Source organism: Enhydra lutris, unplaced genomic scaffold, assembly GCF_002288905.1.
Source record: "Enhydra lutris kenyoni isolate GAN:26980312 unplaced genomic scaffold, ASM228890v2 scaffoldscaffold4, whole genome shotgun sequence".
NCBI classification, from domain to species: domain Eukaryota; kingdom Metazoa; phylum Chordata; class Mammalia; order Carnivora; family Mustelidae; genus Enhydra; species Enhydra lutris.
Window position 1 is genome coordinate 49,483,317 of NW_019154088.1, and position 288,358 is coordinate 49,771,674.

General features: G+C 37.0%; 5 protein-coding genes and 2 pseudogenes across 9 annotated transcripts in view; 3 read left to right on the forward strand and 4 right to left on the reverse strand.

Moving 5' to 3' along the window:
- Window positions 1-11,225: 11,225 nt before the first annotated feature.
- On the reverse strand, window positions 11,226-119,652 carry LOC111140203 (thioredoxin domain containing 16). 3 transcript variants are annotated; one of them, XM_022492552.1, is made up of 21 exons: window positions 119,358-119,652; window positions 109,014-109,129; window positions 108,123-108,429; window positions 106,453-106,535; window positions 101,596-101,669; window positions 100,648-100,722; window positions 74,852-74,973; window positions 69,461-69,551; window positions 65,286-65,436; window positions 56,812-56,978; window positions 56,153-56,213; window positions 51,398-51,521; window positions 49,246-49,389; window positions 48,710-48,769; window positions 46,366-46,534; window positions 45,895-46,031; window positions 37,304-37,388; window positions 35,439-35,577; window positions 33,248-33,408; window positions 30,477-30,667; window positions 11,226-12,346 (listed from the first exon to the last, which is right to left on the reverse strand). In XM_022492552.1, exons 3-21 carry the CDS (start codon window positions 108,283-108,285, stop codon window positions 12,081-12,083), a joined length of 2,463 nt encoding a protein of 820 aa, XP_022348260.1. In that variant the 5' UTR covers window positions 108,286-108,429; window positions 109,014-109,129; window positions 119,358-119,652; the 3' UTR covers window positions 11,226-12,080. The 3 variants fall into 3 exon arrangements, with proteins under 3 accessions (XP_022348260.1, XP_022348255.1, XP_022348249.1); XM_022492547.1 differs by lacking the exon at window positions 119,358-119,652 and adding an exon at window positions 116,198-116,267 and having other exon boundaries at window positions 11,226-12,343; XM_022492541.1 differs by lacking the exon at window positions 119,358-119,652 and adding an exon at window positions 116,198-116,267.
- Window positions 78,201-79,737, reverse strand: LOC111159073 (annotated as a pseudogene).
- Window positions 119,653-120,155: 503 nt separating the features above from the next.
- Window positions 120,156-183,646, forward strand: LOC111161304 (G protein-coupled receptor 137C). The gene is made up of 7 exons (XM_022524897.1): window positions 120,156-120,612; window positions 158,791-158,834; window positions 160,641-160,869; window positions 180,012-180,161; window positions 181,661-181,786; window positions 181,969-182,087; window positions 183,048-183,646. The coding sequence occupies exons 1-7, from the start codon at window positions 120,193-120,195 to the stop codon at window positions 183,223-183,225; spliced, it is 1,266 nt and encodes a 421-aa protein (XP_022380605.1). The 5' UTR covers window positions 120,156-120,192; the 3' UTR covers window positions 183,226-183,646.
- A 2,841-nt stretch (window positions 183,647-186,487) lies between these two features.
- LOC111160241 (endoplasmic reticulum oxidoreductase 1 alpha) lies at window positions 186,488-231,971 on the reverse strand. Of its 2 annotated transcripts, XM_022523164.1 has the most exons (16): window positions 231,805-231,971; window positions 223,022-223,141; window positions 222,215-222,298; window positions 216,805-216,843; window positions 213,103-213,179; window positions 212,929-213,002; window positions 207,967-208,087; window positions 205,524-205,570; window positions 203,135-203,146; window positions 199,562-199,588; window positions 199,341-199,433; window positions 197,865-198,111; window positions 196,920-196,989; window positions 191,591-191,677; window positions 191,369-191,502; window positions 186,488-189,567 (listed from the first exon to the last, which is right to left on the reverse strand). In XM_022523164.1, exons 1-16 carry the CDS (start codon window positions 231,916-231,918, stop codon window positions 189,507-189,509), a joined length of 1,407 nt encoding a protein of 468 aa, XP_022378872.1. In that variant the 5' UTR covers window positions 231,919-231,971; the 3' UTR covers window positions 186,488-189,506. The 2 variants fall into 2 exon arrangements, with proteins under 2 accessions (XP_022378872.1, XP_022378880.1); XM_022523172.1 differs by lacking the exons at window positions 186,488-189,567; window positions 191,369-191,502; window positions 191,591-191,677 and adding an exon at window positions 195,523-196,072.
- A 9,604-nt stretch (window positions 231,972-241,575) lies between these two features.
- Window positions 241,576-263,331, forward strand: LOC111139115 (proteasome 26S subunit, ATPase 6). Its single transcript, XM_022491270.1, has 14 exons — window positions 241,576-241,702; window positions 242,696-242,775; window positions 242,866-242,905; window positions 243,148-243,200; window positions 246,046-246,113; window positions 246,737-246,851; window positions 249,364-249,451; window positions 251,037-251,098; window positions 251,186-251,309; window positions 251,662-251,723; window positions 253,530-253,650; window positions 254,006-254,086; window positions 258,046-258,117; window positions 262,516-263,331. The coding sequence occupies exons 1-14, from the start codon at window positions 241,576-241,578 to the stop codon at window positions 262,632-262,634; spliced, it is 1,212 nt and encodes a 403-aa protein (XP_022346978.1). The 3' UTR covers window positions 262,635-263,331.
- Window positions 263,332-264,959: 1,628 nt separating this feature from the next.
- LOC111161870 (serine/threonine/tyrosine interacting protein) overlaps window positions 264,960-288,358 on the forward strand; it is a 34,975-nt gene continuing 11,576 nt past the window's right edge. Inside the window, exons 1-9 of one of the 2 annotated variants that reach the window (XM_022525908.1) lie at window positions 264,960-265,267; window positions 273,818-273,850; window positions 275,724-275,777; window positions 279,943-280,040; window positions 284,501-284,561; window positions 285,978-286,014; window positions 286,374-286,413; window positions 286,506-286,556; window positions 288,257-288,329. In XM_022525908.1, coding sequence (XP_022381616.1) covers window positions 265,211-265,267; window positions 273,818-273,850; window positions 275,724-275,777; window positions 279,943-280,040; window positions 284,501-284,561; window positions 285,978-286,014; window positions 286,374-286,413; window positions 286,506-286,556; window positions 288,257-288,329 — 504 coding nt within the window. In that variant the 5' untranslated portion in view covers window positions 264,960-265,210. The remainder of the gene's footprint in view (window positions 265,268-273,817; window positions 273,851-275,723; window positions 275,778-279,942; window positions 280,041-284,500; window positions 284,562-285,977; window positions 286,015-286,373; window positions 286,414-286,505; window positions 286,557-288,256; window positions 288,330-288,358) is intronic. The other variant, XM_022525916.1, reaches the window with a different exon arrangement.
- On the reverse strand, window positions 285,234-285,749 carry LOC111159080 (annotated as a pseudogene).

The window sequence follows — 288,358 nt, forward strand, 5'->3', positions numbered from 1 at the left end:
CCTGCTTTTTTATCCAATCTGAAACCCCATGCCTTGTGATAGAAGCATTTAGCCTGTTCATGTTGAGAATAACTACTGAAAGATATGAATTTAGTACCATCATATTGCCTGTAAAGTCCCTGTTTCTATAGTTTGTCTCTGTTAATTTCTGGTCTATATTACTCTTGGGGTCTTTCTTCTTTTATAGAATACCTTTTAATATTTCTTGCAGGGCTGTCTTGGTGGTCATATATTCTTTCAGTTTATGCCAGTCCTGGAAGCTTTTTATCTCTCCCTCCATTCTGAATGAGAGCCTTGCTGGATAAAGAATTCTTGTCTGCATGTTCTTCTCATCTGTATCTTGAATGTGTCTTGCCAGTCCTTTCTGGCTTGCCAGGTCTTTGTGGATAGGTCTGATGTTATTCTGATGTTCCTGCCTCTGTACATAAGAAATCTCTTCCCCCTTGGCTGCTCTCAGGATAGCTTCCTTGGCCCTAAGATTTGCAAGCTTCACTATCACATGCCAGGCTGTTGGTCTATTTTTATTGATTTGGGAAGAGATACTCTCTGCCTCTTGGACTCGAATGCTTGTTTCCTTCCCTGGTTTAGGGAAGTTCTCGGCTATGATTTGCTCAAATATACCTTCTAGTCCTCTCTCTTTCTCCACTCCCCTCAGAGATGCCAGTAATTCTGAAATTGAAACGTCTCATGACATCATTGATCTCTCTAAGTCTGTTCTCATGGGCTTCTAGCTAACTATCTCTATCTTCCTCTGTTTCCTTTCTATCAGCTTATCTTCTAGATCACTAATTCATTCTTCTGCCTCATTTACTATGGCTGTTAGAGTATCCAGTTTAGACAGCATCTCATTCATAACATTTTTAAGTTCGGCCTGATTAGATCTTATTTCTGCCCTTAGAGATTCATTTTCTCAAGCCTAGCTACTGACTTCATGATTGTTACCCTGAAGTCTATCTCTGACAACTTGCTTATATCCATATCCATTAGATCTGTGGCAGAGGACATTGTTTCTGGTTCACTGCTTTGTTGGCAGTTCCTCCGCCTAGTCATTCTGTTGTGGGATGGTTGAGGGAATGTACTGAGTCCAAAATATCAACCACGACCCAAGCAAAATGCACCTACAAAAAAAATCAGAAGTGGTCAAAATCTACCACAGATATGCCACAAAAGCCAAAATCATCCAAAACAATGAAAAAGAAAGAAAAAAGAAAAGAGAGAAAGAGAGGGAAAAAAAGAGGGGTTGTGGGGAGAAAGATTATAATCTCTCAGGATGGACACAGCAGGGTGATCTGCCTGTTCCTGCTTGATTTTCGGTCTATGTGTTAGAAGATACTATAACCCAAACTTGCAAGGAAATCAGAACTTACACATATATCAAGATAAAACTGAAGAGCATAAAAAATGGACTAGTATGTGGAATAAATGTATAATACATTTATGTGAAAAAAATAAAAATAAAGACACTTAAAAACATAGGTTGGGAAATACAAATCTATTTGAAATGAGAGCAGGGTTTTTTAAAAAAAAAAAAGAATAAGAAAAGAAACTAAAAAAGAAATGTAAAATTTTAGCCTGAAGTATAAGCGAGTCATGAGGGAACACCTGGAGCTGCCTATATTATTTTCCCCTGGGGCTAGAGTTTTTCAGTCCTGTGGGAAATAAGCCTAAACTTATTACCCTGTTCTTCCAGTCTGCCTTCTGTGGGAGGGGAACTGCTGCTCAGCTTCTCAGGCGTCTTTCACTGGGTAGAGTTGCCCCACCCCTTGTCAGGAGAATGGGCTTAATGTGAGCTGGTTGGCTGCCTGGCTTTGTTCCCTGGCATCTTTCCACTTCTCTTTAGAGAGTCAGAGCAAATATGGTCTTGCAGTAATCTCCATCCCAGAACTGCAATGTCACAGGCCCCCATCAACAAATTTTCTAGGTCAGTCCATCTCCACCTCTGCAGGTACCAAACTCTACAGACGCATGAAATTCATGCCCGCCATACCTCTCCTGGGGGAGTCATGGGGACCCAAGAGCGTCTTTGTGCTTTGTGACTTTGCAGTTGCTAGTGGTCGTGGGCTCACATCTGCACCCTCCTCTGCAGCTCCCAGGTCACACTGAGTGCTGCCCCAGTGTCCCTTGCAGATCACATCACTCTGAGAGCTGTCGCCCAGTCGTGGGCACAGGCTCTTTGTGTGCCAAACCACTGAATCCTGCAGCTTCCGATGGCTGCACTTCTCCCAGGGGAGTTACAGAACTCACAATTGTCTCTGTGCCTTGTGACTCTGCAGCTGTCAGCAGCCATCCACTCACACGTGCACCTTTCCACAGCTCCTAGGTCATGCTGGGTGCCATGATAACATCTCCTCATGGTCCACACTGCCCTTAGGGCTGTCCCTGTCATGGGTGCAAGCAGTTGTCTATCTCCCCTAGGATGTTAGACATCTGTACTTTCTAGTATTTTTCAGCATGGTCAGGCAGAAGGCATTCTCCCTACCAGCTCAGATCCTGGCATATGAAAGTCCCATCTGGGGTCATTGACCATAACCAGTCTCCCTGCTCCACTGTTGGGGCACTCTATCAGTTCAGGCTCTCCATTCTTTCTGAGTCTCCTGGAATCCTGAGACCAAAATGATACACCTAGAATTCTGTCCTGTGTGCCTTTTTCTGAAGGGGGTGCCTCTCACTAGAGTAGATTTCCAAAGGTCCTGATTTTTTTTTGTTCCAGTGTTATATCACTTTCTGATGGCTGGCTTGTGGACACTCCCTCCCCACCACCCCCACTTATCTTCAGATATTTCCCCTGAAATTCAAGGTTCCACACCTCCTAACTTACAAAAAGTAGTTGTTTTTCTGCTCGTGGAGATCCAGATAAATCTTCTTACATCTTAGGCTGAATTTGTGTGTGTTCAGAATGGTTTGATATTCAGCTAAATTAGAGGGACCAGATGAAATGAGGTCCCCCACTCTGCCACCATCTTGCCCCCCTATACCTCACATTTAAGCCTTTCCACTATTCTGCCTTCTGTCCTTACTCACCTACAGTCTATTCTCAGATCAGCAGTCAGAGTGATCAGTATGACTGACAAATTAGATCCTATCACTTTCCTGAATACTCTCCTGAATAGCCACCTAATGGCTACCCATCACACTTAGAATGTGAGGTCTTTGTCATGCTTACAAGGCCTTGAACAATATGAACTGTGGCTGTATTGCCAACCTCAGTTTCTACTATTCATTCCTCACATTCTAGCCAGTGATCTTGGTGTTCCTCAAACACATCTGGATTTTCCTCCTCTCAGAGACTTTGCACTTTTTTTTTTTTTTTAGATTTTATTTATTTATTTGACAAAAAGAGAGCACAAGCAAGGGGAGAAGTACAGAGAGAGTAAGAAGCAGGCTCTCCACTGAGCAGGGAGCCCAATGCAGGGCTCAGTCCCAGGACCCTGGGATCATGACCTGACCCAAACTCAGACACTTAACTGACTGAGCCATGGTGCCCCCACACTTGCTTCAATCTATCTGAGACATTTTTCCCTCTTACAAAGAACTCTAAGTCTTATTCCTTGCTTTTTTTTCTTTTCAAATATCTTTTTTTTTTAGATTTTTATAATTTTTTTTTTCAGCATAACGGTATTCCTTGTTTTTGCACCTCACCCAGTGCTCCATGCAATCCATGCCCTCTCCAATACCCACCACCTGGTTCCCCCAACCTCCCACCCCCCACCCCTTCAAACCCCTCAGATTGTTTTTCAGAAACAATCTTTTCAAATATCTTATCAGTGAGAATGTCCTTAGCCATTCCCTATTAAGAAAAAAATCAATCAGTCCACTTCTTACCCACCTTTGTCTTATTCTTTTTCATAAGAAGTTATCATCACTTAACTGTGTACTTACTTGTTTATTTTCTATCTCACATTAGGATGCAAGTTCCATGAAGAGAAGGGACTATGTTTTATTCACATTGCCAAAAACAGTCGTGCACATTATTTACCTCACAATTTCTGTGGGTGGGCACAAGTTTATTGTGTCTTCTTCTCAGGGTGTCACAAGCTGCATTCTTAACCGGGAGTGCATTGAGGAAGAATCCATTCCCAAATTCATCCAGACTGCTGACAAAATTTATTTTCTTGAGCCATATAACTGAGGGCCCTAGGTGTTTGGCTGGGTGCTAACCAGAAGTCACCTTCAAGTCCTAGAGGCTGCTTGCAATGTCTAGAGGAATTCCTACTTACTTTATTAAATCATCAAAGAGAATCTCTAAGTGCATGCTAGCAAGATGGATACACATATGTATTGTATATACATATTGTAATTGAGGGAGTGATATTCCTCACCTCTGCTATATTCTATTGGTTGGAAGCAAGTCATAGGTCCCACCCACACTTGAAGGGAGCAAATTATATAGCATGTAAACATATGGTGGCCACCCCAGGTTCTGTCCACTGAATTAGTGTAAAACTGGTGAGTAGATGAATTAAACTATGATCAGTTTATTTACACAAGACTTTTTAATCCAGGGAGTCCCTCTTTACTCAAAGATAAGCCATCAAATATAAATTTTTTTTTTGTATTTTGCATTTCCCACAGTGGTCTATGCAACTTTTGGTTTAGGAAAACTCATATGACTTGTCTGTATTTGTCAAGTCACAACTGCCAAGATAAGTGCTTTACCCATATTCCTAAAATGTTAGGAAAATGACAAAGAACAACAGTAATTTCTCCATGTCTTCTAATTTCAGTTTTATCATACTTTTTTCTTTTCCCTAATTCAGGAGGTTTGGTAGTCATTATGGCACTTTGGGGAATAAAAGGAGGGTAGGAGTAGGACAGTATCAGTTAAAAATGTTTCTTTGGGGCATCTAGTTTGCAGCTGGTTAAGCATCTGGCTCTTGGTTTCAGTTAAGGTCGTGATCTCAGGGTCATAAGATCCAGTCCCACCTCAGCTCTGCACTCAGCACAAAGTCTGCTTGGGACTCTCTCCCTCTCCTTCTGCCCTTCCCCCACCCCCACCACTCTTTCCCACAAATAAATAAAATATTTATTAAATAAATAAAGGGGGCTTGGGGAGGATCAGAGGAGGAGGGACAAACAGAATCCCTGTTGAGCAGGGATCCCCTCATGGGGCTTGATCCCAGGGTCTTGAAATCATCACCTGAGCCAAAATCAGACACTTAACTATTAAAGAAGGGCTACATAACAAATATTTTAGGCTTGCAGGCTATCTGGTCTCCGCTGCACTACTCAGCCATACACAATATGGAAACAAATGGGCACGGCTGTATTCCAATAAAACTTTATTTACAAAACAGACAATAGCCCACCTCAAAATTATCAAATTTATTACACTAAGCTGTTCATATTACCTTACTATCTTTTTAATGTCTATAGGATCTGTAGCAATGCTCCCTCTCTTATTGCTAATATTGATAATTTGTGTTTCTTTTTTCCTTGACTACTTAAGCTAGAGGTTTATCATTTTTACTGACCATCTTAAAAAGTCAGCTTTTGGGGGTGCCTAGGTGGCTCAGCTGGTTAAGTGTCCAACTCTTGACTTCAGCTCATGTCATGATCTCAGGATCATGAGATCAAGCCCCATGTCAGGCTCTGCACTAGGTGTGCAGCTTGCTTAAGATTCTCTTTCCCTCTCCCTCTGCCCCTCCCCTTGTCTCTAAAATAAACAAAATCAGCTTTCAGTTTCACTGATTTTTGTCTATTGTTTTCCTGTTTTCTTTTTTTTTTTTAATTTTTTTTTATTTTTTAAATTTCTTTTCAGTGTACCAGAATTGTTTATGCACCACAACCAGTGCTCCATGCAATACATGCCCTCCGTCATACCCACCAGGCTGACCCAACTTCCTAGCCCCCTTCAAAATGCTCAGATTGTTTTTCAGAGTCCATAGCCTCTCATGGTTGATCTCCCCCTCCAATTTCCCTCAACTCCCTTCTCCTCTCCATCTCCTCATATCCTCCATGTTATTTCTTATGCTCCACAAATAAGTGAAACCGTATGAGGGCTCCTGGGTGGCTCAGTGGGTTAAGGCCTCTGCCTTCGGCTTGGGTCGTGATCCCAGGGTCCTGGGATCGAGCTCCACATTGGGCTTTCTGCTCAGCAGGAAGCCTGCTTCCTCCTCTCTCTCTGCCTGCCTCTCTGCCTACTTGTGATCTCTGTCTGCCAAATAAATAAATAAACTCTTTAAAAAAAAAGATTTTAAATAAGTGAAACCATATGATAATTGACTCTCTCTGCTTTTATAATTTTTTTTCTTAATTTGGGCCTAAATTGCTCCTCTTCTTCTAGTTTCTTAAGGTAGGTGTTTAGATTATTCAGATCTTTGTTTTTAAATCTAGCAGTTTAGTGCTGTTTCCCCCAAGCCCTGTTTTAGCTGTGTCATACATCTCAATATATTTGGTTTTTATTTTAATTCAAAATTTGTCTGACTCCCTTGTGACTTTTTCTTTGACCCATTGTTATTTAGAAGAACATTGATTAATTTACAGAAATATGGAAAATTCCAAGGTATCTTTCTATTATTATTATCTAGTCTAATTCTGTTGTGGTCAGAGAACAAACTTTGTATGGCTTAATCTCTTTAATTAGTTTAGGTTTATGGTATACCAAAAGATAATCTACCTTGGTGAATAGCTCATGTGCACTTAAAAAAGAATGTGTATTCTCTTATTAGGTGGAATGTCCTGTAAATGTCAATTAAGTACATTGTCGTTTGGATCTTTTACTCCCTTACAGATTTTGTTTATTATCATATCAATTACTGAGAGTGTTGATGTCTCCAACTATTTAATGGATTTGTCTATTGCAGTTCTGTCAACTTTTAAAGATCTCTTTTTGGATACATGTGCATTTAGACTTGTTACTTCCTCTTAATGAATTCTCTCTTTTGTCATTATGTAATATGCCTCTTTATCTCTGCTAATAGTCCTTGTTCTGGATCTTCTGTCTGATAGTAATATAACTCCAGATATTAATAGTAATATTAAGATAACACCAGTTATCTTTTTTGATTAGTGCTTGCAAATTTTATCTCATCTCTTTAATTTTAACCTATCTACATCTCCATGTTTAAAGTTGTGGGTTTTTCATAGCATATATAATTCTTTTAAAGTCTACTCTGACAATTTCTGCCTTTTAATTTGGATGTATAGGGCATTTTTTTTAATATATGTATCACTATATGTGTAATTATGTTTATTGTTTTTGTTGTTGTCTTGCCTTCTTTTGGAACACACACACACACACACACACATATATATACATAGTTATATCTTTTATTTAGTTTTATCTCTTTCATTTTTAATAATTACTAGTGGCTTATCACAATTTGGCTCTAACTAGTATACCAATTCATATAAAGTGAGATCCTTACTACAGTTATATTTCAATTTCTTCCCTCAGTCCTTGTGCTATTATTGTAACAGATGTTTTTTGGCATAGATTTTACTTTTATATAGGTATGAGTCTCACAATATATTGTTGTTCCAGTTTTTCCTTTAGACTAGAGGTTGGCAAATTATGGCCAGCAGGCCAAATTCAGGCCTGGGCCTGGGCCTGTTTTTGTATGACTCCTGAACTAAGAACAGCTTTAATTTTTTAAAAGGTTGTAAAAAGAAAAGAGTAAGAGAGAGCAAAGAGGAGGATGGGAATCTGTCTCTTGTTCTGGATAACTTCAAGATTTTATCTTTGTTTTTAGGTAATTTGACTATTATGCATCTAGGTGTTTTAAATTATCCCACTTGGAGTTCTCTGAGCACCTTAGATCTGTGATTGTTTTTCATTAATTTTTGAAATTTTTCAACTATTGTCTCTTTGAATACTTCTGCTTTCTCTCCCTTCTCCTGGAATTCCAATTACATGTCTGTTAGACTGATATTATCCCACAGCTTTTGAGTCATCTATCCTGTTTTATTCATTTATTGTTTCTCTCTCCGTGTTTCACTCTGGATTATCACCACTGATCTATCTTCAAGTTCAGATTCTTTCCTCAGCTGTGCCAAGTCTACTGATAAGCCACCAACAAAAACATGTTATTAGCATGTTTTTTCATTTCTAGCCCAGTTAAAGTTTCCCATTGTTCAGGTAGGTTGCCTGGCTTTTCCATCAAATCTTTTAACAACTTTAGTCTTAGTTACTGTATTGTCTTGGCCTCACAGTTTCAGTGTCTGGGATGTCTCTGAGTTTAGTTCTGTCATGTTTCATCTCTTCACAATGAATTCTTTTAGTCTTAGAATTTTTTTTTTTAAAGACTTATTTAGAGAGAGAGAGAGTGAGCAGGGGAAGGGAGAATGGGAGAGAGAGAGAAGCAGACTCCTCACTTAGCACAATGGGGCTCTTCTCTCATGATCCTGAGATCATGACCTGAGCTGAAATCAAGAGTTGGATGCTTAACTGACTGAGCCAACCGGATGTCCCAGTCTTAGAATTTTCAACTGAATCCCACACATCCTGTGGAAAATAGTAGAGATAGATTAATAACATCTATATCTGGCCATTAGCATGAAGGCCTGTGTAAATTTAGTCAGTTGAAACTGGTTTTGATTTTGTTATTTTTACTTTTACTGTACTATGGTCTGCATGTTCCTTCAGGAATGTGCTCCTATCATCTTGTACTTAGAGTCAGACCCAGGTGTCCAAGGGCTCATTTTCCAACTCTATCCTCAGCTTTCAGCAATTCCTGGTTGTTCATGTCATCCCACAATCTTGTGCTTCCCAAACTTGTAAACTGTTACTACCTGTTATTTGATACGGAGATGATAATGAGTGGGAGTATAAGTTTTTAGGTCTCTTGGCCCATCTTCAGACTTAAGTAGGGTCTGTGTACCTGGTTCCTGTGCTAACACCTTCTGAAAATTTCTAATAACTTCTTCCCCATGGCAATTAAACATGACAGAGACACTTCTCACAGTTCATAAACAGAAGTGTTCTTATATTCCCCCAGTGATAGATTTCTGCTTGGTATTGGGGGAGGATCCTGGGCTTAAGAGTTATTCTGTCTCTCCCCAGGACCAAAAGTTTCTGTATTTGCCCTTCCCCCAGAGGCAGTGGATGTTTGCCTGGGTCCTGGAAGGGGTAAGGTTTGCTGTCCCTCCACCAGTGCCTAATGGCTTTTTTTTTTTTTAATGGCTTTTACTTATACAAGAGAAAGATCTGAGGAAGTGGGTAATGTTTCACATCTATCACAACACATGCCTGTGTCACTGAGGGATCTCTTCTTGCCAGGCTCCTGCCCTAGGGGTCTTCATTAGTTCCCAGTGGGAGCTTATGAAAAGGAGCTCCAGAATGAATGAATGTTAACTGTTGTCCTGTCAGGGTTTCCACTTATTCCAAGCTTATATTTTTATCCACACTTAGCCTTTAAGGAATACTTTAAAATTTTAGCTGATTCCTGTTGGGAGACAATTCCTCCAAGGTCTCCCATTTCTGAGTCATTTATGAATAGAAGCACTGACTGCCTTTGTCTTGGACTACCTTTTCAGCCTGGGAAAATAAGAACTAGGTTTGATTACGGTCCACTATCATAAAGATGTCTCCCTCCGGAGGAAAGGGTAGGCACACTTAATACCTATTACAAAATATTTAGGCTCCCGAAGCTCAGGATTCCTCCCTTGCAATGTGACCCACTGCCTGTATAGGTGTCAGTGCCTCTTCTGATGGCACTGTAGGACTGGGGATCAGGGAACTAGCACTCTGATAAATGCGATTACAGTGAGTAATAAAGTCCTTTTCCTCTGATTAAATAAACTATGGCACACTAACATACTTGAAGATAGGCTAAAATCTTAGACTCTTCCAAGTTCTTGATAATTTCTTCTTACTTGCTTTAGTGTTCTACTCTCTGCCAAAGGGGAAGCCATTCATATATCCTGTCTCCCTTTGAAAGGTCTTGTTCAGTTCCTTTGGTTGCCTTCTCTGACATGTATGAAGAAAAATTATGATTTTTTTCTTGATGTTAGGATAGGGGTAACATTCTCCTGCAGCTTTCTACATCTTAAGGGGAGCACAACTCCCAAGGTATATCTACGTGATTATTCTCTATTACCAAAGATAGACCCTTACTGATTTGTAAACTCCATGGTCCTGCTTATGCATATGTTTAATTAGTTTTTTTTAAAGCAGTGTAAGCTTGGATGAAAAACTCTTAAGAATTTTGAAAAGCTGTCCATGGAATGTTTCATCCCAGAGCCAGAAGCAGTAGACCAAGGATGTTTACCTTCTAGCACAGGTGAAGCAGGAGAAGTGAAAGAATCCAACTCACGAGAGATATTCTGCAGAATGTACATACCAAGTGGCCAAGTCTAACAGATCAGGGGGATACGTAGGAAAACTAAAACCACCTGGGGCTGAAGCTCTCAAAAATGAACAGAATATGGCAGAAAGACCTGAGAAGGATACAAAGAACAGATAAAAGAACAGCAAGTGGTATCATGGGAAAATCCTCTCTACATTCATTCTCTTTTTCTGGTAGACAGAATCCAGATTTCTTTTGTGAGATTTACCTCTTCTGCATTGTGGAAGTCTGGTAAGGGCTCCCAAATAAAGTGCCCACTCTTCCCCTAAGCAAGTTTCCCAGGATTCCCTGAGTCACAAAAGATAGAAAAACAATTGGAACTGATTCATCACCAAGCTGTTAGTTCCTCACACATAGATCCCAGAACAGCCTTGGTTCCTATCTTTTTAAAAATGTGGCTTATTCTTTCTTCTAACTCCGTGATTATCCACTATTTCCATTTTGCTTAAGTTTCTGTTGCTTGCAACCAAAGAAACCCAAATGATATAGGGTACATGGTCCAATAGAGGGCATGACATAGGTTAAAGGAAGTTTTTGAAGGTAGTCTGAAATCTAGACACTTTAATTAAAGTTATTAAAAGAACATGTTATTAACAACTGTCAAAATTTCTGACTATGGTACAATAACTAATCAATTTCATGTTTCTGTGTGCTTATATGCACAATATAATTCAGTACTTTTTAGCATTATCTCATCACCTTTCAAAAATACTATAAAAATGAATTTATAAGATATGATTGTGTCCAGGGGTGCCTGGGTGGCTCAGTGGGTTAAGTGTCTGCCTTCGGCTCAGGTCATGATCTCAGGGTCCTGGGATCGAGCCCCACATCGGGCTCTCTGCTCAGCGGGGAGCCTGCTTTACCCTCTCTCTCTCTCTCTCTGCCTGCTGCTCTGCCTACTTGTGATCTCTCTCTGTCAAATAAATAAATAAGATCTTTTTTAAAAAAAGAAAAAAAAAAGATATGGTTGTGTCCAGATAATATTTATCTCTAACATTCAAGATTTTTTCCAGACATAACCGAGCAGAACAAGAACATTCTACCACAGGCTAGTTTAACACAGGGTTACCCAACCATGGCACTACTGACATTTGGGCAGCACAGTTCTTTGTTGTGAGGGGCTGTCCAAAGCATGACAGGGTGTTTAGCAGCATTCCTGGCCTCTACCCACTAGATGCCAGTAACACCCCTAGTCATGATAAGCAAAAATGTCTCTTGACATTGCCAAATGTCCCCTGGGGGGCAAAACTGCTCCCTGGTTTAAAAACACTGGTTTTAACATCATATCTACAACAGAACAAATACAGTTTCCAGATGTGTGATACCATTGTGGAGCCAACCGTGATTAAAACAGAGTTGCATTTTTATTCTAATTCATGGCTAGAACTAAGTTAAATTAAGTATACCAGTCACTAGTCACAGCAGTCACTAGCCACATGTGGCTGCTCTGAAGTGAAATGTACAGGAAAGGTAAAATATCCACTGCATTTTGAACACTTGCCAGAAAAAAAAGAATGTAAAATATTATCATTTTGATGTTAACTGAGCTATTTTAGCATATAATTCTCTTTACTGGGTGAAATATTAAGATTAAATTTCACCTGTGCATTTTTACTTTTTTCTAAAATGTGCTATTAGAAAATTCTAAGTAACATCTATGGCTCACATATTTTCATTGGCCAAAACTGGTCTAGAAACTTGAAATGATTTAGTATTATTTTTTAATAAATTCTTCAGTCTATCAAATAAACTAAAAAGACTTTGTAAAGCTCTCCACAGCCCTAGGAAACCAGCTCATAACTCTTTATTATCATGCCTAAATGATTTTCCTCCTTCTTTAAACCAATTACTTCTATTCCAATGCTTTATTCTCAGTGTTTCAATTGGTTCTTTTCTGATTGCTGATTTGTCTTCCTGTTTTTTATCATTCTCTGATGCATCTGTTTCTTTTGTACACTCGGGATCTTTCCTTGTGGGATGGTGAGATGCTGCAGCATCCATCATACTTAGAAAATCATAAGCAGGAAGAGGAGGTTTCCATTCCTGAGCAGGTAAAACTGCTGCAAGGAAGATAGAGCCAAAGGTTAATAATGAACAGCTATAAAATCATCATATAAATACACTAGAAAAATATTTTATTTTGAAAAATATATTTGTAGGAGTAAAGGCTTTATCAGTCTTACTTATCTAAATGAAACTAGATTTTTTTATGGTCATTGTCTAAGAAACTTGATACATTTATCATTACTAGCCATTTTCACTTTTTTATATATTTGCAAGGTATTCTAAATAAAGGTTTTTTAAAAAAAATTTGTTTTTTTAAAAGATTTTATTTGAGAAACAGAGCATGCACAAGCAAGTTGAGCTGCAGAGGGAGAAGTAGACTCCCTGCTGAGCAGGGAACCAGATGTGGGGCTCAATCCTGGGACTCCAGGATCATGACCTAAGCCGAAGGCAGACACCTAACCAACTGAGTCACCCAGGTGTCCCTAAACATTAGTATTAATGGAGAAAAAAAAGGTCCAAAATCCAAAATCTCCCAACTAGTTAACCCTTGTTGAGGTTTTAAAAAAATAGCAATATGGTAATGAGATTACATACAGATACAAATTAAAATGAAAAGGCCTCCTGCTTTTCACCCTACCCAAATTTATCCCAAAGAATTGTTTTTTTTTAACTCTAGCATAGTTAACATAGTGTTATATTAGCTGCCAGTGTGTAACATAGTGATTCATTAGTACATGACTCAGTACTCATCAGAGTAAGTGTACTTTTAATCCCCTTCACTTATTTCACCCATCCCCCACCCACCTCGTCTCTGATAAACATCAGTTCGTTCTCCAGAGTTGAGAGTCTGTTTTTTGGTTTGTCTTTTTTATTTTGTTCATTTTGTTTCTTAAATTCCACATATAAGTGAAATCATATGGGTATTTGTCCTTCTCTGACTGACTTATTTCACTTAGCATTATACCCTCTAGATCCATCCATGTTGTTGCAAATGACAAGATTTCATTCTTTTTTATGGCTGAGTAATATTCGTGTTTGTGTGTACACACAGATCTTCCTTATTCACTTAGCTATCAATGGACAGTCTGCTTCCATAATACGGCGATTGTTACTAATGCTGCAATAAAGATAGGAATGCATATATCTTTTTGAATTAGATACTGTTTCCATATTCCTTGGGTAAATACTCAGTAGTGGTATTACTGACTGGACCATATGGTAATTCTCTTTTAATTTTTTGAGGAACCTCCATGCTGTTTTCCACAGGGGCTGCACCAGCTTGCAGTACTACCAACAGTGGACAAGGAGTCCTTATTCTCCATATCCTTGTCAATACTTGCTATCTCTTGTATTTTTTATTTTAGCCAATCTGATAGGTGTAAGGTGATATCTCATTGTGGTTTTGATTTGCATTTCCCTGAGGATGAGTGATACTGAGCGTCTTTTCATGTATCTTATTGACCATATGGATGTCTTCTTTGGAGAAATGTCTATTCATATCTTCTGCCCCTTTTTAACTGGATTACTTATTTTGGGAGTGTTAAGTTCTTTATATATTTTGGATACTAACCCTTTATCAAATATGTCATTTGCAAATATCTTTTTCTCATTCAGTAGGTTTTCTTCTCGTTTTGTTGATTGTTTCCTTTGCTGTGCAGAAGTCCTTTATTTTGCTGGGCTCCAATAGTTTAATTTTTCTTTTATTTCTCTTGCCTCAGGAGACGTATTAGAAAAATGTTGCTATGGCCAATGCCAAAGAAATCACTGCCTGTACTTCTAGGATTTTATGGTTCAGGTCTCACATTTATGTCCTTAATCCATTTTAAGGTGTGAGAAAGTGGTTCCGTTTCATTTGTTTGTATGTAGCTGTCCTATACCATTTGCTAAATAGGCTTTTTCCCACTGCATATCCTCACCTCCTTTGTCAAAGATTAATTGACCATATAATCATGGGTTTATTCTGGGCTCTCTATTCTCCATTGATCTATGTGCCTATTTTTGTGCCCGTACCATACTGTTGTGATTACCACAGCTTTGTAGTATATCTTGAAATCTGGGATTGTTCTTGTTTTGTTTTTCTTGCACAGATTGCTTTCGCTATTCAGGGTCTTTTCTGGTTCCAAAGTACACAATTGCTTGTTCTACTTCTGTGAAAAATTCTGTTGGTACTGTGATAGGGATTGCATTAAAATCTGTTGATTGCTTTGAGTAGTATGGACGTTTTAACAATATTGATTCTTCCAACCCATGAGCATGGCATAACTTAACATTTATGTTGTCTTTGTTTCATCGTTTTACAGTTTTCACAGCACAGGTCTTTTGCCTCCTTGGTTAAGTTTACTTCTAGATATCTTATTATTTTGGGTGCAATTTTAGATGGGACTGTTTTCTTCTCTTTCTGCTACTTCATTGTTAGTGTATAGAAATGCAACAGATATGTTGACTGTATCCTGCAACCTAATGGCATTCATTATCAGTTCTAGTCATTTTTTGGTGGAGTCTTCAAGGGTTTTCTGTATATAGTATTAGATCATCTGCAAATAGTAAGAGTCTTACTTCTTCCTTACCAATTTGGATGCCTTTTATTTCTTTTTGTTGTCTGAGTGCTGTGGCTAGGACTCCAGTACTAGGTTGAAAAGAAGGGGTTTAAGGGTAGACATTCTTATCCTATTCCTGACCTTAGAAGGAAAGCTCTGCTTTTCACCACCATGATGTTAGCTATGGGTTTTCATATATAGCCTTATTATGTTGAAGTATGTTCCCTCTAAGCTTACTTTGTTGCTTTTATCATCAACGAATGTTGTACTTTGTCAAATGCTTTTTCTGCAACTATTTAAATGATCATATGGCTATCCTTTCTCTTGTTGATTTGATGTATCACAATGATGATTTATGAATACTGAATCACCCTTACATCCCAGGAATAAATCCCACTTCATAATGGTGAATGATTTTTTAATGTACTGTTAGATTCAGTTTGCTAATATTTTGTTGAGGATTTTTGCATCTATGTTCATCAGAGATATTGGCCTGTGATTCTTTTTTTTTTTTTTTTTATTTATTTGATAGACAGATCACAAGTAGGCAGAGAGGCAGGCAGAGACAGACAGGAGGAGGAGGCAGGCTCCCTGCTGAGCAGAGAGCCCAATGCGGGACTCGATCCCAGGACCCTGAGATTATGACCTGAGCCGAAGGCAGAGGCTTTAACCACTGAGCCACCCAGGCACCCCTGTGATTCTTTTTTTATAGGGTCTTTATCTGGCCTCATAGAATGAATTGAAAGCTTTTCTTCTGCCCTTTTTTTTTTTAATAGTTTGAGAACAATGTATTACCTCTTCCTTAAATGTTTGGTAGAATTCACTTGTGTAACCATTTGGACTTTTGTTTGTTGGGAGTCTTTTGACTCAAATTTTCTATTTCTTTCTGATTCAGTTTTGGGAGGTTACATGTTTCTAGGAATTTAACCACTTCTTTTAGGTTGTCCAATTTGTTGACATAGAATTTACCATAATATTCTCTTATAATCCTTTATATTTCTGTGCTGTTAGTTGTTATTTCTCCTCTACAACTTCTAATTTTGAGTCCTCTCTTTTTTATGATCTGGCTAAAAGGTCTATCAATTCTGTTATCTTTTCCAAGAAGCAGCTCCTGGTTTCACTGATTTTAAGTTTCTATTTCCTTTATATCTGCTCTGATCTTTATTATTTCCTTCCTTCTACTGGTTTCAGGTTTTGTTAGTTCTTTTCTGCCTCTTTTAGGTGTAAGGTCAGGTTATTTGAAATTTTTCTTGCTTTTTGAGGTAGGCCTGTATTGCTATAAGCTTCCCTTTCAGAACAACTTTTGCTGTACCCCAAAGATCTTGCACCCTTAGTTTTCATTTTCCTCATCTCTATTTTTTTATTTTCTCTTTGATTTCTTGGTTGGCTCATTGACACTTCATGGATGTCTCCTATTGTGTTGTGAGTGGCCTACTACTGTGGTTGAGCTGCTTTTGCCTCAGGGCATCATCTGCGATGACTCTTTGCCTGTGGTGGACAGGGATTAATCCCTGTGTTGTTAGTGAGACAGTCTGGGGCCACGGTGGGCTTGAGTAGGACCAGGTGTTTGCCAGAGATACAATAGCATGGGGCACTTTCCCTGTGTTGTCCCCTGAGAAGCTTCTGTTCTGGGCAGGGTCTGCAGCCAGATTGGATACCTGCCCCTATCCTACTGCTGGGGCTGAAGTTGGACTAGTGTGTGGCTGTCTACCCCTCTCCCCAGAGCAGGAGTTACCTTGGAGTGGTACTGGCCCCTGTTGTGGCTACTTGTACACTGCCATGCTTGTGGCACCACTTTGGATAGGCTCCAGCCAAGGGTGGATTGGAAGGTTATGTCCATAGGAGAACACAGGGAGGTAGGCAAGTTAGGTGGAGAGTGTGGTCACTGAGCTGGGTCCCCCAGGTATCCATGTGTCTATGCTGGGGGGAAGGGGAAAGAAATGGTGCCTGCCAGCTCCTCTCTTCCCAGAGAAGTCTCCTATAGATTCCTGCCACTCTGGCACACACTTTGAGGTTAGTAAATAAATCTCCTGATATACCCCAAGCATTTTTACTTTGCTTCTATGCTGTATCTCTCTGTTGGGCTCTTTGTTGTGCTGTCTCTTTAAGGGTGGGGGAATCTGCCCTCCAGGTTCTCCAAGGGCCCAGACTGTTGACTTTTTAAGTTCTAGGCATTAAGCACCACTGATTTTAAGAACTCATGAAATTAGGCTCCTCTGGTTTTCAAAGTCAAATGCTGTGTGGATTCATCTTTCTCATGCAGGTTCCCCATGCCTTTCGTGCTTGGTGTGAGGGTCCGTTTCTCTCTCCTGTGTGCCCACAGGGTCCCTCCTTTCGGAGACAGTCCTGATGTTGCTGAGCTCCCAACCATGTGTCCGCCCTTCATACCTTCTTCAGTGTAGCCCCTTCTCTAACATTCAGCTTTGGAGAGTCTGTTCCACCAGTCTTCAGGTTGTTTTCGGGTTTTTACACTGACGTAGGTGTGTGTTATCTAGTTGTATCCATGGGATGGGGTAAGCTTTTTCTTACTCTGTTGTCTTCCCCAGAAACTCACCTGGAACTATTTCTTATGAATCATTCCAGAAAAAAGTTTTGGAATATACACCTTTATTTAGACAAGTATTTCTTTACATTTTTTAAAAATGTCTATTTTTTTTTAAGATTTTATTTATTTATTTGACAGAGAGATCACCAGTAGGCAGAGAGGCAGGCAGAGAGGGGCGGAAGCAGGCTCCCCACCAAGCAGAGAGCCCGATGCGGGGCTCGATCCCAGGACCCCGAGATCATGACCTGAGTTGGAGGCAGAGGCTCAGTCTCTGAGCCACCCAGGCACCCCTTCTTTACATTTTTTTAAAACACTTTGTTTTTGAAACTTTTTTCTTAAAATTGAGTATAGTTGACACATAGTGTTCTACTACTTTCAGGTGTGTAACATAGTGCTTCAAAAAGTTTATATGTTGTGCTATGCTCACCACAAGTGTAGTTACCATCTGTCACCACACAACTCCATTAGTTTATATTTTATATTCTATCATCTATATTCCCTATGCTACACCTTTCATCCCAATGACTTATTCATTCCATAACTGGAAGCCTGTATCTCCCACTCCCCTTCATCTGTTTTGCCCATCTCCCACCCCTTCCTTCCAACAATCTAACCCTAACCCTGTTTATTGCATTATTTACAACAGTGAAGATACGGGTGCAACCCAAGTATCCACTGATAGATGTTTTTGAACCTTTTGATTACACTTTACATACGCTTTATGAAAACAAGCTCATTTTGTAGAAGTAACTATAGATAAGGAATAATTAAAAATTGCTACAGAATCAACTGTATGATAAACAGACAGCAATTAGTGTCTTAGATGGGCTTCACAGTAGTGAATCTGAACATTATTTTAAAACTAGTCATTGGAAGAGGAAAACTGATTTAATCTGATAATATATATGAGTAAATTAGCCAACTCTTCTCTATTTACAAAAACATTTTAGAATTTAGGTACCCATTTAAAATGCTATTTTGAGAAGGAAATGTGCAAAGTAAACCTTTAAAAGATAAATTCCAGTGAAAGAACCTCTGCACAATTACATGAAAAAAATAATAATAAATGTTGATAAAACACAAACTTGAGCATCTCTCATAAATCAAATAAATACCTTTAAAGGCTTAGGAAATTCACATAGATTCTGATTTCCAGAGGCAAATTAAAAGCTCCAACAAAAATATGCATAAATAACATATGCAGTTTATCTATACTGTATATAATTTCCTCATGTAGACTCAATTATATGAAATTCTAGAACACGGTACATCAGGAGGGTATTAAATTTAAGTTACACCTGTAGTTGATGTTTAAAATGACCATTGCCGGGTTAGCAGATTCAAAAGTGACCAATAGATAAAATATTTTCTTGAATATAAGGAATAGGTAAGAGTATGAATAACTGTAGTTTGCAAGATGCAGATAAAATATCTTTTTTAAAAAAAGATTTTTATTTATTTGAGAGACAGAGACAGCGAGAGAGAGTGTGTATGAACTGAGGGAGGGGCAGAGGGAGAGGAAGCAGCAGACTCCACCCTGAGCCGTGATCCTGAGATCATGACCTGAGCTGAAGGCAGATGCTTAACCAACTAAGCCACCCAGACACAAGGACATTAAAGTATCTTTAAGGAAAGTCCAACTTAAAACATAATAAATATTTAGGTTATTTATTTTTTAAGGCAAACACTGCAGCCTAGTAGTCTGGCATGATGGCAAAATGCCTGAAAGTAGGCATCTCAATTCTGCTAATTATTTGCTAAGAAAACTATGTAAAGGTCCTGGATGTTTTCTATGGCAAATAAAAATGTACTCTCATCATGTATGAATAATAAATGCTTTGTAATGATAATAACAACAGTAACATTTATTGATCCTTCACTTTGTACCAGGCGTTATTGTTTTAATCTTTACAACCCCATGCAGTAAGTATAATTTTTATCCCAATTTTATAAATGAGAAAATCAAGACCTAGAACAGAGAACTTGAAGGTTAAATGGAAATCTTGAATAAAAATAGCCAGTGGTCACAATTTCATATAAATTAAGATGTGCAGCAAGACACACATGGCACCACATTACAGATTCAGGCTTTTCTGGGAGTAGCTACAACACCCCAGTCTCCGATCTGTCTCTCAAAGTGTGGTAAGACTGGGTCCTGTTGGCACAGAAGACAGGACCAGATACACAGAAGTACTGCTCAGTTTGCTTCTTTCCTGCTGCAGAGGCTACAGTAATAATTTAAGAATAGAACACTGGGGCTCCTGGGTGGCTCAGTGGGTTAAAGCCTCTGCCTTCGGCTCAGGTCATGATCCCAGGGTCCTGGGATCGAGCCCCGCATCGGGCTCTCTGCTCAGCAGGGAGTCTGCTTCCTCCTCTCGCTCTCTCTCTGCTTGCCTCGGTGCCTACTTGTGATCTCTGTCTGTCAAATAAATAAATAAATAATCTTAAAAAAAAAAAAGAGTAGAACACTGATACAAAGAAATGATGGAAACCCCTCAAAAGGTGAGTTAGCAAAGGCATTAACAAAATTACACATGCTAGTCTCCCAGGAAACTAAATAATAATTCTGGTTCTTTCCTCTTGGTAATGATTTGAGTTGAAGAGCCAAGGCCTTATAGATGCTCCCTGTAGGATAGATCTCTATAAAACTAACGATAATACTTCAGATTTCACACATTACAAAGTACCTTTACATACATAATTTTACTTGATTTTTAAAATAAGTATGTGAGAGGCACCTGGGTGGCTCAGTCGGCTAAGTGTCTGCCTTTGGCTCAAGTCATGATCTCAGGGTCCTAGGATCAATCCCCATGTCGGACTCCCTACTCAGCGGGGAGTCTCCTTCTCCTCCTCCCTTCCCCCTCCCTTCCCCCTTCCCCTTGCTTGTGTTCATTCTCTCTCTTTCAGATAAATAAACTTTAAAAATCTTTTAAAAAATTTATGTATGTGACATAGAGTAGGAACTATTAATCTTACTTCATAGTTGCAGAGGAGGAAACAAAGACTTGCCTAGAGCCACACCATTAATAATCAAGGGGGTTGGATTATAAGGTCAGGTTTTTGTACCTTTGAACATCACCACCTTTTTTATTATTTTTATTTTTTTAACTGAAGTACTGTTGACACACAATATTAGCTTCAAGTATACAATAGAATGATTTGACATTCATATACATTATGAAATTATCACCATTATCTAGTTACTGTCACCATACAAAAACAGAATATTAACTGTATTCCCTAGGATGTACTTTTCATCCCCATGACTTATAATTGAAATTTGTACCTCTTACTCCCCTTTACCTATTTTGTCCATCCCTCCCACACTCCCTACCCCTCTGAAAACCTGTGTCTGTTTCTGTTTTGTTCATTTGTTTTGTTTTTTAGATTCCATGTATAAGTAATATCACATAGTATTTGTGTTCTGTCTTATTTCACTTGGCATGATGCTCTCTACATCCATCTATGCTGTCACGAATGGCTAGATTTCATTCTTTTTTATGGCCGAGCAATACCCCATTGTTTAGTATAAATATCACACCTTCTTTTTCCATTCATCTATCAAAGGACACTTGTGTTGCGTCCGTATCTTTGTTCTTGTAAATAATGCTACAGTAAACATAGGGGTGCGTGTATCTTTTCAAATTAGTGTTTTCAGTTTCTTTGTGTAAATACTCAGAAGTGGGATTACTAAATCACACAGTATTTCTATTTTTAATCTCTTGAGGAACGGCCATACTGTTTTTCACAGTAGCTATACCAATTTACATTCCCACCAACAGTCCACAAGGGTTCTCTTTTCTCCACATCCTTGCCAACACTTACTATTTCTTGTGTTTTTGATATTAGTCATTCTGACTAGTATGAGGTGATACTTCATGGTGTTTTGATTTGCATTTCCCTGATGATAAGGGATGTTGAACATTTTTTAATTTATTTTTTCATTTTTTTCAGTGTTCCAAAATTAATTGTTTATGCACCACACCCAGTGATCCATGCAATGTGTCTCTTGGCCATCTGTATGTCTTCTTTGGAAAAATGTCTACTTAGGTCCTTTGCCCAGTTTTAAACGGGACTATTTGTTTTCTTGATGTTGAGGTATATACGTTCTTTATACATTTTAGATATTAGCCCCTTACTGGATATATCATTTGCATATATCTTCCCCATTAAGTAGGTTGTCTTTTCATTTTGTTGATGGTTTCCTTTGCTGTGCAAAAGCTTTTTAGGTTGATACAGTCCCAACTGTGTTTTTACTTTTGTTTCCCTTAACTCGGGACCATTCAGAAAAATATTGCTAAGGCTGATCTCCAAGAGTTTATTGCCCATGTTCTAAGAGTTTTATAATTTCGGTTCTTACCTTTAGGACTCTAATCCATTTTGAATTTGTTTTTGTGTATGGTATAAGAAAGTGATGCAGTTTCACTCTTTTCCATGTAGCAGTCCAGTTTTCCCAACACCATTTATTAAAGAAACTGTCTTTTCCCACTGTATATTCTGGCCTCATTTGCTATAGATTAATTAACCTTATAAGTGTGGGTTTATTTGTAGGCCCTCTCTTTAGTTCCATTGATCCATGTGTCTATTTTTGTACCGGTACCATTCCGTTTTGATTAATATAGCTTTGTAATACTGTTGAAAAACTAGGATTGTGATACCTCCAGCTTTGTTGATCTTTCTCAAGATTGCTTTGGCAGTCTTTTGTTATTTCATACAAATTTTAGGATTATTTGTTCTAGTTCTGTGAAGATATCCTTGGTATTCTAATAAGGACTGCATTGAATCTGTAGATTTCTTTCAGTAGCATGGACATATTAATAATATTAATTCTTCTAATTCATGAGCATGGAATATCTTTTCATTTGTTGTCTTCAGAGTACAGGTCTTTTACCTCCTTGGTTAAATATTTTCCTAGGTATTTTATTCTTTTTGATACAGATGTAACTGAATTGTTTGCTTAATTCCTCTTTCCACTAGTTCATAATTAGTGTATAGAAACACAACAGATTTCTGAATATTAACTTTGCATCATGCAACTTTACTGAATTCATTTATCAGTTCTAATAGTTTTTTGGTTCTAATAGTTTTTTAGTGGAGTTTTTAGAATTTTGTATATATAGTATCAGGTCATCTGCAAATTGTGACAGTTTTACTTCTTATTAATTTAGATACCTTTTATTTCTTTTTCTTGTCTGATTGCTATGTCTAGGATTTCCACTACTATGCTGAATAGAAGTGGTGAGAGTAGACATCTTTGTCTTTTTCCTCATCTTAAAGGAAAAGCTTTCAATTTTTCTTCACTGAGCATGATGTTAGCTGTGGGTTTATTGTTTATGCCCTTTATTATATTGAGGTATACCCCTCTATACTTATTTTCTTGAGCGTTCTTATTATGAATGGATGTTGAATTTTGTCAAATGCTTTTTCTGCATTGAGATGATTATATAATTTTTATCTTTAATTTTGTTAATGTGTAACATGATGATTGATTTGCAGATACTGAACCATTTTTGCATCCCTGAGATATTTTCCACTTAATCATGCTAAATGACCTTTTCAACATATTTTTTAATTTACTAATACTTTGTTATAAATTTTTGCATCTAGGGGCACCTGGGTGACATAGTCAGTGAAATATTCAACTCTTGGTTTCAGCTCAGGTTATAATCTCAGGGTCTTGAGATCAAGCCTCACACCTGACTCCATGCTCAGCACAGAGTCTGCTTAAGACTCTCTCTTCTTGGGACGCCTGGGTGGCTCAGTTGGTTAAGCAGCTGCCTTCGGCTCAGGTCATGATCCCAGTGTCCTGGGATCAAGTCCCATATCGGGCTCCTTGCTCGGCAGGGAACCTGCTTCACCCTCTGTCTCTGCCTGCCTCTCTGCCTACTTGTGATCTCTCTCTCTCTCTCTCTCTCTCTGACAAATAAATAAATAAAATCTTAAAAAAAAAAAAAAAAAAAGACTCTCTCTTCTTCTCCCTCTGCCCCTCCCCCAATGCTCTTTCTCTAATATAAAAATAAATCTGAAAAAAAAAAAACAATCTTTGCATCTATGTTCATCAGGGATAGTGGTCTGTAATTTCTTCTTCTCCTTCCTCCCTCCTCTTCCTCCTCTCTTCCACCTCCTCCTCCCTTCCATCCCTTCCCCTACCTTCTTCTTTGGTAGTATCTTTGCCTGGTTTGGGTATCAGGGTAATGATGGCCTTGTAGAATAAATGGAAGAATTCTTTCCTCTTGTACTTTTTGGAATAGTTTGAAAAGGATACGTATTAATTCTTCTTTAAATGTTTGGTAGAGGGGCACTGGGTACCTCAGTGGGTTAAGCCTCTGCCTTCAGCTCAGGTCATGATCTCAGGGTCCTGGGATCGAGCCCTGCATCAGGCTCTCTGCTCAGCGGGGAGCCTGTTTCTCCATCTCTCTCTGTCTGCCTCTCTGCCTACTTGTGATCTATCTCTCTGTCAAATAAATAAATAAAATCTTTAAAAAAATTTTTTTAATAAATAAATAAATAAATGTTTGGTAGAATAGAATTCACCTGTGAAGCCTTCTGGTCTAGGACTTTTGCTTGTTGGAAGTTTTTTGATTATTCATTTTTGGTAAGAGTAATTGGTTTATTCACATTTTCTATTTTTTCCTGATAGTTTTGGAAGTTTGGAAATTTCTAGGAATGTATCCATTTCTTCTAGGTTGCACAATTTTTTATCATATAATTTTTCATGGTAGTCTCTTACAATCCTTTGTATTTCTGTGATGTTGGTTACAACTTCCCTTTCACTTCTGAGTATATTTGAGTCCTCTTTCCTGATTGAGTCTGGATAAAGGTCTATCAATTTTGTTTGTCTTTTTAAAGAACCAAATCTTAGTTTCATTGATCTTTTCTCATTTTTTAGTTTCCAATCATTTATTTCCATTCTAATCTTTATTATGTCCTTCCTTCTACAACTCTAGGCTTTGTTCTTTTTCTAGTTCTCTTAAGTATAAGGTTGGATCGTTTGAGATTTTTCTTGTTTCTTGATGGAGGCCTATATTGCTATAGCCTGCCCTCTTAGAAATGTTTTTGCAGCCTGCCTCCCAAAGATTTTGAACTTTTGTGCTTCTATTTTCATTTGCCTGTAAGTATTTTTTTTTAATCTCCTCTTTGATTTGTTTACCCATTGGTTGTTTAATGACATGCTGTTTAACCTCTATGTGTTTATGGGTTTTTTTCTCCAGCCTTTTTCTTCTTCTAATTAATTTCTAGTCCCATACCATTGTGGTGGGGGAAAAATGCATGATATGATTTCAGTCTCTTTGAATTTATTGAGACTTGTTTTGTGGCCTAACCTGTGATCTACCCCAGAGAATGTTTCATGTGTACTTGTAAAGAATGTGTACTCTGCTGTTTTTGGATGAAATGTTCTATATAATGTTAAGTCCATTTGATCTAGTATGTCATTCAAAGCCACTATTTTCCCTATGTTCAGTTTGGGTGTTCTCTATCCATTGACATAACTGGGGTGTTAAAGTCCCCTATCAGTATTGTATTACTGTCAATTTCTCCCTTTATGTCTTTTTTTTTTTTAAGATTTTATTTATATGAGGGAGGGAAAAAGTGAGAGACAGAACACAAGTGGAGAGGGAGGGGGAGGGGCAGAGGGAGAAGCAGATCCTCCCACTGAGCAGGGAGCTGGACACGGGGCTCGATCCCAGAACTCCAGGATCATGACCTGAGCCAAAGGCAGATACTTAACCAACTGAGCCACCCAGGTGCCCCTCCCTTTATGTCTGTTAATATTTGCTTTATATAATTAGGTGCTCCTATACTGGGTGCCTAGATAATTACAACTGTTTTATCTTCTTGTTGGATTGATCCCTTTATTATTGTTATGCCCTTCACTGTCCCTCATTATAGTCTGTTTTAATATTTATATTGCCTGACATAAATATTATTCACCCAGCTTTCATTTCCATTTGCATGAAATATCTTTTCTCATCCTTTCACTTTCAGTCTATGTGTATCTTTAAGTCTGAAGTGAGTTTCTTGTAGGAAGCACTTATTGGGTCTTGTTTTTTCATCTATTTAGTCACTCTGTGTCTTTTGATTGGAGCATTTAGCCCACTTAAAGTAATTATTGAGGGGTGCCTAGCTGACTCAATCAGTAGAGCATGCAACTCTTGATCTTGGGGTTGTGAGTTTGAGCCCCATGTTGGATGTGGAAATCACTTAAAAATAAAATCTTTAGGGACACCTGAGTGGCTCCATTAGTTAAGTGACTGCTTTAGACTCAAGTCATGATCCCAGGGTCCTGGAATCGAGTCCTGCATTGGGCTCCTTGCTCGGTGGGGAGCCAGCTTCTCCCTCTGCCTGCCTTGTGTTCTCTCTCTCTGACAAATAAATAAATAAAATCTTTAAAAATAATAAGGTAAAAAAAATAAGGTAATTATTGACAAGTGTGTACTTATTGCAATTTTATTAATGGTTTTCTGGCTGCTTTTGTAGTTCTCTGTTCCTTCTCTTGTCCTCTTCCCTTGTGATTTGATGACTTTCTTTAACGTTATGTTTGGATTCCTTTCTCTTTATTTTTTGAGTATCTATTATAGAGTTTTGGTTTGTGGTTACCATGAGGTTCACATATAACACACTACATATATAGCAGTCCATTTTAAGTTTATGGTCACTTAAGTTTCAAAACATTCTAAAAGCACTACATTTTTACTATTTCCCCCACACCCCAGTTTTATGTTTCTGGTGTCATATTTTACATCTTTTTATTCTGTGTGTCAATTATTTTAGAGATGACTGATGTTACTACATTTGTCTTTTAATATTCATGCTAGTTATAAGTGACTGATCCACTATCTTTGTTTGCTTTTAACAGTGAGTTTTTTCTTTCATAATTTTCTTCTGGTTATGGCCTTTTCTTTTACACTTAAATAATTTTCTTTAACATTTCTTGCAAGGCTGGCTTACTGATGATGAGCTCCTTTAACTTTTGTTTGTCTGGAAAAGTCTTTCTCTCTCCTTCAATTATCACACCAAAACTACAAAATGACAACACCTCATTTGAGTCTATAAAATAGCAATGAGATAGAGAAGTGAGCACAGAGTGTTTGAAGAGTTCAAAACCTACAACTGAAAGGATCCCTATACCATGTGACCAGAATGAGTGAGTCAGAGTGATAACACAGAAAGACCTTCTTCCAGATTATAACTTAAACAATATGGTTACTTAATTTTTCACATTTCCTGGGAAAATATTAAAATTAAAACCTAATAATGCCATCTAAGACCACCCAGAATAGCCAGAATCATCTTGGAAATAAAGAACAAAGTTGGAGGATCAAATTTCCCAATTTAAAACCAACTATAAAGCCATAGCAAGACAGTGTGGTACTGGCATAAGGACAGATACAAAAATATGTACAGGAATGTTCACAGCAGCACTATTCATAATAGCCAAAAAGTGGTGAAACCCAAATGTCCAACTGGTGACTAAATAAATATGGTATACCAATACAATGAAATATTCATCCATAAAAAGGAATGAACTATTGATTCATGTTAATAACATCAATGATCCTTGAAAACTTATACTAAGGGAAAAAGCCAGATCCAAAGGCCACATATTCTATGATTCCATTTATATAAATTGTCCAGAAGAGGCAAATACAGAGACAGAATATTGCCAGGGAGTGGAGGGAAGGAGAAGACAGAGTGACTGCTAATGGGTAGGGGGTTTCTTTTTTGGGGTGATGAAATGTTCTGGAATTCAATAGTGATAATGGTTGCATGACCTTGTAAATATACTAAAACTACTGAGTTGTACACTTTAAAAGGATGAACTTTATGGTATGTGAGTTATATTTGACTATAAAAACATCACCCATAGGCAAGTTAAACATAATTAAAACTGCCTAACTTAACAGAAATGAAGCAGACCACCTGGGAAGAACAGGTGTGCTGCAATGACTGACAATTAAATTAGGTATCTGATTAAATATACACAAATATACATAATGGTAGATTCACACTGTGCCAGCTGGCTGAGAAACAATATAACAGTGAATTGGAATTTGTACACAAGAAATGTATGTGTATACATATACATACATATTTATATACACACATCCCCTATTTCAGGACTCCATCATAGAACAATGTCAAAATATAATATAGTTCAACTGATATCCAATAACAAAATCTTTGGGTAGTACCTTAGGAGGTTTTTCATTACATCAAATTTCATACCATTTCCTTAATAGACTAATGATCTAGTCCATTACATCTTATTTAAATTATAGCAACAGATCCGTTAACCACAATTGTACATAAATCAACATATACATCTATACCACAGATATAAATTCATATATGTTTTAGAAAAGTAGAGACTATCACATATCATAAGGCAGCATCATAAACTGACCAAGATCTATTTTCTTATGGTTCAAAATTCTGGCTCTGAGTAAGAGATACAGGTTGGAATCAAAAGTTCCTCATTTGGGCACATACCTCAATATTATCAAAGCCATCTATGAAAAACCCACCGCAAATATCATTCTCAATGGAGAAAAACTGAAAGCTTTTCTGCTAAGGTCAGGAACACGACAGGGATATCCATTATCACCACTGCTATTCAACATAGTACTAGAAGTCCTAGCCTCAGCAATCAGACAACAAAAGGAAATTAAAGGCATCCAAATTGGCAAAGAAGAAGTCAAACTATCACTCTTCGCAGATGATATGATACTATATGTGGAAAACCCAAAAGACTCCACTCCAAAACTGCTAGAACTTGTACAGGAATTCAGTAAAGTGTCAGGATATAAAATCAATGCACAGAAATCAGTTGCATTCCTCTACACCAACAACAAGACAGAAGAAAGAGAAATTAAGGAATCAATCCCACTTACAATTGCACCCAAAACTATAAGATACCTAGGAATAAACCTAACCAAAAAGGCTAAGAATCTATACTCAGAAAACTATAAAGTACTCATGAAAGAAATTGAGGAAGACACAAAGAAATGGAAAAATGTTCCATGCTCCTGGATTGGAAGAATAAATATTGTGAAAATGTCTATGCTACCTAAAGCAATCTACACATTTAATGCAATTCCTATCAAAATACCATCCATTTTTTTTTCAAAGAAATGGAACAAATAATCCTAAAATTTATATGGAACCAGAAAAGACCTCGAATAGCCAAAGGAATATTGAAAAAGAAAGCCAAAGTTGGTGGCATCACAATTCCAGACTTCAAGCTCTATTACAAAGCTGTCATCATCAAGACAGTATGGTACTGGCACAAAAACAGACACATAGATCAATGGAACAGAATAGAGAGCCCAGAAATAGACCCTCAACTCTATGGTCAACTAATCTTTGGCAAAGCAGGAAAGAATGTCCAATGGAAAAAAGACAGCCTCTTCAATAAATGGTGTTGGGAAAATTGGACAGCCACATGCAGAAAAATGAAATTGGACAATTTCCTTACACCACACACGAAAATAGACTCAAAATGGATGAAGGATCTCAATGTCAGAAAGGAATCCATCAAAATCCTTGAGGAGAACACAGGCAGCAACCTCTTCAACCTCAGCCGCAGCAACATCTTCCTAGGAAGATCGCCAAAGGCAAGGGAAGCAAGGGCAAAAATGAACTATTGGGATTTTATCAAGATCAAAAGCTTTTGCACAGCAAAGGAAACAGTTAACAAAACCAAAAGACAACTGACAGAATGGGAGAAGATATTTGCAAACGACATATCAGATAAAGGGCTAGTGTCCAAAATCTATAAAGAACTTAGCAAACTCAACACCCCAAGAACAAATAATCCAATCAAGAAATGGGCAGAAGACATGAACAGACATTTCTGCAAAGAAGACATCCAGATGGCCAACAGACACATGAAAAAGTGCTCCACTCGGCATCAGGGAAATACAAATCAAAACCACAATGAGAAATCAGCTCACAACAGTCAGAATGGCTAAAATTAACAAGTCAGGAAATGACAGATGCTGGCAAGGATGCGGAGAAAGGGGAACCCTCCAACACTGTTGGTGGGAATGCAAGCTGGTGCAACCACTCTGGAAAACAGCATGGAGGTTCCTCAAAATGTTGAAAATAGAACTACCCTATGACCCAGCAATTGCACTACTGGGTATTTACCCTAAAGATACAAACGTAGTGATCCGAAGGGGCACGTGCACCCGAATGTTTATAGCAGCAATGTCTACAATAGCCAAACTATGGAAAGAACCTAGATGTCCATCAACAGACGAATGGATAAAGAAGATGTGGTATATATACACAATGGAATACTATGCAGCCATCAAAAGAAATGAAATCTTGCCATTTGCGACGACGTGGATGGAACTAGAGGGTATCATGCTTAGCGAAATAAGTCAATCGGAGAAAGACAACTATCATATGATCTCCCTGATATGAGGAAGTGGAGATGCAACATGGGGGGTTAAGGGGGTAGGAGAAGAATAAATGAAACAAGATGGGATTGGGAGGGAGACAAACCATAAGTGACTCTTAATCTCACAAAACAAACTGAGGGTTGCTGGGGGGAGGGGGGTTGGGTGAAGGGGGTGGGGTTATGGACATTGGGGAGGGTATGTGCTATGGTGAGTGCTGTGAAGTGTGTAAACCTGGCGATTCACAGACCTGTACCCCTGGGGATAAAAATATATGTTTATAAAAAATAAAAAATAAAAATAAATTTAAAAAAGTTCCTCATTTACTGTTTAATTATTTAACTTTGAACTAGTTACCTAAGTCTTCTACAGGTAGCAATACTTCCTATGACTCTTAGGAGAATTAAATGAGTTAACACATGTGAATCACTTAGCATTGTGCTAGACACCTGTTCAGTATTCAGTAAACGTTTGTTATTACTATCATTAAATTTAATAAAATGGAATGGAATGGAACTTATTTTCTGGGGGTAATAAATACCACAAAGAAGATTGCTCCATGGACAATGCTATAACATATTAATATTTAAGATACTTACAAACATTACAATTCAACTCATTCTAGCATATATTAGCTATAATTCAAGTCTAAAAATCTATGAAAACAGAGAACTGTGTATTAAAACGGAAAACTTACTTATATGACTCTCAAGTCCTGCTTCTAGTTTCTTCAGCCACAATAAAAGGTTTTGTTCTGTGATAGCCTGGTCTGATGGAAATGCAAATACTTGGCCACCTGAGTGCAGATTGACCACAACTAGAAGAGGAAGGGGAGGCAGAGCGTCAAAATATGCCTGTAAGATTCCTCGTCCTGCAGGAGTATTCTTTCTGCAAAAGAGAGCAATTGAATCCATTAGTATTTCTTTCTATAACAAAATTATGAAAACAGGCTGTAAAACATTAAACTTTAAATATAGTATCATATCATTAAGTTTATTTTATAAAAAGATATTCTAAAATCCCAGAGGTCTATAACTATGTTATCAGTAATCAGATTCAGTTAGAAACTCAGAAATGAGTTTCTTTTAACATGGGCATTGTGTTTCTCTTAGGAGAAAAAAAACAAAGGTAGTCAGTAACTATTTTCATGAAAACCAGTCATAGGTCAAAGATTTGCCAATTGGGGTTCCTCCCAAAGGATCAATCAATAGGTTCCTCCCAAAGTTGAGCCAAGTATCAGATCACTTATCAACTTAAAAATTAAATGGTTACAAACTATAAAATAGTAAGATATTTATAATAAATACTTCTCCAAATAAAGTTGTTTTTCCTCAGGAATAAAAGGGTTAATTTCAAATTTAAAACTTTTTTTTAAAAGTTCTGGCCATACACAAAAACCACAACTTTTAAGATACCTAGGTTTCCTAAAACAGCACATTCCAAATCATGGAAAATATTGTTTTACTCTGAGATATCTACAAAGCCCTGGGAAATTTTTGTCTTAAGCAGTATGTTGTACTGTTGGTGATCTCTTCACAGAAAAAAAAAATGTACATTGCCCCATTCTTGTAATAAATGTCTTTTCATTTGATGAATTTGAACAACAAACAGTGTGTATTTATGTGAACTGTGTTCACAGACATTAAATGGAACACAAGCCATACATCTAGAAAACATAACAGAAAATATTGCTGGCAAATGCACTGAAAATTATCTGTAACATATTATGTTGCATTTTAAAAATATAAAAGTACAGGAAAAGGAACTAAAGAAAAATGCCAAAATATCACAATGTTTATTTTTCTGTATCTACTTCAGTGGACATCAATTACTTTTAAAATCAGAAAAATTACTGCTTTTTAAAATTTGTATGACACAAAAAGGAAACATAAGTAAAAATAAATTAAGTGGACCACATCAAATTAAAAAGCTTCTGCATAGCAAAGGAAACCATCAACTAAATGAAAAGGCGACCTTTGGAATGAGAGAAAATATTTGCAAATCATCTATCTGATAAGGGGTTTATATCTAAAATAACTAAGGAACTCGTGTAACACCAAAGAACACAAACAATCCAATTAAAAAATGGGCAGAGGATCTAAATAGACATTTTCCCAAAGAAGACATACAGATGGCCATTGTCTGTATGTCTGAAAAGATGCTCAACATCACTAATTAGGGAAATTAGGGAATGCAAACCAAAACCACAATGAGATACCACCTCAACCCTGTTAAAACGGCTAGTATCAAAAAAAACAAAAGATAACAAGTGTAAAGAAAAGGTAACCCTTGTACACTGTTGGAGAACATAAATTGGTACAGCCACTATGGAAAACAGCAAGGTGGTTCCTCAAAAAACTGAAATAGAACTACCATCTGAGCAATCCTACTTCTGGGTATTTATCCAAAGAAGATGAAAACAAGATAGTGAAGAAATACATGCACTCCCATGTTTATTGCAGCATTATTTGTAACAGCCAAGATAGGGAAACAACCTAAGTGTCTGTCAAAAGATGAATGAAGATGTGGTACAGATACAACAGAATATTAATCAGTCATGAGAAAGAAGAAAATCCTGCTATTTCCTACAACATGGATGGACTCTGAGGACATTATGCCAAGTGAAACAAGTCAGAGAGAGAAAGACAAATACTGCATGGAATCACTTACGTGAAAAATTAGCAAGTCAAACTCACAGAACCAGAGTAGAAAAGTGGTTGCCCGGAACTCAGGGTTGGGGGAAATAGGAAGAGGTTGGGAAAAGGAAACAAACTTTCAGCTGTAACATGAATAAGTAAGTTCTGAAGATCTACTGTATATAACATGGTGACTATAGTTGTGAACACTATATAACTGAAAAATGCTGAGAACTTAAATGTTCTTATTCCCTCCCCCACCATATATATATAATGCAAGGTAATTAATATGTTAATTTATATGGAGGAATCCTTCCACAATGTATACGTGTATCAAATCACCATGATGTACACTTTAAATATCTTACAATATTGTCAAGTATACCTATATACACCTGCAAAAAATAACATTCAACAAAATAAAAAATTTATTGTAAAACAATTTAATCCAAAATAAGGTCATCTTAGACCATATGAGGAAGTTTAGTTACTAAAATATCATAACTCATACACCGGTCCCATTATATTAACTCCAAAGATAGAATTAGAGAGTTTCATTTCCTAAAGAAAATGTATGTGGCGCCTGGATGGTTCAGTCAGTTAAGTGTCTGCCTTTGGCTCAGGTCATGATCCCAGGGTCCTAGGACCGAGTTCCCCATCAGGCTCCTCGCTCAGCGGAGAGCCTGCTTCTCCCTCTCCCACTCCCTCTGCTTGTGTTCCCTCTCTCGCTGTCTCTTTGTCTCTGTCAAATAAATAAATAAAAATCTTTTTAAAAAATGTAAGCATTATAGTTTCTTACCTTTTACATATTAAAAAATAAGAATATACTTACAGATTTAACCAGCAGGGGGTAAGTGAATCCAAGTGTTTATCTTTTGCCAGCGTCAATACTGCTTTTTTATACTGAGGATTTATGCTGCCCTCACTGAATAAAATAAGTAATGGTTTCTGAAGTCTTAAATAAATGGGAAGATTTTCCACAGTGATCTCTGGCTGTTGAAAAAAAAAGAAAGAAAAAACATGTAGAAAGATGAGACATAAAATAGAAAATAACGTCCAAATCACTCATGCAATTTTAGTTTGTAAAATGGAATTCAAACATATTTTAAGTGGAGATTTTGCTATACTGACTTGACTAGTGATAAGAGCTTTTCATTTAAGCTCACTTTATCTTAATGAGTTATTTCCAAAATAAAGCTAACTTGAAGATAAGAGTTCCCTGTTTTACAAGGATGGAACACTTCTAATGATTTCTTATGCTAAAATCTGGACCAGATCAGACTGCAAACATATGACAAACAAAACTCTCATTGTATCTAACATGCAATTTTTAGGGGGAAAAAAAATGCTGAGTTTTTTTCAGAATATTATAGATATTTAAAAAAAAACAGTATGTAAATCTTCATTTCTTGGTGGATATAGCCCTTAATATAAAAAGAAAATCATAGATACACATGGAATTTTTTTTTAAGTTTGGGAAAATATTTCTTCCATTTACTTTTTTTTTTTAAGATTTTTATTTATTTATTTGATAGACAGAGATTTCAAGTAGGCAGAGAGACAGGCAGAGAGAGAGGAAGAAGCAGGCTTGCCGCTGAGCAGAGAGCCCGATGCAGGGCTCGATCCCAGGACTCTGGGATCATGACCTGAGCTGAAGGCGGAGGCTATAACCCACTGAGCCACCCAGGCACCCCAATTTAAATTTCGTCAAGGAGGTTATGGTTGATTCCAATTTTCTTCTCTTAACAGTTCTCTGTATTATCTGGAAGAAAGAAGGCAAAGGCTTATAATAATTCCAAAAATATTACACTATGTATATGGCTAAGGAAATATTCATTTAATAACAGGTCATTAAATACAAAAATGTCACCTTAATAATTTGGAAACCTACATCCTGAAAATATTAATGATTTGATTAATTATAACCTGTAACTTTAATGGGAAGAAGGGAGGGAACAGAACCAAGATCACAAAAAGATTTAATAAAGACTACAGCTATTAATCTGAGCCTAAAATATAATGCTATTTAGATCATCATGGCAAAAAAACATAACAGGAGGATATACATTCAGTATTTATTGCTGATAGTAATGCTTCTTATGTCACTTTAGAAATGCAGAAAAGCAGGGCGCCTGGGTGGCTCAGTGGGTTAAGCCTCTGCCTTCGGCTCAGGTCATGATCTTGGGGTCCCGGGATTGAGTTCTGCATCAGGCTCTCTGCTCAGCAGGAAGCCTGTTTCCTCCTCTCTCTCTGCCTGCCTCTCTGCCTACTTGTGTGTGATCTCTCTCTGTCAAATAAATAAATCTTTGAAAAATTTAAAAAAAAGAAATGCAGAAAAGTATATATTTACAATATTCCAGCTATGTTTAATATAAATACAAAAACAACGGAAACTGAGAAATGTAGGTTACAACTGTTCTGCCCTTGAATTCACTATTTTCAAAGGAAGCAGTGGAAAAGGCTTTTCATAAGATACTATTTTGTTCAAAACTGTGTAAGTAAGAATACTAGCTAACAGTTGTTGAATGCTCATCAGGGTCCAAATATGACACACAACACCATATACCTGTCTCACTTAGTCTTCACAATTAAGTCTCTGCAGCAGGTGCTACGACCACCTGCATTTTACACCCGTGGCAAGTGAGGCAGAGAGAAGTTAAGAAAGAGCCAGCAAGGAATCAAACAAGGATCTGAAGCTGGGTAGAATGACTCTCCAGAATCCACGTGCTTTATATATGCACCAAGTTTCAGCCTAGTTTTAAGTACTTCCTTCAACTGGTCATCAGCTACACTAGTCTTGGCAGTAAAAATAATCCAAAGACATGTCAACTTCCGGCAGTGGACTACAGAAGCTGTGTGCATAATGAGTGAAGACTAAAACAGCAACCCAATGAATCTTCAGCTCACAAGACATCATGCCCTGTGCCAACAAAGGCTGGAAAATGATGTATTAAAACAGACTATTTTTAACTGGTCTAGATTTTCCTATTTTAAATAACATTCGTATTATAAAATATACTCACAAATGTTTCCAGTAATGCATTTGTTATTATTTGAACTATGTCTTGTGGAGGGGAGTTAGCTAATGGAATGCTCTCTGTTTTGCCTTCTTTGTGTCTGGCCAGCAGTAGGGCTGGAAGGGTTGCAGCATATTTATTTGACCTATGGAGAAATGTAGTATTAAGATTTCCAATAAAATAGAGCAAGTCATCAAAAACATAAACAATTAGTCCGGGAGGTCAGAGTGGGAAGTAGCAAATGGGGAAGCCCTACTACTAAAGAAAAAAATGAACTCGATTTCCTGGCAAACTTCTCTTCTGTATGAGGCTATCTGAGGAAGTTCAGGAGCCTTGACAACCTAGATTAAAAGAAAGCAACAGATAAAAGCCTAGCCAGATTTTTTTTTCTCTAGACAACTTACCCATCAAGAAAATGTCTAAACAGGATTAGGAACATGCTGCATGGTTATCGACCTTTCTGGACGGCTCACCATACTGCTGAGCAGGAGACAAGCATTTACTAGAAACCTACTATTTTCCAAGCACTCTTTCAGGCACCTCTAGTTTTCATTTAACCCTCAGAACAGCCCTACATGAGACCACTATTACCTGCATTTGATAGAGGACACCAGGACTCAGAGTGATAAATGGCACAGCTAGGCTTCAAATTGAGGTGCCCCTCATACAAAGTCTATGCTCTCTCCACTGTAACCAAACCCCAATCTGCCACTTCTTATCACTACTTTTGCTAACAAAAGAGGGGAATCACTAAATTAAATAGAAAAAAAAAAAAATGCTTGGTGTGAAATGACCAGTGAGGTAGTCACATATATATCATGTAAAATCTCAGTTGATGATAAAACAAAGTATAGATGTTATAATACATAAACATTAGTAGAGGGTCCAGTCTTCAAATTACCTGGAAAACTCTCTTAGGTGATCAGTTGGTTATAAATAAAACATGCTCTGAAAACTACTGGCCCACCTCTTGGACCACAGCTAAATGCACAATGACAGCAGAGTACAAGACAGTGGGTGACTTCCTTATGTCAGGTGAATAGTTCTCATATTTTCTAAAGATCTGGAGTTCAGGATTTACTTGACAAGTTACTGCTTTCATGGATAGAAATATTAATCATGAGGGGCATATGTCACCAGTGTTCAGGATGAAAGACGTAAGCTCAGAAATCACAATTAGGAATATTACAGTCAGGAGGTAAGCAAGACAAATTATTTGGACTTATCAACTCCACTTGCACCTGAAAATAAGCCATTAATGCAGAATGTGATGTACATGTATTACTGTATGTATTGCGTATGCATTACTAATCTCCAAATTTTCGATTCAGTCCTTCATTCTGAACCAACTGAAATATCTGGTAGTTCACAGGAGTCCCACACTCTACAAATAAAGCAACTTATGTGGTTAAAAAAAGCACTGATTAAGTGTATGTTTGCAATAACTTAAAATTAGGTGGCACTATCAGGTATAGTTATATCGCCTAAACTGGTGGAAATATGAGAAAATTTTGATATTTATACATACCTTGGTGGCAAATCAAAACCCAGACACTCAAGATGTAAAATTCCCAAAACTTTGGTAATTCCAAAGAACCAAAACTGCAGGTAAGAGAACCCAAAGAGGAAAATTTTTATGGAAAGATGAAATAGCATGAATCCAAGGTCACCCCTATGGGGACTCTAGCCTAAAGCAAAAGAATAACTAAAAATTCTAAATATGCAGGTGGTACTTCCCAGATCTTCTTTGAAGAAAATTAAAAATTTAGTTATATTGCTGACCTATTTTCCTTCATCAACTGTGTAAAGACAAACAATATATTATCTTGCAAACTTCTTCCTCTCTAAAATTAGAAGACCAATAAACTTACAGTATTAAAACATCTTCTTCAGAATAAATTCCAGTGATAACATATCCTTTTAGGCAGTTTCCTGCTTCAATGAAATCTTCTTTTGCTATAAATACATAGACAAGACAAAACTCTGAAACCTTTAAAATTATGTGGGCTATATAACTGATGAACAGATTTATAAATGGTTGTAATTTACTATTAATTATAAAGATAAATATTTACAGGTAGATCTTATATAACTTAGTAGTTCTAAAATAAATCTATGTTTTTATGACATTTGATTACTAGAGAAATGTAAATTGATATAATGCAATTATTGTTCCCTAAACAAATGTACTCTAAATGTGATTTATCAGATTTATAGCACTCTAATCATACAGAGTTACTGAATATATTTGTTGCTTTTTAATTTACTCCTAAGGTAAGGTAATTGAAACAGCCGTCCTACACATAGCCTGGAAAGAGAAGTGTATGTGAAATGATGAACACATTATCCTCCCAAAATCTAGAAGTGCTTACATGTACAGAAAAAATAGAAGACTAGTAATTCTAGGCCTTTAACAGTATCTATGTTAGGATTCTGCAATTATGAGGGATTTGTGTCTTTATATTTCCCCTATTTGCTGTAATGTGTTTTTGTTATCTTTGAGCTTTGTGTATCTGTCTTTTTTCATTTGTTAGGATACAGATAATTTATTATCTGTAATAATAATTTATTACTTATTTGTAAGAAATAATTTATTTCTGTAGCTTTCTGAATATGTTTTCATAAATAAAATTGTATTCTGGATCATGTTTTCATAAATAAAATTGTATTCTGGATCTGGACTATTTTATGACCAAAAAACAAGTCTGAATTAAACGCTCATAGACTAATGAGAGAACAGAGGTAAACTTATATAAATGACATATTCTTGCAAAGTGAAGGCTAAATGGTAGTGCAGCACTGCATGGAAGGTTCATGGCAGTTCAAACAGAAAACTGAGGATAAAAGAACTGAGTCCTAAAGCACCTAGTACTCTGGACATGCTGAACCCAAAAGTTCTGCACCTAAGTAGTCAATACTGTGCTCATGGTGTGAGCATCAGCACTGTTAGCATCTGGTAACCACAAGGCTGTATTCTTTAAAAAGGATGGATACTTCCCACAAGATTAAGAAACACTGTAGCAAAGCCAATTTACTAAAGTGGCACAGTCAACCAGTAAGCAGCATTGAGGGCTCATTTATAACCATGAATTTCATGAGAAACTATTACCCCATGAAAATATTTTCTTCAGCCTATGTTACATCAAAGCAGAAAAGATTCATTAAAAAAATTAAACAAAGGGACGCCCGGGTGGCTCAGTCAGTTAAGCATCCAACTCTCGGTTTTAGTTCAGATCCTGATTTTGGAGTTGTGAGACTGAGGCCTGCATCAGGCTCAGTGCTGGGCATGGAGCCTGCTTAAGATTCTCTCTCTCCCTCTTCCTCTGCCTGCCCCCTCAAAACAAAAACAAAAACAAAAAAGAGAGAGAGAAAGAAAGAAGAAAAGAAAACAATTAGGACTGACTGCTTGTACTTTCATTTCTAAGAGAAAACAGAACTAAATTCTGGTCAGTAATTGATGATCATTATCTAAAACAATGACATAATGGAATCTGTTTCAGCTTCTTTTTTTTGATAAATAACAGTGGAAAATTATACTATGTCCATATAATTTCCTCATACAGAAGCCTCTCTACTCATGAATATGTTTCTTTTTTTAAAAATATTTATTCATTTAAGAGAGAGAGGCACAAATGGGGGAGAGGGGCAGAGGGAAAGGGAGAAACAGGCTCCCCACTGAGAGGGAGCCCAACATGGGGCCTGATCCCAGGACCCCAAGATCATAACCTGAACCAAAGGAAGACACTTAACCAATGGAGCCACCCAGGCACCCCATGAATATGTTTCTTGTTTTTTTTTTTTGAAAGATTTGATTTATTCATTTGACAGACAGAGATCACAAGTAGGCAGAGAGGCAGGCAAGGGGAGGGGGAAGCAGGCTTCCTGCTGAGCAGATAGCCCGATGCGGGGCTCGATCCCAGGACCCTGGGATCATGACCTGAGCCGAAGGCAGAGGCTTTAACCCACTGAACCACCAAGGCACCCCATGAATATGTTTCTTAAAAGGCTCATCATATATCTTGTTACTTCTGCAATGGAAATATTTAAAACTACAGACCTTGATAAATACATATATACATACATACATACTGTAAACCTCAGATACACATCCATTTCCACCAAACAAGACTGTCAGTTTTCCTCTGAACATTTAAAAACCAGACATACTCTCCTCCTTGGTGAAAACTACATAAATGTCAGAATATATTGCAACCCCAAGTATAAGAAAAAAATCATTTAATCTAAATAAGAATGTTCTTAAATCACAATAAATATATTTGGGATATAATATTAATGGTGACCTCCAATATTTAGTTGTGTATCTATAAACATGTTTTAACTGCATAAAATAAATACATTAACTTAGCAATACTGCTTTTTTCCCCACTGTCATGTTACTGAATTGTTACATTTATATACACACACACACATACACACATGCTACACATACATCTATTTTTTTTAGCTCTACCAACAAGAGTTGAGAAGCAAGAACACTCCAGTAACTAAAAACACTCCTAATCCCTAGATTTTGGTTTCTAAATTCCATGTCCCACTAAAAGGAACTTAGACCCTTGATTGAGAAATGGCTGATTCTAGGAATGGGACTGGGAACGTTTTGTACCAAAAGGACATACCCAAAAAATGATGGAAACATGTCAAAAGGACACAGGAGTCCGACTGAAGGGGCATGACAGCAACTAATTATAACCCACTGAATAAAATAAGGACTCAGGTGTCTATACTGAAAACCAAACAATGAGAAGGAAAAGCTCTTACAGTAGTATGTGAAGTATATTAGTACATATATAGAACGAATAGGGAGTTAGAAATTTTCCACTTGGCAACCATCATAGTTCTAGCTCTTTCAAGCAATGGATTCTAAAACTGGAATGCAAAAGTATAATGAGAAACAGAACATTTACAGAGCTTTAAATTCTATCTCCAAAAGATACTTATTAATTACAAAGGGGGGAAAAAAGTATCTTTCAAGTAAAGAGACCTGGCACATACATCATTGGACAAAGGAGACACTTCAGCCCTCATGATATCCACATTAATCTTTAAATCATTAGAATCTAAACAATAAACCAGTATCTGATATAAAATAAGTGCTCAGTAAATGTTAGTAGTTAGCTCTTGTGAATAAAATACATTTGTACATAAAAATTTAGTCAATTCATAACAGCCTTTTATTGTTATACATTTCCTCATTCAATAGATGTTGAAAGTCCAGTAACTATCACATGAATATCTGCAAAAAACAAAAACAACAAAAAGAAGAAAATCTAATACCTGACTGAAAAAGTCTGAGAACAATCAATCTAGTGAAATAACAAAAGGCATCCTATCCAGATTACATCATTCAGGCACACTGGAACAATCTCTACGTTGTTTAACATTATACTTTTGACTTATTTTTTTAAAGACTTATTCATTTGGGAGGGAGGAAGGGAGGGAGGAAGAGGGAGGACGAAGAGGGAGAGTACAGCTTGAACATGAGCACAGGGAGGGGTGGAAATGGGAGAGAATCTTAAGCTGACTCCCTGCTGAGCACAGAGCCCCACTAAGGGTTAGATCTCACAACCCTGAGATCATTATCTGAGCCAAAATCAAGAGTCAGACACTTCACCAACTGAGCTACCCAGGTGCCCCTATACTTTTTTGACTTTTGTTAAGAGATAATTATGTGTAAATCTTATCATTTATATAAATGATCAAAGTATACTGTTCCCTATATCTTTTACATTAAAAGAATTATGAAAAATCCCTCTCAGCATTTACAATCAGGGGAAAGTTTTATATTGCCATTTATTATATAATGATGATAAGAAAGCAAAAATTTCATCTTTCTGTTTCTGATTGCTGCCAGATTGCCTAAGGTTAAGTTTTATGACCAACTGCAGTGTTTTCTAAATGTTCTACACAATTATCCCCTGATCTTTTATGGCTTAACTCTTACTCTTGTTTTAATGATTTTATTGTATTTGTGCTTTTTATTATCTGAAGGCCTTAATTCTTTTTGGAAGGAAGCCCAGAGTAAATAATAGACAACCTCAGGGCACCAAGCACCTGCAGTAGCTCGGAAGAAAAAGTCAATGGGTAGAAGCAAAAACATTAGAAAGGCAAAGACAAAGGAGTAAAACACAGACTCATTCACTTCACAATTTTTCATAAAGAGAATACAAATGAAAAAGCTGTCCTCTCTAGGATTTTGCCTTTTAAGACGGGAAGCCACAGAACACGCATTCATATTATTTCCTTCTAGTAAGTTCTTTTGGCTTTTATTTTAAAAGATTTTGAAGACAACATAGAGGGGAACAACTGCTAGACAGAATTTGTAGAAAGCAGAATTTAATAACTAGTTAACAGTATCTGTTATCTACAGATATGATGCTACACGGGGATACTCTTCCCAGAAAAATATCCTTAAAAGATTTTATTCAGAATTTGAAATTCATCTTAAATTAGAGAAAAATAAGGGGGCAGGTTTGCAGGATAAATACAAACAGCTAACCTGTGATGAAAAAAACACTAAAGGTTTTGTTACACAGTCAATTCAAGAAGTTATCCATATGGAAAGGCAAGAGAATAACATTCTAACAATAATACTGGTTAGAAAAAACAAAACAAACCCCTGTGTACCCTTCCTTTACTACTTACTGAAAGCCATTCCTATAAAGCTAGAAAAAATAGAGTCTAAAAATAGAGAAGTTGTGATATTAAAAGAACACTATAGTCTATGATGCTATGTAAAACTAACAATTAATTGCTATAAGTGCTGTTTCAAAGCTGAATGAAAAAACATTAATATGAAATGCACCAAAAATAAGATGAATTAATTGACAGGTGGAAGGATGGACAGATGCACAGGTATGTGCTAAATCAAGTACAAGTTAAATGCCAATAGTAGAATCTAGACGGTAGGTATATGGATGTTCACTATAAAATCTTTCAACTTTGCTGTATGTTTGAAAATTTTCATAATAAAATGTTGGAAATATAAATGAAAAAAATTTTTGAAAGAGAAATATATAAAGCAAAAATACTGAAGTTCAGTAATACTGATAATTTGAATCTATAATACAAGACTATAGAGGCCCATATAAAGAAAAAAATGACAGAAGAAATTAAAAGCATTCTCATCTTCCATAGAAGCAGTCAAAAATCATTAAAATGGTCTTTAATTTTATAGATTCTAATATTTTTGTTTGTTTTTTTTAAAGAATATCTTCTCTATGGGGTGCCTGGCTGGTTTAGTTGTTAAATACCTGCCTTCAGCTCAGGTCATGATCCCAGGTCCCGGAATTGAGCCCCACATCGGGCTCCCTGCCTGGCAGGAAGCCTGCTTCTCCCTCTCCCACTCCCCCTACTTGTGTTCCCTCTCTCCATGTGTGTCTCTGTCAAATAATAAATAAAATCTTTAAAAAAAAAAAAAAAGAACATCTTCTCTGGCTCTGGGGAAAATAAAACCAAAAGAAGCATTCTCCATGTAGACTAAACTAAGTAAAGAAAGCATAAAACAAGCAACAGAAACACAAATAAGTTTAGACAATATGTATAAATGATTAAAGTTCACCTGGAAGAGCCAACAGGCAAAAAAAAGTAAGAAAATGTATAAAAGACAAACAAAAGAGTTGACCCAATTATATATTTCAACATGTATTATAAAACTAATAGATTAGAGGGGTGTGCCTGGGTGGATCAGTCGGTTAAGCGTCCAACTCTTGATTTCAGCTCAGGTCATGATCTCAGGGTCCTAGGACAGAGCCCCATATTGGGCTGTGTGCTCAGGACACAGCCGCCTTGTCTCTCTCTCCTTCTGCTCCTCACCTTGCTTTCTCTATCTCTCAAATAAATAAATAAATCTTTTTTAAAAAAATGAATAGATTAGGTATTGACAGGGAAATAAAAGTGAATAAAATAGAAAATATTTAAACAGATACACAGAGACACACACAAATACAAACATGGATTTAATATGGTGATGGTGGCATCAAAAAAAAAAGAAAGAAAGAAAAAAGGACTATTAACTATTAACTATTCAGACAAAATAAAGTTGGCCCCTAACCTCATACCATGCATAAAAATATCCAAATAGTTAAAGACTTAAAAAAAAAAAAAAAAAAATCAAAGAACACAATCAACAGAGTAGAAAGACATGCTATGGAACAGAAGAAAATATATGCAATTCATATATATATTATAAGGGGTTGATTTCCAGAATAAATAAAGAATTCCTGCAACTCAACAACAACAGCCTCCTTAAAAAACGAGCATGGGACTTGAATAGACACTTCTCCAAAGAAGAGATACAAATGTCCAACAAGCACATTAAAAGATGCTCAGTATCACTATTTATCAGGAAAGTAAAAATCAAAACCACAATCAAATCAAAACCTCACACCCATGAGCATGGCTAGTATCAAAAAACCAGAAAATAACAATGTTGGTGAGGATGTGGAGAAGTCAGAACACTTGTATACTAGTGGTGGGAATATAAAATGGTACAGCCACTAGGGAAAACAGTATGTTCACCCATGTTCACAGAAGCATTATGCACAATAGCCAAGAGGTGAAAACAACCCAAATGTTAGTCAACAGATGAATGGATAAATAAAATGTTTTACATACATACAATGTAATTTTACTCAGCCCTTAAAAAGAAGGAAATTCCTTTTTTTAAAGATTTATTTATTTTAAAGAGAGAGAGAAGAGAGAGCAAGAAAGAGAGAGAGAGAGTAGGGAGGGGCAGAGGGAAAAAGAGAAACTCTAGCAGATGCCTCTCTAAGCTCAGAGCCTTATCTCAAGACCCCAAATCAAGATCTAAGCCCAAACCGAGACTCAGATGCTTAACCAACAGTGCCACCCATAGGCCCCTAAAGGGAAGGAAATTCTGACACATGATAGAACAAGGCTCAATCTTAAAGACATCCTGCTAAGTGAAATAAGCCAGCCAATAAGAGACAAGTCAGACTCACTGAGATATAAAGTAGGAATTGAGGCTTTCAGGGGCTAGGGAAATAGGGAAACAGAGAGCTGTTGAACAGGGACAGGGTTTTGGTTTTGCAAAATGAAAAAAATTCTGGAGATTAGCTGTACAACAATGTAAATATATTTGACACTAGTGAACTATATGCTGAATCAGTTAAGGTGGTAAATTTTGTTACATGTATTTTATCAAAATTTTAAAAAAAGAAAAATATTCAAAGCAAGAAGACAATATAAATTAGTATAAAAAATATAAATTAAAGCAAGAAGAAAATATAGGTGACTATTAACTGATAAGGATGATAGAGATTTTCTATAACTGAAATCAGTGGATAAATCTCAAAATCAATACATTTGAAAACAAATTTTAAACTGCTAAATACAAAATTATTAAAGCTAACAACCAAACTGGGGGGAAATAACTGAAACAAAATAACAAGAATCTAATATCCTTAATACATAAAAATCTCATAGTAATTCATTAGACAAGCACTAAAACCCCATTTTTAAAAAATGAATAACACATAACACACAGCTTATAGAAAACATAAAGTTATCCTCCTACTGGGAATCTATACCCATTAAATAGTCTAAATTCCACAGATAGATGCATAAATTAAAAAATTCTTTATAGCAAAAAGAAAAAAGTGAAACAACAGATCTTATTTGTTGGTAAACAGTTAAATAAATTATGGTATATGCATCCAAATACATAGCCATGATGATTTTGAAGAATATTAATCATAGGGGAAAAAAGCACCCATGTAATATTAAATTAAAACAGCAAGATACTAACCTAGATACACAGCACTAGCCCAATTACATTAAAATATATACAAATATACAATACATAGTTACACAGAGAAAAGAGGGAAAGAATTATATCAAAATTTAACAACTAGGGCACCTGGGTGGCTCAGCTGGTTAAGCAACTGCCTCTGGCTCAGGTCATGATCCCAGAGTCCTAGGATCGAGTCCGGCATCGGGCTTCCTGCTCAGCAGGGAGACTGCTTCTCCCTCTGACCTTGCCCCTCATGTTCTCTCTCTCTCTCTCTCTCTCTCTCTCACTCTCTCTCTCTCTAATAAATAAATAAAATCTTTAAATAAATAAATAAACTTGGGGGCGCCTGAGTGGCTCAGTGGGTTAAGCCTCTGCCTTCGAGCTTGGGTCATGATCCCAGGGTCCTGGGAGTGAGCCCCACATTGGGCTCTCTGCTCCACGGGGAGCCTGCTTCCACCTCTCTCTCTGCCTGCCTCTCTGCCTACTTGTGACCTCTGTCTGTCAAATAAATAAATAAAATCTTTTTTAAAAAAATAAATAAATAAATTTAACAACTAAATAATCTTGGATTTTTTCCTTCAAGTTTAATTTCAAAATTCTGTAATTTGAGTTCTCTATCATTGAAAAAGATATTAATTCATTTTTTTAAAAACTAGCAATCAAGTTTTAAACTATTACCTAACTCCTTACCTGTTGTCATGTTTGGGCTAAACAGTCCCAGCACCGACACACTAGAGTAGGAGATCAGGTCTTTATGTAATTCCCCACTTAAATACTCTTCTGCTTCTTGGGCTGATGTTATGTTCACTGGGCATGAAATCCTGTTGCTGAATGAATAGATAGCTATATTCAAAATTAATTTTTAAGGATACTTTTCAGGTTGCAAAAAAAATAAAACATACTGACACTGGTGAACACTATATTCCACAGGGTAAATATCTGACAAAATAAAGACAAATACTATTATAATTTAAAAAAGAAAAAAACCCTCATTAAACACAACCTCGACCTCCCCCAAAGTGAAGGAATAAGCTCTCTTCACCTTCTCCTGTGATCTCATTTCCTTACTCCTTAACCTTTTCAAGGTGCGTCTACAAAGTATGGGAATTAAGTTTATAGACCTCAAAATTTAGAAGTCTTAGGGAGAAGCTGAATACTCACAGCTGGATAAATTTTAGGAGATCTTCGGTTCCTAACATTCCAGTGTAAGACACCGGGGTCTCACCTTCCTTATACATCTTCACAACAGGAAATTCAGTAACATTTTGCTTAGTACATAAATCAGACCAATCTGCACAGTTCACTCTAGCAAGCAGCATAGTGGATGTGCCTAAACAACAGGAAATGCACATTTTATAAATATTAATGTAGAAAACTCAGTTGTGTAGACTTAACAATATTTTTAGCCCATTCTTTTTTAACCTCTCATCAGCATGAATGGCTTCTACCGGACACTCTCGTCCCTTGATTTTGCAACCCCTTCCCCAACTGGCTTATTTTCCCACCTCCTTTGCTGCTCTATTTTTGGGTCCCTTTTCCATGTTCATCTGCCAGTAGAGTCTAAGATGTCTGCAGTATTACATCCCTGATACCTGATCAATGCATGAATTTCCAAAGGTGTTCCTAATTTAAATATTTAAAACAAAAAAACAAACCCAGATTCTCTTAGCTACAGCTACTAGGTACGGGTAGGTATAAAAATTTGATATTTGCTGCCACCTTGTGACTGAGTATAAAATATTCTTCATCGTCTTAGATAAGAAGTGACTTTTTCCCCACGAAGTCAACATGAAAAGTTATAGGACCCAATGCCCAAAGTATTACAATAGTCTTCCAATTTGGCATAGTATGTATGGGATAGTAGAGCGTACCCATACTATGTGTTTCTACATTAAGCCCCCTGAACTTCTAAAACAGTCCCTTTATCTGATTATCTAATTACTAAAAGGATTGTTACTCATATAGAATGTCCTAAATGAAAAAGAAAATCAAGTCTTGGGTTGGTTATCTGCTTTTTTATTCTACAAATACAACTCAGAGTCCTTGCACTGAGGGGCCTGGGAGTCTCTTTATTTGTTCATTAACAGAGAAGAATGTAAAGGAATCTGTTTCCATTTCATTTGGTATTGACAAATGGGCTGGGTTGGGGGATAATTCTATTATTCAGGGACATTATCCAATTATTTCTTCATTATGGCTTATATTTTTCCTCCCTTCCTTTTTCCTTTTCCTAATTTTTTGCCAATGAGGCTGGAGAACCTAAAAAAAGAAATTTAAATCTTTCCATAGATTGCAACTAGGAAGGAGAATCTGAAAGAGTAACAGGATTTTTTAAAAATATATTAGGAATTACATTATCTGAGACTTAATCGCCTCTTCACTTGGGTAATGAAGAAATCAGAAGTTGGATCAAATGTGGTTGAGAAATGACCTGAGGAAAAATGGTTCAAAGTGATTTTTTAAATCTCTTATGTTTTTATTACCATAGAACATGTTATATTTAGGACTGACTTTCTGGAATTAATTTCTTCAGTTCAAAAAAGTCCCTAGAATATAAATAAGTTATATACTATTAGCTTATTCATTTATTCAACAATTATTAAACCCCAAATATTCTACAATGTAAGTCAATATGCCAAGTCCAGTGAACTAAGTACAAGATATGGTATCTACCCACAAAGAACTTACTAAAAATTGAAAGAACCTGTAAGCTAATGCCCCAAAAAACTAAATGGTGGATACATTCCTAAAGTAGCTAAAATAATAAGCCTAATTAATTAGAATAGCTAAGAAAAACAGTAGGAAAAGGCGTATTACAGATATGAAGCATGATGCATTCTTATTCAAATGATTATAAAACATTATCCTAATCCATCATTACCTCTCTCTTATTAACATGCCTCCCTACCTCTCCTTATGTCTTTGCTAGAACAATGGCATAGGTATTTTGAATTCAAGCCCATTTCTTGAATTCAAGTCTATTCCTTGAATTCTTATTTACCTACCCCCGGGATCAGGTTTTCATAGAACAGTTAAAAGACTTTGGCTATTAAGAAATATCCCAGTCCATAAGGAGCTAACTAAACAGCTTTAAGAACACTGAGATCTTAGATGTTTGGTTAGACTGTGAGATTGGGTCTTATCTGTCACATTTTTGTTTAAGTGTATTTAGTATTCATTTAATATTTAATAGAAACTGGCTCAAGAGTAGGCACTCAATAAATGTTTGCTAAGTGAATTCAGCCAAAATGATTACTGGATTAACTGTGTGGCCACAAGTACTTAGTACATAGGCTCTCTACCTACTACTGAAGACAGTTCCATGAAAAGAACCAAGATGAATGCTTCTGAGCATTTCTGAAACTTATGGTTCATTAATGTAATGTTGGAGACACAAATAAAAAACGTGAAATTTTACGTGGTTTTCTTCATCTTTAGCATGATGGTTTTGCAAATAGCTATAGCTTAAAATCAAGAAAATAAGCATGCATACCATATTACATACCTTTTAATTTAATTGCCAAATCGATATAGGACTGCAGAAATGCCATGGATACAGCTTGCCCTACATTAAAATAAAAAATTCAACAGATACTGCAACATGCGTATCTCCAAAGCATCCGCACCTATACATTTACAAACGTACTAATTTATAGGGTTTCCCAAGACTGTTATTCCTTCATAAGAAATATTCTAGTATACAGTACCCAATAGTATGCAATCATTTAAGAGGATTCTAAATGCAACTAATTTTCTGCACTCATAGTGCAAGGAAAATAGTTGAAGGGCTTTTTCTTGAAGTTAAAAGGAGTATATGTCTTACAGATCCATAAGACTGTTCATATATTAAAAACATCAGCATGAATTGGTAATTTTTCTAAATTAGTAAATTAGTAAATCTTTCAATATGTGCAGTCTAGTTGGGACATATGAATACTATGTTATTCTACAACATGCAATATACAGAATGCAAAAATAAAATGCACCCACTTTGAATCCTCTAATACATAATACTCCCTGACTCTGAAGACTCATACTCACAACCAGCATAGAAAAGCACTATGCTATCAGAAGCCACTACTGTCGTGTTAAAAGTCTCTTCTGTCAGTTCCACCGTGAGTTCCAAAGGCAACTGTCTCTTCCTATCTCTGTAAACAGTTTCTGCCACTTCATCATCTTGAATATCTAAAATGTTCAAAAACAAATTAATGTATATTTAAATGCATAACTTATATAAATACAAATTCTACTGTATGACAAGCACTGTGATGGACAGTAGGGAAAACAGTAAACAAAACAGACTTAGTCCCTGACCACGTGGAGCTCCTATTTACAGAAAAGTCAGACAATAAACTCATCACTGAATAAACACATAGTTATAAATTGTGTCAGTTTAAGGAAAGAAAATGGTACCTGAGACATTGTAATAAGGAGATTCAGATACGGAGAGCCAAAGCCTTCCAGCTAGAGAATCCAAACTTTTTAGAAAAATGTCTTAGGCAAAAGGAAAAATATATATGAAGGCTCTAAGACATAAAAGAGCCCAACACAGGGCTTGATCTCATGACCCTGAGATCATGACCTGTGCCAAAATCAAGAATTGGACACTTGACGAACTAAGCCACCCAGGTGCCCCAATTATGCTCATTTTTTATTTTTTTCAATTTTTTATTTAATTTCCATTTAATTAACATATACTCTATTATTAGTTTCTGAAGTAGAATTCAGTGAGTCATCGGTTGCATACAACACCCAGTGCTCATTAAGTTCATTTTAAAAGGAGAATCCTTATATTTCTGAAATATACAGGGAAATCTTTGTGGATGAAACTCTATATTTGGGATTTGCAACAAAATAATAAGGGGTGGGCAGTGACTGGAACAGGATAGCCATGAATTGATGGTGGTTGGGTGGGGCCAGGTAATGGATACAAGGAGATTTGTTCTATTATCCTGTCTACTTTATGCTAAGTTCATAATTCTTTATAATAACACATTACAAAGAAAGGAATGGAGGAAGACAATTTACAAATGAGAGTATTATTTTCAAATGACTTCTAATACTATAAAATAAAAATATTAGATCTGAATTACAGTGCATCTCCGCAGGTTTCAGCCATGTGACTCTAGTCAGTCACATAACTCTCCCTTAGTGTTCAAATCTGAAACATAAGAGTTATACTCTACTAACTTAAAGGAACTTTAAAACACCACATTCCATGACACTAACAAGTTACAACTTCAATGCCAAAATTAATAAAGGCATATTTTCCTATTTACTATATTTTTTCCTTCTTATTCACATATTTTCATTTCCTTCCAGTTCTTTCTTATTTTCTTTTTTTTTAAGATTTTATTCATTTATTTGACAGATAGATCACAAATAGGCAGAGAGGCAGGCAGAGAGAGAGGAGGAAGCAGGCTCCCCGCTGAGCAGAGAGCCCGATATGGCTCAATCCCAGGACCCTGAGATCATGACCCGAGCCAAAAGCAGAGGCTTTAACCCACTGAGCCACCCAGGTGCCCCCCTTTCTTATTTTCTAATCCATTCTTGTCCTCTTCTTCCAACATTTCCCTGCTAAACCACAGATTCTTCATCTACAAAATGAAGGGGACATCAACCAACTCAATCAAAGTAAATAATGTGTAGGAGAATAGCCTTGAAACTACAGAATACTTCAAAAACATAAGCAATAAGTACAATAAAAAGGAATGAAATGGGTTAAAAAAGAAGTTTTAAATGTTACTGAAATTTACTCCCAAACTGTCAATAATCAGATTTATTTACAATTACAAATCCAACAATATTTACTAGAATTTCATATCTTAATAGGAAAAAGAAAAGTAAAATACCAAGTTGTGGCTCCTAGGTCATTTTTTCTAAACATGGAAGAGACCAGGAGGGCTGAAAGAACCGATTTAGAAGATAAAGGCACAGATGTGGAAAGCTAGAAGCCTGGCATGTAACAATGAAATGTATTACACTCAACAAAATATAGCATCCTTACCTTTTCTACCAAATTAACTTGGTAAGATATTATTCAAAATAGGTTTCTCCAGGTATTTTCATAGTTCACAGTCTTGACTGTCAAAACATTCTATGAGAAAGTTAATTCACTGAAATTTCACTGATCTTATAGGTGCCAAGCACAAATAGGGGGTGGAGGGGGAAGGAGCATCACAAAACTTATTACCCATATCTGGACTTGCCATGTCCTCATCTTCATCTTCTTGTATTTCTTCAATGTGCATATTACTTTCCACACGGGATATTATTAAATCAACATCATGTAAGACCAAAAATTCCACTGGCACTCCCTAGAAACACACTCATTTTTAAAATCATGACTAAAAATATACCAAAGCATTTTAATAAAAATGTTTTACTTGTTTGATATTAAAATGAAACTAAATCTTTAGAACTTCAGTTTTAAATAAAACAAAAAAGGGAATTCCATAATCATTATGAAAAGTATCCAAAGCATATTTTATCTAAAGATAGTGTATACTAATGAAAAAAAAAGGCAAAAAACAACTAGAAGTCTCACTTGCCTGTCACAATTATATTATACTGAAGTCTGCAACATTTCACACATAACAGCATGTCCTAACTCAATATAAAAGGAATACACACACACACACACACAACTTAATCATAAACAGAACCAATCAAAATTATTTAGATATTTCACAGATATATTCAAAATAGTATCTCATCCTATAATAATTCTGCTAAAATTTAGCTAAAAACATTTAAAACTACAATTTGCCCCAGGTATTTTAAGAATACCAAATCTAACCCACTGAGATTATTCCATTGAAATCTCTTTCACTTAATACCCAACTATCACATCTTAAAAACATGAAATTTTAGGCCACTAGATTATTTTAATAAATCATTCTTGACTGTAACTGTGCATGAGAATAAAGCTATAAAATAACTCTAAAGTGTGTTTGTTCTTTGATATCACATATTCATCTTTTTAATATTACAAAGTGAGCAACTTATTACTTCTGTGGAAATAATAATGGGGTTAAAATGTATAATGATTAAAGTCAAACCAAATTTGTTTGGAGTATACATAGATATTGTGGTAATAAACATTTTTATTCAAATACAATATCCACAAAGGAAGAACACAAATTGTAAGTGTATAGTTTGATGAATTTTTATAGAGCTGATACACTTATATAATCACCACACAGGTTAAGATACAGAACATTACCAGCACACCCAGAGGCCATCTCCTTGCCTCTCCCTGTCATCACCATCCCCCAAAGGTAATCACTATTCTGACCTTCATCACCATCTATAAATTTTGCCAGTTTTAAATTTATATAATAGAATTATATACAGCTTATAATCTTTCTGTGACCACTTCTTTTGCTCAACACTATTTGTGAAGTATATTCATGTTACATTCAAAAGCAGTTTATTCTTTTCCAATGATGAATTCATTATATGAATATACTAGTATGTACCATATGCATGTATGTGTTTATCCACTCTATTGCTTAAGGACATGTGTTATTTCCAGCTTTGGACCATTATAAATACTAACTGCTAGGAACATTACTATAGCTGTCTTTTGGTGCACGTGTATACACATTTCTGCTGGGCAATGCTTAGGAATGAAACAGCTGGTTCACATGATATATACGTAGCCTCAGCTTTAGGAAGCACTGCCAGATATTTTTCCAATTTTCATTGTACTAATTTTTACTCCTACCAAAAGTTCTTGTAACTCTACCTTCTTACAAACACTTGCTATTGTTACTTCTTAAATTTTTAGCCACTCTGGGGGGTAAGTACTAGTATCTCTAGTGGTTTTGTTTGCATTTCTACCTACAGTTTATCTGCTTATTGGATAAGGGAAATGCATCTTATGATGTAGAGAATTAACTGTCTCTACCTTAATTCAGTAATCAAAGGTGGCATCATTATGTGAGAAAACCAGACATCCTCCACGTTAGGATAAGATAAAATACAAATGAACCAGAAGTGTGAAGTATTCTTACCCAGAATGTTTAATGGAGCTAGGCAATCTGACTCCCAGTTTTTAGGAAACTTAAGGGAACAAAGGAGCAAGGCAGACAAAAGCAAAAGGAAACAGACAAATCCAGAATATGGAAACCCTGGCCCATTTATCTAAAAGGCACTATCATGAGGGAAAAGAAGACATTATGACATTTAAGAAACATACCAAATGAAATTCATAATCCTTAACTAAATTTTGGTTCACAAAAAACATCTATAGAAAATAATTTTAAGACGAGAAAATTGGAGTAGGAATTGGCTATGAGATTACACTATGATATAACAAGTTACTGTTAATTTTGTTAAGTGTGATAATAAGATTGTGGTTATACACAGAAGAACAACAATAATTTTTAGAGTTTCATGCTAGATATTTATGGGTAAATGCCATTATATCAAGTATTCTTTGGAATGTTTCAGAAAAAGTGACAGGTGAAGCAAATAGGATAAAACATTAATTGCTGAATCTAGGTAGTAAGTATACAGTTGTTCATTTTTTTTCTACTTTTCAGTTTGTTTGATTTTATTAAAAAAAAAAAAAGCTCTGAAGAAAGGAATTAAAAAAGGGCTTTTAAAAACTCAGGTATTAAGAAATATCCTAGGCATTAACACTATGCCTCATAATACTATGCTGAAACACAAACAACTCTTCTCCTCAGGGCTTCTGCACGTGTGTCCTCTCGGTCTAGAAGACTCTTTCCCCACATATCCACAGGCATATTCCTTTGCTTTATTGTTACTAATCAGTGAGGTCTTCCAAGACTACTCTCTCACCTTACCTTGATTTTTTTTCCATTGTCTTTAACACCATCTGAAATTCTAGCTATACTGGTTTTATATTTGTCTCCTGCCACTAGAATATTAACTCCATGAGGGCAAAAACTTACTTTTGTTCACTGCTATATCCTCAGCCTAGGACTGTGCCTGAAACAAGGCAGGTACACAATAAATACTTATGGAAAGGATAAATGGATGAGTATTAGTATTTATTGAGTACTTACAAATGTATTCGATCCTGTGCTAATTTAGCACTTTCCATTATTTCTTTTAATATACTGACCCAACAACTCATTAAAGTAGGTATTATTATTAACCCTCCTTTACAATGAAAAAGAGAGAGAGAGAGAGAGAGAGACATATAGAAGTCAAGTAATTGCCCAGAGTTACAAAGTGGGATTTGAACTAGGCAGTAAGATTCTATAGTATAAACTCTTAATACTATATTGCTAATTAGTGCCCTGGGAAAAAAATTTTGAAGAACTAACACAATACTAAGAGATATGTTTTAAACTCACTATACAAGGCTTATAATACAGTAATATAAGCATACAATACTATCTATGCAACCAGTTCTATACTTTAAGGACCCTCAAACACTTTGCCTGGAAAGGAGAGAGAAAGAATGATTATACAAATCCAGAATGAACATTATTGCCCTGATGAGAAGGTTAAAAAAAAAAATTACACTGACTTTAATAAAGAGAGTCATAGAAAAGACTCGTCTATCCTTTACAGAAAATATCCTCACAGAGATAGCTATCTTATTACCTATCTTACATGTTATACATTACTATATTACTATATTTTAGCAATTACTATATTTTACTGTATTTTAATAATTTAAGACATCAAACTCAGAAACCATCATGAATTTTAATTTTTCCAAAAAACCTATTTCCTAATAATAAATATTATAACTTCTTATTTAAGGATCTTGACCTATCAGCAAAAAAACAGCTTCAGAAATACTCTTTCCATGACCTAGCCAAAAAGCAGAGCATACTAGCCCCATACTACATTTGAACAATACTACAGTTTTCAAAGTATTTTCCTATTTTGTCTTATAAATTTCTTGTAAGTTTTAAGGGAAGGTTTTGCGAATATTTCACAAATGAGAAAACTGAGCTTGACGAAGTTAATTTATTAATCCAGTCCCAGAACCAAAGGAACAGAATCCAGTCTTCTAACCATTGACCTGGTATTCATGCCATAGCCCTAGGCAAGAGAATTTAAGTTTAAATTATCAGGCAGTTCAGGGGCATCTGGCTGGCTGGCTCAGTCGGTAGAGCACCCAATTCTTGATCTTGGGATCATTAGTTTGAGCCCCATGTTGGGTGTAGAGATCACTTAGGTCAATTAAAAATTTTTTTTTTAAACTGGCAGTTCAAAAACACATCAATTATTTAGCATATTTATATAATATTTTGAAATGTGCAGAATTAAAGAGTTCTTAATAATTAAGAAAAATTTTAAGAAACATAAGAAAAAGGAACATTAACAGAAATTTACAAAGGCAAATAAACGGGAATAAGCTTTTAAAAAATGTTCAACCTCACTAGTAATCAAAAATATGCAAATTAAAACGGGAACTTTGTGGATAGAGATTTTTTTTTTTTTAACATGATGATGCTCAGTAGTGGCAAGATGTATGAGCAACAAGGAATTCCATATCTTGCTGGTTTCTCGAGGGCAATTTGATGATGTATTCTAACAGCCTTAAAAAATCCCATTTCCTTTGACAAACTTCACCTCCAGAAATTTAGCCAAAGGAAAGAACCAGTGATATTCAAAACAGTGTACAAAGGCAGGCATCATAGCACAATAGCAAGTAATTAGATATAATTTTATGTGACAAGTAGGATATATAGCATGATCCTAATTTTCTTAAAAAAAAAAAAAAAAAATATATAAATAAAAATAAATAAAAATAAAAAAATATTTTTGAACAAGGAAAAAAAAAAAAAATAAAAAATAAAAAAAAAAAAAAAGAACACCAAAATGTTAACAGCAATAATCTTTGAATAGTGGCAATTTATAGAATTTGTTTTCTATAATAAGCTTATTTTATGACCACATTACGAACTTTCTTTAAATAAGTAGACATTGTAGAGCAATACATAAAATAACTAACCTCTTCTGCTCTTCTGAAGACCACGTTAGCATGCTGAGGAATGTCCACTTCCAAAGAGTCCCTTTTTCAAAATGGAAATAAATGTTTTATACGGCTGATCTGAAGAACAGTCATCCAGGATGTCAACATAAAAGAGAACTATAAGGGGCACCCGGGTGGCTCAGTGGGTTAAGCCACTGCCTTCGGCTCAGGTCATGATCCCAGGGTCCTGGGATCGAGCCCCGCATCGGGCTCTCTGTACAGCAGGGAGCCTGCTTCCCTTCCTCTCTCTCTGCCTGCCTCTCTGCCTACTTGTGATCTCTCTGTCAAATAAATAAAATAAAATCTTTAAAAAAAAAAAAAAAAGAGAACTATAAGTTCTTACACTAAAAACAATTTATGAAAAAAGATTATAATTTACTGAGTCTGAGATATTTTAGATATATATAGAGACTAGATGTTCCAGTCTCCATCTTCATCTTCATTTAGCGAAGTTTAAAGGTCTAAATTTTAACAAGCTAATAATTAATGTACAGACTTTAGCTCAGCAACTGGTTCTAACTATATTAAAATTTACTAGAGATCTAAGTTTATTTACAAGTGAATATATCACCATATTTTAAAAAGAGAAAAATTCTAGTGCTTTGCTAAATACAGTGAATACTTAATGTTTAAGATACCTTAACAAGAGTAGAACTCCTGCTTTCCCCAGAAGGCGCCAAGCAACCCATTCTGCAGTCCTTCTATCAGCTTCATATGTCGCTTGCTGACTAACAATAAAAACCAGTGGTAATCCTAGTTGGAGATGAACAGTTGAAACCTGTTGAGGGTCTTCAGCAACTTCGGTCTTCATTTAAAAAAAAAAGAACAAAATGTCTTCACTGTGTGAAAACAGGGTTCCAACATTTGGATTTAAATTCTAATTCTTATTAATAAAGTCATGCATTAAAAAAAACAAACACAAGCCTCTGAAATAAATCTAATAGTGACAGAAATTACCTCATTATTTCCTAAGGTTAATCCTCCCGATGTACCTATATACTTGAAGCATTATAAAACATATTTACAAGGAGTTAAACATGAAATCACAACCACAAGGAAGAAGTGCATTATAAAGAAATTTAAAAAAAAAACAATAAATAAAATAGTGTAGTATTGATAAAGAGATATTTCAAGGGAAATAGAATGAGGAAAAAATTCTTTCATATAAAATTTAACATGTAATGACGCATTACAAAACAAGAGGAACATCTGAGTTAGGACAGCAGCTTGAATATATACATCTAATTTTACTCCCTCCAGTAATCCCAGGAAAAGTGTAGCAGGAAGATCTTCTTTTAAAGGAGATAAACATACATATGTGAAGAAAGGAAAAGAGAAAAGGCAAACATTTTTTGGAAGCTGAAGAACAGAATAATAACTGACTTAGGAGAATCTTTCAAAGCAAAACAATAAGCCAGGAGAGAGAAAGCTAAGAAACAGTTCAATCAAGTACAGCATCCCTAAAATTGCTCAGGTTTGCCAGTGCCTGGTATCTCTGGAACTAGGAGAGAAATACTGGAGGGCAGTGGCAGGAAGGCTCTGAAATAAGAAGGAATACACGTAAAAGCTTTGGAGGAGTTAGATACTGAGATTCCCCTCCAATTCCATTGAGTTTAGGCAACTATTCCTCCCTCACACCAGAAGAAATCTGGAGGTGACTTCAGAAAATCTCAGAGTGTGAATGCCATGCCAAAAGTGGGGGGATTAAGTAACCAAATGCTACGATGCCCCCGACTCCCTACCCACTCATTTCCCAGAATAAAAGCGGCCAGACTTCTGTCCTCTGGGCAGAAGATGGGAAGATCCTTTTCTGAGAATCATTAAGCCCAAGAAAAAGCCTGAGGATACTGACATTAGGGTTCTCCAAAAAGCAGCCCAGGTCCAATCACCCTATAGAATTCAGAATTAACAAGTCTCATGTACATTCCTAGAACTTCCAATTAGCTTTTAAGGTTCATCTTCTAAATCACAAACAGATATCCAAGGAGTAACATGCATCTGAGGGAAGCCTCTAACATAAAAGATAGAACCCAGAACAAAGAGAAAAACAGATAACATGGAGACAACACAGACTATTCAGGAAGCAGATTCAGAAAACCACCCCTGATAATCTCCAGGTGATGGGAAGATACTGCATCCATAAAGAAATAAAAATTAAAATTGAACAAATCTGCCAGAAAGTACATACAGCAAAAGATGGAAAATAGGAGAAAATGTAATAAAGGTGAAGACTGGTTCAAGAGGTCCAATGTCCAACTGGGAGTCCCAGAAAGAGAGAAGGGAGAAAAAAGAAGGGAAGAAATCATCACTGAAATAAACACAAAAGTTTCCCATGACTGAAGAAGGAACATGCATTGCCAGACTGAAAGAGCCTACTGAGTAACCAAATAGTGGATAAAAGTAGATACACAGGAAGACCCCTTCTTGCAAGCTTTGCAATTATTGAGGATTTTTTTTAATTCTAAAAATTTCTAGAGAAAAATTGATATTTACCCATGATAGGTCAAATTCCAAAATGGTCCCCTAGATTCCTGATGCACCAATAATGCATAATCCCAATCCCTAGGATAGCCATTCCCTTGATTAGGTTCTATTATAGAAACGGTCATGGCACAATGCAGTGGGATTGTCCTGCTGGCTCTGAAGGAAGAAGCTGCAATTTTTTGAGAAGGCCCTGTGGCTAGGACCTGTGAACAGCCTATAGAAGCTAAGAGCAACACCAGCCAATGAGCAGCAAGAAAGTGGGGACCTCGTCCTACAATCACATTGAACTGAATTATACCAAAGCCTGAATAGGTAGAACAACCTGAAGGAACAGATGGAGAACAATCAGTAATTCAACATTAAAAACTGAAAATGAGGAATAAGCAGTAAGGGTGGAGATCTGGCAAGGAGCCAAATCATTAAAAACCATTACCTCTTCCTAAGAAAGTGTGGCTTTCTTCTGTAAATGAATTGAAATCATTTAGAAATTGTATGAAATATTTTAACATGTGTGTTTAAAAAAATTACTCTACCAGCAATGGCAAGTATGAACTTCAAGGAGTGGGGGGGAAAAAAAGGAGGTATAGAGACCAAATCAGTTACTATTACTAAAATAGAACATGAGAGATGGTGAAAACCTCAATTAAGGCATTGGCTGTTAGAATGAAGAATTCAAAAGATATTTAAGATGTAAAAGTAGATGTGGGGAGATGCAGGATTTGAGAATGATTCCCCAGGTTTCTGCTATGAATGACTGGATAGTAAATTAAGGGATAATGGAGAAAGATGGTGGACAAGGACAACACATAGATGTTGGGCATACTAAGCTTAAGGACAGATACATCTAATTAGTAGTTAATTATATGGATCAGGAAATCCAAAAAACAATTTAACCTGAAAGTTCAGATTGGAGACTTGGTATAGTTAACGTGATAGAAACAGATGAGATCACCTAAAGGGTGTTTTCTGACCATCTATCGCTGTGTGTGTGTAGCAAAGTACTCCAAAACCCAATGGCTTAAAATAACAAGAATCGCTTATTTTGACTGTATATCTGCAAGCTCATCTCTGATCCATGTAGCATTAGCAGGGCCTTTGGACAAGAGGCAAAAGGTCTGCTTTAAAGATGGCTCATTCAGGATGCCTGGGTGGCTCAGTTGGTTAAGGATCTGCCTTTGGGGGACGCCTGGGTGGCTCAGTTGGTTAAGCCACTGCCTTCAGCTCAGGTCATGATCCCAGCATCCTGGGATCGAGTCCCACATCGGGCTCCTTGCTCGGCAGGGAGCCTGCTTCTCCCTCTGTCTGCTACTCTGTCTGCCTGTGCTCGCTCGCTCTCTCTCTCTCTCTCTCTCTCTCTGACAAATAAATAAATAAAATCTTTAAAAAAAAAAAAAAAAGGATCTGCCTTTGGCTCAAGTCATGATCCCACGATCCTGAAATCGAGTCCTGCATTGGGCTCCTTGCTCCAGGGGCAGCCTGCTTCTCTCTCTCTACCCCTCCCCGCTGCTCGTGCTCTCTCTCTGACAAATAAGTAAAATCTTTAAAAAATAAAGTGGACAGAGAGGCAAGATGGCGGAGGAGTAGCAGACTGAAATGACATCAGGTCCCAGGAGTTCAGTTAGATAGTTATCAAACCATTCTGAACACTTACAAACTCAACAAGAGATAGAAGAGAAGAGGAGCAGCAATTCTAGGAACAGAAAATCGACAACTTTCTGAAAGGTAGGACATGCAGAGAAGTGAATCCAAAGCAACGGGAAGGGACACCTGGGTGGCTCAGTTGGTTAAGCGGCTGCCTTCAGCTCAGGTCATGATCCCAGCGTCCTGGGATCGAGTCCCCCATCGGGCTCCTTGCTCATCAGGGAGCCTGCTTCTCCCTCTGCCTCTGCCTGCCATTCTGTCTGCCTGTGCTTGCTCTCTCTCCCTCTCTCTCTCTGACAAATAAATAAATAAAATCTTAAAAAAAAAAAAAAAAAAAGCAACGGGAAGATAGACTGCAGAGGGAGGAGCCAGCTCCCAACAAGCAGTGGAGCAGCGGAGCACAAAATCAGAACTTTTAGAAGTCTGCTCCACTAAGGGACATCGTTCCAGAAGCAAAGCAGAGTGGAGCCCTCATGGGGAGAGTGTGGTCTCAGGTCCTGCAGGGTCACAGAAAGATCAGAGGTGTCTGAGTATAACAGAGCTTGCAGGTATTGGAGCAGGGAAGCCAACTACAGAGACAGAGCCGAGGAGTGAGCTCTCAGCTCGGGGTTACCTTAAACTGTGATCCCCGGCACAGTCGAGCCACTGCTCTTCAAGCAGGGACTCCACAAGTGGCAGATCCAGAGAGACCCCTTCCATCCTCCCCCAGGAGGAGTGGCACAGAATGTGTGGCAGGAATCTGCTGGGTTTGGAGACTCCAAATGGAGTTGTGTGCCAGAGACATAAATGCTCAGTCACAGGCTGGGTGAGCACAGAGAGAAGCCAGAGACCAGGAAGTCAGGAGTAACTGACTGCTCTTCTCTGAGGGTGCACTGAGGAGTGGGGCCTCAAGCTCTCGGCTCCTCTGGGCCGGAATTTGGGAGGCTGCCATTTTCATACCCGAACTGTACGGAAAGCGTTCAGGGAACAAAAGCTCCCAAGAGCAAACCAGAGCAGATTCCTTAGCCTGGCCCCTGGCAAGGGTGGTGCAATTCCACCTCAGGCAAAGACATTTGAGAATCACTACAAAAGGATCCTCCCAGAAGATCAGCTAGAACCTCCAGCCAAGACCAAACTGACCGATCAAGGAGAACAGCAGAACTCCAGAGCTAGGGGAAAGCAATGCATAGGATTCATGGTTTTTTCCCCCATGATCCTTTAGTCTTGCAAAGTTAAATTGTTTTTAATTTTACTTTTCTTATTCTATTTTTTTAACTTTTCCTCTTTCCTCTTGTAACATTTTTTAACTAGTTTATGTTAACAATAACTTTCTTTAAAAAAAATCTTTTTAAACCTTCATTATTACAGCCATATTTTATCCCTTCATTGTATTTGACTTTATTTTTTGTATACATATAGGTTTTTGTTTTTTTTTTTAATTTTGGGATATAATTACTTTTAATAGATCAAAATATACCCTAAATCTAGCACATGGCTTTATTCTAGTCTCCAGCCTGAGCACATTCTTTTTTTTTTTTTCTTTTTCCAACCAACTTATCTTATCAATTCCTTTATTAGAGTTTTTTTTTAAATTTTCATCTTTACAATCATATTCCACCCCTTTAACGCGTTTACTCTTATTTTTGTATATATATAAGTTTCTCTTTCTTTAAAATTTTGGGAGGTAGTTTCTTCTAAGATACCAAAATACACCCAAAATCAAGTGGGTGGCTCTGTTCTATTCACCAGTCTACTATATATATATATATATTTTTTTTTTTTTAATTTCTTTTTTCCCCCTTACTTCTCCCCCTGGTTTTGGGTCTCTTCTGATTTGGTTAGCATACATTTTTCTGGGGTCTTTGCCACCCTTTTAGTATTTTATTCTCTTGTTCATATATTCTTATCTGGATAAAATGACAAGGTGAAAAAACTCACCACAAAAAAAAGAACAATGGGCAGTACTGAAGGCTAGGGACCTAATCAATACAGACATTAGTAATATGTCACAACTAGAGTTCAGAATGACGATTCTCAAGGTGCTAACTGGGCTTGAAAAAGGTATGGAAGATACTAGAGAAAACCTTCCAGGAGAAATAAAATCCCCTTCTGGAGAAATAAAAGAACTAAAATCTAACCAAGTTGAAATTTTAAAAAGCTATTAATGATGTGCAATTAAAATTGGAGGCTCTTACTGCCAGGATAAATGAGGCAGAAGAGAGAATTAGGATATAGAAGATCAAATAAGGGAGAATAAAGAAGCTGAGCAAAAGAGAGACAAACAACTACTGGACCACAAGGGGAGAATTCGAAAGAGAAGTGATACCATAAGATGACACAATATTAGAATAATTGGGATTCCAGAAGAAGAAGAAAGAGAGAGGGGGCAGAAGGTATATTGGAGTGAATTATAGTAGAGACTTTCCCTAATGCGGCAAAGAAAACAAGCATCAAAATCCAGGAGGCACAGAGAATCCCCCTCAAAATCAATAAAAATAGGTCCACACCCTGTCATCTAATAGTAAAACTTACAAGTCCTGGTGACAAAGAAAATCCTGAAAGCAGCTCGGGACAAGAAGTCCGTAACATACAATGGTAGAAATATTAGATTGGCAGCAGACTTATCCACAGAGACCTGGCAGACCAGAAAGAACTGACATGATATATTCAGAGCACTAAATGAGAAAAATATGCAGCCAAGAATACTATATCCAGCTAGGCTATCATTGAAAATATAAGGAAAGATAAAAAGCTTCCAGGACAAACAAAAACTGAAAGAATTTGCAAACACCAAACCAGCCCTACAGGAAATATTGAAAGGGGTCCTCTATGCAAAGAGAGAACCTAAAAGTAACATAGACCAGAAAGGAACAGAGACAACATACAGTAACAGTCATCTTATAGGCAATACAATGGCACTAAATTCCTATCTTTCACAATAGTTACCCTGAATGTAAATGGGTTAAATGCACCAATCAAAAGACACAGGGTATCAGAATGGATAAAAAACAAAACCCATCAATATGCTGTCTATAAGAAACTCATTTTAGACCCAAAGACACCTCCAGATTTAGAGTGAGGAGGCGGAAAACAATTTACCATGCTAATGGACATCAAAAGAAAGCTGGGGTGGCAATCCTTGTATCAGATAAATTAGATTTTAAGCCAAAGACTATAATAAGAGATGAGGAAGGACACTATATCATACTTAAAGGGTCTGTCCAACAAGAAGATCTAACAATTTTAAATATCTATGCCCTTAACATGGGAGCAACCAACTATATAAACCAATTAATAACAAAATCAAAGAAACACATTGACAATAATACAATAATACTATGGGATTTGAACACCCCCCCCCCTCACTGAAATGGACAGATCATCTAAGCAAAAGATCAACAAGGAAATAAAGGCCTTAAATGACACAGTGGACCAGACGGACATCACAGATGTATTCAGAACATTCCATCCCAAAGCAACAGAATACACATTCTTCTCTAGTGCACATGGAACATTCTCCAGAATAGATCACATCCTGGGTCACAAATCAGGTCTCAACCGGCACCAAAAGATTGGGATCATTCCCTGCATATTTTCAGACCACAGTGCTCTGAAGCTAGAACTCAATCACAAGAGGAAAGTTGGCTAAAGAGCATCCTACTAAGGAATGAATGGGTCAACCAGGAAATTAAAGAATGTAGTGATCCGAAGGGAAACATGCACCCGAATGTTTATAGCAGCAATGTTCACAATAGCCAAACTATGGAAAGAACCTAGATGTCCATCAACAGACGAATGGATAAAGAAGATGTGGTATATATATATACAATGGAATACTATGTAGCCATCAAAAGACATGAAATCTTGCCATTTGCAATGATGTGGATGGAACTAGAGGGTATTATGCTGAGTGAAATAAGTCAATCAAAGAAAGACAATTATCGGGGGCACCTGGGCGGCTCAGTGGGTTAAGCCTCTGCCTTCAGTTCAGGTCATGATCCCAGGGTCCTGGGATCGAGCCCCGCATTGGGCTCTCTGCTCTGCAGGGAGCCTGCCTCCACCTCTCTCTCTGCCTGCCTCTCTGCCTACTTGTGATCTCTGTCAAATAAATAAATAAAATCTTAAAAAAAAAAAAGAAAGAAAGAAAGACAATTATCATACGATCTCCCTGATATGAGGAAGCTGAGAGGCAGAGTGGGGGGCTTGGAGGGTATGGAAGGAAAAAATGAAACAAGATGGGATCGGAAAGGAGACAAACCATAGACTCTTAATCTCACAAAATAAACTGAGGATTGCTGGGGGAGGGTGGAGAGGGTGGTTGGGTTATGGATGGGTTATGGGGGGGGGTATGTGCTATGGTGAGTACTGTGAAGTGTGTAAGCCTGACGAGTCACAGACCTATACCCCTGGGGCAAATAATACATTATATGTTAATAAAAATGGTTTTTTAAAAAACGTTCACAAAAGAGGTCTTTCCTTAACCATGATGTGGTCTTTGTGATCTTGGAGTGGTCGCAGTTCATTAAAACTACCACAGAATATTTCCACTTACACATGGGTATATTTGGATTTCAATACAATTTATTTCCAGGCATTAAAATGTCATCTCATGATCAGTGTATCTTCTATTCTACCTTCAATAAGTAAATACTCCTAAATCCCCCTCAGTGAAAGAAATAGGTCTAAGGAAAGGGAAAAAGAGTTCATCTAAGTAAAATGCATAACTGTAATAAATTTTACATATGAATGACCTAATATATTAAAATAAGAAACATACAGGCGCCTGGGTGAGTCTGTTGGTTGAGCCACCAGCTCTCGGTTTCAGCTTAGATCGTGATCTCAGGATCATGAGATCAAGCCTAACATTGGGCTCCGTGCTCCGCATGGAGTCTGGGTTGGATTCTCTCTCTCCCTCTGCCTCTGTCCCTCCCCCTGCTTATGTGTGCTCTCTCTCAAAACAAATAAATAAAATCTTTAAAAAAATAATAAAATAAAATACGAAACATACCAGAAGAGGAGCTTCCATTGTCTTAATAAATCGATGTATATTCAACGTAGTCAGTGGTAGTTCCATCAGTGTTCTTCTACATTGCTCAGTCAAATCCAAGACTTGTTTACAATGAAAAAAGTAGAGATGTGCATTTTCAATATCCTCAGTGCTACAAATAAAAAATCAGGGACAGATTCACTTGAAGAAGTTCAATGTATTATCTTTCTACCATCCAGAAAGACATAGTTCAAATATCTTTAAGTCTCATGTGTTTTAGTTACTGTTTTAGTAAAAATCTAAAACAGTAAAACAAAATAAAATGGACCTAAGCAAAAAAAGAAGATACAGTTTTAGAGTTGTATTAGCAATTTTTTCCCTAAACTTCTAAATTAGGTTATAGACAGGTCCACACAATTTTTTTTTTTTAAATAAAGGACTGTCACCTTGAGGACAAGGAGATTATCTTCGAATGTAGTTGCTTTTCTAGAGCTATGCTAAATAAAGCCTTGTAACACAAATTTTCTAGGTTTAATTTAAACTCAAATCTGTTTTGAATAAACTTCAGCCAAAACATGCCTTAAGATAGAAACCATGTGACAGTTTGTGGGAGTTTGTGAGTTTGTATCTGAAATATTACAAAACTCAGCAAATATGGCTTATAATTTGAGTTCTGGCATCCCTTCAATAAGAGAATTCAAAGATAAACTTATAGTGGGTAAGTAAAGTTTGCCAAAATTAAAATAGCATTTAAAAAATCTCCATATGGCATTAGCAGGGTTTGGCAAAATACTGCAAATTTTTATTTTTAAAATGTTATTTTAATTCTTGATACATGCTCAAACTGAGATCTGAGGTTCACTGATTTCAAATTTAATTACAAACTAATTTCTAATAGATTCAATGGTTAAAGAAACAATCAGTCAAGGATTATAAAGCCTATTCTGTGTTAGGCCCTATACCAAATACAAAAAACTAAGATGAATAAGATGATTCAAATCCTTGAGGGGCTTAGAATAAAGGACATACAGTTTTTTTCTAATGTAGTTTGTAAGTGCTACAATATGCAAAGTACTATGAGAAACAAAGAAATATTTCATTCTGCCTCAAGTCAGAAAGGAGAAAGAAGGAAAGGAAAAAGAAGTTCATAGAGATTAAAACAGTAAAGGAGACAGAACTTCCCGAACAAGATAAGACAAATGGGTACTTTAGACAAAGGAACTATATAGCTAAAACCCAATTAAAGTACTTAATTTTTGACTCTTAAACTCAAAGTACTTAACTTTGGAACTATTTAGGGTCTCACATGGTTATATATATTAAAAGCAAAGTTTTGAAAGCAGGAGGACCCAGTTGAGGTTGAACATCATATCATAACCTCTAAAATAATAATTTTGGAAAGTTATTTCATCAGAAATCATTGGTTGTAGGTAACAGAAACCAAAAAGGTGGAGAGGGGCTTACTGGAAGTGTAGAAGCACATATTACAGAACACAAGGAAAATTCAAGCAATTAAATCAGAGAATAAATGTATAGATCTGAACATCAGGAGTTCAAGGGATCTTCATTTTGCCATTAATATTTTCAGCTCCCAACTCTCTTTATATATAAAGACAACCCTCTCTGCTTTACTTCTACATGGCCAAAACATTCCTATGAGCAAGAGAGCCAAAACACTATATAATCCCATTTCTCCATGTCCAATTCCAAGTTCCTGAGAGAGGGGATCTCATTTGCTAAGGTAAGCCAGTGGGCTGGTTGACCCTAGATCAGGTGGCCACCTCTGATCTAACTGATGATAACATGTATGGGGTGAGGGGCTAACATCCTTGGCCTATACACAGACCCTTTAAGAGGGGAGTGCGGGGAGATAACAAAACATACTTGTATTCCTATGGCATGCCACCTCTTATACTACCTATCCTATACACCCTCCTTAACCAACATATAACTTCAAAGAAATTCAGGTCCAACATGATATAATGATTAATATACTAGACCTACCCACTGTTACAGCTCCAGCAACTAGAATAGTGCCTAGCATATAGAGGGCATTCAATAACTATTTGTTGAATAAAAGAATGATCAAATGAAAGAAAAAAAAATGCATTCACCTCTCCTCCATTAGGAGACAACGCAAAGTCATAGCCAAACTACTTCATCCAGAAGTTATGCCATAGGACTATAGTACTCTGAATGCAAAGTCCCACCCTGTCATATTAGTCATATTAGGTCTAGGTAGGTCTAGGTAGGACTCCTTATCATCTTGCTATCCATGAATAGATGAATACTGAAACATCTCCAATGTATTAAATATTCAAAAGTATACCAAAAAAAAAAAAAAAGAGTAACTGGATATTTTAAAATTCTCATTTTAAAAATAGGGAAAGGCAAAAATCCTTACAGACCATTATCATGTCTAGCCATAGATCAGAATATGCTATGTATGTGGTATATCTTGCTGAACAGATTTTGTAAGATAAATGATAGGACCTTTATCTTCTGTGTTTTAAGCATGTCACCTTTATCTCCAACTATTCATCACCAGAAAAGGAATAAGCTAGGAACACACAAAAACATACAAACAATTAACTGGCAGCAAAACTGTAAGGCTGCCACAGAATCACCATGAGATGAGAATAACCAGACTTCCCCCATTCTGGGATGGGAAACTGGCAGTCAACACTGAGAGTTGCAAAGCAGCTTGCTAAACCACTGCTTATCGTATCTTGAGACTCGGTGACTTACAGCAAAGCTTGGTGGTTTTGTCAGCAAAAGTCCCCAAATGGTTAAAAATATTAATTTGTATACAGACAGTAATCATGCATCAAAGTTTTCTTTAATTCATTAATGAAGGAGTCAGCAGAATGACAGTCCAATCAGAAGAGACAAATGAGAAAAGGTGGCCAATGAGAAAATGCTGGCCTATGTGTACAGAGCAGTAAAAACATAACTTCTCTCTACAACCTTATTCCCCATCTAGCCACTCCTCCCAAAAATCATTTCACCTAATCAGCCTTCTATGCACTAAACTCTAAATTTACAGAGTTGTAAAATGTCTGGGACTTAATTAATTGCATGTGGTTTTATCAAATAGTCACTGTTTTCCAAGAAGTTAGCAGGAGGGCTAATTAAAAACTCTTGCATGGTTGGGACATGGGTTAAGGGTCTGCATTCAGCTCAGGTCATGATTTCAGGGTCCTGGGATCGATCCCACATCAGGCTCCTGCCAACAGGGAGTCTGCTTCTCCCTGTGCCTGTCTCTTCCCCTACTTGTGTTTCTCTCATCCTCTGACAAATAAAAATAAAACTAAAAAACAAAAACAAAAACCCTTGCATGGTATAAAAAGGTCACATGATCACCATTTTGCCTTGCTTCCTATTAATTTTCCTGAAGAGCATTTTGAGGAAAAATCTTTAAAATACACTGGCTATTCCCTGTGTCTATAATTACCAAAGGAAAGAAACATCAACCCTAGGTTGCCCAGGCAAAAAGTCAAAAGAAGGCCTCTACCTAAAATTGTATGCTAGAAACTAAATAAGAAAAATAAACATTTAAAAAATTTTGCTCAAAAACTGTACTTAAATATAATTAAGACTAATCTGACAGGGGCGCCTGGGTGGCTCAGTGGGTTAAAGCCTCTGCCTTCGGCTCAGGTCCTGATCCCAGGGTCCTGGGATCGAGCCCCACATCGGACTCTCTGCTCAGCGGGGAGAGGGCTTCCTCCTCTCTCTCTGCCTGCCTCTCTGCCTGCTTGTGATCTCTGTCTGTCCAATAAATAAATAAAATCTTAAAAAAAAAAAAAAAAGACTATTCTGACAAAGTAACTTACAGAACTCTCAGGAAAAAATTCTGGAGTTTAGTTATGAAAGCTGTTATTTTATCACCTATGTGATCACTTTGGGAGATCTATTCCTCAAATACGCTTGGCCACTCATGGGATCACATATTGTGGCTTATCCATATTGTCTTTGTTCACCTTAGCCTAATATTACCTCTGTATATTTAAATTCATTTTCAGACTGTACAATGGAAGACAGTAATAATGAAGGGGATTTGCAGTTTCATTTATATATTCCCATCTGCTTACAATTCCTCTCGGGTAAGCCCATGATGTAAACTCTGATGGAGATGTTGAATAAGTAATGTGAAAGAAGCAAACATAAAATTGTTGACATATCCCTCTTGTACATACCCAATACTTTCCAAAAGGGCAGTTTCCGTGGTTAGAACAAACTGGTATGTAGTCCCAAATACAAAAGCAGCTTCCATGACCGCTCTGTGCTCTGAAGAAAAGATAAGAGAGTTGGGAGACAAGAAGTTAGTTTGTGTGACTCTCTGAGTATTGCCCTATACCCTTTGAAGCTCTATTACGAAGAAAAATTCCTTGTAGGAATCCCAATCGGGAAAATGCAGGCAGTTAAAGAAATTATGAAAAGTGTATTCTATTCAAGGAAAGAGAAGAGTTAATAGGAAATAGAAATGAGTTATACTTGAGAATATAACATATGACAAATCTGTGACAGTTTCCTCCTCATAGTAGGGGAGAGACTATGCATCCGCCATCCAATTTTTACATGTTATATTTTACGTATATGCCTACTTATTGTTTCTGGCTTGGTTTTCTTTTAATCAAAGTTATTCTTTTTTAAATAACTTTTATTAACATATAATGTATTATTTGCCCTGGGGGGTAGGGGTCTGTGAATCATCACGCTTACACATTTCAAACTTATTCTTATACATAGTTTTTAAAAAAGCAATTCAGGGTGCCTGGGTGGCTCAGCTGGTTAAGCGTCTGCCTTTGCCTCAGGTCATGATCCCAGAGTCCAGGGACCAAACCCTGCATCAGGCTCTCTGCTCAGCTGGGAGCCTGCTTCTCCGTCTCCCTCTGCCTGATGCTCTGCTGACTTGTGCACGTGCGCTCTCTCTCTTTCTATCAAATAAATAAATAAAATCTTTTTTAAAAATTAAAAAATAAAAAATAAATAAAAAGAAACAATTCTCCAAAACATATTAAGAAAACAACAATTTATCTCCCACCCCCACCCCATTTCCAATTCCCAAGGGACAGCTACTTTCAATTCTTTTATTGTTTCTTTTGGTATTTATCTCCAACTCTTATCTCTTGATTTTTTAAAGTGTTATTATTACTATTTATTGACTCTTTCCCAAAACCTCACCCCACATACACACTTCTATCCCCTCAATGATCCCAATATAGTTCTAATTTTTATTAGCTTAATTATCTGCATTTACATTGTCATAACTCAGCAAATACTATTTACAAGTGAGTCACAGAGTGCCAAATGAACATTTCTCCTTTTCTGAGCAACTTTTTCACTAGCTATAACTTTTTAATTTGTTTAAATTTATTTCTATTGCTAAATTCTTCCACTGCTGGCGAATGCTCTCAATACTTCAAATAGATCGGGCACCTGAGCAGTTCCCTCTTCTTGGAGACACTTCTGCAGAGCCCACTGATTCACTGCAGTGCCTGCGACTGGGCCTGCTGCACAGCTTCATCCTGGGAACTCACTACTCACTTCACCATCGTCCTGGGGATTCTCTTACTCCGTCTCTTGTGCTGGGTCCTTTGGCCTGTTACCCACATCCTCCTGACTGATTTGCTCCCTCACTCCCATTCTCTAGCACCTTGTGCTTGTGAGAGGATATATGAAATACACGTTTTGTGACCTTATGCTTATAAAAATGTCTTTATTTTATATTGTAACTAACTACAGTTGTCTGCATATTGAATTCTACATTCAAGTCATTTCCCCTGAGAATTCTGAAAGCATTGCTCCATTTTCTTGGGTTTCTAGGGCTGCAACTGAGAAGTCCAATGCAATTCTGATTCTTGATGCTTTAACTGTATACTCTTTCTTTCTGGAAGCTTTTAGAACAGTATTTGTTCCCAACATTCTGAAACTGCAAAATGAGATGTTTTACATTCACCCATTATCCTGGGATTCAGTGAGCCCTTTCAATTTGGAAGCTCAAATCCTTCAGTTCTGGGAAATTTTCTCAAACTATTTACTTGAAGCATTTCTTCCTTTCCATTTTGTTTGATTTCCCCTTTTCTCCTCACTGCCATTTCTAGGCAATCATCTTCCCCTCCCCCTCAATCTTCTACCATGTGAGGAGTTCATCAGAGTATCCCACTCACCATTCTGCCTTGGAGTCATCTACCACCCCAGCCAGAAACAAACCCCTCATGCCACAAAAAAATTTAGCTTCTGTCACATTGTCATTCTAATACTATTCCCTCATAATCCTTGGTGGATTCATTATCCCCGTAGATGACACTTGCAAATCGAGCCTCTCAGTCTTTGGTCCTCTCTAGAGATCCAGTGATCTCTCCTCAAGTCTACCTTAGCCACTCGCTGCTATGGTCCCACATCAGGATTTGTAATTATCAATCTCAAACCCCTCCAAAATCTCAATGTCTAGCATACCCTCAACCCCTTCCTTCTATAAACACACACCCCCTCTCCATCTTCATGTCACTCTGTCTAGTACATAATCCTCTAGGAACTACAGTCCTATCATTTTCACCATCCTCCACTCCTTCGGGGGGTTTTTTCCCTCTTAAGCTTCCCAGCTTACATTCCATGGTCAGTCTTCATAATCACTCACCTACCTGTCTGGCTAAAATACAATCCAGATTAAATCAGATATGCTGCTTATTCTGTACTTACACCCATAAAAATAAACATGGATGGAGGGAAAAACAAAAACAAAAACCTGTTAGCATCACCACACTAATGATCTCACTTTATTGTTTATTTATTTGAGAGAGAGAGCACATGAGCAGGAAAAGGGGCAGAGGGAGAAGATCTTAAGCAGACTCCTTGGTTATGCAAGGCATGACCCCACAACCCTGAGATCATGACCTGAGCCGAAATCAAGAGTCCAACACTTAACCTACTGGACCACCCCGGTGCCCCATGGGCTCACTTTAAATTACTGATACCAACTATTATTGCTGTCTGGCAAACTTTTTTTTTTCTTTTAAGATTTAAAAAAGAGAGAGAGCACAGGTAGCGAGGGGCTGGGAGGGAGAGAAGAATCTTAAGCAGATTCCCCACTGAGTGCAGAGCCCCGACACGGGGCTCGATCTCAGGACCCTGAGATCATGCCCTGAACTGAAACCAAGAGTCAGACACTTAATTGGACTGAGCCATCCCAGAGGCCCCAACCGTTCTTTATTTTCAGGCCTTCTAAAACAACTATTTCATGTCTTCTCTCCTCAAACTATCTGACGAAATCATCATTTTTATTTCACTGAGAAAAACATAGCCAGTTGCAAAAGCAAAAACAAAAAAACTTCCAGAAGCATATTTATCTGCCCACTTAACAAAATTGATGCCCATAGTCTCTGTCTTCCCTCCTTTCACCATAGATGAATTTTCTGTGCTTCCACCAAAGAACCACACTTCCCCTCGTTCATTAGATTTCATCCCCTCTTGTTGACTCAAAGATGTTATTCCAGTAATTCTCCCTGTTTTGTCCTCCATACTGTAGTTTCTGCTTTCTACTGGATCTTTCTTGTCAACATACAAATATGCTTAAGAAATTCTTCACTTCACCCACATACTCTTCCAGCCACTGCCCCATTTTCCTCCTTCCCTTAACAGCAAAATTTCTCTAATGAGTCTCCATATTCACAGCCTCCAGTTGCTCTCTACCTATTCTCTTGTACCCCATTAGGCATTTACCCTACCACTTTACAGAAACTGTGCTTGCCAAGGTCACCAACAAATCCCATAGTGCTAAGCATAATTAGGTCAATTAGCTCTTATCTTAATTAACTTTTCAGCATCAGTTGACACAACTGTTCCTATCTCTTCCTTAAAACCCTATCTTCAATTTGCTTACAGGATATTCCTACCATACAGTCCATTCCTTCTGTCTCTTTATTGTTTACATCTCACTTCAGTGACCTGTAAATGTTGACGGATCTCAACAGTTCAATCTTCTTCTCTTTCTCATCTAGCATCATTCACTTTGTGATCTCTTCTGGTCTCACGGTTTTATCTCCCAAATTTATAGCGCTAGTCTGTATCTCCACCATCAAACGTGGACTAGTAGCATCCAACTATCTTGCTGATATCTCTCCTTGGATGTCTAGATGGTATTTCACAAGTAGGATGTCCAAAAATGAATTCCAGAGCTTCTCCAAACTGTCTATTTTCAATCTTCCCTACTTCACTTATTAGCAATTTCACCTTTCGAGTAACTCAAGCTAAAACCTCAGAGCCACCCTGGTCTCTGCTATTTCTCTCTCATTCCACATCTAATACATCAGCAAATTCATACAGCCAAAATACTGCTAGAGTTCAAATTTACTGCCACCTCCACTGCTAACACCCTGATCCAAACCACCCACCAACATCTCTCACCTGACTTACTGCAATAACCTCCTAACTTTCCTTCCTTATTCTACTATTCCTCCTTCTAATCTATTCCAAACATAGAAGTCAGGATGATCCTGTTAAAATACAAATCAGAGAATTCTGGTTCCACTGTAGCAACATAAACCCTCTCTAGCTCATCTTTCTCATTGATGACAATTATAAACTATGGACAGTAAACCTGAGAGCCCTGTAAAGTAAACAAAAACAGGCTAACAGTAGATGAAATAATAGTATATTATTACAAGTATGTTAAATTCAGTGGCATGCTATGTAGCTATCAAGTTTTATGTTTACAAAAATTGTGATTTTATTTCATGGAGCATTTACATTTTTTTAAAGATTTTATTTATTTATTTGACAGAGATCACAAGTAGGCAGAGAGACAGGCAGAGAGAGAGGAAGGGAAGCAAACTCCCTGCTGAGCAGAGAGCCCAATGCGGGGCACAATCCCAGGACCCTGGGACCATGACCTGAGCTGAAGGCAGAGGCTTTAACCCACTGAGCCACCCAGGCACCCCAGCATTTCCATTTTTAAAGTGTCTTTAACATTTTATATTAACATGATCAAGTTAAAACCATTAATAAATCAAAGTCTTGAAAGCATAATAATAATCTGTTCATAAGATGTTTATAAACTTCTTGACTACAAAATTACGTAATTTTGCATTTTACAGCTCACGGTGATGCTGTCAAAATTACATATTCTTTAAGTCAGGAAAAAGTCATCAACAGCAAATGTTAAAATAAAACAGAAAGCCATTCAGTCAACATTATCGAATACAGTAAAATACTATACCAGGTACCAGGAGGACCATAAGGAGATAAACATAGTAACTAACCCTTATAGGACACCCTTACATGTCAGGAACTATCTTAATTATTTGAACTCATTTGGTCCTCACAATAACACTAAGGGGTAGGCATAGTTATTTTCACCACCTTACTGATTAGGAAACTCAATTTACGTAAATTGTGCAAGTCACAGTGTAAGTCATGGGGGCACAGCATCTAACTAGGCAATCTGGCTCCAGGGTTTTTGTTCAATCATATTACTATGCTGCTTGCTTAAAGAAAGAAAACTTAATGGTAAGGATCCTATTTTAAGTCCTTCAACACATTCAGACAAGTGCAGACGCACAAAAACGATTAAGAGAAAAGTTAAATACCTGGTGTTCCAATGGCTCTTACGTAGGAGAATGCAATGTTGGCTTTTCCTTTCAGAGCACTTTCTATGTTCTGAAGGTCTTCCAGAGTGGAAATATATTTTACTTCATTAAAAAGAAGAGCACTGAAATAAACAGAGATACAATGGGTAGAAGAACCTGATATGTGGTTATTTAACACGTGTTTTCAGTAAGTTAAAGAACCTAACCAAAAAAGAAACTTAACTCTTTTGAACAAATTATCAGCAGTAAGAACTTAAGCATTTTCTTTAAAGATTTTATTTATTTGAGAGAGAGGGAGAGAATGTTCGAGCATAAACAGGGAGAGAGGCAGAGGGAAAAGGAGTGGCAGACTCACTGCTGTGGAGGGGGTCCGACACAGGGCTCAATCCGAGGATCCTGGAATCATGACCTGAGCCAATGGCAGAAACTTAACCAACTGAGCCACCCAGGTACCCCAGAAACTAAGCATTTTAATACTGAATTAAAATCACTCTCTTAATCATTTATCTATACCTGAGAACATCAACCAGGAACAGTTGTGAGAAATGGTACTCCTCCATCACAACTACCTTAATGTATTTAAGTTGTATGCACTAACATTTTATACTGGCCCAATGATCCCTTACACATCTCAGCCTTTAACATATTTGAACTCTTTACACATCTAAACTGAAGGCTTTTTCCCATGCATATAAGGCTCTTATATGTTCCCTGCTGAGCATGACATACTTCTCCAGCCCCATTGTGTTTACCATTCCTCATGTCTACCATACTTTAGGCACACCTCAAGGCCTTTATGCACAGTTCTCTTTGCTGAAAACTATTCCCTCTGCTCCTTCTCATATATCTGGTCTCACTTTAAACATCACTGCCTCAGAGAAACCTACCCTATTGGTCCTATGTAATTAGGTCTGTAGCATTTTTCTCTTTAATTTCACACTATTTGATCCTTTGTAGCACTTAATCACAATTTATATTTACTTATATATGTATTTGCTTGTTTATCCCTGAGTCTCTTATTAAACTGTTACCTTCCTGAGTCAGGGCCTTGCATATTTTAATCACTATAACAATAATAACTTAGAATAGACCCTAGTACACTCTAAGGAATCAATAAACATTTGTTGAATAAATGAAAGAAAAAGCAGGGTGGGAATTATTTATTCCCATTCATCTGAAGAAATGCAAATCCAAAACAGAAGAGCTTACTCATTCAAAAAGGCATTTACAGAATTGAGGAGCCAGGAACAGAACATAAAAGACGTCTCTTCATTCCTAACTCAGTAATTTTTCCACTTGACCAAATTCTTCCAAATCATCTTTTCAATATATAGATCAGACTAAGTAATCATATTTCTTCATCCAAAAGAATTTCCTTTCTAAATTTTCTACTTTTTTTTAAATTAAAATATTTTATTTATTTGAGAGAGAAGAAAAGTGAGAGACAGAGCATGAGTGAAGGGGAAGGGCAGAGGGAGAGGGAGAAGCAGGTTCCCTGCTAAGCAGGGAGCCAGATGTGGGGCTTGATCCCAGGATCCTGGAATCATGACCTTAGCCGAAGGCAGCCACTTAACCGACTGAGCCACCCAGGCACCCCTTAAATTTTCTACTTCTATATAGATTATTTATCCCTAACAACTCATTCCACTTAATCCCCCACATACACGTGTGTGTGTGTGTGTGTGTCTGTGTGTGTGTTAGGCTAAACTTTAAGGATTTTTAAAAACTGTTCCAAGTCCATATACTTAGATAAGCAAACTGTCTCCAATAAATTAGTCCACCAGAGTTTCCTCTTATGGAAAACATGGCACTGTCTGAGAATATAACAGTTTTCGAAGTTTCCGGCCTCAGGATCCTTTTGTACCTTTAAAAAATCACTGAGTTCCTCAAAGAGCTTTGGTTTACGTAGGTTACATCTATATGTAGTTAACAAAATAGAAATTGAGACAGCAATTTTAAAATATTTGTTAATTCTTTTAAAAATAATAATAAACACCATTGCGCATTAATACTCTATTTAAAAATAACTAAATTTTCCAAAACAAAAAAAAATTTGGCATTGTTTTATATTTTTGCAAATCTCTAATATTTGGGCTAAATAAAAGTCAGCTGGATTCTCATATCTGCTTCTTCAATCTGTTGTGACATCACACAACACACCATATAGCTTTTAGAAACTGAATTCATAATAGAATGAAAATGAAAAAAGCAAATAATGTCTTAATATTATTATAAAACTATTATGACTTCATGGATACCCTGAAATAGGTGCCCAAATTACAGTGGCTTACATATTTACCTATACATCCTAGATCTCTTCATTTAAAAAAAAAAATGTAAAACTTAAATTTCTTTAATTCCCAGGGCTCTTTTTTTTTTTTAAAAGATTTTATTTAATTATTTGTCAGAGGCAAAGAAAGAGAGAGAGAGGGGGCCAGCATGCACAAGCAAGGGGAGAGGCAGAGGGAGAAGTAGGTGCCTATGGGGGGGCACCTACCTCATGTCAGGCATAGTATGAAGCATTCCATGGTAGTGGCAGTTTTATCAGTTTGGGGACTGCCCAGGTCTAAACTCTTTTACTTGGGGGATTTCTGCTTTCTATGTCTTCACAGTGGGCAGAGCCCAAATCCCCCCCACACAAAAGCTAATAATATCATAAATTTGCTCTTCCAGGCTCCCTGCTGCAAGGCATGGCCATATGACCCAGAATCACTTGCCTGACGTTCTGGATCAGGAGCCAGTGATGTAAAGAATAAGGGACAGAACAGAATTGATTTCAAGAGCAAGGAGCAAGGAGCCTGATGCAGGGCTCGATCCCGGGACTCCAGGATCATGACCTGAGCCAAAGGCTTAGGTGGCTTAATCGACTGAGCCACCCAGGTATACTTCTTGTTTCATTTTTAAAAGATATATTTACAGGGGCGCCCGGGTGACTCAGTGGGTTAAGCCGCTGCCTTCGGCTCAGGTCATGATCTCAGAGTCCTGGGATCGAGCCCCACATTGGGCTCTCTGCTCAGCAGGGAGCCTGCTTCCTCCTCTCTCTCTGCCTGCCTTTCTGCCTGCTTGTGATCTCTCTCTGTCAAATAAATAAATAAAATCTTTAAAAAAAAAAAAAAGATATTTACTGAGCAGTACTATTTGCTAGATATTTTCATACGTTTTCACGTAAATCCTCAATGGTACTATTTAAATATTCTTTTGGTAAAAACTATAAATGTTATTTTAAACATTTTCATTTACAAAAAAATTTAAAAATGAATGATTGGAACCTTTTTACACTCTCAGGTTCCTTAGTATGGACAGACCTTGCTGTTAAAATATCCCCCTACAGTTTCAGTCAAGGAGCGTATCAGAGCACAGACAAGGAGACCCCACCCCAGCGCTGGCAGGTCAACCCAGCCGCCCAGACCTGTTTGATAGCATATGGGTTGAGATCCACTGGGACAATCACACCTGGCATGACCACCACGGCTCTCTCCATGTGATTCAGTTTGTAATCAATGTAGTGTTCCTGGGAAGATATGGCAGCCATCTGATGCTTGGTCTATTTCTGCTTTTGCTTCCTGCACTGCATGACAAAGCACTGTCTGAGTTGTCCAAGGCTGGGTAGGAAACACTTCTAGGAGACAGAGAGCACCAGGACCAAGATGAGGCAGAAGATGAGGGCCATGGTGCCTGTGACCACCCTGTGGATCTGCATGGTATTCTCAGCATGCTCACTGCTGGGGAGAGCCACAGCAGCTGGCTCGTGTGTGCCACCGAGCTGCCCCTCCCTGCCATCAGCAAGCACGGTGGCCGGACTGGCCGGGAGCCCCAGGTCACTGCTGTTGGGATGGTTGAGAGCAGAAGACCGACGTTGGACTAGGCCCTATCCTCGCACAGGTGGAAGGTGTCCACAGCATCTAGGATGTTTTTGCCCTGTGTGTACTCTGGGCTGGCGCACTGGGAGTTGTCATCGCAGTGCCCCTGGAAGCTGTGGAGCCACGAGGCCAGGCCACACACAATGCGTCCACAGTCCCATATGTTCCTCCTGGCCAGGATGATGCTCATCAATGATTTCCAAGAGTTGAGGATCCAGGCCTCGATGCACGTGAGGCAGCTGGAGTCCAGCTGCAGGGTCTGCAGGTGCAGCAGGATCTCAAACACATGCTCCATGTACTTGATCTTACTGCCCAACAGGTCCTTTTCTCCAGGTTCCAAACCTAGTCCAGCGAGCTAACCACGATGGCCACCTTATCCCTCTTCAGGCAGAGGGAGTGCCAGAAGATGAGGCGTGGAAAGTAGGTGAAGTTCAACTTGACCAAGTCATTGTGTTCCATGTGCAGCTCGGTGAACTTGAACAAGTCAGCAAAAGAGCTGCACGCCAGACTCCAGCTGATTGTATTCAATCTAAATATTCTGTATTATATACACATGAAACAACCTGAGGGACTATTTAATCTGTCTGGATCATAGTGGTGGTCACCGGTAGAGCTGAGATTCAAACCCAGGTCTTCTGACACTGAGGCCAGAACTTTCTAAACTATGTTTAGTACTGTCCACTCATAAATGGGAAACTAGGTGAAAAGGGAAGCAACTGATGAACGTCAGGGGAGTCTTGGTGGCAATCTGGGTTATTTGCTGCTTATACATTTTGGCTACCTGTCCAAAATTACCCTTGAAATATTTCAATCCAAAGGGAGAGGACATCTAGTGAACTTAATTGGACTGCCATGTAATTCTAGGCTTGGAAATTACATCTGCCCATTTATCTTTACTGCTTTAGCAGCTTTAATCCATTTGCTTCAAAAATCATATCTGGGAGTATAAATCTCCCTTTTTTGTTTCTCAAAAAAACTGGCAAATATAAATTAACAAAGCCAACATATGGGGGGCACCTACCTCATGTCAGGCATAGTATGAAGTATTCCATGGTAGTGGAAATTTTATCAGTTTGGGGACTGCCCAGCTCTAAACTCCCTTTTGGTTTGGGGATTTCTATTTTCTATGTCTTCACAGTGGGCAGAGCCCAAATCCCCCCCACAAAAGCTAATAATATCATAAATTTGCTCTTCTAGGATCTCTGCTGCAAGGCATGGCCATATGACCCAGAATCACTTGCCTGACATTCTGGATCAGGAGCCAGTGATGTAAAGAATAAGGGACAGAAGAGAATTATTTCAAGAAGCAGTAGAGCAATAGTCAGCCTTAAAACTCGGACTAACAACAGTATCAATGACAGCCCCAGCACAGGTGAGGCAAGTTGTCACATCTGACACTCAGCGCTATTGCACCAGTCACACCCAGACTAGTTGTGGGTCATGTTTTTGACTATAATTTAGAACCGTATTAACTTTGAGTCCATTTCTCCAGCCCTTCTAGCGAGCCTGAGATTTCCTATATCCACTCCAAATCCTTTTCTGCTTAAGTCAGTCAGACCCAGATTTTGAGGCTTATCACTAAAAACACTCAGAAATGCACTCAGTCTTGCTTAATTTTCATAGCAACCATCTGAGATCAGTACTATCATTAACTCCATTTTATAGATAAGGTCATGGGTCTTAGAGAGGTTACCTTGCCTAATGTCCCAAAGTTCATTAAGTAGTCATTATCTGTGAGGTAATAATAACCAAAACTAATGACATTCACAATCTAATGACCTCCGTGATTGTTCCCAGTGGCTTCCTAACTTTAATACATTTTTAATGTCAATCTGTAGAATACGGGGACATCTAAAGATCTCGAGGATCCATTCACAAGCCTGTGTCCCTTTACTCAATTCACAAAGAAGAGAAATACTGAGAGAAATGGGTAAAAGGAAAAGTCTGTCTTGGCATTTTCTTATTTATTGATGGGGTGAAATAGCTTAAAGCAGTTCTGACCTGGAAGCTCTTCCTGTCCCAGAAAGGTCTTCCTTTTCCTTAGCATGCTTTTCCTGAGACCCTCCTATCACAACCATTAGAATATGGCCCAGAACTGAATGGGTGTCAAAAAAAGAGAAAGAAGGATAGGGAGAGAGAGGGAAAAGAAGGAAGGAAGGAAGAGAGGGAGGGAGGAAAAAAAGAGAAAAAGAAATGAAACTGAAGTCAACTTGACCCTGCTTTTGGAACAGCAGGCCATTCAGCCTTTTCTTCAGAAAAAAGACTATTTTTACATTATGTTTCTGTCATTATTCCTAAAAAAAAACCACTAAAAAGGAAATATTACCTTCTATTTTGCCATACCAAATCCCTATGACAAAAAAAAAATTTTTTTTTTAAAGAAGAAAGAAAAAAATGGGGAAGAGAGGAAGGAGGAAAAACAACACAGAGAGAGGAACAGATTACTTTTCTCTAAATTAATTACATTGTGACTGGGCAGATCCATGTACAAAATGAAATATCCCAAAATATTGATTTAAGCATTTTCTAAATTAATACAGTTAAAATATCAAACAAAAGCCACCTCTGAAATATAAATGGAGAGTACAAGTAATAACAAATTCACAAATACCGGTCTTATTATTTTTGTCATATATTGTATATTCTCCTACTTGCTTTCTCCTTATAAAATTTTATCACCAGAAACAATCTTGCAGACTTATAACATGAAAGAATTTCTGCTTCTCCCATTTTTAACAACCAAACGGTGAAGCTTCCAAATTCATTCATCCATCAATCCAGTATTTTATGAACACCTAATACATGTCATGCAAGGTGCTATGCACTGGTATAAGGACTTCGTATAATAGAGCAACACATAGGGAAATAATCATTTCCACCAGTTAACATAGAGCTGTGAGGAATTCAAATCCAAGAAAGTAATGTTTTATTACAATTTCCCAGTAAAAAGTATATCACTATCACACATGAACCCCCTGACAACATTGTGCATTAACAAACCTGACACAGATTAAAGAATAAGCAATAGACCAATCCTATTAAGAAAGGACCAACACGGGTGCAGTTTAGGATCTCAGAGGAAGACATTTCTAAAGGTAGCTTTTTCCAGAGGTTCTATAATAAAGTCACCTTAAGACTCAATAGCCTGGCTTGGCAATAATATGTTAAAGAACAAAGTATTAGCAAAATTTGTGATAGTTGAAAATAACTCCCATAATATTTGAAGTTCATATTATTATAAGTAATATGTTCATTTAAAGGGAAAGAAACCACTTTGTGACAAAACACTGTCTCAAGAATACCAAGTACCACATCTTAATGAAGAGTTCATGAGATTTCATTGTTTCTTATAGTCCTGGATAATCTTTCCTTTTTGAATCATTTCATGGTATTTAGGAATCAAAAATGACTATAAGAATGGTCTCTCTTGGGGCGCCTGGGTGGCTCCGTGGGTTAAAGCCTCTGCCTTCGGCTCAGGTCATGATGCCAGGGTCCTGGGATCGAGCCCCTCATCGGGCTCTCTGCTCAGCAGGGAGCCTGCTTCCTCCTCTCTCTCTCTCTCTGCTCTGCCTACTTGTGATCTGTCTGTCAAATAAATAAATAAATAAATCTTTAAAAAAAAAAAAAAAAGAATGGTCTTTCTTGGAGCGCCTGGGTGGCTCAGGGTGTTAAAGCCTCTGCTTTCAGCTCATGTCGTGATCCAAGGGTCCTGGGATTGAGCCCCGCATCAGGCTCTCTGCACAGTGGGAAGCCTGCTTCCTCCACTCTCTCTCTCTCTCTGCCTGCCTCTCTGCCTACTTGTGATCTCTGTCAAAGAAAGAAAAGAAAGAAAGAAAGAGAAAAGAAAAGAAAAGAAAAGAAAAGAAAAGAAAGAAAGAAAGAAAGAAAGAAAGAAAGAAAGAAAGAAAGAAAGAAAGAGAAAGGAAGGAAGGAAGGAAGGAAGGTCTTTCTTTGCAACTGCTACCTCATGGCAAGTATCACAGCACCTATCACAGCATGAATTCACATGAATTCACTTCTGTTAACACTGTGTGTGGAACAAAACCACAGGTAGACATCTGAATTTGGATTCCTTTTTTTTCTAAATTGCAAATTAAGAAAAAATAATTGCATTTTTAAAAAGATTTTATTTATTTATTTCAGAGAGAGAGAGAGAGAGAGATCACAAGTAGGCAGGTAGAGAGCGGGGGGGGGGGGGGGGGGCGCGTGGAGCAGGCTCCCTGCTGAGCACAGGACTCTGAGATCATGACCTGAGCCGAAGGCAGAGGCTTAACTCACTAAGCCACCCAGGCACCCCAGACTTCCTGCATTTACACAGAAAAAAGCAACTAACACTCATAGAGTACTGGGTAAAATGCACAATTTATTTTCACAGGCATTACCTTCTTTGATCTTCACAACAATCTCATGAGGTGCAACTGTAACATTTAAAGATGTGCAAAACTAGCAGTCAGAAAAGATAAATTGCTCAGATCATACTATGGAAAATAAGGAATGGGAACTCAAATACTCAGTGAATCCTGACTTCCTCATATATCATACAATTTTCCAATCCACATTTAAGATTATAGTGCCTCAATCACCCATCCTCTACCTAACCTGCTTCACACTGGTTAAATATAGGATATTCTCAATCAACAAATAAAGGTTAGCTGCTATCTCAACCTTCTTTTTCTAAATATTACCCTTTTCCATCCAGAAGCTGGGAGTAAAATTTTCCTCATATGGTTATCAAACCACTCAATTCCATTAGTTTTGACTATGTATATTTTAGAAAACAGGACTAAGAAGTTTTAGACTATAAATCCCAATTCTCATTTTTAATTTAAATGTTATTTATTTTGCAAATTGGTAAAAATTCCCATATGGTTCAAAACACAAGTACTTCTGAGTTGAGGAGTTGTATCTACCTATATGCCCTCCCCCAATCCCAGTTTCCCTACTCCATTCCTGTAAGCCAACATTATCAGTTTCCTGTGAATCTTGAATATGTGTGCCATATACATATAAGCCATAACCATGTATTTATATATGCCTCTGTTACAAGACAGTCCTCCCTGGATTTCTCAGTGTTCCTACACAGTCCAAGTCTCCCACAGATGAAACCTAGCATGACATTAACATTGGAGACTGTCTCCTCTGTACCTTTCTAAGCTTGCCTCCTTTCTCTGAAGCCATCATCTCCCATTCAAGGAGCAATAAAACCTTTCCTATCCCCCCTGGAGCCAAAGAGTTAAATTTAGGGGCAGAGATCTTCTCCTGCCCCAGAGAAGATCTGTTTACTTTCAAAGGGAAAAAAAATAAATAAATAAGATGAGCACTCTACCACTATCTAGAAAGAAAGATTAAATGTGTCAGCTCTTTTAGAAGCTCAGAGATTCATGGGCCCCTGAGTGATTCAGTCAGTTAAGTGTCTGCCTTCAGCTCAGGTCATGATCCCAGGGTCCTGGGATCCAGCCCTGCATCAGGCTCCTTGCTCAGCCGGGAGCCTGCTTTTGCTTCTCCCTTACCTTCTCCCCCTGCTTGTTCTCTCTTGAGCTCCCTCTCTTGTTCAAATATATAAATAAAATCGAGTAAAAAAAGAAGCTCAGAGATTCATAATTTCTGAGTTCTCCTTCTCCAAACCTCACTATAAGTCTAGGTGTAAGCATATGGCTCTCACATTGTTGCTCTGTGAAGACCTGGCTAAGGGGGACCTAGTATTACCATGCTACCCTGACTGCTGTCACTGCCGTGTGGTCTAACTTCTGATTCAGAGTCCTGGTGTTTCTGCAATTATATATACAAGTAGGGTAATACCAGAAACCCTTCTGAGATCTAGACTTAATACCTGCTGTCTTACATACATGGTGCTGAGTTATACTCTCAACACTCACTTGGTTTAGTTTACTTAACATATCCTGAAATATCAGTGCAAGAAAAAAAAAATTTTTTTTGAGAGCAAGCCAGCAAACACACAGGCACGTGCATGTGTGCTTACACATACATGTGCACAAGGAGGGGAGAGGAGGAGGAAGAGAGAGGATCTTAAGTAGGCTCCACACCCAGCACAGAGCCCAACACCAACTGGACCCTGAGATCATGACCTGAGCCAAAATCAATAGTCAGAGGTTTAACTGACAGAGCCACCCAGGCACCCCAATGTAGGAAAATTTTAATAGACAGTAAGTCAGTATATTTTTACTCAATGATGTTTTAGGAGTATTTTAAATATCTTACCAAAAACACTACTTAACTAGCTGTAATGGTCCAAAAATAGATAATTCTTTAAATGTTTTGTGTAATTGCTTACCCTAACTTTATGTGTTTTCCTATTCTTCTATTTTTACTAACTTAATCTTTTTCCTAAACACAACTTTCCTATGTTCAGAGAAAAAAAGTTAGCTAAAACCTTGATCTTTTCTGTTGTCAAAGAACTCTCAATGAAAACATTCTACATAAAGAACAAGTTCAAATGCTTTGAAGAAAAAATAATAATTAGCATAGGTTTACACGTTTTTAAAAAGTCAAATAAAGCAATACAAATATTCTCAAATACAAGTTTTGAGTACATATACAAGTATTTTGAGAAATATAAAAACAATCTAAATATTATATATAAATATTTCTTCTTCTTGATTATAATAAGGCTAAGAAGAGGACTTGAGTCAAATAACTGACAAGTTAATTGAAATTAACATGTCTGAATAAATGCCAGTGAGTTTTGGCTCATCAGTTTATTGCCTAATAAAATGTTTAATTTAAACTTAATAAGATTTATATATAATTATATACCTACTATATAATATACTTATATATATACACACACATAGTTTATATATTTATTTAGTATCAGGTAATGGTGTCTTTGAAAAAAGACAAAGTTCTTATGTATATATTTAATATCAAATAACAGTGTCTTGGGGCCTCTGGGTGGCTCAGTAGGTTAAGCCTCTGCCTTCGGCTCAGGTCCTGATCTCAGGATCCTGGGATCAAGCCCTGCATCGGGCTCTCTGCTCAGCGGGGAGCCTGCTTACCCTGTCTCTCTGCCTGTCTCTCTGCCTACTTGTGATATCTCTCTGTCAAATAAATAAATAAAATCTTTAAAAATAAATATGTATATAAATAAATAAACAGTGTCTTAGGGAAGAAACTCAAGGATATAACCAAAAATAAATAAATAAATAAATAAATAAATAAATAACTGTTTAGATCTGGGTAATGGGATTATTAAGAATTTTACAAGGGTTTTTCATGGCTTTCTATATTTCTTATGCATTCTATAATAAACATATTACTGTAACCTAAGTTTGTTTTTCCAGTCTTCTTTAAAATAATAAAAATTCAATAAGGTCAAAGGACATAAGCTTAATGCATATAACTATAATTATACATTATACTTGTTTCCCATACACATATATTATACATACATATACACACATAAAATATCAATATGTGTATGCTAGAAGACAATGAAAGAAAAGAACCCATTTACAATAGAAACTAAAGAGATAAAATACCTAGCAATACATTTAAGTGTCCAGTCATAAATCATGAGAACACTAAAACTCTACTGGAGGTCACAAAAGAAAAGCTGAACAAATGGAAAGACGTCAGGTTCCAGGATGGGAAGATTCATTATAAAGATACCAATCATCCCTAAAATAATTTATAAATTTAATGCCAGTAGGATTTAGTCAGGGAGGGGAAGAAACTGGATGAGCTAATTTTAATGTCATATGTAAACAAAACAAGCAATTCTGAAAACAGAAATATAAAGGCCTGCTCATATGAAATATGAAATATATAAGACCTTCATATTATAAAGCCTCAATAATTAAAGCAATGGTACCAGTATATATATATGAAATGGTCCAAAGATAGACCCAAATATATATATACATTAGCATTTAATATAAAAGGTAACATCTTGAATAATGAAGAGATTCACTAATCTCAGTTGTATTGAGTTGTATTGAGACAACTATGTAGCTACCTGGCTAGTATAGAGCTAAATCCATTTCTATACTAGTTAAATTCCAAACATCAAAGATTATGTTTAAAATTGAAACCATTAAAACATTAAGAGAATAAATACAAATAGAATCTCATCTTTGACAAAGGAGCAGAAAGCAATTTAATGAAGAAAGGATAGCTAAAACAACTGGACATCCACATGCAAACAAATGAAATTAGATACTGGCTTTACACTTTCACAGGAATAACTCAAATGAATCAAAGATCTAAATATAAAACATACAAACATCTTCCATAAAACTTGTAAAAGATAACATAGAAGAAAATCTTGATGACCTCGGATTTGGCAATGAATTTTTGGATATAACACTGGAAGTACAATCCATGAAATATGTTAAGCTGGACTTATTATTATTAAAAACTCCTGCTTTGTGAAAGACAGGTTAAGAGAATGAAAAAAAGCCAAGCCTGGAAGAGAATATTTGCAACATGTCTAATAAAGAATTTGTATTCAAAATATACAAAAGAACTCCTGAATAGTGTTGGGAAAACTGGTTAGCTACATGCAAAAGAATAAAACTGGACCACTATCTTACACCATGTACCAAAATACATCCAAAATGGACTAAAGACTTGAATGTAAGACCTGGAATCATAAAACTCCTAGAAGAAAGCATAGGTAGTAAGCTCTTTGATATCTGTCTTAGCAATATTTTTTTGGACCAGGCAAAAAGTAACACAAGCTAAAACAAACTAAAGGGATTACATCAAACTAAAAAGATTTTACACAGTGAAGAAAATCATCAGTAAAAGGAAAAGACAACCTACTGAATGGAAGAAGATATTAGCAAATCGTACATCCTATAAGGAGTTAATATCCAAAATATGTAAAGAATTTATACAACTTTAAAACTCCCAAATAATCTAATTTAAAAAATGGGCATAGGACTTGAAAAGATATTTTTCCAAATAAGACATACAGATGGCCAACAGGTGCATGAAAAGATGCTCAACATCATTAATCATCACTAATCAATAATAATCATCACAGAAATGCAAATCACAACTACAGTATCACCTCACACCTGTCAGATTGGCTATTATCAAAAAGACCAAAAAAAAAAAAAAGTGCTCTTAGGCTATAAAGAAAAAGGATCCTTTGTACAATGCTGTTGGAAATGTAAATTGGTATAGCCACTATGGATAACAGCATGGAACTTTCCAAAAAAATTACAAATAGAACTGCCATATGATCCAACAATTCCACTTGTGGGTATTTATCTGAAGGAAACAAAAATACCAATCTGTAAAAATATATGCACTCCTATATTCATTGCACCATTATTTACAATAGCCAAAATATAGAAGCAATCGAAGTATCCATGGATGAATGGATTTTTTAAAATGTGACATATACATATACACATATTGTAGTATTACTCAGCCATAAAACAGAATGAAATCTTACCATTTGAGATAACACAGATGGACCCCAAAGTGTATTCTGCTAAGTCAAGTAAGTCAAACAGAGAAAGACAAATACTATATGATTTCATTTACATGTGAAATCTAAAAAACAAAAGAACAAAACAGATTCAAGGTGGGAGGGGCTGAGGGCAAAATAGGTGAAGGGGATTAAAAGGTACAAACTCTCAGTTATAAAATAAAGTCATATAAAGAGAAATACATCGGTTTGATAAGAATCTGCAAGACCATGATGTTCTTGATCTGTGCAGGTTATTAATGTGTAAGAGCTGCCTATTCGAGGATTTCTCTAGAGGCTGGCAAGAGTACTGAACCAGCTGTCATTTCTATCTTGCTAGTCTGACAGGCTTGGAAATGTCTGAACCTTTGGACCCACTTTCCTTTCTTACCCAATGTTTTCCTGGCAGAACACTGTGGATTGTTAATTGCCATAAGCTGGAAAACAGTTTGCATTTACAACTATAAATGTATTCATCCTTTTAACTTATGTAAGGATTTTGTACCCAATTCTCAATTCTTTAAGACAGGACAGTAAATTTTGGTTTCTATTGTCCTGTGAAAACATTAGGCCCCAGCAAAGCATCATTGTGTGAGGAAAATAAAGTGCTGCGGCAAAGAAAATAAAAAATAAATAAGTCATGGAGATGAAAGCACAACATGGTGACAGCAGTCAATGGTATTATAGTAACTTTAATGGTGACAGATGGCAAGTGTTAGAATAATTTGCCAACGTATAAAAATATTGAATTACTATCATGTACACCAAAAACTAACAGGCTATTGTGTGTCAATTATACTTCAGTAAAATAAATAATAAAATTTAAAAAGACTCTTGGTTGTCAAAAACACAAAACTTCAACAATAAGAAAACAATCTAATTAAAATATGGGCAAAAGATGGGGCAAAAAAAATATGGGTGGCTCAGTCTGTTAAGCATCCAACTCTTGATTTTGGCTCAGGTCAAGATCTCAGAATCGTGAATCTAAGCCCATTGTAGGGCTCCACGCTCAGCAGGGAGTCTCCTTGAGATTCTCTTTCTCTCCCTCTGGCCCCCAACCCCTCTAAAACAAATCAATCTTTTTTTTTTTTTTGTAGTTTTTGATGTAGTGTTCAATGATTCATTAGTTGTGTATAATACCCATGGCTCATCACCACTTGTGCCCTCCTTAATACCCATTACCCAGCTACCCCATTCCCCTCACCCCCTCCTTTCTGTATCTTTCAGTTTGCTTCCCAGAGTCTGGAGTCTCCCATGGTTTGTTTCTCTCTCTGACTTTCTTCCCATTCAGTTTTCCTCCCTTCCCCTATGTCCACTGCGATGGACCAGAGCAAAGGACCAAAGGACCATAAACAAATCTTTAAAAAAATAAAAATAAACATAGGCAAAAGATCCAAATAGATATTCCACCAAAGAAAATACACAGATGGAAAATAAGGATATTAAAAGATGCACAACATCATATGTAATTAGGAAATTGCAAATTAAAACAATGAGATATCACAACTGGAATGGTTAAAAATTTTTTTTTAAATTGACAATACTGGAGCACCTGGGTGGCTCAGTGGGTTAAAGCCTCTGCCTTTGGCTCAGGTCATAATCCCAGGGTCCTGGGATTGAGCCCCACATCAGGCTCTCTGCTCAGTGGGGAGCCTGCTTCCCCTCTTTTTCTTTGCCTGCCTCTCTGCCTACTTGTGATCTCTGTCTGTCAAATAAATAAATAAAATCTTTTAAAAAAAATTGACAATACCAAATGCTGACAAGGATGTGGAGCAACAGGAACTCATTCATTCATTGTGGGTGTGAATACAAAATAGTACAGCCCACCTACACATGAACATTTATAGAAGCTTTATTCATAATTGTCAAAACTTGGACTCAACCAAGATGTCTTCAATAGGTGAATGTATAAACAAACACTGGTATAACCACACAATGGGATATTATTCAGTGATAAAAGAAATGAGCCAACCAGAAGAAATAAACAGACATTTCCCCAAAGAAGACATCCAGATGGCCAACAGACACATGAAAAGATGTTCAACATCACTTATCATTAGGGAAATGCAAATTAAAACTACAGTGAGATACTACCTCACACCTGTTAGAATGGCTAAAATCAAAACCACAAGGAACATGGGTGCCTGGGTGCCTCAATTGGTTGTGTCCAGACTCCTGATTTTGGCTCAGGTCAAGATCTCAGGGTTATATGATCAAGCCTGGTATTGGGTTCCATACTGGGCATGGAGCCTGCTTAAGATTCTCTCTCCCTCTCTCTCTGTCGCTCCGCCACTTTCTCTCTCTCTCAAAATAAATAAATAAACACAAGAAACAAGTGTTGACGAGTATGTAGAGAAAAAGGAATCCTCATGTACTTTTGGTAGGAATGCAAACTGGTACAGCCACTCTGCAACGGTATGGAGGTTCCTCAAAAAGTTAAAAATAGAGCTACCCTATGATCCAGCAATTGTACTACTAGGTGCTTATCCAAAGGATACAAAAACGCTATTTCAAAAGGATACATGCACCCTGATGTTTATTGCAGCATTAATTATAATAGCCAAATTATGGCAGCAACCTAAGTGTCCATCAATAGATGAATGGATAATGATGTGGGGTGTGTGTGTGTGTGTGTGTGTATACATATGTATATACATATACATATATGTACATGTATACACACACGTGTGTGTATATATGTATACATACACATGTGTGTATACACACATATATGTATGTGTATCTGTGTGTGTATGTATGTATGTATATATATATATATAATGGAATATTGTTCAGCCATGAAGAATGAAATCTTGCCATTTGCAACAACTTGGATAGAGCTAGAGAGTATAATGCTAAGTGAAATAAGTCAGTCAGAGAAAGATAAATACCATATGATTTCACTCATACACAGAATTTAAGAAACCAAAAAAAGAGCAAAGGCAAAAAAAAAAAGAGAGAGAGAGAGAGAGAAACAAACCAAGACACAGACTCTTTACTATAGAGAACGAACTGATGGTTACTAGAGGGGAGGTGGATGGGGTGGATGGATAAAATAGGTGATGGGGATTAAGAGGTGCACTTGTCATGATAAGCACCAGGTGATGTATGGAATTGCTGAATCACTAATTTGTGCACTTGAAACTAATATAGCACTGTGTGTTAGGTATACTAGAATTAAAAGTTTTTTAAAAATGAGCCATCGAACAATGAAAAGACATGGAAGAAACTTAAATACATATTGCTAAGTAAAATAAGTCAATCTGAAAATCTACAGTTCTATGATTCCAATTATATGACACTCTAGAAAAGGCAAAACTACAGAGACAGTGAGAAGATTAGTGGTTGGGGAGTGGAAAGGAGGGATAAATAGGTGAAGCATTTTTCAGGCTAGTGAAACTATTCTGTTTGAGATTATAATGGTGAATATGTATCATTATACATTTGTCAAAACTCACAGACCTGTAAAACAGAAAGCCTAAATCTTACTGTAAACTATGGACTTTTGTTAATAATGTATTGATATTGGTTCATCAATTGTAACAAATGTACCACACTAATGCAAAATGTTAACAATAAGGGAAACTGAATACAGAAGAGAAAGGAGTTATACAGAATTCTCTGCACTATGTGCTCAATTTTCTCTAAATCTAGTACTGCTCTAAAACAACAAGAACAAAATCTAGGGGCACCTGGATGGCACAGTCAGTCAGTTGAGCATCCAACTCTTGATTTTGGCTCAGGTCATGCCCTCAGGGTCTTGAGGTCAAGCCCCACATCAGGCTCTGCATTTAGCACAGAGTCTGCTTGTCTCTCTCCTTCCCTCTCTGCCCCTCACTCCCACTTATGCTCATGCTCTCTCTCTAAAAATTAAAGTCTTTTAAAAAAAAATCTAGTTCATCCTCTAAATTGGAAGGGTAAGAGACTAGTAGTGGTGTCTTGTACACTCATAATCATATCCCAGAGAGAGAGAATTCCCAGTACCATGGGCAGAAATTCACAAGTTGCAAAACCTAGGTTTGATTTACTAATTCTTCTCTTTAATCAAGTTGTTTGTTTAGGACAAAATTGATCTGAAGACTGACAGAACAAACTGCGCATCTAGAGGGAGAGAAGAAGACATATCATGGAAGGTAGGAGGTGCAGAGATGTGGTTTGGGGGAGAAAGAGATCATGCGTGCTGCAGAGGGCAGGGAACCCTGGTCACAGAAGAGGGAAGGAGGGAAGAAGAGAGGAATGCACAGGGGACTGCATATGGAAAACACTTCCCCAAAGCAACTGACAGGGAAAATGAGAGGAGCTGATTTTTTATATTTTTTGACAACCAGTGGGGCTCAAAGACTAGAGTTTTAGCTATCCACAGCAAGATTGGTGTGGATCCTGGCAGGGGCTACAGTTCTCCTGTGGAGAAAGAGGTCAGATAGCCTGGAGGCAGATGTTGATCGCAGGATTCCTTGGGACTCACTAGGAGAGGCAGTTCCCCATTCTTGGAGCGCATCTGGGAGAGGTGGACTAAAGAGCCAGCAGGCACGATTTCCCTCCCCACCTCTCAACATAGATGCAAAGACACCTGCTGAGGGCAGCTAACCTAGACACCAGCTCTTTGCTGTGGTTTACAACAAACTCCAAACCCCTGCACTTTGGTGCGACTACTCTTCTGGGACAAACCTGTATCACTCTCAGCACAGTGAGACCCTGCCCTATAGGACAGTGTAGGACCCCACCATGCCAGGTCCCTAAAGTTTGGAGTTTTAAAACACAACCAGTCTGCCTGGGATAGACCCCAAGGTGCACTGTGCTATCAGGGGGGCAGCCATGCTAGACACAGACAGGGTAAAGGCAGGCATCTGAGGGATGCCTAGGACACATGAGGGGAGATTCTTTGCTCTTCCAGGAGGACTTCCTGGACAGTGGCAGGCACATACTCCCCTCTCTAGGGGCAAGGGAGAGAGCTGGCCCCATTTCCCTCCCCCACCACTCAGCATAAACTAATTTCAATAAGCAGCACAGTGCCAACAGTGGTGGGCTAAATAGCTTACACCAAGCCTTGCACAGGGTCTGCTGCTGCTGCTGCTTTCTTAGACAAGTGTGCCTAAGAACCAGCGTGGTGGGACCCTCTCCAAGAATACCAGCACAACCCTCCATCCCCCATATTCCACATCTACTAAACATAAAGCTCTACAAAGCTTCAGCTCTAGTGGAAATAGCATCAGGTCTCTTTTAACAGACGGGAGAGCGCCTGGGTGGCTCAGTGGGTTAAGCCTCTGCCTTCGGCTCAGGTCGTGATCTCAGGGTCCTAGGATCGAGGGCTGCATTGGGCTCTCTACTCAGTGGGGAGCCTACTTTCCCTCTCTGTCTCTGCCTGCCTCTCTGCCTACTTGTGACCTCTCTCTCTCTGTCAAATAAATAAATAAAATCTTTTTTAAAAAATGGGTTCCTGGGTGGCTCAGTGGGTTAAAGCCTCCGCCTTCAGCTCAGGTCATGATCCCAGGGTCCTGGGATCGAGCCCCACATCGGGCTCTCTGCTTAGCTTCCTCTCTCCTTCCTCCTCTCTCGCTGCCCACCTCTCTATTTGTGATCTCTATCTGTCAAATAAATAAATAAAACCTTTAAAAAAAAAAAACAGACAGGAATACACTAGTTAAAATGTGCCACACTCTGGCCAAGATCCAAACACTCGCCACTGCAGACAAGGAGAAACTCTGAAGAGGACTGACCTGAAGGAAAGAGGGGCCAAAACACACAGCATCAGAGTATACACTCTGAAACACTTCCTGAAGCACCAGGCCCTGGACAGTACAGGACCTCTACTTCATAAAACCATCACTCTCAAGAGAAGGAAAGATAACAGGCTTTCTTTTCTTTCTTTCTTTTTTTTTTTTTTTATACCTTATATAATTATCTGACACAGAGAGAGCACAAGCAGAGGGAGCAGCAGAGAGAGAGGGAGAAGCAGGCTCTCCACTGAGCAAGAGAGGGAGAAGCAGGTTCTTTGCTGAGCAGGAAGCCCAATGTAGGGTTTAATCCCAGGACTCTGGGATCATGACTGGAGCCAAAGGCAGACACTCAACCAACTGTGCCACCCAGGTGCCCCCATAATAGGCTTTCCTAACACAAAGAAGAAGACAGAATATACACAAAATGCCAAGACAGAGGAATTCATCCCAAAAGAAAGAATAAGAAAAGATCACACTGTCAGGGATCTAATGAAAACAAATATAAGTAATATTCCTGATCCAGAATGTAAAGCAACAATCATAAGGATACTAGCTGGGCTTGAGAAAATCACAGAAGACAGCAGGGAGACCCTTATCTAAGAGATAAAAAACCTAAAATGTAGTCAGGCTGAAATGAAAACTGCAATAACCAAGATGCAAAACTGACTGTAATGACTACAAGGATGGAAGAAGCAGAGGAACAAATAACTGATATAGAAGACAAAATTATGGAAAATAATGAAGCTGAAGAGGGAAAGAAAAATACTGGATCATGAATGTAGACCTAGGGAACTCAGTGATTCTATAAAGCATAATAACATCTGTATCATAGGAGTCCCAGAAGAATTGGGAAAAGAGGGCAGAAGGTTTATTTGAAGAAATTACAGCTGACAACTTTCCCAGTCTGGAAAAGGAAACAGATATCCAAATCCAGGAGGCACAGAGAACTCCCATCAAAATCAACAAAATCAGGTCAACACCAAGCCACATCATAGTAAAATTTGCAAAATATAAAGATAAGGAAAAAATACTAAATGAAACAAGACAAAAGAAGTCCCTAACAAATAAGGGAAGGCGAATAAGGTTAGCAAAAGATCTCTCCACAGAAACTCAGCAGGCAAGAAGAAAGTGGCATGATATATTCAACATGCTAAATGGGAAAAATATACAGCTCTTATGCTCTTCATATCCTCTATCCTGCAAGGCTGTCATTCAGAATAGGAGAGATAAAGAAGTTTCCTAAACAAACAAAAGGAGTTTGTCTAGTCTTCAAGAAATATTAAAGGATACTCTCTGAATGGGAGAGAAAGATCAAAAATGACAAAGACTAGAAAGGAACAAAGAAAAATCTCTAGAAACAACAACAAAACAAGTAATAAAATGGCACTAAGTTCATTATCTATCAAAAATCACTCCGGGGGCACCTGGGTGGCTCAGTGGGTTAAAGCCTCTGCCTTCGGCTCAGGTCACGGTCCTAGTGTCCTGGGATCGAGCCCCACATCGGGCTCTGTGCTCTGCAGGGAGCCTGCTTCCACCTCTCTCTATCTGTCTGCTTCTCTGCCTACTTGTGATCTCTGTCTGTCAAATAAATAAATAAAATCTTTAAAAAAAAAAAAATCACTCTGAATATAAATGGACTAAAAGCTCCAAAGGACACAGGGTGTCAGAATGGATTTAAAAAAAAAAAATCAATATATGCTGCCTACAAGAGACTCATTTTAGACCTAAAGACACCTGTATATTGAAAGTAAAGGTATGGAGAAATATTTACCATGCAAATGGATGTCAAAAGAAAGTCAGAGTAGCCATTCTAATATCAGATAAGCTAGATTTTAAAGAGACTATAACAAGAGAGGAAAAAGGGCACTACATCATAATAAAGGGTCAATCCAACAAGAAGATCTAACAATGGTAAATATTTATGCCCCCAACTTGGGAGCACCCAAATATATAATTAATAACAAACATAAAGGAATGCATTAGTAATAAAATAATAATAGTAGGGGACTTTAACACCCCCCACTTACATCAATGGACAGACGATCCAAGCAGAAAATCAACAAAGAAACATGGCTTTGAATGACACACTGGACCAGATGGACTTAAAATAACAGATATATTCACAACACTTCAGCTCAGAGCAGCAGAATACACATTCTTTTCAAGTGCACATGGGACCTTCTCCAGAATAGATCACATACTAGGTCACAAATCAGGCCTCAAATAGTACAAAAAGACTGAGAACATACAATACATTTTCCAATCACAATGCTATGAAACTTGAAGACAACCACAAGAAAAAAATTGGAAAGACCATAAATATATAGAAGCTAAAGAACATTCTACTAAAGAATGAATGGGGGCACCTGGGTGGCTCAGTTGGTTAAGCAACTGCCTTCAGCTCAGGTCATGGTCCCGGAGTCCCGGGATTGAGTCCTGCATCAGGCTCCCAGCTCCACAGGGAGTCTGCCTCTCCCTCTGACCTTCTCCTCACTCATGCTCTCTCTCACTGTCTCTCTCTCTCTCTCAAATAACTAAATAAAAATCTTAAAAAAAAAAATTAAAAAAAAATGAATGGGTAAGAGAGGCTAATTTTCAACAAAGCAGTAAAGAATATCCAACGGAAAAAGGACAGTCTCTTCAACAAATGGTGTTGGGAAAACTGGATAGGAACATACAGAAGAATGAAACTAGACCACTTTCTTACACAATACACAAAAATAAATTCAAAATGGACAAAAGACCTAAATGTGAGATAGGAAAGCATCAAAATCCTAGAGAACAAAGGCACTATCTCTTTGACATCAACCATAGCAACTCCCTACTACATACATCTCCGGAGGTAAGGGAAAGAAAAGCAAAAATGAACTATTGGGACTTCATCAAGATAAAAAGTTTCTACACAACAATGAAAACAATCAATAAAACAAAAAGGTACCCTTTGGAATGGGAGAAGATATTTGCAAATGACATATCAGATAAAGAATTAATATCTAAAATCTATAAAGAACAAACTCAATACCCAAAAAACAAATAACCTAGTTAAGAAGTGGGTGGAAGACATCAATAGACATTTTTCTAAAGAAGACATCCAGACCATTCAACATCATTCATCATCAGGGAAATACAAATCAAAACTACAATCAAATACCACCTCAGAATGCCTAAAATTAACAACACAGGAAACAAGAGATGTTGGCGAGGATGCAGGGAAAGGGGAACCCTCTGGCCCTGTTGGCGGGAACGCAAACTGGTGTGGCCACTCGGGAAAAGAGTATGGAGGTTCCTCACAAAGTTAAAAATAGAACTACCCTAGGATTCAGGGTAGTTCTAGCACTGCTAGATATTTACCCAAAGGATACAAAATACTGATTTGAAGGGATATAAGCACCCCAATGTTTATGGCAGCATTACTAAGAACAGGCAAATTATGGAAAGAACACAAATGTCCATCAACTGATGAGTAGATAAAGAAGATGTGGTACATGTATGTGTGTATATATATATGTATATACATAATGGAATATCACTCAGCCATCAAAAAGAATGAAATCTTGCTATTTGCAACAATGTGGATCGACCCAGAGTGTATCATGCTAAGCAAAATAAGTCAGTCAGAAAAAGACAAATGCCATATGTTCTCACTCATATGTGGAATTTAAGAATCAAATGAACATGGGGGGTGGGGTAGGGAAGAAGCAAACCGTAAAACAGAGCTTTAACTATAGAGAACAAACAAGATTGATGGAGGGAGGTGGGCCAGAGATGGGCTAAATGGGTGATGGGCCTTAAGGAGAGAAACTGCTTGCCAGGCACTGCATATTTCAAACAGATGGTTTTAGCACCTTAAAGCAGAATGTCAAATTGAAAGGTATTTTTTTCCCTCATGGTTATTTGGAAGGTGCAGCTATGACATGGCATATTATTTAGCACAGTTCTTCAACATTCTAAATATCACTACAGAGAATTTTTGTAAAATACTATATTCCACAAGTCATTTTTCTTACATTTTAAATTAAAATGAGAACATCGCCTCTTTGCAATTCTACATTTACATTCCCCCCCTCAGTTTCTTCTTCTCATGAGTGTTGGTGTTGTGTCAGATGCTCCCTGAATAACCTGTATGTTGACTACACCTACATCTGTACTCCTCAGTGGTTCAAATTCCCACAGGTCCCTACTGGAGACTCAGGTCTGATGGGCTTCCCCTTGTTAAAATAGACTCATCTTCCCCTGTCAATCTGTTCTTCTTCCTTGCCTACTTCAGATGTTAATCAGAGAGGATTTGGGGTAGAGTGAGACTGGAAAGACAGAAAAGAAGAGATTAGGGATTAACTTCGAGTCTATAGTTTTGCTGATTATTACCAAATTAGCCCTTAGCAAATCCAGTTAACTTCACTCCTAAGCATTAAAAAGGAAATCCCCTCTTTGCTATCTCTATTTTACCTCCCTAGGTTGTATAATGGACACACAATGCTTTCTATGTGTGCTTGGACTTCACAAATCTGTCTCACGTCCACCAGAAAGAGCTCGAAGGTACTAATCTGATTACATCACTTACTGCCTACAACCCTCTATTGAGCAATCAGACATTGAGGTAGTCAAGACAGTGAGCCAAACTTAAGTAACAATCAAGTCTTTATTCCCTCATTGTAATAGGAGGGCAAGCCAGAGGCCAATAGAGAGGCCCAGTTCCAGAAGGGCTCAATTCCTTGCCACAACCACCATGGGCCAGCATTAGGCAAGGGTTAGGTGGATGCAGTCACATGCATGGAGGCATCTCACTCCAAGAGGCCCCAAACAAAAGGCTCTTGACTATGGACTTGTGGTCCAAGGGGAAAGGAAGGGGGAAGAGCCAGACATGGAAAGATACTGAGTCAAGTGGAGGAAAGTGCCTCAACTAAAGACCTCTGATAAGAAGGTCTTAGCAAAAGCACCTAGGAGGTGCCTCAGTCAAGGTCCCTGATAAGGAGGCCTCTGTATAGGGACACCTGGGCTAGAAATACAGGTTACATATGAGCATGTCTGGCCTAGGTGCCTGAGTCCTGGATCTCAATTTTCTCTAGAAAACACAATGCACTGGGCACACAGCCAGTCTGGTGTGGGCAGGGCACCTTTCCTCTATGAGGGCTGCCAGACGAAGACTGTAATTGCCTATGGTCATGACTCATAGGTCACACAAGGATTCTGGCTTGGAGCTAAACTCCTCACCCTTCAGTGGCTACTCCAAAGCCTCAACTTCTTCACATGGCAAACAAAGATCCTTTCATCTGAACCCCATACCTACTTTTCTGCTCTCATCTCCTGCTTCACATTTCATACTCCAGTAAAAACTGCACCCCTCCATGGGGCACCCGGTGGCTCAGTCAGCTAAGTATCTGCCCTTGGCTCAGGTCATGATCCCAGGGTCCTGGGATCAAGCCCTACCTTGGGCTCCCTGCTCAGCAGGGCGTCTGCTTCTCCCTCTCCCTCTCCCCCTGCTCTCTCTCAAAAAAATAAAAATCTTTTAAAAATTTTATTTAAAAAAAACTGCCCCCCAAAGTATTCTAACCTCCATGCCTTTGCTCAGTTTCCCCTGCCTCCCCACCTTCTGTTTCTTCACCAAGCAAACTCCCACTTATCCTTTAAGATTCATCCCAAGTGCCACCTCCACCAGGAAGCCTTCTTAACAAATATCCACCTCCATTCTAGACACAAGGAATTTTTCCCTGTGTTGTGGATCCTTATGCCCTCATACATAGAAGTTGCTACCAATTTACTTACTACTTAATATTCCCTGTTTCTGTATCTGTCTATGCAACAAAACACTATATTCCTAGAGAAGAGAAGCCATACCAGCTCTTTGGAATTCCTCTCCAAAAGGCCACCACTTACTCTTTACAACTGGCTTCTTAGTCTACAGGTCTTAGGCTCCATCACTGGCAGGGATTTCTAAAATCTTTTCATTTATATATGATGGGTACTGGAACATTTAAAAGTGTCCATTTTCAAAATGATAACCACAACTTTTCACCTATAAGTTTTGAGTTTCCTGTTATTTAACTTTCACCCAATTTTTATGGGAATCCAGTCCAAGAGGAGAAGGAATAGGGTAGCCAAGCAGACAACAAAGATACTCATGTCAGCAAAAGTCTAAGTGCCAGCAGTCCTAACATAACATTAAACTGGAAAAGTCCATGTAACCTTGTATCCCTGATTAAGCTGTAGCTTCTAGCTGTGTCACTGAGGAGGAAACCAGACTCCATTCAGGGGGAGAATACAAGAATGGACTCCTCATAGGCCTAAATCCTAGGTGTAAAGATTCCATGCCAGGGAAGTTAAATTTAGATTCTCTCTCTCTCCCTCTCTCAGTAAACACTAAGATGTGTGCTGGGACTATTTGCACTGTTTCGGCACCTACCGAGTAGGCACAGAGCTACAGACTCCAGAAAAATCTGGCTCGGATGAGAAGCAAGCCAGACATTTTAAAAATCCCAGTGAGAATAGCAAAATGAGCTTCTTACCTGTAAAATCCTTACTCCACAGTTATACTCAAAAGGAAAAGCAATACTATCACCATGTGATTGTGTCCTCTCCTATTTCTTATATAAAAATGTTTCTGTATCCTCTGCCATTCAAGACATTTGAGATCCTCTACATAGGGAGAAGACAGACCAGTAATATGTGTGAATGAATGCCTACAAATATAATGTTAAAACCCTAAAATATTTTAATGGATTGTGGCAGCCTCTAACGAAATCAAGAGATAAACAACAAATGAATGGGTACCTCCGTACTTACAAGAGAGCATGAGCAACGATGGCATTCACATCAAAAAGAGTATCAGGAGGGAATTCTCTAAGTAAGGTGTTGCCCCTACAAAAAATTTCAAAAAGCATTACAGAAATATTCCCTTGAAATTCATTTTTCTTGTCTTTCCAATACAGTAGGTTGTAAGTTCTTTGATGTCAGAGCCTGAGTGTTATCTATTATCCCATGTACCTCCCCTACCAGCATGCTGACCATAAAACACACAAAAATATTTATTGAATATTTACACTCAATAAATACGTTGACTTTGAGGAGCTTAGACCCTGGGCTAGGCAAAAAGACTGGGAAAAACACTTGAGTCTCAACAAGGCTTCCTACCAACTTCCCAGTCATATACACACACATTCCCTAAATGGGCTGGGAAAGGAGACAAGTTGGAGAGAAAAAGAAGTGTCCTTAGCAGTTGATCTCGGAGGAGACAGAATCTGTCCCCTCTTCTTAGGCCAAATCCAAATAGTTTGGGAAAAAGACTCTGAGAAACCTCAGAGAGACTAGCATACCAAAGTGGAAAGGAATCTGTAACTGGGACATTGGCAGATCTTTCAAAAATACATTTCTTAAAAAAAAAAAAAAAAAAAATACATTTCTTTCACACCCAAATATGGACCTGACGGATCTACTCAAAACACTAAATTTGTTAAGTGATTACTTTTCAGGCACTTATAGTAGGAATTTACATAAGAATTCTCATGTAATATTCAAAACAAGTCAGTGAGGTAGGTTTTAGAGTTATTTTATCTCATTTTATAGACAAGAAAGCTGAAGCACAGGTAACAACTCTATGGCTTAGACTGTTTGCTAAGCTTCATTGACTCCTACTGCATGCAACTTTATTCTGACTTAGTGATATTTTGTATATTTTAACATTCTAGAAGTATAGCTTTATATCTGCCTATCACACTCAAAAAAATACTTTACCTGAATAAATATGCTTTCATCAAATCCTTCTCTTTTCCACAGTATCTTGATGTTTCTTCTTTGATACAATTAACCTTTAAAAGATTATATTTAAAGTTTAGAGTATATATCAAAAGGTCAAGTTTCTTGGTTAGGGAAACAAGAAGGAAAATTAAGCAGTACAGTCTGTCTCCAGATCAGATTTTTTTATTTTACTTTTCTTTCTGATTTGTATCCTGAAATTGCTCATTTATTCAAGTGCTTGAGGTAACCCTAAGGAATTATTTCTACATCTAATAGTTCTATTTAATTGTACTTAAGCGTTTAGATTTAACTCAACCTTATAGAACAAGTTAGAGGTAACCAGGTAGAAAAGGAAAGAAACAATTAAGGCAGGACAAAAAATCATGAGTAAAAGCCAAGAAGCAGAAGTAAGTGGTAAGTTGGGAGCATGAAAGCATCTCAACAGCTAGAATACAGATACTGTTGGTTTCTTACCCAAAATCCATCCTTCCCTTTTGTTTTACTAACAGAACTTCCCTAAACCCAAGTGCCCCAATGAAAGACTTTTCCAGACTCCCCAACAGGTACAGATGGCTGAACAGTGTTCGAAGTCACTGGCATTGGATTCCAGATGGTTCCTCAAAGGGAGCTGACTTACACTCTTTTCCCACTTCTGACAAAAAACAGACAAGGCGGCTAGGGCACCAACAGTAATCATGGACCATAAAACATCTTGAAAGGAGAAACCCTTGCTGAGGATGGTGCCACAGAAACAATGAACCTTAATCACTGATGACATTAAAGCAGCCATAACAGCCCTTGATGGTTTATAATCTAGACTCTGTGTGAAAAATACAAGGATAATCCTGGCAGCAACATGAAGATACAATGGAAGGCAAGCGAGTGCAAAGATAAGGAGGCAGGTTAAACGAGTATCACATCAGTGCAGGGCAAAGATGACTGGCACCTGAAGTAAAGCAGAGAAGGACAGAAGAGGTTCAAGGGATCTTTCACCAATCCAGCAAGGAGATCTAGGAAGAAGACTGGGCATGTGTTTGTAGCATAGGATAGAGGAGGAAGGAAAGAGATAAAGAGAATGAAGAGGTTTCGAGATGGGGCAAGGAGTAGCTGCCAACAAAACTTAAACTAAGGCTGGAAGCAAAAGTTATTTCATTTTAGACTTTGTAAGTTTTTGTTTTTGTTTTTTTTTTTAAATGGGTTCAGGGTTTTGTGTGTCTGTGTGTGTGTGTTGCTCAATTTAATTTTAATGGAGTCTGAAAGGAAGCAGAATGACAACTGGGGAAGCCATGTTTATTTTCAAAAGCAAGAAAAGGAGAACTGATACTCAGAAAGAAGTATTAGGAATAGAGAATTAGAATTAAAAGTCAAAATACAGCTATACCCCTCCCCCCAAAAAACTGAATGTTAGCAAGAATTTTACAAGTCAGAGTATAGGGAATGATTGACATTATGACAATAGACTTTTTTTTCCATTCATCCCATTCAACATATATATGAACACCTACCATATGTCAGTCTTCTAGTCACTGGGGGTACAGTTAAGTTCCAAATAAAAATCTTTATCTTTAGAACTTACATTCTAAAAGTAGATACAATTTTAAAAACTAATTAATATGCAGTGTTAAGTCCCATATAGAAAAAAATACTAAGGGGACAGTGTATGACAGGACATTTTAGATAGGTAACCAAGGAAGGCTTGCAGGAGGGAGTGACCTTTGCACAAAGAACAGAAGGAAAGGAACGATGCATATGATTATATAAATATATGGAAGAGAGAAGTTCTAAGCAGCAGGGAAAATATTTGCAAAGGCCTTATGGAAAAAAACACTTCTAGCTTGTCCAAGTAACAAAAAGAGGACCTGTAGGTTTCAGGAACAAACTGAGCTAGGTAAGAGACAAAAAATGAAATTAGAGAGGAAGCCAGTGTCAGTAAGAGGGAAAGGTTTCTATTTTATCCTAATGTAATGGGAAGGGGTAGCAAAGTGACCTGACACATATGAATTATGTGTGGAGAAAACTCTAGTGGGACAAGAGTTAAAGGAGAAAGACCAATTATTAGAAGGCTACTGTAATTTCCCAGATGAGAAGTGAAAAAGATTTAGACGGGCAGGGTGTGGTGCAAGTGTAGGATGTGAGAAGATTTGAGAAGTTTTAATAATAGAACCTAAAGATTTATTGATGGATTGTTTACAACAAAATGAAGAGTCAAAGATGATCCAAAGGTTTTTTTGTTTTAAAACCTGCTTTGATATAGTAAGATAGCTACACCAGCTTTCTTCTGATCATCACTTACATGATACATCTTTTTCCTTCATTTACCTTGAAGATGTCTGAAGCCTTTATTTTAAGATGAATTTCTAAATAGTACAGAGTAGGGTTTGCTTATCATACCCAGCTTGGCAATCTTTGTCTTAACTGGAACATTTAGTCCAATTTATATTTTAGTGTTTCCTTCATCTGCACCTTCCTCCTGAAATCTTAACTTTTAAAGACAATCTCAAAATGCTACTTTTTGTCAAGTCCTTCCTACTACCACACATGACCTTCCCTGACAATCAGGTATGAGCTTCCCTTCCTTTAAACCTAAATGGCATTTTATTTGTAACTATTACAATGACTGTGTTCTGCTAATTTCTGAAATGATTTGCGAATATATTTTTTCTCCCCTATTTAAGATCTAAATTCTTCCAGGAAATAGACCAGATCTTAGTCACATATCTATCTAAAAGACTAAACAAAGTCACCTCATTTCAAGGTCATAAACATTTACCCAGTATCTATTGTGTGCCAGAGAGTGAGCTAGGTCCTCAATATAGGTCTGTCTTATTCACCAGTCTCCTTTCCACACAGCTTAGCATCCTCAACTGTAAAATCAAGGCTTTAAGTTTTGTTAGTTCATAAAGGCAACACCCTGGGCATAAACCTTAATACTCTATTTTAGTTACTAGATACACGGTTATTAGCTACTAGATAAACAGCATGATTATCCCTTTTGAATGTCATACCAGCCTAGTATCTTACTTCTAAACTTTAGACTTTTATTAAAAGCGCCTTGAAGATGAGCACCATTATCATTCTAGAGTGAAATCAGTTGTTCAAAGTTAACAAAGTTACATATAGAATTGACATAAAAAATATTTTTTTAAGTATTTAGCAGTGATATAGTAAGAAACAGATAATTGGTTTTTGCCCCTGGTTCCTGACACAGGGCTCCTGAAACCCTTATTATTTCCTGAGTGATAGGAGTATCTTTTGTTCTAATATTTGGTCTTAAACCCCAGTTCCTTATATAAGAGCTTCTAGGAAAACTCCTGTAGTGTTTAAGAGTAGCTTTCTGCATGCTAATGAGGTGACTGATCCCTGATGGCTCCTATATAGCTTTGAGATGGAGACTCTTAACCGAAAAGACAAAGGCATGATTACGCTGAACTTTCTGTCCTACCTCCTATCCTCAGGAGATTGAGTTAATCACCAAGAGCCAAAGATTTAATCAATCATGTCCACATAATGGAACCCCCATAAAAACCCTAAACAACAGGGCTTGGAGAGCTTCCAGGGTGGTGAACACATCCAAGTACCAGGAGTGTGGCACAGTCCAAACCAGAAAAGGACAGAAGCTCCTGTGCTCAAGACTTCCAGACCTCGCTCTATGCAACTCATCCACTGGGCTGTTCCAGGGCTCCATCATTTATAATAAACCAGTACTAGTAAACAAAGTGTTTTCCCTTAATCCTGCGAGCCATTATAGCAAATTATCAAACCCAAGGAGGGGGTTGTGAAAGCCCCCAATTTGTAGCCAAGTCAGGCAGAAGTTGTAGGTAACCTGAGAATCCACTCCTTGGTATTGGCATCTGAAGCTGGCAGGGGGAGGGCAGTCTTATAGGACTGAGCCCTTAACCTGTAAGATCTGAGCTAAGTGGGCGGCTAATGACAGAACTGATTGGTGTGGGAAAACTCACACATTTGATGTCGAAAGTGATCTCTGGGTAGAGGAAAGAGTTTCCCTTTAATAGCCAAGATTAGTTAACCTTTCTATGCTTCCTGCCCTGGGAACTCTAGCTGTAGGGACCAAGTGGGACAGTGACCATCTCTCAGAGGTAGGAAGCTAATGAACTAAGAAAGAATAAATGTACACAGAAAGTTAGGTAGACACTAATCTGAGAGAATTCAATAATCACTGGGTTTTAATCATTCAATTTTCTGAGATACAAATTCTAAGATTAAAGTAAATGAAAAGCTCATGGAGCTATCTAATCTATGACGCATGTGGAAATTTTCCATATACTCAATGACAAGTTTAAACATTTTTTTGAGAAAAAAATTAAATATGTCATTTCAAGCTAGAGTGATTTGACTTTATTCTAAAAATAAAGGGAAAACTGAAACATAAGTAATTATAAAGACTCAGAAGACTAGAAAAGCAAACAATTACCTCAATTTTTGTACCTCCGTTTGTGGTCATAAACTGAGCTAATAAACTGCGCTAATAAACTGAAATTTAATAAATGATTGAATATAGAGATCTATTATAATATATTTGTCAGGCAAAACAAAACAACAAAGCCTAACCATAGGATTGAAAACTGAACCACGGCCTCAATAAAACAGTTTACAAAATAAATTAAATTCTAAGCCAAAGAATTCTGAACAGTTTTTCTTCATGTATTAATTTACACAATAATCTGGAACTATCTTTCTGTGCTTCTGTTTTTTCGTATATAAAATGGTAGGAAAAAAAATTTTCCAGTCTGGAAAAAGGTGTGAAACATAAGTATATTTAGATACTCAGCCTTAAGTCATATAATTGTAAAGTGTCTGTCACTAATAATTTAGTAACAAAAAATGTCTTCCTACCTTTGCAACTGAAATTCCATAGTCCTGGAGAGGTTTAACAGCCTCATTCAGTTCTTCAAGAAATACAGAGTTTCTTGGAGAATCTAAAAATAAGAAATGTTTAATGAATGTTTTATGGTTTGCTCCTTAGAAAAGATGAATTTTAAAAACTAAACCTGAAAACTGCACACTGAAGAAGAAACAGATCAGTTTGCCCTAAAAGTATACAAAACAACAAATAATCAAGTAAACATACCTACTTATATATTTTATACCCTTATTTCCTATTGCCTCATCATTCATATTTCTAATGTTTTTATGATATATTTTAACTTTGTAAGTAAATTTTTAAAATTTCTAAAACAAGGGGTGCCTGGGTGGCTCAGTGGGTTAAAGCCTCTGCCTTCAGCTCAGGTCATGATCCCAGGCTCCTGGGATCGAGCCCCATATTGGGCTCTCTGCTCAGCAGGGAGCCTGCTTCCCCGTCTCTCTCTGACTGCTCTCTGCCTACTTGTGGTCTCTCTGTCAAATAAATAAATAAATAATCTTAAAAAAAACAAATTTTTTTTAAAATTTAAAGCTAACATTTGACATTATTTTTCCAAGTTTAATACCACATACACAACACACATGGATACATGTACAAAACTTTCAAAACAATTTTTAAGCTTTTTTTTTAATGAGAGAAAGAGAGAGAGCATGCATGCAAGTGAGGGGGAGGGGAGCAGGAGAGGAAGAGAATCTCAAGCAGGCTCCACACCCAGCACAGAGCCCATTGTGGGGCTCAATCTCACCACCCTGAGATCATGACCTGAGCTGAAACCAAGAATCCAACACTTAACTGACTAAGCCACCCAGGCGCCCCTCAAAATAACTTTAAAATACCATTTTTAAGGGGCGCCTGGGTGGCTCAGTGGGTTGGGCCTCTGCCTTCGGCTCAGGTCATGATCTCAGGGTCTTGGGATCGAGCCCCGCATCGGGCTCTCTGCTCGGCACTGAGCCTGCTTCCTCCTCTCTCCGCTTGCCTCTCTGCCTACTTGTGATCTCTCTCTCTCTGTCAAATAAATAAAATCTTAAAAAAAAAAAAAATACCATTTTCAAATGACAATTAGAAGAGAGAGAACAGAAATGTGGATTCATTCCACTTACTAATTCCAAGAATAGTTTTTTTAAGGGATAAAGACTTAATGAGACCATTACAATTTTTAGTTATGTTCAACTGGTTAATCAGTATAATTAATGGTACAGCTAAAGCAAGGTATTAAACAAAAGTGTTACTAATACATCATTTAAAGTTTTAAAACACTTTTATTTGTTCACTAAAAATACCAAAAAGTATACTTTCAGAAATGACTAGATGAAATTCAGATGTAATTCTACTAATCGCTAATTCTTATCTAATATTTACTATGGACTAGTCACATGAGTAAATTCATTTAATTGTAAGGACAACAAATTTATAAAGCAAGTATTATTTCCTCATTAAGGATGATAACAAAAACACAGAGAGGCTAGGTGACTTGATCAAAATCATACAGTGGCAAAATCGGGATTTAAACTCAGGCAGGCATATTTTAGTAGCAGCTTTATGGCACATAATACTAATCCTGACAATAAATTCCCACTGAGAATATCGATTAAACAGCAATAGAAACAATACAAAAATCATGTAGAATATAAAAAATACTTACCAGCTTGACAAAAATAAGCTAAGGAGGCTTTTCCTGGTTGTAATGTACTGAAATATTTCTGAGGACTCAGTTCTGATAGAGAGCCTACTGCTGACTTACAAAAAATGCACATCATGACAAAAGAGATGCCCACTCTAAATAAATTGAAACTGGAAGACATCATCAGCTGTAGTTGTACATGGGCAGAAGGTTTTTGTCTGTTTTTTTCAGTGCTGCGGTTCTGTTGCCTAGGGTAATATCTAGCAAGAGCAGGTGTTCAACAAAGTTTTGCTGAATAAATTTGTTAAACAAATGAATGAAGTAAAATCTGCAAAAAGAATAATATAAGGCATTACTTATATATTTGATCTTGCCAGTACTTTCCTATTTCCTTCTAGTAAATATTTGAGAGGGATGGTATAAAATGACATTGATTTAATAATACTATTGATTTTTGATACTTGCAAAAGATATCTAGAAAATTCAATATGAAATATTTTGAGTTTAATAGATATTTACTAAAGGATGTTAAGCTAATTGTCATTTTTAAGGGTTCTAAAATTAATTCTCAAATATTTTTTAATCCTTGTTTTAAATTAGGCATTTTATCTTTCTCTACCTAGAAGAGACTTACAATCAATACTCAGTTATTTAATACCATTAAATGGTAGTGAGACATCCAAAATCTATATCTACTATGTCCACATTCTTTTTATTTTAAATTCCCTAGAAGACAGCTATAAAAACTATTTAAAGGACATTCCTTCTAAATATACTTTTAATACATGACTTAGATTTATTTATATAGCTTAGAAATTCAAGCATCTTTTCCAACCCATATTTTAACTCTATCTTCTGAACTCAGATTTGTTTTAGATATCCTCCTTTCATCTTCCTTCATGCTGTACTTACTTCCATACTATCCTCTGCATCTGTTGTCAATTCTTCCTCTTCCGTTTTGCTACCTTCAAATTTCTCTTGAACAATTTCTTCTTTCAGGAAGTTTTTCTACTGATGATCTATACTACCTAAATTTAAAAGAAGATAGTTTGGGAAAATATATCATACTTCTAGGAGGTAATATACACCCATAAGCATAGGTGAGAATTTTAATTTTTTTTAAGTTTCAAACAGAATCCCTGTCTTTCAAACAAAAGATCATTATCTCTGAACAAGAGACAGAAAAAAATAGCTAAAAATTGCTCATAAGGAGAGGGGTACGCTTTATCAGTAAAGAATAAAATGATACAAGAATGAAAAATTTAGTGAAAATTATACTAAACTGGGTATTTACTTCACTTTTTTTTTTTTTTTTTTTAATTTTTTTTTTTTTTTTTTCAGGAGTTGGGGGTAGCATGCACAAGCAAAGAAGTTGCACCCAGAGGGAAATGCAGGCTCCCCACTAAGAAAGGAGCTAGAACTCTAGGATCGTAACCTGAGCCAAAGGCAGATGATCAACTAACTGAGCCACCCAGGCATCCCTACTTTGCTCTTTTAATCTTATCAGTAAGCATGTAACTTCTCTCCTTAAGAAGCAGGTATTCCTATGACCCTAGATCTTGTTTCTTAAATTCCACCTATCAGTGAGATCATATGGTAATTGTCTTTCTCTGATTGACTTATTTCACTTAAGCATAATACCCTCTAATTCCATCCATGTTGTTGCATATGACAAGATTTCTTTCTTTTTTTTTTTTTTTGATGGCTGCAAATCGTAGGAGAAGAGAGAAAAAAAAATGAAACAAGACAAAACCAGAGAGAGAGAGACAAACCATAAAAGACTCTTAATCTTAGGAAACAAACTGAGAGTTGTTGGAGGGGAGGAAGTAGGCAAATGGGGTAACTGGGTGACGGACATTGGGGAGGGTATGAGATTAAGAGTCTCTCATGGTTTGTCTCCTCTCAATCCCATCTTGTTTCATTTTTGTTTTCTTCCTTCCTTCCCTACCCTCATCAATTTCTTCTTAACATTATTTTCATTAGAGCTAATTTATATCAATGAACAATCTGCCACTGATATTTAATAATGAACAAGAGTTCAAAAATTCAAGTAGAGTGAGTGAGGACTCTAAGGGGTATATAAAAAAGTAATTTTAATTATATAATTAAGGGGTATCCTTGATATTAACACTGATTACATATTACAACCATTTTAAACCAGTGTATTTTAAAGCCACTTATATTAATGGCAATGGTTTAAAATAGGTCATTCAATATTTTCTTTATGGGGGGATGGGAAATGTATGCATCCCAAGGCTAAGAGAATAAGTATATAACATTTGTTACTATACAAAATAACTAAAACCTAATGAAAAGATAAAACTTTTAAATAAAAGTACACTTGAACAATTCAAGTATAAATATAATTTTTCCTGGGCTTGTGGTTATAATGCAGTTATTTTAACACTAGTTGGACAGTAGGGTTAACATAGAATTCTTTTCCCATAGAATGAATTTTGTAGCAGCAAAAGGTCTAACTGCACATTCAGTGCTACAATACTTTCCCACGCCAGTTCATTGGATGAATGAAATTATAGATGTGAAAGTACTATGCATTTGATCAATTAGAGATGTTGGTGATTATTCTTACATACATACTTTGAAGGATAGGAACTCATTAGTAACTAAAACCTTTGCAGTTTGTTCCATCTTTGATAAATCTGATTCTTTAAGGAATTACTTAAAGCAGAGAATATTGCACAGGTCAGCCAGAAATAGCTTACATGATTATAATAAAACAAACACTGAATAAATAAATAAATATTTAAGAAAAATAAACATTGAATAATGATTTAACTAAATTTAAGACAACCACAGTTCAGAGGATGAGGAGACAGAAAATAAGGAAACACAAAGTCAGGGTGGGAGGAGGAATAAAAGAGCTAAATCTTCACTTTCACAACACCAAAAGCTAAGTTTATCAGAAATAGGAAGATTGATGCCATAAGAAACAGGGAGAAATTTAAATAACTGCCCCTAAGGAATAAGAAATTGGAGGAGGACGATACCAAGGGGACTTCTGAAGTCTTACATAGAACCATCTAACTCTTTAAACAGTGTACCTTTTCATTTTGATTTTAAAAGTTAAAGTCATCCTATTTAGACTACGTCAAAATAAAAAGCTCTGCATAGCAAAGGAAACAACCAACAAAACCAATAACAACTACTCAATGGGAGAAGATATCTGTTTATGACATATCCAAAGAAGTGTTAGTATCCAAAATACATAAAGAACTTACACAACTCAACATCAAAAAAAAAAAAAAGTAATCCGATTTAAAAATGGGCAGAAGACAAAAACAGACATTTATCCAAAGATGATATACAGATGACCAACAGACCCAAGAAAATATGCTCAACATCACTCATCATCAGGAAAATGCAAATCAAAACCACAAGGAGATAGCACCTGGCGCCTATCAGAAGGGCTAAAATCAAAAGTTCAAGAAACAACAAGCGTTGGCGAGGATGTGGAGAAAACAGAACCCTCATGTACTGTTGATGGGAGCAAACTGGTACAGGCACTGTGGAAAACAGTATGGAAGTTCCCCCCAAAATATAACTACCCTATGACCCAGTAAATTGCACTACTGCGTATTTACCCAAAGAATACAAAACACTAATTCAAAAAGATTCATATACACATATGTTTATTGCAGCATTACTTAGCAATAGCCAAACTATGGAAGCAGCCTAAGTGTCCATAACTAGGATAAAGAAGATATAGTATATATACATTAAAATATTATTCAGACATAAAAAAGAATGAAATCCTGCCATTTGCAACAACATGGATGGATCTAGAAGGTATAATGCTAAGTGAAATAAGAGAAAGACAAATACCATATGATTTCACTCAAATGTGGAAATTAAAACAAATGCAGAAAAAAAGAGAGAGACACACAAACCAAAAACCAGACTCTTAACTATAGAGAACAGAGGGTTACCAGAGGAGAAGTGGGTTGAGGGGGGGATGGATAAAACAGGTGAAGGGGATTAAGAGTACACTTCTCTTGGGGCACCCGGGTGGATCAGTTGGTTGAGCGTCCAACTCTTGGTTTTGTTTCACGTTGTGATCTCCAGGGTCCTGATATCAAGACTTGGGACAGACTCCACGCAAAGCAGGTAAAATGCTTAAGGATTCTTCCTCTCCCTCTGCCCCTCCCCAAGCTTGGATGCACAGGCTCTCTTAAAATAAATAAATAAATCTTTAAAAAAAAAAAAAGTACACTTCTCTTTATGAGCACTGAGTAATATATGGAATTGTTGAACTGCTATATTGTACACCTGAAACTAATACAACACTGTATGTTGATTACACTGGCATTAAAATAATACAAATGAAAATTAAACATTAAAGTTATTACTTGTATGGAATCACATTTTCCATAGCTCCTACTCCTATTACTCCAACTTATACCTGTGGGGCTACAGAAGAATGTTCATTTCACATGCATGTAAAATAAAAATGCATTTGCCCAGAGACATGTTCTCCATATAAAAATATCTTTAAAGAGAAGGGAAGTATGAATGGGAAAGGGGGAGGGAATAAGAATACTAGTGAGAACAGAGTAAAAACAAAGATACAGAAGGTATTCGGTGGCTCTTTTTCTCCAGTAATTAGAAAATGAAACAGAAAACAATACTTAATTATTCAAAATCTAAACATTAAGTGCCTGGGTGGCTCAGTCAGTTAAGCATCCATCCTCCTTTGGCTCAGGTCATGATCTCGAGGTCCTGGGATCGAGTCCCACACCCAGCTCCCTGCTCAGCAAGAAGTCTGCTTCTCCCCACTCCCCACAAAAATAAATAAATAGGGGCGCCTGGGTGGCTCAGTGGGTTAAAGCCTCTGCCTTCGGCTCAGGTCGTGATCCCAGGGTCCTGGGATCGAGCCCCACATAGGGCTCTCTGCTCAGCAGGGAGCCTGCTTCCTCCTCTCTCTCTGCCTGCTTCTCTGCTTACTTGTGATCTCTGTCTGTCAAATAAATAAATAAAATCTTTTTAAAAATAAATAAATACTATTTTTTTTAATTAAAAAAACAAACTAAATATCAACAAAGAAATGAGTACCTTGGCAGAAATGTAACCTTGGTACTTTGGTGGTGTAGTAATTTGTTGGTATGGGGTAAATAGTTCCGTTCTCCTGTAGAAAGTAGGATTACACTTAACTTCCTGCACTTTCCACCTCTAGCGAATTGGTTGTGGCCACCAGGTGACTTACTCTGGCCAATGAAATGTAAGCAGAAGTGGCATGTCTCATTCAGGCAACAGTTTAACAGCTAGTGTGGGGTAGGGCAGGAGTTATTTTCTTCTCTCACAGTAATCAAAGATGCTCAGCTGGTGGCTATTCCTCAGCGTGAGTCCCAGTATGAGCACAACACAGAGAACCCTCACTGAGATGCAAAGAGTGTGTGACACAGGAGGAAATAAACCTTATTGTCAGAAGCCACTGAGCTTTGAGGGGTTATTATGGCAGCATAATCTAGTTTATCTTCACTGGTATACAAACTAGAATGAGGTGCTACCTTAACAAGAACCCCAAAACACTGGCTCAGAGGCCAAGGAGCAAGGACTGTTCGGGGCCCAAACAGGGAAACTTTCATCAGAGACCGGAGCTTAGCAATCCATATTAAGGAGTGACAAAACATTTGACAAAACAGTCACTACAATAATCTGGAGGTGACACACACCTAATGAATTTATAATGAGCATGTACCCAGGCTTGTGTGGCTAATGAACTTATATATGGCCCTAACAGAAGAGGCTGGTAGACAGAAGATGAGCACTGGGTTATAGTTGCTGTTGGTTTTTTTTAATTTTTTATTTTTTATTAACATATAATGTATTATTAGCCCCAGGGGTACAGGTCTGTGAATCGCCAGGTTTACACACTTCACAGTACTCACCATAGCACCTACCTTCCCCAGTGTCCATAACCCAACCACCTTCTCCCCACCCCACTCACCCCGGCAACCCTCAGACTGTTTTGTGAGATTAAGAATCTCGTGGTTTGTCTCCCTCCTGATCCCACCTTGTTTCATTTTTTTCCTTCCCTAACCCCCAAACCCCCCACTTTGCCTCTCAACTTCCTCACATCAGGGAGATCATATAATTGTCTTTCTCTGATTGACTATTTCACTCAGCAGAATACCCTCTAGTTCCATCCACGTCGTTGCAAATGGCAAGATTTCATTTCTTTTGATGGCTGCATAGTATTCCACTGTGTATATATACCATATCCTCTTCATCCTTTCATCTATTGACAGACATCTAGGTTCTTTCCATAGTTTGGCTCTTGTGGACACTGCTGCTATAAACATTTGGGTGCACGTGCCCCTTCGGATCACTACATTTGTATCTCTAGGGTAAATACCCAGTAGTGTGATTGCTGGGTCGTAGGGTAGCTCTATTTTCAACTTTTTGAGGAACCTCCATGCTGTTTTCCAGAATGGCTGCACCAGCTTGCATTCCCACCAAGAGTGTAGGTGCTTATGTTTAACAAGGTATTCAAATAAAGGTACTCAAAGAACCACCGCCATCCAAGAGACTAGCTGTTTAAAACTTAGTTCTTTAGCACCCACCCTTCTATCATCAGGAAGCAAGCTGACAAAACGGCTCAGCTATGGAAAGAGGCCATATTCTCCAAAATAAACTTCAGATGTGGCCAAAGATAATAAAAATGGAAAGACCTCCTGCAGAGTAAAGCCAAGGACCATGGAGAACTATGCCCTAGGGCATGTGCCAGAATACCAACTGTTTGTTACTGGGTCTATAATAATGAGACAAACACAGACATTGAGTGTAGATGTCAAAAAGCTGTTATAACCCATTTTACACAGTAATTTTCTGTCTGTTAAATCTAAAAATTTTAAAATTGGGCTTGTCATTTGATAAGTGTTTTCATTCCATTTTTGTTGTAATTCATTTTTATTGTAGTTAAGAAAAATACAAATTTAGATTTTGAATTATTAAGAATTAAAAAAAAAAAAACCAACCCTGGTCATTCATGACAGACAGTTTGAAAAGCACGGACCTGGAGAACCCAGTGAACGGAAGAAGAGCCCTGGCAATATCTGCCCAGTGAGATTTCAGAGTTCAAGTCTGGTATGTGTCTTCCATTCCTCCCCTCTCCAAATTGGAACACTTATTCGTATTTGTCCCTACGCTATCCTATGTATTCAACTGGGAGTGGGAAACAGATAAATTATAATGTCTAGACTGGTTAGAGATTAGCACTACTGGGCATTAGTCAGAGATCCTGGACTTTGAACTTGATATAGTGACTGGATAGGATTTGGAGGTTATGTCCACTGGGAGGGCCAAGGATGAACTACAGGTAAGAAGGAGAGTATCTGTTCACAAAAAGGGTGGACTGTTCAAATGCTTCTAGTTCTCTACACATGTTAAGATTATACTTCCCCAATTCCTTGAATTAGGTATAGCCATGACTTGATTTGGCCAATGAAATGTGCAGTGACATATGTAACTTCCGGGAGTTTTTCCTAGTCAATATATTTTCATGACCCACAACACATTTTTCTTCTGCTATGATGAATGATAATACTCAAAATGTAGCCTTCTCTGCTAAACCTAGTCTCAGAAAGAGGACAACATGGGGCAAAGCTCCCAGCCAACCCACAGTGAACACAAATTAAACATTGTTGTGTTAAATCTCTTAAGTCTGGGGGGTTGTTATTACAGTACAACCCAGCCTAGACTTATTGGTTTTAATAACAGCTAAGAGGAAAGTGACTTGAACATAAATACATACACTGTGTTTTCAAAGCAGTAAATATCAAAGAATTCACAGGAAATTGACCCAATTTCTCTGTAGGATAATTCTACGAATGAAGAGGACTCTTTCAAATGCAACAGACTATAACCACAACAGGTGCCAATACCAAAAGAAGGAAGTCATAGGCAAATGTTTACCTATACCACACATATATATCGCCCAACTACATGCAGACTCATACCCTTTGAGCCTAGAGGGGGCCTTCAGTTCATCAGTATAATGCTCCTGTCAGCACTAATCAGAGTTGTTATGCAAGATGTAACTTTTGCCTCATCCCTAAACTCTAAACAAGTACACCTACCTGTACCATTTAAAAGTTGGTAGGGGCAGGGCGCCTGGGTGGCTCAGACGTTAAGTGTCTGCCTTCGGCTCAGGTCGTGGTCCCGGGGTCCTGGGATGGATTCCTGCATCGGGCTCCCTGCTCAGCGAGAAGCCTGCTTCTCCTTCTCCCACACTTCCTGCTTGTATTCCCTATCTCACTGTCTCTCTGTCAAATAAATAAATAAAATCTTAAAAAAAAAAAAGTTGGTAGGGGCACCTGGGTGGCTCAATAGGTTAAGCAGTTCTTGATCTCAGTTTAAGCCCCACATTGGGCTCCATACTGGGCATGGAGACTACTTAAAAAAAAAAAAAAAAAAAAAAAAAGTTTGGAAAAAACGTGTGACATTTAACTAAGGACAAATATAAGAGAGTGACAAACACTGTGAGTTGGAACAATGAAGCTGTAGTACAAAAAGGGTTAAAGCTTGCAAATAGAAACAGTAAATAAAAGGCAACAAAATCTGGGGGCCCTGGGGTTGCTCAGTCCGTTAAGCAACCAACTCTTGATCTCAGCTCAGGTCTTGATGTCAGGGTTGTGGATTTGGCCCTGCATTGGGCTGCACGGTGGGCATGAAGCCAACTTACAAAAAAAAAAAAAAAAAAAAAGGCAACAAAATTTTGCTCAGCACCAAAATACTGAGAGTCCCCAGAGGGCAATGAGGAGGAAGAATTTCAACAGAAAAACATTCATCTTCCTGCTAGTGAGGGGTAGGGGAAGGATCTGCCTTCCAGTGTTCCACAGCTGGAGCAGCTGGTGACTCTCTACAGTTAGAACAATCCCATTTTGGGATTGGGTCCTGTTTATAATAAAACTTGGCAAATAGTTCTTCTGCTTTGAAATGTTTGAAAGACCATTGTGCTGGAGTAATGTTCCCTCCTAGAAAACAATATTCAACCACTCTGCATTTGGACACATTTCAAATTTTGGAATATCAAGCAGCAAGCTTTTCTAGATGACCTTGGTTAGTTTCCCTTGATAGACTTAAATTTCCCTTATGATTAACCATAAAACTAAAAGTTTTCTCTCTCAAGAAAAAGAGGAAATTAACAACTATGAACATTAAACAAATTATACCAAGTCTGGGGGCATCATTCTCTGAGAAAAGACACATTTCATATTTTGCAACAAATGGAGCATATAATGCTTACAAACTTCCTGTAAGAACATTCTGGCAAAAATTAGCTTATAGTTTAATGCTACTACTGGAGAAAACCTGCTCATTGAACCAGCTTTAAATAAACTCTTGATTAGATATCATCAAAGTTTATCATTTAAGGTGCACCTGGGTGGCTCTGTGGGTTAAGCCTCTATCTTCGGCTCAGGTCATGATCTCGGGGTGCTGGGATCGAGCCCTGCATCGGGCTCTCTGCTCAGAAGGGAGCCTGCTTCCCCCTTTCTCTTTGCCTACCTCTCTGCCTACTTGTGACCTCTAAAAACAAAACAAAACAAACAAACAAAAAAAAGTTTATCATTTAAGATTCAATGGAAGCAATAAAAGGAGTCAACCTCTCTCTACTTCAGAGCTTCTTCAAGGCAGTTGGGGCAAATCCCCTATCTGCAGCCCTCATGCACCCCCAAAAGAGGAAGAGGGGGAAAAAAAAACTATCTGGACATGCTCTGAAATAAAAAAGTTAACAAGCAAAGACCTCAAACTAGTATGGGTACTATCCAGATATTGTTTACCATAACTTTGAATAGAGAATACCAGAGAAAAAGAAAAACCAGTTCACGGTGAAAGTCTATTCGTGAACGAAACATGTACCTCATCATTATAGAAGATACAAAAATAGGCATGTCAGGGAACAGGAGGTTCTCCTGATTTTGATGAGTGCCTAAAATCACAGAACTCTGAGTTCCTGCTTAATTTACAAGCTTAAGGGGCACCTGGGGGGCCCAGTGCATTAAGCGGCTGCCTGCAGCTCAGGTCACGATCCCAGGGTCCCTGCTCAGTGGGAAGTCTACTTCTCCCTTTCCCTTGCGCTCATGCTTGCTCTCTCTCAAATAAATAAAATCTTTAAAATATAATAATTTCCCTTTTAAAAAGCAAATTGCAAGCTAAAGCACACAACTGCTTAACTCAGACCTATCTCTTTCAACAAGTTGTACCCTGCTCTAGGCTACACTGTACACCCTGCTGGGCTGAATGTTTTATCTGAGAGATCCACATAATTAAGCCAAGCCTAAACATCACAGTTTGTCAATATACCTATAAAGAATCCAAAACACATCAGCATCTGGTGCCTGGGTGAAGCAGTGTCCCAGACTCTGTAGTACAAAATAGACTTTACAGTTCCCTGTGGATCACTTCGCTAGGAAAGAAGGTAGCAAAGTCTTCTTACGCAAAGAGTTAGGACAAAGAATGGTAAGTTACCGAAGGCTGAGTCTTGGCTGCACCAGTAAATGTAGCAGTGACTTTCAAAAGGATACTGAATTTGTGACGTGCCACTCACTCTAAAGAGAATATAAATTGTTTTCTCATCATTCTGCATTACTTTGCTCATTTTATTGCCAAACGCTAAAAAGAAAAAAATCAGCAAATGTCGTCAGTCCAACACACGTTGGAAGATCTACTCGCTATGTACAGCAATAACATAATATAGCATTTGTTTTGTACCTCTCTGAGCCTCAAGAAGAGCGCCACCATCCACCAAGTACAGGACTAAGGACTGAAGGAATATATGTGGAATTTAAGCACAAACTACTCTACTTTTTTCTCCCTAGACATTCATCAGACTTACAGTTCTTTTTCTGCCTTCTTCCCTACACTTGTGCTCAGAGCATCCTTTCAAATTCTAAGTTTCAAAGACCCACATCCCCCCTATTCACATCTCCTGTGGACATCCACCTCATCCTAATATCACTCGTCCTCCCCCGAGGAAGAAGTTTGCTTAAAGCTTCATTTCACTCTTCTCATTCCGTCCCCTCTCCCCACAAAGGGCTCACGTTTTTCTCGCTGCTCATGCTGGGGGAAAAGAAGAAAGCAAAATGCCCCTCAGAAGGATGCAGGTGAGGCCCTTTTAAGCCAGACCCCAGAGCTCAGTGGAGCAGCCCTTGCTGGGGGACAGCCGCCAGGCTGAACCCCCATCCCGGCAGGCAGAAACCACAGCCCCTTCAAGGAAGGACCTCCGCTGCCACTCACCTGCCCGAGACCAGCGGCAAGACCTACCCAGAAGAACCCAGACGGTTCCAGCGGCCGACAGTGCCCGCCACGTGAAGAAGAGGCAGAAGGTGGGGCCCCCACCGGCTGGCGGGCAGCGACGAACTGCACCGCCTAACTACTAGGGTGCAGCATACCCAACCTCAGCGCCTGCGGCCACCACCGCACGGTAGGGTCGGCCTGCTGAGCAAAAAACAACCCCCAAGGCTCCTCCCCCTCCTCGTGCTCCCTACGTGCGACCTCTCCAACCAATGGAAAGCTCAGGGGGAGGAGCGAGAGCCGCCCCAGGTGACAGGCGACCACCGAGTCCTCCCGCCGGCGCGAGCTGGCGGTGCAGTTGCTGGGCCAATCGGCAATGTGGGTGGGGAGTAAAAGGGAGGGAGAAAGTGAGGAAAGCGGATGCCCAATCAGATCTTGGAGCCTTCGAGCGACGGGTCCTGTGGCCCGTGGCCTTCCGAGCGCGGTGCGCAGGGGGCGTGCCCGCCTGGGCCAATCCGCGCGAGCCCACGGTGCGGAGCGAGCGCCTCAAATGCTCGGGTTTCTCAGCTGATTGTCTCCAGCCGAGAGTTGTTTTTTGCAGCTACCGAGCCGAGCCGCAGCAGGAGGAGCCGAGACCCCCCGGGGGGGCGGGGAGAGGAGGCGGGGTCCGGGGAGCCGCGACTGCTCTGCGCGGGGCTCCGGGTCCTGTCACGGCGCTTCCTGGGGTTGGAGGTTGGGGTGGGTGGGGGGTAAGGGAGAAATCTTTCTCCCCCTCGACGGCGGCTCTGAGTCCGGCCCCTTCCTTCCCGCGCTCTCTCTCCTGACCCCCAGCCCCCTCATGAGGGTGTCCGTGCCGGGTCCGGCTGCCGGCCGCGAGCCCTCGACGCCCGGAGGCGGAGGCGGAGGCGCCGTCGCTGCCGCCTCAGGCGCCGCGGTGCCGGGCTCGGTGCAGTTGGCGCTGAGCATCCTGCACGCCCTGCTCTACGCCGCGCTCTTCGCCTTTGCCTACCTGCAGCTGTGGCGGCTGCTCCTGTACCGGGAGCGGCGGCTGAGTTACCAGAGCCTCTGCCTCTTCCTCTGTCTCCTGTGGGCAGCGCTCAGGACCACCCTCTTCTCCGCCGCCTTCTCTCTCAGCGGCTCCCTGCCCCTGCTCCGGCCGCCCGCTCACCTGCACTTCTTCCCCCACTGGCTGCTCTACTGCTTCCCCTCCTGTCTCCAGTTCTCCACGCTCTGTCTCCTCAACCTCTACCTGGCGGAGGTAAGGCGGGAGGACCCGCATGCGGGGCCGGGCGGGTGAGCGGGGCTGCTGCGATCAACTCGGGCTGAGGATCGGCGGGGGGGGGGCGGGAGGGGGAGGGGGACCGGGCAGTTCCAGGCGGACCCGAGAGCAGCTTGGGGAAACTGAGGCACGCCTGGAGTGTGCGCCAGTGTGCTCACCCTAAACTTAAGCGGCGGATTGACTCGGTTCCTGAGAAGCTGGCGGGATTGAGTGAGTGAGAGTGTGGGTTCCGACAACTTAAAACAGGACAACCCTTTGTTCGGTGTTTTGGCCCTCCAAGGTAAGGTGTTGGTGGCACCAACAAAGTGGCATCGCAAGAACTAGCAGCCCCGGTAGCTCTGCCGAAGCTGGACTGTGTTGAGAGAGGTTGGATGCTGAGGTAGCAGCAGCTCTGCTGAAGCTGGACTGCTGCCAGCCATTACGTCACCAGGCAGAGCTGTTCCTCTGCTATTGTTGCTGCGTTTCTTTTATTAGAAGCTTATATTCCCTCCTGCATCTCCTTTCCTGTGGCTCGATAAGCCTCAAACAAATTCCGTTCGATAGTTCCCCAGCAGGGTTAATGATCAATAACCAAAGCCGAGGGTCAGTATAAAGACCTCCATAAAGCTCTTAATGTTTGCCCCACTTGCTCCGAGCTTTGGCTATTTATCCTGCCTCTTACAGCCTACCGGGGTTTTCTTGGAGCTAATTAAGATAGAAAATACTAGCTTAACCTGTGACTGTTGCAGAAACAAACCACTAAACTGTTTTTGCAATAACTTGCTTAATAGCTGGAACCTAATCACACCCCCTTTCTCTCTTATGGGGAATTGCTGGTTAGATTGCATTGTTCTGCAGCGCTTAGGTATTTGACCCATTTCAAACAGGTTTGAGAGTGTAAGGTTGTCAATCAGGTGTGTCAGCTAGTGGTATTTAAGCCACAGAATTTTGAGAATCGCCCAAAACACTCCCTCTCCCCTCCCCCCACTTAAAAAAAAAAAAAAGACTTGAGGAGGGGAGGAAACAAGGTGACATCATATGCTTAATACTGACTAATATAGAACAATATTGGTCTATGCAGCTAATCCTCTCAAAGGCTTTTGGAGGTGATGAGAATTAACATAGTTCTGAGCAAAAGTAAAAACACATTTGAGGCAGGTTGTTTATATTTCCTTCATAAACCAACTCTTTTCTCCTATAATAGATGGAAAGTAGAATGCATAATTTTCAAATTACAGTCATAACTTCAGCTTTTTACCACATTAAAAACAACAGTTGTAAATAAATAACAAAACTAATTTAACTTGAATTCTTTTCCTTCCCTATACTTTGGAAGTCCAAGCAAAAATAAGGCAAAACCCAGGCAGTGAAAAGCAAAAATTAAAAAAAAAAAAAAAATGGGCAATCATAAGCCAAATAATTATGCCAGAGTCCTGTCACTTATTTAATGATGCTCTCATCTTGAGTTGTTGTTAAAGCTGTTATAGCATTTCTGTCCTTTATAGTTAAATTGATACACTGTATTCTTCCTGACACCATTTCTGATAGAATACCAGTGACCTCTCATTACTGAAGCTTAACTCTAGCTTCAGATATAATTTACCTGAAAATGACCAGTAATCCTTATGCCATAAGCATCAGATAATTTGTTTTTCCCGTATACATTTTGACTTATAAAATTATATTAATGATTCCTGTAAAAGAGTAGGCATTTCATAAAGTAAACACTCTTTTTTTTACATTTTTTGGAGAAATAAGTTATGCCATAGGGCGTAAATCTGAAGGATACAGATATGAAATTTTATGTATGCTTACATTCATGTTACCACCCGGATTAAGATAAACAGCATTTCTGGTGCCCCAGGATATTCCCTTGTGCCCTCTCCCAGTCACACTTCTCACCTTGAGGTAATCACAAAGTGGCTAAACACTATTGCAATAGAAAAAGCATTTATAGTTAAGCTTAAAATTCTAAAAGTATGCTTCTACAGCATAAACTGCATGATATCTAGATTGAGTTTTCATACTTTTAATAGACTGATATTCCAAGGGAAGATTTTAAGTGTCTAAAAGTCTTCCTGTTAAATGAATCTTTTGTGTGATGTCATTTTTCAAAAGGCAATAAAACTCAATAAACCTAGAAAATATAATTGGAAAAGATAGATTAAAACTTTTTCCTTTCACAGTGTCTCCTAAAAAGAGTGTAGTTTGTCTATACTCGTCTTTTCATGATCACATTAACAATTTTAAGACCCATAACTGTACTTAACAAATTTTCAACTGTTTAAAGAGAGATATCTTGACCAGAAATCATTTCCCTATTCATGAGAAAAAATCCAGAGGAATCTGTATTTAAAAGAGTATTTGAATTTAAATTTTTATATCAGTTCCAAGTAACTGGAAGTATACATTCCATTGATCATTCTGAATTAATGAAACTCTTTCAGTGAGTTCTTGGTATTACAGAAGTATGGTAAGGATCTATCTGGTGACAACAAAACTAACACTTGACTTTTTTTTTTTTTTTTTTTTTAACTGAAAGGCCCTATATCTGTTTCAAATAGTTGTACTTCTAGATTACCAAATCACTCTGTCTTTACTATCTGTCATTAAATACCAATTACATTTTGTTTTTGGCCTCTTTAAAGCATTTGTTACATACATTTCTTATAATTAAAAACAGTCTAACTTTAAGGACTTACTTACAAAGAACCATGGAGCAGAATACAAATAAAGTTAGAAAAACAACTATTACTCCTTTGAATGCATTTTGGTGGTTCTTCCAAAACTCATTAAGTTTTCAAAAAGTTAAGACTGCCTAAGTCACTCTTTTGTTGACTACACTTGAGTGGAATTGAGATAAGGAGAAGTAACCCTTCTGAAATAATTAGACTTTTCAACTTAATCTCCTGGAAGCAGATACTTGAGGGGGGAAAAATCCCACTGTACACTAATCTAAAAACACCTACTGAACTTTTTTTTGGCATGATCAATAGAACATGTACTTTACCAGAGAAAGGTTCTACTCCTGTACTTTGACCAGAAAAGACTTCAATCTTTAAAACAGATAATCTGAAAAAAACTGATGCTACCTACCACTGGAACAAGTAAAAGGACTTAAGATAAGAGTTAATAGTATACTGCCTTTTGAGCATTGTTATATATCCCAAAATCAATGAATTCATTTTCAAGGCCCATATTGACATTTTTTCTCACAGTTTTGTAGCATGAATGCCTGTTGTTTAATCAGGATAAATATGGTGACTTAATCACAATGCCAAAATGCCACAATGCCAGCTAGGAAAATTAAATTCAGAATCTTAACTCTTATATTCATGGATGCTATCATTGTTCTGACAATGAATACTTTATTCCAAATATTGGTGATATGTCAAATAATGTGTAGCTTAATTTACATGTACTTGGGTTTCATTATAATGTTCTGTGATTTGTCACAAAAGCATTTGACCACCTAACATGGAAACTCCTTAAGATTAAGTTAATTTATTATATTTTTATCTAATAGCAACTAGATCAATGGTGAATATATTATCAAATGATATTCTTGAAAAGGCCAAAACTAGAAAATATTTAGCCATCTAACATTTGGGGGTTAACTTGATTTTGATGAACATTTTGTGGTAAATTATTTGTGTACTTTCTGGGATCTTTATATTTTCTGCCTTAAAGATTGCCTGTTGGTATGAATGCTAAGATTCTCTTAGATTATCATGATTTAATTGGATAAAAGTTAATTTTTATTACCACGGGTAAAGTATTACTAATGAAGACACTTGAATATATTCAAGTTTTGCTTGGCAAAACTATTTTTACATCACAGCAAATGGCCCATAGTAAGTAGGTCTTTGCTAATTTGGCTTCAACAAATTCTGTTAAATAAGTCTGTAAAACAAATAAGTTTCACATCATGACTCAATTACTATTTGCTGGAAATAGTGATTTAGTTCAATGCTGGATTTTTATAACAATTGTCTTCACAATCACCATGATATAGGTAGATACAGGGTGTGATTTGTCCAAGGTTATTGGGCTAATATGTATCAGATATAAGGCTACCGTATACCCAAAGGCTATAAATCTTATCAAGTGATCCATCCTTATGAACTTTCCTGGGTACCATCAACTCTTTAATATTTAGTGCTTTACTATGTCATTTGCTTTCCCACTTTCCCCCATTTCAAACCTTTTCTCTCTCCAGCAAACTATTTCTTGCCCCTTCATTCTCAGCATATGACTCTCAGCTCCTAGTTTATAGAAGAAACCAGGGCCATCTGGCTGAACAAAGATTCAGAAAGATACCTTAAAATGCTGCAAAGAGTATTTAATCTTTTCAGTGAATGATTGAGCTAATAAGTGAGGAAGTTCCTCAGAAGCGAGAAACCATACACACACACAAAAGAAGTGAATGCAGAATGATACCACACAGATGTTTGTTGTGGGGGTAGGATTGGTTCTTAGCTGCTTCCTGCTGGCTTAAAGGCTGGATTTTAAATTTTATGTGTTGGGAATCTGGGAAGGTGACATTGGAGGCAATATCTTATGGTGAGGTTTGATCAGAGACTTCATTTCCCTCCAACTTAATCCCAGAATTCTCAAAGTATATATCTTCGGTGGATGGGCTTGGAAAAATAAGCAGATTCCCAAAGGTTAATGATGGTCTTTGTGCCTATCTCTGCCTTGGTTCTGGGTGAAGGAGGTACATATTGGGAAAGAAAAGTCTCCCCTGAGAACACATAACAAGTTTATTCTCACACCAGTTTAAATCCTGAATTCACACCACTTCTGTGACCTTGGAGGAAAAAAAAATAAACCCCAATATGAAAATGTAGTTTAATGCTATCTGGGCTTGATAATAACCTCAAGAACTTGGAAGGAGCCAATGCAAATCATTTGTTGAGGAGTATAATTTAAACCCAGAATCCTGACAGATAAGATTTTATAGAACATGAGCTCAGAATGAAATAGTACACTATGGAATCTACCTACAAAAATTAAGGATATTAGAATTATCAAATACATAATATAAAATATTCATTTATGTGAATTAAGAAAGTGAACAGTATTGATATATGATTTTAAAAAGTTAACTAGGCACATTTGGAAATAAATTTAAATTAAAAATATAATTAAAATTAAAAATTGAAATGAATGGTTAAACAAATTAAACAAGAAGAAATAAATGGCAGGGCCCAGGTTGAGCATCTGACTCTTCATTTTGGCTCAGGTTGGGATCTCAGTGCCATGGGCTCCATGCTCAGTGCAGTCAGCTTGGGATTCTCTCCCTTTCCCTCTCCCTCCCCTTCTGCTCCTCCCCCAACTCATGTCCCACCTTTCTCTCTCTCACTCAAAATCTTTTTTTTTTTAAGATTTTATTTATTTATTTATTTGACAGAGATCACAAGTAGGAAGAGAGGCAGGCGGAGAGAGAGGAGGAAGCAGGCTCCCCACCGAGCAGAGAGCCCAATGTGGGGCTCAATCCCAGGACCCTGAAATTATGACCTGAGCCAAAGGCAGAGGCTTAACCCACTGAGCCACTCAGGCGCCCCTCACTCAAAATCTTAAATTACTAAGGAGCTGAGAGTAAAATCACTCAGAATATAGCCCAGAAAATAAATAAATAAATATGAACCAAGGATTAAGGGAGAATGAAAATAGAGTAAGCAAGTCCAATATATACCAACTGGAATTTCAGAGAAATTTTTCAAAAGAATAATGACAGAGTTTGCCCAAATTTATGAAAGAAACCAAGTTTCAGAGTAAGAAAGCCCCAAAATCCAAGACAATCTAAATGAAAATAAACACAAAGTAAAACTTCAAAATAACAAAGACAAAATATTTTTAAAACAAGTAGAATGGCTAAAATAACACAAGAAATAACAAGTGTTGATGAAGATGTGGAGAAAAAGGAACTCTCATACACTGTTGTTGGGAATGTAAACTGGTGCAGTCACTATAGAAAGCAGTATGGAGGTTTCTCAAAAAAAATTAAAAATAGAACTGTTATAACCAGTAATTCCACCACTGGGTATTTACCCAAAAAATACAAAAACACATTCAAAAAGATATATGCACTCCCATGTTTATTGCCCCATTATTTACAATAGCCAAGACATGGAAACAGCCCAAGTGTCCATCAATGGAAGAATGGAGAAAGAAAATGTGTATATATACAATGGAATATTATTCAGCTTAAAAAAAATAAAATTTTGTCATTTATAACAACATGGTTGGATCTAGAGGGTATAATGCTAAAGGAAATAAGTTAGAGAAAGACAAATACAACATGATTTCATTCATATGAGGAATTTAAGAAACAAAACAAATGAGCAAAGAAAAAAGAGGGAGACAAACCAAGAAACAGACTTCACTATAGAGAACAAACTAATGGTAACCAGAGGGGAAGTGCATGGGGGAATGGGTGAACTAGGTGAAGGAGATTAAGAGTACATTTATCATGATGAGTATGAGTAATATATAGAATTCCTGAACTACTATATTGCATTGTATACCTGAAACTAATATAACATTTATAACTAATACTGGAATTAAACATAATATCTATTAAATTTTTTTAAAACTAGACAATATATTACTAACAAAGAAAATTAGTTTGAGTGTTGACATTTCATTAACAACTAAAGAATTCAGAAGACAGTGAAACATCATCAAAATGCTGAGGAAAAAAAAACCAGCAACATAAAATTCTATCCACAATGAAACTATCAACAATAAGGGTGAAATAAAAGCCTTGTCAGGAGGGACATCAGCAAGATGGTGGAGTAGTAAGCCTGGACCCCCTTCCCCCTGCAAACAGACCAATTCAGCAATAATTCACAGACAAATTCCCTTTATGAGAAATCCAGAAACTAATTGAAAGGCTCCTGCATCCCAGGTGAAGACAAAAACCACAATCACTAAAATGAGTAGGGAAACCAGTCCCTGACCCCAGTGCAATTATCTTGTAACTGGGAAGAGACCTCCCAGTACTCAGCTTCTTTCAGTGGAAGAAAAGTGTTTATTCACTCATCCAGCACCTTTACTTTCCCTAGGGTGTTCCCCAAATGTTAAGCTTCTGTCTTTCCAGTCTTGGAGTTCTATGGGTCCAAAATAGTCTAACCACCTGGGGGGAAGAACAGAGATAGCTATTTGAACTAGAAGACGGCATAGCTTCCCTCCCAAATTTCAGCAAAGATCAAGCAAAACAGAACTACAACTTCCTACATTTCCCTGGGGAGAAAAAGAATTGGTAGAGGCCCCCAAAATCTCTGTACAAGCTGATTAGTGAGGGCCATCTTTTGTATAAGGACATTCTGTGAAGACTGGGAGAGGTGACACTTTTGCCTGTTGCACAGCCACCAACACAGAAAGTCAAGAAAAATGAATAATCAGGCAAAGCTGTTCCAAATAAATCAGCAAGATTCTCTTCAGAAATCTTAATAAAACAGCGTTATACGATTTGCTTGACAGAGAATTCAAAAATAACTGCCATAAAGATGCTAACCAAGGTCTAGAACAAAGCATGAACAATTTCGACAAAGGATGAGAATTTCAAAAGAGAGAAAATATTTTAAAAGTACAAAATGGAAATCATGGAGCTGGAAATAAAATCTGATGTGAAAAATTCATTTGAGGGGTTCATCAGCAAACCAGTCAAATGGAAGAAGGGATCAATGAACTCAAAGACAAGTCACTAGAAATAATTTAGTCAGAAGAGCAAAAAGAAAATAGAATGAAGAAGAATGATAAAGCTAAAGAGACTTATGGTACACCATTATACAGACCACTATATGCATTGAGTCCCAGTTAGAAAAGAGAGAAATTACTAGAAAGCTTATTCAAAGAAATAATGGCTGAAAAGTTCCAAATCTGGGGTAGAAAATGGACATCCAGATCCAAGAAGCCAAAAGACCATTAAAAAGAGGAATCCAAAGAAATCCACACCAAGACAAATTATAATCAGATTGTCAAAGTCAAAATGATTTTTAAAAGCAGAGAGAAAAATAGATACTTGTCACATACAAGGGAATCCATATAGCACTATAAGCAGATTTTCCAGGAGAAATCTTGCAGGCCAGAAAAAAGTGGGATGAGCTATTCAAAGTGCAAAGAAAAAAAAAATACTACCAACCAAGAATAATATTTATTTTGCAAAACTATTCTTTAGAAATTGGAAAAATAATGACTTTCTCAGATAAAAGCTGGAGGAGTTCATCACCACTAGACCTGCCTTAGAAAAGATGCCAAAGAGAATTCTTCAAGTTAGAACAAAAGGATGCTAAAAAGTAACACAATAGCATTAGTATGAAACTTGTTGGTAAAGATAAATATATAGACAAATACAGAATACTGTATTACTGTAATGGCAGTTATTAAATCACTTTTAATTCCAGTATAAGTGTTAGGAAAAGAATAGTAAAATAACAGTGAAAATGTTAAAAGATACACAAAATAGATACAAATTGTGACAAAAAATGTTAGGGGAAGAAGTTAAAGTGGAGAGTTTTTGTATACAATTGAACTTAAGTTATCAGCTTAAACTTATTAACTATAAGATTTTTTGTGTATTCCAAGGTAACTACACATATGCACATATAAAAACCTATGAAAGTTATACAATAAAAAGGAAAAGGAGGGGCGCCTGGGTGGCTCAGTGGGTTAAAGCCTCTGCCTTCGGCTTGGGTCATGATCTCAGGGTCCTGGGATCAAGCCCTACATCGGGTTCTCTGCTCAGCAGGGAGCCTGCTTCCCCCCCACCCCCTCCTGCCTCTCTGCCTACTTGTGATCTCTGTCTGTCAAATAAATAAAGAAAATCTTTAAAAAAAAGGAAAAGGAAAAGGAATCAAATCATATCAATACAAAAAAATCAAATCATAAAGGAGGACACCAAGTGATGAAAAGACAGAAGAATAACAAGACTAACTGAAAAATATCAACAAATGGCAAAAGTAAATCCTTTCTTATTAATAATTACTTTTACTGTAAGCAGATTATGGGTGCCTGGGTGGCTCATTCTTTTAGAACTCTTGGTTTTAGCTCAGGTCATGATCTCAGGGTCATGAGATCAAGCCTGGCATTGGGCTCCATGCTCAGCAGGGAGTCTGCTTGAGGTTCTCTCCCTCTCCCTTTGCTCCTCCCCCCGTTCACACACACACACACACACACACACACTCTCTCTCTCTCTCTCTCTATATATATATATATATATAAAATAAATCTTTAAATAAATAAATAAATGTACATGGATTAAACTCCCCAAATTGCTTAGAGTTCCTGAATGGATTGAAAAAAAATAAAAGACCCAACTATATACTGTCTGCAAAAACTTACTTCAGATTTAAGGATATACATAAACTTAAAGTGAAGGGATAGAAAAGTATATTCCATAAAAATAGTAACCAAAAGAGAACAGTGGTGGCTATAAGACGAAATAGACTTTATGTCAAAATTTGTGATAAGGGGCAAAGAAAGACATTTTATAACAATAAAAGGGTCAATCCACCAGGAAAATATAACAATTATGTATACACCCAACGTCAGGATATCTAAATATGTAAAGCAAATACTGACAGAACTGAAGGAAGAAATACACGGTAATACCATAATAGAGACTTCAATACCACATTTTTAATAATGGATAGAACATCCAGACAGTGGGGCATCTGGATGGCTCCGTGGGTTAAGCATCTGCCTTCAGTTCAGGTCATGATCTCAGGGTCCTGGGATTGAGCCCTATGTTGGGCTCCCTGCTCAGGGGGAAGCCTGCTTCTTCCTCCCCCTCTGCTTCTCTCCCTGCTTGTGCATGTGTGTGCACACACTCTCCCTCTCTCTCTCTCTCTCTCTCAAATAAATACATAAAAATCTTTAAAAAATGAGAGAACATCCAGACAGAAGATCAAAAAAGACACAAAGTACTAGAGTAAACTGTACACCAAATAGACCTGACACACATATACAGAACATTTCACCCAATAGCAACAGAATACACACTTTTCTCAACCACAATATGGATCCTTCTCCAGGGTAGATGATATGTTAAATCACAAAATAAGTCTTAGCAAATTTAACAAGTTTGAAGTCATACCAAGTGTCTTTTCTGACCACAATAAAATGAAACTAAAAATTGACAGTAGACGTGAAACTGGAAAATTCACAGCTATGTGGAAATTTACACACCCTTGAACAGCCATTGGGTGAAAGAAGAAATAAAAAAAGAAATTAGAAAATATCCTGTGGCAAAGGAAAATACAACATACCAAAAATTATGTGAACAAAAGTAGTACTGAAAGGGAAGTCTGTACTACAAATGCCTACATTAACAAAGAAGAAGAAGGATCTCAGATCTCAGCCTAAACTTACACCTCAAGGAGCTAGAAAAATAAAACAAACTAAGCCCAAAGTTAGTAGAATGAAGGAAATAACAAAGATCACAGGAGAAATAAATGAAAGAGAGAACAGAAAAACAATGGAAAAAGTTAATGAAAGAGTTGGATTTTTTTTTTAACTTATTTGACAGTGATAGACAGCAAGAGAGGGTACACAAGCATGGGGGAGCTGGAGAGGGAGAAGTAGGCTTCCTGGTGAGCAGGACTCAATCCTAGGACCACGGGATCATGCCCCGAGCCAAAACAGACGCTTAATGACTGAGCCATCCAGGTGCCCCGAAAGAGTTGGATTTTTAAAAAGATAATTTTTTTCAACAAACTCTCAGCTAGACTAAGAAAAAACAAAGAAAATTAGAAACAAAAGAAGAGAAATTACAACTGATGCCACAGAAATAAAAAGGATCATAAAAGATACTATGAACAATTATACACCAACAAACCAACAAAATGGATAAATATCGGGAAATGTAAAACCTACTAGCACTGAATCATAAAGAAGTAGAAAATCTGAAAACCTATGCTTGGTATGGAGAGTGCATCCATAATCAAAAACCTCCCAACAGATCTTAGACTAAGATGATGTCACTGGAGAATTCCACCAAACATTTAAAGAAGAATTAATTCCAGTTTTTCAAAAACACTTTTAAAAAATTGAAAAAAACACTTCCTAACTCATTTTATGGGGCCAGCATCACCCTGAGACCAAAGCCAGACAAAGACAACACATTAAAAGAAACCAACAGGCCAATATCCTGATAAATATAGATGCAAAAATCCTCAAGAAAATATGAGCAAATAATCCAACAGCACTTTAAAAGGATCACACACCAAGTGGGATTTACCTCTGGCATGCAAGAATGGTTCAATTAGTATGATGTACTACATTAACTGAATAAAGGATAAAAGTGATCATTTCAATAGATACAGAAAAGCATTTGACAAAATTTAATATTCTTTTGTGATTAAAAACTCTCAGCACAGTAGGAATAAAGGAAATTACCTCAACATAATAAAGGCCATGTATAAAATGCTATGAATAAATTTCATACATCTTGAGATATTGCCTAATTTCCCTTTGGGTTTCCTTTTTGACCAACAGTTGTTCAAGCGTGTGTTGTTTAATTTCCACATAGTTGTGAATTTTCCATTTTCACTTCTGCTATTGAAAAATATAAGGAACATAAAAATTTAAGTATATAAAATAAAAGGGAATACAGAAAGTGTTCATTCATTGCATACAACGTCCAACAACAGGGTACACTTTCTTTTTATTAACACATGGAATATTTTTAGAAATTGATCACATGAGGGGCACCTGGGTGGCCCAGTCAGTTGGGCATCTGCTTTCGGCTCAGGTCATGATCTCTGGGTCCTAGGATGGAGCCCCACATCAGGTTTCCTTCTCAGTGGGGAGTGTGCTTCTCTCTCTCTTCCTTTGCCCCTCCCCACTGCTTTCTCTCTCTCAAATAGATAAAATCTTAAAAAAAGAAAAAAAAAAGAAACAGAAATTGTCCACATGCTAGAACATGAAAGTAACATTAACAAGTTAGAGACAGTGAGACAGTGATTGAGAGGGTATCTCAAACTTACCAGATAGCTGTGCCTATATCCCATCTCCATAAATGGGGAATAATGCCTATCCCCCATAGGGTTGTTATGAGAACTAAATGATACCAAATTCAGAAAAAATTATTTAAAAAACTGCAAATATCTCTTATGAATATAGATGTAAAAATCCTTAGCAAATCAAATCCAAAAATTTACATAAAAGATAACATATCCTGACCAAATAAGTTTTATCCCAAGAATGCAACATTGGTATAACATTCAACAATCAATGTAATAAATTTTATTGACAGTGTAAAGGAAAAAATCATATCATCTCACTAAATGTAGAAAAAAGAATCTGACAAAATTAAACCATGATTTTTTAAAACTCCACTTTTAGCAAACTAGGCAAAAGAGGAGAAATTCCTCAATTGAACAAAGGACATCCACAAAAAACCTACATCAGATATTATACTTAATAATGAAAGATTGAAAGATTACTCCCACACCTGGCTGGCTTAGTTGGTGGAGCATACAACTCTTGATCTCAGGGTCATGAGTTTGAGTCCCACTGAGTGTGAAGATTACTTTAAAAAGTAATCTTTTTAAAAAGTAAAGATTACTTTAAAAAAAAAAAAGAAGAACAACAACGAAGATTACTCCCTAGGACAAGAAGAAGGTACGTTCACTTCTTGTCCTACCCATTATGCTAAAGATTCTAGCCATTGCAATAAAATAAGAAAAAAAAATAAAAACTACAGAGACGGGGCACCTGGGTGGCTCAGTCAGTTTAGCATCTGGCCTCAGCTCAGGTCATGATCCCAGGGTCCTGAGATGGAGCCCCAGGGGTGTGGGCTCCCTGCTTAGCGGGGAATCTGCTTCTCTCTCAGCCCCTTCCCCTGCTCATGCTTTCTCTCTCCCTCTGACAAATAAATCTTTTTTAAAAATTACAAAGAACATTAAAAAATAATCCAATTTAAATATGGGCAGAAGACATGAACAGACATTTTTCCAAATAAAACACATAGATGGCCAACATACGCATAAAAAGATGTCAACATCACTAATTATCAAGGAAATGCAAATCAAAATCACAATGAGGTATCACCTCACACCCATCAAAATGGCTAAAATCAAACAGAAGAAACAAGCATTGACAAGGGTGCAAAGAAAAAGGAACCCTCATGCCCTGTTGGTGGGAGCAGTGTGGCCACTGTGGAAAACAGTATGGAATTTCCTCAAATTAAAAATAGAACTATCATATTATTCACTCCTAGGTATTTACCCAAAGATTATGAAAGAATACAAAAACACTAATTTGAAAAGATAAATGCACCCTATGTTTATTACAGCATTATTTACAATAGCCAAGACATAGAAACAGCCCAACTGTCCATCACACATTCCATATATATTACATAAATTCCATACACACATATTCCATTGTGTGTGTATATATATGTATATGTGTGTACACACACACACACACACACACACACACACACACAGAGGAATATTACTCAGCCATAAAAAAGAATGATATCTTGCCATTTGCAACAATATGGATGGATCTAGAGGGTATAATGCTAAGTAAAGTATGTCAGAGAAAGACAAACTTCTAAATAATTTTACTCATATATGGAATTTAAGAAGCAAGACAAAGAAAAAAAGAGACAAACCAAAGAACAGACTATTAACTACAGAGAACAAACTGATGGTTACCAGGGGGTAAGTGAGTTGGGGGGGATGGATGAACTAGGTGAAGGGGATTAAGAGTGCACTTACCATGATGAGCACTGAGTAATATATAGAATTGTTGAATCACCATATTATACACCTGAAGCTAACGTATCACTGTATATTAACTATCCTGGGGTTAAAATAATTTCTTTTAATTAGAAAGAAAGAAGCAAAATTATCTCCATTTGTAGGTAACATGATTATTTAGGCAAAAATCCTAATCAACAAAAAATTGTTGTAGGTAATAAGTGAATCTAAGAAGCTTGTGGTATATGACTATATTTTATATTCTAGCAGAAAACAATTGGAAAATGAAATAAAAATAATTCCACTTACAATAGTGCCTCCTAACAATAGATGTGCAAATCCTCTGTGATGGAAACTACAAAACTACTGAAAGAAATTAAAGAAAGCCCAATGGCAAGATATACCCTGGAAAGCTCATTATTTTTAAGATGTCACTTGCCCCCCAAATTCATCTATGTATATAATGCAGTCCCCATTAAAATATCAGCAGAATTTTTTGGTAGCAGTTGCCAAGATGATTTAAAAGTGTATTGGGGCAGGGTGCCTGGGTGGCTCAGTGAGTTAAGCCTCTGCCTTTGGCTCAGGTCATGATCTCGGGGTCCTGAGATCAAGCCCAGCATTGGGCTCTCTGCTTAGCAGGAATCTGCTTCCCCCTCACTCCCTCTCTGCCTGTCTTCTCCCACCTTGTAATCTCTCTCTCTCTCTCTGTCAAATAAATAAATAAAATCTTTGAAAAAAAAAGAAAAAAATATACGGGGGGGGGCACCTGGAGTCCTGCATCATGCTCCCTGCTCAGCAGGGAATCTGCTTCTCCCTCTTTCTGTGCCCTTCTCCCCAGCTCATGCATGCACTTTCTCTCTTTCTCTCAAATAAGTAAATAAAGTCTTTAAAAAATATATGTGGAGGGGCACCTGGGTGGCTCAGTGGGTTAAAGCCTCTGCCTTCGGCTCATGTCATGATCCCAGGGTCCTGGGATCGAGCCCCGCATCGGGCTCTCTGCTCAGTAGGGAGCCTGCTTCCTCCTCTCTCTCTCTGCCTGCCTTTCTGCCTACTTGTGATCTGTCAAATAAATAAATAAAAATCTTTTAAAAAAAGCAATTTTATAAAAAAATGTATGTGGAAATACAAAGGACTTACAGTAGCTGAGAATTTTGAAAAGGAATGAAGTTGGAGAATCATACTACCTTATTTTAGGATTTATTAAAGCTATAGTAATCAAGACATTGTAATGCTGGGGGAAAATAGATACATAGATCAATGGAGCAAAATAAATCAGAATTAGAACCATACATATATAGTTAATTTATTTTTTTTTTTAACCAAGTGGTTCCAGCCTTATCTTATACTATGTTCCTCCTATCCCTCACCACTCCAGCCACACTTAGCATTTTCGGTCCTTTGTACTTGTCATTTCCCTCCTACCACAAAACGTTTCCATATTCTTTTCCCTCTTCTTAGAATACTATTTCCTCTGTTTAGTTAACTCTCGGCTCCAGGGTGACACTTCTTCAGAAAAGACTTCACCCCAGCTATCCAACCAGATTAGATTCCAAAATTGTAGACTGTCAAAGCATTAAGCTCCTTTCCTTCACATTATTTGCACATGGCAATTTTATATTTGTGTGACTTATTCGTGGGAGCTTACTGTACTGTAAGCATTATAGGAATCCTAAGGACCAAATCTGTTCTTGCTGTATCCCTAGCACCGAAATTAACAACTGGTTATGTATTGGGTGTTTAATAAATATTTATTGAATGAATGAAGCCCTTATTCAACATATCTTAAATATTGTGGGGTAAAGGAATTCCTGAATATGTAATTTCACAGCAGAATTTTCCCTACCCATATTTTTTTTTTATCTTTTTCCACTTATCTACCTCCTCCCCTCAAAAAGAACATTTGCTTTAAAACAAAGGTCCCAAATTCAAGTGCTTAGGGAGCCCTGGACACTTCCATTTGAGAGATAACAGAGAGGGGAGGTGTCTGTAGCCAACTAGACAGCACGTATCTAAAGAGGACAGCCCCATGAATTCAGTTGCAGCTGTGAGCTGTCATTGCCAGATCATCTGATTTTTCATAAGAAATCAGAAGTTTGGGGTTTTTTTAATTTTTTTTAATTTTATTTACTTATCTAACAGAAAGGGAAAGTTAGAGACAGAGCATGAGCAGGAGGAGGGGCAGAGGGATAAGCAGACTCCCTCCTGACCAGGAAGTCTACCAAGTGGCTTAACCCCAGGATCCTGGAATCATGACCCGAGCCAAAGGCAGACACTTAACCAACTGAGCCACCCAGATGCCAAGAAGTTTGGATTTCTTTAAATGTGGTATCTAGGGGCGCCTGGGTGGCTCAGTGGTTAAGCCTCTGCCTTCGGCTCAGGTCATGATCTCAGGGTCCTGGGATCAAGTCCCACGTCGAGCTCTCTGCTCAATGGAGAACCTGCTTCCTCCTCTCTCTCTCTCTCTCTCTGCCTACTTGTGATCTCTGTCAAATAAATAAATAAAATCTTCAAAAAAAATCATTTAAATGTGGTATCTACTTTTTAAATAATGACAGGATATTGAAGTATTGTTCAAAATACCACAGGCTAACATTGGATAAGCCAAACAAAACATTTGTGGGTCAAACCCAACCCATGGGCTACTAATTTGTATTTTCTCCAACTCGTTTTACTTCTTCTGTGTTATCTTGCTTAAAGGAACAAAACAAATCAACACAATCTTGTCCTTATAATTTCCATATAACAAAGCTGAATAACATTTAATACCCATTAACATTAGTTAAAATGAACTCTAAGTAATGCACATTTTAGCTTAAGGGAAATTTATAGTGTTCTAAGTCTGATCAAATACATTAAAAAAAAGTACCACATATCACATGACATAGCATTGATGTTTGCCTCCCTCCACTACACTACATATTTTTTAGGCCAGCCACTACTGTACATATATTTTGAGGAAGGTTTTGCATGTGCTTAAGCATCCAGTACTGTTATGTATATGATAGATCCATTGATTTGTATAGTTGAGTGAATTCACGGAGTTTAAAAGAAATGTTTCCTTCTTTCTATCTCCACAAATAAAATCAGAATCTCTAACTCAGCAAAGGAGAATTTTTCACCTAATTTGTTTTAAATAAAGACAAACTTTTATAAATTAAGTGTCCTTGTTATCTTTTAATTTTAACTTTGTTAAGAGATCTGTTTAAAGTAGTATAACTTTAGTAGCCCTGAACTAGATGTCTGGTAATCTGAGTTCTGATCCAAATTCCATTTTACTTGACTAATTGATGTTTGCCAAATTACTACTTTTCTGGGCCATTTGTTTAATTTCTAAAGTGATTAGTCTCCTTGATATCCAAGACATCTTTAATTCTAATAGTTTGACATTAATAAAGCAATCTAGATTTTGAAGGTTTTATTTTTTTAAAGATTTTATTTATTTATTTGAGAGACAGAGAGAATGCAAGTGCACAAGCAGGGTGTGGGGGGAGGAGCAGAAGAGAGAGAAGCAGACTCCTCGCTGAACAGGGAGCCAGCTGGGGGCTCCGTCCCAGGACCCTTAGATCATGACCTGAGCCAAAGCCAGACACTTAATCAACTGAGCCACCCAGGCCACCCCTAGAATTTGAGGCTTTTTTTTTTTTAAAGATTTTATTTATTTATTTGACAGAGAGAAATCACAAGTAGGCAGAGAGGCAGGCAGAGAGAGAGGAGAAAGCAGGCTCCCCGCTGAGCAGAAAGCTCGATGCGGGGCCTGAACCCAGGACCTGGGATCATGACCTGAGCCGAAGGCAGGGGCTTAACCCACTGAGCCACCCAGGCGCCCCGAATTTGAGGCTTTTAAAAAAGAAAAACCCTTCTTACTTTCTGAACCAATTTTAATATTTAATACAGTGTGAATTATGAATTCTGAGTTGTGAATACACTGTGAATTCTATCTCTGAGATACAAATGCCCATTTTATTTATTTTTTAAAAGATTTATTTATTTTAAAGAGAAAGAGAGCATGAGCAGGAGGGGCAGAGGGAGAGGGAAAGAGAATCTCATGCACACTCCATGCTGAATGTGAAGCCTGCTGCAGTGCTTGATCTCAAGACCCTGAGATCATGACCTGAACTGAAAACCAAGAGTCAGATGCTTAACCAACAGCACCACCCAGGTGCCCTAGGAAGGCCATTTTTAAAAAGTTACACATATCATGTTAAAATTAATCAAAGTTTAAAAAAAAACTAATCAAAGTTTAGTTTGTTTAGGACATAAATACTTAAATATTTAGGATCATCTGCTTTCTAAAATAAGCTATGGTTGAATACTTCAAATCTGTATGTTATAACTTTTTATAAAACTTTATATAACTTTTTGTAAAACTTTTATAAAAAACAGCTGTAAAACAATAGCTGCCATTTGTTTTCTTTTTTCTCTTTTTTTAAAAATATAGCTGTAATTTTCATTAGCATATTGATCACTCACTAGAATTTTTTTTTTTCATTTTCATTCTTAGTATAAAAATGCTTAAGTAGGGTCACCTGGGTGACTCAATCAGTTAAGCGTCCAACTCTTGATTTCCGCTCAGGTCATGATCTCAGGGTTGTGAGATCAGCTGGTGTGCAGCCTGCTTAAGATTCTCTCCCTCTGCCCCTCCCCACTTTCCCTTCTCTAAAAAATATATATATATATATATATATTTTAAATAATATTTTCTTAAACTTTTTTGCTCTTTTCCTCTGTTATTGTATAGGACTTAATTCAATTGCTGATGGAAACACTTGGACTAATTTGAGGTGGTATGATGAACTCGAGGGAACTTTTCCATCATATCATGGAATTAGAAGTTTTAAGCTAATGTAATTATGTTATGTTCAAAATGATTTTGTTCAAACTGTTACTGCTTTTAAGAAATCAAGATGAAAAGAAAGTAAGCTGTGTTCCTTTTGCTTCTTCCTTCTCTGGGATATTCTATTACTTCTGATATATTCTGCCCATTTTTTTCTCTTATCAGTCAGACTGATATTCTCCAAAGAATCTGGCTCTCTTTTTCTATCTCTACAAAAAGCAATTCTGCTATCTTCCTCGTTCAAAAAGCATGAAAGGCTTTATAAAAAATCAGTAATATTCAATGGGGGATTTAGTGTTAGAAAAACCTTTTTAAAGGATAAAACTGTTTCAGCACAAATTCAATTTAAATCAGTTTCTTAGGGAGTTTAAATCTATAATGAGGGAGACTCTTGGTTCAGAAATAGATTCTATATATTCCTTAATATAAAATATGTTATCTTCAAAAAGCTGTCTATACTAAACTAATGAACAGTCCATAGTAATCTATTATATTTCAGGGTGATTTTCAATAATGAGAGCTCACAAATTTTTCATCTCACTCATAAAATTAATACTTCATTCCTGGAAAATCTTATTTATGCTTTAAAAAAATATTCTTCTGGTTAAGTAAAGTATATGGTAAAGGTACTTCATAGCATGCAAAACAACACAAAATGAAGGTATTAAACTGCTTCAGGTTATTACATTTTACTAAACAATTAAGTTTCTGAATATATTTTTCTTCGACTTGTTAATTCTTCAAATCTTGAACAACAAGTAGTTGCTATGACATATAGATGACACCACTGTTAATAAAGCATTATTTCTCACCTTAAAAATTAGGGCATTAACTTGAGCTGTATACCATCAAAAATCTAAACGTGCAAATATATCAAAGAAAACCAGGATTCCTATGAGCCTTGAATTAAGAGTCAGGATACCTGGAGTTTAATTCTTTCAATTTCCTAGGTGTTCCTGGATAATCCATTTAATCTCTAAAGCTTGGTTTTGTTATTTGTAAAATTAAATTATTGGATTAAATCTTCAAGGTTTCTTTTAGTCCAGGAGAGACCAGAGACAAGCTCTGGTTGTCCTCTCCAGGCAGTCTTGCACAAAACATGTATACTCGTAGCAACAATATATGACAACACCTATCAAGTACTGCCAACCAAGAGAACTTACTTAAGACACAGTGTTTCCAGAGTTTTTACTGGAGGTCAGTGATGTAGGCATGGGTGTCTTTGGGGCCAACCTTTGTTTCTTAATCTCCAGCCTCCTCAAAGGTCAAATTGATACCAGATGGCCCTGGGCATCCACCATAAATCACATTATTAGCATAGACTATTTGGTGTAGCCCCAGGCTCTAGGTAAACAAAGACACCAGTATCAGGTAGGATTTAGGAATTATCTTCCAAGAGCCCGGGAAGGGCCAGATATTTCTTTGAACTATGTAGAGTTTAGGCAACTCGGGCCTCCTGAATTAATCCTTCACTGCCTATCTTTTTTCCATGAAGTAATCCACCAGTACCTTTTTGAGAAAATGTGCTTGGTAAGCAATTTTTTGAGGCTTTTCATGTCTGAAATATTTTTATTTTACTGTCATATTTGATTGATAGTTTAGGCAGCTATAGAATTCTAGGTTGGAGATAATTTTCTCTAAGGATTTTTAAGGCGTTGCTACATTTCCAGTGTTGTTAGCGAAGTCTGAAAGTCATTCTGAATCTCGACCCTTTATGGGTGACTCGTTTTTTCTTTACTGAGAACTTAGATTTTTCTTTGACCCTAGTGTTCTGAAATGTTGTCTCTTCATATGATTCTGTTTTCCATTCATTTTGATGGGCATTGAACAAGCCCTTTCGATTTAGTCACATGTATCCTTTAGGGAAATATTCTTTAATTTTTCAATGATTTTCTCTCCTCATTTGTTTCTGTTGTCTTTCTGGAACTCCTAACATTTGGATGTTAGACCTCTAAGACAGATCCTTTTCTTACCTCTTCTCTTTTACTTTGTATCTGTCTTTTTGCTCAATTTTTTTAGGTGATTTCTTCAACTTCCAGCGCTTCTCTTTTTCACTTCTACCAACATGTTTAATTTCTATGAGCTCTTTTTTATTCACTGAATTTTTTATTAATAAAATCTTGTTTGGTTTCATGATTGTAGTATCTTTCTATTAACAATAGGATTTTTTGTTTAGGTTTTTTTTTCTTTGTGTGTAGTTTTCTTTTTCCTGTTTGTTTTGATCTCTATCTTTCATTAAAAACTTTTGAGCTATCTGGTTATCCTTGGATCCCTGTTGATAATTAAGATTGGAAGCTCTAAATGTGGGTGAGGCATGTCAAATTGTAGGATGATCTAGCTGGTCAGCTTGTTAGGGAAACACTGATGTGGTAAATTTAGGTTTTTCCTCTTAGGATGATAGGATTCTTCATGGTGAAAAGATATTCTAATCCTTTAGAGAATAGAGGTCTAGTATACAGCATTTTGAAAACCTAATTGGGAAAGAGGGTAAAAGATGAGAGAATCCCTGTACTTGGTATTCATCATTAAACTCTGTTTTTAGTATGATGCCAAACTATCAACTGTGACTGGCATCTAACTTTCATACTCCAGGCCAGAGGAATGTCTCCAGAAAATAAAAACCCAGCTATTTTTCAGGGTGAGTAAGAGGCATTTGCCCAGGGCATGGACTCGTAAAGCAATTTAGGGGTTTAGCTGACATTAAATAGCTTTTATCTACCAGTTTTAACCACCCCCATTTCTCAGTTTCAGTGGTATTTTATTTTCTTGATTCCTGTATCTTTTGAAGATTATGAAATACGTTTTAAGTTCTCAACCCTTCTCACTACTGTCTTGGGATTCATCTTTCTTGGATAATCACGTATTGTTTTGGAGTTTCCAAGACTATCCTCGGTCTCGATAATTTTCTAGAGGGACTCAAAGTTATTATACTCATGGTTATAGTTTATTACAGTGAAAGTTCAGAGTAAAATCAACAAAGCGGAAAAATGCATCAAGTAAGGTCCAGAGGAAATCACACACAAGCTTCCAGGAGTCCTCTCCCAGAGGATATACTTAATTCTTTATGTAATGATGTATGACAACACATGTAAAATGTTACTTACCAGTGAAGCTCATTAGAAACTCAGTGCCAAAGTATTTTTATTGGGATTGAAACAGGTAAGCACTCTCTGCCTAAGACATAAAAAAATTCCAGACTTCCAGAAGGAAAGCAGATGTTGAGTATAAACCAGTATAAACCATATTGTTTGCACAAACAGTTTAGACACAATGAAGCACCCTTATCATTTAGGGAATGGTAGGAATCTTCCTGAAATCCAAGTTCTCAAATACCAGCCAGAGAGCAACCTTACAAGCAGGTTTTTCTCAAGTCTCAAGCATGCTATGTTAACTTTTCTGTACACACATGCATCTGCTTTCCAGGTTCCAATTTTTTGTTATTGTATCCTTTCCCATTCTTCTCAAACTTGGTGGTTTATGCCTTTTAAGAAAATTCCTTTACTATTGTTTTAGTGAAGTTTAAGGTGAGAACAGTATTAGATATGTATGTTCAATATTAACCTGGAATTTCATTTGATTATAAATCAAAACACCCCTATTTGATTGTATATCATTTTTTTAAGCAACTTGAAAGAAAACAGATGAAGCAGAGAGAGAGACTTGTTTTAAATTTTTTATTTTAATTCCAGTTAGTTAACAGTGTTATATTAGTTTCAGGTGTACAATATATGGATTCAGGGATTTCATACATCACCTGGTGCTCATTATGACAAATGCACTCCATAATCCCCATCACCTATTTAACTCATCTCCCCACCCAGTTCCCCTCTGATAATCATCAGTTTGTTCTCTATAGTTAAGAGTCTGTTTCTTGGGGTGCCTGGGTGGCTCAGGGAGTTAAGCCTCTGCCTTTGGCTCAGGTCATGATCTCAGGGTACTGGGATCAAGCCCCACATCAGGATCTCCACTCATCAGGGAGCTTGCTTGTCCCCTTCTCTCTCTCTCTGCCTGCCTTTCTGCCTACTTGTGATCTCTGTCAAATAAATAAAACCTTTTTTTTTAAAAGAGTCTTTTTCTTGGTTTCTCTCTTGTTTTCTCTTTTTTATCTATTTGCTTTTTTCCCCTTAAATTCCACATATGAGTGAAATCATATGATATTTTTCTTTCTCTTATTGACTTATTTTGCTTAGCATTACACTCTCTAGCTCTAGCCATGTCTTTGCAAATGGCAAGATTTCATTCTTTTTAATGGCTGGATAATATTCCATTGTGTTTATATGTATATATATACATATATAGGGACGCCTGGGTGGCTCAGTCAGTTAAGTGTCTGCCTTTGGCTCAGGTCATGATCCCAGGGTCCTGGGATTGAGTCCCGCCTGGGGCTCCTTGCTCCTCAGGGAGCCTGCCTCTCCTTCTGCCTGCTGTTCTCTCACTCACTCTCTCTGACAAATAAATAAAGTCTCTTTAAAAATTTATATACATATATGTGGGTGTGTACATATATATGTCTTTTTTATTCATTCACCAGTTGATAAACACTTGGGCTGTTTTCATAGTTTTGCTATTGTAAGTAATGTTGCAATGAACATGGGGGATGCATATATCCTTACAAATTAATGTTGTCATATTTTGGGGGTAGATACAAAGTCATGCAATTACTAGATCTAGCATAGTTCTATTTTTAACTTTTTGAGAGGCCTCTATACTGTTTCCCAAGTGGCTGCTCTGGTTTGCATTCCCACCAACAGGGTGTGACAGTTCCTTTTTCTCCACATCCTTGCCAGCACTTGTCATTTCTTTTGTTGTTGGTTTTAGCCATTTTGACAAGTGTGAGGTGATATCTCATTGTGGTTTTGAATTGCATTTCCCTGATGGAAGCAATGATGAACATCTTTGCATGTGTATGTTGGCCATCTGTGTGTCTTCTTTGGAGAAATATCTGTTCATGTCTATTTTTTAATTGGATTACTTATTTTTTCTGTGTTAAGTCATATGAGTTCTTTCTATATTTTGGATAATAATCCTCCATCAGATATTCCTTCGCAAATATCTTCTTCCACTCCATAGGTTGCATTTTACTTTTGTTGTTTCCTTCTCTGTGCAGAAACTTTTTATTTTGATGTAGTCCCAATAGTTTATTTTTGCTTTTGTTTCCCTTGCCTCAGGAGACATATTTAGAAAAAAGTTGCTATAGTTGATGTCGAAGTTACTGCCTTTTATGATTTTTATGGTTTCAGGTCTCACAAATTCCAGGTTTGGAATTTATTTTTGTGTATGATATGTGAAAGTGACCCAATTTCTTTCTTTTGCATGTTGCTGTCCAGTTTTACCAACACATTTGTTGAAGAGACTATCTTTTTCCCATTGGATATAATTCCTGCCTTGTTGAGATTAATTAGTCATATAGTTGTGGGTTTATTTCCAGATTTTGTATTCTGTTCTATTGATCGATAGGTCTATTTTTGTGCCAGTATCATACTGTTTTCATTACTACAGCTTTGTAGTACTACTTGAGGTCTGAGATTACAATGCTTCCAGCTTTACTTTCCTTTTTCGAGATTGCTTTGACTATTCAAGGTCTTTTGTGGTTCCATAGACATTTTAAAATTGGCTGAGTTCTGTGGAAAAAAATGCTATCAGTATTTTGATAGGGATTACATTAAATGTGTAGATTGTTTTAAATATATTTGTAATCCATGAGCATGGAATGTCTTTCCATTTCTTTGTGTTGTCTTCAATTTCTTTCATCAGTATTTTATAATTTTCAGAGTACAGGTCTTCCACCTCTTTGGTCAGGTTTATTCCTAGGTATTTTATCATTTTTGGTCCAATAGTAAATGAGATTGTTTTCTTAATTTCTCTTCCTGCTGCTTCATTATTGCTGGCTAGAAATGCAACAACTTTCTGTACATTGATTTTGTATTCTGCAACTTTACTCAATTCATGCATCCCTTCTGGCAGTTTTTTTTTTTTTTTTAATCTTTTTTTTTTTTAAGATTTTCATTTATTTGACAGAGCACAAGTAGGCAGAGAGGCAGGCAGAGAGAGAGAGGAGGAAGAGGCAGGCTCCCTGCCGAGCAGAGAGCCGGATGTGAGGCTCTATCCCAGGACCCTGGGATCATAACCTGAGCCGAAGGCAGAGGCCTTAACCACTGAGCCACCCAGGCGCCCCCTTCTGGCAGTTTTTTGGTGGAGTCTTCAGGTTTTCTACATAAAGCATCATGTCATCTTCAAATAGTGAAAGTCTTATTTCTTCCTTACCAATTTGGATGCCTTTTATTTCTTTTGGTTGTCTGATTGTTGTGGCTAGGACTTCTAGTACTATATTGAATAAATGTAGTGAGAATGGACATCTTTGTCTTGCTCCTGACCTTAAAGGAAAAGCTCTCAGTTTTTCCCCATTAAGGATGATGTTAGCTGTAAGTTTTTCATATATGGCCTTTATTATGTTGAGCTATATTCCCTCTAAACCAACTTTGTTGAGGGCTTTTATCATGAATGGATATTATACTTTGTCAAATGCTTTTTCTGAGTCTGTTGAAATGAATGTATGGTTCTTATCCTTTCTCTTATTGATGTGGTGTATCACACTGATTGATTTGGAAATATTGAACCACTCTTGCAACCCAGGAATAAATCCCACTTGATGACGGTGAATGATTTTTCTAATGTATTGTTGGATTCAGTTTGCTAGTATTTTATTGAGTATTTTTGCATTTAAATTCATCAAAGATATTGGCCTATAGTTCTGTGTGTGTGCGTGTGTGTGTGGTATCTTTATCTGATTTTTGCCTCAGGATAATGCTAGCCCCATAGAATAAATTTAGAAGTTTTCCTTCCTCTTCTGTTTTTTGGAATAGATTGAGAATAGGTATTAGTGCTTCTTTGAATGATTAGTAGAATTTGCCTAGGAAGGCATCTGGTTGTGAACTTCTGTTTTTTGATTACTGTTTCAATTTCTTTGCTGGTTATATCTCAAATTTTCTTCAAATTTTTCTTCAAATTATCTTCAAATTTTCAACTTCTTCCTGTTTGGGTTTTGGTAGTTTATATGTTTCTATGAATGTATCCATTTCTTCTAGGTTGCCCAATTTGTTGGCATATAGTTTTTCATAATATTCTCTTATAGTTGTTTGCATTTCTTTGGTGTTGGTTGTTATTTCTCCTCTCTCATTTGTGATTTTATTTTTTTCAGTCCTTTCTTTTTTTATTATTGGTAAACCTGGCTAGACGTTTATCAATTTTATTGATTTTTTTCAAAGAAACATCTCCTGGTTTCATTGATTTGTTCTGTTGGTTTTCTAGTTTCTGTATCATTTATTTCTGCTCTAATCTTTATTATTTCCTTGCTTCTGCTAGTTTTAGGTTAAGTGTGTTGTTCTTTTTCTAGTTCCATTAGGTATAAGTCTGGGTTGTTTATTTGGGATTTTTCTTCCTTCTTGAGGTTGACCTGTATTTTATAAATTTCCCTCTTAGAACCACTTTTTCTGAGTCTCAAAGATTTGGGACCATCATATTTTCATTTTTATTTGTTTCCTTGTACTTTTTTTAGTTCTTAGCTTATTTCCTGGTTGACTTCATTGTTTAGTAGCATGTTATTTAACCTCCATATATTTGTGATCTTTACAGATTTTATTCTTGTGGATGACTTCTAGTTTTATAGCGTTGTGGTCAGAAAAGATGCATGGTATGTCTTCAGTCTTGAATTTGTTGAGGCTTATTTTGTGGACTAATACATGATCTATTCTGGATTATGTTCCATGTGCACTAGAAAAGAGTGTGTGTTATAGATTTTTAGGATGGAATGTTCTGAATATGTCTGTTAAATCCATCTGTTACAGTGTTTCTTTCAAAGCCATTGTTTCCTTATTGATTTTCTGTTTAGATGATCTGTCCTTTGATGTTAGTGGGGTATTAAAGTCCCCTACTATTATTGTATTAAGATCAGATTCATTCCTTCATATTTGTTATTACCTTAACTGTTTTATGTGTTTGGTTGCTCTGATGTTAAATGCATAAATATTTATAATTGTCAAATCTTCTTGTTGGATTATCCCATTTATTATTATATAGTGTCCTTCTTTGTCTCTTGTTACAGTCTTTATTTTAAAGTCTAGTTTATTTCAGGGCACCTGGGTGGCTCAGTCAGTTAACCGTCTGCCTTTGGCTTGATCTCGGATTCCTGGGATCAAGCCCCACACTGGGATCTCTGCTCAGCAAGGAGCTTGCTTCTCCGTCTCCCTCTGCCTGCCGTTCCCCTGTTTGTGCTTGCTCTCTCTATCTCTGTCATGTAAATAAATAAAATCTTTTATAAAAATGAAATCTAGTTTGTCTGATATAAGTATTGCTACTCTAGCTTTCTTTGGACATCATTTGCATGTTAGATGTTTCTCCATCCCCTTACTTTCTGTTTATTTTCTTAAAGGAAGTTCTGTGCCCAGCATGGAGCTTGTACTCACCACCCCAAGAACAAGAATCCCATGCTCTTAAGAACTGTGCCAGCCAGGAGCCCCCATCCCTTCACTTTCAATCTGCAGATATCTATAGGTCTAAAATGAGTCTCTGATAGGCAGCAGGTAGGTGAGTCTTGTTTTTAATCCATTCTGTCACCCCATGTCTTTATTAGAGCATTTAGTCCTTTTATATATAAAGTAATTATCAATAGATAAGTATTTATTGCCATTTTATTTTTTGTTTTGTGGGGGTTTTTTCCCCCATAATATGAATGTTATTACATTTGACGAAGTCACTGAGTTCCTTAAGTCTATTCTTGTTTTGCAAAATTCTCTTTTCTTTTGTTCATCTTGACTACTTTCCAGTACTCTGTCTTCTAAGTCATTAATTTGTTCCTTTGCTTCTTACAATCTGCTGTTCATTCTGTCAAGCAGCTTCCTCAATTTGTTTATTGAGCCCTTTATCTCTGCTATGTTGTTCCTTATCTCTGTATTAAGGGTCTTACTTATATCATCTATTCTTTTCTCATGCCCAGTGACTATCCTTGTGATCATTGCTTTGAATTCTCTATCAGATGTTGTTTATATCTGTTTCACTTAGATCCTTGCTATGGTATTGTCGTGTTCTTTATTTTGGGTCAAATTTCTCTGTGTCCTCATTTTGTCTATCTAACAGAAGAAATTTTTTTAAAAAAGCAGAAAGGAGGGGCATCTGGGCGTCTCAGTCATAAAGCATCTGTCTTCAGTTCAGGTCATGATCCCAAGATCCTAGGATCAAGCCCCATGTTGGGCTCCCTGCTCAGCTGGGATTCTGCTTCTCCTTCTCCCTCTGCCGCTCTCCTCAACTCATGCTCTCTCTCTCTTTCTTTCTCTCAAATAAATAAATAAAATATTTTTAAAAAGAAAGGTATTAGTATCCTCAGAGACAAAAAGGTATTGTATCCTAGAAAGAACAGGCAACTGTAAAGAAAAAATTCTTTGAAGGTTAAAAAAAGGCTCTTAAAAATGAAATATAAGCATTGAGAGAGAACATCTGAAAAAAAGTCTGGCTATTCAATTTATAGCTAGGATAGCTAAAGCCTCATTTTTTGTATATGCAAGCAGTAGCAATGGTAGGCTTGAAAATGGTACATTACTCCTCATGGGAACATAAGCAACTGAGATGGAAACTATAGATAACTGTTTCTGTGAAAGTAATCTACATAGATGGATATGTATGCCTATCTATTCACCATAGAGAAGAGATTATGTTCACCATAGTTCATTTTTTTTTTAAGATTTTATTTATTTATTTGAAACAGAGAGAGAGAGATCACAAGTATGCAGAGAGGCAGGCATAGAGAGAGAGAGGAGAAAGCAGGCTCCCCGCTGAGCAGAGAGCCCGATGCGGGCCTCGATCCCAGGACCCTGAGATCAAGACCTGAGCTGAAGGCAGAGGCTTAACCCACTGAGCCACGCAGGCGCCCACCATAGTTCATTTTTGCATCAATTCCAAATTTTCCAGTAAAGTTTCCACTTGAAAATTCCTGAAAACAGTTAAGTTTTTATTTGAAATTAACAAAAGTAGAAAAAAATCAACTTAACAAAAAGAAATTCTATAGAAAGCATTCGCTCTATAATATTTCAGTATCTACCATCTCCAGGCAACATGTTTCTACATGAAATGAAAAACAATAAATAATGTGTAGTTCCAGTTTAACTCTTCCTCAAATCTTGGGATACCTGTATTACTTAACCTTACATTAGATAACATTCACAAATAAAACATATTTGTCATACTCTGACCTTTCTTCCCTTTATTTGAGAAGTTAAATAGGGAGACGAAAATATGGAGTTGACATTTTAAGATAGAAAAATCATTTCAGAACACTTAAAAATAGTTTGAGGGGCTCCTGGGTGGCTCAGTCAGTTAAGTATCTGCCTTCAGCTCAAGTCATGATCTCAGGGTCCTGGGATTGAGCACTGTATCAGGGATCCCTTCTCAACAGGGAGCCTACTTCTCCCTCTTCCTCTGCCCCTCCCTCCACTCATGCGTGCACATGCATTCTCTCTCTCAAATAAATAAATAAAATCTTTATAAAAATAGGTTGAAATTTTTTAATAAATTGTGCTAATGATAACAGTATTTTAAATATTCACTAATTCAAAAATTCTAAATCAGTATTTTCTAAATTATGGGCTACTACCTTATGGCATAAAGGTGGGTATTATAAGTTGAAAAACATTTGATATCCATCAATCCACATAATTCTTCATAACTTTGTTTTTTTATTTTATCTAAATTCAGTTAACATATAATATGTTAGTTTCAGAGACAGAGTCCAGTGACTCATCAATTGCATATAAGACTCAGTGCCCATTACATCACATGCCCTCCTTAATGCCTATCACCTAGTTACCCCATCCCCCCCACCCACCTCCTCTCCAGCAACCCTCAGTGTGTTTCCTATAGTTAAGAGTCTCTTGTGATTTGTTTCCCTCTCTGACTTCATCTTATTTTATTTTTCCCTCCCTTCCCCTATGACCCTCTGCTTTATTTCTTAAATTCCACATATAAGTGAAATCATATGATAATTGTCTTTCTCTAATTGACTTATTTCACTCAGCATAATACCCTCTAGTTCCAACCACATCTTTGCAAATGGTAAGATTTCTTTTTTTGATGGCTGAATAACATTCCATTGTAATTCTTCATATCTTTGCAATAAAGAACACTATCCTATAAATTGTCCATTTATTCAGTTTTTCTGATATTAAGAAAGACCTGGAAAGATATGGTCCCTGTGACATGAATTGACATCAGCAAGTCATTTAGATGTATGTTATTAACCATTCTAAAGTTCAAAAAAATATGTGTAAAGTACACGTTTATTATGTTCCATGAACTCCCTTCACTGTCTTAACAAATAACATACAATTGCTTGACATTTTTTGTATTACTAACTTTTTTTTGCTTGGGATCATGTCCTGTTAGCTATATTCTATACATACTTGGAATCTACTAAAACCAGATCATTGTTTTTAACCTGATTATACTCTAAATGTGATTTAAACACCTAGTTGAAATTATGATGCATTATAACATATTCTGTAAATCTAGGCTGATAGGTGACCTTTAATTCTTCCCTCATTCTGCTCAACTCCCTCTCCTGCCCATTATTTATCCCTGTACATGACCTTAATCTTACCATACTTCCCACCTGCTTCCCATTCTGTTCTTCACTTGAAACTTTTAAATGCCTTCACTGAAATCTAGCTTTTTCTTGATGACACTTTGGGTATAAGGAAAACTGCCCCCCCATCTCAATTTGTGGGAAGAACAATCAGCCTATTTTATGTTTCCCAACACTACTCACTGATGTTGTTATCATCATCTCTGAAATCCATGCCATCTGATTAGGTCATCATTGGCTATAATAATAACTTCCACTTTCCTGGATGAATCAGCACTTTTCCTTCTGGCGTGGTCTGCCGTTATACAGTTCTTTTTCAAAGCTAATACTGATAATCCATCAATGTGTCTCAATTCAGTGACTTCTCAGAGCTCTAAAACCCTCCCTTTCTGTCTGAACCACCCAATAGCAAGGCACACCTTGGGTCAGCTTTTGAAAATGAAGCAAATTCTTTATAACCAGTGTCTTCTCTTTTCCCTTATACATCTTGAAGTCATCCTTTTATCTGTTTTTCACCCTCATTCTAACTTTTAATCGCTTTGCCACTTCTGTTTTCCCTACTCCATTAGCTTCCTTTTTATGTTTTTCGCACTGAGAACCTACAGTCAATCTAGTATTCCCCTTCCTTGACTTTTTGCTATGCCAATATAGTTCACTCATCCACTTTTTCTTTCTCTATAATAGTTTCATATGTCACAGTTTTAAATTATTACATGAAAAATGCAGCCTAGTTATTTGAACTTTTATAATGTCAGTTATTTTTTCCTATTAGATTGTTTCAATTTTAAAATTAAGAAATCTTGCAGCCAGTACCCACTGTCAACTATCTGACTAACTGGACCTATCTGCTTCTCAATATATTTCTTTATAACCCTTCTGTTCATGTGCTTCAAATGTTTTCCATATTATAAGTGCTCAAATCTAACATCCCTTCCCAGGATATGACCTTGCCTCCTACTTTACTAGAAAAAATAGAGTCCATCTGCCCCATTCTCTCATCCATCTTCTCTATATCAAAATGATTGTATCCATGCTACATCCAAATTTCCAATTTTAAGAGAGCTGGTTTATAGATTATTTTAAATTTTCTCTGCAGACCTCCTAGTTTTTCTTCAACTATCTTTTCTAACCTCTTGACTCAAAAAATATATGTTTTCCTTTTAAGGGCTAATCTGCTTCTTCTAGAGCCTTCTTTAACAATTGAACTCTCCCTTCCTCTCTCCTGATCTCCATTTATCATTTCACCATCTCTAGTTTATTTCTGATCAACAGATTATTAAATCAGAAACTGTGCAAGGTCTGAGACCTTATCTTACTTGAAAGCTAACAGATTAGCTTACTACAATTGTATATATATATACTGACAAAAACACAAGACCCATGAAAAACAAAAGACCACTTATTACTCATGACAAAAACAACAACCAAAGTAATGTCGTGAAACAGGTCCTTAGCCCCAATTTCCATATATTTAACACAGTGAGAGCCCGATGTTACTTGTGCCTGCTGCAAGATGTGTTACAGGGGAAGAACCCTGAAATAAGGAAGGGAGACAGACAGACTTTTTCTTTACTCTGGAATGTAAGCAAGGACAGATACAGGAACTTTATCACCCCCACATCCACACCCAAATGTCCCCAGGGAGAGAGATGTTCTCAATCTTTATTCTACTAACCAAGAAACAAATCTTCCCTCTGGACTTAAGGTAGACACCCTCTCTACTTTTCAAGGATGTTTGCTTTGCAAAGCCTGCAAAGGTCCAGAAGACCTGGACCATGCAGAAATGTGCAATATTCATGGAGAAAATGTCTCTCAACACAGATTTTCCCAGGTTCTCTTATCTACCATAATATCTCATATAGTCTATACTCACTGTCTTTGTTGTTGTACTCCCTCTTAACCCCTTGTACTTTTGTTCTATTATCCCACTGAAAACTGTTCCCTCCAAGGTATCTGTGACATACTGGTAACCAAACCAAATGGTCTTCTCTTATTCATTCTTAACTTTTTGCAAAATTTTACAAGGGCTATACTTGCTTCTTATTACCTCTGAACTACTCTGCTGTTTTATGTGATTAATCTGATTTTTAGATCTGTCTCCTTTGCCTATTTCTTTTCTTCCCTCTTCTTGATTTTTCATATGACTATTAGATGTGAACATATCACAAGTTGACTACCTATTATAGTCCCTCAAATGTCTTGTAGTTTGAGTTTCAATTGTCACCTCTGTAGGAGACTGTAATTTCCTTCTTATAATCCCAAACTCACCTATCTTCTCAGTATTTCTGCCTATAAGTAATAAATTTTAAACCTGAAAATCAATCCCACAAACTGACTTTTAAAATTTTTGCCATGAGGCACTCATTCTATTAATTCTTTATTTTTTTTTTAAAGAACAAATTTATTCCTAAGCACAGCAATCTACATGCATCTCCAAAGAATTATGGAAAAATCCAATTCCAAGAGGTTACATACTGTATAATTTCATTCATATAACATTCTTTCTTTTTTATCCAGTATAATTGTGTATGGTGTTACATTGGTTTCAGGTATACAATATAGTGATTCAACAATTCTGTATATTACTCACTTCTCATCACAAGAAATATACTCTTAATTCCCTTTATCTATTTCATCCATCCTTCCACTCACCTTCCCTCTGGAAACCACAAATTTGTTCTCTATATTTTCTCTAAAAATCTTTTTGTCTCTTTTTTCCTTTGTTCATTTGTTTTGTTTCTTAAATCCATATATGAGTGAAATTATATGGTATTTGCCTTTCTCTGATTAATGTTTCACTTAGCCTAATATCTTCTAGGTACATCCCTCTTGTTGCAAATGGCAAGATTTCATTATTTTCTTTCTTTAAAGATTTCACTTATTTATTTATCTGAGAGAGAAAGCATGAGAGGGGGAGGGTAAGAGGGAGAAGCAGACTCCCACCAAGAAGGAAACCCAAGGCGGGACTCGATCCTGGGACTCGGATCATGACCTGAGCTGAAAGCAGTTGCTTAACTAACTGAGCCACCCAGGTTCCCTGGATTTCATTATTCCCTATGGCTGAGTAACTTTCCATTGTATACATGTACCACATCTTTATCCATCCATCTATCAATGAACACTTGGGCTGCTTCCATGTCTTGGCTATCATAAATAATGTTGCACTAAACATAGAAGTGCATATATCTTTTCTTATTAGTGTTTTCATATTCTTTGGGTAAATACCCAGTAGTTTAATTCCTGGATCATATGGTAATTCTACTTTTAATTTTTTCAAGAACATCCAAACTACTTTCCATGGTCGCCACACCAGTTTGCATTCCCATCAGTACTGCTTGAGGGTTCCTTTTTTTCCAAATCCTCACCAAGACTTGTTGTTTCTTGTGTTTTTTATTTTAGGCATTCTGACAGGTGATATCTGTTGTGTTTTTTGTTTTTTTTTTTCATTATGGTTTTGATCTGCATTTCCCTGGTGATCAGAGATGTTGAGCATCTTTTCATATGTATGTTAGCCATCTGTATGTCTTCTTTGGAGAAATGTCTGTTGATGCCTTCGTCTATTTTGGTGTAGAGTTGTATAAGTTCTTCATATATTTTAGATATTAACCCCTTATTGGATATATCATTTGCAGATACCTTCTTCCATTCAGTAGGTTGTCTTTTAGTTTTGTTGATGCTTTTCTTTGTTGTGCAGAAGCTTTTTTATTTTGATGTGGTCCCAATCATTTATTTTTGCTTTTGTTTCCTTTGCCTGAGGAGACATAACTAGACAAATGTTGCTATGGCCAATGTCAGAGAAATTACTGTGCGTGCTCTCTTCTAATATTTTTATGTATTCAGTTCTCACATTTAGGTCTTTAGATTCATAACCTGAGAATGTGGTTTAGTAAACTCACTCAAGTTCAAGAGTATTTTAACTAGTGTTCTTCACACTATTCTAATCCATTTGCTACACTTCACCTAATAAATCACTCAGACATAAAATCATATTACAGAGTTTGTGGGAGTTAGAGACTAATTCTTTAACATTTTTATACAAGGTCTCCACAATTAGGCAACTGCTTGCCCCTCCAATTTCACTTGTGCTGTATTTCACCAAAATACTTGCTTTGACCTAAATTCACTGGTTATTTATTCCAACATATTCTGAAAACTTACTATGAACCAAGCATTTTGCTCAGCACTGAGGCTATAAATATGAGTAAGTTATGGTGTCTCTTAAGAAGTAAATAAAAATGTGGGGCCCCTGCATGGCTCAGTGGGTTAAAGCCTCTGCCTTTGGCTCAGGTCGTGATCTCAGGGTCCTGGGATCGAGCCCCGCATTGGGCTTTCTGTTCAGCGGGGAGCCTGCTCCCTCCCCTCTCTCTGCCTGTCGCTCTGCCTACCTGTGATCTCTGTCTGTCAAATAAATAAATAAAATCTTTAAAAAAAAAAAAAAGAAAGAAAGAAAAATGTAGATAAATTCCATAAAATGTGATTAGAAAAGCAAAGATATAGAGTGGTGTTTCTCTTCCTAAGTCACTTAAGGCGACAATATAAAAGATAACATTCAAGTACAAATCTTGAAAGATGAGTTAGAATTTGGTATATGACATAGAAAGCTTATTTCAGGGAAAGTAAAAACACAAAGGAAAGCACAGAGATGTGAAAATGAATCCCTTATTTGAAGAGTTGTAAATAATCCAAAATGGCCAAACCATAAGATTGAAGATGGGATAAAGGATGCAAAGATGGGAAGGTGGGGCAAGATGATGAAAGACCTGTTATGTCAAATGGAGTGTGGGCTTTGTCCTGGTATAATATGATCAGATTTACTTTTTTAAATGAAAATGCCCCCAGACACCTGGTTGGCTCAGATGGTTAAACATCTGCCATTGACTCAGGTCATGATCCCAGGGTCCTGGGAACAAACCCCACATTGGACACCCTGCTTGGCAAGGAGCCTGCTTCTCCCTCTTCCTCTGCTACTCCCCCGCTTGTGTTCTCTTGCTCTCTCTGTCAAATGAATGAATAAAATCTTTTAAAAAATAAATAAAATAAAATGAAAATTCCCCATAATAATAATAATTTATTCAGGCAATGGTTGCCAAAACTAATGGATGAAAGTTTGAAGAACAAAAGATAATTACATTGTAAATATCTCTCCATGTGGTATCCATTACAAGGAGAAAAATGGTAACTTAGTGGAGAAATTTGGTAGACACTACCTTAACCAGTTACTCAAAGTGAGCATCACAATAATGGGATAAATCATGAGCATCCTGATGTAATTCACTGAGAAGAACATAGCACCATCACTTCTGTGGTCTTCCTACCAAAATGATATCCTGAATCTAATTATGAAGAAACAAATAAACCCAAACTGAGAAGCATACAAAATCACTGAAAAGACAAAGGGAAAAATGGAAAAGTAAAGGAAATTAAATGCACAGATTAATGCATAATCCTGGTATTTTTCCCATAAATGGCATTATTGAAACAAAAGGCAAAATCTGAGTAAGGTCTGAAAATTAGGTAATAGTATTTTATCAACATTCAATTTTTTTAATTTTGTAATTATATTGTGATTACATAAGAGAATTTTATATTTTAAGAAGTATACATTGAAGTACACATTTAGTGTTGAAGGAGCATCACATCTACAACTTACTGTCAAGTGATTTTTTAAAAATCATATTAAAATATGTTCATATATAGAACATACTGTTTATAGCAGTATTATTCACAATACCCAAAAGGTGAAAGCTACTCAAGTGTCCATTGATGGATGAATAGATAGACAAAATGTGATATATACATACAATGGAATCTTATTCAGCTTTGAAGGGGACAGAAAATATGACACGAGTTACAACATGGATGAACCTGTAAGACACTATGCTAAGTGTTATGAGCCAATCAGAAAAAGAACAAATACTGTATGATTCCCCTTAGATGAGGTTACTAGAGCTATCAGATTCACAGACAGAAAGTATAATGGTGGTTGCCAGGTGCTGGCCTGATTCCTCCCTAGGAATCAGGAGTTTTGTTTAATGAATACAGAGTTCTAGTTTGGGAAGGTGAAAACTTTCTGGAGATGAATGATGGTGATGATTCACACAACAATGTGAATGTACTTAACGCAATTGAACTATACCCTTAAAAATGGTTAAATGGGGGGCCCCTGGGGAGCTCAGTCAGTTAGCTCCTGACTTTTGGTTTCAGTTCAAGGCATGATATCAAGGTCATGGGATGGAGCTCCGTGTTGGACTCCAAGCTCAGCGCAGAGTCTACTTAAGTTTCTCTCTCCCTCTGCCCTTCCCCCACACTCTCTCTTTTTCTCTCTGTAAAATAAATATACAAGTCTCTTTTAAAAAGGGTTCACAGGTGCCTAGGTGGCTCAGTTGGTTAAGCATCTGCCTTTGGCTCAGTTCATAATCTCAGGGCCCTGGAATGGGCCATGTCAGGCCTCCTGCTCAGCAGGGAGTCTGTTTCTCCCTCTCCCTCTGCCACCCCAATGCCCCCCCTCAAATGAATAAAATTTTTTAAAAATCTTTAAAAAATGGTTAAATGGTGAATTTTGCATAATATATATATAATGTACAATTTATAAAAATAGAAATCATTAAAATTTTTTGTAGACAGGTGAGAATAAAGGAAAAGTAGTAAAATGAACACATCTTTGAAAGATATAGATGGAATAAAGAACAGAAGCAGAGAGACTATCTGAAAAGTGTCCTAATGTATACCTCAGACAGAGAAAATGGATACATCTGAGAATGATTAGGAAACTAATAGGATAATATTTTAGACTCCTGTATCACATTTGGCTTCTGGTTAACCAAAATACACAGATATAAGTGCATGCACTGGTTGCTATCTTTGCCTGACCATTTATCTAATACTCATTTGCCCTTCATAACTTGGCTCTGGCTTGAATGTGACTTCCTTTGAGAAGTTCTCACTGATTCTACACAGTCTTTCCCCTTTCTCCTTACCTCACACCATTTCTTGGACTGAATTAAGTTTTTTTCCCTTCTTAAATGTTGTGATAGCATCTTTTGCACTGATATCAACTGTGTCATTTCATATTTTGGAATGTCTGCATAAAAAAACTTCTTATCTTCCAAGCATCTAAATAAAGTCCAAATTCACCAGTAAGAAATTAAGACCTTCCACATAAGGCTGTCAGAATTTACCATATTTATTTCAAATTCTGTTTACCGACCTACTTAATTTTATTCAACAAGTATTTGAAACCTACGCTTTGCAAGGCTTTGTGAAAGAAGGAAGTTTCTAAATAAGATATATGATCATTATCTTTGTGTTCATTTTTTGGTCCCTTGTTTCCTTTTACTACTTCATTGCATCTTAGGGGAAAATAATCTTTGGAGAACATTCATCCATATTCATATTTAAGTAAGCAGTTCCATTTTAAGACAAAATGTAAGTGGAATGCCTGGGTGGCTCAGTTGGGCAAGCATCTGCCTTCAGCTCAGATCATGATCCTGGGGGTCCTGGGATTGAGTCCCGCATCGGGCTCCTTCCTCAGCAGGGACCCTGCCTCTCCCTCTCCCTGCAGCTCTCCTTGCTTGTGCTCTCTGTCTCTGACAAATAAGTCAATAAATAAATAAATAAGTAAAATCTTTTTTAAAAAAAGACAAAATGTAGATCATATATTGAAGTTTAGAATAGGTGGAAAACTATCCAGCACAATGTTTGGCTCATAATAAAAATTCAATAGATGTTTAAACTGGATACATTCTATTTAAAATTTTAAAGATAGAAATTTAAATTTAATACTATAACAAAGAAAATTATTATTGCTTTAAGCCTTTGGAAACCTGTTTATTTTTGCTTCATGGTAGTTCAAATGTTAAAAGTTGAATTTTTACTTATGTTATTCGTAACATATTACTATTTGTAGTTTTATCACTTTGAAACACAAAGTCGAAACAAGTTTAAGAATATATATTACACATGTTTTTTCAAAACCTTTTTCTATACTCTCTTTATAGGTTATATGTAAAGTCAGATGTGCCACTGAACTTGACAAACACAAGTAAGTTTCATGAGTAGCAAGATCTGATTTTTTTCACAGCAGACTTCTCAAGGTAGAAGGGCATGGTGGTTGAGGGAGTTGTAGCAGTTTTTTTTTTTTTAATTTAATTTTTTTTCACTGTTACAAAATTCATTGTTTATGCACCACACCCAGGGCTCCATGCAGTACGTGCCCTCCTTAAAACCCACCACCAGGCAGCAGTTTTATAGGAAGTCCAGTAGTTAGATTAGCACATGGGAAATGAATTGAGTAATGCACAGCTCTCCCCCTTCAGCCATATTGCTGCCTAACACCTTTTTTTGCTACTCTGCTACTGTCCTGCTTTAGATGTCAGATATAGTTTCATAGGGCCCACACAAACTAAAGTTAGATTTTACAGTTTGGGGCAAGTATGTACAGTATAGTTCCATGAAATAAGGAATGTGTCAGTACTGACTAACATCAAAAATGAGAGAGCCAAGCTGGGGAGTCAGGAGATTGGGGTTTCAGACCAATTCTCCCACTAACTGGTCGACTCATCTAACCTCTCTATACATATTTGGCTTCCCCCCGGGGTATATGGTTAGCTTCAAGGTCTATTTTGGGTTTCAAGTTATATAGTATTATTTTTATTATGTAATCTGAGAGAATATTAAGATCTGAACTCCTCAAACTAAAATCTTTGTGCTTTGAATGTACACCTAACAAAGATTGCTTGTTACAAATTACACATTACCTTCAGTTAACCTCTTGTACCAAAGGCAGACAATATTTTATGATTTCCACTCTTGAAAGTGACCCAAAATAGAAGATATTAGGATGCCAAATAAATTTCTGGCTCATACTAATTTAGGTTATAAATATATTTGCACTGGGAACAGATAGCTGTTACAGCTACTTGATGCAAATTTCTGTCCCTTACCTGAAGAGTTTTTATGCAATGATATGATTTTTTTAAGAGGATATAGTTGAGGTATCTCTTTTTCAGAGTTGCTATATATGCATCGTAAATATGCAACTTTATAAGAAGCTGAGGTATCAATGAGGTGCTTGAAACTCTACATATACTGTCCCTATGTTCTTCCTTGGTCATGTTTGAAAGTAATGTTTGCTATGGATAGTCAAAAGTTCATAAAAATTGAACATTATTTAAAGCAGATTTCTCTTAACCTCTTGAAATTAATACTAGGGATCAATTTAAATTTAGATAGGTATATTAATTTTCCAAGAAAATTATAAAAGCTTCGTAATTCCGGGGTGCCTGGGTGGCTCAGTGGGTTAAAGCCTCTGCCTTCGGCTCAGGTCATGATCCCAGGGTGCTGGGATCGAGCCCCGCATCGTGCTCTCTGCTCGGCGGGGAGCCTGCTTCCTCCTCTCTCTCTGCCTGCCTCTCTGCCTACTCGTGTCTGTCAAATAAATAAATAAAATCTTTAAAAAAAAAAAAAAGCTTCGTAATTCCTAGAATGGAAAGATCAATGAAAATATGTTTAGTAGTTATAAAGATGAAAAATGCAGGATTACTTTAATTAGTTTTAAAATACTCTTATATCATTCTTCCTGGTAGAAGCAACTGAGTTCAAGTCCACATGCAATTATTTTTAAATTAGTGTTTTAAAACCTAATGCTATTTTAAAAATGTTTAGATACTAATTTCATAACAGCGAAGATGCCCCAAGTAACTCTGAGTGGTTATTAAATTTGTAATTAATGAAATTATAAAGATTTTAAGCTAAAGGTATTATTGTAACTGAAGTACCACACTAATTCAGTATTAAGTCTAATCTCTCATTAACATATGAACATCTAATAATTTTTTTTTTCTTTCAGAATTCTGTTGCATTTGGGCTTTATATTGGCAAGCCTTCTTTTTTTAGTGGTGAACTTGGCTTGTGCAATGCTAGTCCACGGAGATGTCCCAGAAAATCAGTTGAAATGGACTGTGTTTGTTCGAGCATTAGTTAATGATAGCCTGTTTATTCTTTGTGCCATCTCTTTAGTTAGTTACATATGCAAAATTACAAAAATGTCATCAGCAAATGTCTACCTCGAATCAAAGGTAAGTATATTTCTTAAATTTACACTTGAAAATCTAACTTCAAATCCTCATCCCATGAAGCATATTTTAATGGAAAGCTTATGTTTTTTTACAAAGTGTTCTGAACGTAAGGTATATTTTTGAGCTTGAAAGAATGGTCACAAGATATTAAAAGTCATTCGAAACTTGGCCCTTACTAAATAATAGGTTTTTTTTTAAGTTTCTATTGAACACATTCTATTTCCTGTGACTTATAGCCTCTTCATAGAAAGGTAAATTAAATAAACCATAATTTACATGAATGTATCACAAATGGCCTAATATATAAAGCCACACTAACAACTTAAGATTTCATCAGGGAGGGTGGCAATATTGCTGTTAAAAAATTCACCAGATTATACCTACATGCATTTGGGTTAGCAGTCTTAAGATGTCATACTTCCAAGGCGGTGTTTATTTGTATAAAGATTTAGAAAATGTTATTTCATCCCATAATATGAAGACCCTATGATTTTAAAACAGCTAGTCATGTAATTAAACTTATAAATGCCTTGCTTCTGCCTTTCCTTATACTTTGGATCAGCAAACAGAGGTCAATGCTAAGCTATTAACAGAGAACCATAGAAGTTTCTACTGCTGATTGACAATGTGGTTGAGCAGTGAATCAGTCATCACAGTGTGTATGTGTCACTGGGTGTATGGGTATAGATGTGTGGATTTGGATCTGTGATTTATATATACACACAAGCTTGCCCTAATCTGGCATCATTATCTATTCACTGAAGATAAGTAAGATAGTGTCTTAAACAGTTCTCTGAAATATAGTTAGACTTCTATATTGTTGTCATTTTTCATATAATCCTAGTAAAAGTTAGGTGCTTTAATTAAATGTATGGTAATCAACTTGTCCTTTAAGTTTAGGTAGAGACTTTAATTTTAGTTTTTAAACATGTGTCAGTAGAATGCAGGATAAATACAGAAATAGAAATAAAAATATATATACAGAAAGAGAGAGAGACTTTCAAGCCTACTAATCTTACCTGGAAAATAATTGTATCCAATTTCTATCCTAAAAAGTTCCCAAAATATAAATGTTTTTGCTAATTCTGGCTTCAGTTTAGTGTTAAAAATGATAATGTCACCACTGTAGTATATAATCTTGTGATGTATCAACAGCATCTCCACTTAATGTAATAATATCACTGTGAAATTCATACCTTGTGCTTTTCTAGTGATAAAGCATAAATAGATGTGATTGAATTTAAAAGCCTTCTTTTCTGGATATCTAACAACTTTTAAGTTTGGATTACTTGCTTTGAAATAGATATTTCTCCGAATATAGTGAAGTTGCCAGACTGAGTGGAAAATCTCATCTGAATGAGATTTATGAGAATTATTTCAAATATCTTCCCCTAACTATCATATGAAAGGTGTTCACTTTATTATTATTATTATTATTTTAGAATTCTTACATTTAAAAGGTGCATGGATACAGAATTCTCTAGGAACACTACAGAGAGACATACTTAAATACAGGCCTTTATAGGTAAACATAATATATTAGATTATTTGTATTACATTGTACAGTTATATAGTTTTTGGTCTTCCTAACTAGGTTATAAACATTTATTCAAAGAGTACATCATCTTGCTTTCATGTTCTCTTTGTAAAATCACTAGGCCCATTTTTATTCTTTTACTTCTGCACAGGGATAGCCATTTCTTTTATTCAGTCAACAAATAGAGACTGAACATCTACCTCTGCCACTTTCAAACCGACTCTGCTTCCTACCAGCTCTGAGAGCATTTTCTTAAAGCTCAGACGTTGGTCTTCTGTTTTTCTGCTTATTCTTCTCTCCTTCTTCTACATATTCAGTGAGAATGAGATCGTCCATGATTTGTTTCAACTCAGTCTTACCCACCTTATTTCTAAATGGCACACAACATTCTTCTGTCTCTATATCCTTAGGCTGTTTTATTTTCCAGGAACATCTCTATTCTACCCTGTGTTCTATAATCTGTCCTCATCTTACCAAATTTTGAAGGCATAATTCTAGTGTTTTCCCTTTTTATGGACTTAATTTGATTCCTTCTCCTTCACTTCGAGAATAAAATTCAGAAACAACTATCTGGACTCTCTTTTAAAAAAAAGAAGTTTTTTATTCCTTTAGCAGCTAGGACAGTGCTGTGTATTAGTTTCCTTTTTCAAAAAAAAAAAAACTCTAATTGGGTTTTTAAATATTAGTTATTGCCAATTTGAATAGTTTATTTCTGCACTTTCATTTTTCTATTTTCTTACATAATTAAGGTTTTTACTTTGTCCTTTGTCTATGTTCTTACATAGATACATGATTTATTGTTTTGTAAATAAGATATTTAGAGCGATATGTTTTCTCAAGTACTGCTTTGGCAGCTTTCCATATTCTTGTTATATTGTACCAACATTCTTATTTAACAAAAACAAAGGAAATTTTCTGTTTCAATTTCAGTGATGTCTCCAACATTACATACATATATATCAATGTGAATTAGATATTATCTTTATAGATAGGTCTTCCTCCAGCTTATTTTGGTAGAAAATCTAAAATTCAGACACCTATCCTATTCAGGTCCCCTGACTTCCATGAGAAGTTACCAGTTTTACCCTCTCTTGACTGTCTATGCATATGAATCTGGCCTAATAAACAATATAGAATTTCTGTACTCCAGGTTCTTGAAATAAACTCTCAACTGTTAAATTCAAAAGCTTAATTACCAGAAAGATTACCTGAAGAGATGTCTAGTCTTTCCATCTCCCTATCTATTCTCTACTTTATCTTTAGCCCAGTCCAGATGTTTTGCACTCAGACTACAGTGTTCCATGGGTGGAATTGTCTGTTCTGACCTATACTTTGACATCATGCTTTGGCCTATATGAAGAAATATGTAAGAAACATTTATCTTAAAATTTTCTATTGTATAATGTTCTTAAGGATATTGTCTACATAGTGTTCTGCAGAAAAGATCTTTTTCTCCAGTTCAGTACCAGGTAAAACAGTATTGATTAAATCCTTCTTTTCTCTGACCACTATGCCATTCAGAGGCAAATACGTGGCTCACCTCTATGTCAATCATAGATGACCTTAGGATATCTACTTTGGGTTCTGGCTCTACCTCTAGTTTTACTTCACTCTCTTATTCCCCAGCACTACCACACACATGTACATTCCTGTGTATTTTTAATTTTGTATGCATCTCTGTAACTACTTCAAATTCTCTTTTGCAATGAGGGTGGCATAAATAAAAAATGGTATTGGATATACTTTTGGATATGTTTACCTTTTTTCAGATATATCAATTTTTAATTAATTTGGAAAGACCTTAGTGAAAGACAGGGAATGTACCATAGTGATTAAGAGCTGGAAATCGGAGGGGTGCCTGGGTGGCTCAGTGAGTTAAAGCCTCTGCCTCTGCCTTCATGGTCCCAGGGTCCTGGGATCGAGTCCCGCATCGGGCTTTCTGCTCAGCAGGGAGCCTGCTTCCCTTCATCTCTCTCTACCTGCCTCTCTGCCTACTTGTGATCTCTCTCTGTCAAATAAATAAATAAAATCTAAAAAAAAAAAAAAAGAGCTGGAAACCTGAGAACAAAGATGTAAGGCCATAAATCCCATCTTCTGTTTACTGGCTATATGGCATTAGACAAGTAACAGCATCTCTAAGCTTCAGTCGGCTGACCTATTAAATGGGAATAATGATTGTGTTGCTCATATGGGTCATTATCAGGGCAAGGTAGTACCTTGTAAGGTGGTTATAAATGAAATTTTATATAAAGTGCTTAGTATACCACCTAGCACTTGAGAAGTGCTTTTAAATGTTAGCTATTATGATCCTAACATGTACTAAGGGATAATATAGTTTTAGTTTCAGGAAGTAAATATAGTTTCAGGAAGTTCTTGAATTCTTGAAATTGTTGGCAAAATTTATCTGGAAGGGGGTCCTATACATGTAATCAAATTCTCAAAAGGAACAGTGATTCAAAAAAGAGTAAGAATCATTGAAGAAGTGAATTTCTCTTTTTAATATTTTATTTAAATATTTTATTCTAATTTTACATGATTCCACCTTATTTATGTATCATTCCTCACAGCTTTTAATAAGAGTTGAAGTCTCTAATAGGTTACATTTCATCTAATATTTAACTAGCTTCCCTTCAAAATTCGTAGATCAAATATTGTCAAAATAATGTAATGGCATTTTTAATCATAGGCATATTTTGTTCTGAAATCTCTTATATCTTTTATTACAATCTCTATTTCCTTTTATTTGCATTTTCATGATAGATGATGCTATCTTAACTTTTTATTTATTGCTAACATTTCAAGTGTGTCTCATTAACTTAAAATACAGAGCTGTTGAGGTTTTAACAATTCCTTTATATGGTAAACAAATAGTTTATATTTATTGACATGATTGTGTGTTAGTATTGGTCTTTTTCTCCCATTGGTTTTTATTGCTGTTTGCTTTGCCTTCATTTCTATGATTCCTGTGGTATGTTTGAATTTAATTTTTACCAGAATTATAACATAACTTTTAACTTTAAAATGCATGGGGTTCCTGGGTGGCACAGTTGGTTTAGTGTCCAACTCTTGGTTTCACTGCAGACTGTGATCTAAAGGTCATGAGACTGAGCCCCACGCTGGGCTCCAGGCTCCAGCCTCCAGCCTCCGTGCTCTGTGCTCCAGGCTCTGGCTCTGGGCTCAAGGCTTAAGACTCTTTCTCCCTCTCCATCTGCCCTTCCCCCCAGCTTGCACTTGCACTCACTCTGTCTCTCAAATAAACGAATTTTAATTTTTTTTAATTTTCTTATTTATTTATTTGACAGAGAGAGAGAGAGATCACAAGTAGGCAGAGAGGCAGGAAGAGACAGAGAGGGGGGAAGAAGGCTCCCTGCTGAGCAGAGAGCCTGATGTGGGGCTCAGTCCCAGGACCCTGAGATCATGACCTGAGCAGAAGGTAGAGGCTTAACCCACTGAACCATCCAGGTGCCCCGAATCTTTAAAAAATAAATAAATAAAATGCATGCTGATAAGAGTGTTTTTATTCTAATATTCCTTTCCATTTCAGAAAAAAGAGAATATTTATAAGAATGTAGAACGTATATCATTTTTAATGGATAAAATAACTTTATCAGCACAAAAAAGTTTAAACCAATGTTGATGCTTAGTCCCTGTAATGATAGGTTGGGATTATCTGTATAAAAGAGCACTCAAAGTCATGGTGGAAATAAAAGTTTAACTTTTAGGTTTATCTCTGGTCAAGGACATGCCCAATTTTATATTTAGGTAAGAGTGTAAAAGGAATCATTGTCTGATACTTAGTATTAGATCAGCTTGTCTCCTAGCCCAGTCACCCATTTGCAAATAATGCATTCTCTCTCTCTCTCCTGAATTCCTGTTTTAATTACTATGTAAACCTTTGTATCCAATGTTCACTCAATCCTTTATCCATATCAATTTAATGTATTGGAATGGGAAACAGCATCAGCATCTTGCAGAGACACAGTAACATTCAATTTTACTGACATTTATATGCAGACAAGGTGATCCTATAAAACCCAGGCAGTGGTTTATGATAATTTAAGCCATAATTGAAGAAATAGGCTAAAATACTATGGGTGTCTCTCTTCCACCTCCCTGAAATACGATTTAACCAGAATTTGGAGAGGATGCTGCTAGAGAAATAGAGGCTACACCATCCTCTATAATGGTATGATTACCACTTTCCCAATATTTTGCTATAATTTCTCTCCTGAATTATGAGGCTTTACTCTATCCATCTTAAGTTGTGTCACTTCTTTACTTTGCTGCCTTCATTACTCCAGTACTTATACCCCAAGTCTTACTTCTTATTCTGTTGCTGAGTAGACCCACCGCACACTTGTCCAATTTTAAAAATCCATAGGAGACAGAAATCTAATTTGTCTCTGCAGCATGAAACTATTTTTGAAACTGTTTAGATCTTAAAATTATCAAAATTCTGTTGAAACTTGAACAACAGAGGGATTAGGGGCACTGATCCCCACATAAAACCCACGTATGACAGTGTGCCTGTGGCTGACTCTTGATTTTGGCTCAAGTCATGATCTCAGGGTCTTGGGATCAAGCCCTGTGTTGGGACTCTGTGCTCAGCAGGGAGTCTGCTTGAGATTTCTCTCTCACTCTCCCTCTACCCCTTTCCCCCACTCATATGCAGTCTCTCTCTCTCTTATAAATAAATAAATCTTTTTAAAAATAAAAAAAAATCCACATATAACTTTTGACTCCCCCAAAACTTCTTCTAATGCCTTTGTTTCTTTTTAAGTATAGGTGACACACTGACTCCCCCAAAATTTACTAATAGCCTACTGTTGACTGATATAAACAGTCTATTAACACATACCTTATTTGTATATTATATGTATTATATACTGTTTTCTTATAATAAAGTAAACTAGAGGAATGAAAATGTTATTAAGAAGATCATAAGTAAGGGGTGCCTAGGTGGCTCAGTTGGTTAAATGTCTGCCTTCAGCTCAGGTTATGATCCTGGGGTCATGGGATCAAGCCTGTTTCTCCCATTCCCTCTGACTCTGCCCCCTGCTTGTCCTCTCACTCATGCTCTCTCTCTGTCAAATGAATAAATAAAAAAATCTTTTAAATAAATCATAAGGAAGAGAAAATACATTTACAATACTGAGTAGTAAAACAAAACAAAACAAAACAAAAACTGTATATAAGTGGACCCAGACAGTTCAAATCTGTTGTTAAAGGATTAACTGTAAATTTTTAAATTTACTAATTGCCATTACTTTGTTTTCTTATCATTGATGTTTAGTTTGGCGTTTTTGCTATTACTTGTTCTCTTATTGTTGCTTAGCTTGGCGTTGTAATTCCAAATGGAAATAGCATTTGCAAGATTGTTTCAAAAAATATATGTAGGATTCTGCTTCTGGTAATGGCTGAGTAGCTTCTATTGGACAAAACATCCACAGATAGCAATGATAAATTCTGGACAAAATATAAAAAACACTGAAGGCACTGGAGAGCAACCACTTAGAAGAAGGAAATGACATTGAGTAAGTTTCCTGTTTTTTACAGCTTCTAGCCTGAGGGAAGTTCTCATCCATGGGGCAGCCAAAACTTGAAGAGAAAACCTCTGTTTTACTTGCTTGAAGAATCAGAAGACAAAATTCAAGTAACTACCACAGATGGAAAATGTGGGAAATATCAAGAAGAGAACACCCAGGTAGAGGAAGCGACAAATTCTGATGACAAATTCTGCCAAATTTTTATCTGTTACCTGAACTACATATGAGCAGGACAGTACTCAAGCATCAAAGTTAAGGATATTTCAGCTGCCATCCATGCTTACATGGTTTGGGATTTGAGTCTAGCCGAGTTAATTTTTGCTTTAAAAAAAAAAAGGAAAAGAAAAAAAAATCAATACTTTTCAGAAGAATATAATAGAATCCAGACTCTCTAAAACATGTCATTCGTAAGATCCAAAAAACAATCCAAGGTTACTCGCTATATGAAGAAACAGGAAAAATACAACTCATACTCTAAAAGCAAAAAGCAATCATTGGAAGCAATTCCCCCTTCCAGATGACTTAGATGTTGGCTATATCAGACAAAGATTTTATCATATGTTCAAGTATGCTTAAGGAAAATATACTTTGATAAATAAATAGGAAATCTCAGGAGAAATACAAACTATAAAAAGAAATTCTAGAATTAAAAAATACAATATTTAAAATTAAAAAGTCACCAGTTGGGTGACTTAACAGCAGATAGGAGAGGAAAGAAGAAAAAGTCAATGAACTTAAATCAACAGAAAGTATCCAATCTGAAGAATCGAGGAGGGTGAGGGTAAAGAAGATAATAAAATGAACACAATCTCAGGACCTAAGTAAGTGTAGGTGGAATCCCCAAAGGAAAAGAGAGAGAAAATGAGGTTGGAAAAAAAATATTTGAAGAAATAATGAGTGAAATTTTCCAATTTTGATGAAAGACATAAATTTACAGTTTCATGAAGCTCAGCAACCCCAATTAGGATAAAGAAAGTCTCACCTACATTCTTTATAATCAAAGTTCTTAAAACCAAAACTAAAAAGGAAATCTTCAAAGCAGAGAAAAATGACACCTACATAAGGGAACATTGATTCAAAAGATAAATCACTTATCAGAAATAAAGGAGACCAGAAGACATGGAAACATCTCTAACATACTGAAGGGAAAATGTGGTCAAGTCTGAAATCTGTATCAAATCAAACTATAAAGAATATAAAGAATGATGAAAAAATAAAAACATCATCTTCTAATAGAACTAAGAGGGTTAGTTACCAAGAGACCTGCATTACAAGAAATGTTAAGAAAATTCTACAACTGAAGGGAAATAAAGTCAGCTTGAATTTCATCTCTTCAGGAAGGAATGAAGAATACAAGAAATAGTAAATATGTGGGTAAATATAATTTCTTAATTTCTAAAAAAGAAATATGACTGTGCAAAGCAAAACTTATAATGAGAGGTTTACATATGTACATATATAATTCTCTATAATAGTATATAACAACACATAGCAACTATAGCTTAAAGGACAGGGGATAAATGTATCCATATGGTTACAAAGTCCTTACATTTTAGTTCAAGTCATATGATATTAACTTTACTTAGACCATGAAAAGTTGAGGATATATATTATAATTTCTAGAATAGTTGTTCTCAGACTTTTTAGTCTCAAGACTCCATTACAACCCTGAGAATTATTGAGAACTCCAAAGAGCTATTGTTTATATAGATATCTACTTATCTATTCATTATTAGAAATAAAAATTGAGAAAATCTAAAAATATTCATTTATTAATTTATTTAAAATAACAATAATAAGTCCATTGTGTTAACATGCTTTTATGAAAAATAATTGTGTTTTCCAAAACAAAAATAAATTAGAAGATCAACATTGCTTTACCTTTTGTAAATCTCTTAAATTTCTAATTTAATGGAAGACAGGTGGATTTTCATGTTTGCTTCTGCATTCAGTCTGTTGTGGTATGTCATTTAGGTTGAAGTATATGAAGAAAATCCTCACACATATATGTAGCTGAAAAATGGAAGAGAATTTTAATAACCTTTTCAAATAATTGTGGATATTCTTCTCTAATACTACACCAAACATCTGAAGTGGAGGTTTCTTAAAGGTTAGTTGCCATGTGGAATCTAAAACCATATTAGTGGACTTTCTGTACTACCATTGGTCTATCTTGCCCTTTGAATGATTATGTAACATCATGCATGGATCATTGAAAGAGAGTGGTCACAGATCTTCAAAATGATGATACATTTCATTGGACAATATTCAAAATCACCTTAATACCACCTCCAATCTCATCAGAAAAGTTTTTAAGTTTTCAGAAGCTGCCATGCCAGTCTTACTATGAACAAAAGTGCTTACAAGTTTTCAAAAATTCTAATTTTAATTTGAAAATTTATATTTCACTGTTGGCAATAGTGTTGGGTATTTTCCTTGAAGTGAAAGGCTCATTTCATTTATTTTCAAAAGAATGTATACCCAACAACCAAGTCTGAGTAACCATCGTTTGTCTTCCATAGTTGTTTGTTAAGTCAAAAATGGTGTTCTGTGAGAAAAGTGGCTACTTCTGCTCACAAGTCAAACAACCACATAAGTGCTTTGACTCAAGACAACCACTATACTTCAGCATGCAGGAGAATTGCTTTAAATAGCTCATCTAATCACACAGAGTATTAAATAGACACATACTCAAGGGTTTGTGACTAATAAATATTTTCACTGCTTCATCAAGGATATTTTTAAATGAAACTGACTTTCTTTTTTAATTGGGAACACACGGCAGTAAAGAATACGATACAATTTGGTGCCACTGCTTTGATTTGTGCTAAGGCCCAGACATTTTATTTACCATTGCTTTTGTACCATTAGTGAACATATCAACACAGTTGATCCACAATAATCAATCAGACGAGTTTTCAACACTTTGGATATTGCAGCCACTTATGTTTCTTCTCAGACATTAAGATAAAAGAATATCTCCCTGGATGATTAACTGGGGCTGACACCAGACAAATAGAAACAAAATTAGTCTTGCTATATCATGTTCATTTATTTGTAAGACAAAAATATAAATCTGTAGACAAGATATTAAATCACTCCTTGTTTTCAGTTAAATCTTTAAATCAGAGAGTTTCTGTATTATTGGAAAAAGGCAATGCCATAATTTCTTGAATGGACTTCCTATCCAGTAGGCATTCAGCAATGTCAACTGTATTAAGACTTTACTGGTTTCTCAACTACCATGTGTGGTTTCTCAGCCAATGGATAGCCAATGCCATATATTAGAGCAATATAATAGTGTAGTCTGTGAAATGTTTGAATGGCTTTTTCATTCCTAGTTTGGAAAGTTATAAAAAACAATTTTTGGTATTTAAAGTGCTCACCACACCTGCATTTAAATTTTCAGTTCCTTTTGCTTTTAAACTCTGATCAACTGGTCTCAAAATGATGCTGCAGCCTCATTGGGCCATAATACTATTCAAAAAGCTTCTCTCATAGAAGACATGATAAGGTAAATTATCCAATGTTGATAATTGAAAGATAGTTTTCATCACATTTTATTTGATAAAACAAGTCAGTTTCTTCCAGTTCCTTTGAGGTAGATTCTTTTCATTTTTGAGTCAGAGAATTCTAATCACTTTCATCTTTCTCAGCATCTTAGAGGTAAACAGGGTCATTGTGTGTTGAGAAATGTTTTTTTTATTGTGGCAAAATATACATAACATAAAAGTTACCATTTTACTCATTTTTAAGTGTACAGTTCAGTGGCATTCAATAGGTTCATATTGTTATACAACCATCACCACCATCTATCTCCAGAACATTTCATTACCCCATACTGAAACTCTTATCCATTAAAAAATAATTCCCCATTCTTAAGTCAATAATCCATTCTTAACTATGAAAAAATATGTTTTCACTTTAGAGTAAAATGTGATTAATTTCTAAAATGCATTTAATATCAAATTTTAAATTTTTTAAAAAAGATTTTATTTATTTGACAGAGAGAGGCAGCCAGAGAGGGAGCAGCAGGCAAGGGGAGAAGCAGGCTTCCCGCTGAGCAGGGAGCCTGAGGCAGGGCTCAATCCCAGAATTCTGGGATCACTACCAGAATGTCATGAGCCAAAGGCAGACATTCAAGGACTGAGCCACCCAGGCGCCCCAAATTTTAAATTTTTTAAAGCTCTTAAATATTGTAAAACAAATCTATCAGGAATACCTATTCCTGATATTTCCATGGAGATACAAGATTTCAAAATAACTACACATTGGATGATAAAGTTTCAACAGATATGACAGGTATAACCAGAGAAAACTAGTAAGAGCCCAGTAAAAGTAAGAGAACACGCTGAGTTCATCTCTGAAAGTGCACATATTTATACCTTAATTCTATTATAACAGGAATTCTAGAAAACACAAGAATACACATGTACACAAAAATGTTGACATCACTTATCATGTAGCCTGCTGTGTGTTCTAAAAAGAATTAGAGTACAGGGGCGCCTGGGTGGCTCAGTGGGTTTGGCCTCTGCCTTCGGCTCAGGGCATGATCCCGGGGTCCCGGGATCGAGCCCCGCATCGGGCTCTCTGCTCAGCGGGGAGCCTGCTTCCCCCTCTCTCTCTGCCTGCCCCTCTGCCTACTTGTGATCTCCATCTGTCAAATAAATAAATAAATAAATCTTTAAAAAAAAAAAAGAATTAGAGTACAATAGGTAAATAACATCTCAGTATTTTTAATCATATTGATTTTAATCTTAAGGTCACTGGAACACACTTTTTAAGAACTGCTGCCCTAGAGCAACCACTTAAGGCAAAACAAAACAAATAAACAAAAACTAGCAAAGTGTAGTTAAAAACCCAATAGATAAGTTAAAATGGAATTCTTAAAAATATTCAATTAACACAAAAGAACACAAGAAATAAGAGACAGAGGAAAAACAATACCAACAACAAAACACAAGAGGGAAAAACAGAAAACAAACAGTAAAATGTAAAATCTAAATCCAAACATATCACCAGTTGTATTCAATGTTAATGGACTAAACACTCCCATTAAAAAGTAGAGACTGTCAAAATGGCACTTTAAATATAAAAAAAGATATACGTCAAAAATAAATAGATGGAAACTAATATACTATGAATTTAGTATAAGGGTAGAAGGCCTTTTAATATCAGATAAAATAGACTTAAAGACAGAGTATTACCAGATTAAAGATACCTTTCATCAGGAAGCAAAGAGTATTACCAAATATAAAGAGATACAGTTCATCAGAAAGACATAAAAATTATAAATATGTGCATTAAAGAGGGCACGTGATGTGATGAGCCTGGGTGTTATAAGCAACTGATGAATTAGTGAACTCTACATCTGAAACTAATGATGTACTATATGTTGGCTAATTGAATTTAAATTAAAAATGTACACATGAAGCCAAAATACTAGGAAATAAAGCAGAAAAAAGATTTACCAAATAGTAAGAAATAAAGGGGAAGGAATCTGTATACTTGTATTTGGAGATTGTGATGCCCCATCCTCAACAATTGATAAAACAAGGAATCAATACAAAAAAGTCTGAACAGTACTACTGACACCCTTAAGCTAATTGACTCTCACTAACTGGAGAACACACATTTCTTCCAGTTGAGCATCACAAAGGAAATTAGAAAATATTTCATATAGGGATGCCTGTGTGGCTCATTGGTTAAGTATCTGACTTTGGCTCAGGTCATGATCCCAGAGTCCTGGGATCAAGTCCTGCACTAGGCTCCTTACTCAGCAGGGAGCCTGCTTCTCCCTCTTTGCAATTCCCACTGTTTGTGCTCTATCTCTGACAAATAAGTAAAATCTTAAAAAAAAAAAAAAGAAAGAAAGAAAAAGAAAAATTTCATATAGGATAATAAAATATAATACACCAAAAATTGTAGGATGCTGCTAAAATAGTGCTTGAAGAGAAAAATATAACTTTAAATACTATATATTAGAATAGAAGAAATATATAAAATTGTGACCTAAGATTTCACCTTAGAAACTACGAGGGGAAACTAGGAAAATGTTTAAAAAGAGAGAGAGACAAAATAAGTGGAAGGACTGCAATAATAAAGATAATAGAAATAAGTGAATCAGAAAACTAACAATAAAGAAATTAAAGCCAAAAGTTAATTCTGTGAATAGATTAAAAAATTTCATGTACAGAAAAAAGCAGAGTGAAAATACAAACTGCCAATACCATGAATGAAAGAGGGAATATCACTATAGATCTTACTAGGCATTAAAAGAAAAATAAAGGAAGGTTATGAACAATGCTTTGTGGGTAAATCTGACAACTTAGAGGAAATGGACAAATTACTTTAAAAATACAACTTAACAAATTGTTAGAAGACAAAATATAAAATCTGAATAGCCCTTAATTTTCTTAAGGAAATCTAAGTTGTTATCAGAAATTTCCCTCAAAGAAAACTCTAGGGCTAGATGGTTTCACTGGTTAATTTTATCAAATATTTAAAAAAATAATAAGAGCAATATTAAACAAATTCTTTTGAAAATAGAGAGGAAAGGAACATTTTCCAACGTACATAATGAGGACAGCATTACTGATACCAAAACTTGACAAAGATTTACAAAACAAATAAAAATTACAAACTAGTGTCCCTTATACTTAAAGACGCAGAATCTAAGCAACATATAAAAAGAATAATAAATCATGACCAAATAGAATTTATCACAGGAATGCAACATTGGTTTAACATTTAAAAACCAATCAGTTTAATTCACTACATTAAGAAAACAAAGAGAAAAAAAATAATAAATTGAATAGATGTAGAAAAAGCATTTGACAAAATTTTAGCGCCCTCCATGATTAAAAAAAAACAACAACAACAGAATAAAGAATATAAAGAATACTAGGAATACTCCTCAATCTGATAAAATACCTTCTATAAATACCTACAATCAATATCATACTCAAAGTATTATTTTGTCCCTAGGATTGGAAACAAAGCAAGGATGCCCATTCTCACCATTTCTATTCAATATTCCAAGAAAACAAACAAAAAAAAAAAGAAACAAAAGTTATAAAATTAGAAATAAAAAAGTAAAAATGTCTCTAAGTGCAGACAACAGAATTGTTTATATAAAACATCTTTTAAAACTTAATATTTAAATAACTAGATAACTACTAGAACTTTGAATGTAGCAAGTTCTCAGGACACAAGGTCAAAATACAAAATTATATTGTATTTTATATATATCAAGAGCAGACAGTTAGAAGATGAAATTCAAAAAATAACCCCATTTATATTAGCATCAAAAAGCCCGAAATACTTAGAACAAATTTTCTGAAAAACAATACCTCTATACTGAAAACTACAAAATATTGCTGACAGAAACTAAAGAAGACTTAAATCAGTGGAGACCATTGTTCATGGATTGGAAGATGCAGTATGGTTAAGATGGCAATTCTCCCCAAAATGATCTACAGATTCAAACCAATCCTAATCATAATTCTACCATGAGGTTCTTAAAAACAGAAATTGGCAATTTTATTTTTAAATGTATGTGAAAATGAAAAAGACCTAAAAATACTTTTAAAGTAGTGCTTCCTAGTAGAACTTTGTGTGATGATGAAAATATTTTATATCTGCATTATTCAGTATTGTAACAAGCCATATGTAACTACTGAGCACTTGAAATGTTGCTATTGTGAAAGAGGATTTGATAATTTAATTTTTAAATTTTTTAGTTAAATTCAATTAATTAACATATAATATATTACTAACTTTTAGAAGTAGAGTTCAGTGATTCATCAAATGCATATAATACACCCAGTGCTCATTATATCACACGCCTTCCTTGATGTCCATCATGCAGTTACCCCATCTCCCCCACCCACCTCCCCTCCAGTCACTCTCAGTATGTTCCCTATAGTTAAGAGTCCCTTACAGGAAGTGCCTGGTGGCTCAGTCAGTTAAGTATCTGCCTTTGGCTCAGGTTCTGATCTCAAGATCCTGATGAGATCAGAACCTGATCAAGCTCCATGTCAGGCTTCCTGCTTGGTGGGCTCTCTGGTTCTCCCACTCCTCCCTCTGCCCCTTCTTGCCCCTCATGTGTGTGTGCTGTTCTCTCTCTCAAGTAAATAAATAATTTAATTTAATTTAATTTAAATGTAAATGTAAATACTCACATGAAGCTAACGGCTATTACATTAAACAATGCAGAAATAAACCCTGAAAAAGCAGGGACTTACACTACATGGCTTTGAAATTTAGTATAAAGCTACAATAATTAAGACTGTGTGACTAGCATAAAAGAGGCAAACAGATCAATGGAACAGAATAAAAAGCTAGAAATCAATTCACACTTATAAGGTCTTTTGATTTATGACAAAGGTGCTAAAGCAATCCGAAGGGAAAATGGGAGCTTTTCAACAAATGAGGCTGTAAAAACTGAGTATCTAAATGAAATAAAATGAACCCCTAACTTCATTTCATACTATACTCATACAAGAAAATTTTTAAATGGATCATAGACCTAAATATAAATGAAAAAACTCCAAAGCTTTTAGAAGTAAACACAGAAAAACATCTTTATAACTTGGGAGTAAGCAAAGATCTCTTAGGTCATAGAAAGTATTCAGAAGGAATAAATTGATAAATTAAGCTTAATTAAAAGTTTGAATTTCTCATCCAAAGAAAAGACTAAGAAAATGCAAAGGCAAAGCACAGACTTCAAGATAATATTTGCAATACATATTTCTGACAAGGGACTCATTTCCAGCATATATAGAGATCTTCTACAACTCAAAAAAAAAAAAAAAAAAAAAAAGATAACCCAATTTAGAAGTGGTCAAAGATATGACTAGATTTTTCACAAAGAAGATATACAAATGGCCAATAAGTTGTTGGGGAAATGCAAATTAAAACCAAAATGAGATACAACTATACATCTACCAGCATGGCTAAAATTAGAAAGCTTGAAAACCCCTATTGTTCTCTAGGATGTGGAGCAACTGGAACTCTCGTACTTTGTTGGAAGTGTAAAAGTGTACCTCCATCTTGGAAAAAGATCTGGCAGTTTCTTATACAGCTGAACTTATACCTACCATATGACCCAGTAATTCCATTTTTAGGTATTTACCACAAAGAAGTGAAAGGACATGTCCACAAAACGACTTGTGTAAGAATGTTTATAGAAACTGTGCATCAACAGATGAAACTCTCATATAAACAATTTCATCTAATTAGTAGAATTAGTGTGGTCAACTGTCCTGGTTTCTCTGGGGCTGAGAAGTTTTCTGGGATGTGGAACTTTCAGTGCTAAAACTAGGAAACTCTTGAGCAAACCAGGAGGAGTTGGTCATTCTAATCAACCACCTGAGCAATACAAAGACCAAACTACTGAAACATCCAACAACATGCATGAAGCAGAAAACATTACGCTGACTGAATGAAACCTACAAAAGAGTTCATATTCAATGGTCCCATTTATTTGAAGTTCAGAACTAAGTTATAAAAACGGAAGCAGGAGAGTATATGCCTTTGAGGGTTTGGCTGATGGGAAAGAAGTATGAGGATCTTTCTGGAGTGATGGCAATGTTCTCTATTTTGGTAGAAATTTGGGTTGTATTGGCGTATACGCATTTGTCAAACAAAACTCAGTGAATGATAAGTTGAAATTTCTGCATACCTGCATTTAAAAATACCTGTAAACAAAATTGAACTATAGTCAATGATATACATACCAATATATTAATAATAGGCATCCTGGAGTGAGATGTAACTCTTCTTTCCTTGTCTGGTGTGGAATTTCCGAAAAAGTGCAGGGATAGAGGAAGGGAAAATAAGACCTTGAGGACTGATCCTGAGTGGAATTGTATGTTACGACTCTATCCATTTTAGGAAGATTTTCTTTAGCTTTTGACAACAGCTTCCATGTTGCAGAATCCTTTTTTGCTTTGTTTTGTTTTGTAATTCTGTGTTTTGCAGGAAGAATCTTTTGTTTTCTAAATTAGTGGGCTTCTTTCATTTTTATATGTATGTAATTTGTCTGTAATCTTGTTTTATTAATTACCTCAGTGTTATTGATTCTTTGCTCTTTTCTACCAATCTTTTTTTTTTTTTTTTTTTAGTTTTTATAGTACTTATAAGTATGAGCAGAATCTCTCTCTATATTATGTCTGGGATCAAGCCCATTTAGTGGTCATTTTATTCCTCTGTAAAGTTACTTGTGATTATTTTAAAGAATGGTAATGCTTACAGCATTTTAAGTTTTTGTTACTCAATGTTTCTTTAATAATACAGTACTTCTAAAATTGGATCTGGATTGGTTTTAGATTAGCTTTTTTATTAACAGTTTTTAGGGGGATTCACAAAAATAAAAATGCACACCGTAGAAAATTTTAGACTTGACTTTAGAGAATTTTAATCTTGTTAGGGTTTTATTTATTTTCACACACACTTTTTGTTATGGTAGTGACTAAGCTTAAAAAGGTACTCTCTCAACATCTTTCAAGGTATCTTTTATCTTTTAGCTCTCCTTCTTCTCATATGCCCCTAAAATGTGTTGTTCTTATATATAAAGAAGTAAGTTACAATAATGGTTCTCAATCCTATCAAACCCAGCACACCCCTCTGATACGTATTTTTAATAAACTCTATCCTGCAATTAACAATTTATTAATCTGCCTACACACATAACTTCAAAAATTCAACATAATTGCCCTGGGTATAAAGAGGAAATAAAAGGAAAGCAATTGACCAATATTTCAATATGTAAATTTGGGGGCATGATGTGCTAGTCAGATGCTTGTTATTTGTACACGGAAACTGAATGGGACAGCTACAAACACAGACTGTTACAGGGTATTGTGTTGGTGCCTTACACACCACACACAGTATTGCTGTCTGTATCACAATTTTCCAAATTTTGGCCATTCTTGATAAAGTTCTGAACAAAACGAATTACAAATTTCCCTCAGTTTACATGTTATATGTATGTCTGGAAATGTTGGCATCTATTCAAACTATGCAAACATAAACATTGTTTATATATAAAACAATTGGGTTTTAGCTCAGATCATTACAAACAGGTTTTTCATCTTCATGAATTTCTATGAGGACCCTGGAAAGTTAGAGAAGTTTAGAGAGGAATTCTCTCATGTGGAGAACTCTCCTGTGAATTGCGGATCATCTAGCCTCCCCTGCCCTTGTGTGCTAAATGCCATCATGTGACAACCAGAACACAAACTTCCAAAACACCACACTGGGTGTTTTTTGCAGTACGTCTCTTTGGCAATTGTGTCACTTCTCAGAATAATGTTTTTAATGCATAAGATAAATAGGATTACAAAGGAAACCAATTATATTGAAATATCGACCCCAGGTTAATAATCCTTGTAAAAAGGTGATACTGCACCTTTTTCCAGAATACACAGTCAAGTTGAGTGTGACTACTAAATTATGACTAAGTAATAAATTATAAGGTTTTCTATTTGGGGAAACAACAGAAGTCTTGCTATTAAAATATTGTGGATTTGAAAGTGCATTTGAGTGCCAACATCATTTTGTTGTCAACATAATGACTTCAATAAGGGACTAACATCAACTCTTTGATAGAATGAAGCAAATAACATAGGAGCTGTATTTCTATTCTAATTTTGTATCTCATTAGAAATTAAGTGTATGAAGTGGAATTTCCTCTATTTCTATTTCTTTTTCTTCTATTTCCCATTCTTTTCTCATTACGACTAAACTACTTCTCTTAATTAATATCGATTTCACCAATTTATTTATTCACATATTACTTAAGGGAGTAAGGTCATCATGGCAGGACAAAATCTTCCTCCAGCTACCATTGGCCAAGTTGGCAAATAACTTATTTGTATTAATAGGATAGTTTAAACACAAGTGGTTCTAAGGATAGGAATTGCAAAGGAGGATAACCAAGAGTTTAGTTCACCAAGTGCTCACTCAGCGAGCTCACCACTGCAAGTGGTGACTCTGTTGAATGTGGATGAACAGCTTGTGACAAATGCCATGATGACGAGTTTTATCTCTTCTAGGGTATGTCTCTGTGCCAGACCGTTGTCGTAGGCTCTGTAGTCATTCTTCTCTACTCTTCAAGAGCTTGTTATAATTTGGTGGTGATCACCATATCTCAGGATACATTAGAAAGTCCATTTAATTATGGCTGGGATAATCTTTCAGATAAGGTAAGTAGCTACCATGTATTGCTAATCTAATAATACAATAATGAAATTAGCATTAACTAAGAGAATATTTTAAGTGTTTGACTTCCAAACATTTACCTCTGACTATAACAATAACCATACTTAAAGTTTATGCTTAATTGGGGCGCCTGGGTGGCTCAGTGGGTTAAAGCCTCTGCCTTTAGCTCAGGTCATGATCCCAGGGTCCTGGGATCAAGCCCCACATCGGGCTCTCTGCTCAGCGGGGAGCCTGCTTCCTCCTCTCTCTGCCTGCCTCTCTGCTGACTTGTAATCTCTGTCAAATAAATAAATAAAAATCTTTAAAAAAAAGTTTATGCTTAAAAATCCTCATTTACATGTGTCACTTAAAATCATTCTTCAGAGAGAACGTCTCCCAAAGGAGTATTTTGTTTTCTTTTTGTGGATAACACTAATAGGGCCATAAACCTATTTATTGGTCATAACCCTATATTTTACTGATTTTTTCAATGACAGTGTTGAACTATCTCTAGATAAATTGACTGCCTGTCATTAGCTAGTGAATATGGGTATATTTTTAACCTGTTAGGATGAAATTTATTCTCTCAAACCCAAGACCTATATATAACCTAAATATTTGGTTTGGTTTTAGATACTTAAATAAGGATCTTTTCTGAAAATCTGGTATTATCATTCATGATCATGGGAGAGCATTCATAGTTTCTGGGTGTCCAGGTGCTTGTTCTAGTAATTCCTGGTGCTCTAGCTATCACGTTTAACCTCCCAGGTTTCTCTGCCCCCCTCCTAAAAGTGCAGTTTGACATAGCTTCATGTCATGTCTTTACATTAATATAACTTTGTGCTGAATTTAAGACATTCTGGAATATCATTTTATCAGAATTTCAGTTACCTTTCTAAAGAAAGGGAATTCTCTTAATTTTTTTTTTTTTCCTTCCTCAGTAAGGGAATTTTCACCTGTAGTTCCAGCTGGCAGATTCTCTTCACTCCTTTTTCCTCTTCTCTCACCCAACATCTAGCAGAATAAAAGCAAATTCAATATGAAGTTTAGGCCCCAAAGCATTCTCTCTTTTTTTGCCCCAAAGCATATTTTTAAATAGCAGTGGGGCTGAGCTACTTAACATGTGACATTTCTCTACAGGTGTAACTCAGTAGGTGCTATTAGGTTAGCTATGTAGTAGCTAGAACCAGTCCTCTCTTTTGTAACTCTCTTCAGACTGTGGAGTCTAGAAATGAGATAATTTCAACTTACCCATATATTAAAAATATTTTCACAAACTGATGCATTGAAAAAGTTAATAGCTTTTTATTTTACTTAACATCAAAGCATTTTTATGTCCTTTAAAGGACATAAAACCACAAACTATGGAAAATGAATTTAGAGATTTATGTGTCTATAGTTGGTGTGTTTTAACTTACCCTACCTGAAGCAAATTAACTGTGGCGGGTGACTGCTTATAGAAAAAAACAGGTTTAAAAATGGCCCTGTCATACTCTGTTTACAGGCTCATCTAGAAGACATAAGTGGAGAAGAGTATATAGTATTTGGAATGGTCCTCTTTCTGTGGGAACATGTGCCAGCATGGTCAGTGGTACTCTTTTTCCGGGCGCAGAGATTAAACCAGAATTTGGTATGATATCATAATATTCCCCAATGCCTGTTCCCCTTATTTTTATAAAAATAATGGAAAGTTTATATCAATTTTCTGGGGTTTTTTGGGGCAAAGCTTAAAACTAAAAAGCATTCTAGATCTCAGCCTCCTTTCTTGGTTGAAAAGAAACATTCATATGCTATTTAATACTTTGTTCACAGGCACCTGCTGGCATGATAAATAGTCACAATTACAGTTCCAGAGCTTACTTTTTCGACAATCCAAGACGATACGATAGTGATGATGACTTGCCAAGACTGGGAAGTTCAAGAGAAGGAAGGTAAATGTACTGAATTAGTACTGAATAGATTGACAAGAACAAACCTAAGCTTTAACCCAAATATGAGAAAGGTAGATTGGGTGCCATATGTCAGTAAATAAGATCATTTAACCTGGATCTTAGAGCATTAGGCATTACACACATAGAGGGACCTATACTATAAAGAACTGTCATCGGACTCTAAGTCTATATATTACCTTTATTTGGGAAATGCCTCTGTGTGTAAAATGGGACCATCTCATTTCAGGTTCCATGTTGGTTCAAAGCTGGCAGGGGTTGATGAACAGGGAAGGAATACAATTAGAGTGATTATGTTTCCTTATTTATAGTGCTATTCAAAACCCACCAAGAAACCCTGGATGAAACTCTCAGGAAGCTTAGTGGCCATAGAAAATCTTGTGTCCTTCTCATTCTAAAACCATTGCAGCTCTGTACCATTAGCTGTGTATCAGGGCAAAGTGAAAGGCTAAATGCATACCTCCATATGCAAGCTTTGAGCTTGGTAATAGCATTTTCTGCAATTTTCACTTCCCTGGACAAGTTCCTTAACCCTTTTTAGTCTGCTCTTCATCTGTAAAATAGTGGTAATAGAGTTTATCTAATGAGATTGTTGTGAAGATTAAATAGGGTATGTGCATGTATATACATTATTATGTATATACACACACAAACATGTCCTAAAATAGAACCTCGTCCTTAATAAGCACTATATTATTATCTGATAATCAAGTTCTAATTCTGATGTATTTATTCTTTTGTAATATGTGTTACAAAATCAAGGATATTAGATAAAAGTCATTACATTTTATAGAAAGCTACTATGTTATTTGGCAAAAAACATATTTCAACATATTTGATACTAACTTTTTATATTATAAGTCATCGAATGCTAAAAATGCCAACGTGCCCTATATTCTGATCACCATCCTATGGCCTTTTTGCCTTTTTTTGTTGTTGCAGTTTATCGAATTCCCAAGGTTTGGGCTGGTATGGCACCATGACTGGGTGTGGCAGCAACAGTTACACAGTTTCTCCCCACCTGAATGGACCTGTGACAGATACTGCTCCATTGCTGTTTACTTGTAGCAACTTAGATATGAGCAATCACCATAGCTTGTATGTAACACCACAAAACTGAGAGCATTTCAGAGATGTGATTCCGCCATTGTCTTACATGAACGTGTATATTCGATGTGTTTAAATTCCACCTACATAAACATTCCATTATCTGTCGCAACTGAAAACAAAGCCTGGAAATGTGGCTGTGTTCAGCAGAGGACACACCTGTTACTTTTAACTTCATACAAAGTAAAGTAAAATGGGAAGTGTGGAGTGGGAGAAAAGAGGGATTCGATCTTAAGGCACTTGATGGCTGCAAACACCCTGACTCTGGAACATCACATGCATATTTGCATATTTGCACTTTTATCTTGTCCTGAAAGAATACACCGCGGTCCCCAAAGTCACACTCCAGTGTTCACACTGGGATATTACACTGTACACCTAATTAGGAGGCAATTTTCCTATGAAAAATTAAAGCCTGTATATTCAGTGGTGTATTCTATGCAGAATTCTTACCCAATAAAAATTTTACAGTGTGAACAGTGCACAGGATTAAAGCGTAACAATGTATCATTCTTTTTTAAAATCTAAAATATATGTAATCATTGAAGATAGTTATTTTAAGCATGATTGTAAAATACCAACTGAAATTATTCAATCATTTTTTTTTAAAACGACCATAGTAATCCTTTTCAGTGATGACTGGCAGTGTTCTTTGGAAGGCCACAGGCATTTCTTCAAGAAGAAAGTATACCGGTGAAAATTATGTGGCTATTTTGAGTAGAATTGGTCAAGTGATTATTTTGTATGATTAAGATATCTGTAGTAGTTTAAGCATGATTCTTCAAGAAAGCAATAGTGATTTTTGCATAGGGAGATTTTGGTAGAAACTTCTTGGGACTAAACAAGTTTACAGATGCATTTAAGAATTATTCATAAAATGTACGATTCTAAGTTAAAACATGAGTACATTTTCAAAGCATTGGATTTAGCTGAACAAGATATAGCTGATTGTACCTATTGAATCAGAATTGTCCTCAGGTAAATTAAATCATGATACATTATTGCAGTAAACTCAAGTGCAATACTTCGTAAGACATATAATTCCTCCTTTAGTTTTCCCGTTTTTATATCTTGTAAATGGGCAAAGCCAGATCAAATTTAATTCAAATTAATTCCAGCACTGAATAAGCAAACTGACGCAAAGGTACTAACTAGGTAAGTATAAAACCACTGTTTAACAATATTGAAATACTACTAGAATTATATTAAAACTGTCTTGAATGTCCTATCCCAAATCTAAAAATATATATATATGGTAGGCTAAGGTAATAAAGGATTTTAAAATGCACTTTCTACCAGTATCTATACGGAAAGAAGTAGATGCTGAATACCTCAAGATGCCAAGGGAACAGGCAACATTGGGAAGTTGTCACAACATGCTTAAAGACGACCAGCTACGTAAAATTGTCTGCTGATCTGTTTCTTCAGAACTGAACTAACACAACTGTCCTTTTCTGTCTTCTACTTTGGTTAGAAAGTTATGTTTTATTTGTACTCTTAAAATACCTTTCGATGGGAAAAAAACACCATTCAATGTTTTAATAATTGCTTATTTAGTAACTTCACAAAAGTTTAACGGGAACAAATGAAATTTTTAATACTTTCGCTCTTTTGAAAGGCTGGTACATAGCCAAAGAAATTCCTTCTTTTTATCATACAAAATGATTTTGAACTCAATCAGAAGCATAAACCTAGTTATGTTACTTTGGGTTTGTTTGTAAGTTCTCTTGTTGTGACCAAATTCTTTAAAAATGTATAGTACAGAAGTTAACCTTAGTATTTACATGACAACGTAACATGCACTTAACTGAGTATATTTTGAGGACAACTTCAGTTGCTAAATTTCTTTTCAGAATGCCAACTATTTATTTTCCTAATAATGTTGGGTATCTACCTAGAACTATCTGAAAAGATATCTCTGTGAATCCTTGGGGTTCAAAGTAAATAAGGTACATTTTTTCTAAGGCCTCCCTAGGTAGTTTTCCTATTTGACCAGATAAGCAAAGGTTACTTTAAAAAAAAAAAAAAAAAAATTCCAGGTAAAATATCTTGGTTCTTTCAGCTACATTTGTGGATTCTTCCAAATTTCAGATTTGTATATTTCTTCTTATCCCTAACTAGGGTACCTGAATTCTTACATTTGTCTCCTTATACACATCTCCCATAATACATCACCAAAGACAAAGAAAGATAAGCTTCTGGCCCAATATTTGCTTAAAAATTCCAAAGCACTAGGAGCACTTTAAGTTTGGTCTCGAAAGAAGGAGTTGATGAAATCAAAGGGCTACCGATTCCCTGCTCATCTTGCACTGAAGCACATGATGACAATTTCAGACCTTCTTTTTCGGTTAATTAGAATGGTGAATTTCATTGCTTAAGTGTGTAATTCTACAGTGATTAGCAGTACTTGTTTTTATTGTTTCATTTGGGTGGTCATTAATTTTGAGACTCTTACCACTCATTATAGCTGGTTGTAGTTTTATGAAAGATGTAATTTATAGTTAAAGTGGCTTTTTTATGCATAGCTGCCTTTTTTATTGTTTAACAGTGTTTCTCAGCTATACAGTCAGTTTCAAACTGGTCATAAAAGTATAGCTGTGGCCAATGAATGTATTTATTTGTTGTTTCACTAAATGGTAACAAAACACTACTGTTAAAAATAAAAGTGTTTGTGCTTTTATTTGGTGCTCTGGTTTGCTTAAAACGTTTCCATTGACAACCCTAAGTTTCTAGCATACCCAGGGAAGAACCCTAGTGCTACCAAAGAAAAGACAAAAATATCAGGAATTACAAATGACAGTTTGTTGTTAGTGAGCTTATATTTACATCTGGACATTATGTCCCTTAATGTTATACAGATTTTATGTGAATTTGCACCTTAGTTTAAAATATCAGTATGATTTCGATAGTACATTTATTCCAACATTAAGCTAAGAAAAAATCTTTATAATGAAATGTCTTAGAACACCGCCCTCCTTCTCCTTCAATTTTAAACAGGAATAAATTTAGCTAGGCCATAATGTTGGGCAGTTATTCTTTGATTATTCAAGAAATTCTTCAGTGATGTTGTTGCCTTTTCCCCTCAAAGAATAGTTCTTACCATTTTTTCCATAATAGACTCGCTTCATAACTTGCCAAAACCACACCAAATTTTGAGCTTTACTGACCTTCCCCCAATGTCACAAATCCTTGGGAATCTATTGACTCTCGTCGTAAAGAATATTCGGAGTGAAGGTCTGACCTCTAGTACAATAAAATTGTCATCTGAAAAGCAATTTATCCAACAAACATTTATTAAGGGTTCATATGCCAAAAAATATGCTATGGAGATGCAAAAGTGGGTAAAGTTCCTTTTCCTGCCCTTAAGGAGCTCACATTCTAGTAAAGGAGGCTTAAAAGAAAATACAGTACAATAAATGATACAATAGAGGTAGGTTGTAATTACAGTGGTGACATTAGAGAGGCAATTAGAAGATACTCCTTGAGTGGAGCAAGGGCAAATCGCACAGAGGCGGGCGTTATGGTGGTCTGCAACGAGAAATGGGCATTTTCCAGGTAGGGAAGGATGGCTAGAGCACATGATGCAAAGAGAACAGCATGCACCAAGGTGACCCGGCACATTTGAAGAACTATGTGTTTTATCAAAGCATAGTGGCTGGGGACAGGACTGGGAGACGTGTCAGAGGACCTTGTTTGAGTGCTTCTAGAAAGCCTACTGTGACAGTATTGTGGGGTGTATGGGAGGAGATAGTCTGGGAACAGGGAAGCAGGCCAGTGTGGTGCTCTAGATAAGACCAAAGAAAAGGGAAAGACAGTAATGCATCAGACATGTGGAGATCAACTCCACAGTGCTAACACACTGACCAGATACGGAAAGATGCAGAGGAATGAGCCTGGAGAATTTAGATGATGATGGCTCTGAAATTAACAAGAGTAAGGATCACAGGCATAAGAATAGATTTGGGGGGAAAATGGTTGTTTTAAGACCCACAGATATCTGTGGGACAACAGTAAAGACATGTTATAAACAGACGATTGAGAAGTCTGGACTAATGGTAAGAACTTGGACATCATTGAGTCGTAACTACCCAAGAGTGAGAAGTAAGTGGTGGTGAAAGTCTGAGGAATAACATTTAAGGCATAAATGAAAAAAGCCTAAAAAAAGGACACATCCAGAAGCCCAGGAGTGAAATATAAGGAACCTGAGGGAGGGATATAGGGGCATATCTTTAAAGAAGGGGTTGCCCAACAGTATCAAATGCAGGAAAAAAAAAAAAAGTCAAATAAGAAATGGCTTCTGAACTGAATTATGAATTTAGAACTGAAATTTTTTACTTCAAAAGAAGAAATGGTTAGGGACTACAGAGTCAAAAGCAAGATTTTTGGTTAAGGAGCAAGTGGGAGGTGACAAAGTGATGACAGAAATATTCTTTCAAAAAGACGGACTTAAAAAAGGGTGAGGGCATGACGTGAGAGTCAGAAGAGCATACAGAAAAAATTGCCATTTAAACCCTTCCACACAGGTTCAGAGTAGTACAAATGTCCTTTAAACTTTTACACACGGTGCTCACGGCATAGTCTGAGTCTCCAAGAATATTGACTTAATAAGTAGGTTAATGTCATTCTTTTCCTGCCTTATTCAATTGGGGGCGGGAGAGAGAAAAATATGACACATATTGTTAAACTCAGCTCTGTGGTTTTTCATTTAAGATGTACCAAATACATATTCATACAGTCATTCAACAAATATTTATTGGATACCCACCATGTGCTTACTATGTACTTGGCAATATACCAGGCTTCAGGGACACAGAAAAGAAGTACACAGCAGTATAAAATGGTATTTCTAAACCATCATATAAATAAACCCTGCTTTATTAATAATGTGACATCTTAACATGGTATAACTTCCTAGTATAAAGAGGGCACACATCATTTTGAGGTACAGTTTCTTTTATAATTTCTTTCACAATTACCATGTGATCAAAATTCTTAAACCCCTTCAAATATTTTTATCATTAAAGAACTGCCACTAATGAAAATCTCCCAAAATTCATTTTTAGGGATAAAAAGGAAATGAACCTCAGGTACAAAGAACAAAAATTATATGCCCTATGACTATAGAGATCAAGCGTCAAAAGGACAACAAACTCAAAAAGAACTTTATTTACACTGGCACTCAAAATGATTCCTTATTCTAAGGCTTACAGTATTATAGTTCCACTTTTTTTTTCCTCAGAAAAAATCATTTAAAAAAATTATCCAGTATTACACACTGAAGTATTTAAGGTTCAAAGGGCATGATGCCTGGAACTGACTTCCAAATGACTTGGGAAAAAGTAGTATACATGTGTATAGACAGAGAGCATGAAAGATAAAGCACGAGTGAACAATTAGTTAATCTGGGTAAAGAGTTCTTTTGTATTACCTTGGAAACTTTTCTGTAAATTTGAAATTATATAAAAATAAAGTTTCTCCCAAATTTTATTCAGCATTAGGTAAAGTATTATGAGAATAAATATATAAATCTATTCAACTTTTCACAATGTGTAGAAATCCCCTACGTCTTTGAGTTGTCATTGTATCTTTCTACACACTAAAAAAAAGCCAATCTAAATAGCAATATAATTCTCATACTTTTTTACTTCATAATTCATATCAATGTACTTCTGGGTTGCCAGATAAAACACAGGGCTCACAGTTAAATTTGAATTTTAAACAAGAAATAATTTTTGGCATAAGTATGTCTTAAACATTGCATGCAACATACTTATATAAAAAAATTATTGTTTATCTGAAATTCGAATTTAACTGGGCATTCCGTATTTTTATTTACTAAATCTGGTAACCGTAAATGTACTGAAAGCTCTTAAGTTGTTAATTATGGATGATTCATGAGCCTCCTTAGCATTTTCCTATTAAACGCTCATAACACACTGACCCCAGTTTTATTTATATTACATCTTCTCACACAAAATTGAGAGACTTACAACATTTACTTAATTTTAACATATATGAATTTGAAAATCCTGATTTTATTCAATATTAAACTTTAAAATTTGTACCACATCATCAAAGTGTTACTTTTACTCACAATACTATTATACATAAACTTAACCCAATTAAAAAAAAAAATTGTTTACTCAAAACAATATAATTATCCTTTTACAAAAGCAGCTTTATATAAAATGTTTGGCTTAAGAATGTCATTACTCTTATGCCTTTGAATGAAATTCCACTCTTTGGCCTTCATAGTCTAGAAACAGGCAGGTTTCAACTTGTTTTCTGTTTTCTTTAATGAATATTTTGTAACAAATTCCTGAAGTTTTCTAATTCTTTCACACTTGTGGAAATTCTGTAACCAAAAAAAAAATGTCACTCAGAAGGTATTTTAGATACTTTTTCTCTGTTATTCAACACTGCATTTTTAGAGCACAGAAAAATTTTCAAGTAATTTATTTCAATAAATTTAAAGATGCATAAACCATTTAGTCAATTTTGATGTACCTGAGTTCTTAATCTGACATGGTAAAACCAAGATAATATTGCCTTGAAGTTAGTTATTTTTAAGTATTCAAAACTTAGTATTAAAAGTTTTAAAATACACAATTAGAAAGTATATAAATATTAAAATACTTGGGCAATTTTTATTCTTTTTTTCTTTTTTTTAGTAGGTTCCACACCCAGTGTGGATGGAGCCCAACATGGGGCTTGAGCTCATGAACCTAGGATCAGGATCTGAGCTGAAATCAAGAGTCAGATGCTTAACCAACTGAGCCACCCAGGTGCCCCAAAATACTTAGGTATTTAAGGTATTCCTAAGTATATTCACACGTGTAGTATTTAAAGTGCATAAATATAAATTACATAAGCATTAAAATATGTATTTTAAATATGCATAAATTGGAGTGCATGGGTGGCTCAGTCAGTTAAGCATCTCACTCTTGATTTCAGCTCAGGTCCTGATGTCAGGGACATGAGACCGAGCCCTGCATAGGGTTCCCGCTCAGCATGGAGTCTTCTTGAGATTCTGTCTCTCTCTTCCTCTGCCTCTCCCCCCTGCACACACATGGTCTCTCACTCTAAAATATACAAATAAATAAAATCTTTAAATATGTGTAAGTATACAAATATTGAAAACTAATCAATGTTCCACAGTTAGTAAATATACAAAGAATCAAAGCTTTTGGACTATAAAAAGTGAAAACAGGGGACACCTGGGTGGCTCAGTGGGTTAAAGCCTCTGCCTTCAGCTCAGGACATGATCCCAGGGGCCTGGGATCGAGCCCCACATCAGGCTCTCTGCTCGGCGGGGAGCCTGCTTCCTCCTCTCTCTCTCTGCCTGCCCCTCTGCCTACTTGTGATATATGTCTGCCAAATAAATAAATAAAATCTTAAACAACAACAACAAAAAGAACAGTAAATGTGTAACCAAACTGTTTTCACTACTTACTATAAAAAGTTTGTTCACTATTTTAAGTGTATTTTAGTTCTGCTTTCCGCCATGAAAAAAGTAGCTGAATTCTCAGTGAACCATATCTATTAAGTTTTTGTGTACTAGAGAATAATTCTGAAGGTCAATTGTTTCAAACCCAAAATAGTAAATCATAATTTTTTTAAAGTGAAGAAATGTAGTCCTTAGAAAATATCAGTTGGTATAAATCTCTGCATTCTTTACGTATGATGGGCCAAAAAGAAAGGCATCTATACCTACATTTCGTAATGTTAAGTTCCTTATTTCAAGCTTATCTTCCAATCGTTTTCATGAAAATTATTTTTAAAGCATTATTAACCTTTTTACATGATGATGAATTTGCAGATCAATTTTATACATATGCATATATTAAACAACATGATTTCTCCAGGACCTTCAAAAAATATTTGGGCTGCACAAAAACTACTTTTTAATAATTACAAAAAAATGTACAAATTCAGTAAGATGAATATTGAGGTCCAATCAGTAATTAATCATAATTATAAAAATCAATAGAGGAAAGGAAAGAATATCACCTGATGATTGTGTGTGTGTATATACTTAAGGTATTTCATAAGATTACAGAATTCGGTAGTGAAATAATTTCACTAAAAAGGATATTACTTATCCAGTTTTAGACTTACTTGGCTAACAGAAACAATTTCACTACTTTCAAACTCACCTTCCAAATGCATTAAATAATGATACTATTTCTTGTCGGGTTAGATGGAATTCATAGCTGGGCCCACTTTCTGGCATATTTGCTATCAGCTTCTCAGAAAACAAAATCTTCAGAGCAGTACCCAAACCCTGAATCTATAAGAGAAATAGTAAAGAAAGAAAAGTCAGAAACTTCTTTGCGCAGAGAATAAATGAAAAATAAGACTGAACCAGATTTGCTTACCTGAAGCTTTCCCCATAGTCGACATTTAAAACAACCAACACAATCCATGATTCTTGAAATATTTCTAAAATGCAGTCGAAAGTCCTCCTAAAAACAATTTAACGAGATTTTTATTAAGATGTAGCATCTAGTCAAACACTAGGTATTTGCTGAGTGCCTTCTATGTGCCTAGCACTATGCCAGGGGTCCCCGCGTGCACCAAAGAAAACGAAAAGAATTAAAATCCACGTTCACTGAGCACCTCCTGCATGCCAGAATCTACATATGCAACTTCAACTTCACTGCAAATCCAAAAGTAGATTTATCATAATCTATACCTAATGAATTAAAAACACAAGGCTCAGAGAGTTTAGGCTGCCCAAATTCCCACATGCAGTAAACAGCAAACTTAGACACCAGGCCTGCCTGACTCAGAAACTAAACTATCTGTAAATACACACCATCTGAGCTGAAGTGTTCTGGTTTTCTCTGATTGTTTTTGTTGCCGCTGTTGTTGTTTTATGTGATTATTAATTACATGTGAATATCAGAGGAAGGGGGGCAGGGGTAGAGTGGCATCATTTACCAAAAAAGGAAAAAAAGAAAAAAGAGAGAGAAGGAGAGAGAGGGTGCAAGAAAGGGAGGGAGGAATTTGAAAATATGGCCTCCTATTATGTCCTGCTTTAATCCCAGTATTAATTAGGTAAAACAATCAGATATTTTACTATTATTAATACTATTTTATTATATCTTTTATTTTAAAATATAATTAATGTTATCATACATAAATATACAGAATATAGTGAACATCCATGCACATTTTACCAATCTTGAGAAAGAAACCATTACAAGTACCACAAAGCCCTCTATGTACCCCTCGAAAGTCCTATACCCTACCCTCTATAATTATTCTGAATTTGGTGTTTATCGTTCCTTTTTTTTATACTTTTAATACATATGTATATATCTATGTACACTAAGGTACTATGTTGTTTGTAATTGGACAAAATGAATCCAATTCATCCAAAAGTAGTATATGTCCTTAAGGGATAAGTAAAAAAGAAGGGACAACAAGGACACACCCTTCTTTTACACCAATGGAAATTAACTGATCCACCAAGTGACTCCCTCTGTCCTTGACTTGCATTGGAATCTCAGACTTACAGTATTTTAAGCATACATTCATTCACTTGAGAGAGAGCACACTAGAAGGAACAGAGTGGGGGGGGAACTTAAGCAGACTGTGCTGAGAGTGGAGCCCCAAGCAGGGCTCCAACCCATGACCCTGAGATCATGACCTGAGCCAAAACCAACAGTCAAAAGTCCGACTTCTGAATGAATCACCCAGGTGCCCCCTGACATATATTTCTGATTGAAAATCCACTGTATCAATCAGCCTACAATTTGAGGACCATGTAGTGTTTCTCTCTCTCTCTCTTTTTTTAGTAATAAACCACATACCAGGCTCAACCAGAACAGAACAGGACCAAAGATCTAAAAATAGGAATAAATCAGCAAAGATTGGTACCCACTATTCAAAGTAGACCTCAATTCATTTTGGGGACAGTTCTTCCCCAGATGCTTTATTCAGCTTAAGACTCTGAAACAGCTGTATTATATAAAAGATTTTTAATGGATCCCAGATCTTGCATCTTTATTCATACAAATATTGTATTAATTTAATACAATGCTCATATTATTAATATTAATTATTACCACATGTTAACAATGTTCTACATCTTGTGTTTCTGTGCTTTTGGACTGAGTTCAGTAGGAGGTCATTTGAATTTTTTTTCAAAGATTTTTTAATTTTTATTTATTTATTTGACAGAGAGAGATCATAAGTACGCAGAGAGGCAGGCAGAGAGAAAGGGGGGGAAGCAGGCTCCCTGCTGAGCAGAGAGCCTGATACAGGGCTCGATCCTAGGGTGCTGGGACCATGACCTGAGCTGAAGGCAGAGGCTTAACCCACTGAGCCATCCAAGCGCCCCAGTAATTTGAACTTTAAACCAACTTTTAAAAAACATTTACCCAGTGATACTACTGTAAGTAAATTTTGGTAATTTAAGGCTTCCTTTAAACTTGTGTTTTGACCTTAAAAAAAAAAAAAATCACACTTTTAACAATAATAACAGCATAGTAAAATTACTCTAAAGTCAATGTTCCCATCCTATGAGGTGCTGACCTCTGGAGGACTTAATAGTTATTATACAGACCTGAACAATTCATATGTAGATAAGGACTACATGCAGACAGAATAAATAAGTCACAGGTATGCACTATAAATTTCCAAATGAATATAAATATTATGATCAATAAAACACAACTTTTATTTAAAAAGTGTTACTAAGGGGTGCCTGGGTGGCTCAGTCAGGTAAGCATCTGCCTTCAGCTGAGGTCATGATCCCAGGGTCCTGGGATCAAGTCTCACAACAGGCTCCCTGTTCACACCGGGGCCTACTTCCCCCATCTCTCTGCCTGCTGCTTCCCCAGCTTGTGAGCACTCTCTCTCTCTCTAATAAATAAAATCTTTTTTAAAAAGGTTTCTAAATGTATAGTGGCCTTTTGGCAATTACATTTTCACAATCAATAGATACTAAAAATACTGCTACCATGGGGAGAGGCTTTGAAAGTTTTTGACTTTACAGACTCTCATACTTGTAAAGGTTGGAAGCTTCTGTTCTACAAGACCATGCTTGTTTTTGTAGACATTGTCTAAATTCGGTATGTGGTTATCTTTGTTAATTCAAACACTTGAACACGGCACCTCTTGAGTAAATCTCTGTCCGGCGCACACAAAGAGTAAGCATGGCTGCTTATGATCGCCAAAATAACACTGCAAGATTAAAACCAAGTACAAATGCATAAGTTAACTTAATATGCAGAACCCAATTAATAAGCTGGAAGTTTACCAGGTCAGAACAGGAGAAAACATCTGTGACCTCCCCAGATATCAATGTCCAACAATCTAAATATATCCCAAAGTTATTTCAGATTAGAAAAATTTAAGATCCTTAAAATAACCAGAACCTAACTCACTTATACATTGTCCTTGTTTAGGATACAGCTTTTAGGTCAACACTTAAAAGTACCATCAGTGGGTAGAACAATCGGACATGCTATGGTTATGTGCTGTAATTTACGTCCAGTGAAACCAACTAACCAGAAAACAATTCTCACCCAATTCTTAAATGTTTCAGAAGCCTTCAAATGAGATCCTACTCTATCTTGAACACTGGACTATTCTTTCATACCGTCTCCTATTTTTTTTAATTTTATTTATTTATTTGACAGAGATCACTCTTGATTTCACTCAGAGGCTTTAACCCACTGAGCCACCCAGGCGCCCCATACCATCTTCAATTTATAACCATCCATGGATAGAGTATAATGCAGACAGGATAAGATTTTTAGGGGCACCTGGGTGACTCAGTGGGTTAAAGCCTCTGCCTTTGGCTCAGGTCGTGATCCCAGGGTCTTGGGATCAAGCCCTGCATCGGGCTCTCTGCTCAGAGCCTGCTTCCCTTCCTCTCTCTCTGCCTGCCTCCCTGCCTAATTGTGATCTCTGTCAAATAAATAAATAAAATCTTTTTTTAAAAAAGATGATATTTTTAAATGAACTTATAATATACCTGAAACTAATATAACAATCTATGCTAATTATAAAAAAATAAAACTCGGGGCACCTGGCTGGCTCAGTCAGAAGAGCATGTGACTCTTGATCTCAGGGTAATGAGTTTGAGCCCCACCTTGGGTGCAGTGATTACTTAAAATAAATAAAAATAAAATTTAAAAATATTTAAAAATAAATAAATAAATAAAACTCATGTTACTGTTTAAATCCATGATGTTCACCATAAAACTACTTTTTCTTAGGAAAGTAAATCTCTGATATTAACAAGTTTTACTTCTTTATTATAAAAGAATTCAGAAAAATTATCTGTTAAACTCCATAGAACATCAAATCTGAGTGTTTCTGAGTTTTGATAAAATTAAAACATCATGAGCAATATTTCTAATCGGCACAATATAAAAAGAGTTGATGCCAAAACACTTTCCAATAAACCAGCAAGTGGACTAAAAATAAGGAAGAAAGTGAAACTAGTAGACAAAAAAAGTCTTATTACAGTATCTTCCCCCTCACTTCCAAGTTCCTGGAAGCTGCCTGGCAGGTTATATAAGCATGAAGTATGTATTTCTAGCAAGAATGCTTTCTGTAGGAGGTAGATGGGAGATCAAAAATAACTATTATTTAACAGCAAAAGAATCAGTGCAAGAAGTATTGTTTGCAAACTGCATAAAATCAGGTTCTTTCCTTACAGAAGGAAACAAAGAATACAAAACAGAGGCATATTGTCATACTCAAGAAATCAGTTCAAGCCCAGTGCTCCTGAGAGCGACCTGCCTTTACTTACCTTAGCTTTGTAACAGAGAATGGTAATACAATTTTACTTGAGTCTCCAAACAGAGTAGAAATCCACTGAGGTTAGGAGCTGTCCCTTCCTTTAATGACAGGAATCATATTTTGCACATAGTGAGTGTTTAATAAGTCTTCCTAGCAATATTTTATATTTGTAGGATTTTGATGCCAATATACACCAAGATGGTCTTGTATGAGCTTATACCTCTAGGTAAGAGATTAATCTCTCTATTTTGTAGGGCATCATGTCTTCTCTTCTTCTGGCCTCCCTAAATACCTTTCATTCCGGATAAATAAGATGAGTAACAAACCCTGGGCTCTTGTCCCCCTAAATGGCTTTACTCTATCCAAAGCCATTTTCAGAATTCTCCTCAGCAAAAGACAAATACTGCCATTCAGGCTCTGGATCCCTTTCCTTTAATTTATAACTTCTATTTGTGATGAGACCCTTGATATGAAAGCCATCTGTAAAGTATGCAGTGACACACTTTGTTACTTTGAACACAACACAAACTAGATCTTAAGTTGGCCTGCCTTAGGACTTCCTTTTTTACAGGAAAAGAATGATTATGACTCTGGCTTTTCTTATCATTTCCTAATACAGAATAAGATTTATTGTTAACTATAAAAACATGGGGCTTATATTCATATCTGCATACGAGTTTGAATCTAAAACTTAAGTTAAAATATGAAATAATTGGGGTACCTGGCTGGCTCAGTGGGTTAAAGCCTCTGCCTTCAGCTCAGGTCATGATCCCAGGGTCCTGGGATCGAGCCCCACATCGGGCTCTCTGCTCCATGGGGAGCCTGCTTCCTCCTCTCTCTCTCTCTGCCTGCCTTTCTGCCTACTTGTGATCTCTGTCTGTCAAATAAATAAATACAATCTTTAAAAAAAAAAAATTCCAAAAAAAGACAATGTGAAATAATTACCTTCAGTTTGTTTGCTTCTTTTTTATCCCCAGCAAAAAAGGAATTCTCATCAAAATGCAAAGGAAATGACCTACAGGTTAAAACAGAGAAGATTCATTTTCAGGTATTGTAAAATATTAAAAATACCTCTAAGATAACATTTTTGCTTGTTGGTGATGAATACTATAATAAAAAAGAGTAGAAAATCGAGTAAAATCAACACTCTGTTGCCCCAAAACAAAGTCTTAAACAACCACATAAAATAGTAGTGCGTTCAACCACATATGAAAAGAATGCAGGTGGGCACCTGGGTGGCTCAGTCAGTTAAGTATCTGCCTTTGGCTCAGGTCATGATCCCAAGTTTCTGGGATCGAGTCCTGCATCGGCTCCTAATTCAGCAGAAAGCCTTCTTCTCCCTCTCCCTATGCCCCTCCCCCTGCTTGCTCTCTCACATGCTCTCTCTCTCTCAAATAAATAAACAAACAAAATATTTTTTAAAAAGAAAGAAAGAAAGAAAAGAAAAGAATGCAGGTTATCAAATACTACAAAATGATTCTCAAAACTAAAAATTTGTGCCACTTAGTACCTAAGTCAAAACAAAAACAAAACTCAATTCTAAAAGACCTATAGGCAAAATTAGCTTTTAATTATTTTTTTTAATAATTTTCCTTTCTTGGGATGCCTGTGTGGCTCAGCTGGTTAAGCATCTGACTTCAACCGAGGCCATGATTTCACGGTCAGGGGATCAAGTCCCACGTAGGGCTTTGTGTTCAGCCGGGAGTCTGCTTCTCCCTCTCCCTCTGCCCCTTCCTCCTGCTCATGCTCTCTCTCTCTCTCTCATATAAATAAATAAAATCTTTAAAAAATTTTTTTCCTTTCTCTAAACTGAATATTTAAGACCTGAACTTTGATACCACTTGTCACTCTTCTATTAATAAGTTGTACAAATCAAAATATGTAATTTACTTGACTTCATGAAGTATTTCCAGAAGTAGCATTTTGTTTTCTGCATCGTGGACTTTATTTCCAGTGAAGAGCTGAAAATCTGGGCGCTCAAAGAATGGTACCACTTTAGATAAAGCCCTTAATTCTATTAAGTAGAGAAAATACAAGTTCTTAAGCCTTCTTGGACCCTCTCCTTCAGTCAAAATTCCATCAAATCGCTGCTGAAATTCTGTAACGTTATGTCCCCATTTCTTTTCCAACCAAGTTTCTGAGAAGAAAGAAGAATTAAATATTAAAATCTGAATTTTAAAATTAAGTTTCAGTTTACTTACATTGAGTTATTTATATCTAGAGAAGTTAGTTTCATTATATACTTGAAAATACAGAACAATGAAAGCTGCTTTTCATAATATAGATTTTTATGGTTCTACATTAATATTTTATCTTCTAGAACCCATCCTTAGAAGGAAAATAAATTCACTGTTTTACTGAGAAGTATGATCTCACAGAAATCAAATTTCTGAATATAAACATATTTATAAAACCAAAATACACAATTTAAAAATGACTGCCTGACATTATTGATAAGTCTGAAGTCCTTTAAAATTCCAGAAGAAATAGGTTACTAATGAAACTCAACCATGGCCTTGTTTTGCAAAAGCATTTTTAAAGCATAAAGAACAGCAGAAAATATTTTTTAACCCGTTAAACTCCAGGCCTTAAGTTGGCACACAAATAGAACGGTTTTAATACAATTAAAGTATCTACTGAATAACATACCGTGCCATTAGGAGCTTTTTTAACTCTCACAAACAAAACAAAAGAATATTTCCAAAGCGATGTGCACAATTTTGAGCTGCTTCTTAAAAAAGGTAAACAGGGGTGCCTGGGTGGCTCAGTGGGTTAAAGCCTCTGCCTTTGGCTCAGATCATGATCCCAGGGTCCCAGGATCGAGCCCCACGTCAGGCTCTCTGCTCAGCAGGAAGCCTGCTTCCTCCTCTCTCTCTCTGCCTGCCTCTCAGCCTACTTGTGATCTCTGTCTGTCAAATAAATAAAATCTTAAAAAAAAAAAAAAGAAGGTAAACAGAGGTGAGATCATACTGAATATGTCTTTAAAATATCTATAGTTCCTACATTCCTGATTACTACCATTGAAGAATGATTTGTTACTGCCTAATATTCAATCATGTCAATTTTGTCTTGCTAAGGTAAATACCAAAACATTTTAAGAATATCGGAAAATAGGGGCGCCTGGGTGGCTCAGTAGGTTAAAGCCTCTGCCTTCGGCTCAGGTCATGATCCCAGGGTCCTGGGATTGAGCCCCGCATCCAGCTCTCTGCTCAGCAGGGAGCCTGCTTCCCTTCCTCTCTCTCTGCCTACCTCTCTGCCTACTGTGATCTTTGTCTGTCAAATAAATAAATAAAATCTTTAAAAATAAAAAAAAAAGAATATCGGAAAATAAGTATGGTAAAATAAATAAACGTGAATGTCACATACCTTGTAGAAGATATCGTGCACTCAAATGCACATTAATACTTGCATGCAGGCCAGATATAAGTCTGTAGAATGCTCTTTTTTCTACGCAGAGGCCTAAAAATAGTAATTTGGTAACAGAAATCTTATATCTGGAACTCATACCATTTTAAAACTAATTTCATATGTCTTTAAAGATGAAAAAAATGTTTAACATTTAAATTTGTTTAAAAGTTTCCAATTACCTTCTAGCCAACTGTAAAAAGTGTTCTCTGAAATTAAAAGAAAAAGAAGTCACAAAGTTGTAAAAATGCCAAAGTGTACGTTTTTCAATATGTAACAGCAATTTGTGCCAAATGGTGATTTAAAAATGAATGAAAGTTCCAAATTTTATTTGCTATTTATCCAAAGGAAGAAGTTCTTGGTGTGGATTCAATTTAGTACCATTCTCTTGGTCCGTCTCTAGAAGGCTTCAGCATTGCCTTAGGTAGCCCTAAATCTCGTAATTTTCCAGATAAAATGTTTCATAGGATGTCAGAACACACAATTTAAATAATAAATCAATGCAAGGAAAACTACTTAGCCTTGAAAACAGGTGATGCTATGAAAATTAAGAACTCATTGTACGCTTTTCTAAATTTTTAAAAAATTATTTATTATTTATTTATTCATTTGACAGAGAGAAAGAGAGAGAAAGCGCGCACAAGCAGGGGGAGTGGGGAAGTAGCAGGCAGAGGGAGAGGGAGAGGCAGGCTCCCCGTCAAGCAGAGAGCCTGACATGGGGCTCAATCCCAAGACCTTGAGATCACAACCTGAGCCAAAGTCAACTGCTTAACCGACTGAGCCAGTCAGATGCCCCAAAAGGATAATATTCTCCATAAAAAAATCATAAACTGAATAAAAATGCTCAAGTGCTCAGTTAAGGTGGGCAAATAATAGAGAATTCACAAAGGAAAAGTAAGAATATAAAATTACTCCCCCTCACTAGTAATAAAAAATAAATAAAAAATGCACATTACAACCATAGAGATAGCACTTTTAACAGTAAAGATTAAAATATGACAATACTTAATGCTGACAAGGGTCAGGTAAAATGAGCGGCACACTGATTGGAAAGGTTACAAATTCGCACATTCTCTCAGTGACAAAATGCAGTCAGGAGCCTAAAAGGTCCATAACCTTTGATCCAGTAAACCCATTTCTAGAAATCTAGACTGTTCCAGATAAAATTCACGTGCTGAAGATCTAAGCCCCCAGAGGATGGTATTTGGAGGTGATTAGGTTTAGATGAGGTCAGGAGGGTAGGGTCCCCATGATGGGATTAGTGTCTTCACAGATCTCTGAAAGGACCAGAGCTCCTTCTCCGCCAGTGAGGACGCGGTGAAAGGCTGGCTATGTGCAAGCCAGAAAGAGAGGCCTTAGGAAGAATCAAATCCGCTGGCTGGTGCTTTGATTTACACTTCCGAGCCTCCAGAACTGTGAGAAAATAAACTCATTTAAGCCACCCAGCCTATGGTATTTTGTTAGAGCAGCCTGACGCAAGACATAGGCTAAGGAAGCAAGCAGGCATGGGGATAACAATATATACAGCTACAAATATATCTAGTATAAACATACATGCATGTAAATAATCGTAATTATTAAAATGTTGGGATGTCTGAGTGTCTATTGGTTAAGCATCTGCCTTCGGCTCAGATCACGATCCTAGAGTCCTGGGATTGAGTCCCACATCGCGCCTGCTTTTCCCTCTGCCTGCACACACACTCTCTCTGACAAATAAATAAGATTTTTTTTTTTTTTTTTAATTATCACAATGTTAACAGAGAAGCAGTATGAGATAGTGACTGAGACCTTGGAGCCAAACTGACTAATTTCAATTCCAACTGTGCTACTTACAAGTCATACATGATTTAACTGAGTTGCTAAACCTCTTTGGCACTTATTTTCCTTGTCTACAAAATGGAAACAAAAGTAATACCTCCTGAGAATGTTGGAAGGATTAAATGAAATCATACTTGTAAACTGCTTGGAAAAGTACTGGCATGTAGTCTTAGCCATTACCATTATCAATTCTCTTGGTGTTGTGGGATTCCAAGTGATTTGTCTCCTTATTAAAACCTTCAAAGTTGGGGCACCTGGGTGATGGTTGGTTAAGCCTTTGACTCTTGGTCTCATCGCAGGTCTGATCTCAGAGTCATGAGACTGAACAGTGTCAGGCTCCACACTCAGTGGGGAGTCTCCTCTTTAAGACACTTTCTCCCTATCCCTCTACCCTTCCCCAGGCACACACAAACTCTCTCTCTCAAATAAATAAATAAATCTTTAAAAAAAAAAACAACAAAAACAAAAGAACAACCTTTAGAGTTTTTTCTTGTTTTTTTCAAGTTTGGGACCATGAATCAGGGGGAAAAGGAGTGTAGTCACCTCATAGGATAGCTGTCAGGGATAACTCTTTCAAATTTGACCAAAATGAAAAATTATAAATATACTCATAAACAAGATGATTTCTCTAAAGATAGACTCCACAAGTTAACAATCTTTTCTCTGACAATAAGAGACAGGATGAGATCTTTAAATAGTATTGAAAAACTGAAACAATATCCTCTAACATAGCTAGGAATACCCAAGGTATTCTAACCAAGGTAGAATAAAATCTCTCAAATCTAAAAATTATAAGGGGGGGGGGAACCTCTGAAAATTATAGGATCATTACTAACAGTAATAAAATATAAGGCATCTTTGGAAGAATAATCTTATACTAAAGAACTTCTGTTCCAACTAGTATAATTCTGATCTTATTTTATTAAGCTGTTATTGTTTCTATAACATAAAGTATAATTTTAAGAAATTCAATATTATCAGACACTGGTATTCTGTTATTTAGACAGAATACAAAAGCAATTTGTTTTTTTAAAGATTTTATTTATTTGACAGACAGAGATCACAAGTAGGCAGAGGCAGGCAGAGCGAGAGGAGGAAGCAGGCTCCCTGCTGAGCAGAGATGTGGGCTCCATCCCAGGGTCCTGGGATCATGACCTGAGCCGAAGGCAGAGACTAACCCACTGAGCCACCGAGGCGTCCCACAAAAGCAATTTGTAAACTAATGTTCAGAAGAAACTAATGTTCCTCTCCAAAGAGGAAAGGGATACTTCACATTTTAGCAATTTATTCTGGCTGTACTAAAGCTAAGTACTGCTTTGTCTTTTCATATGGTTAAACACATGGCCTTAAGAATAAGAAAAATCACTTCAGGGCACCCGGGTGGCTCAGTCAGTGGAGCGTCTGCCTTCAGCTCAGGTCATGATCTCAGGGTCCTGGGATCATGTCAGGCTCAGCGGGGAGCTGCTTCTCCTCTCCTTCTGCCTCTCCTCCTGCCTCTCCTCCCCCACTTGTGCTCGAGCACTCTCTCTCTCTCTCTCTCTCAAATAAATAAAGAAAAATCTTTTTAAAAAATCATTTCAATTTCACTCAGAAAGCAAAAAGATTCTCACAAAGACAAAGTAAACCTAAGATATGTTAAAAATTTTAGCATTACAACTCAGAGTTGGTAATAACTACCCCCAAGAGCGAACACAAGCCTTGGAAGCCACAGAGCAACACTGTGACAATGCCTAAAGCTTCATATAAGGACCCAGCAGATCCTAGAGATCTGCTCCAGAAGTAAAGGCCTGATCCCAGGCGCAGTCATTTTCCCTGTGCTTTCATCTCCTGAATTTTAGATAAACAGGAGTTCTTAGAAGTAGGAAGAACAGTCTCCCAAATAAACATCTGAATGTATCAGCAAATTCATATATATATGATAAAGAAATTATACTTACCTTCACTTTTCCCTGAAAAACAAAACAAAATGTTGATTATTATAAAGTCCTTCCAGATGTCACTTTAAAATGCTATACTTCCATAAAAAATAAGACTTTGAATAACAGTTAGTTTTAGTCCATCAGTTCACCCACATAAGCAAAATGTGAGGCAGTCACTCGTGACACAACCCTATCTAGTGGCAAATAGGAATTATGCCTGATTTGCTTCAAGGGCATCATCTCCAAGAGCCTGGGTAAGGAGTGGCTTCAGCTCATACAAGATTTAATACAGGCTGAAGGGAGAGAAAAATCTAATCTATCATCTGAGAGTACTCTCAAATATCTTAAGGACTTAACAGTTATTTGGTTGGCAGAGCCTTTTTTCACATTTATTTATTCTAAATCTGTAACATGGTTTCTGCTAAAAAATTGTATTCTTGGGGCGCCTGGGTGGTTCAGTGGGTTAAGCCTCTGCCTTCGGCTCAGGTCATGATCTCAGAGTCCTGGGATCGAGCCCCACATCGGGCTCTCTGCTCAGCAGGGAGCCTGCTTCCTCCTCTCTCTCTGCCTGCTTGTGATCTCTCTGTCAAATAAATAAATAAATAAAATCTTAAAAAAAAAATTGTATTCTTGCTTTGAAACTTCTAGACTGACACTGTAAAATTTTACCTAATTCAGGAATATTTCAAAAGACTATTTGTGAAGATTCAAATTATGCACCATTCAGCAGTTTGTAAGCAGCTGCTCATTTACTCTTAAAAAACTGTCTTCATTTTGCCCATGCTTATTTAATGCCATCATTGTTTGATTATTAAAATACATATGCTAACTGCAAATACATGTTTAAAAAAAAAAGAAGACACAGACGAAATAAAAAATGTCATCTGAACTCCCTCTACCCTAGATAAATACCATTTATGCTTTGGTAAATGTCCTTTTTCTTCACATATAGACATTTACATATTATATTAAGTATGTTTTTACAAAAATATACATACGATTTGATGCCTGTTTCTTTTCTTCAATGTGCTATTGGTCATTACTGACCTAAATGAATACAAATTTTCAGCAACATTTCTAGTGGTGTATTTTACTCCATGAACATACCGTGAATCATTTAACCAGTTCCTTAATGATAAATATTTAAATTGTTCCCATTTATCTTCATGATAAGTGAGGGTAGTTAATTAATCAGATCATAATGTGAGTTCATACTGAGGATCACCCCTTACCTAGGAATTTGCACTCATCTGATATTAAATCAATAGCTTCCAAAGGGTTACCATATGTGACTCAGATAAACCCAAACTCTTCTTTAAAGATGTTCTTTCATTTCTAATCTAAGAAAGCCTAGGCTGCCAACATTTAGGGAATGATGCAATCTCATTGCTTTCCAGGAGGAAATTTATGTTTATTGACTATATGAGATCAGCAGCTTTTCAAATAAATTTTAAAAATGAAAAACTCACACATTTGCTAAAAGTACACCAAAGATTTCATCAGTAAGCACATATTATGAGAACAGGGATATATATTTCCTAAGCAAAAAGTCTGAAATCATAGCACTGAAATGGTTTATTCAACAAACCATTCTGCCTATTACAGACTGAGCAGGGTTTCTGAGTTGCAATTTCACACCCCCTCTGCCTCTGCACAGTGCCTAGCGCACAGTAAATAGAGGATAATCATTTGCTGAAGGAACAGTGATCTTCCTAACTGCAGACAAGACCATTAAATGAGGAGAGCAGTTTTCATCAATCATTCACTTAACAAACAACTCCATCTGTTATGTGTCAGGCTCTCTATTAAGAGATGAAACCAATAAATACTCCCCAAATACCCAGAGTGCTAGGGTAGATCAATAGATGCATAATAGTAAAATAATGCCAGTGGAAAGGTGGTAAGAGACACAAAACATGATGTAAGATCACTTTATGAGGAGAGAGGGGTTACTTCCAGTTAGGAGAGTCAGGGAAGATAGAAAAGGCAGCATTTGGGCAAGACCTTAAATGAAAAATCTTAATGAAATATAAAGACATGTGAATTTGAAATCAGACTCCCAATATGTATAATCATTTTTTTTGGATATTCATTTAACTAGAAAATGAATAAAAATAGTAAAAACTAAACACACACATTTTGTAAAAATGCACAAAAGAATAAAAATTTAACCTACTCTCCACCCTATGATAATCTAATACCATGAACTTCATTACACAAATACTCCTTACTGAGGTATAAATATTTTAAACACCAACTTGTCTATAACGGTGAGGCATAACTTCTATGGCAACGGGAATATATGACCTCAAATGCTCTTGCCAAAACCCTTATCTGGCCTTCCTCTTCCTTATAACCAAAGTTCACTGGCTGATAAATAATATAACAGTGCAAATAAATAACTCACCTTGACCAGAAGCCAAAGGATTTAAAGGTCTTTTAATCGTCTGTGGCCTAGAAACGAAAGAATTAAACTGTAAAATATAATTATGTTACCTATCTTGTTATAATTATCTAGGTAAAAGTGAAATTATCTCAGAGAGATAATTGCTTAATGACTACATCCAAAATCAAACTGTTTTATTGAGCTTATAAAACATTTAGTGTTCTCAAATTGCTTTAAGGGAGGGTGGCTGTTATTTGTCTTAGCAATAGTTTCTGATCTTTTCCCATTGTAGCAGCCAGAAAGCCATTTCTTAATCACTTCCTCAAAGGAAGACTACACCGAGTCAAGCTCTTCTCCTAGAGTCACTAATGTTTTTAAATATGTTACATATACATATATGCGTGTACACATATGTGTTTGCACGTGGCACAAAGTGCACTCCTGACTGAAAGACAAACAAGAAATATAAATACCCAAACGAAGCACGAAAATAAAAAGGGAAAAAACACTCTGGGTAGATTATTTTCCACTTCGTAAATCTTAGGTATGTCAACTGATCCTATGGCCACCAAGTCTGTTAGGATTTCAGTAAAAGGCATTTTTTTAATATGAAAAAAGGAGTTAAAATGTCACTAAAGTTAAAAAAAAATTTTTTTTTAATGTCACTGAAGTGCCTTTAAATCTCAAACTAAGTATTTGTTAGTAACACTACTAAAGTGCAGGGACTGCTTTGTCTGCAATTTAAATTTTACGAACTTGCACAACTTGAGACACTTTAAGAACAGAACATGTAAGCTGTATTATATCACACTCAGTTTTGTGCCTCATATATTGTTTATATTTTAGAAATATTTATACTGGGAATCATGATATAAATTAGTTAAGAAATAACTATAATACAAATGTAAAATCCAACAAATGCTTCTGTTGAGTCTATTTTAGTTCACATTAAAAAAAAAACAGACCCTTTAGGGGCGCCTAGCAGGCTCAGTCAGTAGAGCATACAACTCTGTATCTTGGGGTTGTAAGTTAGAGCCCCAAGTTGGGTCTAGAGATTACTTAAACATAAAATCTAAAGCAAAGCAAAAGAAAAAAAAAAACCTTAATGTAAGTCAATTAAGGGGTGCCTGGGTGGCTCAGTTGTTAAGTGCCTGCTCTCGGCTCAGGTCATGATCCCAGGGTCCTGGGGTTGAGCCCCGTGTCTGGCTTCCTGCTCAGCGGGGAGACTGCTTCTCCCTCTCTCCCACTCCCCGTTTGTGTTCTCTCTCTAGCTGTCTCTCTCTCTCTGTGTCAAGTAAGTAAATAAAATCTTAAAAAAAAAAAAGTAAGCCAATTAAGTCAAACATTCTTAATAATAAACCAGGGAATTTAAATGAAACACATGGCAGAAATGAGTAAATAATAAAAATTATCCACTTTAAAACTGGAGAAGTTCTTCAAGTCAAAAAAAAGAAACACATTTTTCTGGTATAAGCATAACTGCTTATCCCTTATATTCGACTTAACGCAAAGTGAAATGTATTACTACCTTATCTATGAACTCCATTTTCCCAGAACTCGCCCCATCTCTGAGACAGTATAATGCAAATGCACACACAAATTCCTTCCAAAAACCAAGAAGCACATTGGTTAGAGGCCAGAGGCTTCCAAGAGGCATGTAAATTTGAAGCATGTCCCAGTCACACATTAATCAAATTGACTATTTCCATGGTAGCAGTAAAGAATACAAAGTGGGTTCTTCCACTTACTAGACTTTTGACACTGGAAAAATCATTTAACCCTTCCAAGTCTCAAGTTTCTCCATCTGTAAACAGTGACGACTACAACAGTGACAAGGGCTATTGCAGGGACTAAAAGAGAAAATGTACATACCATGCTTAGCACAGGTCTGGCACACCGTGAGTGTTCAAGTGTTACCTATTATAATTATTCTCTGAAATTAATCTAACTTAAACTTGAGAGCAGGTAAAATAACCAGAGCCTCAAAAAGATGAATACAGAGCACCAAAAAACGATTTAGGAATCACTTATTCTCTACTACTAAGTTTAGGATCCTGGGAAATGAAGTAAACCTGGCTGGCTCCTGGTAATTTCATCTGTAAAATGAGATTATATAATCCACTGAAGGAACATCTGTAAAATGTCTACAAGACTCCCATAAAAGTCCTATACTAGTCACTGTCTTTTTTTTTCTATGTCTTTTACTTTATTTTTTTAAAGAATTTTTTATTTATTTTTCTACGTCTGTGTCTTTTGAAGAAGAAAAAAATATTTGTTGAAACTCATGTCCACATGTTTTCCCAGAGGAGAACTGGATTAATGAGTAAGAATGTTTCTATGTCCAAATACATCCTTTAACAAAGTCAATGTGATTTGCAATTTAGAGTCATTATGATTTATTGATTAGTTGATATATAAATAAAAATCACTCTGTCAGGATTTTCTAAATGAAAATGACACATACTTAAAACAGTTTTCTTCATAGATGACATTCCAAATCTTCCAAGCATCTGGTCCCTTGTAACCCGTGTAGCGCTCGGGATTAAGGAGCAAATCTACATATTCAGCATCAGGAGACTGTATGTCTGTAAAATGAAATGTTTCGTTCAACCTTTTTCTTCACTTACTTAAGAAAATTGTATAACAGACTATATCCCACTGATTCTAAGGCACCACAAATTTAACAAGTGCATCCAGACTTTAAATACAACCTTTTTACACGAAAGATGAGAGAAGGGGCGCCTGGGTGGCTCAATGGGTTAAAGCCTCTGCCTTCGGCTCAGGTCATGATCCCAGAGTCCTGGGATCCAGCCCCGCTTCGGGCTCTCTGCTCAGCAGGGAGCCTGCTTCCGCCCCCACCTCCCCGCCTGCCTCTCTGCGTACTTGTGATCTGTCAAATAAATAAATAAAATCTTTAAAAAAAAAAAAAAGAAAGAAAGATGAGAGAAGAAGAAGGCACAGCCACATTAAATGTACTCACTGGTTGCAAAAGCATCCTGCTTTTAAAAATGGTAAATAGGAATGCGTGAATTTTAGAATCAAAGAAACACGGTGATTTGATTCTCATAAGCTGTCCAGATGAAAAATATACTACGCATTTCCCTTTCCCTCCACCTTAACCGCAAGCAGTTCATCAGCAACCGGGGTAGATGAAGATGTATTACTACCACACACCGTTACCAAAAACTTCCTTCTTACAAGACCACCGTCAAGATCCACAACAAAGCTGTCCCAAAGGTACAATCCTAAACATGCAAAAAGTTATAAGCAGGAATATACTTGCATCAGCATTATTTATAGAAGGGAAAATAAGAAGCAACCTCTATGTCCAACAGACCAACACATGGGGCTCTGGAGCCAGACTGCCTGGGTGAGAATCCAGGTCCTACTTCTTATTTCATGTGGAACCTGGGGCAAATTACATACGTTCTCAATGCATTGGTGCCATCATTTATAAAGTGGAGCTAATACTCAGCATTACCATGAGACTTAGGTAAATTTATATGTGTAGAGTGCTTGGAACCACAGTAAGAGTTCAATACATATTAGCTAGTGGTATTATGACATATCTTACATTTTATAATCAACAAAACTCTTAAGTACAAAGGCTGTCTAATAAAATGAAAAGGTAAGTATTCTAGAAAAGTCCATTACAAATACCAATGAAAACCATACAAAAATTGGTGAGATGCTGGTTACTCATATGTCCTATAAATTTGTATAACGTATTTTATCTTTGAAACAAAAAAATGGCCCCTTGTTTTCCAGTAGCTTTGGGAAATTATTTAATATACAGTAATATCTTACTCATTTGTAAAGCTTAACAACATGAACCAACAAAAAATGAAGTGCGTGGGGCACCTGGGTGGCTCAGTGGGTTAAGCCTCTGCCTTCGGCTCAGGTCATGATCTCAGGGTTCTGGGATCGAGCCCCGCATCAGGCTCTCTACTCGGCGGGGAGCCTGCTTCCCCGCTCTCTCTCTGCTTGCCTCTCTGCCCACTTGTGATCACTCTCTCTCTGTCAAATAAATAAATAAAATCTTTATTAAAAAAATGAAGTAGGCAAAAATGGCCTCAAAGCAACTAAAGCAGATGACAAAAATCTGAGCACACAGGTGCTTTTAAGAAAGTCCATTAGGCTCTCAAAAGTACCTATTTCTTATTAAAAACACAATGACAAAAACAAAAATAAAACTAAGCATGGTTATTTTTATCCCAATTGACAATACACTAGAGACATAAATTAGGGGAAATTTGGCTTCTAGAAGTAGCACAGTGATAGCATCTAGAAATAACTGAGAGCCCATGCGGAAGTGACAATTAAAGTAACTAGAGAAAGTAGAAACAAAACTTAAAAACAGGGGCACTTGGCTAGTTCAGTCAGTAAAGCATGTGACTCTTGATCTTCAGGTTGTTAATTTAAGCCCCAAGTTGGGTATACAGATTACTTAAAAAAAAAAAAAAATAGTAGAACAAATTTGTATGGGATCCTCTGGTTCAGGAACAAATATTTCTGTTCAACTCAACTCAAGTATCGCCACAGAATAGCAAATTATAATAAATTCATAAAAAATAGCCCTCACTTTTAAAACATATAAATAATGCTCAGCATCTAGTACTTTAAGACAGAAAACAAATTACCAAGAAATAATTAAATTTTTAATATTCTGCCTAATTAGATATAAGTATTAGTTGACTCATAATTTTACTTATAACAAATATTTCATCTTGCCTCAACTTTTTAATAAAAAATAATTGTTACTGGGGCACCTGGCTGGCTCAGTTAGTTAAGCAACTGCCTTTGGCTCTGGTCATGATTCCAGACTGGGATGAAGCCTCACATCAGGCTCCCTGCTCAGTGAGGAGTCTACTTCTCCCTTTCCCTCTGCCCCTTCTCACCATTCGTGCTCTCTCTCTTACTTGCTCTAAGTAAATAAATAAAAAGTTTTAAAAAATTGTTACTATAGGGGCGCCTGGGTGGCTCAGTGGGTTAAGCCTCTGCCTTCGGCTCAGGTCATGATCCCAGGGTCCTGGAATCAAGCCCCGCATAGGGCTCTCTGCTTGGCAGAGAGCCTGCTTCCCTCTCTCTCTCTCTCTGCCTGCCTCTCTGCCTACTTGTGATCTCTGTCTGTCAAAAATAAATAAAATCTTTAAAAAAAAAAATTGTTACTATAGCCATATTTCGCCAGATGACAAAAGCTCAAATTTTTAATTAAAACTCACAAAATATCTTCTGTCTTCTACCTACCATTTACATACATTATATCTTCCTTATAAAGCTATCCTTTTTTTAAATATTCACCGTAACAGAAGAAACAAATATGAATGGACAAGTGATTCATGGAACAGATTCTCAGTCCTTGCTACACAAATCTAAGCAGGTAGTCTCAAAAGTACACTTTGGTAAATGAAGTTAAAGTATTACTGTTCTTTCTCTAACACTGCAGGTCTGAAAAAAATGTGCTGCATGTTAAGAGTTTAATTTTATCTCATAGTAATATTCAGGCCAAAGAATCCTTGTGGAAAAGAGACTGTAAAGTTAAAGGGCTGGGAGAGCATTTCTTTTTTAAAGATTTTATTTATTTAACAGACACAGAGAGAGAGAGTGAGAGGGAACACAAGCAAGGGGAGTGGGAGAGGGAGAAGCAGGCTTCCTACTACGCAGGGAGCCGAATGCAGGGCTTGATCCTAGGACCCTGGGATCATAACCTCAGTCAAAGGCAGACACTTAAGGACTGAGCCACCCAGGCACCTCTTGGCGCATTTTATCCCCCTTCTTTGCTAGTCTAAAACTTGGTGTAAGTCCAAAACTCCCTATCCAACATCGCTGGGGCCTATGTTTTGGGAATTCAGAACTTTTTGGATTTTAGAAAAGTATTATAGTGTATGCAACATATACTGAATAATTATTCCAGGAGGGACTGGGGGGGGGGGGGCGGGCAGCAACTTTTAAACAAACACAAAAATAGTCCTGTAGTGAAACGTGTGAATATTCACACTAAATGAGTCTGTGCTAAACTCAGGGGGGAAATATTCATTTTTCAGAGTTTTCAGATTTTGGAATTAGGAATAGAGGATTATAAATATTATCTGCCAAGGCATAATCCTGTTATGTTAAGGAAAACATGTGTTTCTCTTTTTTTTTCCCAAAATGAAACCACAAAGTTAAAAATAAGTACTTTCTCTCTGTCTTCCTCTTTTTGGAGAATTGCAGGATCTGTCTCTCACTTGCAATTAAAATTATCTGTATCATTCTTTTTGCTAATTTTTTTTTTTAAATATCATTAATCTGCTTCAAAAGAGCCATGAAGGATACCAAAACTCAGGTGGCTTTGATTTGTTTAGCCAACTAAAAGGCTAACAATTCAACTTGGAAAAAGGAAGAATAGGAGAATCCATAAATCTGATTAAAGGGTTCTAATGCATCCTAGGGCTCCTGGATTTGAACAGTCCCAGAACTCTGGCCCAGCATCCCATTGTCTCAGATTTAACTCATGGTTCTTTCTTCTCTTTTCCAAAAGTAACGCACACCATCATTAAGGAAAATATGTAATAACCCAAGGCCAGTACAACAGAAGCAAGGTTTTGCAATCTCAATCTCTACATTTGAGCTATTTATGCAAAATGTCTGTATATATTACAAAATCATATATATATATAATAGGTAAGTAACACACACACACATATATCTGAGATACACAAAACAGTAATACTCAAACTCAGGAGGTAAATTTTTTCCAGAAACTGGCAGTTTGTTTTTCTTTAACTGCAGTAAAATGTATGTAATGTAAAACTTACCATATTAACCATGTTTACAAGTAGAATCCAGTGACATTAATTATATTCACAACATTGTGCAACCGTCACCACTAACTGTTTCCAAACTTTTCTATGACCTCAAACAGAAACTTTAACCATTAAATATTAACGCCCCATTCTCCCCTTCTCCTAACCTCTGGTTACTCTGTCTCTATCACCTTACCTATTCTAGATATTTTATGTAAATGGAATCACACAATAGTTGCTCTTTTGTGTCTGGCTTATTTCATTTAGCATAGTATTTTCAAGGTTTATCCATGTTGCAGCACATACCAAAACTTTGTTTATGGCTAAATAATATTCCATTGTATGTATTTATTATACTCTGCTTTTCTATTTATTTGTTGATGGATATTTGGGTCATTTCTACCTTTTGGCCATTGTGAAAAATGCTGCCACAAATACGGGCAAACAAGTATGTGTTACCCTGTCTTCAGTTTTTTTTGGTACATATTTAGGAGCTGAATTGTTAGGTCATACTGTAATTGTCTTTAGCTTTTTGACAAACTGCCTAACCTTAGAAACTGAGTTCTAAAAGCCATTTTAAACAACAAATTTAAAATTAAACCCAATTTTAAACAAAATGCACACTATGAAAACTATTATACCATCAGCTTCACAGAAGTTGTCTGAGGAATCATCATGCTTGGTCCACTGAAGAACAGCCTTCTGTGTTTCCTCACTTCAAATAAAGAAAACAGGTACTGTTACCCTTTTCTTAAAGTTACCATTTCACAAGGAAAAAAAAAAAAACTACTGCAAAAAAAGAAAAAAAATCAAACCTCAGAGATTCATCCACTGCTCCAAGTCGTTCAGCTTGTTCACATTCTTCAATGAAGTTATTGGCTACCTCAGAATACTAAAAGGAAAAGGAGAATAAACAGATGACCAGTTATTGCATTTTAAGAACTGTTTAAAAGAATATCAAAATTATCTGAAGTTCTTTCATACCTAGCGCAATTTCCTTGGCTTCAAAACTTAAAAAAAAAAAAAAAATTAAGCCCTCACATCTCCCCTGAAGGTTAAAAAAAAAACAAACAAACAAAAAAACAAAAGGCTTTGCCCCTTGTTTTTGTTGGTGAACACATTTACTATATGGTCACAAAATAGAGAATGTAGTTCTGATAACTCATTACCAAGCTGTTCGCTAAGAAAATCTCTGAGGTTTTAGGAACATTAGGCAAGGGATCATGAGGCAATGTCCCACTTTTTTTTTTTCTTTTTTCCTTAAAGTAGGCTCCATGCCCAGTGTGGAGCCCAACACAGGCTCTGAACTCATGATCCTGAGATCAAGGCCTGAGCTGAGATCAAGAGTCTGACACTTAACTGACTGAGCCATCCAGGCACCCTGGTGTCCCACTTTTTTAATGGCCTAATTGTAAGCATCAGTTTTCTCTTCCATAGATAAGTGGCTGGACCAGATGATGTGTGTCTAGGTCAATCTCATCTCCAAATGCCATGATTCTAAATATGCCCTGGGGCACACCAAGTCTTACAAAAAGTATTCTGACATCTTTAGGTGTTTAAAATATATTCTTTAGGGGCACCTGGGTGGCTCAGTGGGTTAAGCCTCTGCTTTCGGCTCAGGTTGTGATCTCAGGGTCCTGGGATCGAGCCCCACATCTGGCTCTCTGCTTGGCAGGGAGCCTGCTTCTCCTTCTTCCTCTGCCTGCCTCTTTGCCTACTTGTGATGTCTCTCTCTCTCTGTCAAATAAATAAATAAAATCTTTTAAAAAATAAAATAAAAAAATAAAATATATTCTTTAACAACCACATTTCTTCTCAACATCTAAGCCTCACACACACACACACATTATTCTGATAGGCATGTATTTGGCACAGAGGAAGTGAATGTAGCTCATACGATTTCACAACACACTGGTCATCACCACCACAGAGCTGAAAGATAACAATGGAAACAGAAGGCACAGACTCAATCACTCAACAAATATTTACTGAGTATCCTTATTGTTAGAGTGACCATACTAATAATGACTGCCTAGCCTATGACACTTCTGAGGATAAAAGGGAACACTAAGATAACCTAAATGATACAATTTTTTGAAATATTTACATACTGAATAACAGCTTTGTTTCATTACAATGGTTAACCTATAAGACAGCTCAATTCCAACACTATTTTCAAAACTAAAATTCTCGGGGTGCCTGGGTGGCTCAGTGGGTTAAAGCCTCTGCCTTCGGCTCAGGTCCTAGGGCCCTGGGATAGAGCCCCACGACACTGGGCTCTCTGCTCAGCAGGGAGCCTGCTTCCCTTTCTCTCTCTCTGCCTGCCTCTCTGCCTACTTGTGATCTATGTCCGTTAAATAAATAAATAAAATCTTTAAAAAAAAAAAAGTCATATGCTCTATTGACTGAGCCAGTCAGGCGCCCCTGAATTATGTGTATATCTTAATCAACTACAAATTCATTTCTGCTCCACAGATTTCTTGATTTAGTCAGAATTGTTTTTATCAGAATTTGTATATTACCACCACAAAACAAATATTTTGTCTTCAGTTTTTAGCTTAAAATGAATTTATACTGGCATTCACAATAGGGACAAATGTTTTCCCTCAACAGCATAAACTTTCAAAAGTTTTAATGATGCTGGCATTATTTAACTATGCTCAAAGTTCTGCTACTAGAGCCAACACATTTATAGCTATGACTTTACTCTTTGTACGTGAACAACAAAACATGGATTCAAAAAGGAGCAAAATTACTTTAGAATCTATGGTGGAAAAAGTGAACAGTGGTTGCCCCTGGGAGAAAAAGTAAAAATTGGGACAGGGTATCAAGCGACTTTCTAGGGTAATAGTAATGTTCCCTATTATAATCAAAGCATAGATTACACAGATACCTGTGTTTAGCACAGGCACACCTAAGATTTGTGCATCTCACTGTGTGTTAACTTTATAAAAAATAGGTAGAAGCAAATATTGGACTCTGGTTAATGATATACTTCTAGTTGTGTGTGTGTGTGTGTGTGTGTGTGTGTGTGTGTATATATATATATATGGTTGATGACACATTTAGGGCAATGCGTACTGATGCTTGCAATCTACTTTGAAATATATCCAGAAAATAACATTTTTTAATGGATAACTAGAAAGATGGACAGATAAATATGAGATAATGTAAGTTTACAAAATGTTAATGGTAGAATCCATTACTGGGATCATCTTAAAAGGCCATAGTCACTAACTTGAAGGAGCTCCTAGTAGCTAAAGACAGAACAACTCAAACATCCAAAGGAATCATAAGAAATGAGTACAATAGAATCCAACACATAAATTATGTCAAAAATCTTAAGTTCAAAATAACACCTAAAAATAAAAACTTTATTGGGCATCTTCAGAGGTGTTAGGGGGCCAGACTCATAATTATTCTGAAAACTGGTAAAGAGAGGAAAAGAATGAAGCACTGATCCTGTCTGTCCTGTATAAACTGTATTTCAGGGCATCCAAATAGTTGACAAGAAAAGATCTTTATAGGATAATAACAGATAATAAGTATAGAAAGAACTATATAATTAGGGTATCAGCATTTTCAAAACCCTAATGAAAGAATGCAACTAGGTAATAATCATCAAAGCTACCAAAACTTTCACAGAAAAAGCTAGTAGGGAACTTTATATCAGATGTATAATGAACCTAATGATCAATCTTATCATAGAAAAAAAGAAAACCAGACATGATGTGTCTTTTGATATGATGTAATAAGAAGTATACAGCAACACTGACAATACATATCAGGAAATGAATCTGAAAAGCCATAAAACATAACTGCCAGTTTATAGAAAATAATGTGTTGAATGATGTAATAGGGATACAATCAACTAAAACACAATGGGAAAAATTCTTTTTTTTTTTAACGATTTAATTTATTTATTTGACAGAGCGAGAGAACACAAGCAGGGGGAGAAGCAGAGGGAGAGGGAGGAGCAGGCTCCCCACTGAGCAGGAGCCCGATGTGGGGCTCGATCCCAGAACCCTGGGATCATGACCTGAGCTGAAGGCAGACATTTAACAACTGACCCACCCAGGCACCCAGAATGTGGAAAATTCTATAGGATAAGGATTCATTTCCTCAACATATAAGTTTGCAAAGAAGAAAAAAGAAAAGGGAATGGACATGGGTTAAAAGAGACTGAAGAGACAGAAATATACCAGTAGTGCCAGAACTAAGAACGTGCTGAAGAAAGAGAAAAACCACAATGATGAGAGTAGATCAAAGGGACACAGGAACAACTGAAACAGCTCCCAGTGGCCAAATTAGAATGATCTGAACAGTAAAATGAAGTCACATTAAATTATAATTCTAAGTAGAAAATAAATATCCATAAAGACTTATCTGAGAATGGCTTTAAAATAATTGGGAAAGTGGAGCACAAGGTACAGATGAAACAAAATTGACCACAGACTAATAATTGCTGAAGCTGGGTGATGGGTTTTTTTCTTTTATTAGTAAGTACCTATACATACCTTATAGCTTGCAGATTTAATTCCATCAGGAACTTCATCCTGAAAAATAAAAAAAAATGCTTTTATCAGAAATTTATTCCACCTTTTGAAAAAAAAATTAAGTTTCTATAATTTATGAGATTATTTTTATTTTTTTAAAGTTTATTTTATTTATTTAAGTAATCTCTACCCCCATCATGGTGCTCGAACTCATGATCCCAAGATCAAGAGTCACATGCTCTTCCAAATGAGTCAATCAGGTACCCTTATGAGATTATTTTTATTTTTTATTTTTTGAGATTATTTTTAAACTGAGAATAGTTAAGCAGTTTTTATATCACTCTCTTTTTTTAAGATTTTATTTATTTATTTGACAGAGAGCACAAGTAGACAGAGCAGCAGGCAGAGGAAGAGGGAGAAGCAGGCTTCCTGCCAAGCAAGGAGCCCAATGTGGGGCTCAATCCCAGGACTCTGGGATCATGACCAGAGCTGAAAGCAGACGCTTAACAACTCAGCCACCCAGGTGTCCCTTTATATCACCTCTTTTTTTTTGGGCAGACAGATCACAAGTAGGCAGAGAGTCAGGCGGGTTGGGGGATAAGGAGGCTCCCTGCTGAGCAGAGAGCTGGATATGGGGGTCAATCCCAGGACCCTGGAGATCATGCCTGAGCCGAAGGCAGAGACTTAACCCACTGAGCCACCCAGGCGCCCCCCCCCTTTATATCACTTCTTAAAAGTACACAAAAACCCAACAAATTATTGTATAGGCTGCTGATCATGTATTTTATTACTTACATAACAGCATGGAAATGTAAAAACAGCCACTCCTTTTGACGCCCAAATTGTCCCACACTGGCAACCAGGGGACCCACAAAGTGCTGACTTGATATCTGTATCCCTATTGATATGACCCTAGTAATCTTTAGCAGCACCCTTTGATTTCTGTTATGACAAGATACTCCAGGCTCACCTTGTATATTTCTTTTTTTTTTTTTAAGATTTTATTTATTTATTTATTTGAGAGACAGCATGAGTTGCAGGGAGGGGCAAAGGGAGAAGCAGACTCCCCACTGAGCAGGGAGCCAGAAGTGGGGCTCAATCCCAGGCCTGGGATCATGATCTGACCTGAATGAAGATGCTTAACCAACTGAGCCACCCAGGTGGCCCACCATGTATATTTCTTGCTCCAATCTTGGAATCATGAATTTTTTAAGAAGCCCTAGTTCTTTTCAGAGGAGATTGACACTGGTCTTTAGTCACGTGTTGGCCACTTACCAACTATAGGACCTGTCTGTCTATCCTCAAAGTGATGCTGTGAATAGACATAATGATGCATGTACTCTGAAACCGCAGGGCCCTATTCCAGTGCTAAGTATATTTCTGAAATAGAATATACCTGCCAAAAGGGAAGGACCCACACAGAGACAATCACTTTATTATGTAACTTTCCAGATTTTGAACTAGCTTAATGTACAATTCTTTTTCTAAAGACCAGATATTTAGATGGTCTCTAATTTTTTCATATCTTGCCAAATTCATAAACTAATTGTAGCAGAATTGACACCTTTACAGTATTTATTACTGCTTTATGGTGATCTTTGAACATCTGTCCAATTATTTTAGTAAGTCAAAATCTTGGTGGAATTGCTATACCAAAAGACATGTACCTTTTTTATTTTGTTGATACATTTGCTGAACTGATCTCCAAAAAGATTTAACCAGCAGAGTGCTCATTTCTTATTCACAGACTAACACTAGATTTTGTTATTCATTTTCACATTGGTCATTTAAGAAAGGAGGGGAAAGAATGTTGCTTTGACCCATTGTAAAGGTAATAAATAATTGGACTGTCAGTTTATAGAGAGATTCCAGGTTACAAGTTCAAGCCCCACATTGGGTGTAGAGATTACTTAAAAGAAAACGTTTAGGGATGCCTGAATTTCTCAGTCAGTTAAGCACATGACTCATCTCAGCTCAGGTCTTGATCTCAGGGTCATGAACTCAAGCCCCCGAAAAAAAAATTTTTTTTTAATTGCTTAAAAAAAAAAAAAAGATGAGGGGTGCCTGGGTGGCTCACTCAGTTAAGCATCTGCCTCCGGCTCAGGTCATGATCTCAGGGTTCTGGGATCAAGGCCTGCATCGTGCTCCCTGCTCAGCTCAGCAGAGTCTGCTTCTCCTTCTCCCTCTTCCCCTACACCCTGCTTGTGCACACTCTCTCTCTCTCTTGCTTGCTCTCTCTCTCTCAAATAAATAAAATCTTAAAAGAAAAGAAACATTTTTTTTAAAAAAAGATGAGATCCAAATTTTCAATACCTGTAAAACCACTTGCCTGGTTTTTGTTTTTGTTTTTTAAGATTTTATTTATTTATTTGACAGACAGAGATCACAAGTAGGCAGAGAAGCAGGCAGAGAGAAAGGAGGAAGCAGGCTCCTCGCCAAGCAGAGCCCGACGCGGGGCTCGATCCCAGGACCCTGAGATCATGACCCTGGCCGAAGGCGGAGGCTTCAACCCACTGAGCCACCCAGGACCCCCCTACTTGCCTGTTTTGACCAATGTTAATAATGGCCCATTTAATGCATAAGTGCAATTAAATGCCTTTATTAAGTATGTACCATATTTTCAGCATTTTTTTTTTAAAGATTTTATTCATTCACTTGACAGAGAGAGACACAGTAAGAGAGAGAACACAAATCAGGAGAGTTAGAGAGGGAGAAGCAGGCTCCCTGCTAAGCAGGGAACCTGATGCAGGGCTTGATCCCCAGACTCTGGGATCATGACCTGAACCAAAGACAGATGCTCAACGTCTGAGCTACCCAGCCACTCCTATTTTCATCATATTTAATAAGTCATACATAAGTTATTGGTAAACTTGAATTTCCCCAACTAATGTTTCTGATTACCAAATATACATGCCAGAACTTAGGAAATAAAATGAAACATTTAAACTGATGACATCACTTTAATGATATTTTCATAATAGAGGTTGTTTCACAAGCTAATTCTTGAATTTTCAAAAAGTTTATCTGTGAAGATGAGTATAACTAAAGACCTGATTCTCAAGTATCTAATGACAAAATGCCCATAAATAAAATTTTTATATTTTCTTTAATTCCATATGCTAGATAGGTCTATATAGCAATATTTACACATATAAAAATAAACCACTCAATGGTGAGTGCTGTGAAGTGTGTAAGCCTGACAATTCACAGACCTGTACCCCTGGGGCAAATAATACATTTTATGTTAATACATAATACATTTTATGTTAATAAAAAAAATTAAATAAAAAAAAAGAAATACAGCAACAAAACATTAAAAAATAAAATAAACCACTCAAAATTATAGCATACCCTTTAGGATGGCTATTATCCAGAAAACAGAAAAGAGTGAGTGTTGGTGAGGATACAGAGAATTTGGAAACATTGTACACTGCTGGTGGGAATGTAAAATGGTGCAGCTACTGTGAAGACAGTATGATGTTCCCCCCAAAAATTAAAGCGAGAACTACCGTATGATCCAATAATTCTAATTCTAGGTGTATACCCCAAAGAATGGAAATTAGGGACGCAAGCATATACTTCTGCACCCATATCCAGGGCATTATGCACAATGGCCAAAAGATGGGAATAACCCAAAAGCCAAGCAATGGGAGAATGGATAAATGAAAAGCAGATACACATACAATGCAGTATTCCTCAGCCTTAAAGAGGAATAAAATTCAAATACATGTTACTATGGATAAACCTTGAAATCACATTAAGTGAAACAAGCCAGACACAAAAGGACAAATTTTGTAATAATCCCCCTTATATGAGGTACCTAGAATAATCAAATTCATAGAGACAGAAAGCAGAATAGTGGTTGCTAAGGGCGAGAGGGAGGGTGGAATAGGGAGTTACTGTTTAATCAACATGCATTTTCAGTTTGTGATCAGGAAGAAGTTCTCTAACTGGATGGTGGTAATCATTGCACAACAACGTGACTGTACTTAATGCCAATAAACTGTACACTTAAAAATGGTTAAAATGGTAAATTTTCTGTTATGCATATTTTATCACAATAAAGAAGAAAAATAGAAATATATGCTTTTAAAGGGAAAAAAGGTTTTGTTGAAAGTGTAAAATTCTGTTTTCAGAGTAAAATGCTTTAAATTTTAGTGTTCTGAGAATTCTTTTTTTTTTTATTTTTTTTTTTTATTTATTTATCAGAGAGAGAGAGAGAACACAATCAGGAGGAGCAGTGGACAGAAGGAGAAGTGATAGGTAGAAGGAGAAGCAGGCTCCCTGCTGAGCAAGGAGACCAATATGGGACTCGATCCCAGGACCCCAGATCATAATCCAAGCCAAAGACAGACACCTAATCAACTGAGCCACTCAGGTCTCCCTGCTCTGAGAATTCTTAAGCAAAACCAGGTGTTCTGTCCAACACCTCCCCACCCAAAGAAAACAATACACCCATGAAAAAAGGGATTTTGTTTATACTTCGATTAATTTCATTTCATTATACTATAAACACAACTTTGGGAAAGACATAAGAAAAACAAACATCAAGCCAAAAGAACTACTAATCTCACTAGTAAATCAAAGGATTATATTTATCACAAAATTTAATTCTATTATTATGAAAGCAAAATAATTCAAAATAGGATATATCATTAGTAAGTTTAGGTTTTCCTTTTGTGTTTTTCTGTTTTTTAAGATTTTATTTATTAGAGAGAGAGCAAAGCATATGCATGAGGAGCAGCAGACAGAGGGAGAGAGAGAAGCAGGCTCCCTGCTGAGCAAGGAGGCCCAATATGAGACTCGATCTTAGGATCCCAGGATCATGACCTGAGCCAAAGGCAGATGTTTAACCCACTGAGCCACCCAGGTGCCCTTTGGTTTTTGTTTTTTCTTTTTTAAGATTGATTTATTTATTTAATGGGGGAGGGAGTTAAGGTAGAAGTAGAAAGAAAATCTCCAGTAGACCCCCTGCTGAGTATGGAACCTGACATAGGGCTGATCCCAGGATCCTGAGATCATGACTGAGCAAAAAACCAAGAGTTTTGATGCTCAACCGACTGAGCCACCCAAGCACCCAAGTTTAGGTTTTTAATCCATAAATATTAAACAACATTATATTTAACCTAAGGACTGAAATGTTATTTTAGTCGCATTGTGCTTTTTTAAAAATGCAAAATTTTTTGAAAAACGATAAAAGGTGTTTTTTTTTTTTTTTTTTAATTTATTTGACAGACAGAAATCACAAGTAGGCAGAGAGGCAGGCAGAGAGAGAGGAGGAAGCAGTCTCCCTGCTGAGCAGAGAGTCCGATGCGGGGCTCGATCCCAGGATCCTGGGATCATGACCTGAGCCGAAGGCAGAGGCTTTAACCCACTGAGCCACCCAGGTGCCCCCGATGTAACAGGTTTTAAATGTATATGTGGTTCTTACTGATTGACAAGGCTTGACAGCACAGTCTCTTCGCCCACACTGGTTGATATCATTCCAGAAAGGACATGGCCTCTTCAGGTTTACCTATAGGATAACAAAAAAGGTTATAAAAGTAAGAACCATGAGATTATTATTGACAAGTGTTGAATTAAGATGCTAGAACCTGGTCATGCTATTAGCTTCAGTTTTTCTTTTTCTTCTAGGTCCCCGTTGCCAAGTTCCAGCAATTATATCAATGTGTAACTTGTGTAAGCAAATTGGTAGATTTGATTAGAAAGATAGACCACTACTACCTGAACAGACGGTGACTAGGAGCCAAAGTAGCTCATACCATCACCACTCAAATGATACTCTTTTTTAAGCAAGTACCAGGCCTTTGTGAACTCAGATGAGGACTACATACTCCAATGATCAGATTTTCTAAACTCTTTCTGTAGATATCTCAAGTGACTAGTTAAAATAATACAGGTCAGAATAAAGTCATGCTTCTCAAAAAAATCTAATGATTTTAATTAAGTGGAGTCAATATAGTATTTTAGAAAAGTACACATTAGCAATTTTGGTAACAGTGTAATAGTTTCTGTTCTGACTTCAATTTAGCCAGTAAGTTTCTAACTCTAGAGTGCAAAATTGAGTTGTTGAAATTAAACGCATCCAATGGACGGTTTCAGAACAACATTGTTCACTCTTGTGAACTGAATTTTAAATAATGGCCACAATTTTGAAGTTCAGAAATTCCTAAGAAAATATAGCTGTATATTTAAACTCTAAGTATTCTTTTACAAAAAAAATTAAAAATAAAAATACCTTGTAATATCTAAAGTAGTCACTTTCAAGAAGTTTTTGTAGTCTCGGGAAAAGCCTGTAGTTATTAAATCTATCGATGGTTTCAACATCACAGGTACAATCATCCAAGTAACCACTAACCTGTTACAAAGAAAATGAAATAATACATAAAAATACTTTAGGTATAATAGGGTTCTTTTTCCTCACAGGCTATGATTCAGACAACTCTTCTCATCCCTCCTCCTCCTAATTTTCAGAGATGGGGTATGACAGTAATTTAATGATGCTATTGCTCTTACAAAACAATAATGCTAATTTTTACCTGAGTGAATACATTTGGGTGATGACAGATAATACGTCGGAGGATGACAGCAATATCTGAGAGCTAAGATTTTATACCAATTTACCTAGTCTCATTTGTTTTGGACTTGTTTTAGACTAATTTGGGTACTAGAAATCTCATCTACATATTTTGTTACTGCAATAACTACTTTCATTTCATATGCAAATTTGTCCTTGTTTCCTGCTAAAAATTCTCTGAGTATACAATAATCTTCAGTTCCTAATTTGGGGTAGTAATAAAACAAAAGTGCTTCTAACCTAGATGATTTGACTTTTCACACCTCTTTCTTTCAAGCATTAAAAGCAAAACTTCTAAGGACATAAAATAGCTACTGTTTTCCCCCTTGGATACAAATTATTACACAAAGAAATAACAGATAGTAAGACTGCAAAGGCCAAAGTGACACATGCCAAGTAAAGACATTAGGTCACAAAAAGAAACAAGCACAAATACACATACACACGGACAAGAGAAAGGGTTTGAAACTTATTTTTCCCTTTAATTCAGTTCTTTTAAATGTGTTCACCTTTTCTTTATTAAAGATTTTATTTATTTATTTATTTATTTGAGAGAGAGAGAACACAGAGGGAGAGGGAAAAGCAGACTCCCCACTGAGCAGAGAGCCCGATGCAGGACTCCATCCCCCTACCCTAAGATCATGACGTGAGCCGAAGGCAGACACTTAAACGACAGAGCCATCCAGGTGCCCCTTAAATAATTCATTTTTAAGGTAAAATTCTATCCTTGAAATTCAAGTTCAAGCTATCCCCAGGGTACCACTCAATCCCTATTGGCTTAACTGTCCCTCCTATGTGTATCCAGGACACTTCACATACTCGCTATATACAAATTACCTCGCTATATTGGACTTACCTATTTCACTTCCTCCCCATAGAGTTTAAACTCCTTGAGAGCAAAATCATGTTTTGTATTCCCAGTCCTTAGCACTGTACTTCTAGAAAGCATACAGGGGATGTTCAATATTATTTGTGGAGTGGATGTATGAATGAATGTTTTGGTGAATATTGTCCACTCTCACTCTCATTCACTGGACACCAGTCCCACAATCTAATTAGGACTATGTACTATCATGTCACCTACAGTAGCTCAGTGCTACCTACGGTATTCAGTGCTCCAGACCACACAAGCCTGAGTGGCAGGAATGCGCTCAGAACAAGGAAGGCAAGCAGCAGAGGTAAATAACCTACTGCAAGCAACATCTTATCAATCTATACCTTAACCACAAAGGAAGCTAGAAGAAGCCCCAAACCATAAAGGAATGCAAGATGCACTCAGAGCAGAAATGGCTTATAGCCCAGAGACCTCAAAGAGAGAAGACAGGACAATGGTAGATTTAAAAATCCTCTGACCTTTACCTTAGAAATTGAGTAGGAGGTACTTCCAACTACTACAAAGGTAGCAGGGCAGCTAAGGAGGTAGAGCAAGGGTGGGGAAGTTTCCATAGATGGAGAGGCCCCAGCAAAAGAGAGAAAGGAAGATACTCAGAAATCCAAGCCACGTGACTGTTCAGATAAGCCTCCCAACAGGCAAAACCCAATCCCTGGAAAGTCTGGCAGGTATGATGCCAGGCCCAATTCTACAAACTAGAGAACCAGGCATGTTACCAGAATAGAGTCTCTGGGAAAGACAAAGGAAGAAATCCAATGAACAGAATCTTGGAAACAAAGCAATGTCCTAGTACCTAAACTAAGACCCAAAGTTGGGTGCTGATTTGGAACAAGGACGACCTGACATTGATGCAGCTCTGGGATGTGTGAAGGCTACTTAAATAACGGCCACACTATCTCCTAAACTCCAAGGAAATTCTGACCTGACCCTACCATAGGAACCTGAATGTGTTTAATGCCCCCTCCCCAACTCCCTGCCACACACACAGACGAAGTGACTGATGCATGCTAAAATTTGAGATTTGCTGCTCTAGGCCTCAAGTGGCAATCAGCTTTGGGTAGGGAGCCAAATTAACAGGTGGCAAGTAGAAGGCCCTTGCTGAGGTATGGCAGATATAAGGACCAGGGTAGACCTGACATAACATCACCCAGTTTAAAGTCCTAGCCTCTAAAGAGCTGAAAAGCCTTTGAGGGCCTTTGACAGCAACCTCCCAAGCACACAGCAATGCCTTCCTACACACTCTCAAGGAGGTAGTGTGTGACAATGGATAGCACGAAGGCCGAGGGGTCAGGCCTTCTTGGGGTTGAATCCCATCTCTGCTACTTATTAGTTACTGATCTTACCCAAGTTTTTTTTTAACCTCTCTAAGCCTCAGTTTGCTCTCTCAACACAAAATGGCAATACTAATAGTTCCCATCTATAAGAGTTAATATCAAGATGAAATTACAGAATAAATGGCCAGTAAGTGTTAGTATTATCACCCTACTGCTGCCTAAGTGCTTCTAGGGAAAGGAATGTTACTATTCCCCAAAGCAACCCACAATTTTTTTTTTTTTTTTTGAAAGAGAGAGAGAGAGAACACGCATGCATTCTAACACATGAGTCCTGGGTGGTGGGCTGGCGGGGGGCAGGGGCGGGGCACAGAGGGAGAGAGAATCTTAAGCAGGCTCTAAGCCTGGTGCAGAGCCTGATGTGGGGCTTGAGCCCCTGACCCTGAGATCATGACATAAGCTGAAATCAAGAGTCAGACACCTAACCAACTAAGCCACCCAGGCACCCCAACATTTTTTTTTTTTTAGTAAGAAAAAAAAAGGCCCAGTTTGTAGCTAAAATTTTCCCAAAATTTTACATCTGTAGCCCCAATGGAACATAGAACTGGAGAGCCAACAGTTAGCTGCAGAGGTAGTCTCAAACAGTTTCTCCACAGACTGACTGGTTTGGACCAAATACCAAATACAAAAGGCAAGTGAAAAGAAAACACTATTTTTCACTATTTTCTTTGTTCACAATGAATTTACAATGAAAGGCAAAACAAAAAAACACTTTCTAAACAGTTTCCTTATGAGCAAACAACTTCTAGTCCTAACACAGACTATCATCTTTTTCCAAAGCACTGTGAAAATATATTCTTCATACTTGTACGAAATATGAAATACCTTTTAAAAGTGTTCAAAGTGGGGACACCTGGGTGGCTCGGTTGGTTAAGCACCCGACTCTTGATTTCAGTTCAGGTCATGATCTCAGGGTCCTGAGATCGAGCCCCACATCAGGCTCTGCACTCAGCTGGGAGTCTGCTTGAGGATTCTCTCTCTCCCTCTCTCTCTGCCCCTCCCCTGCCTGCACATGTGCGAGTTCTCTCTCTCTGGCAAATAAATAAATCGTTTTTAAAAAAAAAAGTGTTCAAAGTGTTCTTTTTTTTTTTTTTGCAGAAACTTTTAGTTGTATTTAATTTTATAGTGGTTTGTGACCATCAAAAAGAATATGAAAACTATTTATTGAAAGATTTGACTGAGACACCTCTGTTAATGAAAGCAGGGAAACACCAAACATTCTATACTCAGTAGTTGGCACCATTCTAAGGACATGGAAAGCTACAAGCTATTTCTGCCTTGAAGCCTTAGTCTTTAGAACTTTAAATTGTTGTTGTGACCCAAAGTGAAGCAACCAATGTGAAACGTGCTTTCCTCCACATTCTTCATTCAAATAGTAAGTACTCAGTCAGTGGACATCTCTGCAGGATAACCTGTTTCAAAGAGTCCTCTGACTAAGTTTTAATCCAGGCGTATTTCTACCTACCAGGCAACATATTATGGAGTGTCTCTTCCATGGCCCAGCCACTCGAACAAATAAAAACTGTTTTTTAAATTGACCTAAACAGGGCGGGTGGCTCAGAGCCTGGGTGGCTCTGTTGGTTAAATGCCTGATTCTTGATTTCGGCTCAGGTCATTATCTCACAGTCTCGGGATTGAGCCTTACATTGGGCTCTGCGCTCAGTGAGGAATCTGCTTAAGATTCTCTCTCTCCCTCTTCTTCCCCTCCTGCCCTTTCCCTCCTTCTCACTTGTGCTCGCTCTTGCTCTCTCTCTCAAATAAATAAATAAAATATTAAATAAATAAATAAATAAATAAATAAATAAATAAAATCAATCTAAACAAGCCACAGGACAGGTAAATTTGCCAAAATACATGTATGAAGAGTGCATCTACAATGCACTCCAAACAAAAACGATCGATTTTGAATTATCTGACCTACTTCCCTTTCATTAGCCTGATATTTACTGCACTGAAGTGGATCTGAGTGTTATCAGCACTAGCCATATTAAGATTAATAAAACATTTTGACTACATGAGAGTTTACAGACTCATTTCTAATTAATTTAAATGAAAAACCTGGCCATACTGCCTGCATATCTAGGCTTCAATATTTCTCCTGGGGTTATTTCTTTAAAATGCATCCTGGGATTCCAAGAACTGGGACTAAAGTTCTGTTACATTCCTTCTCTCTAATGTTACATAATGGGGAAAAGGAAATTTGAAACCCTGTCAAAAGCAAAACAAAAAACAAAGCAAAAAAAGAAAACAAGAGAGTCTGAAGAGTCTCCATTTACTTCAAGCCCATATTATTACAACAAATAATATGATTATTATTGTGGTTGAAAGAAAGGGCGGGTCATGATCATAGGGTTCTTTACACAAACCACATAGACCTGCACACCAAGTGTACATTTTTAAAAATTTTTAAGTAGAATGATTTAAAAAATGGGGCACTATATTTAAGGATGTCTTATAAGTCCCAGGCAATTTATCACTTATTTGCAGCAACTAACACTGAAGCATCGTTACCGAAATAATTGACAACATACAGTGGAAATGGTTTTAGTAGGACTTGATGTCAACAGACATATGCAGTAACTGACTAACTTTAAAGATTCATTTGGAGCCATCAACCCATCTGAAAGATCAATTCCAGAAAAACATGCAAATGGCTCACTAAGCAGAATAATTGAAAGAATATACTCCTGCTAGCACAGTGCTCACATCCTGTTTTGTAACTTCCCTAATATTCGCTGAGTACCAATTATGTACCAGGCTCAGTACCCTGGAGTATCAAGAAATGGGACTAAATTTTAAAATTTTTTGTTTAGGGGCACCTGGGTGGTTCAGTGGGTTAAAGCCTCTGCCCTTGGCTCAGGTCGTGATCCCAGAGTCCTGGGATGGAGCCCCGCATCGCATCAGGCTCTCTGCTTAGCAGGGAGCCTGCTTCCTTTCCTCTCTCTGCCTGCCTCTCTGCCTACCTTTGATCTCTGTCTATCAAATAAATAAAATCTTTAAAAAAAATAAAATTTTTAGTTTATTTCTTGATTTCTCAAAACTTATTCACAACTGGCCTCAATAAAATGCTTACTGAATTTAATCTGTTTATTTGTGGAGCTTTGTACATTTTATTTCAATCACTTTCTAAGGCCAAAGAACTACATGCTACTTTGGCTCCATTTAAAGTGGTATTCTGTTAACTGAACCCCTATTACCAGGCACCCATGTGATGAAGGGATGATGATGTGGTAATTCAAGGCAGAAGCTGGTAAGAGAGAGATTGCCAGTAGGAAGGGAGATGACTATTAACAAAGCAGACTCCACAGAACTTTGCTGCTAATTTGGTATTGCAAAGAGAATAAGAGATTTTAACTTTTATTTCTAAACTTTAGGTCGAAAGTTAGTCTTTAATTTAGTGGCTAGCATTATTTACTAACTTTTTAAAAAGATCTTCTTTTTTAAGTAATCTCTACACCCAACATAGGGTTCGAACTTACATCCCCAAGATCAAGAGTATCATCCCCTACTGCCTGAGCCAACCAGGTGTCCCTACTAACTTGTTTTTTAAGATGCTTAAGATCTGGGCATCCCGGAGTCCTGGGGTGGACCCCCAAATTGCAGGGAGCCTGCTTCTCCCTTTCCCTCTGGCACTCCCCCTCCTTGTGCTCTTACTCTGTCCAAAAAATAAATAAAATCTTTAAAATAAAGTGCTTAGGATCTCTGCCTCTGCCTCTACCCAAGCTCTAAAGGACTTTATTCACTAAATTCTAAGTTCTTAAGGGCAAGGATCACACCATAGTTATTTCTGTATTCCAAACACTCAGGTCAATGTACACAGTGTTTATAAATGTTTATTGAATGAATAATTTCCACCATTCATCTCCTCTAATCTTTTCTTCCACCATTCTTTTATGTGTGTCTCTCTCGTTTCTGTACAGATCTATATCTATATGCTTATCTCCAATTTTCTCTTCATGTCTATTCATCATTTGTCCCTTCTCCTCCTTACCCTCATCTCTTCTGTTACTGACCATAACAGAACTAAAATGTATTTTTGTTTCAATCTATTGAATCAAAACTGATGGTCTCTGTTCTTAAACTGATTAAATAGACCATTTAAAATTTTTCTTTAAAGTGTTTTTTAGGGGACCTGGGTGGCTCAGTTGGTTAAGCAACTTCCTTTGGCTCAGGTCATGATCCCGGAGTCCAGGGATCAAGTCCCACATCGGGCTCCCAACTCCACGGGGAATCTGTTTCTCCCTCTGACTTTCTCCCTTCTCATGCTCTCTCTCTCTCAAATAAATAAAATCTTAAAAAAAAAAAAAAAAACTTTTTTACCGTGTGACCCTCAATTTATTATTTGTAAAAGTTGATTCTGAAAAGAAAAACAGCCACTCTTGTTCTAAAACAAAAAGAAAGGGATCTAATGGATGTCTGTGTTGGGGGAATATTCAAATCTTGAAAATAATTGTAAGGGTGGGGGAGCTTAAATACTAATTAGAAGAAAAAATATTAAAAAATTAAAAATTCCCCAATTTTAATCAGGTATCTAAAAAGGTTATGGAGGGGGTAGTGAAAGTTGAAAAGCTCAACATGTACTATTATTTCATTATCTAAAAATCTAAAATGTAGTTGAAAATGTTATATTGCACATCTTGTTTCAACACTAACTTATTTTATTTTTTAAAGATTTTATTTATTTATTTGAGAAAGAGAGAGTGAGAGAGATCATGAGAATGGGGAAGGTCAGAGGGAGAAGCAGACTCCCCATGGAGCTGGGATCATGACCTGAGCCAAAGGAAGTTGCTTAACCAACTGAGCCACCCAGGTCCCCTAAAAAACACTTTTTTTTTTTTTTTTTCTAAAAAACACTTTTAAGAAAAATTCCGGGACCATGACCTGAGCCAAAGGCAGTCGTTTAACCAACTGAGCCACCCAGGTGCCCCAACACTAACTTATTTTAACATATTTTACCTCAATATTACTTATTTGTAAAAGTTGACACTTTGTGTTATGTTGTATTTGTAATCTGAATAAAAATGACCCTTCTTCCTTTTAAGTACTTGATTGTGCGCAGTTTGCAACCCCAGAAGGTAAAGGAGCTTTTCAGTCTTACTAATAAAGGAGCAATTTCCTTTCAACTTGTCCTACTCATGCTGGGATAACACCTCAACTCCCAAATCACTCCGCAAATTGACAAAATGCAAGAATATAAAGCAGTGAAAAAGACAGTTCTTCTCCCCATAATACTGATTTATTTATTTTTTTCCTTCCATAAGATTTAAGATTGTTTCTTTACTCTGTGAAATAGTAGCATTGTCCTTACACACATAAAATGTCATTTCTGATAATAGTACAATTCACTTAAAAGGAAAAATGTGGATGCCTACCCTCAATTTTCTATAAAATGTAATTTTTATCAACATAAACCAACCAAAACGTGACTTTAAGAGTAATGATATTAAAACACAGAATACTGTAGATCCAAAAACCTCTAAATTTCTTTGAAAATTTTTCTCAAGGAACCCACATCTCTTACTAAAAAGGGAAAATGATCATAATAAGCATGTAATTAAACTTGTGCACTGAGGAGTAAGGCTCATCCTCCCAGTTCAGACCAGCCAAATGGGCGTCACGTTAAGAAAATCTCGTCACATTTGGGAAAAAGAAAGGACACACAGTGCGAAGAGCCACAGGGCAAGCGGTAGCCCCAAAGACACAAGGCAGTGAGGCTTAGACACAGAAAAGCCACACCAAGTCCTTCTCCTGCCTGACAACGCCATCTGAGAGTAGCCGCCCTACAAAAGCGTGTCCTGCCCAGGAAGCAGACCGAAGGCACCCAGCATAGGCACAACGTACACAGTTCCAGGTCAAGTTAGAAGTTAGGAAGACCCAGGTTTCTGCTAAAATAACAAGTAGTGAGTATGCGTGCACAGTGTCCACGCCCTTCCCGGGAAGGGAAGACCAACAAAGATGCATAAACCAACTCTGTAAAAACACAACAGCGTGCACCCACACCTCTCACCCAACACCGGATCCGAAGGGCGGCTGCGTTGGGACACCGGTCCACACCAAGCCAGGCGAGCTGCAGAGGACTCAGCCCCGCAAGAGGGGACTCGTCCGGGAGGGTAGAAACTCAGGGGTCCTCCTAGCCCCTCACCTGCAGGGCTGCGCGGGACGGAGCGCAGGGGAGAGGCGGGAAGGACGGGAGCGGCCGCACGGCCGCGCACAGCCCTCACCTGGCAGAAGCACCTCTGCGCCGCCGTCTCAGGGGCCTGCTGCCCACCGTGACCCGAGCCGAGCAGCCACACGGCCCCCAGGAGGCCGATCAGGAAGGCCCAGCGGCACCCCATAGCCGCTCCGGCCGATCGCCGCCCGGCGCCTCGCGGTCCCAGCACTGGGGCGCAGGCCGCGCGTCCGCAGATGAAGCCCGCGCGGGCCGGCCCCCAGTAGCGCCCCACCTCCGGGCCGCCTCCCAGGCCCGCCCTCGACTCTCCCGCCTCTCAGCGGCAGCCACCTCCCGGCAGAGCCTGCGGACGTGCCTAGGCGCCCGCAGCGGGCTGCCCAGGGCCTCGGGTCGGCTTCCTTCCCCGCGTGTGAGGCTGACGCACGAACCCGCTTCCCGGTGCGGCCCCGCCCGGCGCGCCGCGCCCGGCCCCGGCCTCCCTACGCTCCGCGCCTGGTGCCTCGCTCGCGGGCGGCCGCCCCAACCCCCCGCACTGGAGTCGGGGTCTTTCCCGCTGTGAGAGCGAGAGCAAAACCGAAGGGGTCTGGGTCTCCCCCGCAGGGCCCCGCCCCACCCCACCCCACCCCGCGCGCTCCCGGCCAATCCTTCGGTATCTCAAAGCGTGGAAAGCAAACCGTATCAATTACGCGTCCACAGTGTCCCTGGCAGTCTTAAAGCTGAAAGGGACATGAGTGGTCATCAAGACCAGGGCTGCAAAGGTAACTTAGAGTTTCTAGTAGTTACATCGAAAGAGCAAAAAGAAACAGGTGAAATTAATTTTAATAATTTATTTTATTTAGCTCAATATGTGTGAAACATTTCAAAATATACTCAATAGTAAATGATTCATTAAATATTTTACATGTTGTTTTTAAGTCTAATCTGGTGTGCATTTTATGCAAACTAGCCATATTTCATAGTCAAATGTAGCGAGAGAGTGGCTACGATTGTATCCGGCAGCGCAGGTGGAAACTACCCTCGCATTTCATCTCCCCACTCTAGGAAGATGACGGGAAGAAGAGGCAACTGGTCCTTTGATTCCGAGCCATGGGTCTATTCTAAAAGCTTTTTTTTTTTCCAAGGAGAAATTTTCAAGGTGAAACTGGAAAGCTTCCCAACATCTTACACATTAACATTTCAAATATTTCAAATTATCTTTTTTTTTGTATGCCATTTTTTAAAGAACCGTCATTTAATGAAGTAACTTAGGATATGGTACGCCCCAAATAGGTATTATTCCTGTTTTCCAGCTGAGAAAAATAAGCATAGAAAGTTTATATACCTTATTCAAAGTCACAGGATATGCTAGAGGTGAGACTCAAACTCAGATATTACTTCAATGCACATAACCCATGCTCTCCCCATCACCTGCCAAGTGGACTGACACATCATAAAATGTCATCAGCCATGATGTCACATGATATGCTAAAGGTGAGACTCAAACTCAGATATTACTCAGATATTACTTCAGATATTACTTCAATGCCCATAACCTATGCTCTCCCCATCACTCGCCAAGTGGACTGTAAAATGTAAATGTAAAATGTCATCAACCATCTGAGATCCTTATCATCAACCATCTGAGATCCTGGTGGGCCTGAGAAGCTCAGATTCTAATATCTACAACATGCTACATTCACATATTAATCCAATCTCCCTCTTTGCCTAGGAAGTTCTTTTTCATCATGCCTGTGTACTGATCCTACTTCTCTCTCCAAGGCCAGACTCAGCTCATTCCTTCTCTCTTCTACATGGTCTTTCTGGTTTCCGCTTCACCCATTTCCAGTCTCTAAATGAATTTCCAGTCAATAAACTTACTCTATACCAGACTGAGCTTGATACTAGAGATAAAAAGACATAAAGTCCCTGCATGTAGAGCGACACCCCACAAAACTTCACATGTGATCCTTTATGACATTTCTACTTCATGTTTCTACCACTGAATTGTAATCTCTTTCAACTGTTTAAGTGGGAATTATGCCTCAAACATACCTGTGACTCGCAGTATCTTAACAAGTCTTCTCTTTGCCTGTGTTTGTAAAATGAGTATTTTTTCGTATACAGTATTAATACCTAAAGAATACACTATCAAATTGAGAGATACGAAAATGGAGAAACTAAATGAATAAAGCCTAAAGTTGCAGAAGGAAGCAATCTGAATGTGAATCAGCTCTGGATTTCACCCTGATGCAATAAACCTGTAATTTGGGGGAGTTTGAAAGTATGAATGTTCCCAGGACAAAAGCTCCATTCCTCAGATTTGAATTCTTGCCCACAACAAATTTCTAGCAAACCTGTAATCAGAAACCATCACCATATAAGACAATTTAGTTTTTACTTTACTGCTTTATCAGCTTTATCAAAGTTTAATCAACTACTAAAACTGTAAGATATTTAAAGTGTGTGTCAAGATGATCTGATACACAGATGCATTGTCAAAGGACCCCCCCCACCACTGAGTTCATTAACACATCTGTCATCTCACATATTTACCCTTTCTTCCTCTTCGGTGAGAATATTTTAATTCAACTCTCAGCAAATTTCAATTATACAAATAGTTACCAACTACAGTCACCATATTAGACATTAGATCCTAAGAGCTTATTCATCTTATGTTTGAAGGTTTGTACCCTTTTACCAGTTTCTCCCTATTCCTCCCCCAACCCCAGCCCCTGCCAACCACTCTTCTACCCTCTTTGTTTCTATAAGTTTGACTTTTTTTTTTTAATTTCACATATAAGTGATACCATGCAGTATTTGTCTTTCTCTGTCTGGCTTATTTCACTAGGCATGATGCCCTCAAGGCCTATCCATGTTGTAGCAAACAGCAGGATTTCCTTCTTTCTCATAACTGAATAGTAGTCCATTGTATATGTATACCATATCCCCTTTATCCATCTATCCACTGAAGTACACTTAGGTTGTTTCCATACTTTGGCAATTGGGAATATGCTGCAATGAACATGGGAGTGCAGATATCTCTTTGAGACAATGGTTTCATATGCACCCAGAAGTGGGATTGCTGGATCTTACTTTATTGTCTTGAGAATTATAATTTTTCCTTTCAGCTTTGTAAGGTATTTCAGAATGTGTAAAATACAGTTTTATAACACATGGCACAATACCACTGACATTTATTTCCCTGAGAATCCTTCAAGTCGGTCCTTTTTGTGGGAGTTTACTTTTCCCACCCTGCCTGCTCTGGCAATCATCTCACCTGTGTTAGGGCTTATGAAATACCTGATTAGTCATTCAGTAACTATTAAGGAGCACCCACAGGGCACATAGTTCAATCTTTGCTCTCCAAAAGTCCAGCCTCCCTTCTATTACATCTTAGCTAAACAACATTAAATTTTTTAGAGATGAACAAGGTCACAACCTTGTTATTCTAATACTAGTGATTATAACAATAACATAACTTAGATTTAGTGTACACAGCATTTCTTGATGGAATTCTGATTACCTGTGCAAACAACAGCTATTTTTATTTTTTTTAATGACCAAAGCAGGAAATGGCCTGTGCCCAATTTCCCAAAATGAGACATGGAGATTTCTGTAGGAAGCTTCTCAGTACCTAAACACTTTCTGGCACTGAATAGGTTGGAAGGAGATAATTTAAAGGGAAAAATCTGCTCAAGGAAAAGGAATTATTATGACACTCAAGAGGAAGAAAGGCTAAGTAAAAATCTAAAGGTTTGGTAGTTGATTAGATCTATTTATCTAATTAGTATTTATTAAATATAAATATGCATGTAATACATTGCTAGAATTTTCTCTCAAGACACTTAAGGTTATTTGAGTAAGGGAAGAAATGCCACCTAAGTGTTATCTTCACCTCCTTTCCCTCATATTCCTAGAAGAACAAGCTTCATATAGTAGCAACTGACATATTAACTTCCCCTTAATCCCACTGTGCAGTCGGGGATCCAACTCTACCGTCCTACTCCTCTATACCTGGCCATCTTTTGGTCAAATCTAATTACCACTTTCATGAGATTATGAAATCTCTGCTGCATTTTGAAAATGCTTATTCCATCCTCCTTCAATTCAGTTTCCTGTGCACCAAACACTCCAGATTCTCCTTACACTTCTCTAATATTATTTAACTGTCTCCTTCATGGGCTTTCCCCCAGCCTACCTCTATGATGTGGATGTTCCCCAGGATTCTATCCTCTGTCCAGTGCTCTTCTTCTATATTTGCCCGTGTAGAAAGTTGCCCAGTCTCATGATTTTAAAGTACCTCCTCCCTGCCGATGACTCCTAAATCTATTTTTCTAGTTCAGATCTCTCCTTCGACCTTCAAAATCCAACTGCCTATCAGACACAACCACCTGCTTTCCTTAGAACTGTTTGATCACACCACTATCCATATCTAAACATCCAGAAAGCAGGAATCCACCCTCAGTTTCTCCCTCTTTTCCTCCAGTCTATAGATTGGTTAATCTATTAGTTAACCAAGTCCCACCAGTTCTTTCTTCAATTTACTCCCTTCTCTCCATCTTTATGACCTAGGACTTAATTTCAGCACTTACTGTCACTCACCTGATTTATTGTCACATTTTCTTTCTTTTTTTTTTAAGATTTTATTTAATTACTTGACAGACAGAGATCACAAGTAGGCAGAGAGGTAGGCAGAGAGAGAGAGGAGGAAGCAGGCTCTCCGCGGAACAGAGAGCCCCATGTGGGGCTCGATCCCAGGACTCTGACATCATGACCTGAGCCGAAGGCAGAGGCTTTAACCCACTGAGCCACCCAGGTGCCCCTTATCACATTTTCTTAAATGATCACCCAGCCTCTAGGCTTGTACCCATCAAAAAACAGCCTCCCTGATGCTACCCTGATTTCTCAAAAATATAAATCTGACCACATCACACCTCTGTTTAAAATCTCCAATGGTCACCACTATCTGAGGAATCAAATTCAAGATTCTCAGCATGACATTCAAGGTCCCCATGATCTGGCCCCACCTATTTTTCCAGTTATGTCTCTAATACCTCTCTGCCTTATAGTCACTGAACTATTAACAATTCCCCATATTGACCTTGTTTCCTCCCTCCATGTCTTTACAAAGTTTTCACTCCTGAAATGTTTTCTGCCCTGTGCCACGTGGGCCGTCCTCAATTCATCTGGCTAACTCCTTTAAGATTAAGCTCAAGCAACTGCTACCTCCATGAAGTCTTCCCTAACTCCTCTGTGGTTGGATTAGGTTTCTCCTTTTTCATTCCATAAGCTCATATAATTGTGCTTCGTACATGGAATCAAATATGAATTTATGTATTCTCTTCATTCAACAGAGGGGTAGGGAACTCACGTTAGTAGTCTCAGCTTCCTCAGCACTTAGTATGTGAGTTTCACAAGACGACTTTTAAGTGAATTCATGAACGTACACATAAATTAAATAATGAACTTGAAAAGATAACAGCCTGAGATGTCACGGGGCAACATGTGATTATGTTTCAAACAAAAATTATAAGCTTAAAGGCAAAGCAACCATTTTAGGCAGAAGTAAATTTGGATGGGGCAGAGGACAGAAGAGAATTGGAATTGACAAGAGAAAATTCACAAAAGATATGGATGTGGGAAAACTGATGATGAAGTAGGGGCTTAACTACCAGTTGATGGATTAGAAAAAAATAAAAGAAACTTACCTAAATTCATTTAGAACACATTTCCAGATCAAATTGTCCAGTTAAGAAAGAAGAGTGGCTACAAACTCAGGGACTCTAGACACGGCACATTTGGACAGAGAGGGAAGACATTTCCAAAATGGAAAAAAAAAAAAAAAAAGTGGATTAAGTGAAGCTCCTCCCTGTTGAATGTTAAAATGCCTCCCTGATCGCCGGCAGACCACCTGTAATACTCAGTTCCAAAACTGAAGACCTTATGCATACCTACTTTCCAGTCACCACCTCATCCCTTCCTCTCCCATTCTATAAGGAGAGTAGAGAATTATTCCAGGAATAAACAAAAGCATCAAAAAATAAAATACCCCCAGGTTAACAAGTTTGTTAAGGAAAGCCTCCAACATGAAACAGACCAAAACAAACAAGAAAATAGAACTTTGAGGAAACAAAGAGGGAAGAAAGGAAGACAAACAAACAGCTATAATCAATATCATCAAACACATAAGAACAGGAATATATAAAAAGGAAAAACTAGAGAACAAGAAAGAGATCTTGGAAACTAAACATACGATACCCAAAATAAAAAGTTTTGACCGAAATATTAGAGGAAACATTGAGGAAATCTCCTAGATAGTGATATAAAAAAACAAAGAGGTAGAAATAAATGAGAGGAAATGGAAAAAATAGAGGGTTAATTCAAGTACAGAGTCTGACTAATAAGAGTACCAGGAAGGAGAACATGAAAATAGAGAGGAAATCATCTTAGAGGTTATTCAAGAAAATGGCCAAAACTGAAGGATAGCTACTTAAATTGATAGGGAACATTGAGTGCCCAGTCTACTGGATGAAAAGTGTCCCTAACAGAGGTAAAATTTTCAGAAAGAAAAACAAAATACCTGGTACTCTACAAAGAATTAAGAATCAGAAGGGTACTACAGAAGCACTGGAAGCCCTAGAATAATGGAGGAAGGCCCTCAAAATTCTGAGAATTCTTTAGCCAGCCAAGCTATTAATCAAGTCTGAGAATAGAGTTAAGGTATTTTTATATATGAAGAATAATGTACATCTTTAAATTCTTTCTCAGACAATTTATGGGAGGATATGATCCAACAAAGGGAGTAAACCGGAAATGAGGAGCCATGGGTATTCAGAAAGAAAAGATAGCGCCAAGAGAGGAGTTAGAGAAGTTCTGAGAAGACAGGCATGCAACGTCCCTATGGCCCAGATTACAGACAGCAGGGAGGCCTAAGGAGCAGTATCACTAGATGAACTGGAGGGATATCTGATGCGAATGACTTTATGGAAAACACTATTCAGGGGAACTTAACAATTTTATTGTAAAGTTGGGGTAAAGTCATTTAAAAAAAAAACACCAAAAAACATTTTAAAAATGAGTCAGCTTTTAATTCTAGGAAGTTCAAACATTTTTACAATCAAATGTACCTGTTGTAGTGTTGCGTGGGTGGTCCATTTGGTTAAGCGACTGCCTTCAGCACAGGTCATGATCCTGGGGTCCCGGGATTGAGCCCTGCTCTCCCTCTGCTGCTTCCGCTGCTTGTGCTCTCTTGCTTTCTCTCCATAAAAAAAAAAAAAAAAAAAGAATTGAGGAATGGGATCCGGGGGCAGAATAGGGTAGAGACTCCTCTTTTTCAATCTAAGTGTTGTGGTACTTTTAAAAAGAAGTCTTTATGTATTACTTTATTAAAGAAGAGTATTTCCCAGAAGCATAGGATTCTAACTTCTATCTCAATATCTTACTGCTTAGCCATGAATACATTCAATTACATGCATTTTGGTAGACATTTGGGGTAGATATTTGGGATGACAAATTTCCAAAATCTTGAGCATTGCGGATGATGCGGGAGCAAAAATAGTTGCTACTTGCCTATCTGGTAGTTTCCCAAATTCTCTCTAGAAAAATATCAGCTCCTGTCCTATTAGCTATCTATCACTGTGTAACAGATTACCATAAAACTTAATGGCTTAAAACAGTGAACACTGATCCTTTCACAGTTTTTGTGGACCAGCAATTCTGGAGCAGTTGAACTGGGTGTGTGACTCAGTCTCTCACTGTGTTGCAATCAAGACTAGGGCTTCAGTCATCTGAAGGCTTCTCTAGGGCTGGAGGCTCTCCTTCCAAGATGGCTCACTCACACTGCTGCTGGCAGGAAGCCTTTCAGTCTCTGATAGAGAGGAGTGCAGTCTTATGGGTGCGTGTAAAAAGGACACAGGGGGCTCCTGGGTGTGGGTGGCTCAGGCAGTTAAGCGTAACTCTTGGTCTTCAGCTCAGGTCATGATCTCATGGGTCATAGGATCCAGCCCAGAGTTGGGCTCTGCACTCAGTGCGGAGTCTGCTTGAAAGTTCTCTAGCTCTGTCCCTTCCCCCACCTGTCTGTGAGGGCTCTCTCTCAGATAAATAAATGAATCTTAAAAAAAAGAAAATGAAAATGAAAAAGAAACAGGGCTGTTCTGGAGCAGCCATGTGAAAGATAGAAAGGTCATCTGAAGTTGGACTTTTACCAGATGGGTGACAGAAAAATAACAAGGGTCAAGGGAGTTTAAAATATTGGTGTGTTATGTGGAAACAACACACCAGTATGTGCTCATAAATATTTATTAAAATGAACCAAACCAAGCTGTCCTTTTTCCCTGCCTCATCCTCTCTACTTCTTAATGTCAGAGGTGATATATTTTGGTATCGTTGGACTAGTTTGGCCAGAATAGTTACAGCTGAGGAGAAGGGACTGTCCCTGCTCAGTCCATCTTCCTTGTTTATTAGCTACTACAATTTTCAATTATACTTAGAAAAACATAATTTTTTTTTTTTTTAGAAAAACAGAATATGATAGTCATGCAATACCCATAAGATTTTTTCCGAAGAAATTTGAAGACCTCTTTTATGTGACTTTTGGGAACTTAATTCACATAAATTTGCACTTTATCTGTATATGTAGAAATACCTATTTAAACTCAATTATCCAGGGCCACTGTATAAGATCAGATCAAATGGAGTCTGTTTGGGGCCTTTGACTTAGTCTATTGGAACAACAATAAATTATACCCAGGAACAATGCTGGTAAGAGGTACAGCAATGGGGATCTGTTCTGCAAAAATCGAGGTTATTACTACCCTTAAAATAAATAATTTAAAATCAATATTTAAAACACTATTGAGGATAAAAATATATTATATGTTTATAAAAAACAAAATAAAAAAAAACCCACTATTGAGTGCTTACTATGTGCTAGACATTGTGTTAATAGCTATAGGCACATATTGTATTTAATACTATGATGTCCCTATCAGATAGGTACAATTATTATGCATTTTACAGAGATTTTGAGAGATTAAATAATTTGTCTGAAGCACAGAAATCTAAGTTCTGTCAGACTTCAAATTCCTGACTCAACCTACCTGATCGCCTTTATCTTGTACCCCATATCTCTAGAACCCATCCTCTTCCAGTCTCATTGTCCTCCTTCTGTTCCTAGAAATGAGCCAAGCTCTTTTTCACCCCAACATCTTCGCACTTGCTGTTTCCTCTGTCTAGAAGGTTTTTCTTCACTTTGTTGCTTGGCTGGCTCCTATGTCAGATGCCCTTCTAAATTAATTCTCCTTACCTTACTCTATAACATCACCATGTGTTATTTCCATTACAGTATTACACTCTGAAATTATTTTTTAATCTCCCCACCAGATCATATCCTTAGTACCTCATTCACTGAATGAGTAAGTGAATAAAATAGCCTACTCCCATTCCTGAAGGTCCTTGATAACACTATGTTATACCAATAGGCTGTGTTATCCCGATAGTTCACTGGAACTATTTAGAGATATTGCGCATTGCCTACTTCACTGCCATGTCAGTTTATCACAAAGTCAGCCGAGGTTTTCGGGACAGCGGTGATTTAACAATATCGAGACCTCTCTGGGGACGACCTGGACCACAGCCCTCTGCTCTACCAAGTACGACCTGCAGGGGGCGGTGTAGTTGGAGGCCTCCTTCGGTGCACTACGGCGCCGTAGATGAAAGGAGACACAGAGGGGGAGGAGTGGAGTACAGAGGCGGAGCCAACCGGAAGGGGCGGGGCCTTCCACGAATCCGCGCCCCTTGGGAGGCTTTCCTCCCTCGCCCCGCCCCTTCCCCCGCCCGGGCGGCCATGGCCATTCCCGGCATCCCCTATGAGCGACGGCTTCTCATCATGGCGGACCCTAGAGATAAGGCGCTTCAGGACTACCGCAAGAAGCTACTGGAGCACAAGGAGATCGACGGCCGTCTCAAGGAGTGTGAGTGCACCTTTCTTTCCACACAGTCCTATGCCTGGACATGCTTCTGTCTCTAACAAAGCAGAGGCCCTTGGCCGAGCCCGGCAACCGAGCCCCAGGGATAGGGAGGCCTCGGTCCAGGGACAAGGCGCTTTGTCATCCGGCCCTGAGCTTGGGAAACACAGCCTCTTCGGGCGTAGAAATGGCCCAGTCTGGTCCAGGTGACAGAGAGACCATCCCCAGATCCGAGATGGAAGTGGAAGAGGACTGGAGGAGGAGTGAGGAAGAAGTGGGCCAGGGATGTTTGCCAGACTGGGGTGCAAAGAGGGCGGCATAGTGAGTCCCGGGACCCAAAGAGGAGAGGAGACTTGGGTCAAGGAAGCTCAAGCAAGAGATGAGACTCGAGGTGCTGGCTTGTTATTGCGGTGGAGAGCCGGAGCGGAGCTTGAGAGAGGAGTCCATCGGTGGATCATAATAACCTTCGTCGTCTTTCCTCCTATTTTGAGTTGTACTCCACCAGGCATACAAGTTTCTCTCACCTCCTGAACTAAAAGGGCGCTTACATTTTTTCGTAGTGCACCTTCACTGAAAAGCCTGTGTGGTTTGATTAAATGGAGAAAGAACCACCTAATTCTGTAGATCACTGCTCTTGTTGACCTTATTTAGGGTGGAAAGCCATAGAGTAATAATACATGCGGGTAGCTGAAGAGGTGAGGAAGGGTCTCTTTTATCATTGGGATTTGTAGTCTCAAAGAGTGTCAATATCTGTTATGAATGTGCTTGAACAAGTATTGCCAATCAAGAAAATAAGAATTAGGTGCTTTTCCTGTAACATTTCATTTTTAAGCATGTCCCCTACAAGCGGATTATTTCTTCTTTGTGGTTTCATACAGTGGATATAAAATATATGTAAAGTAAAAGAGACCGGAATTAACTTAAGTAAAGTGATACTTAGTGACTTAAACTCACTAAGATTATTGTTTAATTAAAAATGTTCAAATTATATTATTTCAGTAAGGGAACAATTAAAAGAACTTACCAAGCAGTATGAAAAATCTGAAAATGATCTGAAGGCCTTACAAAGTGTTGGGCAGGTAGGTAATGGAGTTTGGGGTATAGGGAGTGATGGCAATTTGGTTTTTAGTTATTGGCAAAAAATAATGCTTTTTTTTTTCATTTCCCAGATTGTGGGTGAAGTACTTAAGCAACTAACTGAGGAAAAATGTAAGTGGATGGACTGTTAACTAGTAAAGGAAAAAAAGAGTGGATTCCCCTTCCTCCCACCATGAACTTTTGAAATGCTTATTAGTTTAATGATAATAATGAAGGTAGATGATATTCTTGCATAGACTGAGTTTTCTTTCAATTATTATCTTCTTGGAGGACAGAAATAAACCATCAATATGGATATATATATATTCTTCACTTTCTATGTTTCAATTTGTCCTTTCATTTTCTTCCTCTAGTCATTGTTAAAGCTACAAATGGACCAAGATATGTTGTGGGTTGTCGTCGACAGGTAACACTCTACCTCTGTACAGTGCTTTATAATTGGTAAAAGTGCTTTCATATATGTTATTTCATTCTTGAGGTAAGCAGGTCAAGCATTATACTCATAACTCCTAAAGGTGATTTGTTCAGATATAACACAAAACTTGAATTCAAACCATGGGCATTGACCTGGTATTCTCTATTTCTCTATTCTCTATTCTCTATGTGATAAGAGTACATTGCTTCAGTAAGCTCTACGTATTTAGAAATCTAAGATTTTAGAACTGGAAAATATCTCAGATCATATTATTTTATTGTCTTTTTTTTTTTTTTTAAAGATTTTATTTATTTATTTATTTGACAGACAGATCACAAGTAGACAGAGAGGCAGGCAGAGAGAGAGGAGGAAGCAGGCTCTCTGCTGAGCAGAGAGCCTGATGTGGGGCTTGATCCCAGGACCCTGGGATCATGACCTGAGCCAAAGGCAGAGGCTTTAACCCACTGAGCCACCCAGGCGCCCCTTATTGTCTTTTTTGAAGAGACTTAGACCTTATCAATTACTTATGTTTTATATTTAAACATTCAGAAATGTTACTCAAAGACTTTTCTGTAGCCTAAGTTGATTTTGTATGAGTTCATTTAGATTAGGATAGGCAAATTGAAATAACTGCCGATTTCATTTTGCTGTCATAAAAAATGTCAACAATGGCTTTAAGTAATTTTAGGAGGCTCAGAAGTCAGTTCATGTACTATCCTATTCTTCAGGAAGTATCCTTAGAACTTTCTTATAGATTAATTGGAAGAACTTTTTCTGAGTGTTTGTCATATCACGGGTTCATGTTTGAAAACATTGATACCACATGGCCGTAGAGTGGAATTTAACCCAGGGACTAAATCTTATCCTAGTATTTTGCCTAGCATATAAGTGGAAAGACATTTTCTAAATCAAAATATTAAATGTCTAGCCTGACAAAGGAGTTCTGTGTCCTTTACAGGGCCTTCTGGATTCCAAAAGTTGGTATTTCTAAGACACTTCATAATTGTATGAGGGCAAGAGAGTATTTGAAAAATGGACAAGATAAGAAAATCTAGGGTATATATTTTCTATACATAAAAATGTTGAAAAAGCTTTACATTGATTTTTGTGTAGCTCTTTTCAAGTACTTCACATATTAGCAACTTTTTAAAGTTTAATCCGTTATATTAAAGCTAGTATTTTTGCTTATCTCCACTTCATTTTCATTGGCACTAAATCCTAAATTTAGAGGTTTTTTGTTTTTTTTTTTTTAAAGATTTTATTTATTTATTTGACAGAGAGATCACAAGCAGTCAGAGAGGCAGGCAGAGAGAGAGGAGGAAGCAGGCTCCCTGCTGAGCAGAGAGCCCGATGCGGGGCTCGATGCGGGGCTCGATCCCAGGACTCTGAGATCATGATCTGAGCCGAAGGCAGCGGCTTAACCCACTGAGCCACCCAGGCGCCCCCTAAATTTAGAGTTCTTTATAAAATCCTGTGAAAACTAGTAATTTGTATGATTCTGAAATTGTATTGGCAAGTAGTTTTTTAAACTCTCAAAAATAACTTACTTTTAGAAAAGTAACATCCTGAGTATGAGGTGAATCTGTTGGTTAGATTCTTACTCTATCCAAGTAAGTTACCCTGCCTAAATTTGCCAGTAAGTTGTTCAATATGATTCAGTCTAATATATACTGTATTTAGCATAATATCTGACACGTAGCAAAAAGCATGAATGATGATTGCTGGGGGTTTTTTTAGTTTTGGTTTTAGTGTTTTATTTTATATTTTATTTTTTTAGGATTTTATTTATTTATTTGACAGAGAGATCACAAGTAGGCAGAGAGGCAGGCAGAGAGAGCGAGGGGGAAGCGGGCTGTCTGCTGAGCAGAGAGCCCGATGTGGGGCTCGATCCCAGGACCCTGAGATAATGACCTGCGCTGAAGGCAGAGGCTTAACCCACTGAGCCACCCAGGCGCCCCGGTTTTAGCATTTTAATAAAAACCTCTAAGGGGATACAGAATGAGTGCATTTCTCCCTTATTTCCTGTAGTCAAGTAGCATGTTCTTCCCCAAAGCTATAGTTTTTAAAGTAAATCTAAAGGACATATTACCAAAGTAACACTGTACACCTTAAACTTAACATGATGTTATGTGCTAAATTTATTTAATAAAAAATAAATAAAAAGACTTTAAATGAAAAAATAAATGAAAGGCATACCTTTAAAATGCTTCCCTTTCCTTCCCCCAAAATGTTAACTTAGAGATTTCTGTATAAATACTTTGGTACTAATTGCCAGTCATTATATTATAGTGCCTAAATCAAAATAATGAGCAAAACTGTATCAGATAGTGAGCCTTTGAAACTAAAATACTAATATTCATTTCTTTCTCTAAGAATAAGGCCTTTTCAGGGCGCCTGGGTGGTAAGTGGGTTAACGCCTCTGCCTTCGGATCAGGTCATGATTCCAGGGTCCTGGGATCAAGCCCCACATCGGGCTCTCTGCTCAGCAAGGAGCCTGTTTCCTCCTCTCTCTCTGCCTGCCTCTCTGCCTACTTGTGATCTCTGTCTGTCAAATAAATAAATAAAATCTTTAAAAAAAAAATAAGGCCTTTTCCACCACAAACTTTATATATTGGTGATTTTACATTTCACACTGAGTTGCATAGTGGGCATTCTTTTAAGGGAAATAACTTTGAATGAATTACCTTTATAAGCCCTTCTGTTGGCATGTGTTTATAATCTGATATTAGTGTTCTCTCTGAAGAATGAAAATGATTATTTGGCTTCTAAGTATTATTCTCTTGTTAAAATATTTCCCCTTTTAAGTGTTATGTAACACTTTGTTTTGTAAAATTAGCTTGACAAAAGTAAGCTGAAGCCAGGAACAAGAGTTGCTTTGGATATGACCACACTAACAATCATGAGGTAGGTTTCTTATTCTATTTATTTTACTTTTATTTTCATAGAGGGAAGATTTTAGCCAAAATACATGCTTCTTGGGGGGTTAGGGGGATGGGGTAACTGAGTGATGGGTATTGAGGACATGTGTGGTCATGAGCACTGGGTGGTATATGCAACGAATGATTTGTTGAACACTTCATCAAAAACTAATGATGTACTGTATGCTGGCTAATTAAACATAATAATTAAAAAAAAAAACAAAATATATGCTGCTTTTTTAAAAGATTTTATTTATTTGAGAGAGAGAGAATGGAGGGGATGGTGAGGGCCCAGGGAGAGGGAGAAGCAGACTCCCTGCTGAGCAGGGAGCCTGAAGTAGGGCTTGATCTCAGGACTCTGAGATGTGACCTGAGCCAAAGGCAGGTGCTTAACTGACTGAGGCACTCAGGTGCCCCCCACCAAATATATGCTTCTTGAAATCAATGAGTATCTTGCCACTTTTTCCCTTTTACTAATTTCTAATTAATGTAAATACATTTTTATGAGACCATCTACAGATGCTTACATAAGCAAGTCGTTTATACTCTCTCTATAGGCTGAGAGAAAATACATCTTATAAAAGAAAAATACATATCTTGTCATTATAGATATTTGCCAAGAGAGGTGGATCCATTGGTCTACAACATGTCTCATGAGGACCCTGGGAATGTTTCTTATTCTGAAATTGGAGGACTATCAGAACAGATTCGGGAATTAAGAGAGGTTGGTAGTATCTGCTTTGTTCTCTGAACTTAATAATAAATAGTACTGGTTTTAAGATACCCAAAGGGAGAAAGAGAATGAAAGATTACTTTGTCCAAATAGTGGTTACTAAACATTATACATTTAATATTCTCGCTGAGAGATTAATAGCACTGAATTTCTAGCTATGGAAATTATAGGTATTGTTAATTTGGAGATAATTTGGTGTTGGAAAAGCCCTGCTCTTTTTGTGACAAAAAAGAAAAGAAAAAGCTAATAATTGATAAAATCTAATGCCCATGCCATTTGTGGTTTTGGTTATCATAGGTTACGGGGGTCAGAGCTCTTTTGGGTCATGTGTAATACAGTTTTTCCCATAACCTTATTAATGTTAGCTTCCCGTCCTTAAAGTAAGTCACCTGTACCTTAAAATTTTTTTTAAGATTTAAAAAAAAATTTTTTTTTAAGTAATCTCCACATTCAGTGTGGGGCTCGAATTCATAACCCTGAGACTAAGAGTCACATGCTCCATGGACTGAGCCAGCCAGGTGCCCCTGGACCTTAAATATTTTATTTGATAAATAAAATAATATTTGCTGCCATTTAAGAAAAATATTGGCTTTAGGGTAGCTTAAACCTTTTAAACTTTTAGGTGAAGTATCAAATGAGGATTTCTTTGCTTTCCTTGGTTCATAACACAGATGGCTTTTTAACAATTTTTTTTTTTTTAGGTTTATTTATTTTTTTTAATTCATTTGAGAGAGAGAGAGAGAGCACAAGCAGAGGGGAGAGGCAGAGAGAGAGGGAGAAGCCCCACTGAGGAGGGAACCTGATGGCGGGCTCGATCCCAGGAGCTGGAGATTATAACTTGAGCCAGAGGCAGACAGTTAACCATCTGAGCCACCCAGACGTCCCAACCATTCTCTTTAAAGCAGATTTAAAGCATTTTCCTATTGGTTTCATCCTAATATAGGATGGAAATATTTAGGAATGGATGAGAACAGTTATTATGGCTTATATCATCTGATTTAAGCACCAAGCCGGTAATTTTCAGACATTAGCATATTAAGTTTTCCAGAACTCTTATTAAAGATACAGATTCCGAGGCCCTCTGCATGATTTTGATGCAGTAGATTGGGGGTCAGGACATAGAAGTTAGCATTTAAACAAGCATTCCAGGTGATTATGGAGCCAAATTATGTTTTGTTTTGTTTTTTTTTAAGATTTTATTTATTTATTTGACAGACAGAGACCACAAGTAGGCAGAGAGGCAGGCGGAGAGAGAAGGAGAAGCAGGCTCTCTGCTGAGCAGAGAGCCTGATGCGGGGCTCGATCCCAGGACCCCGAGATCATGACCCAAGCTGAAGGCAGAGGCCCAACCCACTGAGCCACCCAGGCGCCCCCAAATTGTTTTTGACCATAGTTAAGGAAGCACTAGCATCATTACAAATAAAAGTCTATTCTTACTTTGTAGTTAATGAAAGGGCAGCAGAAGAAGAACGAGTGCTTCATGAAACTGTGAGATCTTGTCTATAGTGATTTGCTGTATCAGCCATAGGAGCAGAATGTCTCTGTCTCTCTTATCTCACACACACACACATCCCCCTACACAGCCCACAAAACATGCACATGCAATACTCCTTTCTATCTGCAGACACTAAGAATATTGATTTCTTATACTTTTTGTTTATTTTAATCACACCTTATTTTTTTTGTTTTATTTTATTTTAATGACACAACTATTAATATAAGCTTATTTCTCAAAGTTACTGGTACTATAAAGAGTTAAATTTGGGTAGTCAAACCCTCAGTTTTTCTATTCTTCAGCTTTCTTTGCTTGAATCAATCTTAGTAGGAGATTGAGAGCAAAATATATGGTTCTTTTTTTTTTTTTTAAGTTTATTTTTCTTTCATAATCTACTGTGGGCTTGAACTCAAAACTCCAAGATTAAGCGTCACCTGCTGTACCAACTGAGCCAGCCAGGTGCCCTGAAATATGTTTCTTTTAAGGCTGCTCCAACAAAATGACAATATGAAAATTTTATATGCCTTTTCTCCTAATGGCAGTTCTAACTTATTCAGTTCTCCCATTTTATAATTATTTTGTGTTGTAGTCCCAAATACAAAATAATATAGACCATTTTTGTTTTTTCTTTTTTGTTTGTAGTGTGATTTTTCATTGAGGCATAATTTACATTCAGTAAAATGCACAGATAATAAATGTACAATTCACATATCTTGACAAATTATATGCTTATGTAACCATCACTTCATTCAAGTGTATAGTTAGTTAAAATAGCTACAGACTTTAAATTAGTTTTTACCTAATTAAAAAAAATCTTAAATTTACCTGAAGAATAACCTCTAATATAAATGGCTTTATATTATATATATTATATATATAGCATGGAATTCTAGATCTATTATGAATTATAACGTGTATATCTAACTATACTGTTATTACACTTAAAGTATTTTAAAGCTTATCAAAATCTTTACCGACTTTTTAAGAAACAGTTAACTTCTTTTCTAGGTGATAGAATTGCCTCTTACAAACCCAGAATTATTCCAGCGTGTAGGAATAATACCTCCAAAAGGCTGTTTGTTATATGGACCACCAGGTTAGTGTTGAATTATGTCTGACCTACTAATAAATGAATGAAGGAATGAAAAAGTAAGGTGAAAATTTAATGTGGGCTATTCCAGCCTCCACTCTCTTCAGAGTAAGAAAGGAATACATGATGTCTGTCTGCTATTCTCTCAGATATGCTTAGTCCTCTTTGCTTCATAGGATGTGCATCTTAACATGCCATATGATTCTGGTGCATTGGTCCTGTGTGGTTCACAGACCTCTGGCTGTTCCTGAGACACTTTCAGGGAGTCTGCAAGGTCAGACCTTACTTTGATAATATTTAGGACGTTAGTTACCATGTTCACTCTGTTGACTTCTGTGCTGATGGTGCAAAAGCAGTGTGGGTAAAACTGCTCATGCCATGGCATGGGTCTGTTACGTCAGTGGCATGAAATGGTACAAGTAGTCATCGTGTTATTGACTGTTCATACTTGCAGTATTTTAAAAAAAAATGTGAGTTTCACTTTTAGATGTTCTTCTTGAAGCCGTAAAAATTATTTTTATTAAGTCCTGATTTTTGAATAACGTTTTATATTCTATGTGATGAGATGGGAAATACATGTAAAGTACTTCTCTTTCATCCTGAATAGGATAGTTATCTCTAGGAGAAGCACTTGTGCCTTGAGTTGTCAGCTGAAATAAGCTGCTTTTCATAGGATATCATTTTTACTTGAAAACATAATTTATAGACATTCTGTCATTGTCAGACTGGTTTTTGATTATTCAGATTGATTATTGCTTATCCGGCAAACGTTTTTTCAAAAATGAATGTAGTTAGCCTGTTATGTTAAAAACAACTGACACCATTTGTAGCCAGTGATAAAATTTGAGCTTTCAGGTGAAAATTAGATTTTCAAACTTATATCTGACAGCTTTTAAAAATTTTTTTAGAGAGAAAGTGCGCATGTATAGTGAGTGGGAGGAAGGGCTGAAGGGAGGGAGAAAGAGAATCTTAAGCAGGCTCCACACTCAGCAAGGAACCTGACACTGGGCTCTAGCTCACAACCCTTAGATCATGACCTGAGCTGAAATCAAGAGTTGGACCTTAACCAACTGAGCCAGGCACCCCCATCTGAGAACTTTCTGATGTTAATACTTTAAAGATGAGATGAGATTGGTAATATTAATAAATGTGGCTTTTAAATATTATATAATGAAAAATGCCAACATTTGGAAGATTTTCATAACTCACTGAACCAGTAGTTTTCCAAATAACCAATAGTTGATATTATAATATCATGCATAGGTAAAAGATGCATTCATTACACAGGAGAGACCAGTGGATGTAACAGACTAATAATGTAACAGACTTCTGTAGTGTCTGTAAATTGGGTTTGATATATTTTTGAAGGTACATATTTTTACAAGGGATTTTTTGAATAAAATTTAAAATTTTAATACTGAAAGTTGAAATGCTTTAGAATTTTAAATGGGAAAAAAAGAATTTTAAATGGAAATTCTCTTTAGGATTTAGCTTTCATTTTATAAAATTTACTGGCTGGAGGATAACCTAAAAAGGCTTTTGAAAATTTGTTTTGCTTTCCATCTAATTAGGATTTCTTCTATCATTTTAGGCACAGGAAAAACACTCTTGGCACGAGCTGTTGCTAGCCAGCTGGACTGCAATTTCTTAAAGGTAAAGGGAAGATTCTTTTTGTAGCTGTTGAAATTAAATTTTATTTGAATTATCTTATGTTTACCTTAATGTTTTTCCTTTAATCAGGTTGTATCTAGTTCTATTGTAGACAAGTACATTGGTGAAAGTGCTCGTTTGATCAGAGAAATGTTTAATTATGCCAGGGATCATCAACCATGCATTATTTTTATGGATGAAATAGATGCCATTGGTAAGAATAACACCTTTTAAAGTTTATTTTGAACTTTTTTTGAAAGTGTTAAGAAATTTCTTAAAAATCTAAAGGAACCCCCCTTCATCTATAACTGCAAATTGTGTGAAATAGCAAAATGAATTAAAGGTTACTTTAAAAAAAATTCTTAAGAAAGTTTAACCAGTTTTAATTTGACATCGACAAAATGAGAAATGTCTTATCAAAATCAACTCTAACTTCATCAGTATAATTCTTACTATTTAATTTTTATTTTAATGTTTTTAACTCCAGATACTGTTATTCTGTTATCTTAAATGATGGTTGTAGAGGAAAAGAGTAACACATTTGAGTTTCCATATCATTATTTTAGGTGGTCGTCGGTTTTCTGAGGGTACTTCAGCTGATAGAGAGATTCAGCGAACTTTGATGGAGGTAATATTTGGTAAAGAGGGTTTAAAAAGAAGCCACTGTGTATTAAATGAAAACACTGGATATTTGAAGGTCAAAATGTGGACAGTGGTTTACATGAAGAACACACTTAAGGGGTGCTGTGTGGCTCAGTTGGGTGAGCATCCAACTCTTGATTTCAGCTCAGGTCATGATCTCAGGATTATGGGATCAAGGCATAAATTGGGCTCTGTGCTCAGCGGGGAGTCTGCTTGAGATTCTTTCCCTCTGCCCTTCCCCGTGCTCACATGCTTTCTCTCAAATAAATGAATAAGTCTTAAACAAAACAAAACACTTAAGTATAAAGTTTGAAAATATTGTCAGGAATAAACACATTTCTGTGCCACAATCTCTAGTAAGAAAATGTCTGTTGCAAAGTAATAGGAGTAGTTACAAAATTCTGTATGATATGTAGGTATACTACTCCATGTATTTTGAGCACACAAGCCATTCAGATATTTAAATTGTATATTATTCTGATGTTCACATTTTGTGAACGTGGTCTTGCACTTGTTTCATTAAGACATTTTGTAAGTAATCGACATACTAAAACTAGTGGCAATAAGTGAGTTATAATTATGAATGAGGCTGCTCTAAAAATCGCTAACACTTTTCCTGAGAATAAGAAGAAACTAAATTAGTTTTGATAATTGAAGAAGATGGATGTTGTAATATTAGAATGTATATAAAGCGTTTCCCCACTCCAAATTCTATGAAAGTGATGGCAAGATCCCAAACGTATTTTTCAGCTTCTACGAAGCTAGGTAGCATAAGTAATAGTGTCAAATTCCATCTCAGTAGGGGTAGTTGAAAAGGACTTTTCATAAAATATAGTGATCTGCTGAGAGTATATACAGCATTTTCAAATTCTATACTCCTGGAAACCTTTAATTGAGGTATTTTGAAACAACACGGATGCTAGTTTTGTTGTTGTTGTTGTTTTTAAAGATTTTATTGTTTATTTGTCAGAAAAAGAGAGGGAAAGAGAGTACAAGCAGGGGGAGAAGCAGGCTTCCCACTGAGCAAGGAGTCCAATGCGGGACTTGATCCCAGGACCCTGGGATCATGACCTGAGCCAAAGGCCCATGCTTAACCGGCTGAGCCACCCAGGCAGCCCACATTGATGATAGTTTTATACAAGTAACTGATATGTTGTCAGCTCTCAGATATTTTGGAAAAGAGATAGACATATTGTTAAGCTAGGTATGTTTTAAAGAGTTTGTTGAATGCAATTAGGTTTTTAAATATTCAAGAAAACTTTAGTAATTGAAGGAAATATGCTTACTGTCTCAGTATTTCTATGGGTAGTGGAATTATTTGAAAAGATATGTATTAGATTTATTGTCAGATTTGTGGAAATGTCATTGTATCTGGTTTTTTGAACGTAAATTTTATGTTTGGCATACCTTAGTACTGTATATATTAGATTTTATTAGTAATGTTTTTAAGAGTAGCTATGAAAAAAAATTTGAACATTGGAAATCAGATCGAAATAGTTTAATTTTATAATACTTGACTAGATGGAAACCTTCCAATTTATTAAAACTTTTTGATAGCTATAACAAGGTACATAGTTCAATAATGTATCTTGGAACTTCCAAGGCTGGAAAACCTCTACCTTTATATTAGAGAAGGAAGAGAGAGTCCATCAAATGGTCATTCTGGAGATGGCATGCTCTCTGTAGACAATGTATTTCATAGTATTAGAAATATAGAAGTTGTGTGCTCTCTATTTTTTAATGGGATGTTTTGTAAAAATCTGTCAATGATTTTTATTTATAAATATATTAGTTACTGAATCAAATGGATGGATTTGATACTCTACATAGAGTTAAAATGATCATGGCTACAAACAGACCAGATACACTGGATCCTGCTTTGCTTCGTCCTGGAAGATTAGACAGAAAAATACGTGAGTTAAAGTTCTTCTCCTGCTGTGTGTTCTCTTAGTGTGTGTCCACTTCTCTTTCCGTATCTCTTCCTCACCCCCTACTTTGTTTAAAATAAAAAAACCTGGGCACCTGGGTGGCTCAGTGGGTTAAAGCCTCTGCCTTTGGCTCAGGTCATGATCCCAGGGTCCTGGGATGGAGCCCCGCATCGGGCTCTCTGCTCAGCAGGGAGCCTGCCTCCTCCTCTCTCTCTCTGCCTGCCTCTCTGTCTACTTGTCATCTCTGTCTGTCAAATAAATAAATAAAATCTTTAAAAACAAAACAAAATAAAACCAAAACCTGACTGCAAAAGAATTTCTTAAATTTTTTTATTTTCAGATATTGACTTACCAAATGAACAAGCAAGATTAGACATATTGAAAATCCATGCAGGTCCCATTACAAAGCATGGTGAAATAGGTAAGGAAATAACCATTTTATGTATATTTACATTTCGTAAATGAAGCAGAATGCTAATAGATATCACTGATAGTCTACCAAATCTGGTTTCAAATTCAGCAAACATGGAGATCTTAAATTTAGCTAATATTTATTGAGCATCTTTTGTACGTTAGGAATTGTTTCAAGTGCTGGGGATATAGCAATGAACAAAACAGACAAATGCCTGCCTTACAGAACTTACATTATTGTCAGAAAAGACAGACAAGGTCAGTAAAATGTTTAGTATATTAGATGGTGATATATGCTATGGAAAAAAATAAAGCAAGAAAAGAGAAATAGATAATGCCAGGAGCCAGAATGAATGGATACATTTTTAAATGGAGGTGAGGTGCAGGGAGCAGAAGGAAGACTTACCAAGAAGATGATTTTTAAGCAATGACCTAAAAAGGTGAAGGAACTAGGTGTAGATAATTTGGGGGGAAATGATACAGAGGGAATAGCAAGAGAAAAACTTTGAAGTAGGTGTATGGCTGGAACATTCCAGGAGTAGCAAAGATGCCAAGGTGTCTATGGCAGAGTAAATGGGACAGTGGTAGCAAGAGAAATCATAGAAGTGATGGGAATCAGATTGTATATAGCCATATTGAGGTCATTATGTAGGAACTTCTGCTTTTATTTTTTTATTTTTGTCATTGAAGGATTGTGAGCGGAGCAATGATAAAGTCTTACCTTTTGTTATTTTTAACTTTGTAGTGTCAAAAATTAGAAATGCATACAAATTGAGATAAGAGTATAACAAACTTCTAACCCTAGGTTACTCATCCCCTACCCAGCTTTAATAATTATTAACTCTTGGCCAATCTTGTTTCATCTGTAATCTCTTTCACCTCTTATCTTCCTTCTGGATTTCTAAAAAGCAAATCCCAGGCATTGTATTGTTTCATCTATAAATATTTTGAAACTGATGTTAAATAAGATCATTCTGGTTGCATCTAGAGGGGCGAGGATAGAAACAAGAGGATTAGTTAGGAGGATATTTTAATAATCCGGACAAAAGATGGTGGTGTGGTCCGAGGTAGTACCAGAGTCTTAAAATAATGAGATTCTGGACATATTTTGAAAATAGAGGTGACAGGGCTTGCTAATGAATCAGATGTGGGGTATGAGCTAAAGTGAAGAACCATGGAAGACTTAGATTTTTTGACTCATGCTAATGGAAAGATGGGGTTGTCATCGATGACAACGGGAGAAGACTGGAAAGATTTGGTTTTACGGGGAGAATAAGGAGTTTGATTCTGAATATATTAAAGCTAAGATGTCAATTCAATACCAAGTAAAGATGTTGATTAGTAAATCTATATGCATCAATAGTTTATTGGGGGGGTCTATGCTGGTGATGTAATTATGGATAATAATAGCATAAAATTTTTTTTAAAGTCTTAAGATTAGGGTTGCCTGGGTGGCTCAGCTGGTTAAGCGGCTGCCTTCAGCTCAGGTCTTGATTCCATGGTCCTGGGATGGAGTGCCGCATCAGGCTCCCTGCTCCCTGCTTCTTCTTTCTCTGCTAGCTGTTCCCCCTGCTTGTGTGCATGCTCTCCCTGTCAAATAAATAAAATCGTTAAAAACAAAATAAAGTCTTGAGATTAAATGAGATTTCCGAGGAAGTAAATATGGATAGAGAAGAGGTTCAACAAGTGAGCTGGGATAATTCCAATATTAAGAAGTTAGGATGAACCATCAAAGGAGACTGAGAAGGTATAGTCACACAGTGGGGAATTAAACCAGGAGCTGGTGATGTCCTAGAAGGTAAATGAAGGAATTATTACAAAAAGGGGGTAATTCCCTGTTAGATGCTGACAGTGGGTCAGATAAAAAGACTTCTGAGAATGGACCTTTGAATTTGCTGTGTGGAGATTATTGGTAACCTTATCAAAGCATTTTCTTCGTAGCAGTAAGAGTAAGAGCCTACCTCAGATGGGTTTCAAGAAGATTGTAGGGAGAGGCTTTGAGTTCAGATATTTTTTTCAAGGAATTTGCTGCAAAGGGGGAAGAGAAAAAACTAGCTATAGTGGAAATGGAGATAATGATTTGGAGGAGCTTTCTTTAAGGTGGAAGAATTTACAACATTTTTTTAATGCTAATGTGAGTGATCTAGAAGAGAGAGAGAAATTGGTGATGCACTTGCCTTGAAGAAAGGTTGGCCCTGTATATGAGCATGGACTTTGCATTTATGAGAATAGGAGGAAAGGCAGAGTAAATAGTTGCTAATGATGACAATATCTCATATATGTCAAAAACTTGTAGAATTTTTCTTCTGAATACGTTTATTTTCTCAGTGAAGTAGGAAGCAAGTCAGAGTGAAGATGGGGAATTATTGTTAGACATTTGAGGACAGGGGAGAAATGATAAAATCGTTATCGCCAGAAGTGAGAGTGCAGTCTAGGATAGAGGTCAGCAAACGATTGCTGTGGGCCAAATTCTATCTGCTTTCTCTTTTTGTAAGTAATGTTTTATTTTAACAGCCACTGCAATTTGTTTATATATTGTCTGTGACTAGTTTCCCACTACAATAGCAGAAATTAATAGTTTTGACAGAGACCACATGGCCTGCCTAAAATATTTACTGTTCAGCCCATTACAGAAAATTTGCTGACTCTTTGACTAGGGGTCATTATACTGTTCTAGTATAATTGCCAGGCAGCTTTACCCTTAGAAGCTAATGGTCCAAAAATGATTAAAATTGTTGGTTATTGCCTCTCACTAATTTCCTCATTGCTTATATGAAAAGAGTTTTGAGCTGGAAAGACTAGGCTAAGCTAGGGATGCCAATTTGTAGATTTTTTTCCAATACTGAGTTCTTGCTAGATACCAAATACTGTGCTAACCTTGGGAATCCCTGCTGTCAGGGTGCTTACATGAACTTGAATGAAAATTAATGAATGAGTATCTGTCCAATTTCAAATACAGATTGACATACTGCAGATGGCTTGACAAAGGTGTCTCATCAGAATTACACTGTAGTAGCCCATGCTGTCTCTTATTTCTCTCCTTATTCTATATCGAGTCCATAACTGCTATTCCAAGCCAATAGCTCTTTATTTCAAGTCTGTCATGTGGATAAAAAAGTCGTATAACCATTACTGTTAACATAGATCTGGTACCTCACCACTTGGAGCTTGCATAGGAACCAGAAAAGCTAGCCATTTAAAATAGTTGTTTACATAAACAATGAATCTTGAAACACTAAAAAAAAAAAATTAAATTAAGAAAAATAGTTGTTTAAAATATATGATTAAAATATGATGAGGGGTGCCTGGGTGGCTCAGTGGGTTAAAGCCTCTGCCTTCGGCTTAGGTCATGATCCCAGAGTTCTGGGATCGAGCCCCACATTGGGCTCTTTGCTCGGCGGGGAGCCTGCTTCCCTCTCTTTCTCTGCCTGTCTCTCTGCCTATTTGTGATCATTGTCTGTCAAATAAATAAATAAAAATTAAAAAAAATATGAAAAATATTTCTGATGATCAGTTTTGGTGTATTTTATATTAATGCACTAAATTTCATTTTGGTTAATAGCTGGTTCTGAATATTCTAGGTTTATTCAAATCAAAGATTTGGTTACAGTTTTTATGAGTCATGGCTTCACAGATAACTCAAGTTCACATATCCATAACTGTTTCAATGTGTAGAAACAGGTTAAGATGCTTTCAGGTATTGATGGTATTTCTTGGTTTTAAAGTTTCAGAAGTTAAGTATTTCTGTTTAGTACTGGCTTAACAAAAGCATAGGTTTGGTTGTTAATATTGTGGAGAACTTGCTAAATATTATGGAGGAATGTTAACAGATAGATGCCAAGCTGATCAAATTCAGAGCAAGCTCTGTAGTTAAGTTTTCCATATGGGCATAAATCAAGAAAATGTCTATTTATTTATTTATTTATTTATTTAATTTATTACTAACTTCCAGTATTTTTTCCTAAACAGATTATGAAGCAATTGTGAAGCTTTCAGATGGCTTTAATGGAGCAGACCTGAGAAATGTTTGTACTGAAGCAGGTATGAGTTTAAAGTGCAGTGATTTTGATTTGTTTAATTTGTTAAAAATGTGTTTGGGTTTATTCAAGTAGCAGAGCCTGGGCTTTGCAAGGGTATGTGTGCTTGGATTTTTGAGAATTGATTCCAAGAAGCAGGAGAGAACAGGCAAGTGAGTTGGAAAGAAGCAAAGCTATAATAAGGGTGCACTACTGAGGTAGATGCTGTAGATGGGGGGATTTGATTTGGTGAGACCTCAGAGAAACATACTGAATGCCTTCCAGGATTACTTGGCTGAAGTATGGAGACTGGAGCATTTATTTACCAGCTCTCATCCCCCATGACAATTTGCCTCTGGGGATGTTAACTCCTTTATACTTACGGATGCCTTAGGGCAGAATGTGGAAAGACCTGCATGTGATAGCATGCTGGCCCCCTGAAGTAAGTCTGGGACTGTACAGAACACTCTGCCACACCTCTGGCTGAAATCAGACTGGGCCAGCACCAGAAGTAATCTGCAAAATGGATAACCTGTTTTCTCATACTAGTCCGTTAATAATAAGCTTTGTAAGATTGATTTATGAATTTTCTGATCATGTAACTTGTATAAAATGTAATTTTTTTTTTAAGATTTTATTTACTTATTTGAAAGAGAGAGAGAGAGAGAGAGAGAGAGAGAGAACAGGCAGGGGAAGGGCAGAGGGAGAGGCAGGCTGAGAAAGGCAGACCTGGGGTTTGATCCCAGGACCCTGGGATGATGACCTGAGACGAAGACAGACATGAAACCTACTAAGCCACCCAGGCACCTCAGATGTTACTGTTTTTTAATATATTTTTTCTATTTTTATTTTATTTCTGGTACCAGGTGGCTTTAAAACCATAGATTCCTTTAGTCTTTGTCTTCCATACAGAATCTTAAAATTAAAAAAATTAGGGGTGCCTGTGTGGTTCATTTGGTTAAGTGACTGACTCTTAAGCTTAGCTCAGGTCCTGATCTCAAGGTTGTGAATTTATTATAGTAATAATTAAAAAATAATTTTTACAGTATTTATAGTTACTGTCATACGTTGTGGGTGAATAGTTTTTAAGTATACAGATGTGATTTCCTCTTGTTTTTATATCACCTATAGCCTTATTTTAACATTTCTTATAAATTAGTGTTTATTTTTTTCAGTGTTCCAAAATTCATTGTTTATGCACCACACGCAGTGCTCCATGTAATACGTGCCCTCCTTAATACCCACCACCAGGTTTACCCATCCTCCCACCCTCCTCCCCTCTAATAGATTAGTGTTTAAAGGTGTTGCTCAGACATGGCTTCTCCATAAGAGTATCTTCATGGGTATACTGTGACTGAGTATCTAGATCAAAAATCTGCAGGTCTCCATACACATCAGAGTAAATCAGAATCACAAAGACTAGTATAGGGGCACCTGGGTGGCTTAGTGGGTTAAAGCCTCTGCCTTCAGCTCAGGTGATGATCCCAGAGTCCTGGGATCAAGTTCTGCATAGAGCTCTCTGCTCAGCAAGGAGCCTGCTTCCTCCTCTCTCTCTGCCTGCCTCTCTGCCTACTTGTGATCTCTGTCAAATAAATAAATAAATAAAATCTTTGAACAAAGACTAGTATACAGAAAATGTTGTGTGGTAAACTTGCATGTGGCTGTAATTACTTGGAATAACTTAGGACATTCTCTTTCCAAAATCTGTACTGGACCAAATTATTATTAGAGTACTGTTTTGGTAAAATTGGAATCCAAACAGAAGCAATGTCATAATCCTAAAGGTTGATATCCTCAGATTATGATACTTGCTTTTTTCACTTTTTTTTCCAGTTTTATTTATTTTTATTATTTTTTAAAGATCTCATTTATTTGAGAGAGTGAGCGAGAGGGAGAGGGACAGAGAGAGCACAAGGAAAGGGAGGGAGCAAAGGCAGATGGAGAAAGAGAAGCCCACTCCCTACTGAGCTGGGAGCCCAACATGGGGCTTGATTCCCAGGACCTGAAGATGTGACCTGAGCCTAAGGCAGATGCTTAACCATCTGAACCAGACGCCCTTTTTTCAGTTTTATTGAGAAGTAATTAACATATATGACCACATAAGTCTGTGTACAGCATGATGCTTTGATTTACATATATTGTGTAATGATTACCACAAGAGCTCAGCTAACATTTATCTTCTCATAGAGATACAATTAGAAAAAAGGAAAAATAGTTTCTCTTTATAATAAGAACTCTTAAGATTTACTGTTTTTCCTATATATCATATAGCAATATTAGCAGTAGTCATGTTGTGCATTACATCCCTGGTACTTATTTATAACTAGAAGTTTATAGCTCACATATTTTTTAAAAAGTTATTTTTATGGGGCGCCTGGCTGGCTCAGTAGGTAGAGCATGGCAACTTTTTGTCTCTAAATTGTGAGTTTAAGTCCCATGTTGTGTGTTGAGCTTACACTTAAAAAAAAAAAACCCCCCCCCAAAAAAAAAAATATATATATATATATCGATTATATATAATTATATATAAGTATATATAATAAATATATTATATATAAATAAATAAAAGAATGTGGTATTTCCAGTAAAGAGTTATAACTTCTGTGTGGATTATAATTTTAGCTTTCTAAGTGGCCTGGGACATTCATATTTGTAGACATTGAAATTCTTTGGTTTTCTTTTTATTAGACTTTATTAGACTTCAAGCCTTTTTTGCTGACATATCTTTCTGTAATTGAAAATAAACTTGATTCAGTTATAGTTGTCTTTTCCATTCAAATCCTAACATTATTGTCCTTTTTGGATTAGAATGTATCTCAGATTCAGTCATTCATTAAACAATGATTTGGAAATAGTCATATGCACAGAGTTTGGAAAAATAACTTTCCTATTTTAGTTGTAGCCTTCAAAACAGGTTTTGTAACTTCACTATTAAAAGACTAGAAATTTCCATTTACCTGATTTCTGAATACAACATAGAGTGACTATTTCAAAGACTATATAGAAATCTTAAGAGGAAAGATAGAAAGTAACCTTTGAAATTTTCTATTCCACTGATGGTAAGTGAAAGTCAATATAAGCAGATCTTCAATGAAAATATTAGTAGGATTCATTTAATTAGCAGATAATGAAAACTTACTAGCTTTAGCTTATCATGAAATTAGGATTGTCACAAAATCTTGAGCCCATATCCATGATATACCTAATGTTTCAAAACACACACACACACACACACAACTTTCAGTCCTTTGTCAAGTAGTATTTGACAAGTAACTTGTCAATAACTTGAGTTTTCCAAGTTTGTGATATTTGAATATCAAAGTCATATAAAAATGTTTGTACATTAGTCATATAAGAATATCAGTTTGTAGATAAATAAGATAAATTTTAATATGTGAATAGTGGCATTGGTTTTTGATACAAAGCCCAGTGTTGACTTTCTTTAATTCCTATAATTTCTATTCTCTAAGCTTTTGATTTTTAACAAGGAAAGACCATCAAAATTACTGGAGGTGTTTTGTGTTTTTCCAAACCATACTTGTGTTCCCTCCTTCCAGGCAGTTGTTGCCTGTTAAGAAGGTATGGCTTAAAAATGTGTTTTGTTGATAGTTTTACTTTTGCTTTTTCAGAATGTCATTGGATACAGGGACTGTATGAGCTAGATTTTTAGTATCCAGATAGTTGTCTCGTTGATGTCTAGCTTTAGGTTTGGAAAACAATGCTTGCTGTAGTTAAGGAAATTAATTGAACAATGATGGTTGTTTTTAACAAATTAGAGCTACTGGCTCAGAAGTAGTAAATTTAGGCTTCTTCACATTTACTTCGTGTAATTACTTAGTTTTCATAAAAAACTTTTTTTTTGAGATATAATTGAACAAATAGCATTATGTTAATTTCAGGTGTACAGCATTATTTGATATTTGTTTTTATTGTGAAATGACCACTACAATAAATCTAGTTAACATCCATCACCACATGTAGTTAAGAAGATATTTTTTTCTGGTACCGAGAACTTTTAAGATCAACTTCCAGCAATTTTCAAATACACAGTACAGTTTTTTTTAAATGATTTTATTTACTTATTTGTCAGAGAGAGGGCACAAGCAGGGGGGAGCAGCAAGCAGAGGGAGAAGCAGGCTTCTTGCTCAAATCCCAGGACCAAATGTAGACCAAATCCCCAGGACTTTAGGATCATGACCTGAGCTGAAGGCAGATGCTTAACTGATGAGCCACCTAGGCAGCCCTACAATACAATATTATTAAATCTAGTCATCATGCTATATATTGCATCTCTAGGACTTATGTTATAATTGGAAGTTTGTGCCTTTTGACTGCCTTCACCCATTTTGCCCACCCCCCTTAGTTTTCTTTTGAAATCATTCACATATTATATATAGCAGTCATGTTGTTTTATTCTCCACAGGTATGTTTGCAATTCGTGCTGATCATGATTTTGTAGTACAGGAAGACTTCATGAAAGCAGTCAGAAAAGTGGCTGATTCTAAGAAGCTAGAATCTAAATTGGACTACAAACCTGTGTAATTTACTGGAAGGTTTTTGATGACTGCATGACAGATACTGGCTTAATGTAAAAATAAAGTTAAGGAAAATAATGTATGTATTGGCAATGATCTAATTAAAAACATGAATAAAAGTAACTATGAATAACATTGTAAAAATTAGTAATTCAGTAATTCTACTTTTAAGATTGGTACAGAAGAAATTTGTATGTTTGTTAATGTTGCATTTATTGCAGCAAAAGTTATAAGACTATGTTAAAGCTTTTCGTATTTGCTGTGTGAGCATTTTGTAAAACATTGAAAGTAGTTTGAAATAGTACGAGAGCATTTCTTATGACTTATTTTATATCATTTGTTTTCCTCATCCTGAAAAGTTGAATAAAATCTGTTTGATTCAGTTCTCCTACACAAATTTTTGTCTTTTTTAAAAGTACATTTATTGTAGTTCTTTAGGTTCTTTAGTAAATAAACTATTTAATAACCAAAATGAGTTTTATTTAGATGATAAGTTTTGAATTTTAAAACTGTACCCACATTCAGTGTTCCTAAGAACATGTTGTTATACAAAGCATAGACATGTATGTTTATATCAATAATGGAAGGTTTTGTTTACTTTTTACTTACTATGATTAGGCTGTGTTATAGTTAATTGGAAAAGTACATGCACATCCATAACCTTTTTTTAGATTATGATTAAAAGTAATTGCTAACAAATGTGACTTGGTTTTCTTGATTTATGTGAGATGATTGTTCCCTTTTTAGAATGGTAAGGTTTGGACACTCTTCCAAGAAAAAGTCACACAAAAATACACACAATTTTTCATATACTAAAATTAAAGGAGATTTATTATTTCCCAAGTTCACCCATTGACTCTGTAGGTATCTATGGATACCGGGCTAAAAGTGTCTGATGTAGGGGATGTTGATGTCAGAAATGTTCAAAGCAAAAGTTCTGTTACCTACACACAATTCTTTCTGTATCATGTGGAATTAAAGCCTTAACAGATTAAAATAGGAAATCATCATTGGGCATCAACTGAGATCTTATTAATGGTGCTATTTAAAAAAAACCAATTTGACCTCAGTTTAATAAACACTAAAGAATGTGTGTTAATATGACATCGATAATTACACATTCTTCAAATTAAAAACTAGCAGAGTATTGTGTCTTTTTATAACTTTAAAAGAGAGAACAGTTTACGTAGTGGTAGAGAAAATGGAGCACTCAAGCTAACCATCTAATACTCAAATTATTGAATAGTTCTTTTTCTATGTATGTTGGCAGTGTGTTTCATAAAAATGACAATATAAAAATAGGATGTTTGTCAAGCGGGTCTTGGTCAAATATCCATGTGATTCTTTCAACTTTATTCATTGTAATTAACAATTTAGTTAATGACTTTCCCACCTTTCAACTTTTTTTTTTTTTTTAAAGGATCGGTTTGGTGTACAAATTTTGAAAGTGTGGATTCTTCTGCTTCTACGTTTGGTTTTACTCATTTGTTTACAAAAGGATAACAGTATCTCCCTCAGCCCAGAGAAAGTATCCTGTACCGCCACCCCCATTTACAATATAGTATTAACAAACTCAACTCGTTTTTAAAAGATACTGAAAGCCATGTAGTTTATTAATATATATAATTATATATAATACTAACATTTCAACATAAACATAAAGGGAGAGACCTTCCTTCAGTATGATGTATATTTTACTGAGTGAACTATCAGTTTCTTTTTCTTAGGATTTTCTACTTGCCATTGTTTCTTGAGATTTTCTAGTCTTGTTCCCAAGTATTCTTAAAAGTCCACCGTTTCAGTTTACTTAAAGGTGATGGGTGTTTCATTTTTTTGCGTAGCATAACAGTTTTAAGATGACCTCTTCATTTATTACTTTTTTGGTTATAACCTCACCACAGATTGCGTAGGATTCTGAGGGCAGAAACTACAGTTTTCCTTTTGGATGCCAGTTTCTGGTGGCTAGATGTTTTGCCCGTTCGTGTACTACAGAAGGGATTTACGTCCTTTCTGGAAAGGGCAGAGCTAGTCTGATTTGTCCCACTGCCTTTCCCAGGACCTTCAGTCGTTCCCTCCCTTCTGTCGCAGCCCCACCTCCTCCACACCGGGTGAGGTTAGGCCGTGGCTCCTCCGAGGCCCCGCCCCCCCGCGTCTGCGCTCTGGCGAAGGGGCGGGGCGGTGGCGCGCTGACACCTGGCGGCCGCGGGGGGCGGGCCGAAGGCAAGCGTGGGCTGGGATTGGCTGGGGCAATGCGGGGAGGGGAGACGGTTGTAGGGCTCTTGCTTGTGCCCGAGCCTGTGCGGCCTGAGGGGCGCGGAGACTCAGGGGGAGGGAGACGGCAGCAGCATGGCGGCCGGGTATGAGCCGCCCAACCCTCCTCTTCCCCACTGTCGCCGCCGTCGCCGCCGGAATCGCTGGGACCCTTTAGTCTGCGTGTGTTAGTTTTAAGCCCGCTGCCCGCCCGTCAGTCCCCCGGTCCACCCGCCCTTCTTCCTTTTTCTGCTACTGGCAGCCCGAGGGTCGGGCGGGCCGGATAACTCCCACTCCCACTCCCACCCCACCCACAAGCCCCGGGCCGGGGCCATGGAGGACGTGAAGCTGGAGTTCCCCTCGCTCCCGCAGTGCAAAGAAGACGCCGAGGTGAGTTTGTCCGGTGACTGCCACGCACAGGCCTCCCCGTGTGGCTCCTCGGCCGCAGGGCGACCCCAGGCCCCAACCGTCGAAGGCTCCGGTTCCCCCGGAGCCCTGTTGCTTCCTGAGACTGTCCTGGGACCTCGGGGAGGAGCCTCCCGCCCAGGGGCGGTGTGCTTTGACCCTCACTCACTGAGTACCTTTTCCTCTCCTGAGACCCTGGCGGAGGGGCAGCTGGGTCTGGTCTACTTAATTAAATGGGAAGGGCAAAAGCAGTCTTTTCTCCCCGAGACTGGGCGTCCAGGACTTACTTTGAGTAAGGTTCCCCTTTTTATTGCCAAGGCAATACGAGGGTAATGTTTTAAATCTCAATTTGAGGGATTTTTTGGTGTCATCGATTCACTTGTGGTACACGTGTCCCCATATGTGAAATGGATCTGGGGCCTGAACTTTCGAAGTGTGCCTTCAAAAAGTTTTCCAAAGTAGTTGTTTTGTTTGTTTGAGGCGAAACCTTGACCTGCAGAATAAAATGTCACAAAGCTAGCACATCTGAATCTAAAAACTTCAGCCACGAAACTTTCCCTTTGGAGGGCAGTTGATACTGAGAATGAATTTCCTTGAACCTGTTCCCCCGATATCTAATTCGGGATTCTTTGTACTCCACCTTATTTTTTCCTTGCCTAAAGTTTGTATTGAGTCGTCCCCCCACACTGCTAGTTTAGAATAAAATGGTGTTACACTCTACTAAATTAGAGTTTTCTGAAGACTAAATTAGTAACAAGACAAGGATACTCAGTTATGCTCTAGTAGGATCAAGAAAGAGTAAAATTTTCTAGTTCTAAATATCTTAATAATTGGAAAATAAGGCTATATTTTTAAGAAACCATTCGTTTATACCAAATATTCTTTTGAATATCTTTTGGGGTTCTTATTTTTTTATTTGGAGGGATCCTTTGCTTGTGGTAGTAGTCTTTCACAATTTCATATGTTAAGATTGGACTCTTAAATAGGAAAAAGAGTTGAATTTAAATTATTTTAAAAATAAATTTACACTTTTTTCTTTGTTTAATACGGAATAATGTGAATGAGGAATATGCTTTTTGTCCTTAACATGATTCAGTGATTTCAGTCTGGAAGCAACCTTAAAAAGTAGTGTAGAGCATTCTCTCTTTTGAGGTGAAGACATTGTAGCTTACCGAGAATAAGTGCTATGCCAAGGTAACAGTAGTGTAAGACACAGTTGAGGGCCTTGGTCTCTTGATTTCTAGTTCAAAATGTTTATAGACTTGGATTTAATCTTTTATTGTGTATATGTCTTATTTCTTTAAAATTATTATAAAATAATTTTATAAATATTTTATAAAATATTTTATATAGCTTTCCTCTGCAAGGACAGAAGTAATGCTTAAAGCCTAGAGATAATGAAGCAAATATTATTTACTGAAAGCAACTTCATTCCTTTTTTCATAGCATTGGATGTTAGTTTTCTTTTGGTTCCAAGTGACAAAAACCAATCCAAATAGCTTTAGCAAAAGGGGAAGAAGTAATTAAATCCAGAAAGGTAGTGGTGCAGTTGGTCTCGGAGACTTGACTAGACTGTATCATAATGCATCAGAACTGCCTCTGCCTCTTGTCAGTGCTTGTCACTATTTTCTCTCAGGGTTTCTGCTTTTACTCTGGCTTCTCCACAGATACGGAGATTGACTGTCAGCTCCTTCAAGGTCACAACCTTACAGAGCTTACACATTGAGGAATAATATCTCTTTGAGCTTCAATATTTAGAATCTGGAGGATTGGCTTAACCTACGTCATGTGCCATCCTTTGGATCAATCCTTATAGCCATAAAGGAGGAGCCCAGTCTAGGTTATATACTTACTTCTGTGGCCAGGGGTGTGAAGTTCATCATTGGTAGCCCTCCCACCAAAACCGTAAGAGCATTTCCACAGGGGATGGAGGGTGCTTTCTAGGCAGACAGAACTATAAATAACCATTAAATAGGGCATATAGTTACTCATGATAAACTAATAAAACAGAACCTTAATTTTCTAATATCCCATGAGATAGGTAAAGTGTCAAATGGTCTTACGTAGTTAATGGTGACTAGCCGGTAATAGTGTTCTTCCACCTAGGAAGCATTTCATGGAAACCTAAATTACAATCCAAGTCTTGTTTTAGCAAAAATAGAATTCAAGTAGAGAAATTTTAATGCATGCTCTTAATGATTGATATGATCAGTCTGTGACAGCTTGATGAACCTGTCACCTCTATAAAGAGTATTACTTCTACATTTCTTGAAATACTAGTCGGGACATTCTTTTAGGATAGTCCCAGCAAAAATTTAGCTGTGTTCAGATCAGTTTGCAAAAAGATTGTCACTCCTTTGTTTAAAACTTTGCTGTGATTTCCCACTGTTTTAAGGATGAAGTTCAAACCTTTAACATTATCTGCAGGGTGGTGTGTGGTCTGGCTTCTGCGTGCCTTTCTGACCTTATTATGAGCTACTACTCTTCCTCTTCTCTGTTTTCCCTAACCACGTTCATCTTCTCTCAGTTCCTGGAATGTTTTGGTTCCCTCCACTCTCCCACCTCCAACCAGAACCTTTGTGTTTGCCATTTTCCCCTCTGTGGCTGCCAGCACTATGCTTGCCTTCCCCTAATTAACTATTTGCTCTTGGGTTAGATCTAACTTTTGGTATCATTTCTTGAGAAAGGAGTTCCCTGATTTTGCTAACTCCTCCTGTTCCCTCTCCCACTCTCACTCCACAGAATAGTTTAATCCTCCAGGTTTATAAGTCTCTGTAGCACTTGGTACTTTATACCTAACTTGTAATAGACATCATTCTGATGGTTTTGGTCAATGTCTCTTTTCCATGATAGACTGAAATTTTCATAAGTGAGTTTATTCACCAATGTGTCCTATCTTATTCTCACTGTTTCTTGCACTTGACACACTGTCTGGTATATACCCTAAGCTTAACAAATGTTTGTTGCATTAATGGAAGAATCTGATGATTTTAGTAGTGGAGTCTGGTGACAAGATTATAGTACTTTCTTTTTAGAAATGAAGAGCAGCTTACACTGTCAAATTTTTAATAAATTAGTTGCATAGTTAGGGCTATTGATTTTATACTTCAGAAATTAATGTTTTTAGATAGGGAAATATAATTTATTTCAGTTGCAATTTGGCAACTTAAATGTCACTTTATTTTCTCTTTTGATTCCCATAAGACAGAATAAAAAATGGGAATTGCTTAATATTTTTGATTGAGGATCCCTTAAATTTAGAATGGTGCTTTTTAAACCTGACTGTAGAGTAGAATCACCCAGGGGGCTTCTTAAAAAATAACCATTCCTGGACCCTACCAGCACCTATTCTGATTTAACTGGTCTGTGATGGAGTCAGATAATTCTAGTGGCAGCCAGATTTATGAGTAACTGACTTAAAAGGATCTTACTTGAATGCCCTTCTGTCTCTTGTTTTTAGAGTGAAAAACTCCTTTGTGTTTTGGTTGAAGCAAAATAGGGATGAGAATTAAAGGAAAGGGCTTACTATGAAGAGGGCTAAATTTTTTTGGAGAAGAGAAACCCCAGTACTAATTTTTCTGTTTTGTGAAATGTCCCGGCTCTAGTATTGTATTCTGATGATTTTTTTTTCCTCTGGACTGCTCCTCCCATCAACTAAAATTCATAATCTGTCTTGGTGTTTCTAAAGGTTGTTATGTTTCATCCAGCCTGATCCATCTGAAAATAAGAATTAAGTTTTTATTTTATCTAATGGTTACAGCCTATATTCTTTGCTGTGTTTATTTACTTATTTACTGATCTTTGAACATTTTTCTGTCCCCTAAGTGCAATTTGATAGCTCATGTAATTACATTTGTCTGAGAAGGAGGAGAGAACATGGAAGATGTTTTAATATGCCATACCTTTTAGCACATATTGATGATTGAATGATACTTATGAATTAATTTTCATCAGAAGCAGAGTGTGTTTCACAATTAGGGTTATGTTGGTTAGGTAGCTTGCTTTGGTTTGAAAAATATAGTGGGGACTGTTTGGCTAGTCATTGGGAGTTTGGGAAACTGATTCTACTAATTAAGTACAGTAGTAATTCTCAATAGATCATTGGGAATCTGCCCCATTACCACTACCATCTCTAAAGTGATGGATTTTAGCAGCAGTGTGGGCAGGCTGAGATTAAGATTGTGATACAGGCAAGACGTGGTTGTTAGAGACACGTTCAGATAGATGGACATCTGGTAGAGCAAGACAGTGAGCATGAATGACTTAACATCTTGATCCACTATGCTAAAGGCATTACCAGAACTGATAGACAAGACAAGATTAAGATTTGTAGGGTAGGTACCAGGGCTAGGTAAACAAAGAGGGTAGAAGCTTGAGATCAAAATTTAATTCTAGCACTAGGAATAGTTTAATGAAATCTTCTGTGAGAGAAAGCCTTTGAGATTTCAGAGGATCCATGCCTATTACAGCAAGTCTGATGCTCACAAAAGTAGGCTATGTGCTTTTTTGTCCGGTGAATAGGAGTAATTTTCCGTTCTCTCCTGCAATACAACTTGCTTTTTACTCCTATAATATCTTCCTTATAGAAATACAGCATACATGTTCTACTGTATACAGTCTTTTGGGAGCTCAAAATTTCTTTGAAGCCTCTTATTTCACTTAAAACTTCAAGTAAGCTTTGCATTCTATCCATGTGGTCATGTTTGTTTTAAAATGAATAAAAATAAAAATTAGTGGCCAGACAGTGAAAGCACTTTTTCTTTCTTGCTTTCTTTCTTTTTTTAAAAGATTTTATTTATTTATGTGACAGAGAGAGCAGGAACACGAGGTGGGGGGTTTGGGGGGCAGCCTTACTGCTGTGCAGGGAGCCTGATGATGGGCTGGATCCCAGGACTCTGGGATCATGACCCGAGCCGAAGGCAGATGCTTAACAACTGACCCACCCAGGTGCCCCTAAAACACTTTTTCTCAAAAAAAAAAAAAAAAAAAAATCTTTTGGTAAAATTGATATTCCAGAAGGAAGCACATTTATTCTGTGTCTTTGAGTGCCTTCTAGCATATACAGGGCCAGATATTCCCTGGAATATATGTACATCATTTCACTATATACGTCCTCCTATTTTTGTTTTTGTTTTTTCTTTTCTTTTTTTTTTTTTTTTTTTAAGATTTTATTTATTTATTTGGGAGAGTGAGAGAGAGCATGAGAGGGGAGGGTCAGGAGGAGAAGCAGACTCCCTGCCAAGCAGGGAGCCTGATGTGGGACTCAATCCTGGGACTGCGGGATCATGACCTGAGCCGAAGGCAGTCGCTTAACCAACTGAGCCACACAGGTGCCCCATGTTTTTGTTTTTTCATGCACAGTTTAGAAATTTTATTTTAGATAAACTCAAAAGTACACATTTCTTTTTTTAATTTTTTTATTTTTTAAAGATTTATTTATTTATTTGACAGATGGAGATCACAAGTAGACAGACAGGCAGGCAGAGAGAGTGGAGGAAGCAGGCTCCTGCTGAGCAGAGAGTCTGACTTGGGGCTCGATCCCAGGACCCTGGGATCATGACCCGAGCTGAAGGCAGAGGCTTTAACCCACTGAGCCACCCAGGCGCCCCAAAAGTCACATTTCTTTAATTGCTTTTCTTCTTTCTTGCAACTCTGATAAGTTTCTTCAGGAAGATAAGACTGTCTATTAGACTAATCAGGAATCTTTAAAAAAAAGGGGGGGGGGAAGCACCGTATATATCCATAATGTACATCTATCATGTGCTTATTCTGTAGCAGACACCATGCTCAATGTTAGGGGTACCATGATAAAAATGACAGAATTTTTGGCTTAAGTTCTTTAAAACTTTTTAGTGTAAAACGGTTATAACATATTGGTAAATCAAATGTGCATTCATTCATTTTGTACAAATTGATTACAGGGGCGCCTGGGTGGCTCAATGGGTTAAAGCCTCTGCCTTCAGCTCAGGTTGTGATTCCAGGGTCCTGGGATCAAGCCCCGCATCGGGCTCTCTGCTCAGCAGGGAGCCTGCTTCCTCTCTCTCTGCCTGCCTCTCTGCCTATTTGTGATCTCTCTCTCTCTCTCTCTCTCTGTCAAATAAATAAATAAATAAATAATCTTTTAAAAAATTGATTACATTTTCCCCTCTACCGGCTTGGAAACTATATACTTTATTTCTGTTAATCCCTATAGGCTAATCATCATTTTATGCAGTCAGTATTTATTTATTTTTATTTACTTATTTTTTGGTTTTGGGGTTTTTTTTGATGGGCAGCAGAGCAAGGTTTATTGAGTGATAGCCAAAGTGATAGTACAAAGCTCCAAAGGAGGGAGCGGACGGAAGGGGTTGCCCCAGTCAATATTTGTTTAGTACAACTCTGTCCGCTACATAGTTCCTTCTTACATTGAGAGGCTATATAGTGTCAGTGTTTCTGGAGTCAGCTGATTAGACTCAAAGTTAAGTTATTAGGCTCTCTGTACCTAAAGTAGAAATGCAAAATAGAGAAAACAGTACCTTTTCTTTGGGGGGAAGCAGAGAAAGAGGGACAGTATTAAGCAGGCTCCAAATAGGCAATGAGTATTATGATTTCTGTAACTGCAGTTTAGTTTTATCTCTTCTTGAACTTCATATAAATGGGACATGTAAAATGGACTCTTTTGTTTATGACTTTTTGTGTGTGTGTGTGAATGGGGGAGGGGCAGAGGGAGAAAATCTACAAGCCGACTTCCCGCTGAGTATGTAACCCAGGGCATTGGCTCAGGGTGCGATCTTACTACTGGTGAGACTGCAACTTGAGCTGAAACCAAGAGTCAGATGCTTAACGTCTCGGCTGAACCACCAAGATGCTCCTGTTTATGGCTTTTTTCATGGAACAGAATATTAAATCACCTATATTGTGCTTAGGAGTAGTAGTAGATTCTTTCTTGTTACTGAACACAATTTCATTGTGTGATAATTGTCATGATCTCAGGATCCTGAGATGGAGCCCCTTGTAGGGTTACTCGCGCAGCACGAAGTGTGTGTGCTTGGGGATTCTCTCCCTCTCTCCCGCTACCCTTCCCCCCTGCTTATGTGCTTGCATGCTGTCTCTCCCTTAAATAAAATTTTTTTAAAGATTTTATTTATTTGAGAGGGAGAGAGAGAAAGGGAGAGAGTGAGAGCACAAGAACAGGGGGAGGGAGAAACAGACTCCCTGCTGGGATCATGACTGGAGTGTAAGGTCATGCTTAACCCACTGAGCTACCCAGGTGGCCCTTAATAGTTTTTTTTTAAAAGATTTTTATTTATTTATTTGACAGACAGAGATCACAAGTAGGCAGAGAGGCAGGCAGAGAGAGAGAGAGGAGGAAGCAGGCTCCCTGCTGAGCAGAGAGCCAGATGTGGGGCTCGATCCCAGGACCCTGAGATCATGACCTGAGCCGAAGGCAGAGGCCTAACCCACTGAGCCGCACAGGCGCCCTTCCCATTTTTTTTTTTTAAACATTTATTAATGTTAGAGGGAGGAGAGCAAGAGAGAGGGTATACACACACACACAAGTGGGACGGGCAGAGGGAGAGGGAGAGGGAGAGAAAATTTCAAGCAGATTTCTGCTGAGTGCAGAGGTGCTGGGGCTGAAACCAAGAATCAGGTGCTTAACTGATTGTGTCATCTAGGCACCCCTTTACCTTTTAAATGTTTTCTGTCCTTTGCCATTGACGTGCTTTATTTTCCAACTTGTTTACTTTGGTCTGCATTCCAAAGAGAGAATAAACTCTATACTTTCAAAAAGTGTATCTTTAAAGGGAATCAGACTGCTAAAAGACAGATCAAGCCCAAGTGAGATATGAAAAAGGCTGTTTGATAACCATTTAGTGGTTTAGATCAGGGATGTCAAATACCTATGATTTAACATTCTTTCATCCATTACATAAACTGCTCATTGATCACAGTACTCTTCTTAAGTCTTTCCTCACACAGTGTTTTAGCTATCTGCTGCCAGTTGGTTAAAGTTGACATGAATCACAAGAAGGCTATTTGGCATTTCTGATTTGGAGGATCAGTTTTGGGGAGAAATTTCTTTAATTATTGAGCTATTCCATCCACTGTACGAAGTAACATAATCATAATTTTGGAAGCATAGTTACTTAAAGAATACCTTAATCATTGTCCCCCCCCCCCCCAAGATTTTATTTATTTCAGAGAAAGTGAGAGTACACAAGCCAGGGGAGAGAGGCCGAGGGAGAAGGAAAAGCAGACTCCCCACTGAGCAGGGAGCATGAGGTGGAGCTCTGTCTCAGGATCCTGAGATCATGACCTGAGCTGAAGGCAGATGCTTAACCGACTGAGCCACCCAGGCCGCCCCTTAATCATTGTTTCTTTTAACTTAAATTTTCAAGTGTTTGCAAAGCTAACAATCTATAGAATATTCTTAAAGTACAATGTATTTTTTCAAAAAATCCATACACTTGTATGTCACATCTTTAACTTTTAATTGGGTAACCTTTTTTTATCTGTCATTCACTTTTATTCTTGTGTTTTCTTTCCATTGTTAAGGAATGGACCTACCCTATGAGACGAGAGATGCAGGTAAAATAATATTCAAACCACATGTATTACTATTATCATTATTAAATAATCTAATTTCACAAAGGATTTGAGACCTGTTGGCTCATGGTCTGTAGGTTCATCATTAAGTATTTTTAAAAATCAAGGTTATTTAAGGTTAATCATGGATCTTAAAAAGATGGGAAATGAATTGTTGCCTTTCTTCCTTAGATTAGAATCATGGACATAGTAATATATGTATATGCTTAAAGAATCACTTTGTTTTTCCTTATCTGAAAAATTGGGTACAATATTTTATTCCTTTTGAAAACTGTTTTCTGTGAATGTCTAGTTTAGATAAGTCCAAAAGAGTTGACTATAAAGCAGATCACTCTTGAATAATTGTTCCTTTTTATGTTTGATTTCCAGTCAACTTCCATAATGAAGTCCTCCAGAAGCCTGAGTGGAATATTCCCAAAATGGAATGATAAAATGATAGTTAACCCTCATAGCAGTTTGTTTTTCTTTTGCATTTCTTACCATTTACAGTCACTCTGCTAACCCCAGAATCAATCAGTGTCTCCTGTTCCCAGGAGTACCTTGAATTATAAAAATCGATTTCTTTTCTCTATTAGTGAAAATTCTCTTTTTAAAAGTATCTGAGTACTTATGAGGCATTTTACTTAGTGCTGTGGGGAATGCAAAGATGATTAAATGTAATTTCTGCCCACAAGAAGCTGGTAGGAGAAATCAGACCTCTACACAAATAGTAACAATTTTCATAGAACTGAACTGAAAAATTACACTGCATTAATATCTAGGATATGATATAGCCCAACTAAAATCTTTCTATACTGAATTTACATAGAATAAATTTTAATCCAGTGTTTGGAAGGTATTTATTTAAAATTGTTGAAACTCTTGTCAGTAGGCAAACATTTGATACTGGTCTTTTTTAAACTTTGCAATAATACTTTTATTAACAATAAGTAACAACAGTTCTAATCTTGTGTCTTGTCCTACTTTTGATTTGGCTGAATAAGGTTTTGTGTAATTCCAAAGGGGTAATTTTCTTTATGCCTATTTTATTTCTAAACTATCATAGAGACTATAAGTAAAATTAGAGATTTTTATTAATATGAAGGACAGTCATATAGGGGCACCTATATGGCTCAGTCACTTAAGCACTGGGACTCTTGATTTTGGGTCAGGTCAGATTCTCAGCGTCATGAGACGGAGCCTCTCCTCAGGCTCTGTGCTGGCCAGGGAACCTGCTTAAAATTCTCTCTCCTTCCCACCTCTGTCTCTCTACCCTCCCCTTTCTCAAAAAAAAGACAGTCATATAATAAGATAATTTTACCCAAACTGCTTCTATAAAAAGCACTGTAGAAGTTCAGATATCTTTTTTTTTTTTTTAAGATTTTATTTATTTATTTGACAGAGAGATCACAAGTAGGCAGAGAGGCAGGGAGAGAGAGAGAGGAGGAAGCAAGCTCCCTGCTGAGCAGAGAGCCCGATGCAGAGAGCCCGATGTGGGGCTCGATCCCAGGACCCTGGGATCATGACCTGAGCCGAAGGCAGAGGCTTAAGCCACTGAGCCATCCAGGCGCCCCCAGATATCTGACTTTTCAGAACTATATTTAAATTTTAAATGTCTCATTTGATATATAAAACACATATCCATTTCTCTTCCCAGTCATTTGCTCCGTGTGGCTAGGAAATGTTCCCTAAATTACAAGCTTTTAAAGCAAATTACTCAGTGCCCGGCTAGCTCAGTCGGTAGAGCATGAGACTCTTAAAGCAAATTACTATAACAATTATGAAAATACTCCACAAATCCACTTATATGGTACATAGTTTGTATAGATTTAAGTTGTTAATGGTAAATATCTCAACCTTTTTTTTTTTCCCCTAGGAAATTTTACCTGGATTGTTTTTAGGTCCGTATTCTTCTGCTATGAAAAGCAAGGTATGAACTTCAGGTTTGGTTCATCAGGAGACTATTAACCAGCTTTTTTGGAATAAATTTTTTTTAGTAGTAAGAGTTTTGAGGGAAGGTCTATAAATATTGCATGTTACTCTGGAGTACCTACCTCTTTTTAAATATTACTGGACCAGTGATTGTCAAGTGTGTCATCACAAATCACAAATAAGTATATTTGACATTTTAGTTAATCTTTATCAAAGGTAAATGTGTGTGTGTGCATGTGTATGCACTTTTTTGTTTTGTTTTTAAAGATTTTATTTATTTGACAGAGATCACAAGTAGGCAGAGAGACGGCGGGGGTGGGGGGGGCGGGGAAGCAGGCTCCCTGCTGAGTGGAGAGCCCGATTCGGGGCTCCATCTCAGGACCCTGGGATCACGACCTGAGCCGAAAGCAGAGGTTTTAACCCACTGAGCCACCCAGGTGCCCCTGCACGTTTATTTTAATTGGTAAAATCCTGTTTCTGTTTTTCCAAACTTCAGAGACCTGGATGCTCCAGGCTGTAAAGTGTTATACCATGTATATCTGTCTCCTATGTAGTCAAACTGAAACGGATTTCTTTAGTTAACACAGTTAACAGGGTAAATCTCATTTTAATATATGAAGGAATTCTGTTGCCACTTCCTAGAGGATTCAGTCCTGTGAATTAGGACAGTGCTACTAATTGGTTTTGAATTATAATGTGAAACATATCACATGCTTTCCCCAATACCCTATTTAGAAGTCAGTATTCTTGTGTATGATATCTACCTACAGTAAGTTTTGTTAAAAAAAAAAACTGTAGAATTTTTAACTTTAATGATTTAATTTAATGTATTTATGAGTTTTAGATGAATAGGGAGTTTTTTTTTTTTAATTTCTTTGAAACTGGAAGCCCTTTTGACTGTTGAGGCATATATAAGAGTAAACCTAGTTTTGATGGCCTACAGCTAGGTTGGAAAGGGGGTGTTGGTGAAAATAAAAAGTACTAAGGAAAATATAGAGAACTGTAGACTTAACTGTAACTTACTTAAGATAAACAAAAATCAAATAATGTAGTATTCACAAAATACTGGCCTTCAAGATGGTTTTAGATTATTTGCTTTTTGTATTCCTACAGCATTTTAGAAATATACCTATTATAGTATTTGTCACATTAAACTACAAGTATTTGTTTACAGATCTCCTCAAAACTTCTTCCCCCTTGGGGCGCCTGGATGGCTCAGTGAGTTAAGCCTCTGCCTTCGACTCAGGTCGTGATCTCAGGGTCCTGGGATCGAGCCCGGCATTGGGCTCTCTGCTCAGCGGGGAGCCTGCTTCCCCCCCACCCCCGCATCGCCTGCCTCTCTGCCTACTTGTGATCTCTCTCTGTCAGATAAATAAATAAAATCTTAAAAAAAAAAGAAACAAAACTCTTCCCCCTCAGTTTTACTATGGTCTAATAATTAGACTGAGGAGAAGTTTCTATGGCAAAATTTGATTATTTCCCACTCTGAATTACCATATACAGCTCATATTCCTTTTCATACCATCATCTAAAATTTATATAACAATAACAAATAATAATAAAGATAAACCTTAGGGAGTAAACTCATTTTCTTTTTTTTTTTAAGATTTTATTTATTTATTTGACAGAGAGAAATCACAAGTAGGCAGAGAGGCAGGCAGAGAGAGAGGAGGAAGCAGGCTCCCTGCTGAGCAGAAAGCCCGATGTGGGGCTTGAACCCAGGACCTGGGATCATGACCCGAGCCGAAGGCAGCGGCTCAACCCACTGAGCCACCCAGGCGCCCCATAAACTCGTTTTCTAACACTCATTTAGTTAAGTCTACCTTTTATTGCATTCAAATACATTTGAATTGTTACTTTGTGTGCAGTTTTTCTGTAGTTTGTAGGTATGAGATTAGGTCATAATTTGGTTTATGTAAATGAAAGTCCATTGAAAGTAAAAGGTATTGTGTGCTATTACGTTTGAGTCCTATTTTGTTAAGGTTTGTTTTTTTACTCAGTAATAGTCTAATATGCCTTTAAAGCTTGTTAAAGCAGGTTTTTATCCATAGTTACATATAGCTTCTGTGGTTTCTCACACTAATAAAGTAGATATGAAAACTTTATGTATCACAGATCAAATATAAACAAGAATAGATGTTGAATACATTTTGGAGGTTTAATAAATGTGAATATGGAACATTGATTAAATATTAATCCTACCAAATGCTTACCTCCCTTCTTCTAACTCAGGATGCACTCAGGAAATAAGATAATTAAACTCTATCTAATCTCTGCCAGACATAGGAAAAGTTGCTGCAAAAATTAACATTTAAAACTTGAAATCCACATTTTTAGCTCGGGCTACTATAATAAAACACCATAGACCAGTGGTTTCAACAGCTTTATTTCTCACAGTTGTACAGGCTGGGAAATCTGAGATCAGGGTGCAGCTTGGTTAGATTTTGGTGAGGTCCCTCTTCCTGGCTTAGAGATGGCTGTGTTCCTGTTGCATCTTCCCATGGCAGAAGGATGAAGCTCTGATATTTCTTCCTTTTATCAGGGCACTAATTCCATCATGGGGCTTCGCCTTCACGACTTCATCTAAATCTGTCTGATTAACTCCTAAAGGCCCCATCTCCTACTACCTCCATCACCTTGGGGGTTAGGGCTTCAACATACGAATTTTAGAGAAGCGCAAATATTCAGTCCATAACAAATATAAATTACTCTTTGATTTCTCTTACAAATTATTAGTATTATTGTTATGGACTATTTAATGCAGAAAGTGGGAATTAAATATATAGGGGTATAAGCTGAAAGTATCATAGAAAACCCAAGATGATGAATTCTGATTCCTCTTGACAGGATGATTTTGTTCTTTCATTTATTGAACAGATAATTATTGAACAGTTAATATATTCAAGGTACTGTTACACATATGTATATCAATCAGTGAACAAAGTCCTTGTTCTCATGCAATTTATATTCTAGCTATTAAATTAGTATGTCATGTTATATATATATGTCATATGTTGTATATGTATATAACATGCTGTGTACATTATCAAGCACATTATATTCACTGAAACCTATAATCACTTGCAAATAAAAACTTGATCTATCTAAGATTGTCATATTAAAATGCTTTAAATGTAGAGCCAAAAAAGCCCCACAGAATATAATATCATTTGGAGTTTCCAGTTTTAACAGAATATAATATCATTTGGAGTTTCCAATTTTAACTTAAGAAGAATTTTTAAACTGAAATGTTATTAGTCTGTGAACTATATAAATTAATTCTGGCTTGTAGTAGAAAAAGTATATTGGGAGAGGCATGGTGTAGTGTAGAGATTTGGGCCGTGGTACTGCTTTTAACTGTGTCAGTGATGTTCAATAATTGCTTATGCCTTATAGTAGTCCCTTCTAAAAAATAAAGATTGTCAATTTACATACAGTAACTGCCACTTACTGAACACTTGCCATGTGCTCCAGGCATTGCACCAAACACCTGACATACATAATTTGTCACACCACTCAATGAAGAGGTTAGTATTTTCCCCGTTTTCACATGGTAAAACTGAGCCACAGAGCTCACATCATTAGCAGAGCTGGAATATAGAGCTTGGACTCTCATGACTCCAAAGCTCATGCCTTTAAACCACTATCTAGTATTGTTTCCGAAATAAATTATCTTTAAGGTCTCAGCAAGCTCTAAAATTATATTAAATAATCCTATTAGCCTTTTGAGGTTATGTAGTATATATATATATTTTTTTTTTAATTTTTATTCATTTGACAGAGAGAGAGAGAGAGAGAGATCACAAGTAGGCAGAGACGCAGGCAGAGAGAGAGGGAAGCAGGCTCACCGCTGAGCAGAGAGCCCGATGCGGGGCTCGATCCCAGGACCCTGAGATCGTGACCTGAGCTGAAGGCAGAGGCTTAACCCACTGAGCCACCTAGGTGCCCCTATGTAGTATATATTAATCTTAAATCACTGAAATATCTTGCTGATCATTTCAGGGATATTATTATAAAATTAGTTTTAATTGCCTGTACTTAAAGTTCAGATATGGTTATACTAATTCTAATGTTCAGTCCTTATATATTTTCAAACATCTGTGTTACAATAAGATGATGTTTTGTATTTTAAACTATTTCTCTCCCTGTCTCATTTTTTATAGCTACCTATACTACAGAAATATGGAATAACCCATATAATATGCATAAGACAAAATATTGAAGCAAACTTTGTTAAACCAAACTTTCAACAATTATTTAGGTAAGAATTATTGCTGTGATTAATTAAAATGTTACGGGCAGCAAACGTAATGTAGTTTTTATTTTGATTGATTTTATTATAGCAGACTTCTGTACATAATCTGTTTTTGTGTGTGGGTGTTTGTGGTTTTTGTTTTTGTTTTTGTTTTGCAATGGGGTGCAAAGCAAAGTTTATGTGATAAGTAAAGTGATAGTACAAAACTCCTGAAGAGGGAGAGACCCAAGAAGTTTGCCCTTAATACCTGTTTTATAAGGATGGTCATATAGTATATTATCTAACAAGTTTCCTTTAAATTACAAATTAGTAATGCATATAATGCAAAATTTTAAAGATTCAAAAGCATATACAATATAACTGATTTTATATATATAAATATTATATATATTTATATATATAATATATTTATATATATATTTTATATATATATATAAATATATTATATATATATATAAATATAATTTCCCTATTTCTGTGCCTTAGACACTCAGTTCCCCTCTCTAGAGGCATCTATTCTTTTTGAGTATCCTCCTTGGGTTATGTTTTATATATATAAGCATATTCCTATAGATAAACTTTTATTTTTTACAGTGGCTTTAAAATTGTTAATATATTTTAAAGATTGTTTCATATCATTACTTAGGTGCATTGGTTTTTTAAACTTGTATAGTAATCCATTGTATGGCTATACTAAAATTTATTCAACCTGTCACCTATTGGACTTTTAGATTGTTTCATCTTTTGCTAATATAGTGGCTATTCCTATATATATTGTTTAATTCGTGTGTGAATATAACAGTCAGATAAATTTGTACAAGTGGAATTGTTGGATCAAAGAACGTGAGCATTTAAAATTTTAATGGATGTTGCAGATCGCCTTCTATTGAGTTGTATTATTTTATATTCTTACTCTGAAGTGAATGAGACTCTTTCTTCTTATCTCTCCAAGACAGAATTATAAAACGTTTTTAATTTTTCCCAGTTTCCTAGAGTAAAAATGATGTCTTGCATAGTTCTAATTTGCCTTTCTCATTATAATGAGTGTGGTTGAGCATTTAATGGTTTTTAATGTTATTTTAACTTTATTTTAAAAATAAAGAATATGGGGACGCCTGGGTGGCTCAGTTGGTTGGACGACTGCCTTCGGCTCAGGTCATAATCCTGGAGTCCCGGGATCGAGTCCCGCATTGGGCTCCCAGCTCCGCGGGGAGTCTGCTTCTCTCTCTGACCTTCTCCTCGCTCATGCTCTCTCTCACTGTCTCTCTCTCAAATAAATAAAATCTTAAAAAAAAAAAAAATAAAGAATATGTATTACACATGGTACAAGAAAAGAATTAAAAAAAAACTATATAAATAAAGTAAGTCTCTTTCTTCTTCTAAACCCAGCCATCTAGCTTCTCTCCTGGGAGGCAGCTACTATTAACCCTTAAATATCATTCTAGAGATATTCTGTATGTATATAAATGCATGTATGTTAAAACTATTTTCATGCACTGCGTTATTGTTTGTAAAAATGAAAGCAGCCTGAGTGTCCATCAGTATAAGACACTCTAAAGTATATTGTGTAAATGTATAATAGAATACTGTAACCATAAAAAAGAATGAAATATTTCTAAGTGTGTTGATTTGGAATAATCACTAAGATTTATTAAATTGTAAAGCAAGGTATATAGCCAAGTGTATACTCTCATTTGTGTTTAAAAATATATACAGTATATTAGGCATATATTCTTGTACATGCATAGAAAGTTTCTAGGCTAAAAGACCAGAAATCTGACTGTGGTTGCTTCTGAAATGGGAAATTCAGGGTCTGGAATGCTAGTGGGACCTATTTTTTTATTGCAGATATTTTTATACTGTTTGAATTTTTTACCATGTGTACATATTTTTCAGTTAATAAAAACTTGTTTTAAAAAAGGAATGTCTATATTCTAAAATGAAATAGATTGAATGTTTTTCTTTTCTTTTTTTTTTTTAAGATTTTATTTATTTATTTGTCAGAGAGATAGAGAGAGTACAGGCAGGCAGAGGCAGAGGGAGAAGCAGGCTCCCCGCTAAGCAAGGAGCCCGATGTGGGACTCGATCCCAGGACGCTGGGATCATGACCTGAGCTGAAGGCAGCTGCGTAACCGACTGAGCTACCCAGGCATCCCAAATTGAATGTTTTTCTAATTAGAAAAGAAATCATTGGTCTTGGGGTGCCTGGCTCAGTCAGTTAAGCATCTGTCTTGGGTTCATTGTCATGATCCCAGGGTCCCATGATCAAGCCCCGCATTGGGTTCTCTGCTCAGCAGGGAGTCTGCTTTTCCCTCTCCCTCTTCCTTTCCCCACTGCTGCTTCTCTCTCTTTCTCTCTCTCTCTCTCTCAAATAAATAAAATCTTGGAAAAAAAATCCTTGTTCTTTATAGATACTTTGAAAAATACAGAATAATGCCAAGAAGAATATAAAATCATCCATAATACCACAACCCAGAGGAAACACTTTAGTTAACATTTTGGCATATTCCTTCTAAATCTTAACTCTATTATATGTATGTGTATTATGTCTACACACAAATAGACTTCCCTATATTAAAGAAAATGCCACGATATTTTATTTTATTTTTTATTTTTTTAAAGATTTTATTTATTTATTTGACAGATAGAGATCACAAGTAGACAGAGAGGCAAGCAGAGAGAGAGAGGAGGAGGCAGGTTCCCTGCTGAGCAGAGAGCCCGATGTGGGGCTTGATCCCAGGACACTGGGACCATGACCTGAGCAGAAGGCAGAGGCTTTAACCCACTGAGCCACCCAGGCGCCCTGTGTGCCACGATATTTTAAAATGCCATATTATACATTTCTAATTTGTTTAGAGATTTTGTTTTTAGTACCAAACTGTCCTGGGTACAGCTTCTTTATCCTAATGGAATAATCCTTTCTCCTTAGATTTGGAATATTGGCTTATAGATTGATAGTTCTGCTAATAGTTTTGGTTTTGTTTTTTAAAGATTTTATTTTTAAGTAATCTCTATACCCAGTGTGGGGCTCAGACTCAGAACCCTGAGATCAAGAGCTGTATCTCTGTGGATTGAGGCAACCAGGTGCCCCTATGCTAATAGTTTTTGTTTTTTTGGGGGGGGGTTTCTTTTTGTTTTGTTTTGTTTTTATTTTTATTATTTTTTTATTTTTTTTTTTTAATTTTTTTTTTTTATTTGACAGACGGAGATCACAAGTAGGCAGAGAGGCAGGCAGAGAGAGAGAGAGGAGAAAGCAGGCTCCCCGCGGAGCAGAGAGCCCGATGCGGGACTCGATCCCATGACCCTGGGATCATGACCTGAGCCGAAGGCAGAGGCCTTAACCCACTGAGCCACCCAGGTGCCCCTGTTTTGTTTTGTTTTTAAAAGTACACTCCACACCCAGCATGGAGCCTGACTCAGGGCTCGAACTCAACCTGAGATCAAGATCTGAGCTGAGATCAAGAGTCGTGTGCTGAACCAACTGGGCCACACAGGCACCCTGACTGCTAATAGTTTTTAACATTCAAAATGACATTTTAGATTAACTCTGAATTACCTTTTTTTTTTTTCCCCTGAAGCAGTGTTTTATGTAATAGTTCAGTCTACACAATCACTTTTGGATACAGTCATTGTCTGATTCCTTTTGGTTTTTACATTGGATTATCCTTGGATACTGATTTTCAGCTTCTCTGTGATAAACTCTGAATTCATTGAAGTTGTTACCACCTAAATGATCACTTTACTACTTTAAGTGATCACTAAAGAACTGTTTTTTTAAGGCAATATTGACTTTTAAAAAATTTTGTGACTTAATTACTATAGTTGTATTAATAGGTGGTCTAGGATAGGTTAGAAAGGGAAGGTTTTCACAAAATAAAATAAGCCTAGCATATTAATAATGTCTTATCTGTGTTTTCCAGAGTGTAAAATTGTATAGGACAGGTGGTCTCTTGGTTGATTTTGCTCTACTGAAGGTTAGTTCAGGCAATGAATGTTTGACTCGTTGCTCCATTAAACTTCTATTTTGATTACCTTCTTCTCTTTCAGACTTTGGGCTTCCTCTGAAATGTCCTCTGTAGCATTGTGAGGAGGGGTCAGAGGGCCACTCAAAGAAGAATCTTCTAGTCCATGGGGAAGTTAGTAGAAAGAGAATAACAATAAAGAATACAGACACTTTTTCTCCATATTCTAGGTCCATTATGATTTAGAGGAAAATTTTCTTCGTTCATGTGATTTTTTTCAGTTTTAATGAGATAGATTTTTTTTATACAAAAATATCAGAAATATTTATTATTTAAGGCTTTAAATGCTGTGTATTTAAACAATATAAAATCTGTGACCCAGTTCTTGGGAATATGATACTTTGAAAGTTGTTTTCCATTATTTTCATAGTTGTCGAGAAATTTTGAAGTTTTTTGTACAGTTTTATGTGAAGGTGTGCTTATCACAAAATATTCTATTTTCAGGTATTTAGTCCTGGATATTGCAGATAATCCAGTTGAAAATATAATACGTTATTTTCCCATGGTAAGTAGTATCAAATGCTTTAATATCACTTAAATTTTATGATTTGACTTAATTATGGTTCTAAAACTTAATAATGAAACTAATTCCTTCTTATGCTACTTTTACTTTGTTATGACTGAAAATTGTGGGATTATATTTTAAAGAATATTTATTTTTTTTTAATTTTTTTTTTTTTAAAGATTTTATTTATTTGACAGAGAGAGAGATGACAAGTAGGCAGAGAAGGAGGCAAAGAGAGAGGAGGCAGCAGACTCCCTGCTGAGCAGAGAGCCTGATGCGGGGCTCCATCCCAGGAGCTTGGGATCATGACCTCAGCTGGAGGCAGAGGCTTTATAACCTGCTGAGCCACCCAGGCGCCCCTTTTATTATTATTTTTAATGCAAGACACTGAATGTTTTTACTGAGCCTTTTAGTTTATAACATGAGGTAAAAGGAAAGCCATTTCTCCTTAACCAATATTTTACATAGCTGTAGTAAAATATTTCAAACTTTAGGGAATTATAATGGATTATCTACATTAAAAGTTGGGGATTGGGTAAACAATATCTGAGTTCTTGGATTTTCCATTTGACTCTTCCCTTATAATCGTAACCAGCTCTAATTAGTTACCTAAGTTTCTTCAAGGCTGTGTTTTATTGTTGCTGATGTCTTCATATCTGAAGCATTGCTATTTCAGTCAATATCTACTAATTCTGCTTCAAAAATTAGTTTTGCATGTGGTGGAATTTTGGCATCAGGCTGTCCTTTTTTCCATAAGCTCAATCTCTAGTCGAGCCTTTTCTCCTTTACTCATAGATAAGAGTGCTTCATCCCATCCTCTGATAACTTTGCCTATTCTAACCTTAACACTTTTAAAGGCTTGGCATTTTTCTTCTTCTTTAACTTGTTTGAAGATTAGTATCAAAAACAGTCCCATCCTGTAGTGTTCCCTTATACCAGCAGTGAACAACATCTCCCTTTTTGGGAAAGGGTTTTATCTCCTTTTTTAAGGAGTTATATCTCCTTTTTAAACCCATTTTAAAGTGGGTTTTATCTCCTTTTTTAAGAACAGATTTTATATATTTTGGTGGATCCTCATCCAGAGTCTCTTCAGACTTGGTTTCTTTGGGTTTATCTTCATTAAGCTTCACATTTTTTACCTGCTCAGACACTTATACTTTCGGTACCCTTGAAATGCTTACTTTCAAGCCTACCTCTCTGCCTGCTTGTGATCTCTGTCTGCCAAATAAATAAATAAAATCTTAAAAAAAAAAATACACACACACACACACACACACACACACACACACACACACACACACACCAAGAAATGTTTTCAATATATTTTGTTTTACCATCTGTATATTGTGTATCTGATTTATGCTTGTATTAGTCCACATGTTTTATTAAAACACACTTTTTTTTTTTTATCTTCAGACTAAAGAATTTATTGATGGAAGCTTACAGACTGGAGGTAAATATTTTCTTACTCAGTATTTATTTTTAGGGGATTATGTGTTACAGTTAATGTTTTAGATAACATTTGTCCTAAATGCAGGATATGAAAGTTGCAATTGCATATAATAGACTATTCCCAAATTTATATTTTCCCAACTTCTTGTTTCATTTGGATAGGCTTTCTTAAATATCCCTATATAACTTATTTTCAAGTCAGCTTTAAAGTCTAATAAATATCCAGGTGTGGTATGTGTAAAATATAAAATGTTTAAGAAAGGATTTATTTTACTATGGTATAGTATATGGTTTCAATATATTTTAGTTGCTGAATTAGATGGTTTTTTTTTGTCAGAATAACTATTTCTTGTTTTTCAGGAAAAGTTCTTGTCCATGGAAATGCAGGGATCTCCAGGAGGTATGAAGTTAGAGATTATCTTTCTTTCTTTAGCATTTAATTAATGAGCTGTGTTTTCTATTTTTTTTCTAAAATTTTTTCCCCCTCTTCAGTGCTGCCTTTGTTATTGCATACATTATGGAAACATTTGGAATGAAGTACAGGTAAGAAAGTACTCTGAAACCTAGCCACAGTTTAAATTCTCAGTAAAATGAAGCTTAATGGAAACAGTTTGGGAGTTTGAAATTGATATCCTGATTTTGTCATCTATTCATGTTGATTAGGCAGGCTCTTATAGTCCATGATTAGTCTCTTAACCTTTATAGCTCATCTACCTTGAACAGATCTACTTAGGCTAATATTTTGTGGTTTTACAGAGGTAGTGCTAAATGTTATTAAGAAGCCAAGGGAGTTATAGTTGGGAATAATTATGTAAAACTAATTATTTACTGCTAGAGAATTGTTTAACCCAAGTTTAAAAACTCTTAAGACGCAGATGTTATTGCTTCCCTTGCTTAAAAGGCTAATTTATTATATTTTCCTTTAACAGTAGTTGGATCAAAAATTACCTAGAAATTGTTTCAGCTTCTATTCACAATTCATTGTGGTCTTTCTTAACCAGAATCAGCTTTTCCAAGCATACTGCCTAGATAAAAAAGAGCGCCAAAACAAAAACCTGGCCAATGTACAGTGTTTCCTTTTTTAGTGTATCTTGTACAAGTTAAAAGTCTTGTAATCATTGACAGCTCCTTGTCTTTCACGCTCTTCTCCCAAACGTACCCATTACCAAATTCTGTCTCCTTTATGTCTTCAAATATACCTTGAATCTCTCTCTTTCTCTTCATCATCATTTAATCCCACCTCTAGTCATGTCTCTGTTGGACTCTAACAGTGGTTAGTGGTTTCAGGTACTCTTTCCTTTTCCAGTCTGTTTTTTTTCCCCACACTACTTTTAGAATGATCTTTTCAAAAGATAAATCTGATTAAATAATTACCTTACCCCAAAAAGCTCTTAAAGGTTCCTGATCCTTAATAATTCTTATCATGGCCATGAAACTTTGCATGATATGCCTGTGTCAACCTGTCCATCATTATACCATGTTCCCTGTTAACTCTCTTCATTAGAGCTGTGTTCAGCATTGGATCCATATTCTTGACACAGACAAGACCTTCAAATGCTTGTTTAGTTTGTTTGGTATCCTTTAAGTTTAAATTTTGATGGAAATTTTGCTTTAAAATATCAGTTGTTAATATTATTTGAATACAAATGCTTTGTTTATTTAATGCTTGGTAGACTGTTTTATATATTCTCTTTATTATTTGGTGTCTCGACAGTAATAGTGAAAATAGCTTCCATATATTGGGTCTTTGCTATGTGCTAGGCTTTATTCTTTATTCTTTTATTCTTTGCTATGTGCTTTGCTATATTCCAGGCTCTTTATCTCATTTAAGCCTCACAACAACACAAGAAAGTAGATACACTTCTTGTTTAAACAATGATAAAATTTTGAGCACGTACTATGCAATAGATGCTATACAAGGTGTTTTATATTTAAAATCACCCATCTTCATAACAGCCCTCCAAAATAGGAATTATTATAAACCCCAGTTTATGGACAAGAAAAATAAAGCTTAGAAAGTTGAGCAGTTCCCTTAGAATACAAGCTGGTAAATAGAGGGATGGTGATCTTTCATCTGCCCATCCTGTTGATTTTTCCACTACAGCTTGCTACCTCTCTGTAGCACAAGTTTTATGATTATGATTTCCTATTTAGGTAAATTTTTGGATAAGTTCCTATTTTAGGTAAATACTAAAAAAATTGAGATTAAAACCGTCACCTTACTTTTCTTTTTTTGTTTTCAGAGATGCATTTGCTTATGTTCAAGAAAGAAGATTTTGCATTAATCCTAATGCTGGATTTGTCCATCAACTTCAGGTAACTTCTTTGTTCCTCCTCTTTAAAGT

Bases quoted from the DNA above. Each gene is read 5' to 3' on its own strand.
- LOC111140203 (XM_022492552.1), bottom strand. From the start codon at position 108,285: ATGATGTCTTCCAGTTTCAATTTATTTAGAGTGGGCATCTCTTTTGTC. The intron at 46,535-48,709 runs GTATGTAATATG...CCTGTTGTTTAG, and splicing joins TTTGGCAATTAAATTAAAAG to GCACATCCACTATGCTGCTT. The intron at 37,389-45,894 runs GTAAGGAGTTAG...ATGTATTTATAG, and splicing joins TAGCCCAAACATGACAACAG to CAAAAGAAGATTTCATTGAA.
- LOC111161304 (XM_022524897.1), top strand. From the start codon at position 120,193: ATGAGGGTGTCCGTGCCGGGTCCGGCTGCCGGCCGCGAGCCCTCGACG. The intron at 120,613-158,790 runs GTAAGGCGGGAG...CTCTCTTTATAG, and splicing joins TCAACCTCTACCTGGCGGAG to GTTATATGTAAAGTCAGATG. The intron at 181,787-181,968 runs GTATGATATCAT...CTTTGTTCACAG, and splicing joins AGAGATTAAACCAGAATTTG to GCACCTGCTGGCATGATAAA.
- LOC111160241 (XM_022523164.1), bottom strand. From the start codon at position 231,918: ATGGGGTGCCGCTGGGCCTTCCTGATCGGCCTCCTGGGGGCCGTGTGG. The intron at 208,088-212,928 runs GTATAATAGTTT...TTCATTTTACAG, and splicing joins CAACTTCTGTGAAGCTGATG to ACATACAGTCTCCTGATGCT. The intron at 196,990-197,864 runs GTAAATTACATA...TTTAACCTGTAG, and splicing joins GAAATACTTCATGAAGTCAA to GTCATTTCCTTTGCATTTTG.
- LOC111139115 (XM_022491270.1), top strand. From the start codon at position 241,576: ATGGCCATTCCCGGCATCCCCTATGAGCGACGGCTTCTCATCATGGCG. The intron at 242,776-242,865 runs GTAGGTAATGGA...TTCATTTCCCAG, and splicing joins CCTTACAAAGTGTTGGGCAG to ATTGTGGGTGAAGTACTTAA. The intron at 251,310-251,661 runs GTAAGAATAACA...TCATTATTTTAG, and splicing joins GGATGAAATAGATGCCATTG to GTGGTCGTCGGTTTTCTGAG.